This window comes from Salvelinus alpinus, chromosome 12 (genome assembly GCF_045679555.1).
Source record: "Salvelinus alpinus chromosome 12, SLU_Salpinus.1, whole genome shotgun sequence".
In the NCBI taxonomy this organism is placed as follows: domain Eukaryota; kingdom Metazoa; phylum Chordata; class Actinopteri; order Salmoniformes; family Salmonidae; genus Salvelinus; species Salvelinus alpinus.
In genome coordinates this window covers 30,902,883-31,156,657 of record NC_092097.1, presented here as the reverse complement: position 1 = coordinate 31,156,657, position 253,775 = coordinate 30,902,883, and the positions used below count along the sequence as shown (strand labels likewise).

The 253,775-nt window shown below is 42.1% G+C and overlaps 2 protein-coding genes across 7 annotated transcripts; one reads left to right on the top strand and one right to left on the bottom strand.

Moving 5' to 3' along the window:
• Nucleotides 1–12,102: 12,102 nt before the first annotated feature.
• On the bottom strand, nucleotides 12,103–235,560 carry LOC139535860 (sodium channel protein type 8 subunit alpha-like). 6 transcript variants are annotated; one of them, XM_071335723.1, is made up of 28 exons: nucleotides 235,420–235,560; nucleotides 227,231–227,565; nucleotides 108,119–108,236; nucleotides 107,260–107,350; nucleotides 107,009–107,137; nucleotides 104,380–104,471; nucleotides 99,419–99,640; nucleotides 61,137–61,200; nucleotides 60,802–60,943; nucleotides 59,701–59,907; nucleotides 58,736–59,053; nucleotides 46,488–46,853; nucleotides 45,392–45,527; nucleotides 44,074–44,312; nucleotides 36,562–36,735; nucleotides 35,976–36,332; nucleotides 35,375–35,536; nucleotides 34,914–35,207; nucleotides 31,586–31,703; nucleotides 31,194–31,348; nucleotides 30,148–30,321; nucleotides 23,783–23,905; nucleotides 19,103–19,387; nucleotides 18,754–18,807; nucleotides 18,400–18,537; nucleotides 18,175–18,279; nucleotides 17,683–17,953; nucleotides 12,103–17,323 (listed from the first exon to the last, which is right to left on the bottom strand). In XM_071335723.1, exons 2-28 carry the CDS (start codon nucleotides 227,507–227,509, stop codon nucleotides 16,158–16,160), a joined length of 5,979 nt encoding a protein of 1,992 aa, XP_071191824.1. In that variant the 5' UTR covers nucleotides 227,510–227,565; nucleotides 235,420–235,560; the 3' UTR covers nucleotides 12,103–16,157. The 6 variants fall into 6 exon arrangements, with proteins under 6 accessions (XP_071191824.1, XP_071191819.1, XP_071191821.1 ...); XM_071335718.1 differs by lacking the exon at nucleotides 104,380–104,471 and adding an exon at nucleotides 103,993–104,084; XM_071335720.1 differs by lacking the exon at nucleotides 104,380–104,471 and adding an exon at nucleotides 103,993–104,084 and having other exon boundaries at nucleotides 46,521–46,853.
• A 16,640-nt stretch (nucleotides 235,561–252,200) lies between these two features.
• Nucleotides 252,201–253,538, top strand: LOC139535278 (thiol S-methyltransferase TMT1A-like). The gene is made up of 2 exons (XM_071334597.1): nucleotides 252,201–252,731; nucleotides 253,302–253,538. The coding sequence occupies exons 1-2, from the start codon at nucleotides 252,201–252,203 to the stop codon at nucleotides 253,536–253,538; spliced, it is 768 nt and encodes a 255-aa protein (XP_071190698.1).
• Nucleotides 253,539–253,775: the final 237 nt, after the last annotated feature.

The window sequence follows — 253,775 nt, the reverse complement described above, 5'->3', positions numbered from 1 at the left end:
GATTTGACCATATTAATGACCTAAGGCTCGTATTTCTGTGTGTTATGTTATAATTAAGTCTATGATTTGATATTTGATAGAGCAGTCTGAGTGGTGGTAGGCAGCAGCAGGCTCGTAAGCATTCATTCAAACAGCACTTTCGTGCGTTTGCCAGCAGCTCTTCGTTGTGCTTCAAGCATTGAGCTGTTTATGACTTCAAGCCTATCAACTCCCGAGGTTAGGCTGGTGTAACCGATGTGAAATGGCTAGGTACCTAGTTAGCCGGGTGCGCGCTAATAGCGTTTCAATCGGTGACGGTTCTCGCTCTGAGACCTTGAAGTAGTTGTTCCCCTTGCTCTGCAAGGGTTGCAGCATTTGTGGAGCAATGGATAACGATGCTTCGAGGGTGGCTGTTTTCAATGTTTTCCTGTTTCGAGCCCAGGTAGGGGCGAGGAGAGGGATGGAAGCTATACTGTTACACTGGCAATACTGAAGTGCCTATAAGAACATCAATAGTCAAAGGTGTATATGAAATACAAATGCAAATAATAACTACAACCTAAAACTTCTTACCTGGGAATATTGAAGACTCATGTTAAAAGGAACCACCAGCTTTCATATGTTCGCATGTTCTGAGCAAGGAACTTAAACGTTAGCTTTTTTTACATGGCCCATATTGCACTTTTACTTTCTTCTCCAACACTTTGTTTTTGCATTATTTAAACCAAATTGAACATGTTTCATTATTTATTTGAGGCTAAATTGATTTTATTGATGTATTATATTAAGTTGAAATAAGTGTTCATTCAGTATTGTTGTAATTGTCATTATTACAAATAAATGCATTTTAAAAATTGGTCGATTAATCGGAATCTGCTTTTTTTGGTCCTCCAATAATCGGTATCGGCGTTGAAAAATCATAATCGGTCGACCTCTAGTAGACATATATATATATATATATATATAAATACACCTTATGGAACAGCGGGGACTGTGAAGAGACACATACACAGGCACAGACACACATGATAAGACATGCACTCTACTCTACACACATACACATGGATGTTGTATTGCAAGTATGTGATAGTGGAGTAGTGGCTTGAGGGAACACACTACATGTATTGGGTAAAGTGTTATGAAATGTAATATTTTACATTTTATGTAACTGCCTTAATGTGCTGGACTCCAGGAAGAGTAATGGGGATCCTTAATAAATACAAAGTATTGACATTCCCAGCCTTCGTTAAATTAGTACGCTGTTGTCCAAAATATTGAGTCATTGAAACTGAAACAGGGCATCTCGAATGGCGGCAGCAAACAATGTACCAGGACAGCTGTATTTACAACCTGATAGCAATATTTTTTGGACTACCAAGAAATGTATTGGTGAATTATATTAATCATGCATAGAACTGCATCCATCTGTTCTGCCAACAATGCCTTGGTGTACGTCATGGAATGTTGAGTCAAATAGAACCTACTGTATTTTTAAAACCTCATGAAGTTTGTTTTGTAGCATAAACTGGGAATTTGATATTTTTGACTGACATTATGATTGTTTGTTTCATATCTGCAAAGTAGTATAAAAGTCTGCATGTAGCTGACAATGGGCTGACAGTTTTTTTTGATGTGCTGTTCTAGAGTTCCATAGCCCAGCAGACTCACCTAACGGAAAGGGGGATGGACACATGTTCGTTCTTATTAAAGTCTGGGAGTTATCAGACACTGGCCATGTTCGAGAGGATCAAAACCGCGATGTATGATGGGTAAATTGTGAGTGACTGACTGATCTACAAATAATAATGAGTCGTTATTTATAATGTGATTTGTAGATCAGTCAGTCGGCAGTCACCTGCAGTCATTGTAATGCTCTCGAACATGGCCAATTGCTCTTAACTTACCATACCTTTCTGACCAACTAGACATTACTTTCGCCAATCTTGGCTGACTCCTCCTTGCCTACCCCCGTCTCCACGTCTTCTTCTAGGTTCAAAACGATGTCTGTAGTCCGGTGCTTCATTGACAAAAGAAACCCACTCACACACATCCATCTGGTGCAGTCAATGGGGATGTTTGAGTGGATCAATTTTGTTAAGACGTTGACCAATGTTGTTCACCTCCTTTCAAAGTGTGTTGCATTATGGGTATAAAAATGTTCTGATTTGCAAGGTCCAGCTTTTGTCAAATTATCGTCAGATTTCACTTTTTGTTGCAGATTAGGAGAATTAAGCTAAGGTTAGGGCTAGCTAAAATAAAACAAAAGTCTACTTTTTACATTTGACAAGACGCTGGATACCTTCTAACCATGACTGACTTGTGACTACATGTCGACTGCATGACCTTTACAACAACCATGTGATCAAAGATCATGAACTTTCGACTACAGTCGACTGGAAATTTCTGCAGTTGCTCCTTGCCAACTGCAACTTGTAATCGGAAACTAAAGCATTGTGAGAGACAACCTTCTGTTTTTTGGGATGCAAAAGGCACTACATGCTCATAAATGGTTGATGTCGCCAAATATCATTGGTTATTATCAATGCATGTTTGCTGTTTTGGGTGGTTAACTATTTAGAGCTTAAAATACATATTTATACTTACAATCTAATTACATGTAATCCAAATTTCTAACATAAATAAGTGAAATATCCTATTTGTGACAATATGCTATATATGCTTCGGATCATCGCTGCTAGCTAGCTGCTACCGAGTGGCTAATGCACCTGTCCCGAAGCTAGCACCAGTTAGCCGTGAGCCAGGCGCATCTTCCGGCTAGCAAACAAAATTACAACATTACCTCTTTCGCCAACTGGCCTGAACCCTTTGTCGACAAGGAGCCCGCCGTTCCACCACGACTGGTCTGCCGACGTAACTCCATCCACTGTGCCCTCAACCGGCCTTTGCCGGATGTCGGAGCAGGCGCTTCTACTAGCCCCGGCCTGCTAACTTTAAACGCTGTGTCTCCCGCTTGCTAGGTAGTAACGACTACCCAGCGGCTTCCCTGTTTCATCTATTGCTGTTCACTGGATCCTATGATCACTAGGCTACATAGCTGATGCCTGCTGGACTTTTCATTAATCACGGTACTCCATTTTGTTTATGTTTTGTTTATCTGTCGGCCCCAGACTCACCATCTTGTTAACTAGTTAACTCACCATCTCTGCCCCTTCATCGCCATTTTAGCTGTTGTTGTTGTCTTAGCTGATTAGCTGTTGTTGTCTACACAATGGTGTCTTAGCTAGCTCTCCCAATCAACACCTGTGATTGCTTTATGCATCGCTTTGTCTCTCAAATGTCAATATGCCTTGTATATTGTTGTTTAGAATAGTTATCATTGTTTTAGTTTACTGCGGAGCCCCTAGTCCCACTCAACATGCCTCAGATACCTTCTTTGTCCCACCTCCCACACATGCGGTGACCTCACCCAGCATAACTAGTGCGTCCAGAGATGCAACCTCTCTTATCGTCACAAAATGCCTGGGTTTACCTCCATTGTAACCGCACCTCACCATACCCCTGTCTGTACATTATGCCCTGAATCTAATCTACCATGCCCAGAAATCTGCTCCTTTTATTCTCTGTCCCCAACGCACTAGACGACCAGTTTTGATAGCCTTTAGCCGTACCCTCATCCTATTCCTCCTCTGTTCCTCGGGTGATGTGGAGGTTAACCCAGGCCCTGCGTGTCCCCAGGCACTCTCATTTGTTGACTTCTGTAACTGAAAAAGCCTTGGTTTCATGCATGTTATATCAGAAGCCTCCTCCCTAAGTTTGTTTTACTCACTGCTTTAGCACCCTCCACCAAGCCTGATGTCCTCGCCGTGTCTGAATCCTGGCCACCAAAAATTCTGAAATTTCCATCCCCAAATACAACATTTTCCATCAAGATAGAACTGCCAAAGGAGAGATAGCTTGCAAAGTTCTGTCATACTTTCCAGGTCTATGCCCAAACAGTTCGAGCTTCTAATTTTAAAAATGAATCTCTCCAGAAATAAGTCTCTCACTGTTGCCGCCTGTTATAGACCCCCCTCAGCTCCAAGCTGTGCCCTAGACACCATATGTGAATTGATTGCCCCCCATCTATCTTCAGAGTTCGTTCTGTTATGTGACCTAAACTGGGATATGCTTAACACCCCGGCAGTTCTACAATCTAAGCTAGATGCCCTCAATCTCACACAAATTATCAAGGAACCCACCAGGTACAACCCTAAATCCGTAAACATGTGCACCCTCATAGATATTATCCTGACCAACTTGCCCTCCAAATACACCTCTGCTGTTTTCAATCAGGATCTCAGCGATCACTGCCTCATTGCCTGCATCCGCTATGGGTCCACGGTCAAACGACCACACCTCATCACTGTCAAACGCTCCCTAAAACACTTCTGCGAGCAGGCCTTTCTAATCGACCTGGCCCGGGTATCCTGGGAGGATATTGACCTCATCCCGTCAGTCGAGGATGCCTGGTCGTTATTTAAAAGTAATTTCCTCACCATCTTAAATAAGCATGCCCCTTTCAAAAAAATGTAGAACTAAGAACAGATATAACCCTTGGTTCCCTCCAGACCTGGCTGCCCTCGTCCAGCACAAAAACATCCTGTGGCGGACTGCACTAGCATCGAATAGTCCCCGCGATTTGCAACTTTTCAGGGAAGTCAGAAACCAATACGCACAGTCAGTCAGGAAAGCAAAGGCTAGCTTTTTCTAACAGAAATTTGCATCCTGTAGCTCTAACTCCAAAAAGTTTTGGGACACTGTAAAGTCCATGGAGAACAAGAGCACCTCCTCCCAGCTGCCCACTGCACTGAGGCTAGGTAACACTGTCACCACCGATAAATTCACGATAATCGAGAATTTCAATAAGCATTTCTCTACGGCTGGCCATGCTTTCCTCCTGGCTACCCCAACCCCGGTTAACAGCGCCACACCCCCCGCAGCTACTTGCCCAAGCCTCCCCAGCTTCTCCTTCACCCAAATCCAGATAGCATATGTTCTGAAAGAGCTGCAAAACCTGGACCCGTGCAAATCAGCTGGGCTAGACAATCTGGACCCTCTCTTTCTAAAATTATCCGCCGCCATTGTTGCAACCCCTTTTACCAGTCTGTTCAACCTCTCTTTCGTATCGTCCGAGATCCCTAAAGATTGGAAAGCTGCCGCGGTCATCCCCCTCTTCAAAGGGGGTGAAACTCTAGACCCAAACTGTTATAGACCTTATCCATCCTGCCCTGCCTTTCTAAAGTCTTCGAAAGCCAAGTTAATAAACAGATCACTGACCATTTAGAATCCTACCGTACCTTCTCTGCTTTGCAATCCGGTTTCTGGTTTTTCAATGCCATACAACACTCCTTCCATGGCCTCCAACTGCTCTTAAACGCTAGTAAAACTAAATGCATGCTTTTCAACAGCTCGCTACCCGCCCGCCCGACTAGCATCACTACTCTGGACAGTTCTGACTTAGAATATGTGGACAACTACAAATACCTTTGTGTCTGGCTAGACTGTAAACTCTCCTTCCAGACTCATATTAAACATCTCCAGTCCAAAATTAAATCTAGGGCCTCCCGAGTGGCGCAGTGGTCTAAGGCACTGCATCGCAGTGCCACTAGAGATTCTGGGTTCGAGTCCAGGCTCTGTCGCAGCCGGCCGCGACCGGGAGGCCCATGGAGCGGCACATAATTGGCCCAGCGTCTACCGGGTTAGGGAGGGTTTGGCCGGCAGGGATATCCTTGTCTCATCGCGCACTAGCGACTGCTGTGGCGGGCCGGGCACAGTGCACGCTGACACGGTCGCCAGGTGTACAGTGTTTCCTCCGACACATTGGTGCGGCTGGCTTCCGGGTTGGATGGGCATTGTGTCAAGAAGCAGTGCGGCTTGGTTGGGTTGTGTTTCGGAGGACGCATGGCTCTCGACCTTCGCCTCTCCCGAGTCCGTACGGGAGTTGCAGCGATGAGACAAGACTGTAACTAATACCAATTGGATACCACGAAATTGGGGAGAAAAAATGGGTAAAAAAATGAATCTAGAATTGGCTTTCTATTTCTCAACAAAGCCTCCTTCACTCACACTGCCAAACATACCCTAATAAAACTGACTATCCTTCCGATCCTCATCTTTGGCAATGTCATTTACAAAATAGCCTCCAACACTCTACTCAGCAAACTGAATGCAGTCTATCACAGTGCCATCTGTTTTGTCACCAAAGCCCCATTTACCACCCACCACTGCGACCTGTATGATCTAGTCGGCTAGCCCTCGCTACATATTTGTCGCCAGACCCACTGGCTCCAGGTCATCTGTAAGTCTTTGCTAGGTAAAGTTCCACCTTATCTCAGCTCACTGGTCACGATAACACCCACCTGTAGCACGCGCTCCAGCAGGTATATCTCACTGGTCATCCCCAAAGCCAACACCTCCTTTGTCCGCCTATATTTACAGTTCTCTGCTGCCAATGACTGGAACGAATTGCAAAAATCGCTGAAGCTGGAGACTTCTATTTCCCTCACTAACTTTAAACATCTGCTATCTGAGCAGCTAACCAATCGCTGCATCTGTACATAGCCCACCTGTAAATAGCCCATCCAATCTACCTACCTCATCCCCATATTGTTTTTATTTACTTTTCTGCTCTTTTGCACACCAGTATTTCTACTTTCACATCATTATCTATCAGCTTTGCTTTATCTTGGCCAGGTCGCAATTGTAAATGAGAACTTGTTCTCAACTAGTCTACCTGGTTAAATAAAGGTGAAATAAATTTATTTTTATTTTTAATCTAGATATTACTGTAATGTTGTGTTCCATGTTATAGCCTATGTAATATTGTCACCAAACAAATTAAAATGTGTTGATTGTCTAAGTGTGAATAAAATGTAATACACATTGTGGGCTACAAATGGGTTATTGTTGGGGGTTTCTACACTGGCAATTTTAGAGGCTTAATCTGTGACTGAGAAACCGGTCCTTAATGAGCAAGTACCCCAGACACCAGTTGTTTGGTCAATACCAAGTACATTTGACTGCCATGCATATGGTTTACCCAGTAACTTATGTGAACTGATGTACATGCATATTCTAATCCTTTTCTGTACAGTGTTTTTGTCCTTTGTGATTTAATCCAATTCTGTTCTTTACATGCTTACTGACAAAAGCAACACAAATGTTGAGAATGAAATAAATACACTGCAGGCTGTAGTGATGCTGATATGCAATCAATTACCATACAGTAAAACTCTGTGGACTCCATTTAATCACATCTGTTATAATTGCATGTTGCACAATCACAAATAATGAGGAAGGTACAGGGGCATGAAGTAATGGCAAACAGAGCATTTCCCATATGTTGCAAAAACACCTATGTTCTCATTATAGTAGCCTATGCACTCACTACCCGGTTATATTTTGAGAAAAATACAAAACCAGACTTGTGAATGTTCGAAAGAGCTTGGGCGTGTATCCAATTTCCTTATCAGGATATTAATTCCTTGCGCCATGTTGATCATGTTCAGCTTCCTGTAGGAGAGGTGGTATTTTGATAGCATCCACTTCATCGACAATCGAGAGGAATAGTAATGGTGTCTTATTGTAGGCACTAACTCTGCCATGGTTCTTTGTATAAAGAGGAAGAGGTGTGACGTTTTTGTATAAACGCCGAAAATAAGGTATGTGGTAAACACAGGTTTACGAAATCATATGTCCTATGAGATCATATTCATCAGCTAATGTTGGTTTTTGTGAATTTCGAAGAATTTATGTAATAAATAACACAAACCACATAACATGACCTTTATGAATTATGAAGCCTTTATCTGACTGCTATTATCTCATGGAACAAAACGTATAAGATATCCTAAACGTGTTAAATTCAGACTTTATTCCAAAACTCTATTCTTTCCCAATTAATTTTTCCCATAGCGATGGTTTAGGACTACACGCTGGCGAGCTCTATTTAGGCAAATTTCATGTCTGCCATTGTTGCGTTTCCTGGAAACAGCACAACATGTCCAATTTGCTGTCGGTGCAAATGTTCCGTCTACAGTCGGCTACTTTCGGTGTACCACTCCAACGCGCCCAATGGCACCGCATTCCAAAAGTATTCCCGTAAATCTGTCATGCGTTGCCTGGAAACCCGACGTTGAAATGCATAACATTCTACGTCGGGCAGGAATTAGCATTTTGAATCAAGAAAGGTTCTTCTCACAACCTTTATAAGCCAAAATGTTGAATAAAATATTTTAATGTTTACCGGTTGGTTGTCTGTGCGCTTGGTCCTTTTTGCGGTAGGAATGTGAGACAATATATCCACAGGAAAGTATAATTACATAAACTTTTCAAAGCGCTGGTGGTGCTTCCAGATTTCTATCACCTGAAGCATAAAATCAAAATCAAAATACATGCACGAGATGTATGCATACTTGTGAGCTGGTGCATGTGTTTACATGGTTCTGGGCAAGCTTCAGGTGATAGAAATCTGGAAGCACAACCAGCACTCACTACCGAATTCCTCTGGAAGCAAAAGAACTGTTCATTGAGAGCTTCATGAAATGAGTTTCTATGGCTGAGCAGGAGGCTGGAGTGGTGTAAAGCTTGCCGGAATTGGACTCTGGAACAGTGGAAACATTCTCTGGAGTGATGAATCACGCTTCACCATCTGGCAGTCCGACAGATGAATCTGGATTTGGCGGATGCCAGGAGAACGCTACCTGCCCCAATGCATAGTGCCAACTGGGCTCCCAAGTGGCGCAGCGGTCTAAGGCACTGCATCTCAGTGTAAGAGGCATCACTACAGTCCCTGGTTCAAATCCAGGCTGTATCACATCTGGCCGTGATCGGGGGTCCCATACGGAGGCGCACAATTGGTCCAGGTTTGGCCGGGGTAGACCGTCTTTGTAAATAAGATGTTTGTTCTTAATAACTGTCTTGCCTAGTTAAATAAAGGTTAAATTTTAAAAAACTGTAAAGTTTGGTGGAGGAGGAATAATGGTCTGGGGCTGTTCCAGTGAAGGGAAATCTTAACGTTATAGCATACATTGACATTCTAGACGATTCTGTGCTTCCAACTTTGTGGCAACAGTTTGGGGAAGGTCCTTTCCTGTTTCAGCATGACAATTCCCCATGCACAAAGCGAGGTTCATACAGAAATGGTTTGTTGAGATCGGTGTGGAAGAACTTGATTGGTCTGCACAGAGGCCTGACCTCAACCCCAACCAAATACCTTTGGGATGAATTGGAACGCAGAAAAGGGGGGACCAACTCCATATTAATACCCATCATTTTTGGAATTAAATGTTTGACGAGCAGGTGTCCACATACTTTTGCTTATGTAGTGTATACAGTGGGGCAAAAAAGTATTTAGTCAGCCACCAATTGTGCAAGTTCTCCCACTTAAAAAGATGAGAGAGGCCTATAATTTTCATCATAGGTACACTTCAACTATGACAGACAAAATTAGGGGGAAAAAATCCAGAAAATCACATTGTAGGATATTTAATGAATTTATTTGCAAATTATGGTGGAAAATAAGTATTTGGTCAATAACAAAAGTTTATCGCAATACTTTGTTATATACCCTTTGTTGGCAATGACAGAGGTCAAACGTTTTCTGTAAGTCTTCACAAGGTTTTCACACACTGTTGCTGGTATTTTGGCCCATTCCTCCATGCAGATCTCCTCTAGAGCAGTGATGTTTTGGGGCTGTTGCTGGGCAACACGGACTTTCAACTCCCTCCAAAGATTTTCTATGGGGTTGAGATCTGGAGACTGGCTAGGCCACTCCAGGACCTTGAAATGCTTCTTACGAAGCCACTCCTTCATTGCCCGGGCGGTGTGTTTGGGATCATTGTCATGCTGAAAGACCCAGCCACGTTTCATCTTCAATGCCCTTGCTGATGGAAGGAGGTTTTCACTCCAAATCTCACGATACATGGCCCCATTCATTCTTTCCTTTACACGGATCAGTCGTCCTGGTCCCTTTGCAGAAAAACAGCCCCAAAGCATGATGTTTCCACCCCCATGCTTCACAGTAGGTATGGTGTTCTTTGGATGCAACTCAGCATTCTTTGTCCTCCAAACACGACGAGTTGAGTTTTTACCAAAAAGTTATATTTTGGTTTCTTCTGACCATATGAGATTCTCCCAATCTTCTTCTGGATCATCCAAATGCTCTCTAGCACACTTCAGATGGGCCTGGACATGTACTGGCTTAAGCAGGGGGACACGTCTGGCACTGCAGGATTTGAGTCCCTGGCGGCGTAGTGTGTTACTGATGGTAGGCTTTGTTACTTTGGTCCCAGCTCTCTGCAGGTCATTCACTAGGTCCCCCCGTGTGGTTCTGGGATTTTTGCTCACCGTTCTTGTGATCATTTTGACCCCACGGGGTGAGATCTTGCGTGGAGCCCCAGATCGAGGGAGATTATCAGTGGTCTTGTATGTCTTCCATTTCCTAATAATTGCTCCCACAGTTGATTTCTTCAAACCAAGCTGCTTACCTATTGCAGATTCAGTCTTCCCAGCCTGGTGCAGGTCTACAATTTTGTTTCTGGTGTCCTTTGACAGCTCTTTGGTCTTGGCCATAGTGGAGTTTGGAGTGTGACTGTTTGAGGTTGTGGACAGGTGTCTTTTATACTGATAACAAGTTCAAACAGGTGCCATTAATACAGGTAACGAGTGGAGGACAGAGGAGCCTCTTAAAGAAGAAGTTACAGGTCTGTGAGAGCCAGAAATCTTGCTTGTTTGTAGGTGACCAAATACTTATTTTCTACCATAATTTGCAAATAAATTCATAAAAAATCCTACAATGTGATTTTCTGGATTTTTTCTCCTCATTTTGTCTGTCATAGTTGAAGTGTACCTATGATGAAAATGACAGGCCTCTCATCTTTTTAATTGGGAGAACTTGCACAATTGGTGGCTGACTAAATACTTTTTTGCCCCACTGTATGTACTACTCATTATTTTTGGCCTTTAAGTGCAAATTAATTTCAAATAGAGGTAGTTATAGAAACTTTCAATGCAACTCATCAGTTTGATTGAGCTCGCTGACTAATCGTTTGTAATTTGTCTTGTGAACATTCTTTAGTAGTTCTCCAGTTCACCGCTGGAGAGTGCTGCAAACTGTTTTTCTTCATATATATTTTCCTTATATAGTGCGCTTCTTTTGACCATGGCCCATATAGGGCTCTGGACAACAGTAGTGCACTATATAGGGGATTTGGTGCCTGTTGGGATGCACACACACATATCCTCCTGCTCTCCTACACAATTGTCTTATGTTGTGATTTATAGGCCCCTATTTTCAACCCTGACCCCTTCCCGATCCACCCCAGGTGCTGGTTAGGCTATCTATTTATTAAAAGCGTAGAGAACAAGAACATATGGATGGAGAAGGAGAGAAAGATAAGGAGCAGGGCACAGTGCCACTTTAAACTAGAATAACATATGAGTCTATTACAAAATGTCTGTTTGTGTGTATGATTTAGGAGTCTACAATTGCACATTCACATATCAGCTTAGATATGCCCAGGTATTTTTTACATTGAAATACATGCATACATTTTTCACATTAATAAATCTCAGCATCTCCTCTCTCTCCGTCTTCCTACTGCTCATGTATTTTTTCCTCTCTTACTTCCTTCCCCTTCCCCTCGTGTGCAGTAGGTTGTGGGACAGGGAGGGAGGGAGGTCTACAGTATTGAGAGCAGGCTGCTGCTGACTCAGCCCAGGCCACTGCATTCATCTATCTGCACTGCAGCACAGTTTTTACCCTCCGTCTTTCCTTCCCTCTCTCATTCAGTGGGCCACTTTATACACACGCACGTGCGCACACGCACGCACACACAGTTCACACTACTGCACTACACAGCACACCACACTATGCTGTGCTACTTGAGGTACTATCCTTTTAATACAGATTTGGCCAGTTACTGGTTAGATGCTTGCAGACAAGATCCACCACTGATCTTGCTGTGATTTCAGATGAATAGTCTTTCTGTTTATTACTGTAAATCTACACTGATATTCATTTTAAAGTCTGTGATGAAAACCAAATGAGAAACTTTTTCCTCTCATGTATATACAAACTGTAGTTCATTATTTTCTAGGAAAAAAAGACACCACTATGAAGCATAACTGGAAGGCTGCTTTATTGTTTGGAAATGGATTCGTGCTCAAATGAAGACAATCTTTCACTGATTCTCACTTAGTCCCAAGTGGTTGTGCAACACTGTCCTCTCTCTGACTGTATTAGTGGCAAGAGATAACAATGACACTCAAAAAGCTTTAAGAAAATATTTTTGGCAACAAAAAACCCCCAACAAATAACAGGTCTCAGTCATGCTACAAAATAAAGGCTACATAAATAATTTCATAAATCCACACCAGAATTGAACCCAAGTGTAAAACAGAAGGCAAGCTCTCTCACCAGCTAAATGATCAGTGAACAGAATACAGAGAGAGCACTTGCAATAGATTACTATAAGATGTTAGTTCTGTTGATCTAGTCTAGGTGATGTTTTCTCTCCATTTTGATTCACTAAACCAATGGGTTTGGATATATCCTTTTTACTGATGTGTTGTAAAGTCTAAAAAGGCAGCTAAAAGGCACATGCCATTAAGAGATATTGCACCAAGAAACAAATAGAAATAACAAAAACAATAAATCTTGAAATTATCAGATGCATTGTTTAGAAAATAACAATAAATCCAAACTGCACTGGTGTGTTTAGGGGGAACCTGGAGGAAGGTCAGAGCTATAACAAGTAAAAAGCTGTCACACAAGGCGACCTGAGGCTCAGGATACCGGGGCATAATGACCGGCCAGCGCCGGCTTGTCTCAGGGTGGAGAGTGTGTATGTGGGAAGCGGGAAGAGGTGGGAGAAGTTGTGGGCAAGACATCTTCACACATGTACAAAAGGGTGTGCTGGTAGTGCAATCCTCTCACCAATGCAGGCTACACAATCCTCAGCAAGCAGCCATTGTACGCTGTTCCCCAGTACATAGAGATCCTGGGCAGGCCAGAGTTTTGGTCATTCACTGAACATATTGCACACAAAATTTAAATGTGAGATATTACAGTCTGGTGCACTGCATTCTCAGTACAAGGAGTGGAAGGGAGAGTTGAGGACATATATATATATATTAGAATATATATATTCTGTGTGTGTGTGTGTGTATATAGCTCTATATATGTATTGATTTTTATATCGTTTTTTCTTTTTAATATAGATTTTTTATTTACTCCCTTTTTAATGTGAAAAGTGACTCCAAAAATCTACTCCACCTAACACGTGTCAGAGCCTAACAAGTGTGACAAGGGGTGTCAGCTGGAAGCCATTCTATTTACGGTTATTCATATTAGATTAATAGCAGTAGTTTAAGTATTTCTGTATTTACAAAAAACTACACATGCATGCACGCATAAAATAAAATGATATATTACATTATTTATAGTCTCTTAAAAAGTTCATTCTTAACTTTTCAGCAATTTGTGCCGTTTACAACACAGCCTGAACTGTACATAATTTTTTCTCATTTTGTTTTTCAAATTGATGTAAGGTTTTTACATTTTTCTGTTTATACATTTATACATGTATATCCTTGATGGGGATGGAGAAAAATGGACAGCAGTTGCTTTTATGCTTATCATTCAGAGTTTTATTTGGTTCAACTTAACACCCACACTGATTTTGGAGATCTCATGCAGCAACTAGACCATAGAACTTGAGAAGGGGATTGGGGATTTATTCATAAACAGGAAGGTAGTGACATCACTGCACAACAGGAAGTGCAAAAGCTTGGGTGTCTTCTTAACGTGTTACGGCTCACAGTACCTTTACAATGCATCAAGTGCTCTGTTCATTATTTGGTATTTGTTACGAGATATACTTGCTAGGTAAGTGGAGTAAATGGCTGATGGTTTTGGAGCACATTTTTCTCAAATATAGAATTATGGGGCCTGCTCTCTAGTGCTCACATACCTGTTTTGCCTCTCATAGAATTGAGTGTTCTGCTCAAACTAACATATCCATTTTCCCTTTCATGACATCTCCTCACATTGTTTCTTAAGTACATATGACTGATATTGGGGTGAGCAGTATTATTGTTATATTTTATTCAGACCTAACCTAAATCCATAGCTACACAACCACTAATATAATTTACTATTGATACAAACGCTGCCCTTACAAGCGAGCGAAATGTTGCTTTTTCACTGAGATGCTTCTAGCCCTATATTTCTAAATGTCTTTTACAGGAAGCTCTAAAGTGGCCCCTGATAGACTGGCTGCCCTAGCTATTGCCAGCCGAGACCATTGTCCAATTGGGTGGCATAACATCACACAAAATCATAGGAAAAAGTGTTTCATAAATACTCTCATCACATTCACTTGCATTTAGTTGCAGAGCTCATTATAATACATCTGTAATATCTCCTGAGATAAAGGGGTGAACTCTTCAAGCATTGCGTACAGTTCTAGGATCTCTGTCTAACAATGACAGCAAAAAACAGAATAGGCAGCAGGGGGTACTGTTCACCCACTCCCATTCCAAGGACAAGGGGTGATGATGAGCAACAAGGCTTCTCCACATAAACAGAAATAGGTGTTTCTCTAATCTCCTAGCACAAGATTAACTCTCAACCACATTAAAGAAATGGCTGAAAATACATGTTAAAATGATACAGACTAGATAACCATAACAACATGTACAAATGAATCAGCACATGATAAGGAAATAAAACAGTTATTGGAAACAGAAATACAACATTCTTTCTACACTTAAACCTTGTAGAACAGTCTAAATTGTCCTTAGAGAAAAAAACAGAAATGGAAACCACCTTGCTACATCAATTCCCTGCACACTTAGACACTCCCACAATGCCCTCATCCAACACAAAAACAAAGGCAGATGGCATGGTCGATTAGGTATGTGATATTGCTGCATTCAAATAATATATAAGCTTTTTAAGATTTAAAACGATCCATCAAATCCACTCAATAATACATACACACAGACATCCATTCCCTTCTCTTCTGCATCCCATAGCAGCAATAACATTTTCTATTTCTCCTCATACAATCCACAATGTTGGTATTCATTCCACACAAGGTTTATCATCATAATACCAATGATTTACTTCTAACGTTGAATTTTTGACAGTGGACAACCTCAAACCTATGGTCGAGCCACTGTTGTGGTCTGAGTATTAGTGTCTTGTGGACTATGATTATTCATGCAAGATTTCTGATCAAAACATGCCATCATGCAAGTCATTTCTATGCATTGAACAAGCACAATTATTTATGTATTTGTTTGGAAATATGACTGAGTAAATGTAAGCCCTTGGCCCAAGGTGACTCCCTAATCAACAGCCCCTTAACAAATTGGTGTGAAAGCCCATGTAGTAAAAGCCTTTTGATGTGGGTATAACAAAGATAGAAGGTGAGGAAGAGTTATATGACATGGGAAAATTGTAGATTTTTTTTTTGTAACCTTTTTTTGCCGCTCAAATTGTGGAGATACTATATTCAGCATTAACAACCCAAATGGAAAACCCTTACTTTAGGCTACTATGGGTTTTTGTCTTTCTCTCCTCAGCTGTTCTTCTGTTTGTTCATATAGACTGATAATGTACATAAATGTGCTCCATGAATGACTAAATTCAATGATACAGAGTCCCTTCTGACTGCTTTTCGAAGGTGATTCTTCAAGTCGAGCAGTATTTCCATGTTTTTCCTGCATAGCTCTGTATTTCCATGGGAATCCATTGCTGGCGGGAATCCCAAACATCCCTTATCAGCGTTTCTCATTCATTCCTCTTAGTGAAAAGTTATGTTCCTTATGTGTAATCCACCAGTCAGGGAACTGCCCATTTCTTTCATATTTTGTCTGTTTTTCATTCCATTTTGTTAAGATCAGTAGTCTAGATGCAACAATGTCACACAGTACGCTGATTATGTTTGGTTTAAATCAAGTTCAAGTCTCTTTAAGCTGTAAGAGACGGAGCTGCTTCACTGCATCGATAGTATGAAGTCTTTAAACAAAATTACTAATATTATTATTTTTCTTTCTTGCAAATGAAATAATCTGTACATCTGTGTGGGTTAGATGGTTTCCTCTCGCTTTGCTTGAAGTTACATTATTATAATTATTATTGTTATGACTGTTATTATTATTCCAATACTCTAACACTTAGATTCCCTGACGGATTTTTGGTTTCTGCCCTTCTCCTTCCTCCCTGCTTTTCCTTCGTTCTCATCCTGTTTTTCCTTGTCAGGTTTGGTTACACTGTCATAGGAGGGGAGAGAGGCAGTGGAGGGCGTACCCTCCTTCTTTTCCTTTTCCGGATTCGTCCCACCATTCTTTACATTATTGTTATTGGCCGGTCTGCGCTTGCATTTGAAGCCACGTCTAGCCAGGTAGTTTCGGTAGGCCTGCTGGATGATTTTGGCCGACACGTCCTCCTGCTTGCGCCTCAGAGTAGTGGTAATGGGCTCATAAGACACTTTGGACGGGTTCGCCGCAATAAAGCGCTGTTCCATTTGATCCCTCAGCATGTCCAGCTCTCCGGTATCGCCTAGTACCCGCTTGGTGAATGCAAACAGAATGTCGAGGCAGTGTATCCGGTCCCCGCTCACCATGGGTAAGTCCATGGAGATCAGCTCTATGGTGTTGGGCTTTGGAACACGGAGCGGGTGCTCGAGGTAGTCTGCAAAGTCACCAAGCTTGCCATAGGTGATGAACTGCGAGGCGTCTGGGTCGAACTTCTCCCATATTTCGTAGAAGGTCGTGAAGTCGTCTTCGCTGAGCGGGTCGGCACTCTCTTCAGTCGCAACGCCGAAGTTCTCAAGGATAATGGCAATGTACATGTTGACCACAATTAGGAAGGAGACGATAATGTACATGACGAAGAAGAAAATCCCTACCGAGGGATTGCCGCAGTCGCCTGTATTCGGTGCACCTGGGTTCTCCAGTTGTGGGTCACAGTCTGGGGGGTAGTTGAGAATGGGTAACAACAAACCGTCCCAGCCGGCAGACGTAGTGATCATAAACAGGCAGATCATGCTGTTGCCAAATGTCTCAAAGTTGTACATGTCGTCGATTCCTGCCCCATGCTTGACATAGCCAAAGTTAGACATGCCAAAAATAGAGAAGATGAACATAACCAGGAAGAGCAACAACCCGATGTTGAACAGAGCAGGAAGGGACATCATCAGGGCAAACAGTAGAGTCCGAATGCCCTTGGCCCCTTTGATCAGACGCAGGATTCTGCCGATTCGAGCCAGTCGGATCACCCTGAAGAGGGTTGGAGAGACAAAGTACTTCTCAATGATGTCTGCGAGGAACATGCCTGGATAGAGAAGCAGACAGAAGAGGATAGGGAGAAATGTATTATTGCTGGTATGTTCTGCAATCCTTTTAGTATGTTTCCTTAAATCCATAACACGGTCATATAGATATTTAAAAATAATACAAACTGTCCTGTGACTGTTGGGCCACTAGGGGGAGATGTTAACATATGATCTCACTTTTCCAAGCCTTAAATTTCATAATTATGAGATATTTCTACACAGATTATTTTTGATAGAAAATAGAGCAATCCATTTCTAGTAATTAAAACAGCAACTCAAGTTCTAGGACTCAAATACCAGGCATGGATGACAATAGGCAAACTGCATGTAGGAGGAAAGGGATGAAATCACTACTGACCAACAATTGAGAGAATGACCACGACCACGTCAAAGATGTTCCACCCAATGGTGAAGTAGTAGTGGCGAAGGGCAAAGAGCTTTAACACAAACTCGGTAGTAAAGGCAACGATGAAGACGAAGTTGACCCAGTAGAGAATAATGTCGGTTTCTTCTGACTGATCGTCCGTCTCCACCATCATGGTCACCATGTTGAGGCAGATCAACATCATAATAGATATATCAAAGACCTGCTGCGTTACGAAGTCAAATACCAGGCCCTGAAAGTTATTCTGAGAGAAAAAAGAGAAAACATTATGGAGGAAAGATAAAGAGAGTTAGTAGATTTAACAAATCAAAGCAAGGCACATTTTGTTAGGGTACATTCTGGAAGGTCTGTTGGTTAGTAAAGTTTAGTTTGACATGTCTTTTGAATGTTACCTTAATTAGAACTCCTAATTTACCCCTCCCCAAAGCAGCCCTTAGGCTAAAGGAACCATAGGAAGAGACTCACCAGTGGTCTCGGAATAGGTTTTTGTGGTTTTTTTGAGCCAAGTTTTTTCATGGCAGTGTGGTATTTCTTCTGCTCTTCTGTCATGAATATATCCTGACCTCCAAAGTAAAGGGAGACAAGAAAACATCTGGTTACAACCTTGTTGAGCCAAAGAATGTGGGAACCTCTTCTTAACCTAGTTTTATCTTATCAACAGGTCCATGGAATAAGGAAAATAGGTCTTATCTTTTTCTTTTGCTGGTTAAAGTTGTCAATGATGACACCAATGAAGAGATTGAGGGTAAAGAAAGAGCCAAAGATGATGAAGGCAACAAAGTAGATATACATGTAGATGTTGTCTTCATAGATCGGCTGATCCTCCACCTACAGAGAGCAGGAAAAACACATTCAAGCTCCAAATTGGCCCTCATTACATTGCAAGTTGTGGGTTCAAAAGCCCTTTTCGCTACAAGTTAGTACAAAAGCCCTTTTCGCTACAAGTTAGTATTGGTAGGTTCTTCTGGAACATGTTACATCTGTTCACAAAATACCAACCAACGAACAAAAGGGAGACAAATCTCATACAAGTGACAGGCATACCTTCCGAGAATCAATGGCGGCATACATTATGTCCATCCAGCCTTTAAACGTGGCCTGTGAGAGAGGGGATATATAAAGTAATGTGAGAAAACATGGAAAAGAAACATGAGGAAGAAGAATGAAGGTAAAGCAGAAAGAGAGGAAAATTAGAATGAGGTGTTGAAGAGGAAGGAGGAAAATTACAAGATGAAGGAGATAAAGGTACAGTAAGAAGCCATTGATTGAAAAATATGAGAATTGAATCCTGCAGTCTAAGTACTGTTCAATGTCCAATCAACTTTGACCTCCACTGTGGGAGGGCCAAATTAGTTAAAAGTCAAAACATTGATAGGAAAGACCTTGAACTCACCACTTGTAGAAGTGCCAGGTATCCTGCAGCCACATTGTCAAAGTTAATTTTGACATTCTTCCACCTGACCTCACTGTAATTTGCGTTGATTAGTGCAAAGCACTCAGTCTTGTTGTTGACGACGTCGGGTTTAAAGTTTTCCTCTGAGGTCTCGTTGAAGCAGTAGTAATACTTCCCTGCAAACAGGTTGACCCCCATGATACTGAAGATGAGCCAGAAGATGAGGCACACCAGCAGCACGTTCATGATGGAGGGGATGGCTCCAACCAAGGCATTCACCACCACCTACACATGTAACCAAGGAAACAGGAGCAGCATGAGATACAACTCACACATATATACAAAAATAAACCCACTCCCTCTCAGAGATAAAGGTCATATACCTTATGTGATTTGCACATCAGTTTGGTTTATCTTGACTATGACTTATATGTTGCTATTACTCTATCATATGCAACTGACGTCACCAATGATGTATACTGGTGTTAAAATGAGCCTGTGTTTAGAGCGTTGGACCAGTAACCGAAAGGTTGCTGGTTTGAATACCTGAGTTGACAAGGTGAAAAATCTGTCGATGCGCCCTTGAGCAAGGCTCTAATTTGTGCCAGAGTCACTGTACTATGGGTGACCCTATAAAACAACACATTTCACTGCATCTATCTCGTGTAAGTGACAATAAAAAAAATGGGTGAAGTACAGTGAATAGTTTGAGATCCCATTTTTGGTGTACCTATTTGAAACCTTTAATGAGTACACTCTTAGGTGCCTGGATAGGTTGTGGCGGTGTCAGCAGCAGCACACGGTGTAATGCTCTGACGATGTACATTGGATGTTTTAATGCAGGACACCCAGCAGCTCTCAGACAGCTAAGCTGAGCCTGGCATGCACAGTCATACAGGCACATGTACAGAGCCATGTTCCCAACTTGACAAGACAATCAGAACTGAGATGAGAGGACTTTGCTGAAGGTTTCCCTCGGAATGTGTTGTGGTTATGGCAAACGACCTCAACTAAACACACACCTAGTTACCGCACGGCAAGCGATAATGGCTACCCAGAATATTTGCATTGCTGCCCCCCCCCCCCCCCCCCCCCGGAACGCTGCTGCTACTCTGTTATTATCTATGCATAGTCACCTTAATGACTCTACTTACATGTACATATTACCTCAATTACCTCGACACCGGTGCCCCTGCACATTGACTCTGTACCGGTACCCCTTGTATATAGCCCCGCTATTGTTATTTACTGCTGCTCTTTAATCATGTGTTATTCTTATCTCTTACTTTTAGGTATTTTCTTAAAACTGCATTGTTGGTTAAGGGCTAGTAAGTAAGCATTTCACTATAAGGTGAATGTGACAAATACAATTTGATTTGATGAGTAGACTAGGGAGCTAACCTCACTAAATGGACATCATAATGATGTGAAGATGTACCTGGTTCCCTCTTCATAACTAGGCTGACTAAATTCTGTGAAGATGTTATGAGTTTACCTTATCAATATTTTAAAAAACAACGCCTACTACCGGCAAATGGTTGTTGATTTTCTGTTGTTGTCAACTGCTGTTGTCAAGAAGAGAAACATGGCTTTCTGGCATGTGTGCATTGCTTGCATGTAAATATTTCAGGCATTATCAGTCAAATAACAGCACAATAATCCTGTATTATGGAGGTTGAGGGCTCTATTCAAACTGTATCGCTGAAGCTTTACAGATTGCAAGACAGATCATTTAAAGGTATTTTCCGAGTAAGCTGACATACTGTGAATGCAGTCTCCTCTAACACAGGAACATAGCCTTTAAAGTGCAAATCACGCTGTAACGCGGGTTCAGCGATACAGACATAATAAATATATTTTGCAACATAATGCTACAGCCAGATGAAGTCCAGACAGAAACACTAATTCTGGTGCTTGATATACAGTACTTCACCAATCTCTGGTGACATGACATAACTAGGGATGTGGGGAGAACAGTAGACAGATCTGAATTGTACATATGGGAGGAATTACAAGTCGGAGAGGAGACAAGACCAACATTTTCAAGAATAACAACCAGTGGTAAAATCCTTCACAGGAAATTGACAGATGATACTACCTGAAACTTAAAACCAATAAGAGACTATGGTATATTAAACTGTGAGAAATGCTACTATGCGTCTCACTTGGTGTAGGCGTCACGTGCCAATGCTTCAACAAATAAGCCCTGCCCAATGGCTCAGCTTACACGTTCTGTTTTCTATAATGGTGCTTACTGGAAACTGGTACCAGCAAACATGACCACATTGGCACGATGTGGGCTCTATGCAGGCTAAGCTATTGGCCCCCTGTACTGTCCAAACTGAGCCAATGTGCTTTTGCTCATCGGCTCCACATTGGCCCCAGGGCAGGTATTTATTCAAATGTAACTTATTTACTTAAAGATGCACTATGCAGAATCACGCCGCCATTTCCTGGTTGCTAAAATTCTAATAGTTAGCCTAACTTCAGTTTATGTGACAAAACAAGCAGTTATTGTATAGACAGTCATTGTACCATCTAAACTGCTGTGAACTATATTTTCCTTAACCAAATATATTGTATATTCAGCTGATGTACAAAACCGAAAGTTCAGAACGGGAAGCATAGAAATAGCACACATAGAACATATCTACCTCTTCTTAGACTTGCTTTCAACAGGAATTAAAGATCTATAACTCACATCTCTCAGTAAATTTGGTCGGGTCGCCTAAAGTTAGAATTTGTAGCTTTAAATAAATAGTATAATATTCCAACCTTAAAGGTATTTAGCAAATGTGTTACATTGTAGACAACCAAGTTGTTACTATCATACATATATTTTTTACAAGAGAAACTGTTAAGTTTCTTATATGCCACATGCACTTATTTAAATTTTTTGAAACACTTCTTCATTGGCAGTGTACAAGTCAATACTTTTTTTGGGCATCACACAATGCAATCCTTACACTGGAATGACACTCAGTAATGGTTGCACAAAAATAACTGTGTGCACACCACACCCACAAATATTTGAATGAGCCCCCGCCTCTACGTTATGAAGTAGCTGGTGTGGGCTAGACCATGCTGGGCTTGGTGTGGGCTGGCCGGTGCTGGGCTTGGTGTGGGCTGGCCGGTGCTGGGCTTGGTGTGGGCTGGCCGGTGCTGGGCTTGGTGTGGGCTGGCCGGTGCTGGGCTTGGTGTGGGCTGGCCGGTGCTGGGCTTGGTGTGGGCTGGCCGGTGCTGGGCTTGGTGTGGGCTGGCCGGTGCTGGGCTTGGTGTGGGAATGCCCATGCTGGGCTAACCCACATTGGGTTGGTGTGGGATTTGTTGTGTGCAAGCCTGTGTTGGGATTGGTGTTGGCTAGCCTGTGTTGAGCTGGTGATGGCTAGCCCATTTCGGCAAAGATGGTTCAGTATGAAGATGCCCAGAAACAGCTTCTCCAATAGAAATTCCCTAGCTAAACTCATGCACAGAAACAGTTTGGCACATGCACCAAACTGACCATGTGCAGGCCATCAAATCAAAGGCACTCCTTTGAAATAAAGTTATTTTTGACCAACATTTTAATGTGTCAGTTTGTCACTTCTATTAGGATGTTCAGCTACTTTAATACGTTTTTTAGAAATCAATTTTAAAAAATGGACAACTAAGGATACATTTTTCACTTCTCTCATTGACATCCCAAACCCCGGTCTGGTCGGTCGAGCCTGTGTCGAGAGGCGTTCCCAGAAGTATTGGCCTGTTTGGCCTCTGGGTTAGAAAACTCTAATGTAGGGCTGGTGAGGGATTTGTGTGGGCTAGCCTTTGTTGGGCTGGTGATGGCTAGCCCGGTTTGGGCTGGTGTGGGCTAGCCCGGTTTGGGCTGGTGTGGGCTAGCCCGGTTTGGGCTGGTGATGGCTAGCCCGGTTTGGGCTGGTGTGGGCTAGCCCGGTTTGGGCTGGTGTGGGCTAGCCCGGTTTGGGCTGGTGATGGCTAGCCCGGTTTGGGCTGGTGTGGGCTAGCCCATGCCCAACTTGCCCACTGAATACCCACATGGGGCCAATGGGGTCATGTTTGCTGGGGTGATTCTCGTAAGTCATGTGTTACATTGGAATGTTTGAGTGAGACGCGTGAAACAGTAGATGAAGGAACAGGGTACAGGAAGGATCTCTTGCTTGAAAGCTCTCGATAGTAGAAGTGAAGGCTCTAAAATAAGTACAATAGATTGCCAGTTTCAGTTAAAAATGACATCTTATTCATATGGGATGAGTGACTTCATTCTCCAGTCTTCTTTCATAAGTTCCACATCTATACTCTGTTTTGACATTGTGATGAGGCAGCGTTGCAACATATTGCCGTTTTAACCAATCAACATTTTAACATTACAATTAACCTGAAATTGCTTTCAAATGCATACTTTATCCACATTTGAGATAATCATTGATTTCATATCAGCTGCATCATGACTTTCTGAAATGATCTTTTCATGCAAATAGCGTGTCATAGATGAGCATGTGTAGAATTGTGCATGCATTTTCCTTTTGGACAGAATTGTGTTAAATTTCTTATTTTTTTTCTTAAATGCCCCATTTGTCTTTTCTAACATTATTTTTGCTTTCTAGTTCATTATAGCATGCATTGGTTCTGTATCTAATGAATGGACATGCAGATGGACCAGCTGCCTGGTGTTTTAGATCTTACCCTCATCCCTTCAAAACGAGACAGGGCCCTAAGGGGCCTCAAGGCCCTCAATGTCCGTAGTGATTTAACGGGCCCTAGATCGGAGTAGCCCATCGCATTAGCTATAAGAGTGATTATAGACACCTATACACAGAGAGAGAGAGAGAGGAAGAGAGAGGGTCCAAACAGTTAGAATTGGTAACAGAGATAGATGGACCAATTTGCTAGAGAAAATGAATAACACATATCGATATTTATACATATATATGCATTGTTTATATATGTATGCATATGTACCAATATGTACACAAACTGAATGTACACAAACTGAATATAAAGAGAGTAAAGTTTAGCAGCGGTTAAAACCTCTGCAGAATTCAAGGAATAGTAGATGCCCCAATTTTTATCTGGATATTTAGGGAGTCTGTTTTGTTTTAGTTTGTAAGGAAGGTGAAGCTTGAAAAAAGGCTTTACAGTGTACGTGGTTAGAAACATGTGGTTGACAGAAAAAGAGGGGGAAAATAAGGGAAGAGAGAAAAAGAGGTAGCCAAATCAAGCAGGGGACATTTGAGGGGAGATATTATATAAGAACTCAAAGTGACACAGTATACGCACACTATTCAAACAATTCACAAAGTACCAGTTGAGTATAAGAATGGAGAATGGGAGCCAGGAAGGTGAGGGCAGTTGTGGGGACGAGTAGGAGAGAGGACAACCTGTGAAAGGGAGAGTCCCGAGACAAAACCACAAGAACCTTACCCTGGCCTCTCAACCACCAGCCCCCAAGCCTTTTGACTGCAGTTCAACATTCCTTTTAATTTAAAGAGATACACTGTTACAGGTACCTGCGAGAGAAGGTACAGGTTGAATATGCACATGCCTGAGCCATCTCATACTCACATTTCTTTCTATTCTAGACCAAAAATTGTACTCATGAGGGAGCCATAGCCTACATAAGGAGACCCACGGGACCCAAGATGTAGAGTAGTTACAGGACAGAGAGGAGCAAGGAGCCAGAGAGGCAAAGAGACCATGGGACACCACACCTGTTAGAACACTTGAGCTCACTTCCCATCTGTCTCTCATGACCACCCATGATAATGTGATACTGGCGGGTGGTGGGGGAACTGTTGGATGGCCTTTGAGAAATGGAACAGTTTCATTCGAAAGGATTTGCAAAAATCATGTCTAAAACATATTTAAAGTCTACCAATGACAAATACTGTACTTTGTCACAGACGTTTTCTCTTCTGGGAACTGTTTACAAAGGCTGTGTTTGAGAATGAGCTGATCTTTCGGTTTCGCTCATTCATGAGAATGTATGTTAAATATATTTGTAAGGTACTGAGTACTACCCATGACACTAAGCTCTTCTTTGCCATGGGTTTCTTTTTCTCAAAGAGGAAAACTTCTGTAGATGTTATATTTAAATGATCTCTATCACATATACACACAGCCTTTGTCCATGTATGTCCCCTGGCTTTTCTAATGGCACGCTAAAGCTTCCACTGTCCTTTAGGCTACTACACTGTCATTGTTCTTTGGGGTGATGGTCACCTTCAGCCTCTGTCGGCTTGACGCCCCCTGTAGGAAAAGGTGGGGAGTGGCCGCCATGCCTCCTTCCTCTGGCTCTGTAAGGTGAAACTGAGGAGAGAGACATGCACCTTCTGAGTAACCCACAATACACAGGCAGGCAGGCAGGCAGGCGCACACACACACACACACACACACACACACACAGCGGTTAAAACATTGGGCCAGTAACTGAAAGGTCGCTAGTTCGAATCCCCGAGCCGACAAGGCACTTAACTATAATTGCTCCATGGTTGCCGTTGATAATGGCAGACCCTGGCTGTGACCCCACTCTCAGTGGGAGTTGGGACATGCAACAAAAAAAGCTAGAGCTGCACCGGTCAACTGTAAGTGCTGTTATTGTGAAATGGAAACGGGTAGGAGCAACAACATATCAGGCGCGAAGTTGTAGGCCACACAAGCTCATAGAACGGGACCGCTGAGTGATGAAGAGCGTAGCACGTAAAAATAATCTGTCATCGGTTGCAACACTCACTACCGAGCAGTGGTGTAAAGTACTTTTGTAAAAATACTTTTAAGTACTACTTATGTTGTTTATTGGGGCATCCGTACTTTATGTTTTATATTTTTGACAATTACTTTTACTCTACTACATTCCTAAAGAAAATGATGTGCTTTTTACACCTTACATTTTCCCTGACACACAAAAGTACTCGTTACTTTTAGAATGCTCAAGCTGGACAGAATTATGGCACCTATCAATATAACAATTTGTCATCCCTACTGCCTCTGATCAGGCGGACTCACAAAACACAACTACTGTGTTTGTAAATTATGTCTAAGTGTTGGAGTGAGCCCCTTTATGTCCGTAATTAAAAATAATACAAAAATAGTGCCCTCTAGTTTGCTTATACAAGGAATTTGATGTATAGCATTTACTTTTATTTTGTACTTTTACTCAAGTATGACGATTTAGTACTTTTTCTACCACTGTACTTAAGCACATTTAAAACCAGATACTTTTAGACTTTTACTCAAGTATTATTTTACTGGGTTACTTGGTAACTTTCACAAGTATATCGGACCAAATTATGAAAGACAAGAATTGTGCTTTTGAATTGCGTAAAGTCAGTGTAGAAGAGGTGAAAAAATTATTGTTGTCTATCAACAATGACAAGCCACTGGGGTCTGACAATCTGAAAGGAAAATGACTGAGGATAATAGCAGACGATATTGCCACTCCTATTTGCCACATCTTCAATTTAAGCCTATTAGAGAGCGTGTGCCATCAGGCCTAGAGGGAAGCTAAAGTCATTCCGCTACCCAAGAATAGTAAAGCCCTCTTTACTGGCTCAAATAGTCGACCAATCAGCCTGTTACCAACCCTTAGAAAACTTCTGGAGAAAATGGTGTTTGACCAGATACAATGCTATTTCACAGTAAACAAATTGACAACAGAATTTCAGCACGCTTATTGGGAAAGACACTCAACAATCACAGCACTTACACAAATTACTGATGATTGGCTGAGAGAAATTTATGATAAAATGATTGTGGGGTCTGTCTTGTTAAGACTTCAATGCAGCTTTTGACATTATCAATCATAGTCTGCTGCTGGAAAAACATATGTGTTGTGGCTTTCCACCCCCTGCTATAATGTGGATAAAGAGTTACTTGTCTAACAGAACACAGAGGGTGTTCTTTAATGGAAGCCTCTCAAATACAATATAGTTAGAATCAGGAGTTCCCCAGGGTGGCTGTTTAGGCCCCTTGCTTTTTTAAATTTTTACTGACGACATGCCACTGACTGAGTAAAGCCAGAGTGTCTATATATGATGATGACTCAACAATATACACGTCAGCTACTACAGCGACTGAAATGACTGCAACACTCAACAAAGAGCTGCAGTTAGTTTCAGAGTGGGTGGCAAGGAATAAGTTAGCCCTAAATATATCTAAAACTAAAAGCATTGTATTTGGAACAAAACACTCACTAAACCCTAAACCTCAACTAAATCTTGTAATAAATAATGTTGAAATTGAGTAAGTTGAGATGACTTAACTGCTTGGAGTAACCCTAGATTGTAAACTGTCATGGTCAAAACATATTGATGCAGTAGTAGCTAAGATGGGGAGAAGTCTGTCTATAATAAAGCGATGCTCTGCCTTCCTAAGAACACTATCAACAAGGCAGGTCCTACAAGCCCTTGTTTTGTTGCACCTTGACTACTGTTCAGTCGTGTGGTCAGGTGCCACAAAAAAGTACTTAGGAAAATTGCAATTGGCTTAGAACAGGGCAGGCTGGCCCTTGGATGTACACAGAGAGCTAATATTAATAATATGCATGTCAATCTCTCCTGCCTGAAAGTGGAGGAGAGATTGACTTCATCACTACTTGTATTTATGCGAGGTATTGACATGTTGAATGCACCGAGCTGTCTGTCTAAACTACTGGCACACAGCTCGGACACCCATGCATATCCCACAAGACATGTCACAAGAGGTCTCTTCACAGTCCCCAAGTCCAGAACAGACTGTGGGAGGCACACAGTACTACATAGAGCCATGACTACATGGAACGCTATTCCACATCAAGTAACTGATGCAAGCAGTAAAATTAGATTTAAAAAAACAGATTAAAAAACACCTTATGGAACAGCAGTGACTGTGAAGCAACACACACATTGGTACAGACACATGCATACACACGAGATAACATACGCACTATACATACACATGGATTTAGTACTGTAGATATGTGGTAGTGGTGGAGTAGGGGCCTGAGGACACACAGTGGGTTGTGAAATTTGTGAATGTATTGTAATGTTAAAAAAAAAAAATTAAACTGCCTTAATTTTGCTGGACCCGAGGAAGAATAGCTGCTGCTTTGGCAGCAGCTAATGGGGATCCATCATAAATACAAATACTTGAGTCATTTTCTGTTAAGGTATCTTTACTTTTACTCAAGTATGACAATTGAGTACTTTTTCCCGCCACTGAGTTCCAAACTGCCTCTGGATGCAACTTCAGCTCAATAACTATTCATCGGGAGCTTCATGAAATGGGTTTCCATGGCTGAGCAGCCGAACACAAGCCTAAGATCACCATGTGCAATGCCAAGCATCGGCTGGAGTGGTGTAAAGCTCGCAGCCATTGGATTCTGGAGCAACGGAAATGCGTTCTCTGGAGTGATGAATCACGTTTCCCCATCTGGCAGTCCGACAGACGAATCTTAGTTTGGCGGATGCCAGGAGAACGCTACCTGCCCCAATACATAGTGCCAACTGTAAAGTTTGGTGGAGGAGGAATAATGGTCTGGGGCTGTTTTTCATGCTTCAGGCAAGGCCTCTTAGTTCCAGTGAAGGGAAATCCTAATGCTACAGCATACAAGGACATTCTATAAAATTCTGTGCTTCCAACTTTATGGCAACAGTTTGGGGAAGGCCCTTTCCTGTTTCAGCATGACAATGCCCCCTTGCACAAAGCAAGGTCCATAGAGAAATGGTTTGTCAAGATCGGTGTGGAAGAACTTGACTGGCCTGTACAGAGCCCTGACCTCAACGAACACCTTTGGGATGAATTGGAACGCCGACTGCGAGCCAGGTCTAATCGTCCAACATCAGTGCCCAACCTCACTAATGCTCTTGTGGCTGAATGGAAGCAAGTCCCCGCAGCAACGTTCCAATATCTTGTGGAAAGCCTTCCCAGAAGATTGGAGGCTGTTACAGCAGCAGCTTGTGTGGCATTGTGATGTGTGAAATGTAAACCTTAAAAATGATATTTTTTGGGGACTGTCCCCATCACTCGCCCTGCCTGTCACCACTCATTCCACCCCTGTATTTGTGTATATGCCCCCATAGGGGAGAGTCAGACAAAGGGGTAAGTTGAGCCACCCTTGTTTCTAGGACACCATACACAAAATGTATAATTTGACCAAATATTTAAACAGAGGTCATCATTCATGGAGTCTGTGAAGGAAGAAAAGTGATAAGCAAGTTAGGTCCAAAAAAACGATTTTCAACAAGTCAAATGAATGTATTGTGTTAGAGGTTTCATGATGCTTGTATCTAAACCAAAGTAAATCATTTTAAGATTGTTCTATACATCAGTTGGGGTCTCTTTAAGCTAGCATGAAAGTGCATCCTTGTAGCTGTGTGGGCTAATATAGTCAAAATGTTTGCCTTGAGGTAAGTTGAGAAAATTGAAATGTTTTCTTCCCAGGCGTAATGCAAGGCGTTATCGCTGGGATATGACGTAACAACAGGGCCTGGCCTATGTTAAAAGTGTTTTAAAAAATGGTTTGTTACGTGTTAAGCCAGTGTTAAAAGATGCTTAAACGGATTATAAAAACAAAAAAGCGATTATGATTGTGTTGAATTGTGTTTGGGAAATAAAGAGAGACACGGTTTTAAAAAGTAGGTGGCTTTACTTACCCCACTCTCCTGTGCAGGGTTTTGCTATGCCGGTTAAATGGTCTATGTCAATAGGCAATGATTTGATGTCCTGTTCATAACCTAGAATCTGCGATCAGTGCTCAATGGCCATACTGCAGCATCATCATTTGAGATATTCAAGTCCCTTATTATCAAAGTCGTCTCAGATCAGGAACAAATAGTTACAGCTACAGTATGCTTGAAGGGAAACAGCATCCAACATGGGAGGAGGACACTAAAGCTCATCATCTCTCACAGATAGAGAGAAGAGCAAGAGACAACAGATAGCCAAAGAAGAACATGAAGAAGACAAAGCAAGAGAGATAAACATATATTGAAAGAGAGACCAGCACAATAGAAGAGGGGAAAAATCCTAAGAGGGGGCAGGAAGTAACAGAGTCTGTTGGAGAAGTTACTTACATCCACAATGAAGAAGTCCAGCCAACACCAGGCGTTGGTGAAGTACTTGACCCAACCATAGGCCACCCATTTGAGCACCATCTCCAGGATGAAGATATAGGTGAACACGCTGTCGGCGTACTCCAGGATAATCTTGATGGTCTTCCTCTTATTTATGTACACATCCTCAAAGGCCTGGGGGAGGGAACAGAACACCAGCATGTTAACACTGATGTGACTGGACGTCTTGTTTTAGGATTATGCCTCTGAGTTTTTCCTGGCCATGTAAAAACTCCTGACCCTTTCTATGGTTAAAGGTGTTTTAGCTGGTTTTGACGTTTGCTTTTCCTGTTGAAATATGAATTATCCTAAAATGATATAGTGTTAAAGGTGCAATGGGGAACATGAGCAAATATTATCCTTTCTCGGTCCTCCAAAAAGTGTTACATTGGCTTTTTTATATACAGTATTTTTTTCTCTACAGAAATTTTACTTACTGATTGCGTCTTTAATGTCTTGGGATTCAACTGTGCTAAAGTTGATACTGCCCTACGTCCATGGCAAATTTTGTGAATGTGAATTTAGAATTCTCTCTGATACAACAATTGAATCCTCTCAGAATGTGTGGTGTTTACATAGTGCCCACAGCAGTGAAAGAGGAGGTAGGCTACTGTAGGTGATGGAACAGGCTCTCTCTGTACTGTAGGGTTAATAGTCCCCTCAGACCCACTATCCTATAGGATATATCCCTCTGTCCATTCCTGAACACGTAAGTGTTCTGAATCACTATTTGGCTACAGTCTCCCAGAAAGCTGCAACCTAAGCTGGATTCCTTAAGTTAAAAAGCTGGTGTATTACAGTACTTTGTTGCCCATTAGCAACAGTCGCAGAAGAAAGGAAAAAGTAATGATCTCGCTAAGACTTACACTTTGCAAGAAGGGGGAATAAAATATTTCTTGATTTAATTTTTACATTTCAGTACATTCTGTCAGAACTGATATGGTTTCTGTAAGACAGTACGTAATGGTGTGGTATGAGGTGAACTGTGTGTGTGTGTGTGTTCATACCAACGCCCCGCTACTGAGCAGGATCATGAAGATGATGACGGTCTCAAACCAGTTGTGCTCCACGATCAGGTAGCTTGTCTTCCTCAGGAACCACCAGTGCTTCCCCCAGCCATGGTCGATGGGCAAGTACAAAAACGTATACTTGGCAACACATTCTGGAAGAGAGGGCACACACACACACACACACACGTAAGTGTGAATAAGTTTAGGGCATGTACACTTAATTGACTATGCACGCACACAAAATGCCCTCATTATGACATACAGACCGGAGATGAGGACAGACACTCACAGACCCACACTTGGCATGGCTTAAATATCAGTTAGCATAAATGAAATGCTAAGTGCTATTGTGGCCAGACTGAAGCCTGTGTCTGTGGGTTCTTAGTTACCATCTGTCCAGCAGGCGTCTGGGTCCAGGAACTCCTCCACAACCTCCACCACCACCACCTCCTCCACGTCAAGCTTGATGTCTATGGTGCTGCCCTCCGAAGAGCTGGTGTCATCAAGCTGAGACAGACAACGGGAGAGATATAGGAGAGGAGGAACCTCAAATTAAATTCCTAACATCACTGAACATTCAGTGGTGTTATGAGCTAGTATGTAGAAAGATACATGGTGGTACCCACTGTACCCACTGGTACCCACTGCCTACAAAAGCATCCACTAGTCACCCGCTCACCCTTTCGGTGGATGCAGTACATCATAGGCATCATGATTTAAAGGCAACGTAACCTAACCAGGAAAAACTCAGTGTCGCAGTTGTAGGTTAGATGTTACATGTTTAACACATTCTCTTGCATTCCAACCATGGAGTTGTGGGTAACCTTGTCTATTTGCCCCGACATGAGTATTATTAGCAACATTAACTAGCTAGCTAGTCATTAATCTTGGCTGCTGATTGATTACATTAATAGGGCTGGTCACTGATAAATATGCATTTGCAGATTTGACAGTGATGCATGATTTGTTGCTCTTTATGCAAATAGACTACAGCATTAGATCCAGTGATAAAAACTTTTACTCGACGTACAGGACATAAACATATGACACTCAAGAGGGGAATTGATATGATAAACATGTTAATTAAAGGGAGGTGGGGGAAGGATTGCCTTAACATATATGCCTGGGCTTTTAAATTCATGTCTAATTCATTGTAATGATGCTGGACTGTTGTGAGATACAAACAACCACAATTACCAAAGCATTATTTGATCTGATTACAGAGAAATGGTTATGAGAGAGGATTCAACATATAGGCCTAAAATGTAAATGTATTGAGGCTGATCTCGACCAGCTTAGGTAGAAACGTTTAAACAGACATACAGTATATGCCTGGTCTAGCCAACCTAATAAATCATCTCACAGCTGAACGATAATTTAAGGTGAACCAGGACACACAAGCATTCATGCACATACGCACACCCACAGAGCCAATCGAATTCACAGAAGAATGACGCTGCACTTTAGAATCCTGAATCTTCAGCAGAAGGACTGTGCTCCTCTCTCTCACACACACTCTCTCTCTCTTCTCTCTCTAACACAAACAGCCAGACAGATCCCTGATTGGCTGACAGGGGCTCCGTGTCCATCCAAGCGTTGCAGGGCTGGGCTGTCACTGGCTTAGCTGCAAGATAGCCTGCCGTGTGGTTGGTGGAGACAGGGAGCGAAGCAGACTGGGGATCTGGTACAGGTATTGGAGCTGCTGCATGCCTTCCCCCTGCAAACCAGGTCAAGGTGACCCAAGCATCAGAGCTCCCCAACATATCCACATACTGTACAAGTGAGGAGGACCTTTCCCACACGTTCACAGACACAAAGCCGTGTTCGTCTGTCTGACTGTCAGTCTGCAGAGTCAGTGGTACTGCCATGTCTAAACAAATGTTCTGAAACGTCAGGCCATCTGACGGTCTCCTGTGTTCACCCCTTTGTGTTCACCGCTCTTTGTTCACTGCTCAGTCCAGTGTTGATGAGTGGATAAAAAGACACTCATTGCATATACACACACGCACTCAAGCCATTACATCATCTACTACAGTACATTGACTGCAATCTCAAGAACCTCGGCATGTATTTGGCTACTCTGCAAAGCATCATGCTACATTTATAACTAGAAAAGGTACATTTCCTAGAGAAAATTTGAGCGATTGCATCAGCTATTTAACAGTAGTGGTCTTACTGAAGCAAGCACATTAATTAAAAGGAATATGCTGGATAGCAATAGTGGTTAGTAGAGGGTGCGCCAGCATACTAATGAGCTTGAGGCATGAGGTTTTGCTATAACGAATAAATATTTGCTGGGATTAATTTGTTTTCTGAAGTTTAACTATTTCTAGGAAGATGCGCAAGTGAAAGTAAGCACTTTGTTGACACAATTAGCTAAATCCTATTTAGTCACAAAGTCAGTCTTTCTCATCATTGGCATATTGTAGCTTGTATTAGCTAACATAAACGTAGCTATACATTACCGTCAAAGTCAGTCATAGAAATAGAATTCCTAGAATGGACATCCCTATTCAAGTCAATGGGTCAGTGATGGTAGACCGGCGGCCATTTTGAGTGTACACATGATAAAAAATAAAGCTGGAAGTACAGCATTCAATTTGTGCTTTATTCACAGTCAACACAATTGACATTACAAAGCCACATCATCATTTGAATGAACATTCCATGTTAACGTAGCAATTCAGCATACCTTGTCAGCCATATTGAGTGTACCCATGAGGGGGAAGTCAAAATGCCATGGCCCAGGGGGCTATTCCACTTCTAGGAATTCTATTTCTATGATCACCGTCTCATCATTGGCTTATTGTAGCTTGCATTTGCTAACAAAACGTATACATTACCTCCTTCTGCTCATCAGGAGAGTTGGTGGCGGATAAAGGCAAACACATTAGCCACGGTTCAACTTGTGAAAGACTATGTGATTACTAAAATAGCTGTATCTTTTGAATGGTATAAGCTATTACTGTTCTGATTTCTGATTTGAGTTACAGATTTGTTTGCATTTGTTTCAGTAGCTAGCTATCTAGGTTTGAAAAATACATTCTGTTATTTGTGCAGTTAGCTAACTAACTAGTTGGTTTAGCTATGAAACATGTTAAGTTAGGTGAGGTTTAGCTAAATCAAATAAGGTGGTTTCATCATTCTCTGTGAATTGGAGTGATGTGTTAGCATCCACTCCTCTAAGATCGCTCATACTTATGACTTCTTAGAAGTTGCTTGTAGGTTTTCACAGAATCTAAATAAATTGGCTAGCTTCGGGTAGCTGAATATGTCATCACTACATAACTGCAAAAGTGACAAACTGACACACTTTCATATTTCTTAAAAACAACTTTATTTCAAGGAGTGCTATACTGCACAAGTGCATTTTGGTGCAGCTCGTTAACTTGAGGTGATCACGTGTGTCTTCGTAGCTAGCTTGATGGCCATAACACTACTAGCTAGCGTGATCAGGGGTTTGTATTGGAATGGCCGTTAGAAAGGCCTCTTTCTGTATAGACCCTCTTTGATAAAGTCACAATTTATCCTAAATCTCCAACAGAACTTCGTCAAAGCTTCCACCCAACCAAGCACCCAAAACACCCCTCCCCCTTTCCCAATGAACCACCTTCCTCACCCACCCACCTCCCCCTTATATAACCCCCACCCAAAAGTATACGTTTCTAGATTTAAATAACATACAAAGAATATATCACCCCATCACTCCATACTTACGTCTTTGCTGTTCTCCGCATCTGACTCGCTGCTGAAGTCCTCAGTGTTGAGGTTATCGAAGTCTGACTCCCCGACCGCAATTGGAACGCACACGGTTAGGTTGGGATTGTGGATGAAGGACATGTGGTCCTCGTCGATCATGTACTTGCCCACGCTGCTGCCGATGCCGCTGGTAGTGCCGTTGATGTAGTCCAACTCGCGGTTGATGTCTATGCCCTTCTGGTTTGCAATGCAGTTAAGCTTCTCGTCAAACTCATCAAGAGGCTTCTGCTCGTCTTCTGCTTCTTCCTCCTCCTCGCAATCAGAAATATATTTCAAAATCAGTCAGGACAAAACTACTGGCATTCAGCTACATTGGGACAGGGGTTTGTCTTGGTGTAAAAACAACCCAGAAACAATTCAACAATGACAGAGTGGTGTCATATATAACTGAACATAGATGACATGGCATCACAGCGTACCTTCTTCATAACCTCGGCTACAAAGACCTTGGCCCAGGCAATCCCCGTCTTTATTCGACCGACAGCTATTTGCAGATTGTTCTGTTCTCCGTCATCGTCTGAAGGTGCCAGGTTGTCTGCGCTGAACGAGCTCAGCAACAAGGCAAGGAACAGGTTCAACACCTGGGGAGAGGGCCGTGCATAGACAGAAGGTCTAAGCAGGTGTGTCACTAACCGCTAACTTTCTGACATCAGGCTTAACCAGACCAAAATGCTAATGCTCAAACCATATTTATTGGATGAGTTACATGTGGATGCAGAAATGCAACTTACTTCTAATTCGCAAAGTAAAGAGAGGCCTGATCTTCAAAAAGTAGGGTATGTAAGAAACTGCTACTCAAATATGGATAATTCAAGGAAAAGGCTATGAGTACACAACTGATGCCCAAACCGATATTTCATTTCCGAATTGTATAAAATTAGGTTAGGGTTAGGGTCAGGGTTAAGGGTTTACTTAAGGTTAGGGTTAAGGTAAGGGTCAATTTTACTTTTTTGCTTGTCGGTTTAAGTGTCAGCTGTGTCTTTATAGTCTCTCCCATATTTCAAAGGTTGTTTTTCTTACCACCAAGTTGCCTATGACCATGACCATCAAGAAGACGATCATGCACATGTTCTGGCCGGCCACCTCCATGCAGTCCCACATGGACTCAATCCACTCCCCGCACAGAACTCGAAACACCATGAGAAATGAGTGAAAGAAGTCGTTCATGTGCCAACGAGGAAGCTTACAGCTTATAGCGATCTTACAAACACAGTCCTTGTAGTTCTTTCCAAACAGTTGCATGCCAACCACGGCGAAGATGAAGACGATAAGGGCCAGCACCAAGGTCAAGTTTCCCAGGGCTCCCACAGAAGAATGAATGATTTTGATCAGCATGTTGAGTGTGGGCCACGACTTGGCCAGCTTGAACACTCTCAGCTAGACAAGAGACAGAGGGGGAGGGGAGGAGAGATATAATTGAATGAGTGGGGGGTTACATTTCAATAAATGTTGATCATATTGTATGAGTATTTGGGCATTAGTCATGTCAAGCTAACTCTGCTGCAGAGTGAACCCTTTCCCCCACCTGCTGTGAATTGTCTGGACATCAGGGCCATAGGGTTATCAATACGGTCCCTCATTCCAATCCACACCTTTTCTTACTCACCAATCGGAATGACCTGAGCACAGACAGACCCTCAATGTCAGCCAATACCAGCTCGACTAAACTGAGGGTCACGATGAAGCTGTCAAAACAATTCCAGCCCTCCTGGAAGTAGTAGTATGGATCCATAGCAGCAAGCTTGGCAAACATCTCACCAGCAAAGATACCAGTGAAAACCTGTGAGTGCAAAGAGAGAAAAAGGTTAACAGTCTGATCCTAGGGTCAAGCTGCCAGTGTAGGACACAGGGTTGGGGTCAACCCCACTTCAATTCAGGAGATTCATTGAAATTCAATTCAAGGATCGAAGGTGCAATTTACAGGGGTTGCCATGAATTTGACAGGAACTTACAGGCAGCTAGTGGCAAGTAAGTACAGTAACCAATGACACAGCATTATGTAAAAAAAAAAAAAAAGTAAACCGTTATTGTAAATGTAATCAATTAAATTGATGGGAGATTGGGGTTTGTATTTTACTCTAATAGCATGCACTGTAAAAAGCCAACTTAACCAATGGCTTAAATCAGCCTTATTATGCGAGTTGAGTGTACTTTAAAAGGACGAGGATTTGAGCTTATTTGTAAAAATCGAATCAAAGTTTATTGGTTGCATACACGGATTAGCAGGTGTTATAGCAGGTGCAGAGAAATTGTTATGTTACTAGCTCCTAAAAATGCAGTAAAACGTCAAACAATTCAAATGTAAGAAAAAAAAGGCAAAAAAGACTAGGACTCAAGAACGTCGGGACGAATCTGATTAACAACCCAAATAGCACTGTAGCAGTAATCAATTGCAATCTATACGTACAGTTGAAGTCGGAAGTTTACATACACTTAGGTTGGAGTCATTAAAAGTTGTTTTTCAACCTCTCCACAAATTTCTTGTTAACCTTTCAGTGCTACCCATCCCGGATCATCCTCATCAAAAAAGCTGACTAGCATAGCCTAGCCTAACGGGACAGGGATATCATATAATACAATTTCATGAAATCACAAGTCCAATAAGGCAAATGAAAGATAAACATCTTGTGAATCCAGCCATCATTTCCGATTTTTAAAATGTTTTACAGCGAAAACACAATATGTATTTAAATTAGCTAACCACAATAGCCAAACACACAACGCCATGTTTTCACCATGTTTCCACCGCATAGGTAGCTTTCACAAAACCCAGAAATAGAGATAAAATGAATCACTAACCTTGAACAACTTCATCAGATGACAGTCTTATAACATCATGTTATACAATACATTTATGTTTTGTTCGAAAATTTGCATATTTGAGGTATAAATCGTAGTTTTACATTGCAGCCACCATCACAAATAGCACCAAAGCAGCCAGAATAATTACAGAGAGCAACGTGAAATATATAAATACTCATCATAAAACATTTATGAAAAATACATGGTGTACAGCAAATGAAAGATAAACATCTTGTGAATCCAGACAATATTTTCCGATTTTTTAAAGTGTTTTACAGCGAAAACACAATATAGAATTATATTAGCTTACCACAATAGCCAAACACACAAAGCCATTTATTCACCGCCAACATAGCTTTCGCAAAAACCAGCAATAGAGATAAAATTAATCACTAACCTTTGGACAACTTCATCAGATGACAGTCTTATAACATCATGTTATACAATACATTTATGTTTTGTTCGAAAATGTGCATATTTCGAGCTGCAAATCGTGGTTATATATTGTGAATACGTAGCAACAATTCACCAAAATCTCCGGAGATATTTTGGACAGTCACCTAATCTAACCAAAGAACTCATCATAAACTTTACATAAAAATACTTGTTGTATGGCAAATGAAAGATACACTGGTTCTTAATGCAACCGCTGTGTTAGATTTAAAAAAATAACTTTACTACAACATACAGCATGCATTATTGTGAGACAGCGCTCACCTATTCTCCGCCGTGTTGGAGCCAACATATTCCACAAAAATACGAAATAACATCATAAATATTCTCTTACTTTTGCTGATCTTCCATTAGAATGTTGTGCAAGGAGTCCTATTTCCAGAATAAATCGTTGTTTGGTTTTAGAATGTCCATTTCTTCTGTCAAATTAGCAACTTTGGCTAGCATTGTGGCGCGAACATGCCCATCAACTCTTGGCGCCTGGAACGAAAAATTCCAAAATTCCCAATAAACGTCGAATAAACTGGTCAAACTCGGTTGAAAATCCTACTTTATGATGTTCTTCTCATATGAATCCAATAAAATCAGAGCCGGAGCAATTCGTAGTGTATACCGAACGCTTTCCAGAAGACAATGTGAGGTTCCCCGGCGCGCAGCTGAATACTGACGATAGGGCGGACCTGTCACTCCAAAAGCTCTTATTCGGCTTCACATCAAGCTAGACACCCCATTCAACCTTCTACTGCCTGTTGACATCTAGTGGAAGGCGTATGAAGTGCATACAGATCCATAAATAAAAGCCAGTTGAATAGGCAGGCCCTGACACAAAGCCTCATTTTCAGAATTTTCACTTCCTGTATGGAAGTTTGCTGCCAAATGAGTTCTGTTTTACTCACAGATATAATTCAAACAGTTTTAGAAACTTCAGAGTGTTTTCTATCCAATCGTAATAAAAATATGCATATTGTATGATCTAGAACAGAGTACGAGGCCGTTTAATTTGAGCTCGATTTTTTCCAAAGTGAAAACAGCGCCCCGCTATTCACAAGAAGTTGCATTACTTCTCCCCCAGCACCAGCCCAGGCTGATGGACATACTCTCCACCCCTCCTTCCCCCTCTACACCTATCCCTCTAACAGAACCAGATCAGAATCGGGAACCAGTCACCACCAGACCAGAAGAGGTGCAGAGGAGGGACCAAAGATCTAGAGCGAGCAGGCCACAGAGGAGTGCCATCACTGATCTCCGGATCTTGGGCCTTCATGTGTGTCTGCTTGCTCCTCAGGTTGTCCTTCCTCCCCGCTGCAGATCCAACCAGTCCCAGTTCCAGACCCAGCAACAGCACTAGAACCCCCACACCCCCCCTACAGACCCAGATACCGACCCTGCAACAGCCCCGGTTTCCAGTCCCGGCCCCAGCAACAGCATGGTTCCCAGTTCAATTCCCAGCACCAACCCTGGACACAGCAGCTGCTACCACAAATGCCACCTCCATCCAACCACTGCCAGCCCAGACCCCACCCCTTCCCCAAAACATGGTTGACCCACCATCACCATGGTCCCGTGTGGCTCAGTTGGTAGAGCATGGCGCTTGCAACGCCAGGGTTGTGGGTTCATTCCCCACGGGGGGACCAGGATGAATATGTATGAACTTTCCAATTTGTAAGTCGCTCTGGATAAGAGCGTCAGCTAAATGACTTAAATGTAATGTAAAATCAACTACCCCACCACACCAACCAGACAAGAAAAACATCTAAACTCAGACAATAAAGATATATGCTTCAAGACACTGTGAAATGAAAACATACAAGCAAACAAACAAAAAAATGAATAAAACAGAATGGACAGTGAAGACACTAAGACTTTAGCAGTGTTCAAATACCCATACTAACATACTGTATACGACATACTTAATGAGTATATACTACATACTATTAGTTAATTTAGTATACTGTAAACAAACAGTTTCCTTTCAGTTGAGCGTACTAGCTCTTCGCCCGTCTACCGGAAGTTGATGCTGTTGCTATGCAACCTCTAGTTAGACAAATTACTAGTTAGACATTTTACAACTTCGGTTGTGTTCTTGAATTCAATCTGGAGTGCCAGAGTGTGCTTGTAAATTCAGAGCGTTGTCAGATTGTCTGTTAGCAAATTCAGAGCATTGGCTAGTTTTCTAGCTACTTCCAGACACAAATGAGAGAGACCACTCTGACCATTTTACTCGCCCTAGCAGAGCTGGTTAGGCAGTTTTCATGTTATCCAGACTGTTGGTGACTATAACTGTGCTGCTGGCAACAATTTAATTACTCTTTTTTGCCAACGTTTACTGACACCGGCCATATTCAACCAGTGTTGAGCGTTTGTAGATTCATTATTCTGCACTCTCGTACACTCAGACGAGAGTGCTCTGAAATCGGAGTAGATAGCCAGAGCGAATTTACGAAAGGACCCCGAATGTCCATTGAGAACACACAACAACTATACTATAAGCTAAGAATGACGGGAATAATCAAGTCAATAAACGTTGAGTAGTTAGTTAGATAGCCTATAGTTAATATACTAGCAAGTTTGATGTATAAGTAGCCAACTAACATTAGGTAGCTAGCTACCATACCGGTACATACTGCTGTAATGATATACTATGTGGTTCGTAAGGACAGCATAGCTATCAAATTGTCAGCCAACATAGCGTGTAAGGTAACTTATTTGAAAAGTCATTACTTTATTACATTGCTCAATATTTGTCATAATTAGTTAAAGCAGCGAATTTGTATCCACTTTCATTGTACTTCAGCGTCATATTTTCCACCATTTTCTTCAAATCTGAAAACGATGAGAAGCCACACCCATTTCCTGAAGAATTGCATTATGGGCCCTAAAGTACAGAAATAGTGTCCTCTGTGTGTATACTTCATATTTTGGCGAATTTAGTACGATACCCGGAAACTTTTGGCATACTAACTATATCCATACTATGACCAATAAGCATACTATATACTCAATTCACGTCACAAATAGTATGGTTAGTGTGGGTAGTATGAGTATTCGAACACAGCTTGAGTTGTGCGAAGAGCAGACACTACTAAAATGGGAGTATCAATGAACATTGATTCTGGAAAATGAATCCTCAGTTTCTGTTGTGTGCCGCATTGTGGTACCATGGACTGCTATCAGAATTTTAGACACAAACTGTTATTCTAGCTGTCTAGTCTGTGTTTTATAAAAGTGCAATGAGAATAAAATCGGCAACTTGATCTCATTCTGAGAAATAATTAATTTCAACATGTGAACAAAGTGGACAGGCTAGGATGCTGTTCAAACAGTTGGAGACGGACAGAAGGATGTGTTCATACCAATTCAACTGTTCTACCTTAGCTAGCAAATAGATCCAAGTTGGCTAGACTTTAAATATAAAGATTAGTTGCCTACTCACTAGCAATGTGGGCTTGTGCTTGAACGATTATTGCGAGACCTGTGTTAATTTTCTATAATGCCCGCTACACTCGGGGCTCCCGAGTGGCGCAGCGGTCTAAAGCACTGCATCTCAGTGCTAGAGGCGTCACTACAGACCCTGGTTTGATCCCAGGCTGTGTCACAACCGGCCGTGATCAGGAGTCCCATAGGGCGACGCACAATTGGCCCAGAGTCATCTGGGTTAGGGGAGGGTTTGCCCGGGGTAGGCCGTCATTGTAAATAAGAATTTGTTCTTAACTGACTTGCCTAGTTAATAAATAAAGGTTAAATTAAAAAAATATTAGTTAATGTGCATTATGCATGGTTGTGGTTAAATTTGTAATCAAAAGGGCATTTTCATAGACAGACTTGAAAGGCAGATCAGTGATTATTGCAAAAAAGCATGTTAAACTATTTTGATAAAATAATTCAATTATTAGTGGGTCTTATGTTTGTAGAAGGCATATATTTAGCCTAGGTAGAATTTCACAAGCCCTGAATTCATTACATTATTGATGACTGTTTGAAATGCAGTATATTTTCCCGTTAATTATACACAAAGCTCATTTAGAGAAAATATTGGAAAAAATCTAGATATATATCATGAAAATAATCGAGATAGGATTTTTAGGCCATAGCGCCCAGCCCTAGTTAGGCTATATGCCCAATACTATTGCAGCTGGTTGCCTTACAATTGTACATTGTATCAATTTCAATGCTATTTTGTTGTGCAAAATCACAGTATTATTGTACTGGTTGCCGATAGGCTACAGAAGGCTATAGTTTAAGTGTGAGATCTAGTGGAAGAAAAATAACTGTGTGTTTCCAGTGAATTTATGCAGCTCAGGAAAATTATCTGCGACAACAGAGTGATCAAATTAAGATACTATATCTCTATATATTTTTTTTTAAATTATAAGTGTGTAGTATATTATAACATATCATTCTGATAGAAACCCCAAAATGTCTGCTCAAGATTTGTACCTGAGAGTTCTGATCTGTGCGTGCTATGCTGTGCTGCAGAACATGGAGGTTAAAATCATGGAGAACTTGTGATTTGTAGAAATTCCGCTTAAATGCAGACATTTAAGAGCGAAATGCAAAACAGATCTTGCTTGCGTGGCATTTTGTTTGATGTAGTACTGATTAAAAATTTATTGGACTCTTAGTGCTGGTGGAGGTTGTCCTGGCAGGACAAGTTCATAGAGAAGTGCCCCACCCACCCACCCACCCACTACCAGTCAGGCAGGGAGGGTTGTATCATGCCATGTTGGTGGACCAATCATCACTGCAGAGAGCACTCAATGATTCATCCTGCACCACCCCTGACACCATGCCAACATCTGTGACCTCAAATAAATAAATAAAAACATTTCCCCTATCGCTGCTGACACCAGCCACAGAGATGGATAGACGATTGTAGTGGCCACAAGCCCGTATTAGCAAGGACAGCGCCATTGAGAACTGTCACCATTTTGAAGTAGTCAACTGGGTGGGACTTCCAACTTCATTGGCTGATCCCTACTGATGACCCGGTTGGAGTCATGTTCAACCATGTCATCAGGAGGGATCAGCCGATCGTGAAGAAGAACATTGACTTCTTCAAAATGGTGATAGCCTCAATGGCGCGGCCCATGCGCTCACAGAAGCCATAATTGGACGGATATAAGGTTGCAACCTCTATGACACCAGCCAATCTCACACCACGCCAATTCCACTGACCTCACACGGACATGCCAGGGACTCTGGTACTGTACTGAGATATCTAAGAGCAAGTGGACACCACAGATACCCTCTCTAACCTCTCCTCACATTCACACACCAGCCTCATACCTTACCAAGCAGTATGTTCCACTTAAAGTACAGATCGATCAGGTTACATTCAACTTTAATGTATCCCCCAACCAACCCTGCCATCCCCTGGACACACCCCTGTTCTGCCATGTTAGAACTGCTAAATTTGCAGGAAGAGATGGAGGAGAAAGGCGACTGAGGCAAACAAACAGAGAAGAAAATGGGTCGAGAGAGAGAGGCAAAGTTGGGGGAGAGAAACGGAGATAGAGAGAGAGCCTGGGTGGTGAAAGAAGGGGAGCAAGCTAGTTGCTTTAAAAAGGAGCTGAATGTTTTATGAATTCCCATCGAAGGGCAGAGTGTAATGCATGTATGAAAGGACCTAAGTTAAACCAGCAAAGAAGTGCTCTGAGAGAACTGTGCTACACAGGGGAGTGTGAGACAGAGAGAGAGAGAGAGAGATACAGACACATGGGGGGAAAGATACAGCGACAGAAACATGTGGAGCAGAGGCAGAGAAATAATTGGATAATGGGATGTGAGAAACATTCCAATCACACGTTGAGACAATCTTGTGGTACCCTACACACTAAACACTGTCCACTTCACTGTTCCTCACCAGATTTCCCACTGACAGCGTCTCCTCAAAGCGAGGAGTCATGGGGTAGTGTTCCATGGCCATGAAGAGGGTGTTGAGGACAATACAGATGGTGACAGCCAGATCCACAAAGGGGTCCATAACGATCAGGTTGAGCACATGCTTGATCTTCAACCAGATAGGAAAGCAGTCCCACACACAGAACATGTTGGCAAACTTATACCACCATGATGGGCACGCCCTCTGAGAATCCTCTAGCTCTGTAGGGGGAAAAGGGAGGGAGTGAAAAAAACAGAGGGCAGGGAAGAAAGGGGTAAACCGAGAGAAAGAGGGAAAGAGAGGGAGAAAGTGGTAAAGAGTGAATGAGAGGAAAAGTGAGAGGAGGGAGTGGGAGAGAGAGGGAAAGAGGGAGAGAGAAAGAGTGAAAAGAGAAGGAGAGAGCGTGAAAGAGGGAGATGGGGGGGGAGTCACACAAAAAAACATTGCTTTAACGCTCTACGTTGTCTTGTGGTCAGGTCAGCATAGTATAACTATAGGGATTGAAAGGTGAAATTTTGGAACAAAGGCAGCCATACCCTCCACAAGTGGTGAAACCTTTCCAGGTCAAAAACGTTCCTTGAGGAAGCCCTCTGAAAGTGTCTTTTGAGGAACCCCTTTGTAAAGGTTCAAACCGGAACCTTTTTGTGATGAAGAGGGTTCCATTTTCTACTTCTTTAATAATATATTGTAGAGGTGGCAGCTTATCAGATGAATGGGGAATGGCTTATTGGAGGTGTGGCTTTCAGATAGTTATTTTTGGCCAATTCCTGTTCATCATTTTAAATTTGTACAGGTAACGAGTTCAAACAGGTGCAGTTAACACAGGTAATGAGTGGAGAACAGGAGGGCTTCTTAAAGAAAAACTAACAGGTCTGTGAGAGCCGGAATTCTTACTGGTTGGTAGGTGATCAAATAGTTATGTCATGCAATAAAATGCAAATTAATTACTTAAAAATCATACAATGTGATTTTCTGGATTTTTGTTTTAGATTCCATCTCTCACAGTTGAAGTGTACCTATGATAAAAATGACAGACCTCTACATGCTTTGTAAGTAGGAAAACCTGCAAAATCGGTAGTGTATCAAATACTTGTTCTCCCCACTGTATACTGTATATATATCTTTTTTTTAAAAAGCTACATTGGACCTTTAACATATGATGAAAATACAACAGAACAGATGAACAGAAATTACATTTATTCTAAAAGGTGGCCTAAAAAGATCTGATAGTCACACCCCTACTAAGCCACACCTCCAGTCCAGGGTACCCAGTGTGTGAGAGAGTGTGTGAGTTCCGTACCCTCCAGTAGAGTGTGTGAGTGTGTGTGTGTGGCCACGCTCATCACACTGTTGGCGCGGTCCTTGTTGCGGCCAAGCTGGTCCACAGACACCATCAGGGAGCCTGAGTGTTTCTTCTTCCCCTCCACCTCTGTGGTCTGCGCTCAGGGAGAGGACACACACACACACACACACAAACACCCGTCAGAGGCCTTACATAAACACACATATCTTGAAACCAGTCCAATCATTATGCCTTTGTGTCTGACACACACACACAGAGAGAGAGACCAATATCTAATCCTATCCCACACACGAAAACCCGATCCCATACAACAGACACTAAAAAGTGCCGCTAACCCCCACCCCTTACAATATTATCCCATTCTAAGTAAACCGTCTTATCCCACCCAAAACATATATCAGTCGTATCCCCTTCCCAAACCTGCATGCAAGAGCATGCATGTATCCAATAAGAAAAGAGAAGTCAAGACAGCCACTGTACCATGCTACGTTTGGAGAGTAGGTAAAAAGGTAAAGCTTGGCTTGGATTGGACAGAAGTAATGGGAAGTCAAACTACCATGCTAGCTAGGATGAGGAAGAATGCTGTTGTTAGAAAAAGGTTACGTTTTTTTGTAGCTTGGGAAAGACAAAACAGAGGTGGGGAAATGGTGGCAAAAGACAGACAGAATAAACTGGTTTTGAGGAGAGAGATTAAGAGGGGAGAGAGTTTCTAGTAATGTTTGTTGTGGATGGGGCATGGCAACAGAGATATCTGTTTGTTAGATAGGTGCTACCAAGAGACACTGCGTACTTCTATGCAGGAGGCTTTGAAACGGGCTACTAGGCTAATAGAAAGGTTACTACAGTGTAATGGAAGCCAGGAATCTGTTGTTTTTCATTGGTGGAAGAGCGCGCCACTCAGAGCAGCTGAAGCGAAGGGGGCGCGGGGGGGAGGGGGGAAAATAAAGACTAGAGAATGGAGTGTGTGTAATAAGGCTGTGAGTGCTGAGCAAGTCTCGAGAAGGGAAAATCAAACAGAAGAGGAAGGAACCAGAAATTCAGAGACAAGAAGAGAAGGGAAAGGGAGTGGAAACCAGACCGAAAACGTCCTTACACTGTCGTCAGTGGCTGCCTTATCTATTTTCACCTCAGGCAGAAGGCGTCCGCCTGGCTGGTGAGCGATGAGCGACACCACGCCGTTGCAGTCCACCGTGCTGTTCCTCTTCCCTCCAGTGTGGGGCGCCAGTGGGCTGATGAGACGCGATGAGCCCTGGCTGTATCCGCTGTAGCTGCTGCGGCGGTAGGGGATGAACAGGGAGCCCCGGCGGTCCTCGCTCTCCTCCACCGTGCTGTGCTCATCGTCGGCAAACTCGTTCTCCGAGCCCACGTCCTTTGGAGGGCGGCCCTTGTTGAAGCTGAAGATGCTGCTACGGCTGTTGTGCCGCGACATGAATGGAGAGCCCGGGATGGAGAGGAGAGACTGGAGGAGAAAGAGGGAGAGGGGGGAAAGGGAGAGAGAAGAGAAATAAAGGAAGGGATGGACAGAGAGGTGAGGGGATGGAAGAGAAGAAGACACAGAAAAACAAAGCACGAAAGAGAGAGAGAGAAAGAAAGAAAGAGGGATGGGTGTGAGATGATAAGAAAAAGAGCAGGAGACAGAGAAAGGATGAGAAACGGAAAGACGAAAAGGTCAAATAGGATAAAAGGGGAAAAGAAGTAGCCACAGAAACAGAAATGAGAGATAATGGTTCATTCAGACATGTAAAGACACAGCAACTAAAGACTAGAAGATGGCCACTTTAGAAATCAGGCACACAAATGTACACAACGGTCCGTTTTGCTTAGTAAACAGTTCTGACTGAGCCTCTCACAGGTAACTTTTTTTTAACCAGGGGGGTAAGTGTGGTGATAGGCAGGGCAATGACAAAACACAGCTAGATTATTGCTTTCAGCAGGGCAGTGAAAGATTCATGAAAAGGGTTTATCAATAATGTAGTGGGGGCCTGTGAAAGCATGCCTCTCTCTACCCTTCCCTTCCCTCACACCAAACAGGCCAAGACTGGTGTAATGTACAGTCACTGCTGCTACACTAAAACTACTCTCCTCTGCACTAGTGTTGAACAGAGGATGTGTCAGCACAATGCAACATCATGGACTCTCACCAGGACGGAGAGAAAGAAGAAACAGTGGGATAGAGGGAGAGGCCTTAGTAATTCTGTCACTCAGTAGAAATCACTGTTACATTCATTTGAAACCTAACATTGATATGACATCATTAGGGGAGCTGTTAAGCTCAGAAATGTAACTCAATTTGATTTATATACCCTAAACAAACGTAGATATGCAGCCAGCACAGATAATTTCTTTGGGGGGGAGGGCTTGGCAGCAAAATGGCTGCTGACATTAACACTATTTTACAATTCAGAAGGACTGCTTTGAAGAAAAGGCACCATATTTGTTGCAGAGCTAGGTTTATGGACCCTGAAAAGATGGCTGCTGACTTTAACACTGCTTTGCCGTTCAGAATAACTATTTTGAGATAAACAAAACACATTTGGCAGGGAGTTAGCTCTATATATCCTGAAAATATTTCAATAGGGAGCCACCACAGATTTTGCCCCTGAGGGCCATGGCAGCCATATTTGAAAATGATTGCCTAGCAGTACCAATATTTTACAACAAAGGACTATTTTAAGAGAAAGGCTCCAAATTTGGCTCAGAGCTAGATTTATGGACCCTGAAAAGACTAAGAAATGCAGCCACAGACTAGATGTTATACTATATTATAGTTTAGAGACCCTTGTGTACATCTCCCAACATTTTTTCTAAGTCAAAGAAGTATAGGCCATGACTTTTTCTAGATTGAAGGTTTGTAATTCAATTTTTACAGTCTGCAGCCATTTAGCAAGATGGCTGCCATACCCCCAGGGGCCAAATCTGTGGTGGGGCACACCAGGAACATGGTTGCCTACACCTGTACTACATAGTGAGGCAGTTAAGCTGATAAACAAAACACATTTTAGTTAATGATTTCTCAAAATAGTTATTCTGAACTGCAAAGTAGTGTTACAGTCGGCAGCCATCTTTTCAGGGTCAATACATCTAGCTCTGTGACAAATTTGGTGCCTTTACCTCAAAGCAGTCCTTCTGAATTACTCTGTTACTGTCGGCGGCCATGTACATAAATCTACTTCTTTACCAAATGTGGTACTTTTAACAAAAAGTTAACAATTTATCAGCTTAACCGCTATGTAGTACAGGAGTAGGCAACTCTGTTCCTAGTGTGCCGTGGGTACTGCAGGGCTTTGTTCCAACGAAGCACCCCACCTGTCCAACTGAGATAATTGATTAGTTCAATGATTGCCTAAATTCAACACACCTGGTCTTCCAGGTCAGTTAAATAAAAAACATGAAGTGCCTGTGGCATTCCAGGACCAGGGTTGCCTTCTCCTGATTTAGCGCAAGATGACAGAAGAAGACTACTGAAAGTATATACTAGTAGTCAATAAATGTTTAATAATGGTGAATTAAACAATGGTGAATCAATGTCATCTGGCCTACAAATTAATATTGATAATAATGTACAGTGCATATCATAAGTATTCACCCCCCTTAGATTTTTTTTGTGGGATTTAATTGTGATTTTTTTGTCATTGATCTACACAAAATACTAAGATATATGGAATTGTTTTAAAAAGGTCATACCAAGGATCATTTTGCTATTTGATAAGAACCCTTGAAGTATCCCAAAAATATATTAAAAACATTTTTTTGGGGGGGCCTTACTGCTATTTGCCCAAACAAACTCATTGAATGACAGATTCACTACGTGGAACAACAGATAGTCCCACAAAAATATCTAAAAGTTCTTAAGTGTCTATCCTATATCTGAGAGACATAAAAAAGATCAGGATACTTTTTTTTTTACATGTATTTAACTCCTTATTTCTGTCACTAAACACTAAACTCCATATATACTTCCATATTTCTTTTGACTGGTACCGGGGGACATTCAGATGTCCATTCAGACACAGAGGGGTCATCTTAGTGTGTAGCCCAAACTGTTCGGACGCTACAGACGCTACAGACAGATCGGTAGTACCGGCTTCAGACAAGTCCCAAGATGCTTGTGGACCATCGTGTTCCTTAGGGTCTCAACTTTCCATAGAGGGGTCATAACAGACACTACAGAGAAGACCAATTTTCGGGACGGTCTGACAAACACCACTCTAGCTCTGTCACCTTTCACCGCAGATGCGGAAGTGTTACACAGGCAGATGCGGTTGATTGAGACGCATCCAGTGAAAAAATATCTCTAGCTTAAACTAACGGATTTTCAAATCAAATCTTATTAGTCGCAAGTGCCGAATACAATGAATAACTGACAGTGAAACGCTAATTTATGAGCCCCTAACCAACAATGCAGTTAAAAAAATATGGATAAGAATAAGAGATAAAAGTAACAAGTAATTAAAGATCAGCAGTAAAAAACAACAGTAAGACTATATACAGGGGGGTGCCGGTACAGATGTGTGGGGTCAATGTGGGGGGGCACCAGTTAGTTGAGGTAATATGTACATGTAGGTAGAGTTATGACGATGCATAGATGATAACAACAGAGAAAAGCAGCGGTGTAAAAGAGGGGGAGATGGGGGGGGGGGGGGGCAATGCAAATAGTCTGGGTAGCCATTTGATTAGATGTTCAGGAGTCTTATGGCTTGGGGGTAGAAGCTGTGTAGAAGCCTCGTGGACCTAGACTTGGTGCTCCAGTACCGCTTGCCGTGCAGTAGCAGAGAGAACAGTCTATGACTAGGGTGGCTGGAGTCTTTGATAATTTTTAGGGACTTCCTCTGACACCGCCTGGTATAGCAGGCCGTCCTGGATGGCAGGAAGCTTGGCCCCAGTGATGTACCCTCTGTAGTGCCTTGCGGTTGGAGGCCGAGCAGTTGCCATACCAGGCAGTGATGCAACCAGTCAGGATGCTCTCAATGCCAAACCCATGCCAAATCTTTTCAGTCTCCCGAGGGGGAATAGGTTTAGTCGTTCCCTCTTCACGACTGTCTTGGTGTGCTTGGACCATGTTAGTTTGTTGGTGATGTGGACACCAAGGAACTTGAAGCTCTCAACCTGCTCCACTACAGCCCCGTCGATGAGAAGGGGGGTGTGCTCAGTCCTCTTTTTCCTGTAGTCCACAATCCTCTCCTTTGTCTTGATCACGTTGAGGGAGAGGTTGTTGTCCTGGCACCACACTGCCAGGTCTCTGACCTCCTCCCTATAGGCTGTCTCGTCATTGTCGGTGATCAGGGCTACCACTGTTGTGTCATCAGCAAACTTAATGATGGTGTTGGAGTCGTGCCTGGCCGTGCAGTCATGGGTGAACAGGGAGTACAGGAGGGGACTGAGCACGCATCCCTAAGGGGCCCCGGTGTTGAGGGGACTATGGTTTATTTGATTTTCCTCCTCAGGAGACTGAAAAGATTTGGTATGGGTCCCCAGATCCTCAAAAAGGTTCTACAGCTGCACCATCGAGAGCATCCTGACCTGTTGCATCACTGCCTGGTATGGTAACTGCTCAGCATCTGACTGTAAGGCGCTACAGAAGGTAGTGCGTACGGCCTAGTACATCACTGGGGCCAAGCTTCCTGACATCCAGGACCTTTTTACTAGGCGGTGTCAGAGGAAGGCCCAAAACAATTGTCAAAGACTCCAGTCACCCAAGTCATAGACTGTTGTCTCTGCTACCGCAAGGCAAGCGGAAATGGAGCGCAAAGTCTAGGTCCAAAAGGCTCCTTAACAGCTTCTACCCCCAAGCCATAAGAATGCTGAACAACTAATCAAATGGCTACACGGACTATATACATTGACCCCCCTTAGTTTTTACACTGCTGCTACTCGCTGTTTATTATCTATGCATAGTCACTTTACAAATTACCTCGACTAACCTGTAACCCCGCACATTGCCTCGGTACCAACCTCGTTATTGTTATGTAATTTTCTTGTGTTACTTTTTGATTAAATTTTTTTTCTCACTTTAGATTATTTAGTAAATATTGTATTAACTATATTTTTTGAACTACATTTTTGGTTAAGGGCTCGTAAGTAAGCATTTCACGGTAAGGTCTACAACCTGTTGTATACGGCGCATGTGACAAATACAATTTAATTTGAAGTATTGTTATGGTTAGCCTAAATAAGTACCAGGAGTCAAAATATTCTTAACATTTTACATAATAAATCAGTCTGTGTGCAATAATCACTTTATTGGTCTATTGCACACAAGGTCCAGCCAAAATTTTACTCCCGCTTTTAACCCAACCCCTCCGAAAGACACCCATACAGATTTTAATATGCTTTAACCCTACACATACAATTATCTCAAAGGTCCCTCACTCGAGTAGTGTATTTCAAGTATTGATTCAACCACAAAGACCAGGGAGCTTTTCGCAGTGATGCAGCCAGTCAATATGCTCTCAATGGTACAGCTGTAGAACCTTTTCAGGATTTGAGTGCCTATGCCAAACTTTTTCAACCTCCTGGGGGGGAAGAGGCACTGTCGCGCCTTCTTCACGACTGTGCGTGTTGGTTTGGAACATTTTACTGATTTAGTGTCCGTGGCAACAACTGAAAATGTGTGCTGTTGGCGGTACTCAAGGACTGGAGTTGGGCCACCTGTATCTACGTAGTGACTGGGTGTATTAATACACCATCTAAAGCCTAATAAATAACTTTACCATGCTCAAAGGAATATTCAGTGTTATTTTTACACATATACCAATAAGTGCCCTTTGCTGCTTGGTATGGCAATAGCACCGCCCTCGATCGCATGGCGTTACAGACGGTTGTGCGTACAGCCCAGTACATTACTGGAGCCGAGCTCCCTGCCATCCAGAACCTCTATATCAGGCGGTGTGAAAAGAACCGCCAGAAAATCGTCAAAGACCCCAACCATCCAAGCCATAGATAAATAGTCTTGCTGCCGCACGGCAAGAGGTACTGGTGCATCAAGTCTTGAATAGCTTCTATCCATAAGCAATATGATAAATAACAAACAAAATAGCTACACAGACCGAGTTTACCTTGTATCTTTATTGACCTTTATTTCAGTATTTGCACTGTCTCCATGCACACTCACAGGGCCCTACACACTCCCACACACTCTCACTCCAACACACACACACACACACACACACACACACACACACACACACACACACACACACACACACACACACACACACACACTCCGTTATTTCTTCACTCACACATAATATGTACATACATTTATACTGACCCTACAAACTCGCACACCCACATGCAAGCTGCTGCTACTCTGTTTATCTTATATCCTGTTGCATAGTCACCTTACCCCTATACATATCTACCTCCATCACTCCAGTATCCCTGCACATGTAAATATGATATTGGAACTGACTTTTTAAATATTTCCAGTATATAGTATGCTTACTTAATTGTGTATTTCATATTTTTCTTATTTCTCGTGTTTTTTAATGATTATTTGACAAGTGGAATGATGCAGCCACCACCATGCTTCACCGTAGGGATGGTGCCAGGTTTGCTCCAGACGTGACACTTGGCATTCAGGCCACAGAGTTCAATCTTGGTTTCATCAGACCATAGAATCTTGTTTCTCATGGTCTGAGAGTCCTTTAAGTGCCTTTTGGCAGACTCCAAGTGGTTTGTCATGTGCCTTTAACTGAGGAGTGGCTTTCGTCTGGCCACTCTACCATAAATGCCTGATTGGTGGAGTGCTGCAGAGATGGTTGTCCTTCTGGAAGGTTCTCTCTGGAGCTCCTGTCAGAGTGACCATCGGGTTCTTGGTTACCTCCCTGACCAAGGCCCTTCTCACCAGATTACTTAGTTTGGCCGGGCTGCCAGCACCAAGAGTCTTGGAGGTTCCTGTTCTGTTTTTATTTTTAATACATTTGCAAAAATGTCTAAAAACCTGTTCTCACTTTGTCATTATGGGGTATTGTGTGTAGATTGATGAGGGAAAAAAATAATTTAATACATTTTAGAATAAGGCTGTAACGTAACAAAATGTGGAAAAGGGGAAGAGGTCTGAATACTTTTTGAATGCACTGTATATAAATCTGGTACAGGTGGGGTTTTTTTTTGTTGCCCATGACAATGTGTGAGGTGCATACTTTTGTTTCAAAGTAGATTTTTTTTAAAGACTACCAAGAAACACTCTGTGACCCTAATTTAGCCCACTGCAGTAAAAGGTTAATGGCTGTGATGGGAAAAAACTGAGGATGGATCAACAACATTGTTGTTACTTCACAATACTAACCTAAATGACAGAAAGAAAAAAAGGAATACTGTACATTATAAAACATATAGCAAGACATGCATCCTTTTTGCAACAAGGCACTAAAGTAAAACTACATAAAATGTGGCAAAGGAATTCACTTTTTGTCCTGAATACAAAGTATTATGTTTGGGGCAAATCCAGCAATGAGTAACACTCTCCATATTTTAAAGCATTTTATTTTCTATTTATCCTTTATTTAAACAGAGAGTCACATTGAGATTAAAAATCTATTTTACAAGAGAGCCCTGTATACATTACAATAAAAACAGAATAATAAAACATACACGTGTATAAAACAATATATAATTCAGCACACAATAACAAAATAAACATATTTAATTAAAGCATTCAACTACATAGAGGTCCTCAATCAATAATGTAAACTGCCTGAGGGGCACTAGCACATCTAACTGCAGTGAACTCCGCAGATTGTTCCACAAATTAGGGGCAGAAAAACAAAACGCAGATTTTCCCCAATTCTGTAGAGACTGAAGGGCTCTCTAGTGTTATCCATTACTAAGAACAGGTTTGGTAACTTGTTATTCTTAACTTAATGAAGTTACATATAAAGGAAGTTTCTGTAAGATTACATTGTAAATAAATAAAAGACAATGCAGTTATCTTCTTACAGACAGAGAGGTCCATCCCATATTTTAATCCATACTACAATGAGTCCTAAAATTGTCCACTGTGATTAAACGAATTGCGGAATGGTAGACTGCGTCCAAGGGTTTTAAAACAGAGGTTGCCGCATGCATGTAAACAATATCACCAAACTCCAATACAGGGAGAAGAGTTGTTTGAACAATCTTTCTCCTATTTTCAATACTGAGGCATGATTTATTTCAATATAAAGAAAACTATCTTGGATTTTAGCTTCTTGTCATCAGTCCAGACACCCAGGAACTTATATTGAGAAACAAGCTCGATGTGGGCTCCATTTGTAGCGCAAATATGCAGGTCCTCATGGTCAACATTTCATGACCTAGAGAACAGCATGAGCTTGGTTTTACTTGTATTTAACACTAATTTAAGATCTGTAAGTGATTTCTGAATTGAATCAAAGTTCACGAGTCACCTGCTGCACTGTGGCGGCACAGGAATAAAAAACTGTGTCATCTGCATAGAGATGAATGTTACAAGTATTAACAGTTTTTCTTATGTCATTAATATACAAGGTGAACCATAATGGACCCAAAATCGAACCCTGAGGAACACCTTTCTGAATCTCAAGAAATTCTGATTTAATCTCATCTGTAAAGATGGCCTGAGTTCTGTCGCTAAAATAATTCTGAAACCATAAACAGGCTTTATATCCCAGACCTATTTTTGATATCATTCTGTTTTGCTGAAGAAGTTCAGTGTCGAATATCTTTGACAGGTCAATAAACAAGGCAGCAGAGCTCTTTAAAGCATCCAAAGCATTGACTAGATCATTAACAACTAGGATGGTTGCTGTGGTAGTACCATGCCCAGGCCTAAATCCTGATTGGTTTATATTAAAAATACAATTATCAGATAAAAAGGAACGAAGTTGTACATTAACCAAAGATTCAATAATCTTAGCTAAATAAGGTATTCTTGAAATGGGGCGATAGTTGTCAAGATCACTTGTATCCCCACTCTTATGTGCTGCTGAGCCCAGCAATAAAGGGAGCTCCACACTTAAGCAGACCAGGCCCCAAATGATCAACCCCTGTGCATTTTTTTTGTCTAACGTTAGCAAAGCATCCAGGACTTCTTTATCAGTGAATTTCTGAAACGAAAACTCCTGACCAGCATTTTCAGTATCATTTAATAGATTTTCACCATCAACATCCAAACTATTCTTTTTAAGAGCTGGCTTTGAAATACATTCAAATATATAGCCTGCAGAGATAAAATGGTGATTAAATGCATTAATGATATCAATTTTGTCAGTAATAAGGCCAGAATCCAAATAAATGTATTGGGGAGAGAAGAAGAGACACAACCCTTCAGTGACATAACAGCTTTTCAAAATGTAGCTGGGTTCCCTGTACATTCAGATAGTGTATTAACATAATAATCTGATTTAGCTTTTTAACTAGTTTTACACACATTTCTCAATCGCCTGAAAGACTGCCAGTCTGGTAGTCTGTGAATCTAGCTTTGGCCCAGGCAGCATCTCTGTTGTGTAGGACTTCAGATAGCTCTCGACAACCAAGGGCAAGACCTATTTTTAATTCTCAGTTTTTTTAAAAAGGAGCATGTTTAACTACAATACAATTGAAAACATTTGAGAAGTGGTTCAGAGCCAACTCTGGGTCAGGTATAGATGCAATACAATCAAAGTCAACAAAATAAAAAGTCACAAAAAAATGCCTGTTCATTGAAATGTTTAAAATTCCTCTTGTTGATAAAACGAGGTTTGGCTCTAGGCATCCGTATATCCCTGACACATACAATGGGACAGTGGTCACTAATATCCAAAGCAAATACCCCACTCCCAGAATATTTCTCTGGAGTATTTGTAAATATGAGGTCAATCAAAGTCGATTTCATAGGGTCCTTTAAGTTAGGACGCGTAGACTTTGTAATCAGCTGGGTGATATTTAGATTAGTACAAAAATGATTTAAACAGTCAGCAACCTGCGTTCCCCATGCAAGATTAACATCTCCAGCAATCAACACCTCTGGGGCAGTAAAAATGGCAATTAAATCAGTGAGTTTGTTTAGTACATCTTGGCGGAGGGTGGACAATAGATTCCTATAACTGTTATTTTTTAGTTTGAAACCAACTGAAGATTTCAAGCCAACAATTCAAATTGTTTAGGACTGGAGGTAGCCTTTAACAGAGACACAGAAATAAGATTCTTCATGGAAATAGCAACATCACCACCTTTGCCTTTCCTATCAGCCCTAAACACATTGTAACCATCCATAGCAACCTCCGAGTCTCAGGTTATCAGTCAACCAGGAATCAGATCAAATAAAAATATCAGGGTCTGCCTGAGGCCCAGATCTTGACATGATCCATTTTAGGTAATAAACTACGAATGTTAAGATGTAAAAATGTCAAACCTTTTCTGCATTTCAAATCACACAGAATTCCAATACAAGTCAGATTACTGTGAGATATCAGAAGAAAAGAAAACTCAAAAATTGGATTACACCTTTTAGGAAAAGACAATTAAGTAGGAATAGCAGTTATATTTCTCCTGTCAGCACCATTAGGCATGTCACCACTATCAGATACAACATGTGGAACTCTCACAGTAACTAAAGAGGAGATGGTAAAAACGGACTTACATGTAATGCTAATATTGTCCTCACATCAATTTAGTTGACCAAGAACCTTTCCAATGTTTGATGACAACAGCTGGGAGCCATTTTCACCAAGGTGAATTCTGTCTTCCACAAAGTAGCCTATTCCAGAAGGAGTCAACATTGTCAACGAAGGACATGCCCAAGTCCTCGGTCAGACGCATTAACCACTGGTGAAGAGACCAAAGACGGCTAAAATAGTCAGTCCCACAACGGCGAGGAGATGGAATTGGGCCCGAGACAATTATATGTTCTGCTAATTTCTGAGCATTCTCCAAGAGCTGGAAGAAATTGTCTTTTAGCATTACAGATTTCACACACATAATATCATTAGACCCAATATGCAACAACTGTTTTCAGAGCAGGAATCTGTTTCTTGATGGTGGGCATGACTTCTGATAACTCCAATACCCTAGCTCCAGGAAAACCAAGTGTACAGGTATTTCGGACTTCCACCAATCTAACCATGAGCTTCCCATAATAATGGTTGATGGCTGTTGGTTGATGGCTGTTGTCCTGAGAGCCGGAGCCCTCAGTCCAACCCTAGCCCCACTAGGGGCTCCTCTAACTAGCCCCCCACAAATGACCACTGTAGACCCTGGTGAAGCAGAAACCACATTAGACCCCAGCGATGCCATCACAACATTGGCCGATACGGAAAGGAACCTCTGACGCTCCATGTTGTGGGTATGCTTGACATTCACAATGACTGGGGTGTTTTTCACGATAAATAGAAACACAATGGAGATAAGCACAGGCAAAATCCTAGAGGAAAAGCTGCTTCTGTCTACTTTCCACCAGACACTGGGAGACAAATTCACCTTTCAACAGGACAATAACCTAAAGCAGAAAGCCAAATCTATACTGGAGTAACTTACCAAGAAGACAGTGAATTCTCCTGAGTGGCCTAGTTACAGTTTTGACTTAAATCTGCTTAAGCATGGCAAGACTTGAAAATGGCTGTCTAGCAATGATCAACGACTAACTTAACAGAGCTTAAATAATTTTAGAAATTGTAATGCGCAAATATTGCACAATCCAGGTGTGCAAATCAGGTGTAATCGCTGCCCAATTTGTTTCTTACATTGACTCAAGATATACAAGTGATTTATTTTTTATAATAATTTTTGGTGTGTGTCTGTCACGCTCCTGACCTGTTTTCCGTTGTTTTTGTATTTGTTTAGTATGGTCAGGGCGTGAGCTGGGTGGGTAGTCTATGTTATGTGTTTCTATGTTGGGTTCAATGTGTTGCCTGATATGGTTCTCAATTAGGGGCAGGTGTTTGACGTTTCCTCTGATTGAGAACCATATTAAGGTAGGCTGTTCTCACTGTTTGTTTGTGGGTGATTGTCTTCCGTGTCAGTGTTTGTTACCACACGGGACTGTTTCGTTTGTCTAGTCTGTTCCTGTTCGTGCGTTCTTCGTTTATATGTAAGTTCTCATGTTCAGGTCGGTCTACGTCGTTTTTTGTTTTGTAATTTCTCAAGTGTATTTCGTGTTCGTCTTGTCTAAATAAATTCATCATGTCTTCACAACACGCTGCGTTTTGGTCCGATCCCTACACCTCCTCTTCAGAAGAGGAGGAGAACAATCGTTACAGTGTCTTTCATTCCCTTTGACATTATGGTGTATGTTGTGTAGATCGTTGACAAAAAATAAAAATGAAACCCATATGAATCTCACTTTGTAACACAGTAAAATGTGAAGTAATTGTTTATCTTTTATTGTCTCGTGCTAGATTTTACCTGGTTCATGATGGACGTTTTGCGTCCCAGCCGGCTGCCCGGGAAACGGAAGATGCTCCTCTTGCTGCCGTCGTCCGACTCTGACTTAACGTGCTTCTCGTGGTCAACCTTCTCGCCCTTCTCTCCCTTCTCCTTCTTCTCCTCCTCTTTCTGACGTGACTTCTTCTTGCGGTTGCGTCGTTCCTTCGCGCTCTTGGAGCTGAGCTTGGACGCCTCGGAGGAGCTGCGTGATAGTTGTCCACCGCCCTCCGTTGCGTCTCCCCCCTCTACCACGTCGCCCACCGAAACCGTGCCCGCCGAGGTCGCCATGGCAGCAGCCTGAGGGTGAGGAGGTGGGAGACAGGTAAGAGAGGGGAAAAGTGAAGGGAGTCAGACAGATGGACTAGGGCTGACCCCAATTATTCTTATCGATTCTGATTTGATTTGTTTACTCTGACTCAAATCACTTTTTGATGATTCTAATATTTGCTAAACAATTTCTTAGCATGAAGCATGGCGCATGAGTTACTCAGTAGGCTATAGGATATGTCTTCTGCAGAGGAACAAGACAAAGCCATGAGAAAACAGGTTTTGCTAAGTCATTGATATTAAAGTCCTAAAAACAGGTTGGCTCACTAATACGTTATCACATGGAAAACACCCTTTTAGGAGGAGAAACACCTGATTTTGGTACAGTCGAGTAGCATTAACTGAAGTTACTAACATAAGCTACAATTTTGTGGTTTGTGTATTAAACAAAATGATGAAATCGATAAGAATTTCAAAAGACAGACAGGCAGACTGACAGACAGCACCCACACCCAGTCTGTGACTAACCTGTGCATCCTGAAGGGTGGCAAGACAGAACAGGTAAGAGAAGGGAGAGGTGAAGGGAGTGAGACGTATAGAGACAGACACAGACCCAGCAATTAGACAGACAGACAGACAAATGCCTCACCACCCAGGCTAACCAGGGAGGGACTAACCTGTGCATCCTCCTGCTGGTTCTTGATCTGCTCCAGCATGGCTTTGAACTCGGCCTCTTTCTGCTCGGCCTCCTCTATCGTCGCCTGGTTCTGCTCCTCATAGGCCATGGCCACCACAGCCAGGATCAGATTGACCAGGTAGAAGGATCCAACGAAAATCACCAACACAAAGAAGATCATGTAGGTTTTCCCTGCCGCTCGCAGAGTCTGGAAGGGAGGGAGAGGAGGAATGAGAGAAAGAGAAAGACGGAAAACAAGGAGAAACAACATATACTGTTACAATGGTCACAATGAATAAACATGATCATCTTGATTCATTCACTGTTCAGAGTGGCAGTATTTAGCTTTTTCTATTGGAGTTGTATCCTCTCATGCTTCTCCAGAGTTGAGGTACTTCCCTGTGCATGTCTGTCAATGCATGGTGTTTCTATCTGTGGCACTGTTAGCAGTGCTTTACCATCAACCAATGGGTTTCTCTGGGAATGGCTCCAGACATGGGAGCCGTGAGGGTGCTGGGACGTCTATACCAGGGGTGTGTGTGCACTTTTTTTGCACTTGTGAAATGTAGGCTATAAAAGCGCACGATCATGAATATGAAAGCCTGTCTCTATGCAATGCATTATGAACATGTATAATCTATATCAATAGGCATACAAAATTAGGAGAAAACAAGGCTATTATAAGAGTGTCCTCCCCTCCTCAATAGCCACCTTTTACCAAGGACACTAATACAGTATGTATCCTACCACAGAAGTGTTTTTAAGTCTGCCACACACCCCCTTTGAATCAGCTTTTGTTTTGTCAGAGGAGAAAAACTTGCACACGTTTAAAAACAATATGCTACTTACTACTTACTTTATCTTCAAAATGTCTTTCCCAACTAACTTAATTTGTTTTGAGCACTTTACATATTTATTTTAGGAGGACAGTACTGGTGAACTGACAGTCCCCAGCTCAAAAGAACAAGATAGAGCTGTCTCAATCCATCGGTTTGGTTTCATTGCTCTTCCAAGCCGCCTGCATTGAATTACACTGCTTGCGTCATTACAAGCAGGAGTTATTCCAGTATACATGTTCTGTCTATGAGAAACTCGGCCTTACCAACATGTAGAGGTTCTCCCAAAAGTCTTGGGTCATGAGGCGGAAGAGAGTGAGGAAGGCCCAGCCGAAGCTATCAAAGCTGGTGTAGCCGTAGTTTGGGTTTCTCCCGGCCTTCATACACGTGTAGCCCTCAGGGCACCGCCTGGGAGGAAGGGATGGAGGAACGAACAAACGGAGGGGAGGAGGGGGAGTCATGATTTTCAAGCAAATCTTCCAATTTATGTTTTGTGTGAACGTCCTAGTTATGTTAGTATTATGCTCTCAGTTGTTCTCTTGTATGGTGGCTATTACAACTTACTGGAAGTTTGTTTGTAGTAATAGAGCATGAGACTCACCCTGAGTCTGAGCTGTTTCCGCACAGCAGAGCATCCAGCTGCCCGGGAAGGATGTAGAAGTTGGCTGAAAAAGTGAAGTGCATGTCAATATGTCTTCATTTTCATCTTTACTCAGACAATTAGACTGATTCAGACTCTTATGGTTATGTGGAATTGTGTCTGTTTCCGATGTGCCGTGGACTCACCATAATTCATGATATACTGCATGTTATTTTATTTAACCAGAAATGTACAAACGAATGTCTTTCCATCTAATCATGTCTACAAACAAATGTCTTTCCATCTAGTCATGTTGTAATGACCCCTAATGAATTCTGAACCCTCAGTCCGTCTCTTCCCAATGCTGCCCTGCCACTTTAACTTCCTGCACATTAGGGTTGAATATTTTCCAGAAAATAACCAGGTTTCCATCCAACCTTTTTATGCAAGTAAAGTACGTTGGATAAAAAAAACTTCACAACAGGCCTGATGGAAACAGAAAAACGTTCCTAAATGTAGACAAAACTAAATACTCTAGAAAAAGGTAGGATCTTTTTGTGTTGGTAAAATGAATTATGTGAGAAATGTCAGTGGAAATGCTTTTATGCACAAATATTGATATAATAACAGTCAAATCGAAGTAGACTTGAAATCACGGTCCTCCCACTACAACTCATCAGGAAAGTATGCAGTTTATTAGGCTACAGATTAAATAAATTATGATGAACTTCACAGGGTGGTGAAAGTGCAAGGTGATGAGCTTGATGCTCCTTTCCAATAAATATTCAGAGTCTTATTGTCACGATTCCTAATGAAGGTGGCTCCCCTTCCTGTTCGGGTGGCGTTCGGCGGTCGTCGTCGCCGGCCTACTAGCTGCCACTGATCCTTTTTTCCCCTTTTCTGTTTATTGGTTTCACCTGTTTTGTGTTTGGTTAATTAGTTGGGCTATATTACCCAGCAGGCCCACCTGCTAGTTGTGCGGGATTGTTTGTGTAACTAGGGTGCACGTTTGAGGTATTCGTGTTTTGTGGGTTTTGCTGGACTGTTGCAGTCCCCGGTTTTGGGGCATTTGTTTTGTGTGTGCCCTGTGTTTTGTGGGGTGGCTTATGTTCGCAGTTTTGTGCATTAAATTAGCACTACCACTGAACTCTCTGCTTCCTGCGCCTGACTTCGCACCCACTACACCCAGATCGTTACACTTATTTTGGTGACATGATCATTGATGCTTGGCTGCCGTTTGACAAATAAAAATAATATTGTCCATAATCTCATCATGTAGGCTATACCCGCACTGTGTCTGTGGGCTGTTGGCTAAAGCGCATGTGCCAAAACAGAGTGGGCAGAGTTTTCCAACCAATTAGATGGAAACCTAGCTAGTCTACACATGTTCCTTCCCGAGAAAATTGCAAACCCCTCCCGGTTATCCCAGGTATTCCTGTTCACACCGGAAATTATATTTAAAAGTATATAAATAACCTACCAGCAAAAAAAATGTTCTTATAGGCTACCATGTAAATTGATAAAAAATACAGTGCATTTGGAAAGTATATAGACCCCTTGATTTTTTCCAAATGGTCTTTTTTTGTTGTTGCCTTATTCTTAAAACGGATTAAATAGCCCCCCCCCAATCAATCGACACACAATACCCCATAATGACAAAGCAAAAATACGTTTTTAGAAATGTTTGCATATGTATTAAAAATAAACAGTAAAATCAGTATTATAACCCTTTACTCAGTACTTGGTTGAAGCACCTTTGGTAGCGATTACAACCTCAAGTCTTCTTGGGTATGACACTACAAGCTTGGCACACCTGTATTTGTGGAGTTTCAGCAGATTTCAGCAGATCCTCTCAAGCTCTGTCAGGTTGGATGAGGAGCGTTGCTGCACAGCTATTTTCAGGTCTTTCCAGAGATGTTTGATCGGAATCAAGTCTTAGCTCCGGCTGGGCCACTCAAGGAAATTCAGAGACTTGTCCCGAAGCCACTCCTGCATTGTCTTGGCTGTGTGCTTAGGGTCGTTGTCTTGTTGGAAGGTGAAACTGCACCCCAGTCTGAGGTCGTGAGAATTCTGGAGCAGGTTTTCATCAAGGATCTCTCTGTACTTTGCTATGTTTATATTTCCCTCGATCCTGACTCGTCTCCCAGTCCCTGAAAAACATCCCTACAGCGTGATGCTGCCACAACCATGTTTCACCGTAGGGATGGTGCAAGGTTTCCTCCGGATGTGACACTTGGCATTCAGGCCAGACCAGAGAATCAGACCAGAGAATCTTATGTATCATGATCCAAGAGTCTTTAGGGCCTTTTGGCAAACTCCAAGGGGGCTGTCGTGCCTTTTACTGAGGAGTGACTTCCGTCTGGCCACTATCATAAAGGCCTGATTAGTGGAGTGCTGCAAAGATGGTTGTCCTTCTGGAAGGTTCTCCCATCTCCACAGAGGAACTCTGGAGCTCTGTCAGAGTGACCATCAGGTTCTTGATCACCTCCCTGACCAAGGTCCTGTCCACCGTGCTCAGTTTGGCCGGGCGACCAGCTCTAGAAAGAGTCTTGGTGGGACTAAACTTCTTCAATTTAAGAATGATGGAGGCCACAGTGTTCTTGGGGACCTTCAATTCTGCAGATATTTTTGGGTACCCTTCCCCAGATCTGTGCTGCGACACAATCCTAACTCGGAGATCTACAGACAATTCCTTCGACCTCATGGCTTGGTTTTTGTTCTGATATGCACTGTCAACTATGGGACCTTATATAGACAGGTGTATGTCTTACCAAATCATGTCCAATCAATTGAATTTACCACAGATGGACTCCAGTCAAGTTGTAGGAACGTCTCAAGAATGATAAATGGCAACAGGATGCACCTGTGCTCAATTTCGAGTCTCACAGCAAAGGGTCTGAATACTTATGTAAATAATGTCTTTTTTATTTTTTTTTGTAATAAATTTGCTAAAATTTAGAAAAACCTGTTTTCACTTTGGCATTATGGGCTATTGTGTGTAGATTGAGGATAAAAAAAAAGTGTCATACATTTTTTAATAAGGCTGTAACTTTCCGAATGCACAGTACACAGGAATCGAACGGTTTCTTGTTGTATTTGCTGCAATATAATTAATTCAGTTCTCTCAAAGTCACCACATTACTTCGTTGACGTAGTCTTTTTTTAAAGCAGGCCTATGTAGTACTGTTGGTCGACTGGTAAAATATGAGGTTATTACAATGAGAATGAATTTTTTTTTTACCCTACCTGTAACGGTCGTTCTCCTCCTCTTCGTCTGAAGAGGAGGAGTAGGGATTGGACCAAAGCGCAGCGTTGAATGTGGACATAATGATGTTTATTAAAGTAAAGACGAAACACGAAAACACCTTAACAAACTACAAAACAAATAAACGATGTAGACAGACCTGGACTTGAGAACTTACAATATACGAAGAACGCACGAACAGGAACAGACTACATACACGAACGACAAACGAAACAGTCCCGTGTGGTAGACATACAGACACGGAAGACAACCACCCACAACAAACAATGTGAAACAACCTACCTATATATGGTTCTCAATCAGAGGAAAACGTCAAACACCTGCCTCTGATTGAGAGCCATACAAGGTCAATTAACACTGACACTTAACATAGAACAAACAACACAGACTGCCCACCCAGCTCACATCCTGACCCACTAAACACAACTATACAAAAGGAAAACAAGGTCAGGAACGTGACATTACCCCCCCCCCCCCCCCAAGATGCGGACTCCGGCCGCAAAACTCAACCTCAAGGGGAGGGTTTGGGTGGGCATCTGTCCACGGTGGCGGCTCCGGCTCCGGACGCTGTCCCCACACCACCATAGTCACTCCCCGCTTCCGTATCCCCCCCCCAATGACCACCCTCCAAATAAACCCACCTAAATTAAGGGGCATCACCGGGATAAGGGGCAGCACCGTGATAAGGGGCAGCACCGGACTGAGGGGCAGCTCCGGACTGAGGGGCAGCTCCGGACTGAGGGGCAGCTCCGGACTGAGGGACAACAGCTCCGGACTGAGGGACGGCAGCTCCGGACTGAGGGACGGCAGCTCCGGACTGAGGGACGGCAGCTCCGGACTGAGGGACGGCAGCTCCGGACTGAGGGACGGGAGCTCCGGACTGGCTGACGGCTCTGGCTGCTCATGGCTCGCTGACGGCTCTGGCTGCTCATGGCTCGCTGACGGCTCTGGCTGCTCCTGGCTCGCTGACGGCTCTGGCTGCTCCTGGCTCGCTGACGGCTCTGGCTGCTCATGGCTCGCTGACGGCTCTGGCTGCTCATGGCTCGCTGACGGCTCTGGCTGCTCATGGCTCGCTGACGGCTCTGGCTGCTCATGGCTCGCTGACGGCTCTGGCTGCTCATGGCTCGCTGACGGCTCTGGCTGCTCATGGCTCGCTGACGGCTCTGGCTGCTCCTGGCTCGCTGACGACTCTGGCAGATCCTGGCTGACTGGCGGCTCTAGCGGCTCCTGACTGACGAACGGCTCTGACGGCTCGGGACAGACGGGCGGCTCTAATGGCTCGGGACAGACGGATGGCTCAGATGGCGCTGGGCAGACGGATGGCTCAGATGGCGCTGGGCAGACGGATGGCTCAGATGGCGCTGGGCAGACGGCAGACTCTGGCCGGCTGAGGCGCACTGTAGGCCTGGTGCGTGGTACCGGAACTGGAGGTACCGGGCTAAGGACACGCACCATCAGGCTAGTGCGGGGAACAGCAACAGGGCACACTGGACTCTCAAGGCGTACTATAGGCCTGGTGCGTGGTACCGGCACTGGTGGTACCGGGCTGAGGGCATGCACATCAGGGCGAGTACGGGGAGAAGGAACAGTGCGTACAGGACTCTGGAGACGCACAGGAGGCTTGGTGCGTGGTGTAGGCACTGGTGGTAATGGGCTGGAGACACGCACCACAGGGCTAGTGCGTGGAGGAGGAACAGGGCTCTGGAGACGCACAGGAAACCTGGTGCGTGGTGTAGGCACTGGTGGTACTGGGCTGGAGCGGGGAGGTGGCGCAGGAAATACCGGACCGTGCAGGCGTACTGGCTCCCTTGAGCACTGAGCCTGCCCAACCTTACCTGGTTGTATGCTCCCCGTCGCCCGACCAGTGCGGGGAGGTGGAATAACCCGCACCGGGCTATGTAGGCGAACCGGGGACACCATGCGTAAGGCTGGTGCCATGTATGCCGGCCCGAGGAGACGCACTGGAGACCAGACGCGTTGAGCCGGCTTCATGGCACCTGGCTCAATACTCAATCTAGCCCGGCCGATACGAGGAGCTGGTATGTACCGCACCGGGCTATGCACACGTACAGGAGACACCATGCGCTCTACTGCGTAACACGGTGTCTGCCCGTACTCTCGCTCTCCACGGTAAGTACAGGGAGTAGGCGCAGGTCTCCTACCTGACTTCGCCACACTCCCTTTTAGCCTCCCCCTCAAGAAATTTTTGGGGTTTCTTTTCGGGCTTCCAGCCTCGCTTACGTGCTGCCTCCTCATATCGCCGCCTCTCTGCTTTCGCTGCCTCCAGCTCAGCTTTGGGATGGCGATATTCTCCTGGCTGTGCCCATGGACCTTTTCCGTCCAATATTTCCTCCCAAGTCCACGAGTCCTGTTTTTTTGGTCGCTGCTGCTGGTTCCTCTCACGCTGCTTGATCCTTGTTTGGTGGGTGGTTCTGTAATGGTCGTTCTCCTCCTCTTCATCTGAAGAGGAGGAGTAGGGATTGGACCAAAGCGCAGCGTTGAATGTGGACATAATGATGTTTATTAAAGTAAAGACGAAACACGAAAACACCTTAACAAACTACAAAACAAATAAACGATGTAGACAGACCTGGACTTGAGAACTTACAATATACGAAGAACGCACAAACAGGAACAGACTACATACACGAACGACAAACGAAACAGTCCCATGTGGTAGACATACAGACACGGAAGACAACCACCCACAACAAACAATGTGAAACAACCTACCTATATATGGTTCTCAATCAGAGGAAAACGTCAAACACCTGCCTCTGATTGAGAGCCATACAAGGTCAATTAACACTGACACTTAACATAGAACAAACAACACAGACTGCCCACCCAGCTCACGTCCTGACCCACTAAACACAACTATACAAAAGGAAAACAAGGTCAGGAACGTGACACTACCTTTGACTGAAAGATGTCAGCCAGCTTGCTAGGTCCTTTTCTCTCCCCTTGCACCTGGCTATCAGGGGAATTTGGAAAGGTTGTGGCTGTTTTACTTGATGATAACCCGCTTATTGTGGCATATCGGATGCTGCACTAAATTAACAGATAAGCTATAGGAGCAAAAGCGGAGATTCAGCACCCCAGGATAGCGCCGTGGTTTATCAATTCCCTGCAAATCTGACTTGTCAAGCCGTGCTGTCTTGTATGTGACTCTGTAGGAGGATTTGAAAAAGTAGCTTTTTGTTAAGAAGAAGCATTTGTTCTCGTGCGTCTGTGTCAACTAGCCTACAAACGCTGTGCTGTTCATCAATCTCTTCGTTCACAATTAATAATATTGTCACTCATCAGACTGTCAATTTAATATTGTATTCAGGCTAATACTATTATATGTGTGAAATTAGTTTCAATATAGTTTAGGTACAGTAAGTGCTGCATATTATACTTTGGAGCCTCTGCTAGTGCCACACAGCTAAAGTTAGGAGACTTGTAAATGTGAAATGGAGATGGCCTACACAGCAAATTCTCCAGTGTTGAATAAACAGTGTTAAAGGTGCCGCACAGTCCGCACAAATAATGTTTATCAAATTGGATGATATTTGGATCAAACCAGATCAAAGTAGCATGACAAAAGTATGAACAATTACTGATGCTGGTACATTGATAAAGTTTCGTCATAAAGTTATCCTCCTCAGTGTCAAAAACTTGAATTGCGGAGGTTGCAGGGCCATGCACAGACCTTTCAGGGGCCAGGTGCTCAAAATGAAAAATTTATAAAGTTTGATTCATAATTCATATCTTGAAATTCATAAGCTCCAAATGCCTCTAGCGATTTCTTTGTACATTGTTTAGCATAGGCCTATTTATTTCTGGAAAAACACACTCACTCATCATCACAAATTGTAATCAAGCTAGTTACAGTGCCTCCTAAAGACATGATTGACATTGAGAAAAGATGGTGGGCTATCAACTGATCAGAGTGCCTTACAATTTCATCACTAAGCTCGGGTACCTGGGTCTGAACCTCGCCCTGTGCAACTGGGTCCTGGACATCCTGACAGGCCGACCCCAGGTGGCAACAACACCTCTGCTATGCTGATCCTCAACATGGGGGCCCCACAAGGGTGCGTGCTCAGCCCTCTCCTGTACTCTGTTCACCCATGACTGCGTGGCCATGCAAGTCTCCCACTCAATCATCAAGTTTGCAGACAACACAACAGTGGTAGGCCTGATACTAACAATGACGAGAGCCTACAGGGACAGGAAAATAACCTGTCCCTCAACGTCAACAAAACGAAGGAGCGGATTGTGGACTTCAGGAGACAGCAGAGGGAGCATGCCCCTATCCACATCGACGGGCAAGCAGTGGAGAGGGTGAAAACCTTCAAGTTCCTCAGCCTGCACTTCACTGACAACCCAAAATGGTCCATCAACACAGACAGTGTGAAGAAGAAGACGCAACAGGAGGCTGAAGAAATTCGGCTTGGCCTCTAAGACCATAACAAACTTCTACAGATGCACCATTGAGAACATCTTGTTGAGCTGTATCACCGCCTGGTAAGGCAATTGCACCGTCCGCAACCGCAGGGCTCTCCAGAGGTCAGCCCAACGCATCACAGGTGGCACACTGCCTACCCTCCAGGACATCTACAGCACCCAGTATCACAAGAAAGAAAAGATCATCAAGGACCTCACACACACGAGCCATGGCCTGTTCACCCCACTACCAGTTAAAAGTCAGAGACATTACAGGTGCATCAAAGCTGGGACCAAGAGACTGAAAAACAGTTTCTATCTCCAGACCACCAGACTGTTAAATAGTCACCACTAGCCGGTCTCCGCCCAGTACCCTGCCCTGAACTTAGTCACTGTTACTAGCCGGCTACCACCCGGTACTCTACCACACACCTTAGAGACTGCTGCCCTATGTACCTACGGAAATTATTCAGACCCCTTGACTTTTCCCACATTTTGTTAGGTTACAGTAAGTGCTGCATATTATACTTTGGAGCCTCTGCTAGTGCCACACAGCTAAAGTTAGGAGACTTGTAAATGTGAAATGGAGATGGCCTACACAGCAAATTCTCCAGTGTTGACTTCATAACTTGTTCTAAAATTGATTAACGGTAGTGTAAGTATTCAGACCCTTTACTCAGTACTTGTTGAAGCACCTTTGGCAGCGATTACAGCCTCGAGTCTTCTTGGGTATGACGCTACAAGCGTTGGATGGGGAGAGTTACTGCACAGTTATTTTCAGGTGATCAAGATGATGGTCAATCAGGTTTAAGTCCGTACTTATTTTCCACCATAATTTGCAAATAAATTCATTAAAAATCCTACAATGTGATTTTCTGGATTTTATTTTCTCATTTTGTCTGTCATAGTTGAAGTGTACCTATGATGAAAATTACAGGCCTCTCTCATCTTTTTAAGTGGGAGAACTTGCACAATTGGTGGCTGACTAAATACTTTTTTGCCCCACTGTATACATACACAAAAGTATGTGGATTCAGCTTTTCAAATTAGTGGATTCAGCTATTTCAGCCACACCCATTGCTGACAGGTGTATAAAATCGGGCACAGCCATGCAATCTCCATAGACAAAAATTGGCAGTACAATGGCCTATTGAAGCGCTCAGTGACTTTCAACATGGGATGCCACCTTTCCAACAAGTCAGTTCGTCAAATGTCTGCCCTGCTAGAGCTGCCCCGGTCAACTGCAAGTGCTGTTATTGTGAAATGGAAACTTCTAGGAGCAACGGCACAGCCGTGAAGTAGTAGACAACTCAAGCTCACAGAACGGGACCGCCGGGTGCTGAAGCTCCTAATGCTTAAAAATCATCTGTCCTCGGTTGCAACACTCACTACAGAGTTCCAAACTGCCTCTGGACGCAATGTCAGCACAAAAACTGTTTGTCGGGAGCTTCATGAAATGGGTTTTCATGGCTGAGCAGCCGCACACAAGCCTAAGATCACAATGTGCAGTGCCAAGCGTCGGCTGGAGTGGTGTAAAGCTTCCTGCCATTGGACTCTGGACCAGTGGAAACGCGTTCTCTGGAATGATGAATCACACTTCACCATCTGGCAGTCCGACGGATAAATCTGGATTTGGCGGATGCCAGAAGAACGCTACCTGCCCCAATATATAGTTCCTGTAACTGTAAAGTTTGGTGGAGGAGGAATAATGGTCTGGGGTTGTATTTTATGGTTCAGGCTAGGCTCCTTACTTCCAGTTAAGGTAAATCTTAACGCTACAACATACAATGAAATTCTGGACGATTCTGTGCTTCCAACCTTGTGGCAACAGTTTGGGGAAGGCCCTTTCATATTTCAGCATGACAATGCCCACATGCACAAAGCAAGGTCCATAGAGACATGGTTTGTTGAGATCGGTGTGGAAGAACTTGACTGGCCTGCACAGAGCCCTAACCTCAACCCCATCAAACACCTTTGGGATGAATTGGAACACCGACTGCGAGCCAGACCTAATCACCCAACATCAGTGCCTGACCTCACTAATGCTCTTGTGGCTGAATGGAAGCAAGTCCCCGCAGAAACGTTCAAACATATAGTGGAAAACCTTCCCAGAAAGGTGGAGGCTGTTACAGCAGCAAAGGGGGACCAACTCCATATTAATGCCCATGATTTTTAATGAGTTGTTCGACAAGCACATGTCCACATACTCTTGGTAATATAGTGTATATGTCACGTTCCTGACCTGTTTTCTGTTAGTTTTTGTATGTGTTAGTTGGTCAGGACGTGAGTTTGGGTGGGCAGTCTATGTTTGCTGTTTCTATGTTGGTTAATGGGTACCTAATATGGTTCTCAATTAGAGGCAGGTGGTTTTCGTCTCCTCTGATTGAGAATCATATTAAGGTAGGTGTTTTCACATTGTTTGTCGTGGGTGGTTGTCTCCTGTGTCTGTGTTTGTTTGCACCATACGGGACTGTTTCGTTCGTTCGTCGTTTTGTGTAGTCATTTTCCTGTTCGTGAGTTCTTCGTGTTATGTAAGTTCTTATGTTCAGGTTCGTCTACGTCGTTTGTTGTTTTGTAGTTTGTTAAAGTGTTTTCGTGTTTTTCCGTTTTGTTAATAAATATCATGTCATATCACGAAGCTGCATTTTGGTTCAATCCCTGCTCCTCCTCTTCGGATGAAGAGGAGGAGGAACGCCGTTACAGTATACATATTTATATTCCAGACTTCCTTTCTTTTTATATTCCTTTCTTTTAATTTGTTGGATTTATGTGTATTGTTCGGTATTACTGCACTGTTGGAGCTAGAAACAAGAGTTTCACTGCACCTGCAATAACATCTGCAAAATATGTGTACGCAACAAATAAAATCAGATTTAATTTGATTGATGTAAATCTTCTACTTAGCAAACTAAATTCCTTATACTGATCGTGATTTAGGAACAGTTTGAAATGTACTGGGGTGGTTCTGGTGGTTCATTGTTAGCTAGTTATGTTGAAAGAGCTGATTTGCCATCGAATTCACGGGCAGGAAACAAACAGACTTAATCCATACTCATTTAGCTGTTCTAAACCGAAAAGAAAAAGATTCAAACAAAAAATATTTACAAAATGTACAGGAGCTCTCTGCCTAGGCTACCTCACAGCACCATGGCAAAATTACAAAATGTGTAGAAAAGCTGAAAATGAGCTCTAAAACAGCAACATTTTCTCTCAGCCTCATGGCAAAATTTGTAAAATAGTATGGATTAGCTATAAAACTGCACAATGTTCTCTTTGTCACATGGCACAAAAAAAAATCCTAAACAAAAAATCCCAAATGTTGACTCTACGTCACTGCCTGTCATTTGAACGTTTCATTCCGTTTTGATCAGTTGTGGTTCTACTCTCGACGGTTTATTTAAGTTTTATTTAAACTTTATTTCACTATAAGGTCTAGAAAGGCACAGTAGCAGGCTAGTCCGGCTGTATTTTTACTTATGATACAGAGATTCTCTGTCTTGCGGATCTTAATTCTCCCACATCGTCCTATTATATTGTGGCCACATGCTCCCGGCAAGCCCAATTATTCAGGAAAGTTTAACATGCGCTCTGCCTCCTATGATTCAAACGGCTGTTCCTCGCGGACCTATAACCATAACGCTTCAATATAGCATTTGTAATTTAACGTTTAAAATGTATTACATTTTATGTCTGGCATAAACACAACCAGTCACAATGTTTTAATCTGATTAGGCCACTTCAAAAGTATCCTGTAGGCTACATGTGCACGTTTGTCCACTCCACTCTAATATAATACCAGCATCCAAACTGCACTATCATTTGAGCAATGGAAAGAGACATCTGTTACAAAAGATCAAAAAGTTTAATGACATTCGCAGGTTTGTCCAGATTGGATGCTCTTATTTGATCGAGGTGTTGAAAAGTCAAACCATGATGTTGAAGCGCCCGAAGTCGGTAAACATTATCCAGTTATGCTTTTGCTAATTGGTCGTGTGGTGCATTGGCACAGAAACCAGTTGGTGGAAAATTCATTGCATATGTCTTATATAATTATACATATAGCATAACATTTTTGAATTGATTTCCTCCTACCTGATCATTGTCTGCAGCCGGCTCTGATCGTAGAGTAATGAGACAGGCAGGGAGTTTCCTTCGTGGTGGTCGGCTAACCCTCAACCTTCTGGCCCGTAGCCCTGCGTGGCATTGATAGTGCCACAAAAACATTCTAAAGTGGTAAAGTCGATATCCACGTTTTCAAACACAGGGTCGCTACAGTTATTGTTATTTGTGGTCATAATCATGATTTATTTAGTTAATTCAATAAGGAGGGTTTGCACATTTTTTACAGTACAAGGGGAGGATCATGTGAAAATATTTGTAACGTTTGGGAGGAAGGTGCAATTTTTTGTGGCAGTTCTGTTGATACACTGTCACGCCCTGACCTTAGAGATCCTTATTTATTCTCTATGTTTGGTTGGGTCAGGGTGTGACTCGGGTGGGAAAATCTATGCTTTCTATTTCTTTGTTGTTTTGCAGAGTGTGGTTCCCAATCAGAGGCAGCTGTCTATCGTTGTCTCTGATTGGGGATCATATATAAGTTGTGATTTTCCGTTTGGGTTTTGTGGGGTGTTATTTTCTGTTTAGTGTCTGTGCTTGACGGAACTGTTCGCTTTCGGATTTGTTATTTTTGTTTGAGTGTTTCTTGTAAATAAATATCATGAACACTTTCCACGCTGCGCTTTGGTCCACTCTTCCTTCCACCGACGACGAGCGTTACAGAACACCCCATCAAAGAAGGACCAAGCAGCGTGGCCAGGAGGACTGGACATGGGAGGAAATCCTGGAGGGAGAAGGACCCTGGACACGGGTCGGGGAGTATCGCCGTCCAAGGGAGCAGATGGAGGCAGCGAGAGTGGAACGGCGACTATACGAAGAGTTAGCTCAACGACAGAAGCACGAGAGGCAGCCCCAAAAAACGTTTTGGGGGGGACACACGGGGAGATTGGCGGAGGTAGGGTTTAGACCTGAGCCAACTCCCCGTGCTTACCGTGGGGAGCGTGTGACTGGTCAGGCACCGTGTTATGCGGTGATGCGCACGGTGTTTCCAGTGAGCATTCACAGGCCGGTGCGCTCTGTGCCAGCGCCCCGCATTTGCCGGGCAGAAGTGGGCATCCAGCGAGGACGGGTTGTGCCAGCTCTAAGCTCGAGACCTCCAGTGCACCTCCACGGTCCAGTGTATCCGGTGCCTGCTCCACGCACCAGGCTTCCAGTGCATCTCCCCAGTCCGGTGAGACCTGATCCGGTTCCACGTACCAGGCCTCCAGTATGTCTCCCCAACCTGGTAAGCCCTGTGGCAGCTCCACGCACCAGGCTTCCAGTACGTCTCCTCAGTCCGGTGAGACCTGTTCCGGCTCCACTTACGAAGCCTCTTGTGATGATCCATGGCACGAAGCCTCCAGTGATGATCCATGGCCCGGAGCCTCCAGTGATGATCCATGGCCCGGAGCCTCCAGTGATGATCAAATCAAATCAAGTTTATTTTATATAGCCCTTCGTACATCAGCTAATATCTCGAAGTGCTGTACAGAAACCCAGCCTAAAACCCCAAACAGCAAGCAATGCAGGTGTAGAAGCACGGTGGCTAGGAAAAACTCCCTAGAAAGGCCAAAACCTAGGAAGAAACCTAGAGAGGAACCAGGCTATGAGGGGTGGCCAGTCCTCTTCTGGCTGTGCCGGGTGGAGATTATAACAGAACTATGCCAAGATGTTCAAAATATTCATAAGTGACAAGCATGGTCAAATAATAATCATGAATAATTTTCAGTTGGCTTTTCATAGCCGATCATTATGAGTTGAAAATAGCAGGTCTGGGACAGGTGGCGGTTCCATAACCGCAGGCAGAACAGAGCCTCCAGTGATGATCCATGGCCCGGAGCCTGCAGTGAAAATCCAGGGCACGGAGCCTCCAGCGACGGTCCTCAGTCCGGAGTCTCCAGCGACCGTCCGGAGTCTCCAGCGACGGTCCCCAGTCAAGCGCTTGCAGCAACGATCTACGGTCCGGAGGTCCCAGCGACGATCCCGGCACCGGAGGTGCCACCGAAGTGGGGGGAGCATAAAGCGGAGCGGGGTCTGCGTCCCGCATTGGAGCCCCCACCGAGAGTAGATGACCACCCGGACCCTCCCCTATAGGTTCAGGTTTGCGGCCGGAGTCCGCACCTTTGGGGGGTACTGTCACGCCCTGACCTTAGAGATCCTTATTTATTCTCTGTTTGGTTGGGTCCGGGTGTGACTCGGGTGGGAAAATCTATGCTTTCTATTTCTTTGTTGTTTTGCCGAGTGTGGTTCCCAATCAGAGGCAGCCGTCTATCGTTGTCTCTGATTGGGGATCATATTTAAGTTGTGATTTTCCTTTTGGGTTTTGTGGGGTGTTATTTTCTGTTTAGTGTCTGTGCCTGACGGAACTGTTCGCTTTCGTTTTTGGATTTGTTATTTTTGTTTGAGTGTTTCTTGTAAATAAATATCATGAACACTTTCCACGCTGCGCTTTGGTCCACTCTTCCTTCCACCGACGACGAGCATTAGATACACACACTCGACTGGTGACAGCATGTTTGGATACCGGGCAGTTTAATCTCTGTACAGGGCAGACTGGGTAAAAAGGCGCAAATGGTCATGCAATAGTTATGTGCAGTTCGCGAATGTGCAGATTCTTTTGCTGTTTTTAAGTCATGATCCGTTTTTCTGAGTGACTCATTCATTTTATTCGTCCCCCTCTGGGCACACCACATAATTTCAACGTGGATTATTCGGCATATCAGTGGTAAATAGGGGTACTGAAGATGCTTTAAAATTATCTGCAGCACCCCAATCCCCATTTTCTTTATCTATACAACAGATTAATGTTATATTACTGTGCTTCTAATTACATTATAAAGATTACATTAAAAGTACATGGTGCAAGTGATCAATGCAGTTCGAGACTCTGCAGCAATTGTGAAGATCTCCACAGACCTGTGACGACCTATGCATGCTAGCTTGAACATGCACGCTTTATATGATTACATATGAAGACTATTATAGTTGAAGTAACCACAATGTGGCCATGGATGTGTTACTAGTTTTAAGGTTGAATGTTACATAAGTTTAAGATAGCCTTGACTTTATTACAAAAGTAATATTTAATTGTGATTGTTTGAAAACGCAACCAAATATCAACAATTAATATGTTGGATTCAAGTCTCCATCTCAACCAAAAATCTAAGTTAAAAAATAGGACCAAATCAAACTTTAAATACACTTTAAATAAAGTTTGATTTGATTTAGTACTCTATTCTTTAACTTAGATTTTTGGTGGAACTATCCAAGCAGAAGATGCATCTCCTTCAAATGTTGATATTTGGTTGTGTTGACAACCAAACACAATTCAATATCATTACATTTGAAATCAACCAGAGCTTGAAACCCTAGGTCTATTGTATTGTCTATTTGTTGTTGAATTCTGGGTTGAATTGAAACAATAACTGTTGATGACAAATGTGCAGGCCTAAATAGCATAATTGATGATGAGTGATAAAGTATGGTCACATTTAATTTGCTCAATTAAACCTACCCTTTGGAATGACTGCTATAACAACAGTAAATCTATTTAGTTTTTAAGTGGACATCTCTCAACAATCATTCCCACGATAGCACCCTGGTGAAGACGGGAGGGAGGATGGTTGGGACGTTGGATGGTTGGCGGGTAGGATGGAGGGTGGGTGGGTGGTGGATGAGAGGGGTGTGACAGCTAGGAGGGGTCTCACTATCTTCCTGGCGGGTGAGAGCTGGGTAGGGTGGGTTGGGATGGAATGGAATGGAATGGGAGGGTCAGCTGTATGGGGATCTGGGATCATGGGAGGAGGGAGGGGAAAGGGTTCTTATGGTCTTCCACAACCTTTAAAAAAAAAATTACACACATTTTCATGCCCAAATTTGTACCATTTGTAACCATAAAAAATGTACCAAACTGTGCCATTGTATATTCTACAGCTGTTTTTCATGATTGGTATCAAAAATGTTTTTTATGTAAACATTTGTAATTGTCTGATTTCAGAATTTATTACAGGGAATAATCATGGCCAGCTGGTCTTGTTAGCATAAGGTTATGTGTGCCAGGTTATCCGATGGGAACAGCTAACATGTAGCATTCTATCACGTGCAACTATGTCAATGATTGTAATTGACTGATACAGATTGTGAGACAGAAAAGTTTGTTGAAAGATTTTCATATGTTTGGAAGTATTGACTCACAGGTTTCCCCTATTCATCTAGAGCACTGGTTCCCAATCCTGGTCCTGGGGACCCAAAGGGGTGCACATTTTAGTTTTTGCCCTACAACTACACAACTGATTCAAATTATCAACTCATCAAAAGGCTTTCTTTCATCGCATTCCCAGTGGGTCAGAAGTTTACATACACTCAATTAGTATTTGGTAGAATTGCCTTTAAATTGTTTAACTTGGGTCAAACGTTTCGGGTAGCCTTCCACAAGCTTCCCACAATAAGTTGGGTGAATTTTGGCCCATTCCTCCTGACAGAGCTTGTGTAACTGAGTCAGGTTTGTAGGCCTCCTTGCTCGCACAAGCTTTTTCAGTTCTGCCCACACATTTCCTATAGGATTGAGGTCAGGGCTTTGTGATGGCCACTCCAATACCTTGACTTTATTGTCCTTAAGCCATTTTGCCACAACTTTGGAAGTATGCTTGGGGACATTGTCCATTTGGAAGACCCAAGCTTTAACTTCCCGACCAAGCTTTAACTTCCTGACTGATGTCTTGAGATGTTGCTTTAATATACCCATATAATTGACCTACCTCATGATGCCATCTATTTTGTGAAGTGCACCAGTCCCTCCTGCAGCAAAGCACTCCCACAACATGATGCTGACACCCCCGTGCTTCAAGGTTGGGATGGTGTTCTTCAAATGCCAAGCCTCCCCTTTTTCCTCCAAACATAACGATGGTCATTATGGCCAAACAGTTCTATTTTTGTTTCATCAGACCAGAGGACATTTCTCCAAAAAGTACGAACTTTGTCCCCATGTGCAGTTGCAAACCGTAGTCTGGCTTTTTATTGGCGGTTTTTGAGCAGTGGCTTCTTCCTTGCTGAGCGGCCTTTCAGGTTATGTCGATATAGGACTTGTTTTACTGTGGATATAGATACGTTTGTACCGGTTTCTCCAGCATCTTTACAAGGTCCTTTGCTGTTGTTCTGGGATTGATTTGCACTTTTCACACCAAAGTACGTTAATTTATAGGAGACAGAACGCGTCTCCTTCCTGAGCGGTATGACGGCTGCATTGTCCCATGGTGTTTATACTTGCGTACTATTGTTTGTACAGATAAACATGGTACCTTCAGGTATTTGGAAATTGCTCCCAAGGATGAACCAGACTTGTGGAGGTCTACAATTATTTTTCTGAGGTCTTGGCTGATTTCTTTTGATTTTCCCATGATGTCAAGCAAAGAGGCACTGAGTTTGAAGGAAGGCCTTGAAATTCATCCACACGTACATCTCCAATTGACTCAAATGATGTCAATTAGCCTATCAGAAGCTTCTAAAGCCATGACATAATTTTCTGGAATTTTCCAAGCTGTTTAAAGGCACAGTCAACTTAGTGTATGTGAACTTCTGACCCACTGGAATTGTGATACAGTGAAATAATCTGTCTGTAAACAATTGTTGGAAAAATTATTTGTGTCATGCACAAAGTAGATGTCCTAACCAACTTGCCAAAACTAAAGTTTGTTAATAACCTCTACCGCTTCTCTCTCCCGGATCCGGGATCCTCCTCATCAAAAAAGCTGACTAGCATAGCCTAGCCTAACGCGACAGGGATATCATATAATATAATTTTCATGAAATCACAAGTCCAATACAGCAAATGAAAGATAAACATCTTGTGAATCCAGCCATCATTTCCGATTTTTAAAATGTTTTACAGCGAAAACACAATATGTATTTCTATTAGCTAACCACAATAGCAAAAGACTCAACCGCATATTTTCACAATTTTTCTACCGCATAGGTAGCTATCACAAAACCGACCAAATAGAGATATAATTAGTCACTAACTAAGAAACAACTTCATCAGATGACAGTCTTATAACATGTTATACAATACATTTATGTTTTGTTCGAAAATTTGCATATTTGAGGTATAAATCATAGTTTTACATTGCAGCTACCATCAAAAATATCACCAAAGCAGCCAGAATAATTACAGAGAGCAACGTGAAATACCTAAATACTTATCATAAAACATTTATGAAAAATACATGGTGTACAGCAAATGAAAGATAAACATCTTGTGAATCCAGCCAATATTTCCGATTTTTTAAGTGTTTTACAGCGAAAACACAATATAGCATTATATTAGCTTACCACAATAGCCAAACACACAAATGCATTTATTAGCAGCAAAAGGTAGCGATCGCAAAAACCAGCAAAAGATAAAAAATGTATCACTAACCTTGAACAACTTCATCAGATGACAGTCTTATAACATCAGGTTATACAATACACTTATGTTTTGTTCTAAAATGTGCATATTTAGAGCTGCAAACCGTGGTTATACATTGTGAATATGTAGCATCGATTCACCAAATTGTCCGGAGCTATTTTGGACACTCACCTAATCTGACCAAAGAACTCATCATAAACTTTACTAAAAAATACATGTTGGACAGCAAATGAAAGATACACTAGTTCTTAATGCAACCGCCGTGTTAGATTTAAAAAAATAACTTTACCATAACAAACAGCTTACGTTATAGTGAGACAGCGCCCGCAAAAAGGGCGGATAATAGGACTCAACATTTTCCACAGAAATACGAAATAACATCATAAATTGTTCTTACTTTTGCTGAGCTTCCATCAGAATCTTGTACAAGGAGTCCTAGGTCCAGAATAAATCGTTGTTTGGTTTTAGAATGTCCTTTTAGAATGTCCTCTCCTGTCGAATTCGCTCCACAAGGCTAGCCAATGTTGATGACGTTCCCAATTTCTCTCGACGCAGAGAACGGAAAACTTCAAAAGTCCCATTAAACGTTGAATAAACTGATGAAACTCGGTTGAAAAAACCTACTTTATGATGTTTTTCTAATATGTATCAAATAAAAACAAAGCCAGAGATATTAGCCGTGTATACCGAACGCTTATCATAAGACAATATGGAGGTGCTTCCCGCGCCTAGGTAGAGAAAGGAAATTCTGGACACGTCATTCCAAGAGCTCTTGTTCGACCTCAGATCAAGCTAGACACCCCATTCCACCTTCCACTGCCTGTTGACATCTAGTGGAAGGCGTATGCAGTGCATGCATATCCATAAATATAAGGCAATTCAATAGGCAGGCCCTGGAACAGAGCATCGTTTTCAGATTTTTCACTTCCTATCTGGAAGTTTGCTGCAAAATGAGTTTTGTTTTACTCACAGATATAATTCAAACAGTTTTAGAAACTTGAGTGTTTTCTATCCAATAGTAATAATAATATGCATATTGTACGATCTAGAATAGAGTACGAGGCAGTTTAATTTGGGCACGATTTTTTCCAAAGTGGAAACAGCGCCCCCATATTGACAAGAAGTTTTAACAAGAAATGTGTGGAGTGGTTGAAAACCGAGTTTTAATGACTCCAATCTATGTGTTTGTAAACTTCCGACTTCAACTGTATATATTTTTATGAGTTGTACGCAGACCTCACTCCATCCAGTTTCAACTGAAATTGTCCAAGATAACCCAGATAGCTTGATCAAACAGTGCTGACATTTCTATTTGAGCTAACTAGCTAAATTATACAGCATTTTGTCTATATTGATGGTGCTACAATAATGTTGATGTGTTAAATTGCTTAGATCATAAAAACCATAGTGCTGCCTTATGCATAGAGCTTCCCAAGGCCTTCGACACTGTTGACCATTACATTCTCATTCAAAGTCTGACTGAAATAGGCCTAGATCAGGCTTCTTGCAAGTGGTTTGAGAAATATCTGTCAGATAGGACACAATGCGTGTCACGATCGTCTATGGGTGAGAGAGAGGACCAAGGCGCAGCGTGTGCAAAATACATTCTCTTTTATTTAGAGAAGGGAAAAACACGAAACGAACACCGAATACAAACTAAACAAAACAACCGTGAAGCTAACGACGTAAGTGCATAGACAAGCAACAAACGTTCAACATAGACAATTACCCACAAAACCCAACTGCCTATGGCTGCCTTAAATATGGCTCTCAATCAGAGACAATAAACCACAGCTGCCTCTAATTGAGAACCAGTCTAGGCAGCCATAGACATACAAACACCTAGACAAGAAACTGACCCATTAAACGTACAAACCCCTAGACAAACCAAAACACATACATTCCCCATGTCACACCCTGACCTAACTAAAATAATAATGAAAACAAAGATAACTAAGGCCAGGGTGTGACAGTACCCCCCCCCCAAAGGTGCGGACTCCGACCGCACAACCTGACATTGAAGGGGAGGGTCCGGGGTGGGCCTTATTATGGCGGCGGCTCGGGTGCGGGACGTGGCCCCCACTCCACCATTGTCAATACCCGCTTTGGTGGCTCTGGTAGATCCTTGCTGACTGGCGGCTTTGGAAGATCCTGGCTGGCTGGCGACTCTGGCTGCTCATGGCTGGCTGGCGACTCTGGCTGCTCATGGCTGGCTGGCGACTCTGGCTGCTCATGGCTGGCTGGCGACTCTGGCTGCTCATGGCTGGCGGACGGCTCTGGCTGCTCATGGCTGGCGGACGGCTCTGGCTGCTCATGGCTGGCGGACGGCTCTGGCTGCTCATGGCTGGCGGACGGCTCTGGCTGCTCATGGCTGGCGGACGGCTCTGGCTGCTCATGGCTGGCGGACGGCTCTGGCTGATCCTGTCTGGCGGACGGCTCTGGCTGATCCTGTCTGGCGGACGGCTCTGGCTGATCCTGTCTGGCGGACGGCTCTGGCTGATCCTGTCTGGCGGACGGCTCTGGCTGATCCTGTCTGGCGGACGGCTCTAGCGGCTCGGGACAGACGGGCAGCTCTGACGGCTCGGGACAGACGGGCAGCTCTGACGGTGCTTGGCAGACGGGCAGCTCAGACGGTGCTTGGCAGACGGGCAGCTCAGACGGTGCTTGGCAGACGGGCAGCTCAGACGGTGCTTGGCAGACGGGCAGCTCAGACGGTGCTTGGCAGACGGGCAGCTCAGATGGTGCTTGGCAGACGGGCAGCTCAGACGGTGCTTGGCAGACGGGCAGCTCTGGCCGGCTGAGGCACACTGTATGCCTGGTGCGTGGTGCCGGAACTGGAGGTACCGGGCTAAGGACACGCACCTTCAGGCTAGTGCGGGGAGAAGGAACAGGGCATACTGGACCCTGGAGACGCACATTAGGCCTAGTGCGTGGTGCCGGCACTGGTGGTACCGGGCTGGGGACACGCATCTCAGGGCTAGTGCGGGGAGAAGGAACAGGGCATACTGGACCCTGGAGACGCACATTAGGCCTAGTGCGTGGTGCCGGCACTGGTGGTACCGGGCTGGGGACACGCATCTCAGGGCTAGTGCGGGGAGAAGGAACAGGGCATACTGGACCCTGGAGATGCACATTAGGCCTAGTGCGTGGTGCCGGCACTGGTGGTACCGGGCTGGGGACACGCATCTCAGGGCTAGTGCGGGGAGCAACAACAGGACGCACAGGACTCTGGAGACGCACAGGAGGCGTGGTGCGTGGTGTAGGCACTGGTGGTAATGGGCTGGAGACACGCACCATAGGGCTAGTGCGTGGAGGAGGAACAGGGCTCTGAAGACGCACAGGAAGCCTGGTGCATGGTGTAGGCACTGGTGGTACTGGGTTGGGGCGGGGAGCTGGCGCCGGAAATACCGGACCGTGCAGGCGTACTGGCTCCCTTGAGCACTGAGCCTGCCCAACCTTACCTGGTTGTATGCTCCCCGTCACCCGACCAGTGCGGGGAGGTGGAATAACCCGCACCGGGCTATGTAGGCGAACCGGGGACACCATGCGTAAGGCTGGTGCCATGTAAGCCGGCCCGAGGAGACGCACTGGAGACCAGACGCGTTGAGCCGGCTTCATGGCACCTGGCTCAATACTCAATCTAGCCCGGCCGATACGAGGAGCTGGTATGTACCGCACCGGGCTATGCACACGTACAGGAGACACCATGCGCTCTACTGCGTAACACGGTGTCTGCCCATACTCTCGCTCTCCACGGTAAGTACAGGGAGTAGGCGCAGGTCTCCTACCTGACTTCGCCACACTCCCTTTTAGCCTCCCCCCCCAAGAAATTTTTGGGTTGTACTCGCGGGCTTCCAGCCTTGCTTCCGTGCTGCCTCCTCATATCGCCTCCTCTCGGCTTTAGCTGCCTCCAGCTCTTCACGAGGGAGGCGATATTCTCCCGGTTGTGCCCAAGGTCCCTTTCCATCCAATATCTCCTCCCATGTCCATGAATCCTTTATGCGCTGCTACCGTTGCTGCTTTACACGCTGCTTGGTCCGATTCAGGTGGGTAATTCTGTCACGATCGTCTTGCGGTGAGAGAGAGGACCAAGGCGCAGCGTGTGCAAAATACATTCTCTTTTATTTAGAGAAGGGAAAAACACGAAACGAACACTGAATACAAACTAAACAAAACAACAAACGACCGTGAAGCTAACGACGTAAGTGCATAGACAAGCAACAAACGTTCAACATAGACAATTACCCACAAAACCCAACTGCCTATGGCTGCCTTAAATATGGCTCTCAATCAGAGACAATAAACCACAGCTGCCTCTAATTGAGAACCAGTCTAGGCAGCCATAGACATACAAACACCTAGACAAGACACTGACCCATTAAACGTACAAACCCCTAGACAAACCAAAACACATACATTCCCCATGTCACACCCTGACCTAACTAAAATAATAATGAAAACAAAGATAACTAAGGCCAGGGTGTGACAATGCGTGATTTCTGATAGTGTCAAGTCTAGTTTCCTGGATATTACAAAAGGCGTACTGCAGGGGTCGTCAGTATTGGGACTGGTTCTCTTTACTATTTATATAAATAATATTGGTATATCTGTTAAAACGTGTAATATTAATATGTATGCAGATGACCAAGGGTTAAATTGGGTCGGGTATTGCTGGGTCCGAGACCCGGCATCTATGATCCAAATGAGAGCCAGGCAGAACTGAGATCCGGTACCTTTCGTTAGCCTATTTGAATTTTCTAATGAATAATTGTTGTCCACATTTAACTCTCCACAGCCAACAACACGAGTAAGCAACATCTAAATCAGACAACCCCATTGAATTTACCTATTCAATTATTTAGCCTGTCACAATCTATGCAAGAAAGTTAAATTCCTCTAAAGGCGCATTCTAATTGCAAGTGCAGCACTGAGAGACAAATATGCATGCCCAGTCATTGTAGCCTACAACGTTCTTAATTCCTTCGCGGGAAACACACCTTTGAAATCCGTTTTGATGGCCTCTGTTAAAAGAGGATCACTGAGTTTTCTAGTGTTACTAGGATACATTTATTTCTCAAATACCAAACAATTGTCAAATGCACAATTTCAGAACCAGAGTTTTTAGCAGCGACACGGTTTATGCGCATTAGTAGGTGCCAATGCCATTGCATGCATAGGGAAGACCTGGGGCTAAATGTAACAGTCAGGTGTAACAGGTAGACAGACCTATATTCTATTCACAGTACATAATCCTTGGTTGGTTGAGTTCCAGTGGAATGTTTTTTTAGTACATTCAAGTTATCAATATGTTGGTATAATTATCAACAAGATAGCCTTACGTTTAGACTTTAGTTTGTGATCTAGCTAATGATTAACCCAATTGGGTAAATGCAGATGGGCAAATCTCAGCCTATTTATTTATAGCCACTATGCTGCATCAGGTTGGCTACATAAGGTGATACTGCTTATTGCTAAAAGGCACTCTTGATAATATGAACTAATATGTTATTTTGGGTTCATTTCTGGAGGGGGAAATTCTACTTTCGATGTCAGTTTAGATGTCACCACTTGCGCCAGCCATTAGCCAGCTTTTTCGCATGGCGCCAACTGATAAGACGCATCAGGAGGGCAGTCACGTGCGCTAGCAAGGCAGAGGTCCTGAGATCGCGCCAGGTATGGGTCGAATCGGGAGGAAGTGGTACTCGTTAAGCAAGCAGCCCTTTACATCAGATTTATTTTATTTTAATTGACCTTCTTATTGAGGAATGTAATAGTTTTTCTTCAATAAAATGTGATTTGAATATTTGTGTATTTGACATGTTTTATATTGTATTAGATTTTTGATTTTGTCTTGTGAAATTGTATGTGCAGGGATCCCTTGTGAAAGAGACCCTCTTCTCAATGGTGACTCCCTGCAATACACTATCGGTCAAAAGTTTTAGAATACCTATTCATTCAAGAGTTTTTCTTTATTTTTACTATTTCCTACATTGTAGAATAATAGTGAAGACATCTAAACTATAAAAACACATATGTAATCATGTAGTAACCAAAAAAGTGTTAACCAAATCAAAATATATTTAATATTTGAGATTCCTCAAATAGCCACCCTTCGCCTTGATGACAGCTTTGCACACTCTTGGCATTCTCTCAACCAGCTTCACTTGGAATGCTTTTCCAACAGAGGACAGGTCATCTGATGCAGCACTGCATTATGCCCACAAAGCTCATCACTAAGCTAAGGACTCTGGGACTAAACACCTCCCTCTGCAATTGGATCCTGGACTTCCTGACGGGCCACCCCCAGGTGGTAAGGGTAGGCAACAACACATCTGCAATGCTGATCCTCAACACGGATGCCCCTCAGGGGTGCGTGCTTAGTTCCCTCCTGGACACCCTGTTCACCCATGACCGCGTGGACAAGCACGACTCTAACACCATCATTAAGTTTGCTGATGACACAACAGTGGTAGGCCTGATCACCGACAACGATGAGACAGCTTATATGGAGGAGGTCAGAGACCTGGCAGTGCGGTGCCAGGACAACAACCTCTCCCTCAATGTGAGCAAGACAAAGGAGCTGAACGTGGACTACAGGAAGAGGAATGCTGAACACCCCCCCCCCCCCTTCCCATCGACGGGGCTGTAATGGAGCGGGTCGAGAGTTTCAAATTCCTTGGTGTCCACATCACCAACAAACTATCATGGTCCAAACACACCAAGACAGTTTTGAAGAGGGCACAACAACACCTTTCACCCTTCAGGAGACTGAAAATATTTGGAAAATATTTGGCATGGATCCTTATACAGCTGCACCATAGAGAGCATCTTGACTGGTTGCATCACCGCCTGGTATGGCAACTGCTCGGTATCCGACCGTAAGGCGCTACAGAGGGTAGTGCGTATGGCCCAGTACATCACTGGGGCCAAGCTTCCTGCCATCCAGGACCTATATACTAGGCGGTGTCAGAGGAAGGCCCGGACAATTGTCAAAGACTCCAGTCACCCCTGTCATAGACTGTTCTCTCTACTATTGCATGGCAAGCGGTACCGGAGCGCCAAGTCTAGGACCAAAATGCTTCTCAACAGCTTTTACCCCCTCCTGAACAGGTAATCAAATGACTACCCGGACTATTTGCATTGTGTCCGTCCGCACCCCCCCAACCGCTCTTTTACGCTGCTGCTACTCTCTGTTGATCATTTATGCATAGTCACTTTAACTATATATTCATGTACATACTACCTCAATTAGCCCGGCTAACCGGTGCCCCCGCACATTGGCTACCCGGACTATCTGCATTGTGTCCCGCCACCCACCAACTCCTCTTTTACGCTACTATTTGTTTATCAAATATGCATAGTCACTTTTACCATACCTACATGTACATACTACCTCAATTAACCCGACTAACTACTGTTATTTTTCACTCTCTTTTTACTGTTGTTTTTTATTTCTTTACTTATCTATTGTTCACCTAGTACCTATTAACTATTTTTTACTTAAAAATTGCATTGTTGGTTAGGGCCTGTAAGTAAGCATTTCACTGTAAGGTCTACACCTGTTGTATTCGGCACACGTGACAAATAAACTTTGATTTGAGTTTATAAAATATTAGGAACACCTTCCTAATATTGAGTTGCACACCCTTTTTCCCCTTTTTCCCTCAAAAGCCTCAATTCGTCGGGGCATGGACTCTACAATCTGTCGAAAGCATTCCACAAGGATGCGGGCCCATGTTGACTCCAATGCTTCCCACAGTTATGTCATGTTGGCTGGATGTTCTTTGGGTAGTGGTCCGTTTTGATACACATGGGAAACTGTTGAGTGTGAAAAACCCAGCTGTGTTGCAGTTCTTGACACACTCAAACCGGTGGGCCTGACACCTACTACCATACCTTGTTCAAAGGCACTTAAATCTTTTGTCTTGCCCATTCACCCTCTGAATGACACACAGATGCAATCCATTTCAGTTGTTGTAAGGCTTAAAAATCCTTAATCTACAATGATTGAAGTGGATTTAACAGGTGATATCAATAAGGGATCATAGTTTTCACTTGGCAGAACCCTTCAGAGGGTTCTAGGAAGAACCTTTCATATGGGGTTCTAGGTAGAACCCTCTGCAAAGGGTTCTACCAAGAAATATTTTAGCACCAAAAAGGGTTCCCCTATGGATACAAGCTGAATAACCCTATACGGTTCAACTTAGCATTTTTTGTTCTAAGAGTATAGGTTCACTTGAATTACTTACCAGTATTGTTTATGCCCGAGGTACAGGACTTTCATAAATGAACGTATATTATAATTTGAGTGGATAAAAGAGAGCTGAATTGTTAGACCAGTGGAAATCTGTCCTTTGGTCTGATGAGTCCAAATGTGAGATTTTTGGTTCCAACCGCCATGTCTTTGTGAAACGCAGAGTAGGTGAACGGAGGATCTCTGTATGTGTGGTTCCCACCATGAAGCATGGAGGAGGATGTGTGATGGTGTGGGGGTGTTTTGCTGGTGACACTGTCTGAGATTTATTTAGAATTCAAGGCACCCTTAACCAGCATGGCTACTGCTGCATTCTGCAGCGATACGCCATCCCGTCTGGTTTGCACTTAGTCCCACTATCATTTGTTTTTCAACAGGACAATGACCCAAAACACACCCCCAGGCTGTGCAAAGGTTATTTGACCAAGGAGAGTGATGGAGTGCTGCATCAGATGAACTGGCCTATATGACCCAGATTCAGATACAGGAGGTAGATAGTTTGGTTCTCAGAATATTTGTTATAACAAAGGGGGAGGCAAAGGGCAGGTCGAGGGCAGGCAGAGGTATGGAATCCAAGGCAGAGTCAATCAGGGACAGAACAGCAGCACAGGCTCAGGGTCAAGACAGGCAGAAAGGTCGGAACCGGGAACACTAGAAAACAAAAAGTGGAGAACTGGAGAAACGGGAAACACGCTGGTAAGACCTGACAAAACAAGACGAACTGGCAACAGATAAGCAGAAAAGGCAGGTACACAGTTGAAGTTGGAAGTTTACAAACACTTAGGTTGGAGTCATTAAAACTAGTTTTTCAACCACTCCACAAATTTCTTGTTAACAAACTATAGTTTTGGCAAGTCGGTTAGGACATATACTGTGTGCATGACACAAGTAAGTTTTCCACCATTTGTTTACAGACAGATTATTTCACTTATAATTCACTGTATCACAATTCCAGTGGGTCAGAAGTTTACATACACTAAGTTGACTGTGCATTTAAACAGCTTGGAAAATTCCAGAAGATGATGTCATGGCTTTAGAAGCTTCTGATAGGCTATTTGTCATAATTTGAGTCAATTGGAGGTATACCTGTGGATGTATTTCAAGGCCTACCTTCAAACTCGGTGCCTCTTTGCTTGACATCATGGGAAAATCAAAAGAAATCAGCCAAGACCTCAGAAAAATAATTGTAGACCTCCACAAGTCTGGTTCATCCTTGGGAGCAATTTCCAAATGCCTGAAGGTACCACATTCATCTGTACAAACAATAGTACGCAAATATAAACACCATGGGACCACGCAGCCGTCAAACCACACAGGAAGGAGACGCGTTCTGTCTCCTATGGATGAACGTACTTTGGTGCGAAAAGTGCAAATCAATCTCAGAACAACAGCAAAGGACCTTGTGAAGATGCTGGAGGAAACCGGTACAAAAGTATCTATATCCACAGTAAAACAAGTCCTATATCGACATAACCTGAAAGGCCGCTCAGCAAGGAAGAAGCCACTGCTCAAAAACCGCCATAAAAAAGCCAGACTACGGTTTGCAACTGCACATGGGGACAAAGATCGTACTTTTTGGAGAAATGTCCTCTGGTCTGATGAAACAAAAATAGAACTGTTTGGCCATAATGACCATCGTTATGTTTGGAGGAAAAAGGGGGAGGCTTGCAAGCCAAAGAACACCATCCCAACCGTGAAGCACGGGAATGGCAGAGTCATGTTGTGGGGGTGCTTTGCTGCAGCAGGGACTGGTGCACTTCAGAAAATAGATGGCATCATGAGGTAGGTCAATTATGTGGGTATATTGAAGCAACATCTCAAGACATCAGTCAGGAAGTTAAAGCTTGGTCGCAAATGGGTCTTCCAAATGGACAATGACCCCAAGCATACTTCCAAAGTTGTGGCAAAATGGCTTAAGGACAACACAGTCAAGGTATTGGAGTAGAGGTCGACCGATTAATCGAAATGGCCGATTAATTAGGGCCGATTTCAAGTTTTCATAACAATCGGAAATTGGTCATTTTGGATGCCGATTTTGCCGATTCTTAAAAATAAAAAGAAATGTACACCTTTATTTAACTATTTAGCTAAAAGAAATCCAGGTTAGCAGGCAATATTAACCAGGTGAAATTGTGTCACTTCTCTTGCATTCATTGCACGCAGAGTCAGGGTATATGCGACAGTTTGGGCCGCCTGGCTCATTGCGAACTAATTTGCCAGAATTTTACGTAATTATGACATAACATTGAAGGTTGTGCAATGTAACAGGAATAATTAGACTTATGGATGCCACCCGTTAGATAAAATACAGAACGGTTCCGTATTTCACTGAAAGAATAAACGTTTTGTTTTCGAGATGATAGTTTCCGGATTCGACCATATTAATGACCTAAGGCCCGTATTTCTGTGTGTTATTATGTTATAATTAAGTCTATGATTTGATAGAGCAGTCTGACTGAGCGATGGTAGGCACCAGCAGGCTCGTAAGCATTCATTCAAACAGCACTTTCGTGCGTTTTGCCAGCAGCTCTTCGCAATGCTGTTTATGACTTCAAGCCTATCAACTCCCGAGATTAGGCTGGTGTAACCGATGTGAAATGGCTAGCTAGTTAGCGGGGTGTGCGCTAATAGCGTTTCAAACGTCACTCGCTCTGAGACTTGGAGTGGTTGTTCCCCTTGCTCTGCATGGGTAACGCTGCTTCGAGGGTGGCTGTTGTCGATGTGTTCCTGGTTCGAGCCCAGGTAGCAATACTAAAAGTGCAATACTAAAGTGCCTATAAGAACATCCAATAGTTTAAAGGTATATGAAATACAAATCGTATAGAGAGAAATAGTCCTATAATTCCTATAATAACTACAACCTAAAACTTCTTACCTGGGAATATTGAAGACTCTTGTTGAAAGGAACCACGAGCTTTCATATGTTCTTATGTTCTGAGCAAGGAACTTAAACGTTAGCTTTCTTACATGGCACATATTGCACCTTTACTTTCTTCTCCAACACTTTGTTTTTGCATTATTTAAACCAAATTGAACATGTTTCATTATTTATTTGAGGCTAAATTGATTTTATTGATGTATTATATTAAGTTAAAATAAGTGTTCATTCAGTATTGTTGTAATTGTCATTATTACAAATAAATTAAAAATATCGGCCGATTAATCGGTATCGGCTTTTTTTGGTCCTCCAATAATCGGTATCGGCGTTGAAAAATCATAATCGGTCGACCTCTATTTTGGAGTGGCCATCACAAAGCCCTGACCTCAATCCTATAGAAAAGTTGTGGGCAGAACTGAAAAAGCGTGTGCGAGCAAGGAGGCCTACAAACCTGACTCAGTTACACCAGCTCTGTCAGGAGGAATGGGCCAAAATTCACCCAACTTATTGTGGGAAGCTTGTGGAAGGCTACCCGAAAGGTTTGACCCAAGTTAAACAATTTAAAGGCAATGCTACCAAATACTAATTGAGTGTATGTAAACTTCTGACCCACTGGGAATGTGATGAAAGAAATAAAAGCTGAAATAAATCATTCTCTCTACTATTAATCTGACATTTCACATTCTTAAAATAAAGTGGTGATCCTAACTGACCTAAGACAGGGATCTTTTACTGGGATTAAATGTCAGGAATTGTGAAAAACTGAGTTTAAATGTATTTGGCTAAGGTGTATGTAAACATCCAACTTCTACTGTACACGGGATAACGGGGAAGAATAGGAGGCAAAGGGCTGTGAGACAGAGGTTTAATCCTAGACACATGGAAAGTGGGATGTATGCGGAGGGTGCGGGGCAACAGAAGATAAACAGCAGTTGGCTAAGGCTCCCGAGTAGCGCAGCAGTCTAAGTTACTGCATCTCAGTGCTAAAGGTGTCACTACAGACCCTGGTTTGATCCAGGGCTGTATCACAACCAGCCGTGATCGGGAGCCCCATAGGGCGGCGCACAATTTGCCCAGTGCCGTCCGTGTTAGGGGAGGGTTTGGCCGGGGTAGGCCATCTTTGTAAAATAAGAATTTGTTCTTAACTGACTTGCTTAGTTAAATAAAGGTTAAATATAAAATGTCAATATGGACTTTAGAGATGGGGAAAGGCGCGATAAAGCAGGGAAAGTTTACAGGACTCCACCCGGAGAGGCAGATCCTGAGTGCAGAGCCATAACCTCTGCCCGAAACGATAGCGGGGAGCCGGGGTCCAGGGTGGTCCGCCTGTCGTCGATACCTGGAGGTGGTCTTAAGAAGAGCGGACCGGGCTCTCTTCCAGGTACGCCGACAGCGGTGGGCAAACATCTGGGCTGAGGGTATGCTGACTTCTTCCTCCTGCTCAGGGAAGAGCGGATGCTGGTAACACATGGAACACTCGAAGGGCGAGAGACCAGTGGGCGAGCAGGGAAGGGTGTTGTGTGCGTACTCCATCCACACAAGTTGCTGGGGTTGGCAGAGACGAGGCAATGAAGTGCCGTCTCCAGGTCCTGATTGGCTCGCTCTGACTGGCCGTTAGATAGGGGATGATACCCGGAGGACAGGCTGGCCGATGACCCAATGAGGGTGCAGAACGCCTACCAGATTTGGGACGAGAACCGAGGACCACGATTGGAGACCATGTCGACCGGAAGTCCATGGATCCGGAAGACGTGCTGTACCATGAGCTGGGACATCTCATTTGCTGAGGGTAACTTTGGAAGGGGAATGAAATGGGCGGATTTGGAAAACCTATCCACTACTGTAAAGATGGTGGTGTTGCCATCGGACGGAGGTAGACCAGTGACAAAGTCCAGGGATATATGGGACCAGGGGCGGTGAGGAACAGGGACTGGTTGAAGGAGGGTCTTACTCTGTGCACGCACAGTGCAGGTGGCGATGAACGTGGAGACGTCAGGAACCATGGTGGGCCACCAAAACCGTTGACGGAGGAAAGCCTGGGTCCGGCGGGAGCCGGGATGGCAGGTGAGGTTAGAGGAATGAGCCCATTCCAGGACTGCGGACTGGGCAGAATCTGGGACAAACAGCCGGGGTCCGGCTGGGAACACTGCGCCTTATGGACCAGGCTCTTGATACCCCAGATGAGTGTATCTGCCAGACAGGAGGTAGGGAGGATGGTCTCTGGGTCAGACAGTGTAGCTGCAGAGCAATGCAAGCGAGAGCGGGCATCAGGCTTCACATTCTTGGACCCAGGGTGGTAGTAGATTGTAAAATGAAAACGAGTGAATAACAGAGCTAAACGAGTCTGCCTTAACTTGAGGCGCTTGGCAGAGCGGAGATATTCTAGATTCTTATGGTCGGTCCACACTATGAATGGATGTTGCGTCCCCTCTAGCCAGTGTCTCCACTCCTCCAGTGTCATCTTGACCGCAAGAAGTTCCCGATTTCCCATGTCGTAGTTCCTGTGGGATTAATTCAGTGGGATTAAGATGATGGGACAGGAAAGCGCAGGGATGGAGCTTTTGATCCTGGGCAGAACGCTGGGACAGGATGGCCCCTACTCTAACATCTGAGGCTTCGACTTCCACCACGAACTGACGGGACGGGTCCAGATGGATTAAGATGGGGGCTGTGGTGAATCGATGCTTGAGATCCGAAAACGCCCAGTCAGCAGCTGGGGACCACATGAACGGAACCTTGGGTGAGGTGAGTGCAGAGAGGGGGGAAGCCAGGGTGCTGTAGCCCTGGATGAAGTGGCATTAGAAATGAGCAAATGCCAGGAAGCATTGAAGCTGCACTCTGGAGGTGGGTTGGGGCCACTCCACCACCGCTCTTACCTTGTTAGGATCCACCTGAATGTTCCCTGCAGCGTTTGACGTATCCCATTTTTCAGCTTTAACAAACAACTGGTTCTCCAGGAGGTGCTGGAGGACTTGTCGGACGTGGAGAACATGTTGTTGAGCCGAACGGGAAAAGATAAGGATGTCATCGAGGTATCCAAACACGAATCGGTTCTACATGTCATGGAGCACATCATTGACCAGGGCCTGGAATACGGAGGGAGATTGGTCAGTCCGAATGGCATAACCAGGTACTCATAGTGCCCGCTAGCCGTGTTAAAGACTGTCTTCCACTCGTCTCTTTCCCGTATCTGAACCAGATTGTAGGTGTTTCGAAGGTCCAACTTCGAGAAAATGGCCGCTCCCTGGAGAGGCTCAAAAGCAGAGGATAGGAGTGGTAGAGGGTAAGGTTTTTTTAGCGTGATGTCACTAAGGCCCTGGCAGTCCGCCGGCTGGGGAGGCGGAAGGACGAATGAACCCTGCAGCCAGAGAGTCCTTAATGTACACTTCCATGGTCTTGGTCTCCAGACCAGACAGGGAGGTCAATGGCATAGTCGTAGGGTCGATGCAGAGGAAGAGATGTGGTGCGGGCCTTGTTGGAAACCTCCTGGAGGTCCTGGTACTCTGCGGGAACGACTGAGAGATCTGAGGCTTTTCCCAAGCCCGCTGGAGAATGCCCAGGATCAGGCTACGCCGCCTTGAGGCAATGTGTGTGACAGAACGGGCTCCAACCCAGGATAGAACCCGTAGCCCAGTTGATCAGGGGGTTGTGCTTCTGGCACCATGGCAATCCCAAAACCATGGGTACATGAGGAGACTCAATAAACAGAAACTGCATGGACTCACTGTGGTTACCTGACACTCGCAGGTTGATGGGAACCATACTGTGAGTGACCCTGCCAATAGAGCGTCCGTCCAATGCTCTGGCGTCCATGGGAATAGAAAGGGGTTGTGTGGAGAAGCCCAGATCTGACACCAGGGTAGCGTGCATAAAGCTCCTGTCAGCCCCAAAATCCATAAGCACCCGGAAAGATTCAGACCGGTCACTCCACAGCAGGATAGTATGGGAAATGGGAGACTCCCTGTATGGCTCACCAGCATACTCGTACCTACTGATGAGCGTGGTCTTTTACTGGACAGGTAGATATGTAATGTCCTGAAGTACCACATAATAGACAACTTTTGGAGCTCAGTCTGCGTAAATGTTCCTCAGGAGACAAGCTAGCCCTGCCCAGTTGCATGGGCTCCGGAGGAGGCGAGTCGACAGTCCTCGATGATTCCCGGGGGAACTCGGGTGACATCAGATTCTCTCAGGTAAGCAGGCGTCGGGGACTTTTGAGATACTTCGGAGGCGAGGGGGAACACGAGGGGGAACACGAGGGGGAACCCGTGGACGAGCGCGTATGGCTGGGAATAGACATCCTCTCCCTGCTACGTTCCCGTAACCGCCCATCGATCCTTATGGTCAGGGCTATGAGGGAGTCGACGTCCACGGGCAGCTCCCGGGCTGCGAGCTATTCTTTAATTCCCTCCAATATTCTGTGAAGGAAGGTGTCGAACAGGGACTCCGGGTTCCAGGTACTCTCGGCAGCCAACGTGCAAAAATCTACCGCGTACTCTGCCACACTACGGGAGTCTTGATGCAGCTTCTGAGCTACCTCTCTCCCAGACACCGGAGAATTGAACACCTTCCTTACCTCCGCCATGAAATCCTGCAGATTAATGCAACCAATGGATTGTTGCTCCCACACCGTTATAGCCCAGACGCGCGCCCTCCCGGACATCAGCATTATAAGATACGCTATCTTCGAATGATGCAATGGAAACAAAAAGGGCTGTAGCTCAAAGATGAGGGAGCACTGGGAGAGAAACGCCCGGCAGGTTCCAGGATCCCCAGCGTAGGACCATTCATAGTTGAGCTCACTCAGTTTAGCGCGACGTTGATTAGCTATTATTTTTATTTCATCAAGGGAGGCCAAATGCTCACTGGCTTTCATTGTATTCAATACTACAGGTGGCAACAATATCATATTATTTTTGACCAGACAGCATCAGATAGATGGTCTTCACATACAGAGACAGAGGGGTGTTGTTTCGCTCGCTCGGATGCTTTCTCCGGTGAGATACATTCAGCCTCTTGCCAAAAAATAAAAATGTTGAATCACAGAGCGACTAAAGAAATTATTTTAATATGTTTTTTAATAATTCTTTTGTGTTTTTTGGTGTTATTATGGTGAATAAATGTATTGGCTGGTAAGAATTCTGAATGTCTGGTATATGTTTTTTTCTAAATGCAACAGGCCTGCCACTCGTTTAGACCAGTGGTTCCCAAGGGGTAGGCAGGGGGGGTCTGCATGGTAAATCCGGCTTTAAACTTACTCTTGAAAGTTATAATAGTAGAATGCACAAGATTACATTTCGAATTTGGGTAGTGCCTCATCAGTGCCTCTTGTCATGTTAGTCATTGCATACCTTAGAAAGCTACTTATAACCCATGACAGCTAACGTTTTTTTATTTTGTTTATTTAGCCCATAGATGTTGTTGTAATTTTTTTGTCATTCAAGTATCACATAAATACACATGGCAAAATGTATAGAATTGCACTAAAATTTGCTTTAAAACTGTTGCATTTTCTTTGCACCCAATGACAAAATGTGTAGAATTGCAGGAAATAAGATTTAGAGCTGCAGAAATTCTCTTCACTAACGAGAGGGGTGTGAACAGTTTGTGTCGTGGCATGTGACATGTGCACGCTCGCACAGGGGGAGCATGGGATGTTCCCCAATGCTGGAAGTGGGGGCCCAGAGTAAAAAAGTTTGGGAACCCCTGGTTTGCACCGTCCAGAGTGCCAGGGCCCCTTCCACACACTCACTGTATAGTAACAAGTGGCATGTGTTTTGAGAGAATGTGCAATCTGAAACCGGTCATCCCTTACCTATGCTCTATATCCAAAGTGTTATGCTTTTTGCAATACCTGTTGGACAGAGAAGTCTTTTCCACTTTTCCACTGACAGAGAAGTCTTTTCCACTGTTAAGGTGTACTGGCTGCCATCGCTGTCTATCATATAGGCTTTGACACTATACAGTGGAAAACACTTTCTCTGATATGTCGTTTTATGAATGCTGACGGCGCAAGCAGCTCACTCACTCACTTTGTGGACGTAAGAGCTATGGTAAAGCGGTTTTGAAAGAGAAACTTAATCTCTTACGCCTAGTCCCCAAGCCTTTAGTCCCATTTTGGTTACTGTCTATTGTGCTTGAGGCCACTGGAAAGCGTTGAGATGAAGTATATTTCTTTCAAAACCACATAACCAATGCATTTTTTGGCAGAAATGCTTTCTGGAACATGTGAAGTTTAATGTGCCTTAATAACAAACGTGTATGCCATCTGTAAATGCGTATAATTTGGTTAACCACGAAAAAAGACAGGAATGTTCCCGCTAGCCATGATTGGCTGAGATAATGGATGGGCTGGACATGCCGAGAGATGAGTTTGGATTGGTCTGCCATGTAGCACACTTCGTTCTATAACATGAGCTGGTCAGTATGTGTAGGTAACCCTTTGTAACGCTGCTTTAAAAAAAATATATCACGTAGTAGAAGTGCAAAAGTGTTGCTCTCCACTTTCTGGAGGAACAAGTTTTGAAATCAGTGGAATGCCCGATGGAATTAGAGTATGATAGCTAAGGAGATGGAGAAAATTCTGGTGTTTGATTGCAAATATGCAGAGGTAGTTGAAAATTGAACACACAGAAGGCTGTTGTATAAAACACCTGTCTCAGGATTACATCTTCAAACTAAGGGCAACCATGGCATCCATGGCAGAGAGGAAGAAGCGTCCATCCATGTTTACGGATAAGATAGTCTAGCTAGCCACATTTTCAGATATTATACGTTTCTAATTTTGTCAGAAGTTAGCTAGCTAACATTAGCTGACTGGCTCGCTAGCTAACGTTATATGTATGATCTGTGTAGTAATATTATTCATATCTCAGAGCCATTTGCATTGCTAGTTAAAGCCTCACGTTAGCTAGCTAGCCAACATTGAACATGGTTGGTTAGCTACCTGCAGATTCATGCAGGGTAATAATGTTATGAGTTGGGATTATGGTTCATTGTTTAGCTAGCTAGCTACATATCTAACAAAAGACACCACTATGCAAGTAACCATTTCACTACACCTTCTGTATCCTGTGCACGTGACAAATAAACTTAGATTTTATTTGATATAGTATGTGTTTACCAGAGACGGTAATGTGAAGTTCATGACCTGCACCAAATGTATAACGTTAGGCCAACAAGACAGTGTCCAAGTTCTGAAATTCTCTGCTAGAATGCCCTGCTTTTATTTCCTCACACTGACAACCGTACGCTATTTTCTGTAATTGACTCGCCATTAACTTGTAAATAATGATCTTGATGTGAATTTATTTTCCTGTAATAATGAAGACAAATTAGCTAACGTGAAGACGTTGTCAGCTATATGATATAGTCAGTATTTGAACTGGCTAGCCAGCTAACTTAACATTAGCTAGCTGGTTAACAAGCTAGAAATGAACCAAAACATTGTTTAGAAAGTTGCTTTTAGTTGCCTGGTTTGCTAGATTGACATATACTAAATTAGTTTTAAACTGGTGGGTTTATTGGTGTTAAAATACACTAGTTATGCTATTTTGGACCACCAGGCCGCTGATGTCATGCAGCCTGTAGTTTTTGTGTTTATTATTTTTCATAACAACAATGACAAGTTTGATGTCAAACGACAATAGAATGTTCATGATGTCACTGCGACAATTGTGGATAGACGTAGTATAAACCAGCCTTTAGTCTTGAAATCTTTGATTGTTTAGAACATGTCCTCACATGTGAATCCTTAAAGAGATGGGTGGGGCTAAGGCTTAAGAGGGTGTGAACGATGCAGAATGGGTGTAGACAAAAAATAGCTCTCCAGTTGTTTTACCAAAACATTCAAGCACCATTTTCTCAAAAGTGAGGTTACAAGTTTATCAACTTCCCATTGTTCCTCAACTGTAGTGTATGATATACCATTTTCTAGCTCTGAGTCTCTACTTTTATCCAGTAGGTTACATATCTGCGACACAGGAGTGGGCTATATCCCATTGTGAGACAGCAAAACGAATATTTGAAAGAGAATTTACAAGAGCGACTGCCTTTAAAAAGTTAATCCCTCTGAAAATGGCCTATGTGGCATCGATATGAGTCAGAAACAGTTATTCTAGAGTCAAAATTGACTACAAAGTGTAAACAGGATCATTTTGGTCATAAGTCAGTCTCGTCTAAAACGGAGTTTGGAACATCCGTGTGTCACAACGGTTAATGAAGGTTGGGTTGAGATTTGACAATGTCCATTTGCCCACTAATATGGGGTGAACAGCTGAGGTGATTGCTTTATATCCAATACCTTATACAGTGAGACAGACCTGCCCAGCAGCCCGACTTTATTTAAATATGACCACACATCGCGCATTTTTGTACTTGTGAAATACTGCACCAAACACCTTAGTTAGATATAAAATTGCGCAACTAAATTATCCTCAGCAAAAACGTCGAAATTAATTACAGATTTCTTGATATATCTTAGATTCATTCTGGGGATTTTGAGGAAGTGAAATAAGGAAGTGAAATCTACAGTGTCTTATGGGGGGACAAACATCATGAACCAAATGTGGAATCGGTCAGGAAACACACCTCCAAGACTGAAATCTCGTTTTCGAATGAGCAACAGAAAAACACGTGCTAATCGGCGTGTTCAGTGGCTCTTTACTTTCATAATCCCGGTTCTCAGATAATAGAATGAGGTATCTCACGGCGCTTCCCTGCTCGAGAATGCTTGAGAATGACCAGAAGGCGGGCCCAACAGACGTAAACTGAAGTTTTGCGTTATAGTCTTTAATTTAGACTATGAGTGATACACAGATAAGATTGACCCATTAAACAAAAAGGATACATGTTTATCAGATTCTCTGGTAGGCACGGCCTACCTGGCACCCCCTCAAACTCAACTCAAATGTTATAAGTCGAAACGGTCTTCTGTCTCAGTGTCACACATCGTTTGGCTGTGTGTCGGACTCACTGCTGTTCATGATGTATTCGGTCCAGTCGAAGCCCTTGCTGCCATTGGCCAGGTAGTTCTCAGTGGAGTTGATTGGCCAGTAGACACATTTCTGCCGCAGGTTGCCCATGAAGAGCTGTAGTCCAATCAAAGCGAAGACACTGAGACAGAAGACCGTGAGGATCATAACGTCTGACAATTTCTTGACGGATTGAACTAGAGCACCGACGATGGTCTTGAGTCCTGGGGAAAGGAACCAGACATGCATTCACACACACAGACACAAATGTGCACACACACACACACACACACGCGTATGTGTGTGTTTGTGTACACACACATACATATAAACACACAAGTGCACACACGCACACAAACAAAGAGAAATGGGCATTGCTGGAAAGTACAAGCTTAGCTATGAATTATTTCTATAGAGTTTATATAGTAGTATTACAGTAATATAGTAGACCATCACATAAAACTGTACTTCTTCAAGTTAACATCAAACCAAAACGAACGCTCTGTTCAGAATCAACAATATTTCAATTTGGACAGGTATAACAGAAATATTCTAAACTGCAGGCGTATGTGTCATAATAATAATAATGCGTATGGTTGATATATTTTCCATGAGGAAAGGAAGGTTTTCACTTCAAACACTCTGATACGTCAATAGTGATTGTGTTCTATATGGTTAGTTACTGTTAAGTCATATTGAACTAAATTACAGCGAGAATAGCATCCTTGATAACTACAGTAACAGTCAAAAGTTTGGACCCACCTACTCATTCAAGGGTTTTTCTTTATTTGTACTATTTTCTAAATTGTAGAATAATAGTTAAGACATCAAAACCATGAAATAACACATATGTAATCATGTAGTAACCAAAAACGTGTTAAACAAATCAAAATATATTTGAGATTCTTCAAAGTAGCCCCCCTTTGCCTTGATGACAGCTTTGCACACTCTTGGCATTCTCTCAACCAGCTTCAACTGGAATGCTTTTCCAACAGTCTTGAAGGAGTTCCCACATATGCTGAGCACTTGTTGGCTGCTTTTCATTCACTCAGCGGTCCAACTCATCCCAAACCATCTCAAAATGGGCTGAGGTCGGGTGATTGTGGAGTCCAGGCCATCTGATGCAGCACTCCATCACTCTCCTTCTTGGTCAAATAGCCCTTACACAGGCTGGAGATGTGTTGGGTCATTGTCCTGTTGAAAAACAAATGATAGTCCCACTAAGCACAAACCAGATGGGATGGCGTATCGATGCAGAATGCTGTGGGAGTCATGCTGGTTAAGTGTGCTTTGAATTATAAATAAGTCATTGACAGTGTCCCCAGCAAAGCACCCCCACACTATCACACATCCTCCTCCATGCTTCACGGTGGGAATCACACATGCGGAGATCATCCATTCACCTACTCTGCGTCTCACAAAGACACGTCGGTTGGAACCTAAAATCTCAAATTTGGACTCATCAGACCAAAGGACAGATATCCACCAGTCTAATGTCGATTGCTCGTGTTTCTTGCCACAAGCAAGTCTCTTCTTATTATTGGTGTCCTTCAGTAGGGGTTTCTTTGCAGCAATTCGACCATGAAGGCCTGATTCGCACAGTCTCCTCCGAACAGTTGATGTTGAGTTGTGTCTGTTACTTGAACTCTGTGAAGCATTTATTTGGGCTGCAATTTCTGAGGCTGGCAACTATAATGAACTTATCCTCTGCAGCAGAGGTAACTCTGGGTCTTCCTTTCTTGTGGTGGTACTCATGAGAGCCAGTTTCATCATAGCGCTTAATGGTTTTTGCGACTGCACTTGAAGAAACTTTCAAAGTTCTTGACATTTTCCGGATTGACTGACCTTCATGTCTTAAAGTAATGACGGACTGTCGTTTCTCCTTGCTTATTTGAGCTGTTCTTGCCATAATATGGACTTGGTATTTTACCAAATAGGGATATCTTCTGTTTACCACCCCTACCTTGTCACAACACAACTGATTGGCTCAAAGGTATTAAGAAGGAAAGAAATTCCACAAATTAACTTTTAACAAGGCACACCTGTTAATGCCTTCCTACCTCATGAAGCTGGTTGAGAGAATGCCAACAGTGTGACAAGCTGTCATCAAGGCAAAGGGTGGCTACTTTGAAGAATCTCAAAGATAAAATATATTATGTTTTTTTTAACACTTTTTTGGTTACTACATGATTCCATATGTGTTAATTCATAGTTTTGATGTCTTAACTATTATTCTACAATTTAGAAAATAGTAAAAATAAAGAAAAACCCTTGAAAGAGTAGGTGTGTCGAAACTTTTATCTGTTACTGTACATCAAACAATAGTACAATAATTAAAGACACATAAAAAACAGCAAGAAGATTATCAGACATTCAATTTTACACCACAACATAGAAACACAACAACATTGAGAGTGCCCCTACGTGATATTTCCATGAGACTGACACACTTCAGTGATGATCAAAATACTCCTCAAATGTTCTAAATCAACAAAATGACACAGAGGTAGGCTATACCAAAATAGTTCTAAGACTAATAGGTGATGGAGTTGTGGAGGGATACCAATTCATGACAAGTTTATGTTAATTTACACCATTATGTGAATGTAATTTTTATGTAATTTTCCCTTATGTTATTTTTCTGTTCAAGTCTCAGTTTCACAGGCAGTGTAGAGCATTCTTGGAAAGAGTGGGGCCACTCTCAGATAATAGATATCACAACAACTACAAAACATCCACTAGATCGACCAAACACAGCAGCACAGCACAATGAAGAGAGAGCGCAGGAATGGGTTCAGTCAGAAGAGGAAGAAGTTGGAAGAGAAGAGAGGGTAGACGAGGGGGGCAGGGGTAAGGGGGAGGGGGGGGGCGAGTGGGAATGGCAGGTTGCATGCAGGTCATTTAAACGCCAAGGCTGAAGGAATTGACTCCATGTCATCATCACCTGTCTGTCTGGCAACCGGGATGGTGACTTAGCTTGGTTCCCATGGTTAGAATGGTTCCCATCCTAGGCACCCCCATCATGTCCCACTCGTGCTGTGTGGTGTGATCCCCACTGGGTGAGCCTTTTAGGCTGGGACCCCTTTAGATCAGAGGCCTACACTGGAGACTGAGCCAACACTACTTACTGGACTAGATGTATTTAATGCACAAATTCACATTTACTTCCTGCCCCAGACATTTGTTCAACAACACTTTTGCACCATTAAAGTGTTCTGCAGTCGAAGTTCTACAAAATCTCAAAAGGCTAAGTGTGTGTGTGTGTGTGTGTGTGTGTGTGTGTGTGTGTGTGTGTGTGTGTGTGTGTGTGTGTGTGTGTGTGTGTGTGTGTGTGTGTGTGTGTGTGTGTGTGTGTGTGTGTGTGTGTGTGTGTGTGTGTGTGTGTGTGTGTACATAACACATAACTGGTTTTCAATCCAACACTTTCAACCCTCCCCCCCAGAGAAAAAGCCTTCAGGTGGATCTCCAATTAGTTTTTCTCTGGGGGTTATATATTTGCACCATTGGAACTGTTGGATTGAAAATCAGTTATGTGTTATCACTGTGTTTATTTCCTGTTGTGTTGTTCTGTTGTGTTTATGCCTTAATGTCCCAGGATTAACAAAGATCTTCTCAGAAACTAATAGTCCACATTCAGGAGTTCACTGTTATAATCATAACAGAATGGAATTCAAAGTAAAGAAGCTCCTTAAAAGCCAAAGTTGTAAGATAAAAAAGCAGGTGTCTTGAAAAGCTTCATGCAGCATAAAGTGTGTTGTCAAACTAGGCTTGGCAGTCTTAAGGAATTCATTGTTCTTCAGAGTGCTCCGTTATGGTCAAGGCTTCATACAGAAATGTGATGTGTTTTAAGATGGTGACAACAACTAAGGTAGAAATTTGAACACAAACTCATCAAAGGTCCTAAACGTTATGTATTTACCTATATTCATTCATTTGGTGGATATCAACACATTACTCTCTGTTGGAAAGTGAATCGAACCTCTCTGAAAGAGATCCTCATGGTCTAAATAAGAAAAGCTTACAGATACAATGTGTGAGTGTGAAACCCTTGACTATCACTTTGACTTGGAGGTTAAGATGTCAATAATAATAACTATTTTGCATTTCTACTACTCCTCATACTTAGACCCTGAGTTTTTCTTAACCATGGGAGAGTTATCAACTAGGGCCTGACGTTTTCCTTGGGGGCAACTCAGGCTCCTACCCATACAATCTGCTCTGAGTATACTGTATGAATCTGTTAATGTCACTTTGGGGGAGAATATTATTAAAATACAAGCAATAATACAACATTTGCAGTGTATCCCACCCACTTATTATATGGGCTGTTCGTCTTCTAGTATGTCATATCAGGAGCCCCTTTTCAACTTAACACCACAAGACTGCCAGTAGACTGCGAAGCCTATCAAAAATGTATTGCTAACATTTTTGATCGTTTGGAAAATAAAAAGTCAACAAAACAGTTATCGTTTCTGAGGCATCCTCTTTAAGAGTCTAAAGTAATAAGAAATTATGAGAATCCATTTAATGAGAAATCAAAATAAACTCAGCTTTAGTGTTTAAATGGGAGTCTCACCTGGAATCACAGAAATAGTTTTCAATGCTCGGAGAACTCTGAACGTTCTCAGCGCCGAGACATTCCCCAGGTCCACAAATTCTGTTACATATCTGTAACGGGGTAGGATCACACACAGAACAAAACACCATGACAAAAAACACAAACGGTAACACACACAAACCTACAGGTCACACACACGGACGCCAAGTGCACCACACCAGCACCATCACCACCGAAGAAGATGACTGGCAGGAGGAGGGGACACCACAGCGAGAGAGAGCGAGAGAGAGAAGCGCCTATACCTCCAGGAGAGAGGAGCGAAGGTGGAAGAGGAAACAGAAACAAAACCACACCTAACACTGACCCCAGCAACTCGCCCGCCAGCACACACCTGCATAGTCTTACCTGGGATAACAGAAATAGTTTTCAAAGCCCTCAGAACCCTGAACGTACGCAGAGCTGACACATTGCCTAGGTTTACAAACTCTGTTATATACCTGCAGAGTGGATCAGATCACAGTTACTCAGCAGTCGTTCCAGAATGAAAGAGAGAAAGAAGGCAGGATTGTGGTAAATGCCATTTCAATTAAGTCAATTCAGTAAGTAAACTGAAATTCCAATTTTAAAAAATTGTTATTGAAAATATTTTAGATTTTTTTTGTTCAGTTTACTTCCTGAACTCACTGAATTGAAACGGAATTGACCCCAACCTTGAAAGAAAGAAAATACAAAAATAAAATAAAGGAATAAAAAGGAAGATAGGAAAATACAAAATAAAGAAAGAAATACACTGTATGGCCCAAAATGTTTCAACCAAATGTTTCAAAATGTTCCACAGATAAATCAGAGAAAACATATTGTTGTGCTAAAATTAGAGCAGGGCAATCATTCCTTGTCAAACTGGAACGATTACAATATTTGCATAACTTTCAATCATCAAAATCTCCTTTTACCAAATTCCAAAAAGACTGCTATCCCTGCCCATTGAAATCATCTTCTTTGGTAGGATATCCCTCCCTCTGCAACATGTTGTTTTTAAAGGAGGATACAAGTAGAGTAATCAGATAATTTTTTTATGCATCGGTATAAACTCTACATCATTTCACGGAGCTATCTCACTCTCTAGAATTGAACTAGTTATCAATCACATCAAAATGGCTTCTCTTTCAACAAACCCATGCATATGTGTGTCATTCTCATAAAATTCAACATTACAAATATACAGTGCATTCAAAAAGTATTCTAACCCCTTGACTTTTTCCACATTTTCTTACATTACATCCTTATTCTAAAATGTATTAAATATAATTGTTTTCTTATCAATGTACACACAATAGCCCATAATGACAAAGCAAAAACAGGTTTTTAGAATTGTTTCAAATGTATTAATAAATAAAAAACTGATATCAAATTTACATAAGTATTCAGACCCTTTGCTATGAGACTTGAAATTGAGCTCAGGTGCATCCTGTTTGCATTGATCATCCTTGAGATGTTTCCACAACTTGATTAGAGTCCACCTGTGGTAAATTCAATTGATTGTACATGATTTGGAAAGGCAAACACCTGTCTGTATGTCCCACAGTTGACAGTGCATGTCAGAGCAAAAACCAAGCCATGAGGTCAAAGGAATTGTTTGTAGAGCTTCAAGACAGGATTGTGTCGAGGCACAGATCTGGAGAAGGGTACCAAAACACTTCTACAGCATTGAAGGTCGCCAAAAACACAGTGGCCTCCATAATTCTTAAATGGAAGAAGTTTGGAACCACCAAGACTCTTCCTAGAGCAGGCCGCCCTGCCAAACTAAAAAATCAGGGGAGAAGGGCCTTGGTCAGGGAGGTAACCAAGAACCCAATGGTCACTCTGACAGTGCTCCAGAGTTCCTCTGTGGAGATGGGAGAACCTTCCAGAAGAACAACCATCTCTGCAGAACTCCACCAATCAAAACTTTATGGTAGAGTGGCCAGACGGAAGCCACTCCTCAGTAAAAGGCACATCACACCCCGCTTGGAGTTTGCCAAAAGCCACCTAAAGGACTCTCAGACCATGAGAAACAAGATTCTGTGGTCTGATGAAACCAAGATTGAACTATTTGACCTGAATGTCAAGCATCACATCTGGAGGAAACCTGGCACCATTCCTACGGTAAAGCATGGCGATGGCAGCATCATGGTGTGGGGATGTTTATCAGCGACAGGGACTGGGAGACTAGTCAGGATCGAGGGAAAGATGAAAGGAGCAAAGTACAGAGAGATCCTTGATGAAAACCTGCTCCAGAGCAATAAGGACGTCAGACTGGGGTGAAAGTTCACCTTCCAACAGGACAATGACCCTAAGCACACAGTGAAGACAACGCAGTAGTGGCTTTGGGACAAGTCTGGACAATGTCCTTGAGTGACCCAGCCAGAGCCCGGACTTGAACCCGATCGAACGTCTCTGGAGAGATTTGAAAATAGGTTTGCAGCATCGCTCCCCATCCAACCTGACAGAGCTTGAGAGGATCTGCAGAGAAGAATGGGAGAAACTCCCCAAATACAGGTGTGCCAAGCTTGTAGCATCATACCCAAGAAGACTCGAGACTGTAATCGCTGCCAAAGATGCTTCAACCAAGTACTGAGTAAAGGGTCTGAATACTTATGTAAACGTGAAATTTCAGTAGCTTTTTTGAAAATACATTTCCAAAAATGTATAAAAACAGTTTTTGCTTCATCATTATTGGGTATTGTATGTAGATTTAATCCATTTTACAATAAGGGTAGCGTAACAAAATTGGGAAAAAGTCAAGGGGTCTGAATACTTTCCGAATGCACTGTACCTGTACTAACATATACTGTATGTCCTATTGATTGATTGATTCAGTTGAATTAATTCTATTTTGCGGAATTAATATTTGGAGATGCTTAATCATCTTGGATTATTATTATTATCTTGGAATGTACTGCCTGGTCCAACCCTGTCACCCTGGTAGAGATGGCAGTGCAGAGAGAGATGGAGGTGTAGAGAGAGGAATATGGGGAGGAGGTGAACTACTTACGCCATAGAGATCACCATGAAGTCCAGCCAGTTCCATGGATCTCGTAGAAAAGTGAACCCATCTATACAAAAGCCTCGCGCCACAATCTTGGTAAGCGATTCGAAGGTGTAGATACCTGTGAAGGTATACCTAGAGCCCAATAAGACGAGAGACAGCGAAAGGGTGAGATAAGTGAATAAATGCATATTAGTTTATAAATGTGTTCTAAACAGTTTATGAATGTACATAAGGAGTTATAAATCAATACTTACTCTACTATCTTGTTCCATTCTGGAGGATCACTAAATGTCATGAATACACAGTTGGTCAAAATGGTGCTCATGATGATCATACTGAATACCGTAACAGGGAAGAGAGTTAAGAAAAGGTTGATGACCAAATAAACTCCACCACCCATCAACATACGGTAGGAACATAGTTGAATATACTGTGAGACACTATACAATGACACAGTTCATCCATAAATTTTTTATTTTGTATTTTACCTCTTTTTTTCTCCGCAATTTCGATCTTGTCTCATCACTGCAACTCCCCAACGGGCTCAGGAGGCAAAGGTCAAGTCATGCGTCCTCTGAAACATGACCCGCCATGACCCGCCTTAAACGGAGGAAACACCGTTTAACTGACTACCGAGGTCAGCCTGCAGGTGCCTAGCCCGCCACAAGGAGTTTCTAGAGTGAAATGAGCCAAGAAAAGCCCCCTCGACCAAACCCTCCCCTAACCCGGATGACGCTGGGCCGATCACGGCCGGTTGTGATACAGCCTGGGATCGAACCCAGGTCTGTAGTGACGCCTCTAGCACTGCGATGCAGTGGCCCCATCCATGAACGATTTAACAAGATGTGGATCCAGGGTATCCGGATAAGGGAGGGAAGATGTTTCCAGATAGTGTGGGTCACAAGATCCAGATCAATGCACAAGGATGATTTGGCCTGTATCACCTCTTCTCTGTTTCTTCAACCAATCAAAAGAAAATATCACAATCACTAGCTCCTTCAACCTTAATATTATGTACAGTACATTGAAGAAGTACATACTCTGTAATTTCCCCATGATAAACAACTAAATCATAATTTCAAAGCAAGACAATGCACCACTTGAAAGGATATGAGTGTATCAAAATCTTAATTGCTATTCGCCTAAAGAGACTAAAAGGGCTGATGACGTACAAGGAGTCCGTGGCGTGGAAGCGGAAGATTGTTTTCCCTTTGTTTAGGACTATAAACGTCTGTAGAGAGAGAGAGAGAGAGAGAGAGAGAGAGAGAGAGAGAGAGAGAGAGAGAGAGAGAGAGAGAGAGAGAGAGAGAGAGAGAGAGAGAGAGAGAGAGAGAGAGAGAGAGAGAGAGGAGAGAGAGAGAGAGAGAGAGAGAGAGAGAGAGAGAGAGAGGAGAGAGAGAGAGAGAGAGAGAGAGAGAGAGAGAGAGAGAGAGAGAGAGAGAGAGAGAGAGAGAGAGAGAGAGAGAGAGAGATGCATTAACAAGAGCATTACAAGGCATGACGCATACGGGACATGTAAAAAAGAAAAGCTGCACAATCTCATGGCTCCGATGTAATATGCTGCCTTAATCAGTGTTTCATGACACATACAGTACATCCCATGCTGAGATAACAGAAATGGGAAGTCATGACTAAGGTACACTAAGCTGACTGTTCATTGGCTGATCTGATTGCAGACCTCATCTCTGAGTCACAGGGCACACAGGGTGGCTCCACTCATTTTATGGAACTTGCTGCTTCAGTTTGCCATGCCCATTCACTACAAGAAGAATTCTGTTGTATTACGACCACAAGTAGTTTTCAAGTTTAAACCCACTTTAACATGGCACCATAAAGAGTACTCTGTGCATTTCCTCCCAAAAGCAATCAACAAGAGGGTAAATCAATATTGGTAACTTATTTGTTACTGAGGTATAAACAGGGTATATCCTAAGATGTGCTGACCGTGTGTTTCATGCACATACTAGGGCACAGGCTGAACAGCAAAGACAACCACAATATCTTCTCTCATTATAGAACAGTAAGGCAGAGACTTCTGATTCTCTAGTAATTTGCATACTTTTTAGCCAGTAGTTCTCAAAGTAAAATTGCTTACTATGTGACACAGGTGCAGATATGTGCACCACGTCAAGGCTCTCTCTCTCCTGTGTGTGTGTATCTTGCTAGTGAAGGGCTGAAGCTCTTTGGCTAGAACTTGAATTGCTAGGGAGCTGGCCCTCTTGGGGGAAAATGTAAGGAAAACAGTCGCTTTCAAGGTAGGGATATGGTGGCTAGTTGAGGTGAAATTAATTCTGCTCATAGATTCTGCATGTATGAACTACACATTGACATATCCAGCCCAAAGCGGGAGGTTAAAAAAATACTTAGTAGTCGGCAAAGTTCCGGAGCATGTCTTTAAGTCAACCATGACCTTTAGTCTCTTCCACTAAAGCACATGCACATGCCTCTTTTACTAATGTGAAGACATATTATTACAACTATTACAGAATGTGTGAAAAATATAAAATGGAATTCAATGACCAGGTCTGAATAGCCTAATAACTAAAAAACTTAAAATGTAATTTTAAGTTTTTCAAAATGTCAAAAAGTACCCAACCACTTTGCACTATCTAACTACTGTACCACTTCCAGTTAGAGTAACTAAGAGCCCCTGACTGACGGTGACAGTCAGATATCCCAGTGTTTGTGTCTGTTCCTTCCTTCCTGTGTTCCTCTCCCCTCTCTCCAGTCTGTGGCCAAATAGTTGTCTTCTTCTCCCAGCTTAAAGCTCTTACTGGAAAAGAACTGCAAATGCTGCCATCGATCAAGACAAGATCTGCTGACTCCAGCCTCTCAACAACCACTCCCCATCCCATAAACAGGCCCGGGCCAAGTGGGGCTGGGCTGGCTGTGGTGAGGTTAGGCCCAGAGCTCTGAGAGAAGGAGAGTGTGTGTGTGTGTGTGTGTGTGTGTGTGTGTGTGTGTGTGTGTGTGTGTGTGTGTGTGTGTGTGTGTGTGTGTGTGTGTGTGTGTGTGTGTGTGAGATTGGGGGGGGGGGGGGGGCTGTATGCGATTGCATTTATGTATGAGCGCACACGTGTGTGTCTGTGTTTGTGTGCGTGTGTGTATGCACGCTTGTATGTGGGTGTGTGTGTGTGTGCACAGGGAGTGAGAGGAAAGAGGCATCACAGCAGAAGCATGACCAGTAGATAATCAACCGTACTGTTAATTATAAGTGCCTACATTAACTTTTCTGGCTCCACTTCATCAATTAGTCATCTTCCCAGTCAGACCCAGAGAGAGAGAGAGATAGAAAGAGAGAGGGGTGCTATGTAACACATGAGTCCAGATCAGATGACCTCTGCAGTACCTTCCTACTGTACAGTACAGTATTACACTCCACAACAGCTGTGGGACTAGGGGAGAATATTTAGGCCAGTATACCGCACACCACGCAACATAGGCCAACACGCATAGAATTAAACACTAAAACATCTCAGCTCAACATACTACACACCGAACACAGATACAGCCCGATTCACACACAGTCAAACAACCCGTTACACTGTAAGCCCCACACATGTACAACAGAAACACAAAGTCAGACTAACACATTCAAAACTAAACTGTTCACATGGCATGCACAACAAACAGACACATACACATTCAGAGAAAGAATCCACACCTACAAAGACATACAGTAGGTATATAGAGACGCCAAAAAGGACTTCAGACAAACTCTCACTCTCTCTCACACACACACACACACACACACACACACACACACACACACACACACACACACACACACACACACACACACACACACACACACACACACACACACACACACACACACACACACACACACACACACACACACACACACACACACACACACACACACACACACACACACACACACACACACACACACACAAACACTGGGACTGTCTGTTTGTCACACACTCCAAGGGAAACACTGGCAATGAGCAGCTGGGCAACAAAAAAGAGGTGTCCTGAGACAGGAGTGTCCTGAGACAGGAGTGTCCTGAAAGCTAATTAGATTAAAATAGCGAGTGGTGGCTGCAGAGCAGTCTGGGGAAAGACTAAATGTATTCTCTCTCTGCATTACAACACTCCTCACTCTCCCCTGATCCTTCCCTCTCTCCTTCCCTAAGTATTTCTTCCTCTCCTTTCTTTTTGACCATAAACTATCTATAGCTAGGCTAACTCAAATCCTCACGATTTCTTCCTGTCAGAAAAAAATTGTCTGCCTCTATCATTTACCCCAATCATTGTCTGGTGTTGGTTAAAATTAGGCCCAGGTTCAAATTTCAGCTACAGCAAAAATCTAATCAAAGAAATGTGGGGAGTCAAATGTTGCTATGACAGAAGAGACATGTGTAATGAGTGGCCTGCTCTGCTCATTGTCAACATGACCACAGATGTGGTCCCTATAGCCTCATGCTAGGTGTATGTGTTCTATCTGGTTGTCCTGACTTCAATTCCTCCCCCCCTCCCTCTCTTTCTTCCCTCCTTCCCTGGGGAGTGAAGGCGACTTTTACTTCAGACCCTCTGAGGACATAGCTTTAGTTTAGGACACACAGGTAAGCCTCTGTTTGCATGGCTCTGATAGTCTTATTGGCACCAAATGGTTACATTTCAATGTCATTAATCATATTAAATGTGATTAAAGAATCATATTAATCTTATCTACTGCTATCAGCCAGGAATAGTCATTCATATTCTGACAGGCCTTTGATTCACTGACATTCTTGAGCCATAATAACTACAGATTCCCAATACAATATTTCATTGGACCAACCTGTAGAGATTTTCCCAGTTCGCTGCCATCTGGAGTTATTTGCTCCCGAACAGTTTTCATTTTGTGATGACACATCATATACACACACTGACATACACACATGCATGCACACACACCCCATACATCGGTTTCATCGCTAATATGCTAGGCCTGTGTTTCAATTTAGGTCATCCACTATGGTATACTGCAATCAACGTACATACAGAATCATAATTAAATTGTAAAGGGGCTTTAGTATGTATGTAAGCTGGATGGATGTGGAGAGAGAGGAGGGAGAAATCTGCTATTGATTACACTAACTGGCTACTGCTACAATATGGCTGTGGATAGAGGGACAGACAGTCAGTGTGGAGAGAGAGAGAGAGAGAGAGAGAGAGAGAGAGAGAGAGAGAGAGAGAGAGAGAGAGAGAGAGAGAGAGAGAGAGAGAGAGAGAGAGAGAGAGAGAGAGAGAGAGAGAGAGAGAGAGAGAGAGAGAGAGAGAGAGAGAGAGAGAGAGAGAGAGAGAGAGAGAGAGAGAGAGAGAGAGAGAGAGAGAGAGAGAGAGAGAGAGAGAGAGAGAGAGAGAGAGAGAGTGAAGAAGGAAGGCGAGGGGGATGTAGCCTATAGGAGGATAGGAGCCAGGACATAGTGAGGCGCCCCATTACTATGGAGAGGAGAGTAGGCTAACTAGGCTACGATTCCCAGACATATTGAAATGGGCCAATACATATCAACTGTTTGATGCATGAGTGTGCTGGACCCACTGTGTGATTATCAAAGGCACGCTTCACATGCATAAACACACACCATCACACAATATATAGACTTTCTTTTTTCTACTGTGTCATTGACTTGTTTATTGTGTTATTGGCTTGTTTATTGTTTTTTCCATGTTATTCCATGTGTAACTTTGTGTTGTTGTCTGTGTCACACTGCTTTGCTTTATCTTGGCCAGGTCGCAGTTGTAAATGAGAACTTGTTCTCAACTAGCCTACCTGGTTAAATAAAGGTGAAATCAAAAAATATATAAAAAATAAACACAGAGTGGCACGGGTCCTATACACAGTACACACACCGGAATACAGTCCCACTGATCTAAATACTAGTACACACACACTTACATCATACACACACAATGCAAACGGAATGTCTCATGACGGATTTGCTGCAAAGCTACTGCAAGTTTCATCATCCACAATAGAGGCTTTGAAGAGAAATACATATGCAGGAATAGGAGGCAGAATGCAGCTGCAGAGAGGGAGGGAGGGAGGGAGGGAGGGAGGGAGGGAGGGAGGGAGGGAGGGAGGGAATGGCAGCATGCAGCAGAGAGAAAGAGAAAGACATGACAAAAGGCTAAACGGGCAACAATGGAGAGTAGGTCATTGAGGGAGGGGGGAGTAGCCTACCACAGCTGGGTAGGGGGGGGGGGTAATTAGAATGTTCTTTAAACACCTGACTTCAGCCAGGATTTTTGTCTGAATCATCGTCTAAGACATCAATGACCTTCGCAAACAGAAACACATTCAGTGAGACAAACCATCGTAAACCCTTGCTAAAACGTTTGCATTAATACATCCAGAGATGATGGTCACATTACGGTATACAGCATACATAACCTACTGGCCAGCATTTATGCAACCGCATGTACTATAATGCTAACACATCATTATCCAACCACACTACCTCCCTCACTCCCTTGCTCCCTCCCTCACTCCCTCCCACAATCCCCGGCACACATATGTACCACACTCTTATAAAAATAGGTGCTATTTAGAACCTAAAAGGGTTCTTCGGCTGTCCCCATAAGATAACCCTTTGAAGAATCCTTTTTGGTTCCAGGTTGAACCCTTCTGGTTTCAAGTAGAACCCTTGTCACAGAGGGTTCTACATGGAACCAAAAAGGGTTATCCTACGGAGACAGCCGAAGAACCCAATTGGAACCCTTTTTTCTAAGAGTGTATATAGCCAGTCCAACTCCACTGAGCATCAATCCCCTCTAGATGTCCCGTGTGGTGTGCTCCCCCCTCCCAAACCCCATTCCTCCCCCTCCCCCCTCCCCTCCCATCTCCCTCCCTCTCTACTCCCCCTCTCCTCCTCTCGGCAGTACAGAAGGATGCTGTGTCATCAGACACTAAGGACTCAGACAGACGGCTAAAGCCAGGCCCTTGCTCTAATTTACTACACCTCAGAGAGAGAGAGAAAGAGGGAGAGAGAGGAAAGGGTGTGTGGGGGGGTTAAAATCACAGCCATGGCATGATAGGAAGTGAATAAAGTCCCCAACGTGGGACCTAGCTATGGTTAATTATATCAGTGTATGAGGGACATATTCTGGATATGTTTCACTCATTCAAACCTACTCACTGTCCCTGTGTGATCAGCATCAGCCATTGGAAATGACCAGTCAGTATGCTACTCAGCCAGGTTCATTTGGGGACAGCAGCAGTCTGCCATGCAGGAGAGATGCTGGTTACACCATAGAGATAGAATGACTAGCAGGAGAGATGCTGGTTACACCATAGAGATAGAATGACTAGCAGGAGAGACAATGGTTACATCATAGAGATAGAATGACTAGCAGGAGAGATGCTGGTTACACCATAGAGATAGAATGACTAGCAGGAGAGACAATGGTTACATCATAGAGATAGAATGACTAGCAGGAGAGACAATGGTTACATCATAGAGATAGAATGACTAGCAGGAGAGACTCTGGTTACATCATAGAGATAGAATGACTAGCAGGAGAGACTCTGGTTACATCATAGAGATAGAATGACTAACAGGAGAGACTCTGGTTACATCATAGAGATAGAATGACTAGCAGGAGAGACTCTGGTTACATCATAGAGATAGAATGACTAACATGAGAGACTCTGGTTACATCATAGAGATAGAATGACTAACAATAGAGACTCTGGTTACATCATAGAGATAGAATGACTAACAGTAGAGACAATGGTTACATCATACAGATATAATGACTAGCAGGAGAGACTCTGGTTACATCAGAGAGATAGAATGACTAACAGGAGAGACTCTGGTTACATCATAGAGATAGAATGACGAGCAATAGAGACTCTGGTTACATCACAGAGATAGAATGACTAACAGGAGAGACTCTGGTTACATCATAGAGATATAATGACTAACAGGAGAGACTCTGGTTACATCATAGAGATAGAATGACTAGCAGGAGAGACTCTGGTTACATCATAGAGATAGAATGACTAACATGAGAGACTCTGGTTACATCATAGAGATAGAATGACTAACAGTAGAGACAATGGTTACATCATAGAGATAGAATGAGTAGCAGGAGAGACTCTGGTTACATCATAGAGATAGAATGACTAACAATAGAGACTCTGGTTACATCATAGAGATAGAATGACTAGCAGGAGAGACTCTGGTTACATCATAGAGATAGAATGACTAACAATAGAGACTCTGGTTACATCATAGAGATAGAATGACTAGCAGGAGAGACTCTGGTTACATCATAGAGATAGAATGACTAACAGTCGAGACAATGGTTACATCATAGAGATAGAATGAGTAGCAGGAGAGACTCTGGTTACATCAGAAAGATAGAATGACTAGCAGGAGAGACTCTGGTTACATCATAGAGACAGAATGACTAGCAGGAGAGACTCTGGTTACATCATAGAGATAGAATGACTAGAAGGAGAGACTCTGGTTACATCATAGAGATAGAATGACTAGCAGGAGAGACTCTGGTTACATCATAGAGATAAAATGACTAACAATAGAGACTCTGGTTACATCATAGAGATAGAATGACTAGCAGGAGAGATTCTGGTTACATCATAGAGATAGAATGACTAACATGAGAGACTCTGGTTACATCATAGAGATAGAATGACTAACAATAGAGACTCTGGTTACATCATAGAGATAGAATGACTAACAGGAGAGACTCTGGTTACATCATAGAGATAGAATGACTAGCAGGAGAGACTCTGGTTACATCATAGAGATAGAATGACTAACATGAGAGACTCTGGTTACATCATAGAGATAGAATGACTAACAATAGAGACTCTGGTTACATCATAGAGATAGAATGACTAACAGTAGAGACAATGGTTACATCATACAGATATAATGACTAGCAGGAGAGACTCTGGTTACATCAGAGAGATAGAATGACTAACAGGAGAGACTCTGGTTACATCATAGAGATAGAATGACGAGCAATAGAGACTCTGGTTACATCACAGAGATAGAATGACTAACAGGAGAGACTCTGGTTACATCATAGAGATATAATGACTAACAGGAGAGACTCTGGTTACATCATAGAGATAGAATGACTAGCAGGAGAGACTCTGGTTACATCATAGAGATAGAATGACTAACATGAGAGACTCTGGTTACATCATAGAGATAGAATGACTAACAGTAGAGACAATGGTTACATCATAGAGATAGAATGAGTAGCAGGAGAGACTCTGGTTACATCATAGAGATAGAATGACTAACAATAGAGACTCTGGTTACATCATAGAGATAGAATGACTAGCAGGAGAGACTCTGGTTACATCATAGAGATAGAATGACTAATAATAGAGACTCTGGTTACATCATAGAGATAGAATGACTAGCAGGAGAGACTCTGGTTACATCATAGAGATAGAATGACTAACAGTCGAGACAATGGTTACATCATAGAGATAGAATGAGTAGCAGGAGAGACTCTGGTTACATCAGAAAGATAGAATGACTAGCAGGAGAGACTCTGGTTACATCATAGAGACAGAATGACTAGCAGGAGAGACTCTGGTTACATCATAGAGATAGAATGACTAGAAGGAGAGACTCTGGTTACATCATAGAGATAGAATGACTAGCAGGAGAGACTCTGGTTACATCATAGAGATAAAATGACTAACAATAGAGACTCTGGTTACATCATAGAGATAGAATGACTAGCAGGAGAGATTCTGGTTACATCATAGAGATAGAATGACTAACATGAGAGACTCTGGTTACATCATAGAGATAGAATAACTAACAATAGAGACTCTGGTTACATCATAGAGATAGAATGACTAACAGGAGAGACTCTGGTTACATCATAGAGATAGAATGACTAGCAGGAGAGACTCTGGTTACATCATAGAGATAGAATGACTAACATGAGAGACTCTGGTTTCATCATAGAGATAGAATGACTAACAATAGAGACTCTGGTTACATCATAGAGATAGAATGACTAACAGTAGAGACAATGGTTACATCATACAGATATAATGACTAGCAGGAGAGACTCTGGTTACATCAGAGAGATAGAATGACTAACAGGAGAGACTCTGGTTACATCATAGAGATAGAATGACGAGCAATAGAGACTCTGGTTACATCACAGAGATAGAATGACTAAAAGGAGAGACTCTGGTTACATCATAGAGATATAATGACTAACAGGAGAGACTCTGGTTACATCCTAGAGATAGAATGACTAGCAGGAGAGACTCTGGTTACATCATAGAGATAGAATGACTAACATGAGAGACTCTGGTTACATCATAGAGATAGAATGACTAACAGTAGAGACAATGGTTACATCATAGAGATAGAATGAGTAGCAGGAGAGACTCTGGTTACATCATAGAGATAGAATGACTAACAATAGAGACTCTGGTTACATCATAGAGATAGAATGACTAGCAGGAGAGACTCTGGTTACATCATAGAGATAGAATGACTAACAATAGAGACTCTGGTTACATCATAGAGATAGAATGACTAGCAGGAGAGACTCTGGTTACATCATAGAGATAGAATGACTAACAGTCGAGACAATGGTTACATCATAGAGATAGAATGAGTAGCAGGAGAGACTCTGGTTACATCAGAAAGATAGAATGACTAGCAGGAGAGACTCTGGTTACATCATAGAGACAGAATGACTAGCAGGAGAGACTCTGGTTACATCATAGAGATAGAATGACTAGAAGGAGAGACTCTGGTTACATCATAGAGATAGAATGACTAACAGGAGAGACTCTGGTTACATCCTAGAGATAGAATGACTAGCAGGAGAGACTCTGGTTACATCATAGAGATAGAATGACTAACATGAGAGACTCTGGTTACATCATAGAGATAGAATGACTAACAGTAGAGACAATGGTTACATCATAGAGATAGAATGAGTAGCAGGAGAGACTCTGGTTACATCATAGAGATAGAATGACTAACAATAGAGACTCTGGTTACATCATAGAGATAGAATGACTAGCAGGAGAGACTCTGGTTACATCATAGAGATAGAATGACTAACAATAGAGACTCTGGTTACATCATAGAGATAGAATGACTAGCAGGAGAGACTCTGGTTACATCAGAAAGATAGAATGACTAGCAGGAGAGACTCTGGTTACATCATAGAGACAGAATGACTAGCAGGAGAGACTCTGGTTACATCATAGAGATAGAATGACTAGAAGGAGAGACTCTGGTTACATCATAGAGATAGAATGACTAGCAGGAGAGACTCTGGTTACATCATAGAGATAAAATGACTAACAATAGAGACTCTGGTTACATCATAGAGATAGAATGACTAGCAGGAGAGATTCTGGTTACATCATAGAGATAGAATGACTAACATGAGAGACTCTGGTTACATCATAGAGATAGAATGACTAACAATAGAGACTCTGGTTACATCATAGAGATAGAATGACTAACAGGAGAGACTCTGGTTACATCATAGAGATAGAATGACTAGCAGGAGAGACTCTGGTTACATCATAGAGATAGAATGACTAACATGAGAGACTCTGGTTACATCATAGAGATAGAATGACTAACAATAGAGACTCTGGTTACATCATAGAGATAGAATGACTAACAGTAGAGACAATGGTTACATCATACAGATATAATGACTAGCAGGAGAGACTCTGGTTACATCAGAGAGATAGAATGACTAACAGGAGAGACTCTGGTTACATCATAGAGATAGAATGACGAGCAATAGAGACTCTGGTTACATCACAGAGATAGAATGACTAACAGGAGAGACTCTGGTTACATCATAGAGATATAATGACTAACAGGAGAGACTCTGGTTACATCATAGAGATAGAATGACTAGCAGGAGAGACTCTGGTTACATCATAGAGATAGAATGACTAACATGAGAGACTCTGGTTACATCATAGAGATAGAATGACTAACAGTAGAGACAATGGTTACATCATAGAGATAGAATGAGTAGCAGGAGAGACTCTGGTTACATCATAGAGATAGAATGACTAACAATAGAGACTCTGGTTACATCATAGAGATAGAATGACTAGCAGGAGAGACTCTGGTTACATCATAGAGATAGAATGACTAATAATAGAGACTCTGGTTACATCATAGAGATAGAATGACTAGCAGGAGAGACTCTGGTTACATCATAGAGATAGAATGACTAACAGTCGAGACAATGGTTACATCATAGAGATAGAATGAGTAGCAGGAGAGACTCTGGTTACATCAGAAAGATAGAATGACTAGCAGGAGAGACTCTGGTTACATCATAGAGACAGAATGACTAGCAGGAGAGACTCTGGTTACATCATAGAGATAGAATGACTAGAAGGAGAGACTCTGGTTACATCATAGAGATAGAATGACTAGCAGGAGAGACTCTGGTTACATCATAGAGATAAAATGACTAACAATAGAGACTCTGGTTACATCATAGAGATAGAATGACTAGCAGGAGAGATTCTGGTTACATCATAGAGATAGAATGACTAACATGAGAGACTCTGGTTACATCATAGAGATAGAATAACTAACAATAGAGACTCTGGTTACATCATAGAGATAGAATGACTAACAGGAGAGACTCTGGTTACATCATAGAGATAGAATGACTAGCAGGAGAGACTCTGGTTACATCATAGAGATAGAATGACTAACATGAGAGACTCTGGTTTCATCATAGAGATAGAATGACTAACAATAGAGACTCTGGTTACATCATAGAGATAGAATGACTAACAGTAGAGACAATGGTTACATCATACAGATATAATGACTAGCAGGAGAGACTCTGGTTACATCAGAGAGATAGAATGACTAACAGGAGAGACTCTGGTTACATCATAGAGATAGAATGACGAGCAATAGAGACTCTGGTTACATCACAGAGATAGAATGACTAACAGGAGAGACTCTGGTTACATCATAGAGATATAATGACTAACAGGAGAGACTCTGGTTACATCCTAGAGATAGAATGACTAGCAGGAGAGACTCTGGTTACATCATAGAGATAGAATGACTAACATGAGAGACTCTGGTTACATCATAGAGATAGAATGACTAACAGTAGAGACAATGGTTACATCATAGAGATAGAATGAGTAGCAGGAGAGACTCTGGTTACATCATAGAGATAGAATGACTAACAATAGAGACTCTGGTTACATCATAGAGATAGAATGACTAGCAGGAGAGACTCTGGTTACATCATAGAGATAGAATGACTAACAATAGAGACTCTGGTTACATCATAGAGATAGAATGACTAGCAGGAGAGACTCTGGTTACATCATAGAGATAGAATGACTAACAGTCGAGACAATGGTTACATCATAGAGATAGAATGAGTAGCAGGAGAGACTCTGGTTACATCAGAAAGATAGAATGACTAGCAGGAGAGACTCTGGTTACATCATAGAGACAGAATGACTAGCAGGAGAGACTCTGGTTACATCATAGAGATAGAATGACTAGAAGGAGAGACTCTGGTTACATCATAGAGATAGAATGACTAACAGGAGAGACTCTGGTTACATCCTAGAGATAGAATGACTAGCAGGAGAGACTCTGGTTACATCATAGAGATAGAATGACTAACATGAGAGACTCTGGTTACATCATAGAGATAGAATGACTAACAGTAGAGACAATGGTTACATCATAGAGATAGAATGAGTAGCAGGAGAGACTCTGGTTACATCATAGAGATAGAATGACTAACAATAGAGACTCTGGTTACATCATAGAGATAGAATGACTAGCAGGAGAGACTCTGGTTACATCATAGAGATAGAATGACTAACAATAGAGACTCTGGTTACATCATAGAGATAGAATGACTAGCAGGAGAGACTCTGGTTACATCATAGAGATAGAATGACTAACATGAGAGACTCTGGTTACATCATAGAGATAGAATAACTAACAATAGAGACTCTGGTTACATCATAGAGATAGAATGACTAACAGGAGAGACTCTGGTTACATCATAGAGATAGAATGACTAGCAGGAGAGACTCTGGTTACATCATAGAGATAGAATGACTAACATGAGAGACTCTGGTTTCATCATAGAGATAGAATGACTAACAATAGAGACTCTGGTTACATCATAGAGATAGAATGACTAACAGTAGAGACAATGGTTACATCATACAGATATAATGACTAGCAGGAGAGACTCTGGTTACATCAGAGAGATAGAATGACTAACAGGAGAGACTCTGGTTACATCATAGAGATAGAATGACGAGCAATAGAGACTCTGGTTACATCACAGAGATAGAATGACTAACAGGAGAGACTCTGGTTACATCATAGAGATATAATGACTAACAGGAGAGACTCTGGTTACATCATAGAGATAGAATGACTAATAATAGAGACTCTGGTTACATCATAGAGATAGAATGACTAGCAGGAGAGACTCTGGTTACATCATAGAGATAGAATGACTAACAGTCGAGACAATGGTTACATCATAGAGATAGAATGAGTAGCAGGAGAGACTCTGGTTACATCAGAAAGATAGAATGACTAGCAGGAGAGACTCTGGTTACATCATAGAGACAGAATGACTAGCAGGAGAGACTCTGGTTACATCATAGAGATAGAATGACTAGAAGGAGAGACTCTGGTTACATCATAGAGATAGAATGACTAGCAGGAGAGACTCTGGTTACATCATAGAGATAAAATGACTAACAATAGAGACTCTGGTTACATCATAGAGATAGAATGACTAGCAGGAGAGATTCTGGTTACATCATAGAGATAGAATGACTAACATGAGAGACTCTGGTTACATCATAGAGATAGAATAACTAACAATAGAGACTCTGGTTACATCATAGAGATAGAATGACTAACAGGAGAGACTCTGGTTACATCATAGAGATAGAATGACTAGCAGGAGAGACTCTGGTTACATCATAGAGATAGAATGACTAACATGAGAGACTCTGGTTTCATCATAGAGATAGAATGACTAACAATAGAGACTCTGGTTACATCATAGAGATAGAATGACTAACAGTAGAGACAATGGTTACATCATACAGATATAATGACTAGCAGGAGAGACTCTGGTTACATCAGAGAGATAGAATGACTAACAGGAGAGACTCTGGTTACATCATAGAGATAGAATGACGAGCAATAGAGACTCTGGTTACATCACAGAGATAGAATGACTAACAGGAGAGACTCTGGTTACATCATAGAGATATAATGACTAACAGGAGAGACTCTGGTTACATCCTAGAGATAGAATGACTAGCAGGAGAGACTCTGGTTACATCATAGAGATAGAATGACTAACATGAGAGACTCTGGTTACATCATAGAGATAGAATGACTAACAGTAGAGACAATGGTTACATCATAGAGATAGAATGAGTAGCAGGAGAGACTCTGGTTACATCATAGAGATAGAATGACTAACAATAGAGACTCTGGTTACATCATAGAGATAGAATGACTAGCAGGAGAGACTCTGGTTACATCATAGAGATAGAATGACTAACAATAGAGACTCTGGTTACATCATAGAGATAGAATGACTAGCAGGAGAGACTCTGGTTACATCATAGAGATAGAATGACTAACAGTCGAGACAATGGTTACATCATAGAGATAGAATGAGTAGCAGGAGAGACTCTGGTTACATCAGAAAGATAGAATGACTAGCAGGAGAGACTCTGGTTACATCATAGAGACAGAATGACTAGCAGGAGAGACTCTGGTTACATCATAGAGATAGAATGACTAGAAGGAGAGACTCTGGTTACATCATAGAGATAGAATGACTAACAGGAGAGACTCTGGTTACATCCTAGAGATAGAATGACTAGCAGGAGAGACTCTGGTTACATCATAGAGATAGAATGACTAACATGAGAGACTCTGGTTACATCATAGAGATAGAATGACTAACAGTAGAGACAATGGTTACATCATAGAGATAGAATGAGTAGCAGGAGAGACTCTGGTTACATCATAGAGATAGAATGACTAACAATAGAGACTCTGGTTACATCATAGAGATAGAATGACTAGCAGGAGAGACTCTGGTTACATCATAGAGATAGAATGACTAACAATAGAGACTCTGGTTACATCATAGAGATAGAATGACTAGCAGGAGAGACTCTGGTTACATCATAGAGATAGAATGACTAACATGAGAGACTCTGGTTACATCATAGAGATAGAATAACTAACAATAGAGACTCTGGTTACATCATAGAGATAGAATGACTAACAGGAGAGACTCTGGTTACATCATAGAGATAGAATGACTAGCAGGAGAGACTCTGGTTACATCATAGAGATAGAATGACTAACATGAGAGACTCTGGTTTCATCATAGAGATAGAATGACTAACAATAGAGACTCTGGTTACATCATAGAGATAGAATGACTAACAGTAGAGACAATGGTTACATCATACAGATATAATGACTAGCAGGAGAGACTCTGGTTACATCAGAGAGATAGAATGACTAACAGGAGAGACTCTGGTTACATCATAGAGATAGAATGACGAGCAATAGAGACTCTGGTTACATCACAGAGATAGAATGACTAACAGGAGAGACTCTGGTTACATCATAGAGATATAATGACTAACAGGAGAGACTCTGGTTACATCCTAGAGATAGAATGACTAGCAGGAGAGACTCTGGTTACATCATAGAGATAGAATGACTAACATGAGAGACTCTGGTTACATCATAGAGATAGAATGACTAACAGTAGAGACAATGGTTACATCATAGAGATAGAATGAGTAGCAGGAGAGACTCTGGTTACATCATAGAGATAGAATGACTAACAATAGAGACTCTGGTTACATCATAGAGATAGAATGACTAGCAGGAGAGACTCTGGTTACATCATAGAGATAGAATGACTAACAATAGAGACTCTGGTTACATCATAGAGATAGAATGACTAGCAGGAGAGACTCTGGTTACATCATAGAGATAGAATGACTAACAGTCGAGACAATGGTTACATCATAGAGATAGAATGAGTAGCAGGAGAGACTCTGGTTACATCAGAAAGATAGAATGACTAGCAGGAGAGACTCTGGTTACATCATAGAGACAGAATGACTAGCAGGAGAGACTCTGGTTACATCATAGAGATAGAATGACTAGAAGGAGAGACTCTGGTTACATCATAGAGATAGAATGACTAACAGGAGAGACTCTGGTTACATCCTAGAGATAGAATGACTAGCAGGAGAGACTCTGGTTACATCATAGAGATAGAATGACTAACATGAGAGACTCTGGTTACATCATAGAGATAGAATGACTAACAGTAGAGACAATGGTTACATCATAGAGATAGAATGAGTAGCAGGAGAGACTCTGGTTACATCATAGAGATAGAATGACTAACAATAGAGACTCTGGTTACATCATAGAGATAGAATGACTAGCAGGAGAGACTCTGGTTACATCATAGAGATAGAATGACTAACAATAGAGACTCTGGTTACATCATAGAGATAGAATGACTAGCAGGAGAGACTCTGGTTACATCATAGAGATAGAATGACTAACAGTCGAGACAATGGTTACATCATAGAGATAGAATGAGTAGCAGGAGAGACTCTGGTTACATCAGAAAGATAGAATGACTAGCAGGAGAGACTCTGGTTACATCATAGAGACAGAATGACTAGCAGGAGAGACTCTGGTTACATCATAGAGATAGAATGACTAGAAGGAGAGACTCTGGTTACATCATAGAGATAGAATGACTAGCAGGAGAGACTCTGGTTACATCATAGAGATAAAATGACTAACAATAGAGACTCTGGTTACATCATAGAGATAGAATGACTAGCAGGAGAGATTCTGGTTACATCATAGAGATAGAATGACTAACATGAGAGACTGGTTACATCATAGAGATAGAATGACTAACAATAGAGACTCTGGTTACATCATAGAGATAGAATGACTAGCAGGAGAGACTCTGGTTACATCATAGAGACAGAATGACTAGCAGGAGAGACTCTGGTTACATCATAGAGATAGAATGACTAGCAGGAGAGACTCTGGTTACATCAGAAAGATAGAATGACTAGCAGGAGAGACTCTGGTTACATCATAGAGACAGAATGACTAGCAGGAGAGACTCTGGTTACATCATAGAGATAAAATGACTAACAATAGAGACTCTGGTTACATCATAGAGATAGAATGACTAGCAGGAGAGACTCTGGTTACATCATAGAGATAGAATGACTAACATGAGAGACTCTGGTTCCATCATAGAGATAGAATGACTAGCAGGAGAGACTCTGGTTACATCATAGAGATAGAATGACTAGCAATAGAAACTCTGGTTACATCATAGAGATAGAATGACTAGCAGGAGAGACTCTGGTTACATCATAGAGATAGAATGACTAACAGTCGAGACAATGGTTACATCATAGAGATAGAATGAGTAGCAGGAGAGACTCTGGTTACATCAGAAAGATAGAATGACTAGCAGGAGAGACTCTGGTTACATCATAGAGACAGAATGACTAGCAGGAGAGACTCTGGTTACATCATAGAGATAGAATGACTAGAAGGAGAGACTCTGGTTACATCATAGAGATAGAATGACTAGCAGGAGAGACTCTGGTTACATCATAGAGATAAAATGACTAACAATAGAGACTCTGGTTACATCATAGAGATAGAATGACTAGCAGGAGAGATTCTGGTTACATCATAGAGATAGAATGACTAACATGAGAGACTGGTTACATCATAGAGATAGAATGACTAACAATAGAGACTCTGGTTACATCATAGAGATAGAATGACTAGCAGGAGAGACTCTGGTTACATCATAGAGACAGAATGACTAGCAGGAGAGACTCTGGTTACATCATAGAGATAGAATGACTAGCAGGAGAGACTCTGGTTACATCAGAAAGATAGAATGACTAGCAGGAGAGACTCTGGTTACATCATAGAGACAGAATGACTAGCAGGAGAGACTCTGGTTACATCATAGAGATAAAATGACTAACAATAGAGACTCTGGTTACATCATAGAGATAGAATGACTAGCAGGAGAGACTCTGGTTACATCATAGAGATAGAATGACTAACATGAGAGACTCTGGTTCCATCATAGAGATAGAATGACTAGCAGGAGAGACTCTGGTTACATCATAGAGATAGAATGACTAGCAGGAGAGACTCTGGTTACATCATAGAGATAGAATGACTAACATGAGAGACTCTGGTTACACCATAGAGATAGAATGACTAACAGGAGAGACTCTGGTTACATCATAGAGATAGAATGACTAGCAGGAGAGACTCTGGTTACATCATAAAGATAGAATGACTAACATGAGAGACTCTGGTTACATCATAGAGATAGAATGACTAGCAGGAGAGACTCTGGTTACATCATAGAGATAGAATGACTAACAGGAGAGACTCTGGTTACATCATAGAGATAGAATGACTAGCAGGAGAGGCAATGGTTACATCATAGAGATAGAATAACTAGCAATAGAGACTGTGGTTACATCATAGAGATAGAATGACTAACAATAGAGACTCGGGTTACATCATAGACATAGAATGACTAGCAATATAGACAATGATTCCATCATAGAGATAGAATGACTAGCAGGAGAGACTCTGGTTACATCATAGAGATAGAATGACTAGCAATAGAGACTCTGGTTACACCATAGAGATAGAATGACTAACAGGAGAGACTCTGGTTACATCATAGAGATAGAATGACTAGCAGGAGAGACTCTGTTTACATCATAAAGATAGAATGACTAACATGAGAGACTCTGGTTACATCATAGAGATAGAATGACTAACAATAGAGACTGTGGTTACATCATAGAGATAGAATGACGAACAGGAGAGACTCTGGTTACATCATAGAGATAGAATGACGAACAGGAGAGACTCTGGTTACATCATAGAGATAGAATGACTAGCAGGAGAGACAATGGTTACATCATAGAGATAGAATGACTAACAATAGAGACTCTGGTTACATCTTAGAGATAGAATGACTAGCAGGAGAGACTCTGGTTACATCATAGAGATAGAATGACTAACATGAGAGACTCTGGTTACATCATAGAGATAGAATGACGAACAATAGAGACTCTGGTTACATCATAGAGATAGAATGACTAGAAGGAGAGACTCTGGTTACATCATAGAGATAGAATGACTTGCAGGAGAGACTCTGGTTACATCATAGAGATAGAATGACTAGCAGGAGAGACAATGGTTACATCATAGAGATAGAATGACTAGCAGGAGAGACTCTGGTTACATCATAGAGATAGAATGACTAGCAATAGAGACTCTGGTTACATCATAGAGATAGAATGACTAACAGGAGAGACTCTGGTTACATCATAGAGATAGAGTGACTAACGACAGAGACTCTGGTTACATCACAGAGATAGAATGACTAACAGGAGAGACTCTGGTTACATCATAGAGATAGAATGACAAACAGGAGAGACTCTGGTTACATCATAGAGATAGAATGACTAACAGGAGAGACTCTGGTTACATCATAGAGATAGAATGACTAGAAGGAGAGACAATGGTTACATCATAGAGATAGAATGACTAGCAATAGAGACAATGGTTACATCATAGAGATAGAATGACTAGCAGGAGAGACTCTGGTTACATCATAGAGATAGAATGACTAGCAATAGAGACTCTGGTTACATCATAGAGATAGAATGACTAACAGGAGAGACTCTGGTTACATCATAGAGATAGAAAGAATAGCAGGAGAGACTCTGGTTACATCATAGAGATAGAATGACTAACATGAGAGACTCTGGTTACATCATAGAGATACAATGACTAACAATAGAGACTCTGGTTACATCATAGAGATAGAATGACTAGCAGGAGAGACTCTGGTTACATCATAGAGATAGAATGACTAACAGTAGAGACAATGGTTACATCATAGAGATAGAATGAGTAGCAGGAGAGACTCTGGTTACATCATAGAGATAGAATGACTAACAGGAGAGACTCTGGTTACATCATAGAGATAGAAAGAATAGCAGGAGAGACTCTGGTTACATCATAGAGATAGAATGACTAACATGAGAGACTCTGGTTACATCATAGAGATACAATGACTAACAATAGAGACTCTGGTTACATCATAGAGATATAATGACTAGCAGGAGACACTCTGGTTACATCATAGAGATAGAATGACTAACAGTAGAGACAATGGTTACATCATAGAGATAGAATGAGTAGCAGGAGAGACTCTGGTTACATCAGAAAGATAGAATGACTAGCAGGAGAGACTCTGGTTACATCATAGAGACAGAATGACTAGCAGGAGAGACTCTGGTTACATCATAGAGATAGAATGACTAGAAGGAGAGACTCTGGTTACATCATAGAGATAGAATGACTAGCAGGAGAGACTCTGGTTACATCATAGAGATAAAATGACTGGCAGGAGAGACTCTGGTTACATCATAGAGATAGAATGACTAGCAATAGAGACAATGGTTCCATCATAGAGATAGAATGACTAGCAGGAGAGACTCTGGTTACATCATAGAGATAGAATGACTAGCAGGAGAGACTCTGGTTACATCATAGAGATAGAATGACTAACAATAGAGACTCTGGTTACATAGAGATAGAATGACTAACAGGAGAGACTCTGGTTACATCATAGAGATAGAATGACTAGCAGGAGAGACAATGGTTACATTATAGAGATAGAATGGCTAGCAATAGAGACTCTGGTTACATCATAGAGACAGAATGACTAGCAGGAGAGACTCTGGTTACATCATAGAGAGAGAATGACTAACAATACAGACTCTGGTTACATCATAGAGATAGAATGACTAACAGGAGAGACTCTGGTTACATCATAGAGATACAATGACTAACAGGAGAGACTCTGGTTACATCATAGAGATAGAATGACTAACAGGAGAGACTCTGGTTACATCATAGAGATAGAATGACTAACAGGAGAGACTCTGGTTACATCAGAGAGATAGCATGACTAGCAGGAGAGACAATGGTTACATCATAGAGACAGAATGACTAGCAGGAGAGACTCTGGTTACATCATAGAGAGAGAATGACTAGCAATAGAGACTCTGGTTACATCATAGAGATAGAATGACTAACAGGAGAGACTCTGGTTACATCATAGAGATAGAATGACTAGCAGGAGAGACTCTGGTTACATCAGAGAGATAGCATGACTAGCAGGAGAGACAATGGTTACATCATAGAGACAGAATGACTAGCAGGAGAGACTCTGGTTACATCATAGAGAGAGAATGACTAGCAATAGAGACTCTGGTTACATCATAGAGATAGAATGACTAACAGGAGAGACTCTGGTTACATCATAGAGATAGAATGACTAGCAGGAGAGACTCTGGTTACATCATAGAGATAGAATGACTAACAATAGATACTCTGGTTACATCATAGAGATAGAATGACGAGCAATAGAGACTCTGGTTACATCACAGAGATAGAATGACTAACAGGAGAGACTCTGGTTACATCATAGAGATATAATGACTAACAATAGAGACTCTGGTTACATCATAGAGATAGAATGACTAGCAGGAGAGACTCTGGTTACATCATAGAGATAGAATGACTAACAATAGAGACTCTGGTTACATCATAGAGATAGAATGACTAGCAGGAGAGACTCTGGTTACATCATAGAGATAGAATGACTAGCAGGAGAGACTCTGGTTACATCATAGAGATAGAATGACTAGCAATAGAGACTCTGGTTACATCATAGAGATAGAATGACTAACAGGAGAGACTCTGGTTACATCATAGAGATAGAAAGAATAGCAGGAGAGACTCTGGTTACATCATAGAGATAGAATGACTAACATGAGAGACTCTGGTTACATCATAGAGATACAATGACTAACAATAGAGACTCTGGTTACATCATAGAGATAGAATGACTAGCAGGAGAGACTCTGGTTACATCATAGAGATAGAATGACTAACAGTAGAGACAATGGTTACATCATAGAGATAGAATGAGTAGCAGGAGAGACTCTGGTTACATCATAGAGATAGAATGACTAACAGGAGAGACTCTGGTTACATCATAGAGATAGAAAGAATAGCAGGAGAGACTCTGGTTACATCATAGAGATAGAATGACTAACATGAGAGACTCTGGTTACATCATAGAGATACAATGACTAACAATAGAGACTCTGGTTACATCATAGAGATAGAATGACTAGCAGGAGAGACTCTGGTTACATCATAGAGATAGAATGACTAACAGTAGAGACAATGGTTACATCATAGAGATAGAATGAGTAGCAGGAGAGACTCTGGTTACATCAGAAAGATAGAATGACTAGCAGGAGAGACTCTGGTTACATCATAGAGACAGAATGACTAGCAGGAGAGACTCTGGTTACATCATAGAGATAGAATGACTAGAAGGAGAGACTCTGGTTACATCATAGAGATAGAATGACTAGCAGGAGAGACTCTGGTTACATCATAGAGATAAAATGACTGGCAGGAGAGACTCTGGTTACATCATAGAGATAGAATGACTAGCAATAGAGACAATGGTTCCATCATAGAGATAGAATGACTAGCAGGAGAGACTCTGGTTACATCATAGAGATAGAATGACTAACAATAGAGACTCTGGTTACATAGAGATAGAATGACTAACAGGAGAGACTCTGGTTACATCATAGAGATAGAATGACTAGCAGGAGAGACAATGGTTACATTATAGAGATAGAATGGCTAGCAATAGAGACTCTGGTTACATCATAGAGACAGAATGACTAGCAGGAGAGACTCTGGTTACATCATAGAGAGAGAATGACTAACAATACAGACTCTGGTTACATCATAGAGATAGAATGACTAACAGGAGAGACTCTGGTTACATCATAGAGATACAATGACTAACAGGAGAGACTCTGGTTACATCATAGAGATACAATGACTAACAGGAGAGACTCTGGTTACATCATAGAGATAGAATGACTAACAGGAGAGACTCTGGTTACATCATAGAGATAGAATGACTAACAGGAGAGACTCTGGTTACATCATAGAGATAGAATGACTAGCAGGAGAGACTCTGGTTACATCATAGAGAGAGAATGACTAGCAATAGAGACTCTGGTTACATCATAGAGATAGAATGACTAACAGGAGAGACTCTGGTTACATCATAGAGATAGAATGACTAGCAGGAGAGACTCTGGTTACATCAGAGAGATAGCATGACTAGCAGGAGAGACAATGGTTACATCATAGAGACAGAATGACTAGCAGGAGAGACTCTGGTTACATCATAGAGAGAGAATGACTAGCAATAGAGACTCTGGTTACATCATAGAGATAGAATGACTAACAGGAGAGACTCTGGTTACATCATAGAGATAGAATGACTAGCAGGAGAGACTCTGGTTACATCATAGAGATAGAATGACTAACAATAGATACTCTGGTTACATCATAGAGATAGAATGACGAGCAATAGAGACTCTGGTTACATCACAGAGATAGAATGACTAACAGGAGAGACTCTGGTTACATCATAGAGATATAATGACTAACAGGAGAGACTCTGGTTACATCATAGAGATAGAATGACTAGCAGGAGAGACTCTGGTTACATCATAGAGATAGAATGACTAACATGAGAGACTCTGGTTACATCATAGAGATAGAATGACTAACAGTAGAGACAATGGTTACATCATAGAGATAGAATGAGTAGCAGGAGAGACTCTGGTTACATCATAGAGATAGAATGACTAACAATAGAGACTCTGGTTACATCATAGAGATAGAATGACTAGCAGGAGAGACTCTGGTTACATCATAGAGATAGAATGACTAACAATAGAGACTCTGGTTACATCATAGAGATAGAATGACTAGCAGGAGAGACTCTGGTTACATCATAGAGATAGAATGACTAGCAGGAGAGACAATGGTTACATCATAGAGATAGAATGACTAGCAATAGAGACTCTGGTTACATCATAGAGATAGAATGACTAGCAGGAGAGACTCTGGTTACATCATAGAGATAGAATGACTAACAGTCGAGACAATGGTTACATCATAGAGATAGAATGAGTAGCAGGAGAGACTCTGGTTACATCAGAAAGATAGAATGACTAGCAGGAGAGACTCTGGTTACATCATAGAGACAGAATGACTAGCAGGAGAGACTCTGGTTACATCATAGAGAAAGAATGACTAGAAGGAGAGACTCTGGTTACATCATAGAGATAGAATGACTAGCAGGAGAGACTCTGGTTACATCATAGAGATAAAATGACTAACAATAGAGACTCTGGTTACATCATAGAGATAGAATGACTAGCAGGAGAGATTCTGGTTACATCAGAGAGATAGAATGACTAACAGGAGAGACTCTGGTTACATCATAGAGATAGAATGACTAACAATAGAGACTCTGGTTACATCATAGAGATAGAATGACTAGCAGGAGAGACTCTGGTTACATCATAGAGACAGAATGACTAGCAGGAGAGACTCTGGTTACATCATAGAGATAGAATGACTAGCAGGAGAGACTCTGGTTACATCAGAAAGATAGAATGACTAGCAGGAGAGACTCTGGTTACATCATAGAGACAGAATGACTAGCAGGAGAGACTCTGGTTACATCATAGAGATAGAATGACTAGAAGGAGAGACTCTGGTTACATCATAGAGATAGAATGACTAGCAGGAGAGACTCTGGTTACATCATAGAGATAAAATGACTAACAATAGAGACTCTGGTTACATCATAGAGATAGAATGACTAGCAGGAGAGACTCTGGTTACATCATAGAGATAGAATGACTAACATGAGAGACTCTGGTTACATCATAGAGATAGAATGACTAACAATAGATACTCTGGTTACATCATAGAGATGGAATGACTAGCAGGAGAGACTCTGGTTACATCATAGAGATAGAATGACTAACAGTAGAGACAATGGTTACATCATAGAGATAGAATGAGTAGCAGGAGAGACTCTGGTTACATCAGAAAGATAGAATGACTAGCAGGAGAGACTCTGGTTACATCATAGAGACAGAATGACTAGCAGGAGAGACTCTGGTTACATCAGAGAGATAGAATGACTAGCAGGAGAGACTCTGGTTACATCATAGAGATAGAATGACTAGCAGGAGAGACTCTGGTTACATCATAGAGAGAGAATGACTAGCAATAGAGACTCTGGTTACATCAGAGAGATAGCATGACTAGCAGGAGAGACAATGGTTACATCATAGAGACAGAATGACTAGCAGGAGAGACTCTGGTTACATCATAGAGAGAGAATGACTAGCAATAGAGACTCTGGTTACATCATAGAGATAGAATGACTAACAGGAGAGACTCTGGTTACATCATAGAGATAGAATGACTAGCAGGAGAGACTCTGGTTACATCATAGAGATAGAATGACTAACAATAGATACTCTGGTTACATCATAGAGATAGAATGACGAGCAATAGAGACTCTGGTTACATCACAGAGATAGAATGACTAACAGGAGAGACTCTGGTTACATCATAGAGATATAATGACTAACAGGAGAGACTCTGGTTACATCATAGAGATAGAATGACTAGCAGGAGAGACTCTGGTTACATCATAGAGATAGAATGACTAACATGAGAGACTCTGGTTACATCATAGAGATAGAATGACTAACAGTAGAGACAATGGTTACATCATAGAGATAGAATGAATAGCAGGAGAGACTCTGGTTACATCATAGAGATAGAATGACTAACAATAGAGACTCTGGTTACATCATAGAGATAGAATGACTAGCAGGAGAGACTCTGGTTACATCATAGAGATAGAATGACTAACAATAGAGACTCTGGTTACATCATAGAGATAGAATGACTAGCAGGAGAGACTCTGGTTACATCATAGAGATAGAATGACTAGCAGGAGAGACAATGGTTACATCATAGAGATAGAATGACTAGCAATAGAGACTCTGGTTACATCATAGAGATAGAATGACTAGCAGGAGAGACTCTGGTTACATCATAGAGATAGAATGACTAACAGTCGAGACAATGGTTACATCATAGAGATAGAATGAGTAGCAGGAGAGACTCTGGTTACATCAGAAAGATAGAATGACTAGCAGGAAAGACTCTGGTTACATCATAGAGACAGAATGACTAGCAGGAGAGACTCTGGTTACATCATAGAGAAAGAATGACTAGAAGGAGAGACTCTGGTTACATCATAGAGATAGAATGACTAGCAGGAGAGACTCTGGTTACATCATAGAGATAAAATGACTAACAATAGAGACTCTGGTTACATCATAGAGATAGAATGACTAGCAGGAGAGATTCTGGTTACATCAGAGAGATAGAATGACTAACAGGAGAGACTCTGGTTACATCATAGAGATAGAATGACTAACAATAGAGACTCTGGTTACATCATAGAGATAGAATGACTAGCAGGAGAGACTCTGGTTACATCATAGAGACAGAATGACTAGCAGGAGAGACTCTGGTTACATCATAGAGATAGAATGACTAGCAGGAGAGACTCTGGTTACATCAGAAAGATAGAATGACTAGCAGGAGAGACTCTGGTTACATCATAGAGACAGAATGACTAGCAGGAGAGACTCTGGTTACATCATAGAGAAAGAATGACTAGAAGGAGAGACTCTGGTTACATCATAGAGATAGAATGACTAGCAGGAGAGACTCTGGTTACATCATAGAGATAAAATGACTAACAATAGAGACTCTGGTTACATCATAGAGATAGAATGACTAGCAGGAGAGACTCTGGTTACATCATAGAGATAGAATGACTAACATGAGAGACTCTGGTTACATCATAGAGATAGAATGACTAACAATAGATACTCTGGTTACATCATAGAGATGGAATGACTAGCAGGAGAGACTCTGGTTACATCATAGAGATAGAATGACTAACAGTAGAGACAATGGTTACATCATAGAGATAGAATGAGTAGCAGGAGAGACTCTGGTTACATCAGAAAGATAGAATGACTAGCAGGAGAGACTCTGGTTACATCATAGAGACAGAATGACTAGCAGGAGAGACTCTGGTTACATCAGAGAGATAGAATGACTAGCAGGAGAGACTCTGGTTACATCATAGAGATAGAATGACTAGCAGGAGAGACTCTGGTTACATCATAGAGAGAGAATGACTAGCAATAGAGACTCTGGTTACATCATAGAGATAGAATGACTAACAGGAGAGACTCTGGTTACATCGTAGAGATAGAATGACTAACAGTCGAGACAATGGTTACATCATAGAGATAGAATGAGTAGCAGGAGAGACTCTGGTTACATCAGAAAGATAGAATGACTAGCAGGAGAGACTCTGGTTACATCATAGAGACAGAATGACTAGCAGGAGAGACTCTGGTTACATCATAGAGATAGAATGACTAGAAGGAGAGACTCTGGTTACATCATAGAGATAGAATGACTAGCAGGAGAGACTCTGGTTACATCATAGAGATAAAATGACTAACAATAGAGACTCTGGTTACATCATAGAGATAGAATGACTAGCAGGAGAGATTCTGGTTACATCATAGAGATAGAATGACTAACATGAGAGACTCTGGTTACATCATAGAGATAGAATGACTAACAATAGAGACTCTGGTTACATCATAGAGATAGAATGACTAGCAGGAGAGACTCTGGTTACATCATAGAGACAGAATGACTAGCAGGAGAGACTCTGGTTACATCATAGAGATAGAATGACTAGCAGGAGAGACTCTGGTTACATCAGAAAGATAGAATGACTAGCAGGAGAGACTCTGGTTACATCATAGAGACAGAATGACTAGCAGGAGAGACTCTGGTTACATCATAGAGATAGAATGACTAGAAGGAGAGACTCTGGTTACGTCATAGAGATAGAATGACTAGCAGGAGAGACTCTGGTTACATCATAGAGATAAAATGACTAACAATAGAGACTCTGGTTACATCATAGAGATAGAATGACTAGCAGGAGAGACTCTGGTTACATCATAGAGATAGAATGACTAGCAGGAGAGACTCTGGTTACATCATAGAGATAGAATGACGAGCAGGAGAGACTCTGGTTACATCATAGAGATGGAATGACTAGCAGGAGAGACTCTGGTTACATCATAGAGATAGAATGACTAACAGTAGAGACAATGGTTACATCATAGAGATAGAATGAGTAGCAGGAGAGACTCTGGTTACATCAGAAATATAGAATGACTAGCAGGAGAGACTCTGGTTACATCATAGAGACAGAATGACTAGCAGGAGAGACTCTGGTTACATCATAGAGATAGAATGACTAGCAGGAGAGACTCTGGTTACATCATAGAGATAGAATGACTAGCAGGAGAGACTCTGGTTACATCATAGAGATAGAATGACTAACAGGAGAGACTCTGGTTACATCATAGAGATAGAATGACTAGCAGGAGAGGCAATGGTTACATCATAGAGATAGAATAACTAGCAATAGAGACTGTGGTTACATCATAGAGATAGAATGACTAACAATAGAGACTCGGGTTACATCATAGACATAGAATGACTAGCAATAGAGACAATGGTTCCATCATAGAGATAGAATGACTAGCAGGAGAGACTCTGGTTACATCATAGAGATAGAATGACTAGCAATAGAGACTCTGGTTACACCATAGAGATAGAATGACTAACAGGAGAGACTCTGGTTACATCATAGAGATAGAATGACTATCAGGAGAGACTCTGGTTACATCATAAAGATAGAATGACTAACATGAGAGACTCTGGTTACATCATAGAGATAGAATGACTAACAATAGAGACTGTGGTTACATCATAGAGATAGAATGACGAACAGGAGAGACTCTGGTTACATCATAAAGATAGAATGACTAACATGAGAGACTCTGGTTACATCATAGAGATAGAATGACTAGCAGGAGAGACTCAGGTTACATCATAGAGATAGAATGACTAGCAGGAGAGACTCTGGTTACATCATAGAGATAGAATGACTAGCAGGAGAGACTCTGGTTACATCATAGAGATAGAATGACGAGCAGGAGAGACTCTGGTTACATCATAGAGATGGAATGACTAGCAGGAGAGACTCTGGTTACATCATAGAGATAGAATGACTAACAGTAGAGACAATGGTTACATCATAGAGATAGAATGACTAGCAGGAGAGACTCTGGTTACATCAGAAATATAGAATGACTAGCAGGAGAGACTCTGGTTACATCATAGAGACAGAATGACTAGCAGGAGAGACTCTGGTTACATCATAGAGATAGAATGACTAGCAGGAGAGACTCTGGTTACATCATAGAGATAGAATGACTAGCAGGAGAGACTCTGGTTACATCATAGAGATAGAATGACTAACAGGAGAGACTCTGGTTACATCATAGAGATAGAATGACTAGCAGGAGAGGCAATGGTTACATCATAGAGATAGAATAACTAGCAATAGAGACTGTGGTTACATCATAGAGATAGAATGACTAACAATAGAGACTCGGGTTACATCATAGACATAGAATGACTAGCAATAGAGACAATGGTTCCATCATAGAGATAGAATGACTAGCAGGAGAGACTCTGGTTACATCATAGAGATAGAATGACTAGCAATAGAGACTCTGGTTACACCATAGAGATAGAATGACTAACAGGAGAGACTCTGGTTACATCATAGAGATAGAATGACTAGCAGGAGAGACTCTGGTTACATCATAAAGATAGAATGACTAACATGAGAGACTCTGGTTACATCATAGAGATAGAATGACTAACAATAGAGACTGTGGTTACATCATAGAGATAGAATGACGAACAGGAGAGACTCTGGTTACATCATAAAGATAGAATGACTAACATGAGAGACTCTGGTTACATCATAGAGATAGAATGACTAGCAGGAGAGACTCTGGTTACATCATAGAGATAGAATGACTAACAGGAGAGACTCTGGTTACATCATAGAGATAGAATGACTAGCAGGAGAGGCAATGGTTACATCATAGAGATAGAATAACTAGCAATAGAGACTGTGGTTACATCATAGAGATAGAATGACTAACAATAGAGACTCGGGTTACATCATAGACATAGAATGACTAGCAATAGAGACAATGGTTCCATCATAGAGATAGAATGACTAGCAGGAGAGACTCTGGTTACATCATAGAGATAGAATGACTAGCAATAGAGACTCTGATTACACCATAGAGATAGAATGACTAACAGGAGAGACTCTGGTTACATCATAGAGATAGAATGACTAGCAGGAGAGACTCTGGTTACATCATAAAGATAGAATGACTAACATGAGAGACTCTGGTTACATCATAGAGATAGAATGACTAACAATAGAGACTGTGGTTACATCATAGAGATAGAATGACGAACAGGAGAGACTCTGGTTACATCATAGAGATAGAATGACGAACAGGAGAGACTCTGGTTACATCATAGAGATAGAATGACTAGCAGGAGAGACAATGGTTACATCATAGAGATAGAATGACTAACAATAGAGACTCTGGTTACATCTTAGAGATAGAATGACTAGCAGGAGAGACTCTGGTTACATCATAGAGATAGAATGACTAACATGAGAGACTCTGGTTACATCATAGAGATAGAATGACGAACAATAGAGACTCTGGTTACATCATAGAGATAGAATGACTAGAAGGAGAGACTCTGGTTACATCATAGAGATAGAATGACTTGCAGGAGAGACTCTGGTTACATCATAGAGATAGAATGACTAGCAGGAGAGACAATGGTTACATCATAGAGATAGAATGACTAGCAGGAGAGACTCTGGTTACATCATAGAGATAGAATGACTAGCAATAGAGACTCTGGTTACATCATAGAGATAGAATGACTAACAGGAGAGACTCTGGTTACATCATAGAGATAGAGTGACTAATGACAGAGACTCTGGTTACATCACAGAGATAGAATGACTAACAGGAGAGACTCTGGTTACATCATAGAGATAGAATGACAAACAGGAGAGACTCTGGTTACATCATAGAGATAGAATGACTAACAGGAGAGACTCTGGTTACATCATAGAGATAGAATGACTAGAAGGAGAGACAATGGTTACATCATAGAGATAGAATGACTAGAAATAGAGACTCTGGTTACATCACAGAGATAGAATGACTAGCAGGAGAGACAATGGTTACATCATAGAGATAGAATGACTAGCAGGAGAGACTCTGGTTACATCATAGAGATAGAATGACTAGCAATAGAGACTCTGGTTACATCATAGAGATAGAATGACTAACAGGAGAGACTCTGGTTACATCATAGAGATAGAAAGAATAGCAGGAGAGACTCTGGTTACATCATAGAGATAGAATGACTAACATGAGAGACTCTGGTTACATCATAGAGATACAATGACTAACAATAGAGACTCTGGTTACATCATAGAGATAGAATGACTAGCAGGAGAGACTCTGGTTACATCATAGAGATAGAATGACTAACAGTAGAGACAATGGTTACATCATAGAGATAGAATGAGTAGCAGGAGAGACTCTGGTTACATCAGAAAGATAGAATGACTAGCAGGAGAGACTCTGGTTACATCATAGAGACAGAATGACTAGCAGGAGAGACTCTGGTTACATCATAGAGATAGAATGACTAGAAGGAGAGACTCTGGTTACATCATAGAGATAGAATGACTAGCAGGAGAGACTCTGGTTACATCATAGAGATAAAATGACTGGCAGGAGAGACTCTGGTTACATCATAGAGATAGAATGACTAGCAGGAGAGACTCTGGTTACATCATAGAGATAGAATGACTAGCAATAGAGACTCTGGTTACATCATAGAGATAGAATGACTAACAGGAGAGACTCTGGTTACATCATAGAGATAGAAAGAATAGCAGGAGAGACTCTGGTTACATCATAGAGATAGAATGACTAACATGAGAGACTCTGGTTACATCATAGAGATACAATGACTAACAATAGAGACTCTGGTTACATCATAGAGATAGAATGACTAGCAGGAGAGACTCTGGTTACATCATAGAGATAGAATGACTAACAGTAGAGACAATGGTTACATCATAGAGATAGAATGAGTAGCAGGAGAGACTCTGGTTACATCAGAAAGATAGAATGACTAGCAGGAGAGACTCTGGTTACATCATAGAGACAGAATGACTAGCAGGAGAGACTCTGGTTACATCATAGAGATAGAATGACTAGAAGGAGAGACTCTGGTTACATCATAGAGATAGAATGACTAGCAGGAGAGACTCTGGTTACATCATAGAGATAAAATGACTGGCAGGAGAGACTCTGGTTACATCATAGAGATAGAATGACTAGCAGGAGAGACTCTGGTTACATCATAGAGATAGAATGACTAACAATAGAGACTCGGGTTACATCATAGACATAGAATGACTAGCAATAGAGACAATGGTTCCATCATAGAGATAGAATGACTAGCAGGAGAGACTCTGGTTACATCATAGAGATAGAATGACTAGCAGGAGAGACTCTGGTTACATCATAGAGATAGAATGACTAACAGTAGAGACAATGGTTACATCATAGAGATAGAATGAGTAGCAGGAGAGACTCTGGTTACATCAGAAAGATAGAATGACTAGCAGGAGAGACTCTGGTTACATCATAGAGACAGAATGACTAGCAGGAGAGACTCTGGTTACATCATAGAGATAGAATGACTAGAAGGAGAGACTCTGGTTACATCATATAGATAGAATGACTAGCAGGAGAGACTCTGGTTACATCATAGAGATAAAATGACTGGCAGGAGAGACTCTGGTTACATCATAGAGATAGAATGACTAGCAGGAGAGACTCTGGTTACATCATAGAGATAGAATAACTAGCAATAGAGACTGTGGTTACATCATAGAGATAGAATGACTAACAATAGAGACTCGGGTTACATCATAGACATAGAATGACTAGCAATAGAGACAATGGTTCCATCATAGAGATAGAATGACTAGCAGGAGAGACTCTGGTTACATCATAGAGATAGAATGACTAGCAGGAGAGACTCTGTTACATCATAGAGATAGAATGACTAACAATAGAGACTCTGGTTACATAGAGATAGAATGACTAACAGGAGAGATTCTGGTTACATCATAGAGATAGAATGACTAACAATAGAGACTCTGGTTACATAGAGATAGAATGACTAACAGGAGAGACTCTGGTTACATCATAGAGATAGAATGACTAGCAGGAGAGACAATGGTTACATTATAGAGATAGAATGCCTAGCAATAGAGACTCTGGTTACATCATAGAGACAGAATGACTAGCAGGAGAGACTCTGGTTACATCATAGAGAGAGAATGACTAACAATAGAGACTCTGGTTACATCATAGAGATAGAATGACTAACAGGAGAGACTCTGGTTACATCATAGAGATAGAATGACTAACAGGAGAGACTCTGGTTACATCATAGAGATAGAATGACTAACAGGAGAGACTCTGGTTACATCATAGAGATAGATTGACTAACAGGAGAGACTCTGGTTACATCAGAGAGATAGCATGACTAGCAGGAGAGACAATGGTTACATCATAGAGACAGAATGACTAGCAGGAGAGACTCTGGTTACATCATAGAGAGAGAATGACTAGCAATAGAGACTCTGGTTACATCATAGAGATAGAATGACTAACAGGAGAGACTCTGGTTACATCATAGAGATAGAATGACTAGCAGGAGAGACTCTGGTTACATCAGAGAGATAGCATGACTAGCAGGAGAGACAATGGTTACATCATAGAGACAGAATGACTAGCAGGAGAGACTCTGGCTACATCATAGAGAGAGAATGACTAGCAATAGAGACTATGGTTACATCATAGAGATAGAATGACTAACAGGAGAGACTCTGGTTACATCATAGAGATAGAATGACTAGCAGGAGAGACTCTGGTTACATCATAGAGATAGAATGACTAACAGTAGAGACAATGGTTACATCATAGAGATAGAATGAGTAGCAGGAGAGACTCTGGTTACATCAGAAAGATAGAATGACTAGCAGGAGAGACTCTGGTTACATTATAGAGATAGAATGGCTAGCAATAGAGACTCTGGTTACATCATAGAGACAGAATGACTAGCAGGAGAAACTCTGGTTACATCATAGAGAGAGAATGACTAACAATAGAGACTCTGGTTACATCATAGAGATAGAATGACTAACAGGAGAGACTCTGGTTACATCATAGAGAGAGAATGACTAACAATAGAGACTCTGGTTACATCATAGAGACAGAATGACTAGCAGGAGAGACTCTGGTTACATCATAGAGAGAGAATGACTAACAATAGAGACTCTGGTTACATCATAGAGATAGAATGACTAACAGGAGAGACTCTGGTTACATCATAGAGATAGAATGACTAACAGGAGAGACTCTGGTTACATCATAGAGATAGAATGACTAACAGGAGAGACTCTGGTTACATCATAGAGATAGATTGACTAACAGGAGAGACTCTGGTTACATCAGAGAGATAGCATGACTAGCAGGAGAGACAATGGTTACATCATAGAGACAGAATGACTAGCAGGAGAGACTCTGGTTACATCATAGAGAGAGAATGACTAGCAATAGAGACTCTGGTTACATCATAGAGATAGAATGACTAACAGGAGAGACTCTGGTTACATCATAGAGATAGAATGACTAGCAGGAGAGACTCTGGTTACATCAGAGAGATAGCATGACTAGCAGGAGAGACAATGGTTACATCATAGAGACAGAATGACTAGCAGGAGAGACTCTGGCTACATCATAGAGAGAGAATGACTAGCAATAGAGACTCTGGTTACATCATAGAGATAGAATGACTAACAGGAGAGACTCTGGTTACATCATAGAGATAGAAAGAATAGCAGGAGAGACTCTGGTTACATCATAGAGATAGAATGACTAACATGAGAGACTCTGGTTACATCATAGAGATACAATGACTAACAATAGAGACTCTGGTTATATCATAGAGATAGAATGACTAGCAGGAGAGACTCTGGTTACATCATAGAGATAGAATGACTAACAGTAGAGACAATGGTTACATCATAGAGATAGAATGAGTAGCAGGAGAGACTCTGGTTACATCAGAAAGATAGAATGACTAGCAGGAGAGACTCTGGTTACATTATAGAGATAGAATGGCTAGCAATAGAGACTCTGGTTACATCATAGAGACAGAATGACTAGCAGGAGAAACTCTGGTTACATCATAGAGAGAGAATGACTAACAATAGAGACTCTGGTTACATCATAGAGATAGAATGACTAACAGGAGAGACTCTGGTTACATCATAGAGATAGAATGACTAACAGGAGAGACTCTGGTTACATCATAGAGATAAAATGACTAACAGGAGAGACTCTGGTTACATCAGAGAGATAGCATGACTAGCAGGAGAGACAATGGTTACATCATAGAGACAGAATGACTAGCAGGAGAGACTCTGGTTACATCATAGAGAGAGAATGACTAGCAATAGAGACTCTGGTTACATCATAGAGATAGAATGACTAGCAGGAGAGACTCTGGTTACATCAGAGAGATAGCATGACTAGCAGGAGAGACAATGGTTACATCATAGAGACAGAATGACTAGCAGGAGAGACTCTGGTTACATCATAGAGAGAGAATGACTAGCAATAGAGACTCTGGTTACATCATAGAGATAGAATGACTAACAGGAGAGACTCTGGTTACATCATAGAGATAGAATGACTAGCAGGAGAGACTCTGGTTACATCATAGAGATAGAATGACTAACAGGAGAGACTCTGGTTACATCATAGAGATAGAATGACTAACAATAGATACTCTGGTTACATCATAGAGATAGAATGACGAGCAATAGAGACTCTGGTTACATCACAGAGATAGAATGACTAACAGGAGAGACTCTGGTTACATCATAGAGATATAATGACTAACAGGGGAGACTCTGGTTACATCATAGAGATAGAATGACTAGCAGGAGAGACTCTGGTTACATCATAGAGATAGAATGACTAACAATAGAGACTCTGGTTACATCATAGAGATAGAATGACTAGCAGGAGAGACTCTGGTTACATCATAGAGATAGAATGACTAACAATAGAGACTCTGGTTACATCATAGAGATAGAATGACTAGCAGGAGAGACTCTGGTTACATCATAGAGATAGAATGACTAACATGAGAGACTCTGGTTACATCATAGAGATAGAATGACTAGCAGGAGAGACTCTGGTTACATCATAGAGATAGAATGACTAGCAGGAGAGACTCTGGTTACATCATAGAGATAGAATGACTAACAGTCGAGACAATGGTTACATCATAGAGATAGAATGAGTAGCAGGAGAGACTCTGGTTACATCAGAAAGATAGAATGACTAGCAGGAGAGACTCTGGTTACATCATAGAGATAGAATGACTAACAGTAGAGACAATGGTTACATCATAGAGAGAGAATGACTAACAGGAGAGACTCTGGTTACATCATAGAGATAGAATGACTAGAAGGAGAGACAATGGTTACATCATAGAGATAGAATGACTAGCAATAGAGATTCTGGTTACATCACAGAGATAGAATGACTAGCAATAGAGACAATGGTTACATCATAGAGATAGAATGACTAGCAGGAGAGACTCTGGTTACATCACAGAGATAGAATGACTAACAGGAGAGACTCTGGTTACATCATAGAGATAGAATGACTAGAAGGAGAGACAATGGTTACATCATAGAGATAGAATGACTAGCAATAGAGATTCTGGTTACATCACAGAGATAGAATGACTAGCAATAGAGACAATGGTTACATCATAGAGATAGAATGACTAGCAGGAGAGACTCTGGTTACATCATAGAGATAGAATGACTAACAATAGAGACTCTGGTTACATCATAGAGATAGAATGACTAGCAGGAGAGACTCTGGTTACATCATAGAGATAGAATGACTAGCAGGAGAGACTCTGGTTACATCATAGAGATAGAATGACGAGCAGGAGAGACTCTGGTTACATCATAGAGATAGAATGACTAACAATAGAGGCTCTGGTTACATAGAGATAGAATGACTAGCAGGAGAGACTCTGGTTACATCATAGAGATAGAATGACTAACAGGAGAGACAATGGTTTCATCATAGAGATAGAATGGATGGCAATAGAGACTCTGGTTACATCATAGAGACAGAATGACTAGCAGGAGAGACTCTGGTTACATCATAGAGAGAGAATGACTAGCAATAGAGACTCTGGTTACATCATAGAGATAGAATGACTAACAGGAGAGACTCTGGTTACATCATAGATATAGAATGACTAGCAGGAGAGACTCTGGTTACATCATAGAGAGAGAATGACTCGCAATAGAGACTCTGGTTACATCATAGAGATAGAATGACTAACAGTAGAGACAATGGTTACATTATAGAGATAGAATGACTAGCAGGAGAGACTCTGGTTACATCAGAGAGATAGAATGACTAGCAGAAGAGACTCTGGTTACATCATAGAGATAGAATGACTAACAATAGATACTCTGGTTACATCATAGAGATAGAATGACTAGCAATAGAGACTCTGGTTACATCACAGAGATAGAATGACTAACAGGAGAGACTCTGGTTACATCATAGAGATAGAATGACTAGCAGTAGAGACTCTGGTTACATCACAGAGATAGAATGACTAGCAATAGAGACTCTCATTACGTCATAGAGATAGAATGACTAACATGAGAGACTCTGGTTACATCATAGAGATAGAATGACTAGCAGGAGAGACTCTGGTTACATCATAGAGATAGAATGACGAACAATAGAGACTCTGGTTACATCAGAGAGATAGAATGACGAACAATAGAGACTCTGGTTACATCATAGAGATAGAATGACTAGCAGGAGAGACTCTGGTTACATCAGAGAGATAGCATGACTAGCAGGAGAGACATTGGTTACATCATAGAGACAGAATGACTAGCAGGAGAGACTCTGGTTACATCATAGAGAGAGAATGACTAACAGGAGAGACTCTGGTTACATCATAGAGATAGAATGACTGACAATAGATACTCTGGTTACATCACAGAGATAGAATGACTAGCAATAGAGACTCTGGTTACATCACAGAGATAGAATGACTAACAGGAGAGACTCTGGTTATATCACAGAGATAGAATGACGAGCAATAGAGACTCTGGTTACATCACAGAGATAGAATGACTAAAAGGAGAGACTCTGGTTACATCATAGAGATAGAATGACTAGAAGGAGAGACAATGGTTACATCATAGAGATAGAATGACTAGCAATAGAGATTCTGGTTACATCACAGAGATAGAATGACTAGCAATAGAGACAATGGTTACATCATAGAGATAGAATGACTAGCAGGAGAGACTCTGGTTACATCATAGAGATAGAATGACTAACAATAGAGACTCTGGTTACATCATAGAGATAGAATGACTAGCAGGAGAGACTCTGGTTACATCATAGAGAGAGAATGACTCGCAATAGAGACTCTGGTTACATCATAGAGATAGAATGACTAACAGTAGAGACAATGGTTACATTATAGAGATAGAATGACTAGCAGGAGAGACTCTGGTTACATCAGAGAGATAGAATGACTAGCAGAAGAGACTCTGGTTACATCATAGACATAGAATGACTAACAATAGATACTCTGGTTACATCATAGAGATAGAATGACTAGCAATAGAGACTCTGGTTACATCACAGAGATAGAATGACTAACAGGAGAGACTCTGGTTACATCATAGAGATAGAATGACTAGCAGTAGAGACTCTGGTTACATCACAGAGATAGAATGACTAGCAATAGAGACTCTCATTACGTCATAGAGATAGAATGACTAACATGAGAGACTCTGGTTACATCATAGAGATAGAATGACTAGCAGGAGAGACTCTGGTTACATCATAGAGATAGAATGACGAACAATAGAGACTCTGGTTACATCATAGAGATAGAATGACGAACAATAGAGACTCTGGTTACATCATAGAGATAGAATGACTAGCAGGATAGACTCTGGTTACATCAGAGAGATAGCATGACTAGCAGGAGAGACATTGGTTACATCATAGAGACAGAATGACTAGCAGGAGAGACTCTGGTTACATCATAGAGAGAGAATGACTAACAGGAGAGACTCTGGTTACATCATAGAGATAGAATGACTGACAATAGATACTCTGGTTACATCACAGAGATAGAATGACGAGCAATAGAGACTCTGGTTACATCACAGAGATAGAATGACTAAAAGGAGAGACTCTGGTTACATCATAGAGATAGAATGACTAGAAGGAGAGACAATGGTTACATCATAGAGATAGAATGACTAGCAATAGAGATTCTGGTTACATCACAGAGATAGAATGACTAGCAATAGAGACAATGGTTACATCATAGAGATAGAATGACTAGCAGGAGAGACTCTGGTTACATCATAGAGATAGAATGACTAACAATAGAGACTCTGGTTACATCATAGAGATAGAATGACTAGCAGGAGAGACTCTGGTTACATCATAGAGATAGAATGACTAGCAGGAGAGACTCTGGTTACATCATAGAGATAGAATGACGAGCAGGAGAGACTCTGGTTGCATCATAGAGATAGAATGACTAACAATAGAGACTCTGGTTACATAGAGATAGAATGACTAACAGGAGAGACAATGGTTTCATCATAGAGATAGAATGGATGGCAATAGAGACTCTGGTTACATCATAGAGACAGAATGACTAGCAGGAGAGACTATGGTTACATCATAGAGAGAGAATGACTAGCAATAGAGACTCTGGTTACATCATAGAGATAGAATGACTAACATGAGAGACTCTGGTTACATCATAGAGATAGAATGACTAACAATAGAGACTCTGGTTACATCATAGAGATAGAATGACTAGCAGGAGAGACTCTGGTTACATCATAGAGATAGAATGACTAGCAGGAGAGACTCTGGTTACATCATAGAGATAGAATGACGAGCAGGAGAGACTCTGGTTACATCATAGAGATAGAATGACTAACAATAGAGGCTCTGGTTACATAGAGATAGAATGACTAACAGGATAGACTCTGGTTACATCATAGAGATAGAATGACTAACAATAGAGACTCTGGTTACATCATAGAGATAGAATGACTAGCAGGAGAGACTCTGGTTACATCATAGAGATAGAAAGACTAACAGGAGAGACAATGGTTTCATCATAGAGATAGAATGGATGGCAATAGAGACTCTGGTTACATCATAGATACAGAATGACTAGCAGGAGAGACTCTGGTTACATCATAGAGAGAGAATGACTAGCAATAGAGACTCTGGTTACATCATAGAGATAGAATGACTAACAGGAGAGACTCTGGTTACATCATAGAGATAGAATGACTAACAGTAGAGACAATGGTTACATCATAGAGAGAGAATGACTAGCAATAGAGACTCTGGTTACATCATAGAGATAGAATGACTAGCAGGAGAGACTCTGGTTACATCATAGAGAGAGAATGACTCGCAATAGAGACTCTGGTTACATCATAGAGATAGAATGACTAACAGTAGAGACAATGGTTACATTATAGAGATAGAATGACTAGCAGGAGAGACTCTGGTTACATCAGAGAGATAGAATGACTAGCAGAAGAGACTCTGGTTACATCATAGAGATAGAATGACTAACAATAGATACTCTGGTTACATCATAGAGATAGAATGACTAGCAATAGAGACTCTGGTTACATCACAGAGATAGAATGACTAACAGGAGAGACTCTGGTTACATCATAGAGATAGAATGACTAGCAGTAGAGACTCTGGTTACATCACAGAGATAGAATGACTAGCAATAGAGACTCTCATTACGTCATAGAGATAGAATGACTAACATGAGAGACTCTGGTTACATCATAGAGATAGAATGACTAGCAGGAGAGACTCTGGTTACATCATAGAGATAGAATGACGAACAATAGAGACTCTGGTTACATCATAGAGATAGAATGACTAGCAGGAGAGACTCTGGTTACATCAGAGAGATAGCATGACTAGCAGGAGAGACATTGGTTACATCATAGAGACAGAATGACTAGCAGGAGAGACTCTGGTTACATCATAGAGAGAGAATGACTAACAGGAGAGACTCTGGTTACATCATAGAGATAGAATGACTGACAATAGATACTCTGGTTACATCACAGAGATAGAATGACTAGCAATAGAGACTCTGGTTACATCACAGAGATAGAATGACTAACAGGAGAGACTCTGGTTATATCACAGAGATAGAATGACGAGCAATAGAGACTCTGGTTACATCACAGAGATAGAATGACTAAAAGGAGAGACTCTGGTTACATCATAGAGATAGAATGACTAACAGGAGAGACAATGGTTACATAATAGAGATAGAATGACTAGCAATAGAGACTCTGGTTACATCATAGAGATAGAATGACTAGCAGGAGAGACTCTGGTTACATCATAGAGATAGAATGACTAGCAGGAGAGACTCTGGTTACATCATAGAGATAGAATGACGAGCAGGAAAGACTCTGGTTACATCATAGAGATAGAATGACTAACAATAGAGACTCTGGGTACATAGCGATAGAATAACTAACAGGAGAGACTCTGGTTACATCATAGAGATAGAATGACTAACAGGAGAGACTCTGGTTACATCACAGAGATAGAATGACTAACAGTAGAGACTCTGGTTACATCACAGAGATAGAATGACTAACAGGAGAGACTCTGGTTACATCACAGAGATAGAATGACGAGCAATAGAGACTCTGGTTACATCACAGAGATAGAATGACTAAAAGGAGAGACTCTGGTTACATCATAGAGATATAATGACTAACAGGAGAGACTCTGGTTACATCATAAAGATAGAATGACTAGCAGGAGAGACTCTGGTTACATCATAGAGAGAGAATGACTAACAGTAGAGACAATGGTTACATCATAGAGAGAGAATGACTAGCAATAGAGACTCTGGTTACATCATAGAGATAGAATAACTAACAGGAGAGACTCTGGTTACATCATAGAGATAGAATGACGAGCAGGAGAGACTCTGGTTACATCACAGAGATAGAATGACTCGCAATAGAGACTCTCATTACGTCATAGAGATAGAATGACTAACATGAGAGACTCTGGTTACATCACAGAGATAGAATGACTAGCAGGTGAGACTCTGGTTACATCATAGAGAGAGAATGACTAACAGGAGAGACTCTGGTTACATCATAGAGATAGAATGACTGACAATAGATACTCTGGTTACATCACAGAGATAGAATGACTAGCAATAGAGACTCTGGTTACATCACAGAGATAGAATGACTAACAGGAGAGACTCTGGTTATATCACAGAGATAGAATGACGAGCAACAGAGACTCTGGTTACATCACAGAGATAGAATGACTAAAAGGAGAGACTCTGGTTACATCATAGAGATAGAATGACTAACAGGAGAGACAATGGTTACATCATAGAGATAGAATGACTAGCAATAGAGACTCTAGTTACATCATAGAGATAGAATGACTAGCAGGAGAGACTCTGGTTACATCATAGAGATAGAATGACTAGCAGGAGAGACTCTGGTTACATCATAGAGATAGAATGACTAGCAGGAGAGACTCTGGTTACATCATAGAGATAGAATGACTAACAATAGAGACTCTGGGTACATAGCGATAGAATAACTAACAGGAGAGACTCTGGTTACATCATAGAGATAGAATGACTAACAGGAGAGACTCTGGTTACATCATAGAGATAGAATGACTAACAGGAGAGACTCTGGTTACATCACAGAGATAGAATGACTAACAGTAGAGACTCTGGTTACATCACAGAGATAGAATGACTAACAGGAGAGACTCTGGTTACATCACAGAGATAGAATGACGAGCAATAGAGACTCTGGTTACATCACAGAGATAGAATGAATAAAAGGAGAGACTCTGGTTACATCATAGAGATATAATGACTAACAGGAGAGACTCTGGTTACATCATAAAGATAGAATGACTAACAGGAGAGACTCTGGTTACATCATAAAGATAGAATGACTAACAGGAGAGACTCTGTTTACATCATAGAGATAGAATGACTAGCAATAGAGACTCTGGTAACATCATAGAGATAGAATGACTAACAAGAGAGACTCTGGTTACATCATAGAGATATAATGACTAACAGGAGAGACTCTTGTTACATCATAGAGATAAAATGACTAACAGGAGAGACTCTGGTTACATCATAGAGATAGAATGACTAACAATAGAGACTCTGGTTACATCACATAGATAGAATGACTAACAGGAGAGACTCTGGTTACATCATAGAGATAGAATGACTAACAGGAGAGACAATGGTTACATCAAAGAGATAGAATAACTAGCAATAGAGACTCTGGTTACATCATAGAGATAGAATGACTAACATGAGAGACTCTGGTTACATCATAGAGATAGAGTGACTAACAATAGAGACTCTGGTTACATCACAGAGATAGAATGACTAACAGGAGAGACTCTGGTTACATCATAGAGATAGAATGACTAACAGGAGAGACTCTGGTTACATCATAGAGATAGAATGACTAACAGGAGAGAATCTGGTTACATCATAGAGATAGAATGACTAACAGGAGAGACTCTGGTTACATCATAGAGATAGAATGACTAGAAGGAGAGACAATGGTTACATCATAGAGATAGAATGACTAGCAGGAGAGACTCTGGTTACATCATAGAGATAGAATGACGAGCAGGAAAGACTCTGGTTACATCATAGAGATAGAATGACTAACAATAGAGACTCTGGGTAATAGCGATAGAATAACTAACAGGAGAGACTCTGGTTACATCATAGAGATAGAATGACTAACAGGAGAGACTCTGGTTACATCACAGAGATAGAATGACTAACAGTAGAGACTCTGGTTACATCACAGAGATAGAATGACTAACAGGAGAGACTCTGGTTACATCACAGAGATAGAATGACGAGCAATAGAGACTCTGGTTACATCACAGAGATAGAATGACTAAAAGGAGAGACTCTGGTTACATCATAGAGATATAATGACTAACAGGAGAGACTCTGGTTACATCATAAAGATAGAATGACTAGCAGAAGAGACTCTGGTTACATCATAGAGATAGAATGACTAACAATAGATACTCTGGTTACATCATAGAGATAGAATGACTAGCAATAGAGACTCTGGTTACATCACAGAGATAGAATGACTAACAGGAGAGACTCTGGTTACATCATAGAGATAGAATGACTAGCAGTAGAGACTCTGGTTACATCACAGAGATAGAATGACTAGCAATAGAGACTCTCATTACGTCATAGAGATAGAATGACTAACATGAGAGACTCTGGTTACATCATAGAGATAGAATGACTAGCAGGAGAGACTCTGGTTACATCATAGAGATAGAATGACGAACAATAGAGACTCTGGTTACATCATAGAGATAGAATGACTAGCAGGAGAGACTCTGGTTACATCAGAGAGATAGCATGACTAGCAGGAGAGACATTGGTTACATCATAGAGACAGAATGACTAGCAGGAGAGACTCTGGTTACATCATAGAGAGAGAATGACTAACAGGAGAGACTCTGGTTACATCATAGAGATAGAATGACTGACAATAGATACTCTGGTTACATCACAGAGATAGAATGACTAGCAATAGAGACTCTGGTTACATCACAGAGATAGAATGACTAACAGGAGAGACTCTGGTTATATCACAGAGATAGAATGACGAGCAATAGAGACTCTGGTTACATCACAGAGATAGAATGACTAAAAGGAGAGACTCTGGTTACATCATAGAGATAGAATGACTAACAGGAGAGACAATGGTTACATAATAGAGATAGAATGACTAGCAATAGAGACTCTGGTTACATCATAGAGATAGAATGACTAGCAGGAGAGACTCTGGTTACATCATAGAGATAGAATGACTAGCAGGAGAGACTCTGGTTACATCATAGAGATAGAATGACGAGCAGGAAAGACTCTGGTTACATCATAGAGATAGAATGACTAACAATAGAGACTCTGGGTACATAGCGATAGAATAACTAACAGGAGAGACTCTGGTTACATCATAGAGATAGAATGACTAACAGGAGAGACTCTGGTTACATCACAGAGATAGAATGACTAACAGTAGAGACTCTGGTTACATCACAGAGATAGAATGACTAACAGGAGAGACTCTGGTTACATCACAGAGATAGAATGACGAGCAATAGAGACTCTGGTTACATCACAGAGATAGAATGACTAAAAGGAGAGACTCTGGTTACATCATAGAGATATAATGACTAACAGGAGAGACTCTGGTTACATCATAAAGATAGAATGACTAGCAGGAGAGACTCTGGTTACATCATAGAGAGAGAATGACTAACAGTAGAGACAATGGTTACATCATAGAGAGAGAATGACTAGCAATAGAGACTCTGGTTACATCATAGAGATAGAATGACTAACAGGAGAGACTCTGGTTACATCATAGAGATAGAATGACGAGCAGGAGAGACTCTGGTTACATCACAGAGATAGAATGACTCGCAATAGAGACTCTCATTACGTCATAGAGATAGAATGACTAACATGAGAGACTCTGGTTACATCACAGAGATAGAATGACTAGCAGGTGAGACTCTGGTTACATCATAGAGAGAGAATGACTAACAGGAGAGACTCTGGTTACATCATAGAGATAGAATGACTGACAATAGATACTCTGGTTACATCACAGAGATAGAATGACTAGCAATAGAGACTCTGGTTACATCACAGAGATAGAATGACTAACAGGAGAGACTCTGGTTATATCACAGAGATAGAATGACGAGCAATAGAGACTCTGGTTACATCACAGAGATAGAATGACTAAAAGGAGAGACTCTGGTTACATCATAGAGATAGAATGACTAACAGGAGAGACAATGGTTACATCATAGAGATAGAATGACTAGCAATAGAGACTCTGGTTACATCATAGAGATAGAATGACTAGCAGGAGAGACTCTGGTTACATCATAGAGATAGAATGACTAGCAGGAGAGACTCTGGTTACATCATAGAGATAGAATGACTAGCAGGAGAGACTCTGGTTACATCATAGAGATAGAATGACTAACAATAGAGACTCTGGGTACATAGCGATAGAATAACTAACAGGAGAGACTCTGGTTACATCATAGAGATAGAATGACTAACAGGAGAGACTCTGGTTACATCATAGAGATAGAATGACTAACAGGAGAGACTCTGGTTACATCACAGAGATAGAATGACTAACAGTAGAGACTCTGGTTACATCACAGAGATAGAATGACTAACAGGAGAGACTCTGGTTACATCACAGAGATAGAATGACGAGCAATAGAGACTCTGGTTACATCACAGAGATAGAATGAATAAAAGGAGAGACTCTGGTTACATCATAGAGATATAATGACTAACAGGAGAGACTCTGGTTACATCATAAAGATAGAATGACTAACAGGAGAGACTCTGGTTACATCATAAAGATAGAATGACTAACAGGAGAGACTCTGTTTACATCATAGAGATAGAATGACTAGCAATAGAGACTCTGGTAACATCATAGAGATAGAATGACTAACAAGAGAGACTCTGGTTACATCATAGAGATATAATGACTAACAGGAGAGACTCTTGTTACATCATAGAGATAAAATGACTAACAGGAGAGACTCTGGTTACATCATAGAGATAGAATGACTAACAATAGAGACTCTGGTTACATCACATAGATAGAATGACTAACAGGAGAGACTCTGGTTACATCATAGAGATAGAATGACTAACAGGAGAGACCATGGTTACATCACAGAGATAGAATAACTAGCAATAGAGACTCTGGTTACATCATAGAGATAGAATGACTAACATGAGAGACTCTGGTTACATCATAGAGATAGAGTGACTAACAATAGAGACTCTGGTTACATCACAGAGATAGAATGACTAACAGGAGAGACTCTGGTTACATCATAGAGATAGAATGACTAACAGGAGAGACTCTGGTTACATCATAGAGATAGAATGACTAACAGGAGAGAATCTGGTTACATCATAGAGATAGAATGACTAACAGGAGAGACTCTGGTTACATCATAGAGATAGAATGACTAACAGGAGAGACTCTGGTTACATCATAAAGATAGAATGACTAACAGGAGAGACTCTGGTTACATCATAAAGATAGAATGACTAACAGGAGAGACTCTGTTTACATCATAGAGATAGAATGACTAGCAATAGAGACTCTGGTAACATCATAGAGATAGAATGACTAACAAGAGAGACTCTGGTTACATCATAGAGATATAATGACTAACAGGAGAGACTCTTGTTACATCATAGAGATAAAATGACTAACAGGAGAGACTCTGGTTACATCATAGAGATAGAATGACTAACAATAGAGACTCTGGTTACATCACATAGATAGAATGACTAACAGGAGAGACTCTGGTTACATCATAGAGATAGAATGACTAACAGGAGAGACAATGGTTACATCAAAGAGATAGAATAACTAGCAATAGAGACTCTGGTTACATCATAGAGATAGAATGACTAACATGAGAGACTCTGGTTACATCATAGAGATAGAGTGACTAACAATAGAGACTCTGGTTACATCACAGAGATAGAATGACTAACAGGAGAGACTCTGGTTACATCATAGAGATAGAATGACTAACAGGAGAGACTCTGGTTACATCATAGAGATAGAATGACTAACAGGAGAGAATCTGGTTACATCATAGAGATAGAATGACTAACAGGAGAGACTCTGGTTACATCATAGAGATAGAATGACTAGAAGGAGAGACAATGGTTACATCATAGAGATAGAATGACTAGCAGGAGAGACTCTGGTTACATCATAGAGATAGAATGACGAGCAGGAAAGACTCTGGTTACATCATAGAGATAGAATGACTAACAATAGAGACTCTGGGTAATAGCGATAGAATAACTAACAGGAGAGACTCTGGTTACATCATAGAGATAGAATGACTAACAGGAGAGACTCTGGTTACATCACAGAGATAGAATGACTAACAGTAGAGTCTCTGGTTACATCACAGAGATAGAATGACTAACAGGAGAGACTCTGGTTACATCACAGAGATAGAATGACGAGCAATAGAGACTCTGGTTACATCACAGAGATAGAATGACTAAAAGGAGAGACTCTGGTTACATCATAGAGATATAATGACTAACAGGAGAGACTCTGGTTACATCATAAAGATAGAATGACTAGCAGGAGAGACTCTGGTTACATCATAGAGAGAGAATGACTAACAGTAGAGACAATGGTTACATCATAGAGAGAGAATGACTAGCAATAGAGACTCTGGTTACATCATAGAGATAGAATGACTAGCAGGAGAGACTCTGGTTACATCAAAGAGAGAGAATGACTAGCAATAGAGACTCTGGTTACATCATAGAGATAGAATGACTAACAGTAGAGACAATGGTTACATTATAGAGATAGAATGACTAGCAGGAGAGACTCTGGTTACATCAGAGAGATAGAATGACTAGCAGAAGAGACTCTGGTTACATCATAGAGATAGAATGACTAACAATAGATACTCTGGTTACATCATAGAGATAGAATGACTAGCAATAGAGACTCTGGTTACATCACAGAGATAGAATGACTAACAGGAGAGACTCTGGTTACATCATAGAGATAGAATGACTAGCAGTAGAGACTCTGGTTACATCACAGAGATAGAATGACTCGCAATAGAGACTCTCATTACGTCATAGAGATAGAATGACTAACATGAGAGACTCTGGTTACATCACAGAGATAGAATGACTAGCAGGTGAGACTCTGGTTACATCATAGAGAGAGAATGACTAACAGGAGAGACTCTGGTTACATCATAGAGATAGAATGACTGACAATAGATACTCTGGTTACATCACAGAGATAGAATGACTAGCAATAGAGACTCTGGTTACATCACAGAGATAGAATGACTAACAGGAGAGACTCTGGTTATATCACAGAGATAGAATGACGAGCAATAGAGACTCTGGTTACATCACAGAGATAGAATGACTAAAAGGAGAGACTCTGGTTACATCATAGAGATAGAATGACTAACAGGAGAGACAATGGTTACATCATAGAGATAGAATGACTAGCAATAGAGACTCTGGTTACATCATAGAGATAGAATGACTAACAGGAGAGACTCTGGTTACATCATAAAGATAGAATGACTAACAGGAGAGACTCTGTTTACATCATAGAGATAGAATGACTAGCAGTAGAGACTCTGGTAACATCATAGAGATAGAATGACTAACAAGAGAGACTCTGGTTACATCATAGAGATATAATGACTAACAGGAGAGACTCTTGTTACATCATAGAGATAAAATGACTAACAGGAGAGACTCTGGTTACATCATAGAGATAGAATGACTAACAATAGAGACTCTGGTTACATCACATAGATAGAATGACTAACAGGAGAGACTCTGGTTACATCATAGAGATAGAATGACTAACAGGAGAGACAATGGTTACATCAAAGAGATAGAATAACTAGCAATAGAGACTCTGGTTACATCATAGAGATAGAATGACTAACAGGAGAGACTCTGGTTACATCATAGAGATAGAGTGACTAACAATAGAGACTCTGGTTACATCACAGAGTTAGAATGACTAACAGGAGAGACTCTGGTTACATCATAGAGATAGAATGACTAACAGGAGAGACTCTGGTTACATCATAGAGATAGAATGACTAACAGGAGAGAATCTGGTTACATCATAGAGATAGACAGACTAACAGGAGAGACTCTGGTTACATCATAGAGATAGAATGACTAGAAGGAGAGACAATGGTTACATCATAGAGATAGAATGACTAGCAATAGAGATTCTGGTTACATCACAGAGATAGAATGACTAGCAATAGAGACAATGGTTACATCATAGAGATAGAATGACTAGCAGGAGAGACTCTGGTTACATCATAGAGAAAGAATGACTAACAATAGAGACTCTGGTTACATCATAGAGATAGAATGACTAGCAGGAGAGACTCTGGTTACATCATAGAGATAGAATGACTAGCAGGAGAGACTCTGGTTACATCATAGAGATAGAATGACTAACAATAGAGACTCTGGTTACATCATAGAGATAGAATGACTAGCAGGAGAGACTCTGGTTACATCATAGAGATAGAATGACTAACAGGAGAGACAATGGTTTCATCATAGAGATAGAATGGATGGCAATAGAGACTCTGGTTACATCATAGAGATAGAATGACGAGCAGGAGAGACTCTGGTTACATCATAGAGATAGAATGACTAACAATAGAGACTCTGGTTAAATCATAGAGATAGAATGACTAGCAGGAGAGACTCTGGTTACATCATAGAGATAGAATGACTAGCAGGAGAGACTCTGGTTACATCATAGAGATAGAATGACGAGCAGGAGAGACTCTGGTTACATCATAGAGATAGAATGACTAACATGAGAGACTCTGGTTACATCACAGAGATAGAATGACTAGCAGGTGAGACTCTGGTTACATCATAGAGAGAGAATGACTAACAGGAGAGACTCTGGTTACATCATAGAGATAGAATGACGAGCAGGAGAGACTCTGGTTACATCATAGAGATAGAATGACTAACAATAGAGACTCTGGTTACATCATAGAGATAGAATGACTAGCAGGAGAGACTCTGGTTACATCATAGAGATAGAATGACTAGCAGGAGAGACTCTGGTTACATCATAGAGATAGAATGACGAGCAGGAGAGACTCTGGTTACATCATAGAGATAGAATGACTAACATGAGAGACTCTGGTTACATCACAGAGATAGAATGACTAGCAGGTGAGACTCTGGTTACATCATAGAGAGAGAATGACTAACAGGAGAGACTCTGGTTACATCATAGAGATAGAATGACTGACAATAGATACTCTGGTTACATCACAGAGATAGAATGACTAGCAATAGAGACTCTGGTTACATCACAGAGATAGAATGACTAACAGGAGAGACTCTGGTTATATCACAGAGATAGAATGACGAGCAATAGAGACTCTGGTTACATCACAGAGATAGAATGACTAAAAGGAGAGACTCTGGTTACATCATAGAGATAGAATGACTAACAGGAGAGACAATGGTTACATCATAGAGATAGAATGACTAGCAATAGAGACTCTGGTTACATCATAGAGATAGAATGACTAGCAGGAGAGACTCTGGTTACATCATAGAGATAGAATGACTAGCAGGAGAGACTCTGGTTACATCATAGAGATAGAATGACTAGCAGGAGAGACTCTGGTTACATCATAGAGATAGAATGACTAACAATAGAGACTCTGGGTACATAGCGATAGAATAACTAACAGGAGAGACTCTGGTTACATCATAGAGATAGAATGACTAACAGGAGAGACTCTGGTTACATCATAGAGATAGAATGACTAACAGGAGAGACTCTGGTTACATCACAGAGATAGAATGACTAACAGTAGAGACTCTGGTTACATCACAGAGATAGAATGACTAACAGGAGAGACTCTGGTTACATCACAGAGATAGAATGACGAGCAATAGAGACTCTGGTTACATCACAGAGATAGAATGACTAAAAGGAGAGACTCTGGTTACATCATAGAGATATAATGACTAACAGGAGAGACTCTGGTTACATCATAGAGATAGAATGACTAACAGGAGAGACTCTGGTTACATCATAAAGATAGAATGACTAACAGGAGAGACTCTGTTTACATCATAGAGATAGAATGACTAGCAGTAGAGACTCTGGTAACATCATAGAGATAGAATGACTAACAAGAGAGACTCTGGTTACATCATAGAGATATAATGACTAACAGGAGAGACTCTTGTTACATCATAGAGATAAAATGACTAACAGGAGAGACTCTGGTTACATCATAGAGATAGAATGACTAACAATAGAGACTCTGGTTACATCACATAGATAGAATGACTAACAGGAGAGACTCTGGTTACATCATAGAGATAGAATGACTAACAGGAGAGACAATGGTTACATCAAAGAGATAGAATAACTAGCAATAGAGACTCTGGTTACATCATAGAGATAGAATGACTAACAGGAGAGACTCTGGTTACATCATAGAGATAGAATGACTAACAGGAGAGACTCTGGTTACATCATAGAGATAGAATGACTAACAGTAGAGACAATGGTTACATCATAGAGAGAGAATGACTAACAGGAGAGACTCTGGTTACATCATAGAGATAGAATGACTAGCAATAGAGATTCTGGTTACATCACAGAGATAGAATGACTAGCAATAGAGACACTGGTTACATCATAGAGATAGAATGACTGGCAGGAGAGACTCTGGTTACATCACAGAGATAGAATGACTAACAGGAGAGACTCTGGTTACATCATAGAGATAGAATGACTAGAAGGAGAGACAATGGTTACATCATAGAGATAGAATGACTAGCAATAGAGATTCTGGTTACATCACAGAGATAGAATGACTAGCAATAGAGACAATGGTTACATCATAGAGATAGAATGACTAGCAGGAGAGACTCTGGTTACATCATAGAGATAGAATGACTAACAATAGAGACTCTGGTTACATCATAGAGATAGAATGACTAGCAGGAGAGACTCTGGTTACATCATAGAGATAGAATGACTAGCAGGAGAGACTCTGGTTACATCATAGAGATAGAATGACGAGCAGGAGAGACTCTGGTTACATCATAGAGATAGAATGACTAACAATAGAGACTCTGGTTACATAGAGATAGAATGACTAACAGGAGAGACTCTGGTTACATCATAGAGATAGAATGACTAACAATAGAGACTCTGGTTACATCATAGAGATAGAATGACTAACAGGAGAGACAATGGTTTCATCATAGAGATAGAATGGATGGCAATAGAGACTCTGGTTACATCATAGAGACAGAATGACTAGCAGGAGAGACTCTGGTTACATCATAGAGAGAGAATGACTAGCAATAGAGACTCTGGTTACATCATAGAGATAGAATGACTAACATGAGAGACTCTGGTTACATCATAGAGATAGAATGACTAACAATAGAGACTCTGGTTACATCATAGAGATACAATGACTAGCAGGAGAGACTCTGGTTACATCATAGAGATAGAATGACTAACAGGAGAGACTCTGGTTACATCATAGAGATAGAATGACTAACAGTAGAGACAATGGTTACATCATAGAGAGAGAATGACTAACAGGAGAGACTCTGGTTACATCATAGAGATAGAATGACTAGAAGGAGAGACAATGGTTACATCATAGAGATAGAATGACTAGCAATAGAGACACTGGTTACATCATAGAGATAGAATGACTAGCAGGAGAGACTCTGGTTACATCACAGAGATAGAATGACTAACAGGAGAGACTCTGGTTACATCATAGAGATAGAATGACTAGAAGGAGAGACAATGGTTACATCATAGAGATAGAATGACTAGCAATAGAGATTCTGGTTACATCACAGAGATAGAATGACTAGCAATAGAGACAATGGTTACATCATAGAGATAGAATGACTAGCAGGAGAGACTCTGGTTACATCATAGAGATAGAATGACTAACAATAGAGACTCTGGTTACATCATAGAGATAGAATGACTAGCAGGAGAGACTCTGGTTACATCATAGAGATAGAATGACTAGCAGGAGAGACTCTGGTTACATCATAGAGATAGAATGACGAGCAGGAGAGACTCTGGTTACATCATAGAGATAGAATGACTAACAATAGAGACTCTGGTTACATAGAGATAGAATGACTAACAGGAGAGACTCTGGTTACATCATAGAGATAGAATGACTAACAATAGAGACTCTGGTTACATCATAGAGATAGAATGACTAGCAGGAGAGACTCTGGTTACATCATAGAGAGAGAATGACTAGCAGGAGAGACTCTGGTTACATCATAGAGAGAGAATGACTAGCAATAGAGACTCTGGTTACATAGAGATAGAATGACTAACAGGAGAGACTCTGGTTACATCATAGAGATAGAATGACTAACAATAGAGACTCTGGTTACATCATAGAGATAGAATGACTAACAGGAGAGACAATGGTTTCATCATAGAGATAGAATGGATGGCAATAGAGACTCTGGTTACATCATAGAGACAGAATGACTAGCAGGAGAGACTCTGGTTACATCATAGAGAGAGAATGACTAGCAATAGAGACTCTGGTTACATCATAGAGATAGAATGACTAACATGAGAGACTCTGGTTACATCATAGAGATAGAATGACTAACAATAGAGACTCTGGTTACATCATAAAGATAGAATGACTAGCAGGAGAGACTCTGGTTACATCATAGAGATAGAATGTCTAGCAGGAGAGACTCTGGTTACATCATAGAGATAGAATGACGAGCAGGAGAGACTCTGGTTACATTATAGAGATAGAATGACTAACAATAGAGGCTCTGGTTACATAGAGATAGAATGACTAACAGGATAGACTCTGGTTACATCATAGAGATAGAATGACTAACAATAGAGACTCTGGTTACATCATAGAGATAGAATGACTAGCAGGAGAGACTCTGGTTACATCATAGAGATAGAATGACTAACAGGAGAGACAATGGTTTCATCATAGAGATAGAATGGATGGCAATAGAGACTCTGGTTACATCATAGAGACAGAATGACTAGCAGGAGAGACTCTGGTTACATCATAAAGAGAGAATGACTAGCAATAGAGACTCTGGTTACATCATAGAGATAGAATGACTAACAGGAGAGACTCTGGTTACATCATAGAGATAGAATGACTAACAGTAGAGACAATGGTTACATCATAGAGAGAGAATGACTAGCAATAGAGACTCTGGTTACATCATAGAGATAGAATGACTAGCAGGAGAGACTCTGGTTACATCATAGAGAGAGAATGACTCGCAATAGAGACTCTGGTTACATCATAGAGATAGAATGACTAACAGTAGAGACAATGGTTACATTATAGAGATAGGATGACTAGCAGGAGAGACTCTGGTTACATCATAGAGAGAGAATGACTAGCAATAGAGACTCTGGTTACATCAGAGAGATAGAATGACTAGCAGAAGAGACTCTGGTTACATCATAGAGATAGAATGACTAACAATAGATACTCTGGTTACATCATAGAGATAGAATGACTAGCAATAGAGACTCTGGTTACATCACAGAGATAGAATGACGAACAATAGAGACTCTGGTTACATCATAGAGACAGAATGACTAGCAGGAGAGACTCTGGTTACATCATAGAGAGAGAATGACTAGCAATAGAGACTCTGGTTACATCATAGAGATAGAATGACTAGCAGGAGAGACTCTGGTTACATCATAGAGACAGAATGACTAGCAGGAGAGACTCTGGTTACATCATAGAGACAGAATGACTAGCAGGAGAGACTCTGGTTACATCCTAGAGATAGAATGACTAGCAATAGAGACTCTGGTTACATCATAGAGATAGAATGACTAACATGAGAGACTCTGGTTACATCATAGAGATAGAATGACTAACAATAGAGACTCTGGTTACATCATAGAGATTGAATGACTAGCAGGAGAGACTCTGGTTACATCATAGAGATAGAATGACTAGCAGGAGAGACTCTGGTTACATCATAGAGATAGAATGACGAGCAGGAGAGACTCTGGTTACATCATAGAGATAGAAAGACTAACAATAGAGGCTCTGGTTACATAGAGATAGAATGACTAACAGGATAGACTCTGGTTACATCATAGAGATAGAATGACTAACAATAGAGACTCTGGTTACATCATAGAGATAGAATGACTAGCAGGAGAGACTCTGGTTACATCATAGAGATAGAATGACTAACAGGAGAGACAATGGTTTCATCATAGAGATAGAATGGATGGCAATAGAGACTCTAGTTACATCATAGAGACAGAATGACTAGCAGGAGAGACTCTGGTTACATCATAGAGAGAGAATGACTAGCAATAGAGACTCTGGTTACATCATAGAGATAGAATGACTAACAGGAGAGACTCTGGTTACATCATAGAGATAGAATGACTAACAGTAGAGACAATGGTTACATCATAGAGAGAGAATGACTAACAGGAGAGACTCTGGTTACATCATAGAGATAGAATGACTAGCAATAGAGATTCTGGTTACATCACAGAGATAGAATGACTAGCAATAGAGACACTGGTTACATCATAGAGATAGAATGACTGGCAGGAGAGACTCTGGTTACATCACAGAGATAGAATGACTAACAGGAGAGACTCTGGTTACATCATAGAGATAGAATGACTAGAAGGAGAGACAATGGTTACATCATAGAGATAGAATGACTAGCAATAGAGATTCTGGTTACATCACAGAGATAGAATGACTAGCAATAGAGACAATGGTTACATCATAGAGATAGAATGACTAGCAGGAGAGACTCTGGTTACATCATAGAGATAGAATGACTAACAATAGAGACTCTGGTTACATCATAGAGATAGAATGACTAGCAGGAGAGACTCTGGTTACATCATAGAGATAGAATGACTAGCAGGAGAGACTCTGGTTACATCATAGAGATAGAATGACGAGCAGGAGAGACTCTGGTTACATCATAGAGATAGAATGACTAACAATAGAGACTCTGGTTACATAGAGATAGAATGACTAACAGGAGAGACTCTGGTTACATCATAGAGATAGAATGACTAACAATAGAGACTCTGGTTACATCATAGAGATAGAATGACTAACAGGAGAGACAATGGTTTCATCATAGAGATAGAATGGATGGCAATAGAGACTCTGGTTACATCATAGAGACAGAATGACTAGCAGGAGAGACTCTGGTTACATCATAGAGAGAGAATGACTAGCAATAGAGACTCTGGTTACATCATAGAGATAGAATGACTAACATGAGAGACTCTGGTTACATCATAGAGATAGAATGACTAACAATAGAGACTCTGGTTACATCATAGAGATACAATGACTAGCAGGAGAGACTCTGGTTACATCATAGAGATAGAATGACTAACAGGAGAGACTCTGGTTACATCATAGAGATAGAATGACTAGAAGGAGAGACAATGGTTACATCATAGAGATAGAATGACTAGCAATAGAGATTCTGGTTACATCACAGAGATAGAATGACTAGCAATAGAGACACTGGTTACATCATAGAGATAGAATGACTAGCAGGAGAGACTCTGGTTACATCACAGAGATAGAATGACTAACAGGAGAGACTCTGGTTACATCATAGAGATAGAATGACTAGAAGGAGAGACAATGGTTACATCATAGAGATAGAATGACTAGCAATAGAGATTCTGGTTACATCACAGAGATAGAATGACTAGCAATAGAGACAATGGTTACATCATAGAGATAGAATGACTAGCAGGAGAGACTCTGGTTACATCATAGAGATAGAATGACTAACAATAGAGACTCTGGTTACATCATAGAGATAGAATGACTAGCAGGAGAGACTCTGGTTACATCATAGAGATAGAATGACTAGCAGGAGAGACTCTGGTTACATCATAGAGATAGAATGACGAGCAGGAGAGACTCTGGTTACATCATAGAGATAGAATGACTAACAATAGAGACTCTGGTTACATAGAGATAGAATGACTAACAGGAGAGACTCTGGTTACATCATAGAGATAGAATGACTAACAATAGAGACTCTGGTTACATCATAGAGATAGAATGACTAACAGGAGAGACAATGGTTTCATCATAGAGATAGAATGGATGGCAATAGAGACTCTGGTTACATCATAGAGACAGAATGACTAGCAGGAGAGACTCTGGTTACATCATAGAGAGAGAATGACTAGCAATAGAGACTCTGGTTACATCATAGAGATAGAATGACTAACAGGAGAGACTCTGGTTACATCATAGAGATAGAATGACTAACAGTAGAGACAATGGTTACATCATAGAGAGAGAATGACTAGCAATAGAGACTCTGGTAACATCATAGAGATAGAATGACTAGCAGGAGAGACTCTGGTTACATCATAGAGAGAGAATGACTCGCAATAGAGACTCTGGTTACATCATAGAGATAGAATGACTAACAGTAGAGACAATGGTTACATTATAGAGATAGAATGACTAGCAGGAGAGACTCTGGTTACATCATAGAGAGAGAATGACTAGCAATAGAGACTCTGGTTACATCAGAGAGATAGAATGACTAGCAGAAGAGACTCTGGTTACATCATAGAGATAGAATGACTAACAATAGATACTCTGGTTACATCATAGAGATAGAATGACTAGCAATAGAGACTCTGGTTACATCACAGAGATAGAATGACTAACAGGAGAGACTCTGGTTACATCATAGAGATAGAATGACTAGCAATAGAGACTCTCATTACGTCATAGAGATAGAATGACTAACATGAGAGACTCTGGTTACATCATAGAGATAGAATGACTAGCAGGAGAGACTCTGGTTACATCATAGAGATAGAATGACGAACAATAGAGACTCTGGTTACATCATAGAGATAGAATGACGAACAATAGGTACTCTGGTTACATCATAGAGACAGAATGACTAGCAGGAGAGACTCTGGTTACATCATAGAGAGAGAATGACTAGCAATAGAGACTCTGGTTACATCATAGAGATAGAATGACTAACATGAGAGACTCTGGTTACATCATAGAGATAGAATGACTAACAATAGAGACTCTGGTTACATCATAGAGATAGAATGACTAGCAGGAGAGACTCTGGTTACATCATAGAGATAGAATGACTAGCAGGAGAGACTCTGGTTACATCATAGAGATAGAATGACGAGCAGGAGAGACTCTGGTTACATCATAGAGATAGAATGGATGGCAATAGAGACTCTGGTTACATCATAGAGATAGAATGACTAGCAGGAGAGACTCTGGTTACATCATAGAGATAGAATGACTAACAGGAGAGACAATGGTTTCATCATAGAGATAGAATGGATGGCAATAGAGACTCTAGTTACATCATAGAGACAGAATGACTAGCAGGAGAGACTCTGGTTACATCATAGAGAGAGAATGACTAGCAATAGAGACTCTGGTTACATCATAGAGATAGAATGACTAACAGGAGAGACTCTGGTTACATCATAGAGATAGAATGACTAGAAGGAGAGACAATGGTTACATCATAGAGATAGAATGACTAGCAATAGAGATTCTGGTTACATCACAGAGATAGAATGACTAGCAATAGAGACACTGGTTACATCATAGAGATAGAATGACTAGCAGGAGAGACTCTGGTTACATCACAGAGATAGAATGACTAACAGGAGAGACTCTGGTTACATCATAGAGATAGAATGACTAGAAGGAGAGACAATGGTTACATCATAGAGATAGAATGACTAGCAATAGAGATTCTGGTTACATCACAGAGATAGAATGACTAGCAATAGAGACAATGGTTACATCATAGAGATAGAATGACTAGCAGGAGAGACTCTGGTTACATCATAGAGATAGAATGACTAACAATAGAGACTCTGGTTACATCATAGAGATAGAATGACTAGCAGGAGAGACTCTGGTTACATCATAGAGATAGAATGACTAGCAGAAGAGACTCTGGTTACATCATAGAGATAGAATGACTAGCAATAGAGACTCTCATTACGTCATAGAGATAGAATGACTAACATGAGAGACTCTGGTTACATCATAGAGATAGAATGACTAGCAGGAGAGACTCTGGTTACATCATAGAGATAGAATGACGAACAATAGAGACTCTGGTTACATCATAGAGATAGAATGACGAACAATAGAGACTCTGGTTACATCATAGAGACAGAATGACTAGCAGGAGCGACTCTGGTTACATCATAGAGAGAGAATGACTAGCAATAGAGACTCTGGTTACATCATAGAGATAGAATGACTAACATGAGAGACTCTGGTTACATCATAGAGATAGAATGACTAACAATAGAGACTCTGGTTACATCATAGAGATAGAATGACTAGCAGGAGAGACTCTGGTTACATCATAGAGATAGAATGACTAGCAGGAGAGACTCTGGTTACATCATAGAGATAGAATGACGAGCAGGAGAGACTCTGGTTACATCATAGAGATAGAATGACTAACAATAGAGGCTCTGGTTACATAGAGATAGAATGACTAACAGGATAGACTCTGGTTACATCATAGAGATAGAATGACTAACAATAGAGACTATGGTTACATCATAGAGATAGAATGACTAGCAGGAGAGACTCTGGTTACATCATAGAGATAGAATGACTAACAGGAGAGACAATGGTTTCATCATAGAGATAGAATGGATGGCAATAGAGACTCTAGTTACATCATAGAGACAGAATGACTAGCAGGAGAGACTCTGGTTACATCATAGAGAGAGAATGACTAGCAATAGAGACTCTGGTTACATCATAGAGATAGAATGACTAACAGGAGAGACTCTGGTTACATCATAGAGATAGAATGACTAACAGTAGAGACAATGGTTACATCATAGAGAGAGAATGACTAACAGGAGAGACTCTGGTTACATCATAGAGATAGAATGACTAGAAGGAGAGACAATGGTTACATCATAGAGATAGAATGACTAGCAATAGAGATTCTGGTTACATCACAGAGATAGAATGACTAGCAATAGAGACACTGGTTACATCATAGAGATAGAATGACTAGCAGGAGAGACTCTGGTTACATCACAGAGATAGAATGACTAACAGGAGAGACTCTGGTTACATCATAGAGATAGAATGACTAGAAGGAGAGACAATGGTTACATCATAGAGATAGAATGACTAGCAATAGAGATTCTGGTTACATCACAGAGATAGAATGACTAGCAATAGAGACAATGGTTACATCATAGAGATAGAATGACTAGCAGGAGAGACTCTGGTTACATCATAGAGATAGAATGACTAACAATAGAGACTCTGGTTACATCATAGAGATAGAATGACTAGCAGGAGAGACTCTGGTTACATCATAGAGAGAGAATGACTAGCAATAGAGACTCTGGTTACATCATAGAGATAGAATGACTAGCAGGAGAGACTCTGGTTACATCATAGAGAGAGAATGACTAGCAATAGAGACTCTGGTTACATCATAGAGATAGAATGACTAACAGGAGAGACTCTGGTTACATCATAGAGATAGAATGACTAACAGTAGAGACAATGGTTACATCATAGAGAGAGAATGACTAACAGGAGAGACTCTGGTTACATCATAGAGATAGAATGACTAGAAGGAGAGACAATGGTTACATCATAGAGATAGAATGACTAGCAATAGAGATTCTGGTTACATCACAGAGATAGAATGACTAGCAATAGAGACACTGGTTACATCATAGAGATAGAATGACTAGCAGGAGAGACTCTGGTTACATCACAGAGATAGAATGACTAACAGGAGAGACTCTGGTTACATCATAGAGATAGAATGACTAGAAGGAGAGACAATGGTTACATCATAGAGATAGAATGACTAGCAATAGAGATTCTGGTTACATCACAGAGATAGAATGACTAGCAATAGAGACAATGGTTACATCATAGAGATAGAATGACTAGCAGGAGAGACTCTGGTTACATCATAGAGATAGAATGACTAACAATAGAGACTCTGGTTACATCATAGAGATAGAATGACTAGCAGGAGAGACTCTGGTTACATCATAGAGATAGAATGACTAGCAGAAGAGACTCTGGTTACATCATAGAGATAGAATGACTAACAATAGATACTCTGGTTACATCATAGAGATAGAATGACTAGCAATAGAGACTCTGTTTACATCACAGAGATAGAATGACTAACAGGAGAGACTCTGGTTACATCATAGAGATAGAATGACTAGCAATAGAGACTCTCATTACGTCATAGAGATAGAATGACTAACATGAGAGACTCTGGTTACATCATAGAGATAGAATGACTAGCAGGAGAGACTCTGGTTACATCATAGAGATAGAATGACGAACAATAGAGACTCTGGTTACATCATAGAGATAGAATGACGAACAATAGAGACTCTGGTTACATCATAGAGACAGAATGACTAGCAGGAGCGACTCTGGTTACATCATAGAGAGAGAATGACTAGCAATAGAGACTCTGGTTACATCATAGAGATAGAATGACTAACATGAGAGACTCTGGTTACATCATAGAGATAGAATGACTAACAATAGAGACTCTGGTTACATCATAGAGATAGAATGACTAGCAGGAGAGACTCTGGTTACATCATAGAGATAGAATGACTAGCAGGAGAGACTCTGGTTACATCATAGAGATAGAATGACGAGCAGGAGAGACTCTGGTTACATCATAGAGATAGAATGACTAACAATAGAGGCTCTGGTTACATAGAGATAGAATGACTAACAGGATAGACTCTGGTTACATCATAGAGATAGAATGACTAACAATAGAGACTCTGGTTACATCATAGAGATAGAATGACTAGCAGGAGAGACTCTGGTTACATCATAGAGATAGAATGACTAGCAGGAGAGACTCTGGTTACATCATAGAGATAGAATGACGAGCAGGAGAGACTCTGGTTACATCATAGAGATAGAATGACTAACAATAGAGGCTCTGGTTACATAGAGATAGAATGACTAACAGGAGAGACAATGGTTTCATCATAGAGATAGAATGGATGGCAATAGAGACTCTAGTTACATCATAGAGACAGAATGACTAGCAGGAGAGACTCTGGTTACATCATAGAGAGAGAATGACTAGCAATAAAGACTCTGGTTACATCATAGAGATAGAATGACTAACAGGAGAGACTCTGGTTACATCATAGAGATAGAATGACTAACAGTAGAGACAATGGTTACATCATAGAGAGAGAATGACTAACAGGAGAGACTCTGGTTACATCATAGAGATAGAATGACTAGAAGGAGAGACAATGGTTACATCATAGAGATAGAATGACTAGCAATAGAGATTCTGGTTACATCACAGAGATAGAATGACTAGCAATAGAGACACTGGTTACATCATAGAGAGAGAATGACTAGCAGGAGAGACTCTGGTTACATCACAGAGATAGAATGACTAACAGGAGAGACTCTGGTTACATCATAGAGATAGAATGACTAGAAGGAGAGACAATGGTTACATCATAGAGATAGAATGACTAGCAATAGAGATTCTGGTTACATCACAGAGATAGAATGACTAGCAATAGAGACAATGGTTACATCATAGAGATAGAATGACTAGCAGGAGAGACTCTGGTTACATCATAGAGATAGAATGACTAACAATAGAGACTCTGGTTACATCATAGAGATAGAATGACTAGCAGGAGAGACTCTGGTTACATCATAGAGATAGAATGACTAGCAGGAGAGACTCTGGTTACATCATAGAGATAGAATGACGAGCAGGAGAGACTCTGGTTACATCATAGAGATAGAATGACTAACAATAGAGACTCTGGTTACATAGAGATAGAATGACTAACAGGAGAGACTCTGGTTACATCATAGAGATAGAATGACTAACAGGAGAGACAATGGTTTCATCATAGAGATAGAATGGATGGCAATAGAGACTCTGGTTACATCATAGAGACAGAATGACTAGCAGGAGAGACTCTGGTTACATCATAGAGAGAGAATGACTAGCAATAGAGACTCTGGTTACATCATAGAGATAGAATGACTAACATGAGAGACTCTGGTTACATCATAGAGATAGAATGACTAACAATAGAGACTCTGGTTACATCATAGAGATAGAATGACTAGCAGGAGAGACTCTGGTTACATCATAGAGATAGAATGACTAACAATAGATACTCTGGTTACATCATAGAGATAGAATGACTAGCAATAGAGACTCTGGTTACATCACAGAGATAGAATGACTAACAGGAGAGACTCTGGTTACATCATAGAGATAGAATGACTAGCAATAGAGACTCTCATTACGTCATAGAGATAGAATGACTAACATGAGAGACTCTGGTTACATCATAGAGATAGAATGACTAGCAGGAGAGACTCTGGTTACATCATAGAGATACAATGACTAGCAGGAGAGACTCTGGTTACATCATAGAGATAGAATGACTAACAGGAGAGACTCTGGTTACATCATAGAGATAGAATGACTAACAGTAGAGACAATGGTTACATCATAGAGAGAGAATGACTAACAGGAGAGACTCTGGTTACATCATAGAGATAGAATGACTAGAAGGAGAGACAATGGTTACATCATAGAGATAGAATGACTAGCAATAGAGATTCTGGTTACATCACAGAGATAGAATGACTAGCAATAGAGACACTGGTTACATCATAGAGATAGAATGACTAGCAGGAGAGACTCTGGTTACATCACAGAGATAGAATGACTAACAGGAGAGACTCTGGTTACATCATAGAGATAGAATGACTAGAAGGAGAGACAATGGTTACATCATAGAGATAGAATGACTAGCAATAGAGATTCTGGTTACATCACAGAGATAGAATGACTAGCAATAGAGACAATGGTTACATCATAGAGATAGAATGACTAGCAGGAGAGACTCTGGTTACATCATAGAGATAGAATGACTAACAATAGAGACTCTGGTTACATCATAGAGATAGAATGACTAGCAGGAGAGACTCTGGTTACATCATAGAGATAGAATGACTAGCAGGAGAGACTCTGGTTACATCATAGAGATAGAATGACGAGCAGGAGAGACTCTGGTTACATCATAGAGATAGAATGACTAACAATAGAGACTCTGGTTACATAGAGATAGAATGACTAACAGGAGAGACTCTGGTTACATCATAGAGATAGAATGACTAACAATAGAGACTCTGGTTACATCATAGAGATAGAATGACTAGCAGGAGAGACTCTGGTTACATCATAGAGAGAGAATGACTAGCAGGAGAGACTCTGGTTACATCATAGAGAGAGAATGACTAGCAATAGAGACTCTGGTTACATCATAGAGATAGAATGACTAACAGGAGAGACTCTGGTTACATCATAGAGATAGAATGACTAACAGTAGAGACAATGGTTACATCATAGAGAGAGAATGACTAGCAATAGAGACTCTGGTTACATCATAGAGATAGAATGACTAACAGGAGAGACTCTGGTTACATCATAGAGATAGAATGACTAACAGTAGAGACAATGGTTACATCATAGAGAGAGAATGACTAGCAATAGAGACTCTGGTTACATCATAGAGATAGAATGACTAGCAGGAGAGACTCTGGTTACATCATAGAGAGAGAATGACTCGCAATAGAGACTCTGGTTACATCATAGAGATAGAATGACTAACAGTAGAGACAATGGTTACATTATAGAGATAGAATGACTAGCAGGAGAGACTCTGGTTACATCATAGAGAGAGAATGACTAGCAATAGAGACTCTGGTTACATCAGAGAGATAGAATGACTAGCAGAAGAGACTCTGGTTACATCATAGAGATAGAATGACTAACAATAGATACTCTGGTTACATCATAGAGATAGAATGACTAGCAATAGAGACTCTGGTTACATCACAGAGATAGAATGACTAACAGGAGAGACTCTGGTTACATCATAGAGATAGAATGACTAGCAATAGAGACTCTCATTACGTCATAGAGATAGAATGACTAACATGAGAGACTCTGGTTACATCATAGAGATAGAATGACTAGCAGGAGAGACTCTGGTTACATCATAGAGATAGAATGACGAACAATAGAGACTCTGGTTACATCATAGAGATAGAATGACGAACAATAGAGACTCTGGTTACATCATAGAGACAGAATGACTAGCAGGAGAGACTCTGGTTACATCATAGAGAGAGAATGACTAGCAATAGAGACTCTGGTTACATCATAGAGATAGAATGACTAACATGAGAGACTCTGGTTACATCATAGAGATAGAATGACTAACAATAGAGACTCTGGTTACATCATAGAGATAGAATGACTAGCAGGAGAGACTCTGGTTACATCATAGAGATAGAATGACTAGCAGGAGAGACTCTGGTTACATCATAGAGATAGAATGACGAGCAGGAGAGACTCTGGTTACATCATAGAGATATAATGACTAACAATAGAGGCTCTGGTTACATAGAGATAGAATGACTAACAGGATAGACTCTGGTTACATCATAGAGATAGAATGACTAACAATAGAGACTCTGGTTACATCATAGAGATAGAATGACTAGCAGGAGAGACTCTGGTTACATCATAGAGATAGAATGACTAACAGGAGAGACAATGGTTTCATCATAGAGATAGAATGGATGGCAATAGAGACTCTAGTTACATCATAGAGACAGAATGACTAGCAGGAGAGACTCTGGTTACATCATAGAGAGAGAATGACTAGCAATAGAGACTCTGGTTACATCATAGAGATAGAATGACTAACAGGAGAGACTCTGGTTACATCATAGAGATAGAATGACTAACAGTAGAGACAATGGTTACATCATAGAGAGAGAATGACTAACAGGAGAGACTCTGGTTACATCATAGAGATAGAATGACTAGAAGGAGAGACAATGGTTACATCATAGAGATAGAATGACTAGCAATAGAGATTCTGGTTACATCACAGAGATAGAATGACTAGCAATAGAGACACTGGTTACATCATAGAGATAGAATGACTAGCAGGAGAGACTCTGGTTACATCACAGAGATAGAATGACTAACAGGAGAGACTCTGGTTACATCATAGAGATAGAATGACTAGAAGGAGAGACAATGGTTACATCATAGAGATAGAATGACTAGCAATAGAGAATCTGGTTACATCACAGAGATAGAATGACTAGCAGGAGAGACTCTGGTTACATCATAGAGATAGAATGACTAGCAGGAGAGACTCTGGTTACATCATAGAGATAGAATGACGAGCAGGAGAGACTCTGGTTACATCATAGAGATAGAATGACTAACAATAGAGACTCTGGTTACATAGAGATAGAATGACTAACAGGAGAGACTCTGGTTACATCATAGAGATAGAATGACTAACAGGAGAGACAATGGTTTCATCATAGAGATAGAATGGATGGCAATAGAGACTCTGGTTACATCATAGAGACAGAATGACTAGCAGGAGAGACTCTGGTTACATCATAGAGAGAGAATGACTAGCAATAGAGACTCTGGTTACATCATAGAGATAGAATGACTAACATGAGAGACTCTGGTTACATCATAGAGATAGAATGACTAACAATAGAGACTCTGGTTACATCATAGAGATAGAATGACTAGCAGGAGAGACTCTGGTTACATCATAGAGATAGAATGACTAACAATAGATACTCTGGTTACATCATAGAGATAGAATGACTAGCAATAGAGACTCTGGTTACATCACAGAGATAGAATGACTAACAGGAGAGACTCTGGTTACATCATAGAGATAGAATGACTAGCAATAGAGACTCTCATTACGTCATAGAGATAGAATGACTAACATGAGAGACTCTGGTTACATCATAGAGATAGAATGACTAGCAGGAGAGACTCTGGTTACATCATAGAGATAGAATGACGAACAATAGAGACTCTGGTTACATCATAGAGATAGAATGACGAACAATAGAGACTCTGGTTACATCATAGAGACAGAATGACTAGCAGGAGAGACTCTGGTTACATCATAGAGAGAGAATGACTAGCAATAGAGACTCTGGTTACATCATAGAGATAGAATGACTAACATGAGAGACTCTGGTTACATCATAGAGATAGAATGACTAACAATAGAGACTCTGGTTACATCATAGAGATAGAATGACTAGCAGGAGAGACTCTGGTTACATCATAGAGATAGAATGACGAGCAGGAGAGACTCTGGTTACATCATAGAGATAGAATGACTAACAATAGAGGCTCTGGTTACATAGAGATAGAATGACTAACAGGATAGACTCTGGTTACATCATAGAGATAGAATGACTAACAATAGAGACTCTGGTTACATCATAGAGATAGAATGACTAGCAGGAGAGACTCTGGTTACATCATAGAGATAGAATGACTAACAGGAGAGACAATGGTTTCATCATAGAGATAGAATGGATGGCAATAGAGACTCTAGTTACATCATAGAGACAGAATGACTAGCAGGAGAGACTCTGGTTACATCATAGAGAGAGAATGACTAGCAATAGAGACTCTGGTTACATCATAGAGATAGAATGACTAACAGGAGAGACTCTGGTTACATCATAGAGATAGAATGACTAACAGTAGAGACAATGGTTACATCATAGAGAGAGAATGACTAACAGGAGAGACTCTGGTTACATCATAGAGATAGAATGACTAGAAGGAGAGACAATGGTTACATCATAGAGATAGAATGACTAGCAATAGAGATTCTGGTTACATCACAGAGATAGAATGACTAGCAATAGAGACACTGGTTACATCATAGAGATAGAATGACTAGCAGGAGAGACTCTGGTTACATCACAGAGATAGAATGACTAACAGGAGAGACTCTGGTTACATCATAGAGATAGAATGACTAGAAGGAGAGACAATGGTTACATCATAGAGATAGAATGACTAGCAATAGAGATTCTGGTTACATCACAGAGATAGAATGACTAGCAATAGAGACAATGGTTACATCATAGAGATAGAATGACTAGCAGGAGAGACTCTGGTTACATCATAGAGATAGAATGACTAACAATAGAGACTCTGGTTACATCATAGAGATAGAATGACTAGCAGGAGAGACTCTGGTTACATCATAGAGATAGAATGACGAGCAGGAGAGACTCTGGTTACATCATAGAGATAGAATGACTAACAATAGAGACTCTGGTTACATAGAGATAGAATGACTAACAGGAGAGACTCTGGTTACATCATAGAGATAGAATGACTAACAGGAGAGACAATGGTTTCATCATAGAGATAGAATGGATGGCAATAGAGACTCTGGTTACATCATAGAGACAGAATGACTAGCAGGAGAGACTCTGGTTACATCATAGAGAGAGAATGACTAGCAATAGAGACTCTGGTTACATCATAGAGATAGAATGACTAACATGAGAGACTCTGGTTACATCATAGAGATAGAATGACTAACAATAGAGACTCTGGTTACATCATAGAGAGAGAATGACTAGCAGGAGAGACTCTGGTTACATCATAGAGATAGAATGACTAGCAGGAGAGACTCTGGTTACATCATAGAGATAGAATGACTAACAATAGAGACTCTGGTTACATCATAGAGAGAGAATGACTAGCAGGAGAGACTCTGGTTACATCATAGAGATAGAATGACTAGCAGGAGAGACTCTGGTTACATCATAGAGATAGAATGACGAGCAGGAGAGACTCTGGTTACATCATAGAGATAGAATGACTAACAATAGAGGCTCTGGTTACATAGAGATAGAATGACTAACAGGATAGACTCTGGTTACATCATAGAGATAGAATGACTAACAATAGAGACTCTGGTTACATCATAGAGATAGAATGACTAGCAGGAGAGACTCTGGTTACATCATAGAGATAGAATGACTAACAGGAGAGACAATGGTTTCATCATAGAGATAGAATGGATGGCAATAGAGACTCTGGTTACATCATAGAGACAGAATGACTAGCAGGAGAGACTATGGTTACATCATAGAGAGAGAATGACTAGCAATAGAGACTCTGGTTACATCATAGAGATAGAATGACTAACAGGAGAGACTCTGGTTACATCATAGAGATAGAATGACTAACAGTAGAGACAATGGTTACATCATAGAGAGAGAATGACTAGCAATAGAGACTCTGGTTACATCATAGAGATAGAATGACTAGCAGGAGAGACTCTGGTTACATCATAGAGAGAGAATGACTCGCAATAGAGACTCTGGTTACATCATAGAGATAGAATGACTAACAGTAGAGACAATGGTTACATTATAGAGATAGAATGACTAGCAGGAGAGACTCTGGTTACATCAGAGAGATAGAATGACTAGCAGAAGAGACTCTGGTTACATCATAGAGATGGAATGACTAACAATAGATACTCTGGTTACATCATAGAGATAGAATGACTAGCAATAGAGACTCTGGTTACATCACAGAGATAGAATGACTAACAGGAGAGACTCTGGTTACATCATAGAGATAGAATGACTAGCAATAGAGACTCTAATTACGTCATAGAGATAGAATGACTAACATGAGAGACTCTGGTTACATCATAGAGATAGAATGACTAGCAGGAGAGACTCTGGTTACATCATAGAGATAGAATGACGAACAATAGAGACTCTGGTTACATCATAGAGATAGAATGACGAACAATAGAGACTCTGGTTACATCATAGAGATAGAATGACTAGCAGGAGAGACTCTGGTTACATCAGAGAGATAGCATGACTAGCAGGAGAGACTCTGGTTACATCATAGAGATAGAATGACTAACAGTAGAGACAATGGTTACATCATAGAGAGAGAATGACTAACAGGAGAGACTCTGGTTACATCATAGAGATAGAATGACTAGAAGGAGAGACAATGGTTACATCATAGAGATAGAATGACTAGCAATAGAGATTCTGGTTACATCACAGAGATAGAATGACTAGCAATAGAGACACTGGTTACATCATAGAGATAGAATGACTAGCAGGAGAGACTCTGGTTACATCACAGAGATAGAATGACTAACAGGAGAGACTCTGGTTACATCATAGAGATAGAATGACTAGAAGGAGAGACAATGGTTACATCATAGAGATAGAATGACTAGCAATAGAGATTCTGGTTACATCACAGAGATAGAATGACTAGCAATAGAGACAATGGTTACATCATAGAGATAGAATGACTAGCAGGAGAGACTCTGGTTACATCATAGAGATAGAATGACTAACAATAGAGACTCTGGTTACATCATAGAGATAGAATGACTAGCAGGAGAGACTCTGGTTACATCATAGAGATAGAATGACTAGCAGGAGAGACTCTGGTTACATCATAGAGATAGAATGACGAGCAGGAGAGACTCTGGTTACATCATAGAGATAGAATGACTAACAATAGAGACTCTGGTTACATAGAGATAGAATGACTAACAGGAGAGACTCTGGTTACATCATAGAGATAGAATGACTAACAGGAGAGACAATGGTTTCATCATAGAGATAGAATGGATGGCAATAGAGACTCTGGTTACATCATAGAGACAGAATGACTAGCAGGAGAGACTCTGGTTACATCATAGAGAGAGAATGACTAGCAATAGAGACTCTGGTTACATCATAGAGATAGAATGACTAACATGAGAGACTCTGGTTACATCATAGAGATAGAATGACTAACAATAGAGACTCTGGTTACATCATAGAGATAGAATGACTAGCAGGAGAGACTCTGGTTACATCATAGAGATAGAATGACTAGCAGGAGAGACTCTGGTTACATCATAGAGATAGAATGACGAGCAGGAGAGACTCTGGTTACATCATAGAGATAGAATGACTAACAATAGAGGCTCTGGTTACATCACAGAGATAGAATGACTAACAGGAGAGACTCTGGTTACATCATAGAGATAGAATGACTAGCAATAGAGACTCTAATTACGTCATAGAGATAGAATGACTAACATGAGAGACTCTGGTTACATCATAGAGATAGAATGACTAGCAGGAGAGACTCTGGTTACATCATAGAGATAGAATGACGAACAATAGAGACTCTGGTTACATCATAGAGATAGAATGACGAACAATAGAGACTCTGGTTACATCATAGAGATAGAATGACTAGCAGGAGAGACTCTGGTTACATCAGAGAGATAGCATGACTAGCAGGAGAGACTCTGGTTACATCATAGAGATAGAATGACTAACAGGAGAGACAATGGTTTCATCATAGAGATAGAATGGATGGCAATAGAGACTCTAGTTACATCATAGAGACAGAATGACTAGCAGGAGAGACTCTGGTTACATCATAGAGAGAGAATGACTAGCAATAGAGACTCTGGTTACATCATAGAGATAGAATGACTAACAGGAGAGACTCTGGTTACATCATAGAGATAGAATGACTAACAGTAGAGACAATGGTTACATCATAGAGAGAGAATGACTAACAGGAGAGACTCTGGTTACATCATAGAGATAGAATGACTAGAAGGAGAGACAATGGTTACATCATAGAGATAGAATGACTAGCAATAGAGATTCTGGTTACATCACAGAGATAGAATGACTAGCAATAGAGACACTGGTTACATCATAGAGATAGAATGACTAGCAGGAGAGACTCTGGTTACATCACAGAGATAGAATGACTAACAGGAGAGACTCTGGTTACATCATAGAGATAGAATGACTAGAAGGAGAGACTCTGGTTACATCATAGAGAGAGAATGACTAGCAATAGAGACTCTGGTTACATCATAGAGACAGAATGACTAGCAGGAGAGACTCTGGTTACATCATAGAGAGAGAATGACTAACAGGAGAGACTCTGGTTACATCATAGAGATAGAATGACTGACAATAGATACTCTGGTTACATCACAGAGATAGAATGACTAGCAATAGAGACTCTGGTTACATCACAGAGATAGAATGACTAACAGGAGAGACTCTGGTTATATCATAGAGATAGAATGACTAGCAGGAGAGACTCTGGTTACATCATAGAGATAGAATGACGAGCAGGAGAGACATTGGTAACATCACAGCACATCCGGCGCCGAAACGAGATGGCCGCCTCGCTTCGCGTTCCTTGGAAAATATGCAGTATTTTGTTTTTTTATGTGTTATTTCTTACATCGGTACCCCAGGTAATCTTAGGTTTCATTACATACAGTCGGGAGGAACTACTGAATATACGATTAACGTCAACTCATCATCGTTCCTACCAGGAATATGACTTTCCCGAAACGGATCCAGTGTTTTGCCTTCCACCCAATACAATGGATCTGATCCCAGCCGGCGACCCTGTGCGACGCCGTAAAAGGGGCAAACGAGGCGGTCTCCTGGTCAGGCTTCGGAGACGGGCACATCGCGCTCCACTCCCTAGCATACTACTCGCCAATGTCCAGTCTCTTGACAATAAGGTTGATGAAATCCGAGCACGGGTAGCATTCCAGAGAGACATCAGGGATTGCAACGTGCTCTGCTTCACGGAAACATGGCTAACTCAAGAGACGCTAACGGAGTCGGTGCAGCCAGCTGGTTTCTTCATGCATCGCGCCGACAGAAACAAACATCTTTCTGGTAAGAAGAGGGGCGGGGGGGTATGCCTTATGATTAACGAGACGTGGTGTGATCATCATAACAACACACAGGAACTCAAGTCATTCTGTTCACCTGATCTAGAACTCCTCACAATCAAATGTCGACCGCATTATCTACCAAGGGAATTCTCTTCGATCATAATCACAGCCGTATATATTCCCCCCCAAGCAGACACATCGATGGCCCTGAACGAACTTTATCTGACTCTTTGTAAACTGGAAACCACATACCCTGAGGCTGCATTCATCGTAGCTGGGGATTTTAACAAGGCTAATCTAAAAACAAAACTCCCTAAATTCTATCAGCATATCGATTGTGCTACCAGGGCTGGAAAAACCCTAGATCATTGCTATACTAATTTCCGCGACGCATATAAGGCCCTCCCCCGCCCCCCTTTCGGAAAAGCTGACCACGACTCCATTTTGTTGATTCCAGCCTACAAACAGAAACTAAAACAACAAGCTCCCGCGCTCAGGTCTGTTCAACGCTGGTCCGACCAATCTGATTCCACGCTTCAAGACTGCTTCGATCACGCGGATTGGAATATGTTCCGCATTGCGTCCAACAACAATATTGACGAATATGCTGATTCGGTGAGCGAGTTCATTAGGAAGTGCATTGACGATGTCGTACCCACAGCAACGATTAAAACATTCCCAAACCAGAAACCGTGGATTGACGGCAGCATTCGCGTGAAACTGAAAGCGCGAACCACTGCTTTTAACCAGGGCAAGGTGACCGGAAGCATGACCGAATACAAACAGTGTAGCTATTCTCTCCGCAAGGCAATCAAACAGGCTAAGTCCCAGTACAGAGACAAAATCGAGTCGCAATTCAACAGCTCAGACACAAGAGGTATGTGGCAGGGTCTACAGTCAATCACGGATTACAAAAAGAAAACCAGCCCCGTCGCGGACCAGGATGTCTTGCTCCCAGACAGGCTAAACAACTTTTTTGCCCGCTTTGAGGACAATACAGTGCCACTGACACGGCCCCCTACCAAAACCTGCGGGCTCTCCTTCACTGCAGCCGAGGTGAGTAAAACATTTAAACGTGTTAACCCTCGCAAGGCTGCAGGCCCAGACGGCATTCCCAGCCGCGTCCTCAGAGCATGCGCAGACCAGCTGGCTGGTGTGTTTACGGACATATTCAATCAATCCTTATCCCAGTCTGCTGTTCCCACATGTTTCAAGAGGGCCACCATTGTTCCTGTTCCCAAGAAAGCTAAGGTAACTGAGCTAAACGACTACCGCCCCGTAGCACTCACTTCCGTCATCATGAAGTGCTTTGAGAGACTAGTCAAGGACCATATCACCTCCACCCTACCGGACACCCTAGACCCACTCCAATTTGCTTACTGACCCAATAGGTCCACAGACGACGCAATCGCAACCACACTGCACACTGCCCTAACCCATCTGGACAAGAGGAATACCCATGTGAGAATGCTGTTCATCGATTACAGCTCAGCATTTACCACCATAGTACCCTCCAAACTCGTCATCAAGCTCGAGACCCTGGGTCTCGACCCCGCCCTGTGCAACTGGGTCCTGGACTTCCTGACGGGCCGCCCCCAGGTGGTGAGGGTAGGTAACAACATCTCCACCCCGCTGATCCTCAACACTGGGGCCCCACAAGGGTGCGTTCTGAGCCCTCTCCTGTACTCCCTGTTCACCCACGACTGTGTGGCCATGCACGCCTCCAACTCAATCATCAAGTTTGCGGATGACACTACAGTGGTAGGCTTGATTACCAACAACGACGAGACGGCCTACAGGGAGGAGGTGAGGGCCCTCGGAGTGTGGTGTCAGGAAAATAACCTCACACTCAACGTCAACAAAACAAAGGAGATGATTGTGGACTTCAGGAAACAGCAGAGGGAGCACCCCCCTTTCCACATCAACGGGTCAGTAGTGGAGAAGGTGGAAAGTTTTAAGTTCCTCGGTGTACACATCACGGACAAACTGAATTGGTCCACCCACACAGACAGCGTCGTGAAGAAGGCGCAGCAGCGCCTCTTCAACCTCAGGAGGCTGAAGAAATTCGGCTTGTCACCAAAAGCACTCACAAACTTCTACAGATGCACAATCGAGAGCATCCTGTCGGGCTGTATCACCGCCTGGTACGGCAACTGCTCCGCCCACAACCGTCAGGCTCTCCAGAGGGTAGTGAGGTCTGCAGAACGCATCACCGGGGGCAAACTACCTGCCCTCCAGGACACCTACACCACCCGATGTCACAGGAAGGCCATAAAGATCATCAAGGACAACAACCACCCAAGCCACTGCCTGTTCACCCCGCTATCATCCAGAAGGCGAGGTCAGTACAGGTGCATCAAAGCAGGGACCGAGAGACTGAAAAACAGCTTCTATCTCAAGGCCATCAGACTGTTAAACAGCCACCACTAACATTTAGCGGCCGCTGCCAACATACTGACTCAACTCCAGCCACTTTAAAAATGGGAATTGATGGAAATTATGTAAAAATGTACCACTAGCCACTTTAAACAATGCCACTTAATATAATGTTTACATACCCTACATTACCCATCTCATATGTATATACTGTACTCTATATCATCTACTGCATCTTGCCATCTTTATGTAATACATGTACCACTAGCCACTTTAAACTATGCCACTTTATGTTTACATACCCTACAGTACTCATCTCATATGTATATACCGTACTCTATACCATCTACTGCATCTTGCCTATGCCGTTCTGTACCACCACTCATTCATATATCTTTATGTACATATTCTTTATCCCTTTACACTTGTGTGTGTATAAGGTAGTAGTTGTGGAATTGTTAGGTTAGATTACTTGTTGGTTATTACTGCATTGTCGGAACTAGAAGCACAAGCATTTCGCTACACTCGCATTAACATCTGCTAACCATGTGTATGTGACTAATAAAATTTGATTTGATTTGATTTGATTGGATTTGATTTGATTTATATCACAGAGATAGAATGACGAGCAATAGAGACTCTGGTTACATCACAGAGATAGAATGACTAAAAGGAGAGACTCTGGTTACATCATAGAGATAGAATGACTAACAGGAGAGACAATGGTTACATAATAGAGATAGAATGACTAGCAATAGAGACTCTGGTTACATCATAGAGATAGAATGACGAACAATAGAGACTCTGGTTACATCATAGAGACAGAATGACTAGCAGGAGAGACTCTGGTTACATCATAGAGAGAGAATGACTAGCAATAGAGACTCTGGTTACATCATAGAGATAGAATGACTAGCAGGAGAGACTCTGGTTACATCATAGAGATAGAATGACTAGCAGGAGAGACTCTGGTTACATCATAGAGATAGAATGACGAGCAGGAGAGACTCTGGTTACATCATAGAGATATAATGACTAACAATAGAGGCTCTGGTTACATAGAGATAGAATGACTAACAGGATAGACTCTGGTTACATCATAGAGATAGAATGACTAACAATAGAGACTCTGGTTACATCATAGAGATAGAATGACTAGCAGGAGAGACTCTGGTTACATCATAGAGATAGAATGACTAACAGGAGAGACAATGGTTTCATCATAGAGATAGAATGGATGGCAATAGAGACTCTAGTTACATCATAGAGACAGAATGACTAGCAGGAGAGACTCTGGTTACATCATAGAGAGAGAATGACTAGCAATAGAGACTCTGGTTACATCATAGAGATAGAATGACTAACAGGAGAGACTCTGGTTACATCATAGAGATAGAATGACTAACAGTAGAGACAATGGTTACATCATAGAGAGAGAATGACTAACAGGAGAGACTCTGGTTACATCATAGAGATAGAATGACTAGAAGGAGAGACAATGGTTACATCATAGAGATAGAATGACTAGCAATAGAGATTCTGGTTACATCACAGAGATAGAATGACTAGCAATAGAGATTCTGGTTACATCACAGAGATAGAATGACTAGCAGGAGAGACTCTGGTTACATCATAGAGATAGAATGACTAGCAGGAGAGACTCTGGTTACATCATAGAGATAGAATGACGAGCAGGAGAGACTCTGGTTACATCATAGAGATAGAATGACTAACAATAGAGACTCTGGTTACATAGAGATAGAATGACTAACAGGAGAGACTCTGGTTACATCATAGAGATAGAATGACTAACAGGAGAGACAATGGTTTCATCATAGAGATAGAATGGATGGCAATAGAGACTCTGGTTACATCATAGAGACAGAATGACTAGCAGGAGAGACTCTGGTTACATCATAGAGAGAGAATGACTAGCAATAGAGACTCTGGTTACATCATAGAGATAGAATGACTAACATGAGAGACTCTGGTTACATCATAGAGATAGAATGACTAACAATAGAGACTCTGGTTACATCATAGAGATAGAATGACTAGCAGGAGAGACTCTGGTTACATCATAGAGAGAGAATGACTAGCAATAGAGACTCTGGTTACATCACAGAGATAGAATGACTAACAGGAGAGACTCTGGTTACATCATAGAGATAGAATGACTAGCAATAGAGACTCTCATTACGTCATAGAGATAGAATGACTAACATGAGAGACTCTGGTTACATCATAGAGATAGAATGACTAGCAGGAGAGACTCTGGTTACATCATAGAGATAGAATGACGAACAATAGAGACTCTGGTTACATCATAGAGATAGAATGACGAACAATAGAGACTCTGGTTACATCATAGAGACAGAATGACTAGCAGGAGAGACTCTGGTTACATCATAGAGAGAGAATGACTAGCAATAGAGACTCTGGTTACATCATAGAGATAGAATGACTAACATGAGAGACTCTGGTTACATCATAGAGATAGAATGACTAACAATAGAGACTCTGGTTACATCATAGAGATAGAATGACTAGCAGGAGAGACTCTGGTTACATCATAGAGATAGAATGACTAGCAGGAGAGACTCTGGTTACATCATAGAGATAGAATGACGAGCAGGAGAGACTCTGGTTACATCATAGAGATAGAATGACTAACAATAGAGGCTCTGGTTACATAGAGATAGAATGACTAACAGGATAGACTCTGGTTACATCATAGAGATAGAATGACTAACAATAGAGACTCTGGTTACATCATAGAGATAGAATGACTAGCAGGAGAGACTCTGGTTACATCATAGAGATAGAATGACTAACAGGAGAGACAATGGTTTCATCATAGAGATAGAATGGATGGCAATAGAGACTCTAGTTACATCATAGAGACAGAATGACTAGCAGGAGAGACTCTGGTTACATCATAGAGAGAGAATGACTAGCAATAGAGACTCTGGTTACATCATAGAGATAGAATGACTAACAGGAGAGACTCTGGTTACATCATAGAGATAGAATGACTAACAGTAGAGACAATGGTTACATCATAGAGAGAGAATGACTAACAGGAGAGACTCTGGTTACATCATAGAGATAGAATGACTAGAAGGAGAGACAATGGTTACATCATAGAGATAGAATGACTAGCAATAGAGATTCTGGTTACATCACAGAGATAGAATGACTAGCAATAGAGACACTGGTTACATCATAGAGATAGAATGACTAGCAGGAGAGACTCTGGTTACATCACAGAGATAGAATGACTAACAGGAGAGACTCTGGTTACATCATAGAGATAGAATGACTAGCAATAGAGATTCTGGTTACATCACAGAGATAGAATGACTAGCAATAGAGACAATGGTTACATCATAGAGATAGAATGACTAGCAGGAGAGACTCTGGTTACATCATAGAGATAGAATGACTAACAATAGAGACTCTGGTTACATCATAGAGATAGAATGACTAGCAGGAGAGACTCTGGTTACATCATAGAGATAGAATGACTAGCAGGAGAGACTCTGGTTACATCATAGAGATAGAATGACGAGCAGGAGAGACTCTGGTTACATCATAGAGATAGAATGACTAACAATAGAGACTCTGGTTACATAGAGATAGAATGACTAACAGGAGAGACTCTGGTTACATCATAGAGATAGAATGACTAACAGGAGAGACAATGGTTTCATCATAGAGATAGAATGGATGGCAATAGAGACTCTGGTTACATCATAGAGACAGAATGACTAGCAGGAGAGACTCTGGTTACATCATAGAGAGAGAATGACTAGCAATAGAGACTCTGGTTACATCATAGAGATAGAATGACTAACATGAGAGACTCTGGTTACATCATAGAGATAGAATGACTAACAATAGAGACTCTGGTTACATCATAGAGATAGAATGACTAGCAGGAGAGACTCTGGTTACATCATAGAGATAGAATGACTAGCAGGAGAGACTCTGGTTACATCATAGAGATAGAATGACGAGCAGGAGAGACTCTGGTTACATCATAGAGATAGAATGACTAACAATAGAGGCTCTGGTTACATAGAGATAGAATGACTAACAGGATAGACTCTGGTTACATCATAGAGATAGAATGACTAACAATAGAGACTCTGGTTACATCATAGAGATAGAATGACTAGCAGGAGAGACAATGGTTTCATCATAGAGATAGAATGGATGGCAATAGAGACTCTGGTTACATCATAGAGACAGAATGACTAGCAGGAGAGACTATGGTTACATCATAGAGAGAGAATGACTAGCAATAGAGACTCTGGTTACATCATAGAGATAGAATGACTAACAGGAGAGACTCTGGTTACATCATAGAGATAGAATGACTAACAGTAGAGACAATGGTTACATCATAGAGAGAGAATGACTAGCAATAGAGACTCTGGTTACATCATAGAGATAGAATGACTAGCAGGAGAGACTCTGGTTACATCATAGAGAGAGAATGACTCGCAATAGAGACTCTGGTTACATCATAGAGATAGAATGACTAACAGTAGAGACAATGGTTACATTATAGAGATAGAATGACTAGCAGGAGAGACTCTGGTTACATCAGAGAGATAGAATGACTAGCAGAAGAGACTCTGGTTACATCATAGAGATGGAATGACTAACAATAGATACTCTGGTTACATCATAGAGATAGAATGACTAGCAATAGAGACTCTGGTTACATCACAGAGATAGAATGACTAACAGGAGAGACTCTGGTTACATCATAGAGATAGAATGACTAGCAATAGAGACTCTAATTACGTCATAGAGATAGAATGACTAACATGAGAGACTCTGGTTACATCATAGAGATAGAATGACTAGCAGGAGAGACTCTGGTTACATCATAGAGATAGAATGACGAACAATAGAGACTCTGGTTACATCATAGAGATAGAATGACGAACAATAGAGACTCTGGTTACATCATAGAGATAGAATGACTAGCAGGAGAGACTCTGGTTACATCAGAGAGATAGCATGACTAGCAGGAGAGACTCTGGTTACATCATAGAGATAGAATGACTAACAGTAGAGACAATGGTTACATCATAGAGAGAGAATGACTAACAGGAGAGACTCTGGTTACATCATAGAGATAGAATGACTAGAAGGAGAGACAATGGTTACATCATAGAGATAGAATGACTAGCAATAGAGATTCTGGTTACATCACAGAGATAGAATGACTAGCAATAGAGACACTGGTTACATCATAGAGATAGAATGACTAGCAGGAGAGACTCTGGTTACATCACAGAGATAGAATGACTAACAGGAGAGACTCTGGTTACATCATAGAGATAGAATGACTAGAAGGAGAGACAATGGTTACATCATAGAGATAGAATGACTAGCAATAGAGATTCTGGTTACATCACAGAGATAGAATGACTAGCAATAGAGACAATGGTTACATCATAGAGATAGAATGACTAGCAGGAGAGACTCTGGTTACATCATAGAGATAGAATGACTAACAATAGAGACTCTGGTTACATCATAGAGATAGAATGACTAGCAGGAGAGACTCTGGTTACATCATAGAGATAGAATGACTAGCAGGAGAGACTCTGGTTACATCATAGAGATAGAATGACGAGCAGGAGAGACTCTGGTTACATCATAGAGATAGAATGACTAACAATAGAGACTCTGGTTACATAGAGATAGAATGACTAACAGGAGAGACTCTGGTTACATCATAGAGATAGAATGACTAACAGGAGAGACAATGGTTTCATCATAGAGATAGAATGGATGGCAATAGAGACTCTGGTTACATCATAGAGACAGAATGACTAGCAGGAGAGACTCTGGTTACATCATAGAGAGAGAATGACTAGCAATAGAGACTCTGGTTACATCATAGAGATAGAATGACTAACATGAGAGACTCTGGTTACATCATAGAGATAGAATGACTAACAATAGAGACTCTGGTTACATCATAGAGATAGAATGACTAGCAGGAGAGACTCTGGTTACATCATAGAGATAGAATGACTAGCAGGAGAGACTCTGGTTACATCATAGAGATAGAATGACGAGCAGGAGAGACTCTGGTTACATCATAGAGATAGAATGACTAACAATAGAGGCTCTGGTTACATCACAGAGATAGAATGACTAACAGGAGAGACTCTGGTTACATCATAGAGATAGAATGACTAGCAATAGAGACTCTAATTACGTCATAGAGATAGAATGACTAACATGAGAGACTCTGGTTACATCATAGAGATAGAATGACTAGCAGGAGAGACTCTGGTTACATCATAGAGATAGAATGACGAACAATAGAGACTCTGGTTACATCATAGAGATAGAATGACGAACAATAGAGACTCTGGTTACATCATAGAGATAGAATGACTAGCAGGAGAGACTCTGGTTACATCAGAGAGATAGCATGACTAGCAGGAGAGACTCTGGTTACATCATAGAGATAGAATGACTAACAGGAGAGACAATGGTTTCATCATAGAGATAGAATGGATGGCAATAGAGACTCTAGTTACATCATAGAGACAGAATGACTAGCAGGAGAGACTCTGGTTACATCATAGAGAGAGAATGACTAGCAATAGAGACTCTGGTTACATCATAGAGATAGAATGACTAACAGGAGAGACTCTGGTTACATCATAGAGATAGAATGACTAACAGTAGAGACAATGGTTACATCATAGAGAGAGAATGACTAACAGGAGAGACTCTGGTTACATCATAGAGATAGAATGACTAGAAGGAGAGACAATGGTTACATCATAGAGATAGAATGACTAGCAATAGAGATTCTGGTTACATCACAGAGATAGAATGACTAGCAATAGAGACACTGGTTACATCATAGAGATAGAATGACTAGCAGGAGAGACTCTGGTTACATCACAGAGATAGAATGACTAACAGGAGAGACTCTGGTTACATCATAGAGATAGAATGACTAGAAGGAGAGACTCTGGTTACATCATAGAGAGAGAATGACTAGCAATAGAGACTCTGGTTACATCATAGAGACAGAATGACTAGCAGGAGAGACTCTGGTTACATCATAGAGAAAGAATGACTAACAGGAGAGACTCTGGTTACATCATAGAGATAGAATGACTGACAATAGATACTCTGGTTACATCACAGAGATAGAATGACTAGCAATAGAGACTCTGGTTACATCACAGAGATAGAATGACTAACAGGAGAGACTCTGGTTATATCATAGAGATAGAATGACTAGCAGGAGAGACTCTGGTTACATCATAGAGATAGAATGACGAGCAGGAGAGACATTGGTAACATCACAGCACATCCGGCGCCGAAACGAGATGGCCGCCTCGCTTCGCGTTCCTTGGAAAATATGCAGTATTTTGTTTTTTTATGTGTTATTTCTTACATCGGTACCCCAGGTAATCTTAGGTTTCATTACATACAGTCGGGAGGAACTACTGAATATACGATTAACGTCAACTCATCATCGTTCCTACCAGGAATATGACTTTCCCGAAACGGATCCAGTGTTTTGCCTTCCACCCAATACAATGGATCTGATCCCAGCCGGCGACCCTGTGCGACGCCGTAAAAGGGGCAAACGAGGCGGTCTCCTGGTCAGGCTTCGGAGACGGGCACATCGCGCTCCACTCCCTAGCATACTACTCGCCAATGTCCAGTCTCTTGACAATAAGGTTGATGAAATCCGAGCACGGGTAGCATTCCAGAGAGACATCAGGGATTGCAACGTGCTCTGCTTCACGGAAACATGGCTAACTCAAGAGACGCTAACGGAGTCGGTGCAGCCAGCTGGTTTCTTCATGCATCGCGCCGACAGAAACAAACATCTTTCTGGTAAGAAGAGGGGCGGGGGGGTATGCCTTATGATTAACGAGACGTGGTGTGATCATCATAACAACACACAGGAACTCAAGTCATTCTGTTCACCTGATCTAGAACTCCTCACAATCAAATGTCGACCGCATTATCTACCAAGGGAATTCTCTTCGATCATAATCACAGCCGTATATATTCCCCCCCAAGCAGACACATCGATGGCCCTGAACGAACTTTATCTGACTCTTTGTAAACTGGAAACCACATACCCTGAGGCTGCATTCATCGTAGCTGGGGATTTTAACAAGGCTAATCTAAAAACAAAACTCCCTAAATTCTATCAGCATATCGATTGTGCTACCAGGGCTGGAAAAACCCTAGATCATTGCTATACTAATTTCCGCGACGCATATAAGGCCCTCCCCCGCCCCCCTTTCGGAAAAGCTGACCACGACTCCATTTTGTTGATTCCAGCCTACAAACAGAAACTAAAACAACAAGCTCCCGCGCTCAGGTCTGTTCAACGCTGGTCCGACCAATCTGATTCCACGCTTCAAGACTGCTTCGATCACGCGGATTGGAATATGTTCCGCATTGCGTCCAACAACAATATTGACGAATATGCTGATTCGGTGAGCGAGTTCATTAGGAAGTGCATTGACGATGTCGTACCCACAGCAACGATTAAAACATTCCCAAACCAGAAACCGTGGATTGACGGCAGCATTCGCGTGAAACTGAAAGCGCGAACCACTGCTTTTAACCAGGGCAAGGTGACCGGAAGCATGACCGAATACAAACAGTGTAGCTATTCTCTCCGCAAGGCAATCAAACAGGCTAAGTCCCAGTACAGAGACAAAATCGAGTCGCAATTCAACAGCTCAGACACAAGAGGTATGTGGCAGGGTCTACAGTCAATCACGGATTACAAAAAGAAAACCAGCCCCGTCGCGGACCAGGATGTCTTGCTCCCAGACAGGCTAAACAACTTTTTTGCCCGCTTTGAGGACAATACAGTGCCACTGACACGGCCCCCTACCAAAACCTGCGGGCTCTCCTTCACTGCAGCCGAGGTGAGTAAAACATTTAAACGTGTTAACCCTCGCAAGGCTGCAGGCCCAGACGGCATTCCCAGCCGCGTCCTCAGAGCATGCGCAGACCAGCTGGCTGGTGTGTTTACGGACATATTCAATCAATCCTTATCCCAGTCTGCTGTTCCCACATGCTTCAAGAGGGCCACCATTGTTCCTGTTCCCAAGAAAGCTAAGGTAACTGAGCTAAACGACTACCGCCCCGTAGCACTCACTTCCGTCATCATGAAGTGCTTTGAGAGACTAGTCAAGGACCATATCACCTCCACCCTACCGGACACCCTAGACCCACTCCAATTTGCTTACTGACCCAATAGGTCCACAGACGACGCAATCGCAACCACACTGCACACTGCCCTAACCCATCTGGACAAGAGGAATACCCATGTGAGAATGCTGTTCATCGATTACAGCTCAGCATTTAACACCATAGTACCCTCCAAACTCGTCATCAAGCTCGAGACCCTGGGTCTCGACCCCGCCCTGTGCAACTGGGTCCTGGACTTCCTGACGGGCCGCCCCCAGGTGGTGAGGGTAGGTAACAACATCTCCACCCCGCTGATCCTCAACACTGGGGCCCCACAAGGGTGCGTTCTGAGCCCTCTCCTGTACTCCCTGTTCACCCACGACTGTGTGGCCATGCACGCCTCCAACTCAATCATCAAGTTTGCGGATGACACTACAGTGGTAGGCTTGATTACCAACAACGACGAGACGGCCTACAGGGAGGAGGTGAGGGCCCTCGGAGTGTGGTGTCAGGAAAATAACCTCACACTCAACGTCAACAAAACAAAGGAGATGATTGTGGACTTCAGGAAACAGCAGAGGGAGCACCCCCCTTTCCACATCAACGGGTCAGTAGTGGAGAAGGTGGAAAGTTTTAAGTTCCTCGGTGTACACATCACGGACAAACTGAATTGGTCCACCCACACAGACAGCGTCGTGAAGAAGGCGCAGCAGCGCCTCTTCAACCTCAGGAGGCTGAAGAAATTCGGCTTGTCACCAAAAGCACTCACAAACTTCTACAGATGCACAATCGAGAGCATCCTGTCGGGCTGTATCACCGCCTGGTACGGCAACTGCTCCGCCCACAACCGTCAGGCTCTCCAGAGGGTAGTGAGGTCTGCAGAACGCATCACCGGGGGCAAACTACCTGCCCTCCAGGACACCTACACCACCCGATGTCACAGGAAGGCCATAAAGATCATCAAGGACAACAACCACCCAAGCCACTGCCTGTTCACCCCGCTATCATCCAGAAGGCGAGGTCAGTACAGGTGCATCAAAGCAGGGACCGAGAGACTGAAAAACAGCTTCTATCTCAAGGCCATCAGACTGTTAAACAGCCACCACTAACATTTAGCGGCCGCTGCCAACATACTGACTCAACTCCAGCCACTTTAAAAATGGGAATTGATGGAAATTATGTAAAAATGTACCACTAGCCACTTTAAACAATGCCACTTAATATAATGTTTACATACCCTACATTACCCATCTCATATGTATATACTGTACTCTATATCATCTACTGCATCTTGCCATCTTTATGTAATACATGTACCACTAGCCACTTTAAACTATGCCACTTTATGTTTACATACCCTACAGTACTCATCTCATATGTATATACCGTACTCTATACCATCTACTGCATCTTGCCTATGCCGTTCTGTACCACCACTCATTCATATATCTTTATGTACATATTCTTTATCCCTTTACACTTGTGTGTGTATAAGGTAGTAGTTGTGGAATTGTTAGGTTAGATTACTTGTTGGTTATTACTGCATTGTCGGAACTAGAAGCACAAGCATTTCGCTACACTCGCATTAACATCTGCTAACCATGTGTATGTGACTAATAAAATTTGATTTGATTTGATTTGATTGGATTTGATTTGATTTATATCACAGAGATAGAATGACGAGCAATAGAGACTCTGGTTACATCACAGAGATAGAATGACTAAAAGGAGAGACTCTGGTTACATCATAGAGATAGAATGACTAACAGGAGAGACAATGGTTACATAATAGAGATAGAATGACTAGCAATAGAGACTCTGGTTACATCATAGAGATAGAATGACTAGCAGGAGAGACTCTGGTTACATCATAGAGATAGAATGACTAGCAGGAGAGACTCTGGTTACATCATAGAGATAGAATGACGAGCAGGAGAGACTCTGGTTACATCATAGAGATAGAATGACTAACAATAGAGACTCTGGGTACATAGCGATAGAATAACTAACAGGAGAGACTCTGGTTACATCATAGAGATAGAATGACTAACAATAGAGACTCTGGTTACATCATAGAGATAGAATAACTAGCAGGAGAGACTCTGGTTACATCATAGAGATAGAATGACTAACAGGAGAGACTCTGGTTACATCATAGAGATAGAATGACTAGCAGGAGAGACTCTGGTTACATCATAGAGATAGAATGACTAACAATAGAGACTCTGGGTACATAGCGATAGAATAACTAACAGGAGAGACTCTGGTTACATCATAGAGATAGAATGACTAACAGGAGAGACTCTGGTTACATCACAGAGATAGAATGACTAACAGTAGAGACTCTGGTTACATCACAGAGATAGAATGACTAACAGGAGAGACTCTGGTTACATCACAGAGATAGAATGACGAGCAATAGAGACTCTGGTTACATCACAGAGATAGAATGACTAAAAGGAGAGACTCTGGTTACATCATAGAGATATAATGACTAACAGGAGAGACTCTGGTTACATCATAGAGATAGAATGACTAACAGGAGAGACTCTGGTTACATCATAGAGATAGAATGACTAGCAGGAGAGACTCTGGTTACATCATAGAGAGAGAATGACTAGCAATAGAGACTCTGGTTACATCATAGAGAGAGAATGACTAACAGTAGAGACAATGGTTACATCATAGAGAGAGAATGACTAGCAATAGAGACTCTGGTTACATCATAGAGATAGAATGACTAGCAGGAGAGACTCTGGTTACATCATAGAGAGAGAATGACTAGCAATAGAGACTCTGGTTACATCATAGAGATAGAATGACTAACAGTAGAGACAATGGTTACATTATAGAGATAGAATGACTAGCAGAAGAGACTCTGGTTACATCATAGAGATAGAATGACTAACAATAGATACTCTGGTTACATCACAGAGATAGAATGACTAACAGGAGAGACTCTGGTTACATCATAGAGATAGAATGACTAGCAGTAGAGACTCTGGTTACATCACAGAGATAGAATGACTCGCAATAGAAACTCTCATTACGTCATAGAGATAGAATGACTAACATGAGAGACTCTGGTTACATCACAGAGATAGAATGACTAGCAGGAGAGACTCTGGTTACATCATAGAGATAGAATGACTAACAGTAGAGACTCTGGTTACATCATAGAGAGAGAATGACTAACAGGAGAGACTCTGGTTACATCATAGAGATAGAATGACTGACAATAGATACTCTGGTTACATCACAGAGATAGAATGACTAGCAATAGAGACTCTGGTTACATCACAGAGATAGAATGACTAACAGGAGAGACTCTGGTTATATCACAGAGATAGAATGACGAGCAATAGAGACTCTGGTTACATCACAGAGATAGAATGACTAAAAGGAGAGACTCTGGTTACGTCATAGAGATAGAATGACTAACAGGAGAGACAATGGTTACATCATAGAGATAGAATGACTAGCAATAGAGACTCTGGTTACATCATAGAGATAGAATGACTAGCAGGAGAGACTCTGGTTACATCATAGAGATAGAATGACTAGCAGGAGAGACTCTGGTTACATCATAGAGATAGAATGACGAGCAGGAGAGACTCTGGTTACATCATAGAGATAGAATGACTAACAATAGAGACTCTGGGTACATAGCGATAGAATAACTAACAGGAGAGACTCTGGTTACATCATAGAGATAGAATGACTAACAATAGAGACTCTGGTTACATCATAGAGATAGAATAACTAGCAGGAGAGACTCTGGTTACATCATAGAGATAGAATGACTAGCAGGAGAGACTCTGGTTACATCATAGAGATAGAATGACTAACAATAGAGACTCTGGGTACATAGCGATAGAATAACTAACAGGAGAGACTCTGGTTACATCATAGAGATAGAATGACTAACAGGAGAGACTCTGGTTACATCATAGAGATAGAATGACTAACAGGAGAGACTCTGGTTACATCACAGAGATAGAATGACTAAAAGGAGAGACTCTGGTTACATCATAGAGATATAATGACTAACAGGAGAGACTCTGGTTACATCATAGAGATAGAATGACTAACAGGAGAGACTCTGGTTACATCATAAAGATATAATGACTAGCAGGAGAGACTCTGGTTACATCATAGAGAGAGAATGACTAACAGTAGAGACAATGGTTACATCATAGAGAGAGAATGACTAGCAAGAGAGACTCTGGTTACATCAGAGAGATAGAATGACTAGCAGAAGAGACTCTGGTTACATCATAGAGATAGAATGACTAACAATAGATACTCTGGTTACATCATAGAGATAGAATGACTAGCAATAGAGACTCTGGTTACATCACAGAGATAGAATGACTAACAGGAGAGACTCTGGTTACATCATAGAGATAGAATGACTAGCAGTAGAGACTCTGGTTACATCACAGAGATAGAATGACTAGCAATAGAGACTCTCATTACGTCATAGAGATAGAATGACTAACATGAGAGACTCTGGTTACATCACAGAGATAGAATGACTAGCAGGAGAGACTCTGGTTACATCATAGAGATAGAATGACTAACAGTAGAGAATCTGGTTACATCATAGAGATAGAATGACTAACAGGAGAGACTCTGGTTACATCATAGAGATAGAATGACTAGCAGGAGAGACTCTGGTTACATCATAGAGATAGAATGACTAACATGAGAGACTCTGGTTACATCATAGAGATAGAATGACGAACAATAGAGACTCTGGTTACATCATAGAGATAGAATGACTAGCAGGAGAGACTCTGGTTACATCATAGAGATAGAATGACTAACATGAGAGACTCTGGTTACATCATAGAGATAGAATGACAAACAATAGAGACTCTGGTTACATCATAGAGATAGAATGACTGGCAGGAGAGACTCTGGTTACATCAGAGAGATAGCATGACTAGCAGGAGAGACAATGGTTACATCATAGAGACAGAATGACTAGCAGGAGAGACTCTGGTTACATCATAGAGAGAGAATGACTAGCAATAGAGACTCTGGGTACATAGCGATAGAATAACTAACAGGAGAGACTCTGGTTACATCATAGAGATAGAATGACTAACAATAGAGACTCTGGTTACATCATAGAGATAGAATAACTAGCAGGAGAGACTCTGGTTACATCATAGAGATAGAATGACTAGCAGGAGAGACTCTGGTTACATCATAGAGATAGAATGACTAGCAGGAGAGACTCTGGTTACATCATAGAGATAGAATGACGAACAATAGAGACTCTGGTTACATCATAGAGATAGAATGACTGGCAGGAGAGACTCTGGTTACATCATAGAGATAGAATAACTAGCAGGAGAGACTCTGGTTACATCATAGAGATAGAATGACTAGCAGGAGAGACTCTGGTTACATCATAGAGATAGAATGACTAACAATAGAGACTCTGGGTACATAGCGATAGAATAACTAACAGGAGAGACTCTGGTTACATCATAGAGATAGAATGACTAACAGGAGAGACTCTGGTTACATCACAGAGATAGAATGACTAACAGTAGAGACTCTGGTTACATCACAGAGATAGAATGACTAACAGGAGAGACTCTGGTTACATCACAGAGATAGAATGACGAGCAATAGAGACTCTGGTTACATCACAGAGATAGAATGACTAAAAGGAGAGACTCTGGTTACATCATAGAGATATAATGACTAACAGGAGAGACTCTGGTTACATCATAGAGATAGAATGACTAACAGGAGAGACTCTGGTTACATCATAAAGATATAATGACTAGCAGGAGAGACTCTGGTTACATCATAGAGAGAGAATGACTAACAGTAGAGACAATGGTTACATCATAGAGAGAGAATGACTAGCAATAGAGACTCTGGTTACATCATAGAGATAGAATGACTAACAGTAGAGACAATGGTTACATTATAGAGATAGAATGACTAGCAGGAGAGACTCTGGTTACATCAGAGAGATAGAATGACTAGCAGAAGAGACTCTGGTTACATCATAGAGATAGAATGACTAACAATAGATACTCTGGTTACATCATAGAGATAGAATGACTAGCAATAGAGACTCTGGTTACATCACAGAGATAGAATGACTAACAGGAGAGACTCTGGTTACATCATAGAGATAGAATGACTAGCAGTAGAGACTCTGGTTACATCACAGAGATAGAATGACTAGCAATAGAGACTCTCATTACGTCATAGAGATAGAATGACTAACATGAGAGACTCTGGTTACATCACAGAGATAGAATGACTAGCAGGAGAGACTCTGGTTACATCATAGAGATAGAATGACTAACAGTAGAGAATCTGGTTACATCATAGAGATAGAATGACTAACAGGAGAGACTCTGGTTACATCATAGAGATAGAATGACTAGCAGGAGAGACTCTGGTTACATCATAGAGATAGAATGACTAACATGAGAGACTCTGGTTACATCATAGAGATAGAATGACGAACAATAGAGACTCTGGTTACATCATAGAGATAGAATGACTAGCAGGAGAGACTCTGGTTACATCATAGAGATAGAATGACTAACATGAGAGACTCTGGTTACATCATAGAGATAGAATGACGAACAATAGAGACTCTGGTTACATCATAGAGATAGAATGACTGGCAGGAGAGACTCTGGTTACATCAGAGAGATAGCATGACTAGCAGGAGAGACAATGGTTACATCATAGAGACAGAATGACTAGCAGGAGAGACTCTGGTTACATCATAGAGAGAGAATGACTAGCAATAGAGACTCTGGTTACATCATAGAGATAGAATGACTAACAGGAGAGACTCTGGTTACATCATAGAGATAGAATGACTAGCAGGAGAGACTCTGGTTACATCATAGAGATAGAATGACTAACAGGAGAGACTCTGGTTACATCATAGAGATAGAATGACTAGCAATAGAGACTCTGGTTACATCATAGAGATAGAATGACTAACAGGAGAGACTCTGGTTACATCACAGAGATAGAATGACTAACAGGAGAGACTCTGGTTACATCATAGAGACAGAATGACTAGCAGGAGAGACTCTGGTTACATCAGAGAGATAGAATGACTAGCAGGAGAGACTCTGGTTACATCATAGAGACAGAATGACTAGCAGGAGAGACTCTGGTTACATCATAGAGAGAGAATGACTAGCAATAGAGACTCTGGTTACATCATAGAGATAGAATGACTAACAGGAGAGACTCTGGTTACATCACAGAGATAGAATGACTAACAGGAGAGACAATGGTTACATCACAGAGATAGAATGACTAACAGGAGAGACTCTGGTTACATCATAGAGATAGAATGACTAGCAATAGAGACTCTGGTTACATCATCATTTGGATTATACCAATCAGAAAAATCACTTCAGATGAACAACAGTGCTGTCCCACTTTTTACAGTGTAAGATTGGCTAGCAAGGGTCAATGCTACTACACCATAGAGATAGAATGGCTAAGGGGGTCAATGCTACTACACCATAGAGATAGAATGGCTACGGCGGTCAATGCTACACCATAGAGATAGAATGGCTACGGCGGTCAATGCTACACCATAGAGATAGAATGACTAGCAGGAGAGACTCTGGTTACATCAGGGAGATAGCATGACTAGCAGGAGAGACAATGGTTACATCATAGAGACAGAATGACTAGCAGGAGAGACTCTGGTTACATCATAGAGAGAGAATGACTAGCAGGAGAGACAATGGTTACATAATAGAGATATAATGACTAGCAATAGAGACTCTGGTTACATCATAGAGATAGAATGACTAGCAGGAGAGACTCTGGTTACATCATAGAGATAGAATGACTAACAGGAGAGACTCTGGTTACATCATAGAGATAGAATGACGAGCAGGAGAGACTCTGGTTACATCATAGAGATAGAATGACTAACAGGAGAGACTCTGGTTACATCATAGAGATAGAATGACTAGCAGGAGAGACTCTGGTTACATCATAGAGATAGAATGACTAACAATAGAGACTCTGGGTACATAGCGATAGAATAACTAACAGGAGAGACTCTGGTTACATCATAGAGATAGAATGACTAACAGGAGAGACTCTGGTTACATCATAGAGATATAATGACTAACAGGAGAGACTGGTTACATCATAGAGATAGAATGACTAACAGGAGAGACTCTGGTTACATCATAAAGATAGAATGACTAGCAGGAGAGACTCTGGTTACATCATAGAGAGAGAATGACTAACAGTAGAGACAATGGTTACATCATAGAGATAGAATGACTAGCAGGAGAGACTCTGGTTACATCATAGAGATAGAATGACTAGCAGGAGAGACTCTGGTTACATCATAGAGATAGAATGACTAACAGGAGAGACTCTGGTTACATCATAGAGATAGAATGACTAGCAGGAGAGACTCTGGTTACATCACAGAGATAGAATGACTAGCAATAGAGACAATGGTTACATCATAGAGATAGAATGACTAACAATAGAGACTCTGGTTACATCATAGAGATAGAATGACTAACAGTAGAGACAATGGTTACATCATAGAGATAGAATGACTAGCAGGAGAGACTCTGGTTACATCATAGAGATAGAATGACTAACAGTAGAGACAATGGTTACATCATAGAGATAGAATGACTAGCAGGAGAGACTCTGGTTACATCAGAGAGATAGAATGACTAGCAGGAGAGACTCTGGTTACATCATAGAGACAGAATGACTAGCAGGAGAGACTCTGGTTACATCATAGAGAGAGAATGACTAGCAATAGAGACTCTGGTTACATCATAGAGATAGAATGACTAACAGGAGAGACTCTGGTTACATCACAGAGATAGAATGACTAACAGGAGAGACAATGGTTACATCACAGAGATAGAATGACTAACAGGAGAGACTCTGGTTACATCATAGAGATAGAATGACTAGCAATAGAGACTCTGGTTACATCATCATTTGGATTATACCAATCAGAAAAATCACTTCAGATGAACAACAGTGCTGTCCCACTTTTTACAGTGTAAGATTGGCTAGCAAGGGTCAATGCTACTACACCATAGAGATAGAATGGCTACGGGGGTCAATGCTACTACACCATAGAGATAGAATGGCTACGGCGGTCAATGCTACACCATAGAGATAGAATGGCTACGGCGGTCAATGCTACACCATAGAGATAGAATGACTAGCAGGAGAGACTCTGGTTACATCAGAGAGATAGCATGACTAGCAGGAGAGACAATGGTTACATCATAGAGACAGAATGACTAGCAGGAGAGACTCTGGTTACATCATAGAGAGAGAATGACTAGCAGGAGAGACTCTGGTTACATCATAGAGATAGAATGACTGACAATAGATACTCTGGTTACATCACAAAGATAGAATGACTAGCAATAGAGACTCTGGTTACATCACAGAGATATAATGACTAACAGGAGAGACTCTGGTTATATCACAGAGATAGAATGACGAGCAATAGAGACTCTGGTTACATCACAGCGAAAGAATGACTAAAAGGAGATACTCTGGTTACATCATAGAGATAGAATGACTAACAGGAGAGACAATGGTTACACAATAGAGATATAATGACTAGCAATAGAGACTCTGGTTACATCATAGAGATAGAATGACTAGCAGGAGAGACTCTGGTTACATCATAGAGATAGAATGACTAGCAGGAGAGACTCTGGTTACATCATAGAGATAGAATGACGAGCAGGAGAGACTCTGGTTACATCATAGAGATAGAATGACTAACAATAGAGACTCTGGGTACATAGCGATAGAATAACTAACAGGAGAGACTCTGGTTACATCATAGAGATAGAATGACTAACAATAGAGACTCTGGTTACATCATAGAGATAGAATAACTAGCAGGAGAGACTCTGGTTACATCATAGAGATAGAATGACTAACAGGAGAGACTCTGGTTACATCATAGAGATAGAATGACTAGCAGGAGAGACTCTGGTTACATCATAGAGATAGAATGACTAACAATAGAGACTCTGGGTACATAGCGATAGAATAACTAACAGGAGAGACTCTGGTTACATCATAGAGATAGAATGACTAACAGGAGAGACTCTGGTTACATCATAGAGATATAATGACTAACAGGAGAGACTCTGGTTACATCATAGAGATAGAATGACTAACAGGAGAGACTCTGGTTACATCATAAAGATAGAATGACTAGCAGGAGAGACTCTGGTTACATCATAGAGAGAGAATGACTAACAGTAGAGACAATGGTTACATCATAGAGAGAGAATGACTAGCAATAGAGACTCTGGTTACATCATAGAGATAGAATGACTAGCAGGAGAGACTCTGGTTACATCATAGAGAGAGAATGACTAGCAATAGAGACTCTGGTTACATCATAGAGATAGAATGACTAACAGTAGAGACAATGGTTACATTATAGAGATAGAATGACTAGCAGGAGAGACTCTGGTTACATCAGAGAGATAGAATGACTAGCAGAAGAGACTCTGGTTACATCATAGAGATAGAATGACTAACAATAGATACTCTGGTTACATCATAGAGATAGAATGACTAGCAATAGAGACTCTGGTTACATCACAGAGATAGAATGACTAACAGTAGAGACAATGGTTACATTATAGAGATAGAATGACTAGCAGGAGAGACTCTGGTTACATCAGAGAGATAGAATGACTAGCAGAAGAGACTCTGGTTACATCATAGAGATAGAATGACTAACAATAGATACTCTGGTTACATCATAGAGATAGAATGACTAACAGGAGAGACTCTGGTTACATCATAGAGATAGAATGACTAGCAGTAGAGACTCTGGTTACATCACAGAGATAGAATGACTAGCAATAGAGACTCTCATTACGTCATAGAGATAGAATGACTAACATGAGAGACTCTGGTTACATCACAGAGATAGAATGACTAGCAGGAGAGACTCTGGTTACATCATAGAGATAGAATGACTAACAGTAGAGAATCTGGTTACATCATAGAGATAGAATGACTAACAGGAGAGACTCTGGTTACATCATAGAGATAGAATGACTAGCAGGAGAGACTCTGGTTACATCATAGAGATAGAATGACTAACATGAGAGACTCTGGTTACATCATAGAGATAGAATGACGAACAATAGAGACTCTGGTTACATCATAGAGATAGAATGACTAGCAGGAGAGACTCTGGTTACATCATAGAGATAGAATGACTAACATGAGAGACTCTGGTTACATCATAGAGATAGAATGACGAACAATAGAGACTCTGGTTACATCATAGAGATAGAATGACTGGCAGGAGAGACTCTGGTTACATCAGAGAGATAGCATGACTAGCAGGAGAGACAATGGTTACATCATAGAGACAGAATGACTAGCAGGAGAGACTCTGGTTACATCATAGAGAGAGAATGACTAGCAATAGAGACTCTGGTTACATCATAGAGATAGAATGACTAACAGGAGAGACTCTGGTTACATCATAGAGATAGAATGACTAGCAGGAGAGACTCTGGTTACATCATAGAGATAGAATGACTAACAGGAGAGACTCTGGTTACATCATAGAGATAGAATGACTAACAATAGATACTCTGGTTACATCACAGAGATAGAATGACTAACAGGAGAGACTCTGGTTACATCATAGAGATAGAATGACTAGCAGGAGAGACTCTGGTTACATCACAGAGATAGAATGACTAGCAATAGAGACAATGGTTACATCATAGAGATAGAATGACTAGCAGGAGAGACTCTGGTTACATCATAGAGATAGAATGACTAACAGTAGAGACAATGGTTACATCATAGAGATAGAATGACTAGCAGGAGAGACTCTGGTTACATCAGAGAGATAGAATGACTAGCAGGAGAGACTCTGGTTACATCATAGAGACAGAATGACTAGCAGGAGAGACTCTGGTTACATCATAGAGAGAGAATGACTAGCAATAGAGACTCTGGTTACATCATAGAGATAGAATGACTAACAGGAGAGACTCTGGTTACATCACAGAGATAGAATGACTAACAGGAGAGACAATGGTTACATCACAGAGATAGAATGACTAACAGGAGAGACTCTGGTTACATCATAGAGATAGAATGACTAGCAATAGAGACTCTGGTTACATCATCATTTGGATTATACCAATCAGAAAAATCACTTCAGATGAACAACAGTGCTGTCCCACTTTTTACAGTGTAAGATTGGCTAGCAAGGGTCAATGCTACTACACCATAGAGATAGAATGGCTAAGGGGGTCAATGCTGCTACACCATAGAGATAGAATGGCTACGGCGGTCAATGCTACACCATAGAGATAGAATGGCTACGGCGGTCAATGCTACACCATAGAGATAGAATGACTAGCAGGAGAGACTCTGGTTACATCAGGGAGATAGCATGACTAGCAGGAGAGACAATGGTTACATCATAGAGACAGAATGACTAGCAGGAGAGACTCTGGTTACATCATAGAGAGAGAATGACTAGCAGGAGAGACAATGGTTACATAATAGAGATATAATGACTAGCAATAGAGACTCTGGTTACATCATAGAGATAGAATGACTAGCAGGAGAGACTCTGGTTACATCATAGAGATAGAATGACTAACAGGAGAGACTCTGGTTACATCATAGAGATAGAATGACTAACAGGAGAGACTCTGGTTACATCATAGAGATAGAATGACTAACAGGAGAGACTCTGGTTACATCATAGAGATAGAATGACTAGCAGGAGAGACTCTGGTTACATCATAGAGATAGAATGACTAACAATAGAGACTCTGGGTACATAGCGATAGAATAACTAACAGGAGAGACTCTGGTTACATCATAGAGATAGAATGACTAACAGGAGAGACTCTGGTTACATCATAGAGATATAATGACTAACAGGAGAGACTGGTTACATCATAGAGATAGAATGACTAACAGGAGAGACTCTGGTTACATCATAAAGATAGAATGACTAGCAGGAGAGACTCTGGTTACATCATAGAGAGAGAATGACTAACAGTAGAGACAATGGTTACATCATAGAGAGAGAATGACTAGCAATAGAGACTCTGGTTACATCATAGAGATAGAATGACTAGCAGGAGAGACTCTGGTTACATCATAGAGATAGAATGACTAACAGGAGAGACTCTGGTTACATCATAGAGATAGAATGACTAACAATAGATACTCTGGTTACATCACAGAGATAGAATGACTAACAGGAGAGACTCTGGTTACATCATAGAGATAGAATGACTAACAATAGATACTCTGGTTACATCACAGAGATAGAATGACTAACAGGAGAGACTCTGGTTACATCATAGAGATAGAATGACTAGCAGGAGAGACTCTGGTTACATCACAGAGATAGAATGACTAGCAATAGAGACAATGGTTACATCATAGAGATAGAATGACTAACAATAGAGACTCTGGTTACATCATAGAGATAGAATGACTAACAGTAGAGACAATGGTTACATCATAGAGATAGAATGACTAGCAGGAGAGACTCTGGTTACATCATAGAGATAGAATGACTAACAGTAGAGACAATGGTTACATCATAGAGATAGAATGACTAGCAGGAGAGACTCTGGTTACATCAGAGAGATAGAATGACTAGCAGGAGAGACTCTGGTTACATCATAGAGACAGAATGACTAGCAGGAGAGACTCTGGTTACATCATAGAGAGAGAATGACTAGCAATAGAGACTCTGGTTACATCATAGAGATAGAATGACTAACAGGAGAGACTCTGGTTACATCACAGAGATAGAATGACTAACAGGAGAGACAATGGTTACATCACAGAGATAGAATGACTAACAGGAGAGACTCTGGTTACATCATAGAGATAGAATGACTAGCAATAGAGACTCTGGTTACATCATCATTTGGATTATACCAATCAGAAAAATCACTTCAGATGAACAACAGTGCTGTCCCACTTTTTACAGTGTAAGATTGGCTAGCAAGGGTCAATGCTACTACACCATAGAGATAGAATGGCTACGGGGGTCAATGCTACTACACCATAGAGATAGAATGGCTACGGCGGTCAATGCTACACCATAGAGATAGAATGGCTACGGCGGTCAATGCTACACCATAGAGATAGAATGACTAGCAGGAGAGACTCTGGTTACATCAGAGAGATAGCATGACTAGCAGGAGAGACAATGGTTACATCATAGAGACAGAATGACTAGCAGGAGAGACTCTGGTTACATCATAGAGAGAGAATGACTAGCAGGAGAGACTCTGGTTACATCATAGAGATAGAATGACTGACAATAGATACTCTGGTTACATCACAAAGATAGAATGACTAGCAATAGAGACTCTGGTTACATCACAGAGATATAATGACTAACAGGAGAGACTCTGGTTATATCACAGAGATAGAATGACGAGCAATAGAGACTCTGGTTACATCACAGCGAAAGAATGACTAAAAGGAGATACTCTGGTTACATCATAGAGATAGAATGACTAACAGGAGAGACAATGGTTACACAATAGAGATATAATGACTAGCAATAGAGACTCTGGTTACATCATAGAGATAGAATGACTAGCAGGAGAGACTCTGGTTACATCATAGAGATAGAATGACTAGCAGGAGAGACTCTGGTTACATCATAGAGATAGAATGACGAGCAGGAGAGACTCTGGTTACATCATAGAGATAGAATGACTAACAATAGAGACTCTGGGTACATAGCGATAGAATAACTAACAGGAGAGACTCTGGTTACATCATAGAGATAGAATGACTAACAATAGAGACTCTGGTTACATCATAGAGATAGAATAACTAGCAGGAGAGACTCTGGTTACATCATAGAGATAGAATGACTAACAGGAGAGACTCTGGTTACATCATAGAGATAGAATGACTAGCAGGAGAGACTCTGGTTACATCATAGAGATAGAATGACTAACAATAGAGACTCTGGGTACATAGCGATAGAATAACTAACAGGAGAGACTCTGGTTACATCATAGAGATAGAATGACTAACAGGAGAGACTCTGGTTACATCATAGAGATATAATGACTAACAGGAGAGACTCTGGTTACATCATAGAGATAGAATGACTAACAGGAGAGACTCTGGTTACATCATAAAGATAGAATGACTAGCAGGAGAGACTCTGGTTACATCATAGAGAGAGAATGACTAACAGTAGAGACAATGGTTACATCATAGAGAGAGAATGACTAGCAATAGAGACTCTGGTTACATCATAGAGATAGAATGACTAGCAGGAGAGACTCTGGTTACATCATAGAGAGAGAATGACTAGCAATAGAGACTCTGGTTACATCATAGAGATAGAATGACTAACAGTAGAGACAATGGTTACATTATAGAGATAGAATGACTAGCAGGAGAGACTCTGGTTACATCAGAGAGATAGAATGACTAGCAGAAGAGACTCTGGTTACATCATAGAGATAGAATGACTAACAATAGATACTCTGGTTACATCATAGAGATAGAATGACTAGCAATAGAGACTCTGGTTACATCACAGAGATAGAATGACTAACAGGAGAGACTCTGGTTACATCATAGAGATAGAATGACTAGCAGTAGAGACTCTGGTTACATCACAGAGATAGAATGACTAGCAATAGAGACTCTCATTACGTCATAGAGATAGAATGACTAACATGAGAGACTCTGGTTACATCACAGAGATAGAATGACTAGCAGGAGAGACTCTGGTTACATCATAGAGATAGAATGACTAACAGTAGAGACTCTGGTTACATCATAGAGAGAGAATGACTAACAGGAGAGACTCTGGTTACATCATAGAGATAGAATGACTGACAATAGATACTCTGGTTACATCACAGAGATAGAATGACTAGCAATAGAGACTCTGGTTACATCACAGAGATAGAATGACTAACAGGAGAGACTCTGGTTATATCACAGAGATAGAATGACGAGCAATAGAGACTCTGGTTACATCACAGAGATAGAATGACTAAAAGGAGAGACTCTGGTTACATCATAGAGATAGAATGACTAACAGGAGAGACAATGGTTACATCATAGAGATAGAATGACTAGCAATAGAGACTCTGGTTACATCATAGAGATAGAATGACTAGCAGGAGAGACTCTGGTTACATCATAGAGATAGAATGACTAGCAGGAGAGACTCTGGTTACATCATAGAGATAGAATGACGAGCAGGAGAGACTCTGGTTACATCATAGAGATAGAATGACTAACAATAGAGACTCTGGGTACATAGCGATAGAATAACTAACAGGAGAGACTCTGGTCACATCATAGAGATAGAATGACTAACAATAGAGACTCTGGGTACATAGCGATAGAATAACTAACAGGAGAGACTCTGGTTACATCATAGAGATAGAATGACTAACAGGAGAGACTCTGGTTACATCATAGAGATAGAATGACTAACAGGAGAGACTCTGGTTACATCACAGAGATAGAATGACTAACAGTAGAGACTCTGGTTACATCATAGAGATAGAATGACTAGCAGGAGAGACTCTGGTTACATCATAGAGATAGAATGACTAACAATAGAGACTCTGGGTACATAGCGATAGAATAACTAACAGGAGAGACTCTGGTTACATCATAGAGATAGAATGACTAACAGGAGAGACTCTGGTTACATCATAGAGATATAATGACTAACAGGAGAGACTCTGGTTACATCATAGAGATAGAATGACTAACAGGAGAGACTCTGGTTACATCATAAAGATAGAATGACTAGCAGGAGAGACTCTGGTTACATCATAGAGAGAGAATGACTAACAGTAGAGACAATGGTTACATCATAGAGAGAGAATGACTAGCAATAGAGACTCTGGTTACATCATAGAGATAGAATGACTAGCAGGAGAGACTCTGGTTACATCATAGAGAGAGAATGACTAGCAATAGAGACTCTGGTTACATCATAGAGATAGAATGACTAACAGTAGAGACAATGGTTACATTATAGAGATAGAATGACTAGCAGGAGAGACTCTGGTTACATCAGAGAGATAGAATGACTAGCAGAAGAGACTCTGGTTACATCATAGAGATAGAATGACTAACAATAGATACTCTGGTTACATCATAGAGATAGAATGACTAGCAATAGAGACTCTGGTTACATCACAGAGATAGAATGACTAACAGGAGAGACTCTGGTTACATCATAGAGATAGAATGACTAACAGGAGAGACTCTGGTTACATCACAGAGATAGAATGACTAGCAATAGAGACTCTCATTACATCATAGAGATAGAATGACTAACATGAGAGACTCTGGTTACATCACAGAGATAGAATGACTAGCAGGAGAGACTCTGGTTACATCATAGAGATAGAATGACTAACAGTAGAGACTCTGGTTACATCATAGAGAGAGAATGACTAACAGGAGAGACTCTGGTTACATCATAGAGATAGAATGACTGACAATAGATACTCTGGTTACATCACAGAGATAGAATGACTAGCAGGAGAGACTCTGGTTACATCATAGAGATAGAATGACTAACAATAGAGACTCTGGGTACATAGCGATAGAATAACTAACAGGAGAGACTCTGGTTACATCATAGAGATAGAATGACTAACAGGAGAGACTCTGGTTACATCATAGAGATATAATGACTAACAGGAGAGACTCTGGTTACATCATAGAGATAGAATGACTAACAGGAGAGACTCTGGTTACATCATAAAGATAGAATGACTAGCAGAAGAGACTCTGGTTACATCATAGAGAGAGAATGACTAACAGTAGAGACAATGGTTACATTATAGAGATAGAATGACTAGCAGGAGAGACTCTGGTTACATCATAGAGATAGAATGACTGACAATAGATACTCTGGTTACATCACAGAGATAGAATGACTAGCAGGAGAGACTCTGGTTACATCATAGAGATAGAATGACTAACAATAGAGACTCTGGGTACATAGCGATAGAATAACTAACAGGAGAGACTCTGGTTACATCATAGAGATAGAATGACTAACAGGAGAGACTCTGGTTACATCATAGAGATATAATGACTAACAGGAGAGACTCTGGTTACATCATAGAGATAGAATGACTAACAGGAGAGACTCTGGTTACATCATAAAGATAGAATGACTAGCAGAAGAGACTCTGGTTACATCATAGAGAGAGAATGACTAACAGTAGAGACAATGGTTACATTATAGAGATAGAATGACTAGCAGGAGAGACTCTGGTTACATCAGAGAGATAGAATGACTAGCAGAAGAGACTCTGGTTACATCATAGAGATAGAATGACTAACAATAGATACTCTGGTTACATCATAGAGATAGAATGACTAGCAATAGAGACTCTGGTTACATCATATAGATAGAATGACTAGCAGTAGAGACTCTGGTTACATCACAGAGATAGAATGACTAGCAATAGAGACTCTCATTACGTCATAGAGATAGAATGACTAACATGAGAGACTCTGGTTACATCACAGAGATAGAATGACTAGCAGGAGAGACTCTGGTTACATCATAGAGATAGAATGACTAACAGTAGAGACTCTGGTTACATCATAGAGAGAGAATGACTAACAGGAGAGACTCTGGTTACATCATAGAGATAGAATGACTGACAATAGATACTCTGGTTACATCACAGAGATAGAATGACTAGCAATAGAGACTCTGGTTACATCACAGAGATAGAATGACTAACAGGAGAGACTCTGGTTATATCACAGAGATAGAATGACGAGCAATAGAGACTCTGGTTACATCACAGAGATAGAATGACTAAAAGGAGAGACTCTGGTTACATCATAGAGATAGAATGACTAACAGGAGAGAGAATGGTTACATCATAGAGATATAATGACTAGCAATAGAGACTCTGGTTACATCATAGAGATAGAATGACTAGCAGGAGAGACTCTGGTTACATCATAGAGATAGAATGACTAGCAGGAGAGACTCTGGTTACATCATAGAGATAGAATGACGAGCAGGAGAGACTCTGGTTACATCATAGAGATAGAATGACTAACAATAGAGACTCTGGGTACATAGCGATAGAATAACTAACAGGAGAGACTCTGGTTACATCATAGAGATAGAATGACTAACAATAGAGACTCTGGGTACATAGCGATAGAATAACTAACAGGAGAGACTCTGGTTACATCATAGAGATAGAATGACTAACAGGAGAGACTCTGGTTACATCATAGAGATAGAATGACTAACAGGAGAGACTCTGGTTACATCACAGAGATAGAATGACTAACAGTAGAGACTCTGGTTACATCATAGAGATAGAATGACTAGCAGGAGAGACTCTGGTTACATCATAGAGATAGAATGACTAACAATAGAGACTCTGGGTACATAGCGATAGAATAACTAACAGGAGAGACTCTGGTTACATCATAGAGATAGAATGACTAACAGGAGAGACTCTGGTTACATCATAGAGATATAATGACTAACAGGAGAGACTCTGGTTACATCATAGAGATAGAATGACTAACAGGAGAGACTCTGGTTACATCATAAAGATAGAATGACTAGCAGGAGAGACTCTGGTTACATCATAGAGAGAGAATGACTAACAGTAGAGACAATGGTTACATCATAGAGAGAGAATGACTAGCAATAGAGACTCTGGTTACATCATAGAGATAGAATGACTAGCAGGAGAGACTCTGGTTACATCATAGAGAGAGAATGACTAGCAATAGAGACTCTGGTTACATCATAGAGATAGAATGACTAACAGTAGAGACAATGGTTACATTATAGAGATAGAATGACTAGCAGGAGAGACTCTGGTTACATCAGAGAGATAGAATGACTAGCAGAAGAGACTCTGGTTACATCATAGAGATAGAATGACTAACAATAGAAACTCTGGTTACATCATAGAGATAGAATGACTAGCAATAGAGACTCTGGTTACATCACAGAGATAGAATGACTAACAGGAGAGACTCTGGTTACATCATAGAGATAGAATGACTAACAGGAGAGACTCTGGTTACATCACAGAGATAGAATGACTAGCAATAGAGACTCTCATTACATCATAGAGATAGAATGACTAACATGAGAGACTCTGGTTACATCATAGAGATAGAATGACTAACAGTAGAGACTCTGGTTACATCATAGAGAGAGAATGACTAACAGGAGAGACTCTGGTTACATCATAGAGATAGAATGACTGACAATAGATACTCTGGTTACATCACAGAGATAGAATGACTAGCAGGAGAGACTCTGGTTACATCATAGAGATAGAATGACTAACAATAGAGACTCTGGGTACATAGCGATAGAATAACTAACAGGAGAGACTCTGGTTACATCATAGAGAGAGAATGACTAACAGTAGAGACAATGGTTACATTATAGAGATAGAATGACTAGCAGGAGAGACTCTGGTTACATCAGAGAGATAGAATGACTAGCAGAAGAGACTCTGGTTACATCATAGAGATAGAATGACTAACAATAGATACTCTGGTTACATCATAGAGATAGAATGACTAGCAATAGAGACTCTGGTTACATCACAGAGATAGAATGACTAACAGGAGAGACTCTGGTTACATCATAGAGATAGAATGACTAGCAGTAGAGACTCTGGTTACATCACAGAGATAGAATGACTAGCAATAGAGACTCTCATTACGTCATAGAGATAGAATGACTAACATGAGAGACTCTGGTTACATCACAGAGATAGAATGACTAGCAGGAGAGACTCTGGTTACATCATAGAGATAGAATGACTAACAGTAGAGACTCTGGTTACATCATAGAGAGAGAATGACTAACAGGAGAGACTCTGGTTACATCACAGAGATAGAATGACTAAAAGGAGAGACTCTGGTTACATCATAGAGATAGAATGACTAACAGGAGAGACAATGGTTACATCATAGAGATAGAATGACTAGCAATAGAGACTCTGGTTACATCATAGAGATAGAATGACTAGCAGGAGAGACTCTGGTTACATCATAGAGATAGAATGACTAGCAGGAGAGACTCTGGTTACATCATAGAGATAGAATGACGAGCAGGAGAGACTCTGGTTACATCATAGAGATAGAATGACTAACAATAAAGACTCTGGGTACATAGCGATAGAATAACTAACAGGAGAGACTCTGGTTACATCATAGAGAGAGAATGACTAACAGTAGAGACAATGGTTACATCATAGAGAGAGAATGACTAGCAATAGAGACTCTGGTTACATCATAGAGATAGAATGACTAGCAGGAGAGACTCTGGTTACATCATAGAGAGAGAATGACTAGCAATAGAGACTCTGGTTACATCATAGAGATAGAATGACTAACAGTAGAGACAATGGTTACATTATAGAGATAGAATGACTAGCAGGAGAGACTCTGGTTACATCAGAGAGATAGAATGACTAGCAGAAGAGACTCTGGTTACATCATAGAGATAGAATGACTAACAATAGATAATCTGGTTACATCATAGAGATAGAATGACTAACAGGAGAGACTCTGGTTACATCATAGAGATAGTCATTCTAACAGGAGAGACTCTGGTTACATCATAGAGATAGAATGACTAGCAGTAGAGACTCTGGTTACATCACAGAGATAGAATGACTAGCAATAGAGACTCTCATTACGTCATAGAGATAGAATGACTAACATGAGAGACTCTGGTTACATCACAGAGATAGAATGACTAGCAGGAGAGACTCTGGTTACATCATAGAGATAGAATGACTAACAGTAGAGACTCTGGTTACATCATAGAGAGAGAATGACTAACAGGAGAGACTCTGGTTACATCATAGAGATAAAATGACTGACAATAGATACTCTGGTTACATCACAGAGATAGAATGACTAGCAATAGAGACTCTGGTTACATCACAGAGATAGAATGACTAACAGGAGAGACTCTGGTTACATCATAGAGATATAATGACTAACAGGAGAGACTCTGGTTACATCATAGAGATAGAATGACTAACAGGAGAGACTCTGGTTACATCATAAAGATAGAATGACTAGCAGGAGAGACTCTGGTTACATCATAGAGAGAGAATGACTAACAGTAGAGACAATGGTTACATCATAGAGAGAGAATGACTAGCAATAGAGACTCTGGTTACATCATAGAGATAGAATGACTAGCAGGAGAGACTCTGGTTACATCATAGAGAGAGAATGACTAGCAATAGAGACTCTGGTTACATCATAGAGATAGAATGACTAACAGTAGAGACAATGGTTACATTATAGAGATAGAATGACTAGCAGGAGAGACTCTGGTTACATCAGAGAGATAGAATGACTAGCAGAAGAGACTCTGGTTACATCATAGAGATAGAATGACTAACAATAGATACTCTGGTTACATCATAGAGATAGAATGACTAGCAATAGAGACTCTGGTTACATCACAGAGATAGAATGACTAACAGGAGAGACTCTGGTTACATCATAGAGATAGAATGACTAGCAGTAGAGACTCTGGTTACATCACAGAGATAGAATGACTAGCAATAGAGACTCTCATTACGTCATAGAGATAGAATGACTAACATGAGAGACTCTGGTTACATCACAGAGATAGAATGACTAGCAGGAGAGACTCTGGTTACATCATAGAGATAGAATGACTAACAGTAGAGACTCTGGTTACATCATAGAGATAGAATGACTGACAATAGATACTCTGGTTACATCACAGAGATAGAATGACTAGCAATAGAGACTCTGGTTACATCACAGAGATAGAATGACTAACAGGAGAGACTCTGGTTACATCATAGAGATATAATGACTAACAGGAGAGACTCTGGTTACATCATAGAGATAGAATGACTAACAGGAGAGACTCTGGTTACATCATAAAGATAGAATGACTAGCAGGAGAGACTCTGGTTACATCATAGAGAGAGAATGACTAACAGTAGAGACAATGGTTACATCATAGAGAGAGAATGACTAGCAATAGAGACTCTGGTTACATCATAGAGATAGAATGACTAGCAGGAGAGACTCTGGTTACATCATAGAGAGAGAATGACTAGCAATAGAGACTCTGGTTACATCATAGAGATAGAATGACTAACAGTAGAGACAATGGTTACATTATAGAGATAGAATGACTAGCAGGAGAGACTCTGGTTACATCAGAGAGATAGAATTACTAGCAGGAGAGACTCTGGTTACATCATAGAGATAGAATGACTAACAATAGATACTCTGGTTACATCATAGAGATAGAATGACTAGCAATAGAGACTCTGGTTACATCACAGAGATAGAATGACTAACAGGAGAGACTCTGGTTACATCATAGAGATAGAATGACTAGCAGTAGAGACTCTGGTTACATCACAGAGATAGAATGACTAGCAATAGAGACTCTCATTACGTCATAGAGATAGAATGACTAACATGAGAGACTCTGGTTACGTCACAGAGATAGAATGACTAGCAGGAGAGACTCTGGTTACATCATAGAGATAGAATGACTAACAGTAGAGACTCTGGTTACATCATAGAGAGAGAATGACTAACAGGAGAGACTCTGGTTACATCATAGAGATAGAATGACTGACAATAGATACTCTGGTTACATCACAGAGATAGAATGACTAGCAATAGAGACTCTGGTTACATCACAGAGATAGAATGACTAACAGGAGAGACTCTGGTTATATCACAGAGATAGAATGACGAGCAATAGAGACTCTGGTTACATCACAGAGATAGAATGACTAAAAGGAGAGACTCTGGTTACATCATAGAGATAGAATGACTAACAGGAGAGACAATGGTTACATCATAGAGATAGAATGACTAGCAATAGAGACTCTGGTTACATCATAGAGATAGAATGACTAGCAGGAGAGACTCTGGTTACATCATAGAGATAGAATGACTAGCAATAGAGACTCTGGTTACATCATAGAGATAGAATGACTAGCAGGAGAGACTCTGGTTACATCATAGAGATAGAATGACTAACAGTAGAGACAATGGTTACATCATAGAGATAGAATGACTAGCAATAGAGACTCTGGTTACATCATAGAGATAGAATGACTAGCAGGAGAGACTCTGGTTACATCATAGAGATAGAATGACTAGCAGGAGAGACTCTGGTTACATCATAGAGATAGAATGACGAGCAGGCGAGACTCTGGTTACATCATAGAGATAGAATGACTAACAATAGAGACTCTGGGTACATAGCGATAGAATAACTAACAGGAGAGACTCTGGTTACATCATAGAGATAGAATGACTAAGAATAGAGACTCTGGGTACATAGCGATAGAATAACTAACAGGAGAGACTCTGGTTACATCATAGAGATAGAATGACTAACAGGAGAGACTCTGGTTACATCATAGAGATAGAATGACTAGCAATAGAGACTCTGGTTACATCATAGAGATAGAATGACTAGCAGGAGAGACTCTGGTTACATCACAGAGATAGAATGACTAACAGTAGAGACTCTGGTTACATCACAGAGATAGAATGACTAACAGGAGAGACTCTGGTTACATCACAGAGATAGAATGACGAGCAATAGAGACTCTGGTTACATCACAGAGATAGAATGACTAAAAGGAGAGACTCTGGTTACATCATAGAGATATAATGACTAACAGGAGAGACTCTGGTTACATCATAGAGATAGAATGACTAACAGGAGAGACTCTGGTTACATCATAGAGATAGAATGACTAGCAGGAGAGACTCTGGTTACATCATAGAGAGAGAATGACTAACAGTAGAGACAATGGTTACATCATAGAGAGAGAATGACTAGCAATAGAGACTCTGGTTACATCATAGAGATAGAATGACTAGCAGGAGAGACTCTGGTTACATCATAGAGAGAGAATGACTAGCAATAGAGACTCTGGTTACATCATAGAGATAGAATGACTAACAGTAGAGACAATGGTTACATTATAGAGATAGAATGACTAGCAGGAGAGACTCTGGTTACATCAGAGAGATAGAATGACTAGCAGAAGAGACTCTGGTTACATCATAGAGATAGAATGACTAGCAATAGAGACTCTGGTTACATCACAGAGATAGAATGACTAACAGGAGAGACTCTGGTTACATCATAGAGATAGAATGACTAGCAGTAGAGACTCTGGTTACATCACAGAGATAGAATGACTAGCAATAGAGACTCTCATTACGTCATAGAGATAGAATGACTAACATGAGAGACTCTGGTTACATCACAGAGATAGAATGACTAGCAGGAGAGACTCTGGTTACATCATAGAGATAGAATGACTAACAGTAGAGAATCTCATTACGTCATAGAGATAGAATGACTAACAGGAGAGACTCTGGTTACATCATAGAGATAGAATGACTAGCAGGAGAGACTCTGGTTACATCATAGAGATAGAATGACTAACATGAGAGACTCTGGTTACATCATAGAGATAGAATGACGAACAATAGAGACTCTGGTTACATCATAGAGATAGAATGACTAGCAGGAGAGACTCTGGTTACATCATAGAGATAGAATGACTAACATGAGAGACTCTGGTTACATCATAGAGATAGAATGACGAACAATAGAGACTCTGGTTACATCATAGAGATAGAATGACTGGCAGGAGAGACTCTGGTTACATCAGAGAGATAGCATGACTAGCAGGAGAGACAATGGTTACATCATAGAGACAGAATGACTAGCAGGAGAGACTCTGGTTACATCATAGAGAGAGAATGACTAGCAATAGAGACTCTGGTTACATCATAGAGATAGAATGACTAACAGGAGAGACTCTGGTTACATCATAGAGATAGAATGACTAGCAGGAGAGACTCTGGTTACATCATAGAGATAGAATGACTAACAGGAGAGACTCTGGTTACATCATAGAGATAGAATGACTAACAATAGATACTCTGGTTACATCACAGAGATAGAATGACTAACATTAGAGACTCTGGTTACATCACAGAGATAGAATGACTAGCAATAGAGACAATGGTTACATCATAGAGATAGAATGACTAACATGAGAGACTCTGGTTACATCAGAGAGATAGAATGACTAGCAGGAGAGACTCTGGTTACATCATAGAGATAGAATGACTAACAGTAGAGACAATGGTTACATCATAGAGATAGAATGACTAGCAGGAGAGACTCTGGTTACATCATAGAGATATAATGACTAACAGTAGAGACAATGGTTACATCATAGAGATAGAATGACTAGCAGGAGAGACTCTGGTTACATCAGAGAGATAGAATGACTAGCAGGAGAGACTCTGGTTACATCATAGAGACAGAATGACTAGCAGGAGAGACTCTGGTTACATCATAGAGAGAGAATGACTAGCAATAGAGACTCTGGTTACATCATAGAGATAGAATGACTAACAGGAGAGACTTTGGTTACATCACAGAGATAGAATGACTAACAGGAGAGACAATGGTTACATCACAGAGATAGAATGACTAACAGGAGAGACTCTGGTTACATCATAGAGATAGAATGACTAGCAATAGAGACTCTGGTTACATCATCATTTGGATTATACCAATCAGAAAAATCACTTCAGATGAACAACAGTGCTGTCCCACTTTTTACAGTGTAAGATTGGCTAGCAAGGGTCAATGCTACTACACCATAGAGATAGAATGGCTACGGGGGTCAATGCTACTACACCATAGAGATAGAATGGCTACGGCGGTCAATGCTACACCATAGAGATAGAATGGCTACGGCGGTCAATGCAACACCATAGAGATAGAATGGCTACGGCGGTCAATGCTACACCATAGAGATAGAATGGCTACGGGGGTCAATGCTACACCATAGAGATAGAATGGCTACGGGGGTCAATGCTACACCATAGAGATAGAATGGCTACGGCGGTCAATGCTACACCATAGAGATAGAATGGCTACGGGGGTCAATGCTACACCATAGAGATAGAATGGCTACGGGGGTCAATGCTACACCATAGAGATAGAATGGCTACGGGGGTCAATGCTACACCATAGAGATAGAATGGCTACGGCGGTCAATGCTACACCATAGAGATAGAATGGCTACGGCGGTCAATGCTACACCATAGAGATAGAATGGCTACGGGGGTCAATGCTACACCATAGAGATAGAATGGCTACGGGGGTCAATGCTACACCATAGAGATAGAATGGCTACGGCGGTCAATGCTACACCATAGAGATAGAATGGCTACGGCGGTCAATGCTACACCATAGAGATAGAATGGCTACGGGGGTCAATGCTACACCATAGAGATAGAATGGCTACGGGGGTCAATGCTACACCATAGAGATAGAATGGCTACGGGGGTCAATGCTACACCATAGAGATAGAATGGCTACGGGGGTCAATGCTACACCATAGAGATAGAATGGCTACGGCGGTCAATGCTACACCATAGAGATAGAATGGCTACGGGGGTCAATGCTACACCATAGAGATAGAATGGCTATGGAGGTCAATGCTACACCATAGAGATAGAATGGCTACGGGGGTCAATGCTACTACACCATAGAGATAGAATGGCTACGGGGGTCAATGCTACTACACCATAGAGATAGAATGGCTACGGGGGTCAATGCTACACCATAGAGATAGAATGGCTACGGGGGTCAATGCTACACCATAGAGATAGAATGGCTACGGGGGTCAATGCTACACCATAGAGATAGAATGGCTACGGCGGTCAATGCTACACCATAGAGATAGAATGGCTACGGCGGTCAATGCTACACCATAGAGATAGAATGGCTACGGGGGTCAATGCTACACCATAGAGATAGAATGGCTACGGGGGTCAATGCTACACCATAGAGATAGAATGGCTACGGCGGTCAATGCTACACCATAGAGATAGAATGGCTACGGCGGTCAATGCTACACCATAGAGATAGAATGGCTACGGGGGTCAATGCTACACCATAGAGATAGAATGGCTACGGGGGTCAATGCTACACCATAGAGATAGAATGGCTACGGGGGTCAATGCTACACCATAGAGATAGAATGGCTACGGGGGTCAATGCTACACCATAGAGATAGAATGGCTACGGGGGTCAATGCTACACCATAGAGATAGAATGGCTACGGCGGTCAATGCTACACCATAGAGATAGAATGGCTACGGGGGTCAATGCTACACCATAGAGATAGAATGGCTACGGGGGTCAATGCTACTACACCATAGAGATAGAATGGCTACGGGGGTCAATGCTACACCATAGAGATAGAATGGCTACGGGGGTCAATGCTACACCATAGAGATAGAATGGCTACGGCGGTCAATGCTACACCATAGAGATAGAATGGCTACGGGGGTCAATGCTACTACACCATAGAGATAGAATGGCTACGGGGGTCAATGCTACTACACCATAGAGATAGAACGACTAACAGTAGAGACAATGGTTACATCATAGAGATAGAATGACTAGCAGGAGAGACTCTGGTTACATCATAGAGATAGAATGACTAACAGTAGAGACAATGGTTACATCATAGAGATAGAATGACTAGCAGGAGAGACTCTGGTTACATCAGAGAGATAGAATGACTAGCAGGAGAGACTCTGGTTACATCATAGAGACAGAATGACTAGCAGGAGAGACTCTGGTTACATCATAGAGAGAGAATGACTAGCAATAGAGACTCTGGTTACATCATAGAGATAGAATGACTAACAGGAGAGACTCTGGTTACATCACAGAGATAGAATGACTAACAGGAGAGACAATGGTTACATCACAGAGATAGAATGACTAACAGGAGAGACTCTGGTTACATCATAGAGATAGAATGACTAGCAATAGAGACTCTGGTTACATCATCATTTGGATTATACCAATCAGAAAAATCACTTCAGATGAACAACAGTGCTGTCCCACTTTTTACAGTGTAAGATTGGCTAGCAAGGGTCAATGCTACTACACCATAGAGATAGAATGGCTACGGGGGTCAATGCTACTACACCATAGAGATAGAATGGCTACGGCGGTCAATGCTACACCATAGAGATAGAATGGCTACGGCGGTCAATGCAACACCATAGAGATAGAATGGCTACGGCGGTCAATGCTACACCATAGAGATAGAATGGCTACGGGGGTCAATGCTACACCATAGAGATAGAATGGCTACGGGGGTCAATGCTACACCATAGAGATAGAATGGCTACGGCGGTCAATGCTACACCATAGAGATAGAATGGCTACGGGGGTCAATGCTACACCATAGAGATAGAATGGCTACGGGGGTCAATGCTACACCATAGAGATAGAATGGCTACGGGGGTCAATGCTACACCATAGAGATAGAATGGCTACGGCGGTCAATGCTACACCATAGAGATAGAATGGCTACGGCGGTCAATGCTACACCATAGAGATAGAATGGCTACGGGGGTCAATGCTACACCATAGAGATAGAATGGCTACGGGGGTCAATGCTACACCATAGAGATAGAATGGCTACGGCGGTCAATGCTACACCATAGAGATAGAATGGCTACGGCGGTCAATGCTACACCATAGAGATAGAATGGCTACGGGGGTCAATGCTACACCATAGAGATAGAATGGCTACGGGGGTCAATGCTACACCATAGAGATAGAATGGCTACGGGGGTCAATGCTACACCATAGAGATAGAATGGCTACGGCGGTCAATGCTACACCATAGAGATAGAATGGCTACGGGGGTCAATGCTACACCATAGAGATAGAATGGCTACGGCGGTCAATGCTACACCATAGAGATAGAATGGCTACGGGGGTCAATGCTACACCATAGAGATAGAATGGCTACGGGGGTCAATGCTACTACACCATAGAGATAGAATGGCTACGGGGGTCAATGCTACACCATAGAGATAGAATGGCTACGGGGGTCAATGCTACACCATAGAGATAGAATGGCTACGGCGGTCAATGCTACACCATAGAGATAGAATGGCTACGGGGGTCAATGCTACTACACCATAGAGATAGAATGGCTACGGGGGTCAATGCTACTACACCATAGAGATAGAATGGCTACGGCGGTCAATGCTACACCATAGAGATAGAATGGCTACGGGGGTCAATGCTACACCATAGAGATAGAATGGCTACGGCGGTCAATGCTACACCATAGAGATAGAATGGCTACGGGGGTCAATGCTACACCATAGAGATAGAATGGCTACGGCGGTCAATGCTACACCATAGAGATAGAATGGCTAGCAGGAGAGGCGCTGGTTACACCATACAGTGCTACATTCTTTTACATTCACTTGGTCGCCAGACCATACCTGTTTTCGCTTGTCTGAAGCACAAACAGATCTAACAACCAGGCTTAAGCTACTGTAGATGCTAGGTACTGTATGCTATATTAAACAACCAGTAGTGCTGTATTGTCTAGTTCCCTCACACTCAACTCTGGACCTCCAAGCCAGTTACACTGCATTTTTTCATTGTTCCCTTCTAGTCGGGGACTGATTTAGACCTGGGACATCATGTGGGTGCAATTAAGTAAATGTTTTTACGAAGGGTCCAGGCCAACATGTTGGTCGGGCACACACACACATTGTTCACTGTGGCTCCTCCCACACACATGCACAACTTAAATTCAACCCCATCTTCAACAAACACGTACTCACACACACATGCACTGTCACACACACACATACGCCTGCACAAATGCTCACATGCACAGATACACACACACTAACACACACATCCACCACAGCCAGGGGAGAAGAGAAACTGCAGTGACTGCACTTTTCCCTCACTGGCACCGCTCCCCTCTTCCTCGATTCATGCACTCGATTCATGAGTGCTGTGATCAGGTTTCACTGCAGCTGACAGCAACACACACACACGGTCATACGCAAGCTTGCACACATGGAGGTGGGGAGAGCGGGAGGGGATAGGGGAATTGGCGGTCGAGTAGAGGAGAGAATGAGAAACCTGGAGAGGTAGAGAGAGAAAAGAGGTTGAGAGATTGAGGAGGAGGAGGTTTTGAGGTGACAAATTAATATGCATGCCGGGGCTCCCATAGGTGTCATGAATGGTGAAGGTGTGGATGGGAGAGGGGAGGGAGGGAGGGAGGTAGTAAAACGCTCTGAATGGCCAGGGAGGAGGAGGCCCATTGTGTGTCCCAGACCATCCTGGTCCCAGCAGGTCAGTGACTTGCGCTCTGCTCTCTACCGGGTCCTCTTACGTAATTGACACACACACACAGCCCGGCCTGCAGTGCGTGTGTCACAAAGGTAAGAGTCCTTGGGAGGGCAGAGTGAGGGAGGCGTGATAGCATGCACGTGCGCACACACACACATTCACACAGAGATCTAGGGAGGGAGAACATTGAGACAGACACAGCTCCAGACATGAGAGAGGTGTGCATGAGGGAGCCCTGAACACCACTTGATGAACGAGTCTACCTCTGTTCCTCCTCAAGGACAGGGAGGAGAGAACAAAGGAACAAGGGAGCAGAGGCAAGAGAAGGAGAGAGCCAAGCATAACAGATTGGCAACGGGGCAACGGGGTAAGGAAGAGGGGAGGATGAAGGAGAGGGGGGAAGACGCAGCAATTGTACCTCGCCATCACCCATCCTCTGGCTGCCATCATAGAAGTCCATGAATCATCAGATCATAGGAGACACACACACTGCTGAGTGGGTCTCTATAGCCCTGCAGGCCCTAGATTATTTTACAGGCTAGAAAACCCATCCAGCCCTGCCTCCATCCTAACCTACAGGCCTGCCCAGCCCAGCCTAGCCTGCAGCTCAGTCCAGCCTCTTATCCAGCCTCAGCCTCAGCCCTGCCCAACCACCAGCCTAGCCTTCAGCCCTGCATCCAACCCAAGCCAGCCCAGCACCCAGTTTAGCCCAGCCATCCAGCTCAGCTTAACCCTTTCTCCAGCCCTGCCCAGCCCAGCTCAGCCCAGCAACTCAGCCCAGTACAGCCAGCTGGCCCAGGAATCAGGCTGCTCCTCACCTCTACCACCCTCAAGGTGCAGCCAGCCCCTCCTCTCCTCTCCTGGGCTTGGATTACACTGGGGGGTGGAGGCTGAGGGGAGAGGGGCCTAATCTGAAAGAGAAACTGTACTGTTGTGCCCTGGGCTGGTAGGGGAAGCAACCGTTTGACTTATGCTAAATGGGAGCTCTTATGTGCTGTGTATGCATACCAAATTGGGCGTATGTGATGTCTGGCCTGAATCATGATACGATATGGTGGTTGTATTTTTAAGGAAGCCATGCAACAAACAAAACAGCTGCTATCTCCTTCAAATTGGTACAAGTAGGCAGGGAAAAAGTATCCCATGCAAAAAATACTATGAAGATGTGGTAAATGTACACTATGCAGGGAAATGTACATACACTAAATGCATAAACTTGCACACACACACCACATTCTCCTACACAGAAACACAGATACACACACACACATGTAGACTGTCTGCTTCGACAGAACATCCTCATGATCCAAGTGCGATTTTCCTCACTAGCAAATTCAATTAGCAGGAGCACTGATAGCACATATTCAGAGAGGCCTGTTGGTCTCATCTCTGCTGCCAGCATCCACCAGCATATTTCCAGTAAGTGCAGCAACACAGAGCATCAATCAACAGATAAGACTACATAAGCATTACCAAATAGGCCTGCGGTCCAGAGCTCCAGACATTTACTGCAGAGTTACTGGATCCTTCAGCATCTTCTGGGTAATTGTGCTAGCCAGAGCATTCAGAACATACTTTTGAGCACTATGTGAGCCTTCTTAGGAATAGACTGGCTCTAATTGCCTCTCCCAGTGGTCAAACAATTAAAGAGCAATAACACTTCTCAAGGTCATCTTTGCTGTTGACTCTGTGCCATAACCCTATTTTCATGGCTGGTACAACGATGTGGAACACAAACATAAAAATAAAAAACTGTTGTAAATCTGGTGTTTCTATGCCAAATGGTTTTGTTGTATTCCAGTCTTCTGTGATGTATATAAAGTGTAATACTGGAATGCAAACTCAAAATGGAATACATTTCAACTCTATATCTGGCATGGTACAGGTGTCTTATTTTTTTTCGGCCCATAACAATGTGAGTGAGGTGTATAATATTGTTTCAAAGTAGATTTGTTTAAGACTACCAAGAAACACTCTGTGTGACCCTTATTTAGTCCCCTGCAGTAAAAGGTTCATCAAGTTTCCTATAGATAGTTTGATTCTAAATTTACTCATAGCCAAACCATGGTAGTGTTTTTTCCTTATACTTACCCCATAAGCTTAACATCTCATTCATAAACATGGTTATAGGGGACACACATTAGGACTTATAACAGTCATAAGCAGTATACATTTAAAAGGCAAGCTACAAAGATTTGAGTATAGTACAATCCATTTGTTCCTTCCTCAAATTATTTTTTTAACAGATATTATACCAGTACTACTTTCAAACCTCTGACCCATCCCATCCTACCCCACAACCCTCCAACCCCTAACTTCTCACTGCAGGAGAGTTAGTTTGATCCCTTTGTCATGTCGAGCCCTGTGTGGGATTGAGTGGTGTAGGAACTCACTTTCTCATTCATATAATAAGGGTCCAAGTCCTCCAGTGGTACCGCCACCAGCCCATTAGGGATGTCCCCGTAGATGAAAGGGAGGGACTTCCCCGCCTCCAGATCACCATTGGGCATGGGTTCTTCCTCTTCTTCCTCGCGGTGACTGCTGTCAGACTTGGGCTTGGGCTTTTTCTTGATCTTCTCCTGGAATTGGCGCTCCTCGATAGTAAGGAGCGACTCGGGGGTGAACAGCTTGAAGCTGTCAGGTCCTGGGGGTGCGAGACCGGGCGCGGCCATGTTTTCATCCTACAGCTATTTCCGCTTTATTTACGTTTCATCCAGGACATCTGGCTCTGAGAGAGAGAGAGAGAGAGAGAGGGAGAGGGAGAGGGAGAGGGAGACGGGGAGCGAGAGAGAGAGGGAGAGAGAGAGAGAGAGAGAGAGAGAGAGAGAGAGAGAGGAGGAGAAAAAGAGATGGGATAAAAGGTATAAATGCTGACAAATCCATTTCTCCAATGAAACTCAAGTTGAGAACATCCATTTTCACGAAGAACTTTGGTTATGATTTAGGAAGTATTTGGCAGTACAGCATCTGGGTAAACAGCCTGTCCTACTATCAAATTACAAAATGGAAAAAGTCATTATGATCTTGTTTAAAATATCACCTTGGGTACAATCAAATTGAACAACACTCAGAAGGCTAGCTAACATCTCATGAAGGTCTCCTCTTTTAGTTCAAATTAGATGGCAGAACTAACAAAGAGACGAATTAAACATCTGATAGATTTATATTTCATTATGATGCTTATTAACAAGACGAATTGCTCGGTTGTGTCCTCGCTGTCGGTGTCTGTCTATTTGTCTGTCTGTTGCTCTCCCTAAGCCTGAGACTTGGGTGAAATGTTCTATCTCTGTCAGAGAGGAAGCCGACAAAGCAAGGCATCCTGACTAGAGGATGTGCAACCATTAAGAACCTGAGCCAGACACTCTCTCTCTCTCTCTCTCTCCCACTCTATGATTCTTTCTCGCTCTGTCTCTCCTCTCTCTCTCTTGCTTTCTCAAAATGCATACAGATAAAGGCCACAGAAATCAGGGCTGCCATTGAGGTTTTCACAGAGAACTGTGACTTCAATCTACTTCAATCATTCATGGTGGCTCTGACGCTGTCTGGCTGGCCTGCTGATTACCTTGGTGACCCTACAGGGAGAAGAATGAATGGCCACCTCCAGCCCTCTGTTTCCTTGTACCTGTCTGTCTGCTGCATGGGCTCTTCCCTTGTCCCAGGTGACCTGTACTGCTTCTGGAAGGGGGAGCTCTGTTAAATGTCTTTCTTTGGAATATCTGACTAACGTTCCAGGATACTTCCTCTTCTCTCTCTCTCTCTCTCTCTCTCTCTCTGAAAAACCTGACATTACATATCTTAATAAGATATTCCCTTTGTACCCACATTCTAACTTGGAAAAAGCAGGTACTATGGCACCAAAATCTAAATATGGTCCCTTTGGAACTTTCTTCCACTTCTGTTCCATTGCAATGCTTCTCTAGAACGCTGGAGTTCAGGTGGTATGATGGATAACAAACATATATGACTTCAGTAGATTCTCAAAACACCACAGATCATTGCCATAACCTGGTCATGATGGATCTTCATTTTTCAGTATTGTTGACTTGTAATGTGTTAGTGTAAATGACAGTTGCTCTCTAATATATTTTCACCCTTGCACTTTACAATGGAGTGCAATGGAGGAGAACGTTCTGTTTTCTCTTGTCAAAACTGGTTGAATGGCTATTTTTACCCTGTAGGCACCTGCAACTTACTCATAGGTGAGAACGATTACACTGTAAATGAGAATGTAACGGCTGTCGCTCTCCTCATCCTCGGATGAGGTGAGGAGAGAAGGATCTTCAGACCAAAACGCAGGCTCAGGGAAATAAGCCATCTTTATTATAAATTACGATGGCACACGAAACGAAACAAAACACTTTCCAAACTACAAAATAAGAAAACGACGTTGACGCAACCTGAACATAAACTTACATAACTAAACATAAACTTACGTACAGGAAAACAGACGACATCGAAACGAAACAAACAAACGCTACAGTCCCATGTGGTACGAACAGACATACGGACACAGGAGACAATCACCCACAAACAAACAGTGAGAACGCCCTACCTAAATATGACTCTTAATTAGAGGAAAATGCAAACCACCTGCCTCTAATCAAGAGCCATACCAGGTAACCCAAAACCAACATAGAAACAGATAACATAGACTGCCCACCCAAAACACATGCCCTGACCATAAACACATAAAAAACAACATAAAACAGGTCAGGACTGTTACAGTACCCCCCCCTCAAGATGCGCACGCCGGGCGCACAAGCACAAAGTCCAGGGGAGGGTCCGGGTGGGCAGTTGACCACGGTGGTGGTTCCGGCTCAGGACGCTGTCCCCATACCACCATAGTCACTCCCCTCTTCTGTCTACCCCTTCTACTGACCACCCTAACACTACCATCCCCTAAATAAACAGCTAGCACCGGGACAAGGGGCAGCACCGGGACAAGGGGTAGCACCGGGACAAGGGGTAGCACCGGGACAAGGGGCAGCACCAGAACAAGGGGCAGCACCAGGATAAGGACCAGCACCGGAATAAGGGGCAGCACCGGAATAAGGGGCAGCACCGGGACAAGGGGCAGCACCGGGACAAGGGGCAGCACCGGGACAAGGGGCAACACCGGGACAAGGGGCAGATCCCGGCTGAAGGACTCTGGCAGGTCCTGTTTGGACGGCTCTGGCAGGTCCATGCAGGCTGACGGCTCTCGACGCTCATGGCAGACTGACGGCTCTCTACGCTCATGGCAGGCTGACGGCTCTCGACGCTCATGGCAGGCTGACGGCTCTCGACGCTCATGGCAGGCTGACGGCTCTCGACGCTCATGGCAGGCTGACGGCTCTCGACGCTCATGGCAGGCTGACGGCTCTCGACGCTCATGGCGCTCTGACGGCTCTGGCTGCTCATGGCTCACTGACGGCTCTGGCTGCTCATGGCTCACTGACGGCTCTGGCTGCTCATGGCTCACTGACGGCTCTGGCTGCTCATGGCTCACTGACGGCTCTGGCTGCTCATGGCTCTCTGACGGCTCTGGCTGCTCATGGCTCGCTGGCGGCTCTGGCAGATCCTGTCTGATTGGCGGCTCTGGCAGATCCTGTCTGGTTGGCGGCTCTGGCAGATCCTGTCTGGTTGGCGGCTCTGGCAGATCCTGTCTGGTTGGCGGCTCTGGCAGATCCTGTCTGGTTGGCGGCTCTGGCAGATCCTGTCTGGCGGGCGGCTCTAGCGGCTCCTGTCTGGCTGACGGCTCTAGCGGCTCCTGTCTGGCGGATGGCTCTGTAGGCTCATGGCAGACGGGCGGCTTTGCAGGCTCATGGCAGACGGGCGGCTTTGCAGGCTCCTGGCAGACGGATGGCTCAGATGGCGCTGGGGAGACGGATGGCTCAGATGGCGCTGGGGAGACGGATGGCTCAGATGGCGCTGGGGAGACGGATGGCTCAGATGGCGCTGGGGAGACGGATGGCTCTGGCCGGATACGGCGCACTGTAGACCTGGTGCGTGGTGCCGGAACTGGAGGCACCGGGCTAATGATAAGCACCTTCCTACTAGTGCGTGGAGCAGGGACAGGGCACACTGAACTCTCAAAGCGTACTCTATACCTGGTGCGTGGTACCGGCACTGGTGGCACCTGGCTGAGGGCACGCACCTCAGGACTAGTACGGGGAGAAGTGACAGTGTGTACAGGACTTAGGAGACGCACAGGTGGCTTAGTGCGTGGGGCCGGAACTGGAGGCACTGAACTGGATACACGCACTATAGGGAGAGTGCGTGGAGGAGGAACAGGGCTCTGGAAATGCACTGGTAGCCTAGTGCGTAATGTAGGCACTGTAGGTACTAGGCTGGGGCGGGGAGGTGGCGCCGGAAATACCGGACCGTGCAGGCCTACTGGCTCTCTTGAGCATTGAGCCTGCCCAACCTTACCTGGTTGAATGCTCCCGGTCGCCCGCCCAGTACGAGGAGGTGGAATAACCCGCACCGGGCTGTGTAGGCGAACCGGGGAAACCATGCGTAAGGCAGGTGCCATGTATGCCGGCCCGAGGAGACGCACTGGAGACCAGACGCGTTGAGCCGGCCTCATGACACCTGGCTCAATGCCCAATCTAGCCCTACCAGTGCGGGGAGGTGGAATAACCCGCACTGGGCTATGCACACGTACAGGAGACACCGTGCGCTCTACTGCGTAACACGGTGTCTGCCCGTACTCCCGCTCTCCACGGTTAGCCTGGGAAGTGGGCGCAGGTCTCCTACCTGCCCTTGGCCCACTACCCTTTAGCCCCCCCCCAAGAAATTTTTGGGAGTTACTCACGGGCTTTTCGGGCTTCCGTGCAAGACGTGTCCCCTCATAATTCCGGTTTCGAGCTTGAATCTCCGGCTTCCATCCACGTCTCCTAGCTGCCTCCTTAAACCACCGCTCCTGGGCTGTGGCTGCCTCACTCTTCTCACGAGAGCAGCGATATTCTCCAGTTTGCGCCCAGGGTCCTCTACCAGACAGGATCTCCTCCCAAGTCCAGAAATCCTTGTTGCTCCGTCGAGCATTCCCATACCGCTTGGTCACATTTTGTTGGTGGGTGATTCTGTCATAGCTGTCGCTTTCCTCATCCTCAGATGAGGTGAGGAGAGAAGGATCTTCAGACCAAAATGCGGAGTCAGGGAAATAAGCCATCTTTATTTTATAAACGACAAAACTGAAGAATGATGGCAACACGAAAAACAAACACTTTCAAAACTTACAAAATAACAAAACGACATAGAACGAAAACCTGAACATAAACTTACATAACTGAAACGTAAACTCACGAACAGGCAACAGACGACATCGAAACAAAACGAACAGCCAAACAGTCCCGTTTGTGAATATACATCGACAACACGAAAACATAACAGGAGACAATCACCCACAAACAAACAGTGAGAACGCCCTACCTAAATATGACTCTTAATTAGAGGAAAATGCAAACCACCTGCCTCTAATCAAGAGCCATACCAGGTAACCCAAAACCAACATAGAAACAGATAACATAGACTGCCCACCCAAAACACATGCCCTGACCATAAACACATAAAAAACAACATAAAACAGGTCAGGACTGTTACAGAGAATCACCTAACAGATTCATTTGAATTCTTCTGATTTCAGAATAATTTAGTCCAGGTTATTTTTGTGACTTTTAAGTGGAAATCTAGTTTTTTTCAAATATATTGCCATGGGTGTGATGTTATTTTTTTGTATAAACATGTAGGCTATTATCTGATCTGATATAGATATTTTCAAGTATCATCGTCATGAACATTGCAGTGCATGTTATAGAGGTTAGCTACATTTCACGACTAATTAATGTGGCCAGGAATGAACGAAGGGCAAAGAAACCTTAAAAGCCCCCCCATAAACCGCTGACACTAGAGATTGTACCACTAGGAAATTAAGTCGTCGTTTTAAGTAACCCGACCCTGGTGCAACCTCCAAGTCTCCTTCCACAAATGTTACATCAATTGATCTACGTTCAAGGTGATTCACAAACATTGATGCACCACAGGACATATGGGGACCTAATTTACTAATGATGGCATAGAGGCTTTCCTGGCTTTCCTATAGCGAATGTGTAGAGTTAATCAAGACTATTCCTTCTGTCCTCATTTGGGCTGCAGGAAAATCAAGTCAATGTAATAGCCAACCACATTCCAAGAAGGATGGGACCTTGTGATGCAAAACACTTCATTCAAAAATTAAGGTTACTCACGTGTTCATTCAATCGCTGAGAGTGCATGCTGTTCCTAATTCCATCCCGGATATTCGAACCTAATAAGCATGCGTATTTACCAATAGCATAATTGTAACATCCGTTTAGATTTTGCTACAGACAGACGAGGGACAGACGAGGGATTAGTCCATTGTGAGAAGGATTGTTAATCGCATGAAACCGAACCTGAGATGGTAGAAAACTCCAGTGGCTTCTGGAAGCCGCCCCATTGGTCAAAAACGGGTTGAATCAACGTTGTTTCCACGTCATTTCAACCCCAAAAATATATGCGATTACTTTGAATCAACGTGGGAAAATTATTGAATTTGCAAAAAGTCATCAAAGCAAGGTAATTTCGTCTGTTTTTCACCAAACTTTTAACCTAGATCCAATGACAAGGAGACATGTTTTTTCACGTTGAATACACGTTAGTTGACAACTCAACCAAATGTAAATCAAAACTAGATGTTGAACTGACGTCTCCTTAGATCGCACTGCCTATCGCTGTCCGTTTCAGCACCACTGATGACAGAGTCCTCAAAGGAAGCGCTAGCTCGAGTCCTCTATGCGTGTGTCCTCTATGCCAAGAAAAGAGACATCCAAACGCCCAACCAGCAGAGTAGCCTAGGCCTGTAATTTAACTATTTATCGCAACTGTTTCACTCCATTATTGAGAGGGGGGCTATAAGAAAGACGAAACTGAGAGCATCCGACATCGTGGAGAGTCTGGAGACAGATCTGAAGAGGGGCAGAGTGGAGATCTATTGAGGAGAGAAACGCAACTTGATAGAGGAGTCCGCACGAAATCAGACGAGGGTAGCAGCAGCACACCATATCCAGTGCGTCTACACATGAAGGCCTACATGCCAGTGGCACACAGAATTCAATAACTCCAAATTGCCTAATTTAGCATTGACTGGATAGGATACTGAATGAGAGCAATATGGACTGGAATAAATTATATACTCAAATATGAAGACAATATAGTCAATTAGTCTAGACTTCATCCCAATCCCATTGATTTGGATATAATCTGGCTCTTGCGCTTTCAGTGTTTTGGCATACGTCTATTAATGAACAGGGTAGCATCGTTAAACCCCAGCCAAAATGGAGGTCATTCAGAAAACTGCTCATGTTGCCCATGTCAGGACAATAATCGATTAATTTATAAGAGGATTTCCTCTCCCAACAATTGTCATTACAGGTTATCACTTGATAAACCCCATAGCACATGTAAAACCGTTAACGAAAGTAAAATGCGCACCTTCTTGGCCTATATGTTATAAACCGGTAATAACTCTTCCACTGTATGGTCTATCAGTATGACTTTGTATTGTAGCTCATGCACTGTTTACACACGCGCGTGCCTTGTCCCCGGCATGCGGGCCAAAGCCTTTACTAAAATACTGCAGTATTGAGGATGCTTCTATGACAGAGGCACAAATCCATTTGAAAACATGCACTGCTCGTATAAATTCTAGGCTATGTCATTAATTTAACTGTTTTGCTCCAAAACAATCTCAGCTCCACCATTCGAAGTAAATGGTATAAATTGTTATAGATTGTCTTGATAATGGTTTTTGGTAAGCTCCCCAGATACCATTGACGACCGTATTGTATAGCACCACACCCGAAAAGGCTGCCTAGGTAAGCCATAAGGCTCCCAACATTAACAGGGAAGCGTTATAACACCATCGTGGACATTTGTTATCCACCTCTATTTGGGGATGGGGGCTGTAAAGAGATGAGGAGGGGTGCCGCGGTTCCCCTTCAACTGCCAAACCTGAGGCATGCCTATCTCCAGCAATATAGCCTCAAAATGCAAGGGGAGGGGTGATGGAGTGGAGGTGGGGTGCATGAGGTAACACTATCACAGTTACAGTTAAATTGTTTTACAAAGGATTAGGGTATCGAGAATAGAAGTTGACTCAAAGCTCATACCGCTACCTTATATGCCTGCATGTATGTCGATGTCAGCGATAACATGCACTGAAGTTTGACGTGCTCCCACTTCCCCATCCCACCGTATGCGTATGTTTCACAATTTGACACATAGAATGTCATTCCGTTCAGAGGCAGGCCAACACCCCGATTTACCTGCTTAACACTCTCCACCACTTTTCGCAGTATAAGCTTATGTTTTTCAGCTAAGACTGTCATCCCTACATGTAATTGAGGTTTTCCATGCATATTTGCACAAGCTTTGGCAAGGAGCGCTATCCACAATATTCAGGATAAAGGATTCTGAGGGGGACCGCTCTGCGGCATTGGGGATGCAGGTTGTAGACAGGGAAGTAGCATGATCCATCCTCCACCAAAACCCCTCGGTACAAGACAACATAATATCTACTTACTTTTCCCGCATTAACAGAAATCCAGACAGCCGGCACTGAACTGAAGATGTCCAAAAGATTCGGGAGAAACTGCGGCTGACGCCATATTGTTGCTGCTATCTTCCTTCCCAGTGCGTGCGGGTACCCTGCATAATTGATGACTCTCAGCAAATTGTTAGGGAGTGTCGGTAAATGCCTTTGGTTTGAAAACGGCCCAGTGACTGCAGTATCGCAAGCAACATGATTGCACAAAATATAACAAAGTTATTCAATTAATAGTTAAGAAGACTATCATATAATGTGTTATCCAAAAGTTAAAATGGTTGATTTCTGGGTTTGTTTTAGTGGATGACAAAACTGTTTTTTTGTGACCAACTTTTTATAATATTTTTTTGTTTTTGTGAGTGGTTCAGATCCCAGACAGGCAATAATATTCAAAAAGTACATATATATATATAGAAATGAAAAACATTCGTCCTGTCTGTCCCATGTCCCCTTTCCCTCCCCCTTCTCGGTAGGTGTGACCCATTTCTCATCTTATGTTTGTAAAATTGTTTGTTGGACCAAGGCACACATGAATAGAATCAGCCTGCATACATCGATATTCTATAGGCCTACAGATATTCAAAATACAATTGATAAATTCAAACATGATTACATTACATGAACTCATAATAAGCTTTTGACCTTTTCGACTGCTCCATTGAATGTATCTAATGTTGGTTCCTTTGCGCTGTTCACACGAGCTATGGAGAGCTCTAGTGAAAGAACTTCAAGGAAGTTTTGTTGCCATCGAGTTATACTGAGCTTATGTGGAGGCTTCCATCTGGTCACCAACATGATTTTTGCCGCAGTCAGTCCAGACAACCATGCTCGTTCCTGGGGTACTGTGAGACTCAGTGAAGAGTCATCTTCAACAATAATATATTGGGGAGATAGGGAATGGCAGCAACAACTATGTCCTTAAACTCAAGGTAGTGAAGTTACCATGGTTTTATCCTGAGAAACATAAAATAATATAATTTATTAGTCTACCTTTGTTGAAAAGTTCATAACCAGATGCCTATACTGTCATATGGCTGAAATGATGGCAACTGCCCAACTTTCCTTAGTCTATAATAACTAGCCATTCTGTTATCAACAGAGCAAATGTTATTAAATGAAACAATGAGAGTGAGGTGCTGTTGTATGCTAACTAATTGGAAGGGCAGGTAAAGCAGATGTCATATCTAAACCCAAGTTGTGCCAGTAAACAGTCGCACAGGAAACAACAATTCAGCACCATGGGCAGCTACCGCGCACCTCAACACTCAACAAATATCTACTAGATGATGTCAAAATGACAGAAGCCATCATTTGCAATGGAAGGAAAGCGGCTCGCAGCGAAATAAGCAAGGCAGATGAGCTCTGTCGTTGAGCTCGGTGAACAGAGCATAGCAAACAATTCGAGAAAGCTGAAATGATTGGCAATATGGCAGTACATTGACCAATCAAGGCTTGCTATAGCTTCCAGACTGTGCTGGATTGGCTGTTGATACATTCCCTACTTAGCATGCTGTGGGCTTCCTGCTCAAATAAAAACACCCCCATGGCAATGGCTGGCAAGTCAACGGTTGAGTTCCTGCCTGACTACATTGCAGACACATGCCAGATCTTACAACGTCTGGATAGGTATTTAACACATCAGTCACCATATCATATGCTATAGCAATCTGATGCTCTACTGCACAGTCAATGACATGGCACGCAACCATTGATTGATGCAATGCATCACCTGCAGAGTAGTCGGGAAGGAACTCGACCAAGCTTTCATCCCTTCAATGGCTTTTGGTGAATTCCTGCCTGACTACATTGCAGAGTAGATGCATGCCAGATCTAACAACGCATGGATAGATATTTAACATATTCTGTAAGCTAAACACATGGTATGACATAGCAATCTGATGCCCGACTGCACAGATATGACATAGCAATCTGATGCCCGACTGCACAGTCAATGATGTGGCATGCAACCATTGGTTCATGCAATGCAACCGGCAATAGCGGCAGTCAATGTTCGAGTTCCAGCCTGGGAGAGAGAGAGAGGGTGTGATCAAAATACACCATATGACTGTTGAGTTTCAGCCCGGAAGAGAGAGAGAGATGGTGTGATCATTTACACCATATGACTGTCGAGTTCCAGCCTGGGAGAGAGAGAGATGGTGTGATCAAAATACACCATATGACTGTCGAGTTCCAGCCTGGGAGAGAGAGAGATGGTGTGATCAAAATACACCATATGACTGTCGAGTTCCAGCCTGGGAGAGAGAGAGATGGTGTGATCATTTACACCATATGACTGTCGAGTTCCAGCCTGGGAGAGAGAGAGATGGTGTGATCATTTACACCATATGACTGTCGAGTTCCAGCCTGGGAGAGAGAGAGATGGTGTGATCAAAATACACCATATGACTGTCGAATTCCAGCCTGGGAGAGAGAGAGATGGTGTGATCAAAATACACCATATAAGTAGCCTGCTAATGTACCTTTCTGGACCTTGTGAACTGTCGAGAATAAACCCATAACTGATCCAAATGGTTGCATAATCAGGCCAAGGCTGTATGGTTATCCTTGTATATAGCTCAATTCTTGTGCATTTCATTTTAATCCTCTTGTGTTAGTCATTTATTCTTATTTTTAAACTCTGCATTGTTGAGAAGGGTTCATAAGCAAGTATTTCATGGTAAAGTCTACACAAGTTGGATTCGGCGCATGTGATAACCACAATTTGATTCGACTTTATGTAGTTATTTCTGCATGAAGCATTCAAAACAGGGCGTTTAATCGGTTATTGTCTTGTTCTTTACTGTAATCAGATGACTAATATCAATAGCCTACTATGCATGCCAGTCTCTCTTGGTGGAAAGTAAAGAAGAGACTGACTGCATCACTTTTTGTTTTTAGAAGAAACATTAATGTGTTGTAAATTCAATTGTTTGCATAGTCAAACCCCACCAGCTGTGTGAAGTTTTAAATGCATGTAGTTCTGTCCTTAAGCTGTTCTTGTCTATTAATGTTCTATATTATGTCATGTTTCATGTTTTGTGTGGACTCCAGGAAGAGTAGCTGCTGCAATTGCCACAGCTAATGGGGATCCTAATAAAATACAAGAACAGACACATGTTTTTTGCCTACATCACTGTAAACCGAATTTTGTAGAGTGCAGGAACCCACAGTTCTGCCATTTCATAATCTGTAAACCTTTTTTTCTTGCACTTTGACAGGTAAATATTTTTAGCCCTAATATTTAGCTAATGAGTGGCCTAATATCTAGATAATATTGAGCTTCTTCAGCTACACAACTCTAGCCTCTCTCTTCCAGCTATTCCTGTGATACAGACACAAGCTTCTCTACTCCTCTTCTTGTGAAATCCCAGGAAACGCTATAAAAAAAAAAAAAGCTTTAGGAGATTTATTTTTATTTTTTATACTTGGCCTAATAGGCTTTTCATGGAGAGAAGCAGGCTTGCTCTTGCTAATTGCTGAATGAAAAATAGGCCTAGGCTAAATGAACTGTCGGGAAAAGTTGCGGAGAGAGTGCATCACTGGCAAATGATGATAACATTGTTGCACTGATGTAGCCTATTAAATGGTTACACATGACAAAGGGTGATAAGCACAGTGAAAAAGAAGATTACTTTACAGTTAGCACTATGCATTCGGGCAGGCAGCGTTCTCCTGGCATCGCCAAACCCAGATTCGTCCTTCTGACTACCAGATGGGTAAGCTTGATTCATCACTCCAGAGAACGCGCTTCCACTGCTCCAGAGTCCAATGGTGGCAAACGTTACACAACTCCAGCCGATGCTTGGCATTGCATATAGTGATCTTAGGCTTGTGTGCGGTTGCTCGGCCATGGAAACCAATTACATGAGGCTCCTGACAGGTGCTGAAGTTGCTTCCAGAGACAGTTTGGAACTCTGTAGTGAGAATTGCAACCGAGGACAGACGATTTTTACGTGCTACGTGCTTCAGTACTCGACAGTCCCGTTCTGTGAGCTTATTGGGCCTACCACTTTGCAGCTGAGCTGTTGTTGCTCCAAAACGTTTCCACTTCACAATAGCAGCACTTACAGTTGACCGGTGCAGCTCTAGCAGGGCAGAAATTTGACACACTGACTTGTTGTAAAGGTGGCATCCTATGACCGTGCCACGTTGAAAGTCACTGAACTCTTCAGTAAGGCCATTCTTCTGCCAATGTTTGTCTATGGAGATTGCATGGCTCGATTTGATACACCTGTCAGCAACGATGTTGCTGAAATAGCATAATCCACTAATTTGAAGGGATGTCCACATACTTGTGTATAGTGTATATGGGCTGCATGATGTGACTACAGCCTATTAAAAACTCAGTCAAAACAGAAAATGTGTGTCAGTCTGTCTCTTGTGAAAACAGTGAACAACTTGTGAACATTTCTGAATTATAAGAAGTATTATAACACCACGTAGCAGCAGTTGACTGTGTCAACTACAATGAATCCTAAATACATGGATAGAAGCTGGAAGAACATAACATACGTCCCGTATCAATATGGCGATTATTTAATAAAACACTTATTATTATTATTACTGAGTTGGCACCCTCTCTCCACTGGGATTCTCTGCCTCTAACCCTATTACAGGGGCTGAGTCACTGGCTTACTGATGCTCTTTCATGCCGTCCCTAGGAGGGGTGCGTCACTTGAGTGGGTTGAGTCACTGACGTGATCTTCCTGTCTGGGTTGGAGCCCCCCCTTGGTTTGTGCCGTGGCGGAGATCTTTGTGGGCTATACTCGGCCTTGTCTCAGGATTGTAAGTTGGTGGTTGAAGCTTTCCCTCTAGTGGTGCGGGGGCTGTGCTTTGGCAAAGTGGGTGGGGTTATATCCTTCCTGTTTGGCCCTGTCCGGGGGTATCATCGGATGGGGCCACAGTGTCTCCTGACCCCTCCTGTCTCAGCCTCCAGTATTTATGCTGTAGTAGTTTATGTGTCGGGGGGCTAGGGTCAGTTTGTTATATCTGGAGTACTTCTCCTGTCTTATCCGGTGTCCTGTGTGAATTTAAGTATGATCTCTCTAATTCTCTCCTTCTCTCTTTCTTTCTCTCTCTCGGAGGACCTGAGCCCTAGGACCATGCGTCAGGACTACCGGGCACGATGACTCCTTGCTGTCCCCAGTCCACCTGGCCTTGCTGCTGTTCCAGTTTCAACTGTTCTGCCTGCGGCTATGGAACCCTGACCTGTCCACCGGACGTGCTACCTGTCCCAGACCTGCTGTTTTCAACTCTCTAGAGACCGCAGGAGCGGCAGAGATACTCTTAATGATCGGCTATGAAAAGCTAACTGACATTTACTCCTGAGGTGCTGACTTGCTACACCCTCGATAACTTCTGTGATTATTATTATTTGACCATGCTGGTCATTTATGAACATTTGAACATCTTGGCCATGTTCTGTTATAATCTCCACCCGGCACAGCCAGAAGAGGACTGGCCACCCCTCATAGCCTGGTTCCTCTCTAGGTTTCTTCCTAGGTTTTGGCCTTTCTAGGGAGTTTTTCCTAGCCACCGTGCTTCTACACCTGCATTGCTTGCTGTTTGGGGTTTTAGGCTGGGTTTCTGTACAGCACTTCGAGATATTAGCTGATGTACGAAGGGCTATATAAATAAATTTGATTTGATTTGATTGTTTTTTTAAATTTAACTAGGTAAGTCAGTTAAGAACAAATTCATATTTTCAATGACAGCCTAGAAACAGTGGGTTAACTTCCTTGATCAGCAGCGTAACAACATATTTCTACATTGTCAGCTCAGGGATTTAATCTTGCAACCTTTTGATTACAAGACCAACACTCTAACCACTAGGCTACCTACCACCCCATTACACACACCTGGTTCCAATCCCCACTCTATCACTGTAGATATACTCCCTCTGTCACTTGTCTTTGTCGGTCATTGTAAATGTAGCTTGTTTTCCTGAGAGGAATCTTTCTGACTATTTCTTGAGTACTTTATTATTTTGCACTTTGGTTATCGTCCCGCTTTTATATATGGTGCTTTAATAATAAATTCAGTAGTTCTAAACCTTCAACTGCCTCCTGTCTACTCCTCTCTACACTAGTGACAGAATGACCGACCCAAGAGAACAGGAAGCAGCAGGACATACCGACCTCTCCGCTATAGGAGCTTTGCTCTTATACCACGACTCGTGCCTGCTGTATGCCAGCTGCAGGCTACACCACCACCTTACCAACTTCCCGCAGTCGTTCCAGCCACCCCACCACTATCTACATCACCCGGTCCGATCAGCAACGTCCACCTGCCCCTCCGGGAGCAGTTTGATGGCACCCCAGCTCACTGTAGGGGGTTTCTCCTGCAGTGTGACCTCCACCTTGCCCGTCATGCCAGGACAGCCTCCGAGAGGGACAAGGTGGCCTTGGTGATCTCGATGCTGACAGGCCAGGCTCTGGAGTGGGTGTACACTGTCTGGGAAAGGGACGGTCCAGAAGTGCAGTCTTATGAGCGCTTCATCCAACTCTTCCGTGCCAGGTGGCCGTCCAGACCAAGCTGGCCTGTCGCGATGAGGACCTCACGCTGGACCAGCTCATTGCCATGGCCATCCGCCTGGATATTCTCCTGCGTGTCCCTCATCGCCCATCCCGGGGGTTCGGGTCTCTCCCAGGAACCTCCAGCGAGACTGAGCCCATGGAGGTGGGCATGATGCACCTTCCCTCAGAGGAACGGCAACACCACCATCAACAGGGTCTCTGCTCCTACTGCGGGGAATCGGACAACCCCTGGAACACCTGTCACAGAAGGAGAACCAGGCGAGGAAGGGACAGGCAGAGGAGCGCACCTGCACCTTCCCAGATAGGCGTGGATGTGCCTTGCTCCTCTCTGCCACCTCCGTGGAAAATCCGGACCAGGCTACCCATGTCCCTATCCCGGAGGAATACAGGGACCTACAGGTGTTTTTTTTACGAAGACTCGTGCCATGTGGCTGCCCCCTCATTGCCCATGGGACTGCACTATCGACCTACTGCCTGGTTCTACCCTCTAGCGGGGGCACATCTACCCTCTTTCGCATGCAGAGACCGAAGCCATGGAGGTCTATTTCCAGGAGGCGCTGGCCCAAGGATTTCTCCGTCTGTCCACCTCTTCGGCCTCCTCCAGGTTATTTTTCATGAAGAAGAAAGACAGAGGTCTCTGCCCATGTATCGATTACCGGACACTGAATAAGGCAATTGTTAAATTAAGATATCCTCTGCCTATCATAACCACTGTGATCGAACAGATGCCCAGTGCTCAGTACTTTACCAAATTGGATTTACACAGGGCCTACAACTTGGTGCGCATCAGAGGGGGATGAATGGAAGACCGCCTTCAGCACCGGGCACTACGAATACAGGGTAATGCACTACGGCCTGACAAATGCACCCTCTGTGTTTCAATCCTTCATTAATTAGGTGTTTAGAGACATGTTGGGTCGCTGTGTAGTGGTGTACATAGACAACATCTTGGTGTACTCCACTACAAGCGAGCAACATATCTCATGTCAGATCCGTTTTGGAGAGGCTATGTGGGACCACTCCTTGTCTGGGCACACATAGCATCTGTGTCGGGGCACTCGGGTATAGCCCGTACTATCTATTGTCTCTCCGCTAAGTACTGGTCGCCCACCTTGGCCCAGAACGTCCGGGTTTACATCTCTTCCTGCTCCACCTGCGCACAGAGCAAGACATCGAGACACCTCCCCTATGGCAAACTCCACCCACTGCCGGTTCCACAATTACCCTGGTCCCATCTCTCCGTGAACTTTGTCACAGACCTTCCCCCCTCAGGGGGACACACCATCATCCTGATCGTTGTGGACCGGTTTTCCAAAGCCTGTTGTTTGATTCCTCTGCCTCGTCTCCCTACGGCCATGCAGACTGCGGCGGCTCTCTTCTCTCACATCTTCCGGCACTACGGGATCCCGGAAGATGTCGTATCTGACCGTGGTCCTCAGTTCACCTCCCATGTCTGGAAGGCCTTCATGGAACGACTGGGGGTCCCGGTCAGCCTCACCTCCGGGAACCGTCTCCAATCAAATGGGCAGGTGGAATGGGTAAATCAGGAACTGGGTAGGTACCTTCGTACTTACTGTCAGTACCGGCCGGGGGAGTGGGCTGCGTTTCCGTCACTCCTCCACTAACCTCACACCCTTTCAGTGTGTTCTAGGCTATCAGCCGGTCCTGGCACCCTGGCACCAGAGTCAGATGGAGGCTCCTGCAGTTGACGATTGGTTCCAGCGCGCCGAGGAGGTATGGAGCACAGCACACACCCGTCTCCAGCGCGTCGTCCTCCGGCAGAAGGCGCAGGCCGATCGTCACCGCAGTGTGGCCCCGGTCTTTCAGGGTCTGGCTTTCTACAAAGCCAGACAAAAAAGGGTACTACAAAGGGTACTACAAAGGGTACTGTCACACCAGCCTTCACTTTGGCTACCCCTCCTGTACAGCTCAGTCGTTTGGCGTCGCCGGCCTTCTAGTTGCTGCTGAACCTGCTGCTGGCAAGCGCCCTTCACTCATTAACCCCAGACTTGTCTCGTCATCATTACACACACCTGGTTCCAATTCCCACTCTATCACTGTAGATATATACTCCCTCTGTCATTTGTCTTTGTCGGTCATTGTAAATGTTCCTTGTTTTCCTGAGAGGAATCTCTCCTACTATTTCCTGAGTACTTTATTATTTTGCACTTGGGGTTTATATATGGTGCTTTAATAAATTCAGTAGTTCTAAACCTGCAACTGCCTAACCCTATTTTTTACCTCACCTGCACTTATTCTCTTCTTTTAACTTCTCCTTACACTCCATTATGTGTAGTTAATCTAAACTCATTATCATTTGAATAAGGCAAGACTTTAAATCCCAGCAGTCTTTAAAATGAAATTCAAGAGCAAACAGTTTTCAATAGTGTGTAATATTTATGATTTATTTTACAAATTCATTGGAATGTAACTGATTAAATATTGATTAAACACACACACACACGCACGCACGCACGCACGCACGCACGCACACACACAGCTCACGTCAGACTGTTTGCTTGTGGGATACGGATGGATAATTCTGGGTGCCGCTTTGTAAAACTAGTCTATGCCTGCCAACCGCCTTTCTTTTTTTTGGACATCCCATGATGTACAGTAAGTCCAAAAAGGTCTCTTTCCATTTTTGGGGGATATGATTCACCAGTCACATTCGAAAGAGCCAGTGAAGATTGTCCAAATGGCTGTCGCCTGGGGTTTTGACCGGCTTGTCTTGGTGGCGCCTCAGGGTTTTGGGTGTGGCACATTAAAGGCACGGGCAACTGCCTTAATGCCCTGCCCATTTTCAATAGCATTCAGAGCACAACGAAGCGCCTCTTCGCCATAGCCACCATAATCAGATATTTTCTTGTAAACTCATCTGAAAATAAAAAAAATTAAGTATCTTAGGAACGGTGGGTAACTGACCTCTAACCCTAACCCTAACTCCTATTCTGACTCTAATCTAACCCTAAACCCTATTTTGACCCTAACCCCTATCCTAATCCTAATCCTGACCCCTATTCTAGCTCTGACCCCAAATCCTAACCCTGTTACCTGGGGGCTAGCTAGCTATGCTAGCAGACATAATCTTATGCTAACTAGCTGACTAGAATTTATTTAACCTCTTTCTGCTAGTGAAGTTGCTAGTTAGCTAACTGGGCTAGCCACTGCCTAAATTACATCAGGTCGCTAATGGCCTGGTACTCAGGGCTGTATTGTCTCTCTGACATCAACAACTCTGACATCAATGCAAATACAATCACATCAAACACGTCTCATCAAAACAGTGTGCTTTTAAAACTCACCTCACTGTGATTGATCAATTTGAAGAAATAAATTCAACAACAGGCTTACATGCTTATGCAAACTAACAATCCAACACCAGGCTTACAGATACATTGTGGTTGAATATCTTTACATTTAAAATGTGTTTATAGGTTTATGTGATGATTACCTGATGTGTGTACACTGCTTCTAAACATTACAGTGACCATACTTTGGGTATCTGTACTTTACAATTTATATGTGTTCTGTGCTCTGGACACCATATGTGAACTGATTGCCCCCCATCTATCTTCAGAGGTCGTGCTGCTAGGCGACCTAAACTGGAACATGCTTAACACCCCAGCCATCCTACAATCTAAGCTTGATGCCCTCAATCTCACACAAATTATCAATGAACCTTCCAGGTACCACCCCAAAGCCGTAAACACGGGCACCCTCATAGATATCATCCTAACCAACTTGCCCTCTAAATACACCTCTGCTGTTTTCAACCAAGATCTCAGCGATCACTGCCTCATTGCCTGCATCCGTAATGGGTCAGCGGTCAAACGACCTCCACTCATCACTGTCAAACGCTCCCTGAAACACTTCAGCGAGCAGGCCTTTCTAATCGACCTGGCCCGGGGTATCCTGGAAGGATATTGATCTCATCCCGTCAGTAGAGGATGCCTGGTTATTTTTTAAGAATGCCTTCCTCACCATCTTAAATAAGCATGCCCCATTCAAGAAATTTAGAACCAGGAACAGATATAGCCCTTGGTTCTCTCCAGACCTGACTGCCCTTAACCAACACAAAAACATCCTATGGCGTTCTGTATTAGCATCGAACAGCCCCCGTGATATGCAACTTTTCAGGGAAGCTAGAAACCAATATACACAGGCAGTTAGAAAAGCCAAGGCTCGCTTTTTCAAGCAGAAATTTGCTTCCTGCAACACAAATTCAAAAAGGTTCTGGGACACTGTAAAGTCCATGGAGAATAAGAACACCTCCTCCCAGCTGCCCACTGCACTGAAGATAGGAAACACTGTCACCACTGATAAATCCACAATAATTGAGAATTTCAATAAGCATTTTTCTACGGCTGGCCATGCTTTCCACCTGGCTACACCTACCCCGGTCAACAGCACTGCCCCCCCACAGCTACTCACCCAAGCCTTCCCCATTTCTCCTTCTCCCAAATCCAGTCAGCTGATGTTCTGAAAGAGCTGCATAATCTGGACCCTTTCTTTCTAAAATTATCTGCTGAAATTGTTGCCACCCCTATTACTAGCCTGTTCAACCTCTCTTTCGTGTCGTCTGAGATTCCCAATGATTGGAAAGCAGCTGCGGTCATCCCCCTCTTCAAAGGGGGGGACACTCTTGACCCAAACTGCTACAGACCTATATCTATCCTACCCTGCCTTTCTAAGGTCTTTGAAAGCCAAGTCACCAAACAGATTACCGACCATTTTGAATCCCACCATACCTTCTCCGCCATGCAATCTGGTTTCAGAGCTGGTCATGGGTGCACCTCAGCCACGCTCAAGGTCCTAAACGATATCTTAACCGCCATTGATAAGAAACAATACTGTGCAGCCGTATTCATTGACCTGGCTAAGGCTTTCGACTCTGTCAATCACCACATCCTCATCGGCAGACTCGACAGCCTTGGTTTCTCAAATGATTGCCTTGCCTGGTTCACCAACTACTTCTCTGATAGAGTTCAGTGTGTCAAATCGGAGTGTCTGTTGTCCGGGCCTCTGGCAGTCTCTATGGGGGTGCCACAGGGTTCAATTCTTGGACCGACTCTCTTCTCTGTATACATCAATGATGTCGTTCTTGCTGCTGGTGAGTCTCTGATCCACCTCTACACAGACGACACCATTCTGTATACTTCTGGCCCTTCTTTGGACACTGTGTTAACAACCCTCCAGGCGAGCTTCAATGCCATACAACTCTCCTTCCGTGGCCTCCAATTGCTCTTAAATACAAGTAAAACTAAATGCATGCTCTTCAACCGATCGGTGCCTGCACCTGCCCGCCTGTCCAACATCACTACTCTGGACGGCTCTGACTTAGAATATGTGGACAACTACAAATACCTAGGTGTCTGGTTAGACTGTAAACTCTCCTTCCAGACTCACATCAAACATCTCCAATCCAAAGTTAAATCTAGAATTGGGTTCCTATTCCGCAACAAAGCATCCTTCACTCATGCTGCCAAACATACCCTTGTAAAACTGACCATCCTACCAATCCTCGACTTCGGTGATGTCATTTACAAAATAGCCTCCAATACCCTACTCAATAAATTGGATGCAGTCTATCACAGTGCCATCCGTTTTGTCACCAAAGCCCCATATACTACCCACCACTGCGACCTGTACACTCTCGTTGGCTGGCCCTCGCTTCAAACTCGTCGCCAACCCACTGGATCCAGGTCATCTACAAGACCCTGCTAGGTAAAGTCCCCCCTTATCTCAGCTTGCTGGTGACCATAGCAGCACCCACCTGTAGCACGCGCTCCAGCAGGTTTATCTCTCTGGTCACCCCCAAAACCAATTCTTTCTTTGGCCGCCTCTCCTTCCAGTTCTCTGCTGCCAATGACTGGAACGAACTACAAATATCTCTGAAACTGGAAACACTTATCTCCCTCACTAGCTTTAAGCACCAGCTGTCAGAGCAGCTCACAGATTACTGCACCTGTACATAGCCCATCTATAATTTAGCCCAAACAACTACCTCTTTCCCTACTGTATTTATTTATTTATTTATTTTGCTCCTTTTTTGTGGGGGGGGACACGAGGAGATTGGCGGTGTCAGGGTTTAGACCTGAGCCAACTCCCCGTGCTTACCGTGGGGAGCGTGTGACTGGTCAGGCACCGTGTTATGCGGTGATGCGCACGGTGTCTCCAGTGAGCATTCACAGGCCGGTGCGCTCTGTGCCAGCGCCCCGCATTTGCCGGGCGGAAGTGGGCATCCAGCCAGGACGGGTTGTGCCAGCTCTATGCTCGAGACCTCCAGTGCGCCTCCACGGCCCAGTGTATCCGGTGCCTGTTCCACGCACCAGGCTTCCAGTGCATCTCCCCCGTCCGGTGAGACCTGTTCCGGTTCCACGTACCAGGCCTCCAGTATGTCTCCCCAGCCTGGTAAGCCCTGTGGTAGCTCCACGCACCAGGCCTCCAGTACGTCTTCTCAGTCCGATGAGACCTCTTCCGGTTCCATGTACCAGGCCTCCAGTATGTCTCCCCAGCCTGGTAAGCCCTGTGGCAGCTCCACGCACCAGGCCTCCAGTACGTCTTCTCAGTCCGGTGAGACCTGTTCCGGCTCCACGTACGCAGCCTCTCGTGATGATCCATGGCTCGAAGCCTCCAGTGATGATCCATGGCCCAGAGCCTGTAGTGATGATCCATGGGACGAAGCCTCCAGTGATAATCCATGGCACAAAGCCTCCAGTGATGATCCATGGCCCGGAGCCTGTAGTGATGATCCATGGTACGAAGCCTCCAGTGATAATCCATGGCACAAAGTCTCCAGTGATGATCCATGGCCCGGAGCCTGTAGTGATGATCCATGGCACGAAGCCTCTAGTGATGATCCATGGCACGAAGTATCCAGTGATGATCCATGGCCCAGAGCCTGTAGTGATGATCCATGGCACGAAGCCTCCAGTGATGATCCATGGCCCGGAGCCTCCAGTGATAATCCATGGCACGAAGCCTCCAGTGATGATCCATGGCCCGGAGCCTGTAGTGATGATCCATGGCACGAAGCCTCCAGTGATGATCCATGGCCCGGAGCCTGTAGTGATGATCCATGATCCAACCACCTATTGTTTTTTTGGTGGAACATTTAAATTAAAGGAAAATGTACGCCTACCACGCTGCACCTTGATCTCATTCCGACGACGAACGTAACAGTTTCACAATTCCAGTGGGTCAAAAGTTTACATACACTAAGTTGACTGTGCCTTTAATAAACAGCATGGGAAATTCCCGAAAATGATGTCATGGCTTTAGAAGCTTCTGCTAGGTTAATTGACATAATTTGAGTCAATTGGAGGTGTACCTGTGGATGCATTTCAAGGCCTACCTTCAAACTCTGTGCCTCCTTGCTTGACATCATGGGAAAATCAAAAGAAATCCACCAAGACTTCAGAAAAATAACTGTAGACCTCACAAGTCTGGTTCATCCTTGGGAGCAATTTCCAAATGCCTGAAGGTACCACGTTCATCTGTACAAACAATAGTACGCAAGTATAAACACCATGGGACCACGCAGCCATCATACCGCTCAGGAAGGAGACGCGTTCTGTCTCCTAGAGATGAATGTACTTTGGTTCGAAAAGTGCAAATCAATCCCAGAACAAAAGCAAAGGACCTTGTGAAGATGCTGGAGGAAACAGGTACAAAAGTAAAAGTACAACAGTAACACGAGTTTTATATCGACTTAACCTGAAAGGCCACTCAGCAAGGAAGAAGCCACTGCTCCAAAACTGCCATAAAAAAGCCAGACTATGTTTTGCAACTGCACATGGGGACAAAGATCGTACTTTTTGGAGAAATGTCCTCTGGTCTGATGAAACAAAAATAGAACTGTTTGGCCATAATGACCATCGTTATGTTTGGAGGATAAAGGGAGAGGCTTGCAAGCCAAAGAACACCATCCCAACCGTGAAGCACGGGAATGGCAGTGTCATGTTGTGGGGGTGCTTTGCTGCAGGAGGGACTGGTGCACTTCACAAAATATATGGTATCATGAGGAAGGGAAAATTATATGGATATATTGAAGCAACATCTCAAGACATCAGTCAGGAAGTTAAACCTTGGTTGCAAACGGGTCTTCCAAATGGACAATGATCCCAAGCATACTTCCAAAGTTGTGGCAAAATGGCTTAAGGACAACAAAGTCAAGGTATTGGAGTGGCCATCACAAAGCCCTGACCTCAATCCTATAGGAAATGTGTGGGCAGAACTGAAAAAGTGTGTGCGAGCAAGGAGGCCTACAAACCTGATTCAGTTACACCAGCTCTGTCAGGAGGAATGGGCCAAAATTCACCCAACTTATTGTGGGAAGCTTATGGAAGGTTACCCAAAACGTTTGACCGAAGTTAAACAATTTAAAGGCAATACTACCAAATACTAATTGAGTGTATGTAAACTTCTGACCCACTGGGAATGTGATGAAAGAAATAAAAGCTGAAATTAATCATTCTCTCTGCTATTATTCTGACATTTCACATTCTTAAAATAAAGTGGGGATCTTAACTGACCTAAAACAGGGAATTTTTGCTAGAATTAAATGTCAGGAATTGTGAAAAACTGAGTTTAAATGTATTTGGCTAAGGTTTATGTAAACTTCCGACTTCAACTGTATGTCCTCCAGCCGATTTGGTACTACTTTCGGGATGGATGTGAGGTAGTCAGGGCGACATGGAAAGATCTGGAGGCTACTGGGTTCTCTGAGCTCAAACTGAGGCACCACTCAACTTCATGATCAAACCACATATTATGGGCCATGCTGTCAAGTAATGGCTTGTCCCAGCAATTGTTTGAACATTTTTGTCAACGCCTATGTATTCAGTGTGCATTTCTTGGGCATTGCTTTAGTTACTTACTTGTGCATAAAATGTAATTAAACTGGCTTAGAAAATAGCAATGACATACATATACTGAACAAAAATATAAACGTAACATGTAAAGTGTGTTCGATGTTTCATGAGCTGGAATAAAGTGAGCATTCCTCATTTGCTGAGATAATCCATCCACCTGACAGGTGTGGCATGTCAAGAAATGGATTAAGCAGCATGATCATTACACAGGTGCACCTTCTGCTGGGGACAATAAAAGGCCAATCTAAAATGTGCAGTTTTGTGTCACAACACAATGACACAGATGTCTCAAGTTTTGAGGGAGTGTGCAATATGCATGCTGACTGAAGGAATGTCCACCAGAGCTGTTGCCAGATAATTTGTTAATTTCTCTACCATAAGCCACCTCCAACATTGTTTTAGGGAATTTGGCAGTATGGCCAACTGGCCTCAAACCCACAGACCGTGTGTAACCACACCAGTCCAGGACCTCCACATCTGGCTTTTTCACCTGCGGGATCATCTGAGACCAGCCACCCGGACAGCTGATGAAACTGTGGGTTTACACAACAAATATTGTTCTGCGAAATCTGTCAGAAACCATCTTGGTGAAGCTCGTCATCCTCACCGGGGGTCTTGACCTGACTGCAGTTTGGTGACGTAACCGACTGCAGTGGGTAAAAGCTCACCTTCAATGGCCACTGGCACACTGGAGAAGTGTGCTCTTCACGGATGAATCCTGGTTTCAGCTACCAGGCAGACTGTGTATGGCATCGTGTGGGCGAGCGGTTTGCTGATGTCAACGTGACCCATGATGGAATTGTGGTTATGGTATTGACAGGCATAAGCTATGGACAGCAAACACAAATGCATTTTATATTTTTGTTAAGTGTATTTTCATTTCCTTATGAACTGTAATTCAGTAAAATCTTTGAAACTGTTACATGTTGCGTTTTATATTTTTGTTCAGTGTATATGAAATGTACTTAGCAAATGTAATTTTTTCACATCTTTGCATCTATTTTCAATATTTTTCACCTAATAAAAGTTTTTGGGCTTATGGTTCATTGACATAACCTGTAAAACAACACCCTGTGAAACAGGTTCATAATATTTGCATTATACACTCACACCTACACGGATTGCTATAGAATGAGTGTCTAAATAAAAGCAGTTTTCAAACCTCTACAAAGCTATGATAAGACCAAAGTGCAAGAGGTTGTGATGCAATAACTCCATCATGAGGCAAGATGAAAAGCTACCAGATTAGCACCTTCCTCCTGACCCTCCCTGATCCCTGTATCACCTTTCTATGGGCTAAATCCTACCTCACCTAGCCTGCCTGCAGTGTGCTGCTTAAATTCACATGGGAGTTTTCACCGGGAAAATGACATATCTTATGAGGAACTTCTTGATGAACTTCTGCAAGCTAATTTGTTTGGCGATAACCTTACCTCTCCAACTAATGGAGTTTTTGGGCTTATATGGCATGTACAAGCGTTTGTTTCCGCTTCTTGCTTACAATATCACTTTTTCATACAACGACAAAATGCACGAAAACAAGAGGAACCTTTTCCGAGACTTGTGTAAATTCTGCAACACGGACGGTACACTTCGACTTCTGGAGATTGGCTGTGGTAGTGGGGCCAACTTCAAATACTACCCATACGGTTGCACGGTCATTTGCACAGACCCCAACCCTCACTTTGAGAAGTACCTGCAGATGAGTATGACAGCAAGCAACCACCTGACCTATGAAAGCTTCATGGTTGCCTCAGGAGAGGACCTGATGGCAGTGCAAGATGAGTCAGTGGATGTTGTTGTCTGCACGCTTGTGCTGTGTTCCGTCAACAACGTGCCACAGGTACTGGATGAGGCAAGACGGATACTCCGAAAAGTGAGTTAATTATTTGAGCTAGTAGGTTATGTGTCAAGCTAGGGAGACGTAGCCTGGCCTATAGGCCTAATAAGAGTTATTGTTTAGTAAAATGATAACTGAGATCTACTGTACATTCCAGACTCCAATAGTGAATTGAGAGAGTTCTCTAACTTGCACCTTGTTGTCCTCGTGTTAAAAGTTAAGCCTGTAGCGATGTTAAGTCTTAGGTATTTTTAGACACAAAGCTTGTGACAAATCCCTTGTCTGTAAACAAGAGGTGTGTGAAACCCCCCGACACAGTATAAACACCTTGCCTAACTAAGCAATGTAATTATATCGATGTAATCTACATTTTTACACATGTAGCCTTTCCACTATGTCTTACATTTGGGTTAAGCCAAGCACATTTGACCAAACATTCTATTTGATATCTGGTGATTGGGTGGGACTGGGATAGATAGTGATATGTACATTTTTGTCAAGTTTCCCATTGCATTTTCAGTCCCTAGATCAGACACCCAGCTACTTTTGATTGATTTGGTGGTTTTGGGGAATGAGAATAGAATCTACACATTTGTTGTCCAACAGGGTGGTGCTCTGTACTTTCTGGAGCATGTAGAGTCAGAACCCTCCTCTTGGATATACTTCTTCCAGCACATGTTCCAGCCGATGTGGTACTACCTGGGGGATGGCTGCATGGTTACCAGGGCAACGTGGAGAGATTTGGAGGCTGCTGGGTTCTCAGAGATCCAGCTCCGACACATTGAGGCTCCGCGGGTCACTTTCATGATCAAACCGCACATCCTTGGATATGCCATCAAGTGAACGTTTCATTCAACTGTTAAAGTCAAACAGTTGAGTTTATCTACATATTTTATACTTTGACCAATAAATAACTTTTCTAAAAAGATTTGGGCAATATTATTAAGCAACTGTGAATTAATGTCACTTCCTGCTATTCACAACTTATTTGCCATTCAGTTTAGGAATGAATGAAATTGACTATGTTGCAGTAACAACAGAGTAGCTATAACTGTATACTACTACTCTCTACTCAGCCCA

Bases quoted from the DNA above. Each gene is read 5' to 3' on its own strand.
- LOC139535860 (XM_071335723.1), bottom strand. From the start codon at position 227,509: ATGGCCGCGCCCGGTCTCGCACCCCCAGGACCTGACAGCTTCAAGCTG. The intron at 36,333-36,561 runs GTGAGTAAGAAA...TCTCTTGTCTAG, and splicing joins TGCTCAGGTCATTCCGATTG to CTGAGAGTGTTCAAGCTGGC. The intron at 17,324-17,682 runs GTCAGTAGTGAT...TTCTCTATCCAG, and splicing joins GGTCATTCTCTCAATTGTTG to GCATGTTCCTCGCAGACATC.
- LOC139535278 (XM_071334597.1), top strand. From the start codon at position 252,201: ATGGGAGTTTTCACCGGGAAAATGACATATCTTATGAGGAACTTCTTG. The intron at 252,732-253,301 runs GTGAGTTAATTA...GTTGTCCAACAG, and splicing joins CAAGACGGATACTCCGAAAA to GGTGGTGCTCTGTACTTTCT.